Source organism: Mus musculus, chromosome 5 (assembly GCF_000001635.26).
Source record: "Mus musculus strain C57BL/6J chromosome 5, GRCm38.p6 C57BL/6J".
Classification (NCBI taxonomy): domain Eukaryota; kingdom Metazoa; phylum Chordata; class Mammalia; order Rodentia; family Muridae; genus Mus; species Mus musculus.
Window position 1 is genome coordinate 126,693,394 of NC_000071.6, and position 288,358 is coordinate 126,981,751.

The following is a 288,358-nucleotide window of genomic DNA, read 5'->3' on the forward strand; positions in this document are numbered from 1 at the left end:
ATAATGACGGCTTTATGGTAACTGTTGTGAAATATAATGCAGTGAGGGGTACCTTCTTTGGCAGGCCTGAGCCAAGGTGCACCCCTGAGAACCCTATGCAACAGATCTAGTGTAAAGTGGGCTTATTGGGGGAGGGGAGAGGAGTGAGGACTTGGGGAAGGGATAGAGGCAGACAAGTGGACATGTAGACAGACAGGCAGACAGAGAGAGAGAGAGAGAGCAGAGAAAAGGAGGGAGAAGGGGGGATGGGGCATACCAAAACTGAGAAAGGTCTGGGGTGGTAGGTGGGTCCTCTTTATCAGCAGCACAACACTTGGTGCTCCTGCCAGGTGGCAGGTGATGACGTAAGCAATTGCCAGGTCCCTGAGAGCAGGCCAGCAGAATTGCCTGTACACCAACAGTAACAGAACAATGGAAGTCATGAATCAAGACCCTTTTCAAATACTTTGCAGGAAACATTAGGGAGTGGGTTACAGCAAAGCAGAGCAAACTCTGCTGTTGAACTTGATGCTCTCTGACAGCATTCAGCCCTTTGGTTGGTTGTAACCTAGGTGTCTGTTTATACATCCTAAAGAATTTACCTTATGGCCACGAAGGTGTTTGGTCAGGTACAGGGCAATAAATGACTATTAGGAATGCTTGAAGATGCACAGGATAATGTGACTTTAGGCTTGCAACCTCCAAGCCTCTCCACATCATTGAAGTTCTAGTGAATTAATCAGCATTGCAGAAAATGCCAGGGAGCTCTGCGTCCTTTTCAGGACTATTTATTCCCGTTTTCACGAGACCATCCAAGTAAGAGGGCCCATACCTTCAAAGCCTCTAGTTCAGCAAATTAGCTAAGAATTATAGTGGAGATGTAGCCAACAAAGAAAGAAAGCCAAACATAGTCAAACCACAGAGATGCACGCTTGGATGACAGAGCTGAGCTACCCTCGCTGGTTTCGTAACTATTCCTCAGAAGAGAGACAATCACCAAACCCCCAAATCTTCTAGAAAAATCAACCGTGAAAAACAGATAAGTGATGAAACTTCATTCGGCCTGATCAACGGCTGTGAAGAACTCTCAAAGTCCCTTTAGCAGGCTGGAAATACGAACGCTATTTTTTCCAACACAGAAGTCTGCATTTTTCTCAAAGCCTGGGCTTTGGCGTTCACCGATGTTTTTTAAAGCCAGGGTCCCTGATGCCTCTTTTGGGTCTGGTCTTGGGTCTTCTCATCGTCAATGCTTCCCAGCAGATGCGTCTGTCTTGATCTCCAATGCCTGAGAACAATGACACGTTCCCTAAACAATTAGTGCATAAATGGCCGAGAGGGCGGAATTGAAAGGAAGTGCAGCGAGCCAGAATTTAGATGCCCGCCGAGTTTCCAGCCAAAAGTAGCATCAAAGTCTGTGGGAAATGATGCTTCACAGATGCAAAAGGGTTTCTCAGGTGAGCAGACGATGGGATGCGCTCCCCCACTGGCTCCAGGTGTGTGTGCGCATCCTGTGATATGGGGGGATTGTGATTGCCAGGCAGCATCACTAGGCATTCCTCTGGAGGATCTGCAGAATTTGCATATAGAAAGTACTTGGGTGGTGGGTGCAGTGGAGGGCACTTGCCCTGGGTAGGGAGGTTTTCAGGGCAAGATAAAAGAAAAACAATAAAAGCAGCATTAGTGGAGTGTGGTGGGTAAATGGGAGAGAGACAGAAGGGAAGAAAACAAACCAGGAAAAGAGGAGACAGATGGTTGGCAGACTTTGTTTATTATCCCAAGTGAGATGGGACTAGGTAGAGAGTTTTTGAAAAAGTGGCATCTTCTAAACTGTGAATTGAAAATAAGTGGTCCAGCTTTTGAAGGCAATGGAGAGAAAGCACCTGTGACCCTGAGGGAGGCGATATCTCAGCAGAGCAGGAGAGACGCAGAGAAGTGAATCTGGATAGTGAGAGGTACTGGATTCACAGTTTGTCAGGGGTGGTTGGAAACGACTTGAAGGAGATGGTTGGTGGGAAAGGCATGGACATGGATGGTAGGGAGGAACCATGAGCCATAACTACTGAATGAAGTGTTTAAATACGTCTAAAATGTGGTCATTTGGGTGTGTCAAGAACTCAGAATTGAAAGCATGGTGTGGTGGCACACGCCTTTAATCCCAGCACTCCGGAGGCAGAGGCAGGTGGATTTCTGAGTTCGAGGCTAGCCTGGTCTACAAAGTGAGTTCCAGGACAGCCAGGGCTATACAGAGAAACCCTATCTTGAACCCCCCCCCCCAAAAAAAAAAGAACTCAGAATTGAGATGATGATGTGTTCCATGAGTCATCAGTAAAATGGGATGCATGAATGCACGGAGCACTATAAAATGGTACATTTAAGGAAACTGGGGACTTCCTGTGAGTTCACACACAGGACAGCCAATAGTATAGAATGCATGATGGAAAAAAAAAAAAACAAAACAAACTGAGACCTAGATGGGAATCCAGGAGGCTGTGGTTCCATAAGCCAAGTGGGGGAGTAGAATGAGTGTTAACTTCAGGGTTAAAGGATGCAATGAGAGCAATTCTGTAGAATACTCTGTAGAATGAAACCAAACACATCATCAGATGCACACTGAATCCCAAAGAGGGACTAAAGATTGCCTGAAGTCACATAGCACATCAGTGACAGAGCTCAAGGTCCAAGTCTAGTCTCAGATTTGTGGCTTATTTCCTACCATAAGGAAAGGAGTTTACCACTAAGATGCCTGAAACCTAAGATAAAGGACTGTTCATGATGCAGTTGACTCTTGACATTGCCAGAGTAAGTGCTGACAGCTATGTATCTGGTGACACCAGTTATACCAGTCAAGAGAGAATGTTGGAATGAGTGGGATGATCACCATTAAATGGTTCATTATAGGGAAGGTTCCTGAATGGTTCAGTGATGTGACTCAAAAGGCACAAGGTATTCTGCAGTATGGGTTAAGTCTGTGTTGGTTAAATGGGAATTAAGAAATGGAGAATGAACTTAGATCCTGCCCAGTGTCCAGAATGTCCATAAGAGAAGCACTGGGGGAAATGGTCTTTATCTGAAAGTAATGAGTTCATTTCTTCCTTAGTAATTTATGATCATCATACCAGCTGCTCAGTGTGACGTGTCTATTGTCATACATGAGAAAGAGTTCCAAAACAAGTAGAGTGATCATCATGACTGCCATCATCACTGTCATCATCACCACCAACATCATCACCACCACTACCACCACCATCATCATTAAAATCATCATAACCAGCATCACCATGATCATCACCACCATCACCACCACCATCATTATCAGCATAATCATCAACATCACCAATAATATAATGATCACCATCATCATGACAAACACCATTATCAGTACCATCACCATCATTACAAACATAATCAGCAGCAGCATCATTCACCACTATCACCAACATCAGACCATCATCATTTTCATCATCACCAGAACCATTAACATTATCAAAATGCCAACAGTGTCTATGGCATCACCACCATCATCATCAACAACAACAAGAACATTAAACAATGACTTTCCAGCAATTGTCTCCTTAAGCTTTCTCAAGCTTGAGTCCCTTAGTCAAAGGAACATTCATCTCCCCTCCTCTTATCCCTCATCATGATCATCTTCCCAAGGATGGGGGAAGAACAAGGTATGAGGTGAAATTTATTCTTCTACCGAGTGTCAAGTCTTCTTGAGATGACATCTGCTGTGCTGACCAAACAGGGAGAAAGGCACTCAGCAAGGAAACCTCATTGTTGGGGGATGGGAACCTTCCTGAAAGAATGAGTCCTGTGAGCACAAAACTGTAGAGGGCGAATCCAAGAGACAGCCACCGACAGTGATTCCCAGTGGTCAACTGTATGACCTCAAGATCATTCAGAGTCTTGCCCTTCTGCCTTGGTAAGAAGTCATGGTCTCTGAAAGCTGCCTTCAGTCTCAGCTTAACTATTGCTCGAAACTGGACCCATACTTAAGATTATGTACACAGGAATAGTCATTTGCATTCACGGATAAACTTCCGCTTCCTGAAAGGGACATCTACCCAGAGCATATGTGATGCTCAAAAATTGCAATCTAATGAATATATTATTAGCCTTAAGTGCTCAGAAATAGTGTAGCCCAGGGAATGTGCAGTGCTCAAGGAGAATTATGTATTTATTTATGCTGTGGGCCCAGATGTGAGGGGTCTAAATAAATATTTAATATTCTGGAAAAAATACATTCATGAGTCCAGCGGGGTTTATGTATAAGAACATTGTACGAGATAAAAACCATACAAATGTTTTCTAATCATATAATAGCCAGGGAAGCAGAGGCATTTTCTCCTAATGAGAAATCAAAACCATGAGTAACAAGCATTGTGAGTGGATTCTGTAAAAAAATCACATAATGTCACAGAAATCAATACACTGTAGATATGACTGTATTGTTTCACTGAAGAAAGTTCTGTACCAGGCTGTAAGGGGGTGTGACAAGAGACCCTTAAATATGGCCAATTCCATAAAAATAGAACAGTTTTTAATGAAAAACTGCCAGCCACCTCGGATAGTAGAGGGCAGGCCTGTCTACAAAAGCTTATTGGGTTTTATAGGGGTCTATGGGGACAGCAGCGAGGGCGCAACCTAGACACTAAAATGGGAAATGCTTTGGTTTCTATTCCCCATGAAAACCAAGCTCAGGTGGGGGTTGAGTTGGTGCCACCAGGACTGCCACTTTGGGGGCCAATTTCTTTGTTACCCAATGCAGGCCAACGTAATTTATATTGTTAAAATTCAAATTAGTAGGCACTTGGGGGGTGTTTGTGAATGGAAAGGAAACTGGGGGGGGGGGGGCTCCAGGTCTGATTTTCTGCTTTAGAGCTAATGGAAGGACACTGCTTCCTTGCTGAAAATCTAGCCTATCTTATACTGGGTATGCTTATTTTTCTACATCTAAGTTATATATCCAGAAAGAAAATATATAAAAGGGTAAAGAAACTTTCCAAGCAAATGTACACACATTCCACAAAACATCAAAATACCCCCCCCACACACACACCAAAACAACCCACATACATAAACTATCTTTGATAGTTTAATAATATAGTCCTAAGAAGTATGTTTATTTACCCACTCATAAATGAACAATTTCAAAAAGTGAGTTTTGATGTTTGCAGATAATCTGGGTCAATAAAGGTCATATATACATATATATACAACACACACACATTCATATATACATGTACACTACACTTAGATTCTGACATAACCCGTAACCCAAGGAGTCGCCCACACATTCCAATACAAGATGTAACATGAACCGTACACATTCCCCTACTGAGGAAGTAAATGGATGTGCCCAGATGAAACTCAGATGTAAGAGAAACTCCCCCATAGTGGTATAATGCTCACTACACATGTCTGTTGTGGGATGGCAGACTGTATTTCCAGGTACCCACTCCTTTACCTTGTGACTTTGCAGTTTCACCACCCAGGGAAAGAATTGATTCTCCAGTTGCTGAATTCCAGCCCTGTTGTTCCTGCATGAGAAGTGACAAAGACCTCACTGTTTCCATCTTCACCATTCTTGAATGCTGCACCAAAGATGGGAATCCTGTGTCTGGGGTACACTCAGTTCACAAGATGATGAGGTGCCTAGTGGAGGAGATTTTAGAACCTCCTGCTAACAGCAGGCTGGCTATCCTGGCATGGGAATGAGAAAGGTCTTGGACAGTCTGGAAACATCCAACCCTGAAGCAAAACAGATCTATAGCTGTATCCTAGCAGGATCCGGGAGAAAAATGGCTCAGGACTGAGACACAGGGTTAATTTTAAAAGGGTGACTCAGAAATGCTGTAAGCCAATTTACTGTTTCCTTTCACTTGGGAGATGTGGTCTTCAGAGTTAGAAGTATTAAAAACTGAAGATGGAATGGCTGTCTTGACACATCTGGAACACTAGATATTGTGATGTCTTCCTAGCACTCCTGGGTCTCTGGAGCCCGTGTTTACACCTCTTGAAGTCATCTCCATCAGCATCTCCACGTTTGAACCACTCAGCTTGGATTCTGACTGGTAAGAGTAAAAAGCTTGTTTTTCACACTCATACAGAGTACACATGAATCTCTAGATTCTCATGACCCCTACAGGTCATGGCCAGCATCACAGCCTCTGTGATGTGGCATAGAGGCAGTCAGACCTCTGTAGTAAACCCAATGAGGTTGCTGCTCTCACAACGAGGTAGAGTTTGTTCCCTGTACAGCCTCAGCTTTCTGATCAGTACCGAGAACCATTTTAAATAATAATGAGCAAAATAAGAATAATTGTTTTAACCAGGATGGAACCACACCTCATGCAGGGAATGTCAGGCTGTGCATCTGCTGCCTGGCCACCTCTGAAACTAACAACCCCAATGTCAGGGAACACAAGTCACCATTAACCTCTGGGTCATAGGGGTACTTAATTTATTGTTATAGGTATTCCCCAGTCATTAACTACAGGGGCTTCACATGCTATGTAGAGAAGTGGGATGAGCCTTGCTTTTATCAAGTTTTTCAGATCTAATGTGGCTCTTGTTCTCTCTATGTGTCTCTCTGTCTCTCATCCTGGTCTTTCCCTTGTCTCAGATGGTAAAGGTATATTGCCTCCTGTAAAGAAAGAAAGAAGTTTCTGGTACATTCATGCTCCTTGCTCCTGGGTAATTTGGCTTATACCATGATCTTTTTAGGCAGAGATTTAGACTTGCAGGTTGAAGTACTTCCCTGAATTGGCCAAAGGCTGTGGCCATATAACAACACAGTCACATTCTAAAATAAAGGGCTCGAAGGTGGCTGCATCAAAGCTCACCCCAGTATGACTGACAACACACAAACTCTGAAACCATTTGGAGGCAGCTCAACAGGTGGGAAAGTCTCCTCTCTTCAGTAGTTCTCACTTTTTGCATAACCTTATAGAGGGAGGAGCCTTGCACATCTTGTCAGTTTCAGGGACTTCCTGAGATTTTTGAGTTGTCTACTTTCTTGGCCTTAATAGGCTTCCTTGCAGTGTGGAACGTTTCAACTGGGAGGAAAATTGTTCCCTAATAGTAACTCTAATAGTCCTCAAACCCATGCCAATCCTGCCTCAGCCCCATGAAAGCTAGAATTGTAAATAGGAATGCACTTCCATTTCCAACTTAAGGAGTGATTTCTATAAAGAGATATCTCTACTTTTTTCAAAGTGTAAGTGATAGAAAGATGAATTCAGGCATGGAAGTTGAATCTCAATGAAAGTCATTGGAACCTAGCAAAAATTAATCATAAGAACAAGCCAATCTACTGGAGACCAAATTATTTGTAAGCCTTCCCAAAGCACTTCTGTGTTCAGAGCTCACACTGCTTAAGAAAATCTAACACAATTATTTGACTTTTTTTTCTGACGTATTTTAAAACCTGATTTGTCATATACAATTAGTTGTTGTTTATAATATCAGAGTAGTTGTGAAGTAAAGGAACTAGCCTGCAGTGACATTATAATAGGATTAAGGTTGACTTTGTTATCAAAGTTGATCCTAGGAAAACAGATTTGACAGTTATGAGACAACCAGTTAAGAATCTTCCAGTCAGCAATTCCAAATATTTAAATATCTGAAACATCAGCTCAAATGTGGAGAAAAGTCACCAAATTGTTTCATGAGAATGGTGTGCTTAGTCACATAAAAGGAATACACAAGTAGAGAGATAATTGAGTCTAAAGTCTAATTTGGAATCAACTAGCTACATAAGGATGGTTAAAAGAAAAAAAAAACGATTTCAAAAAGACTCAATTTTCACCTATTGTTGTGCAGATTTAACAAGAAAAAAAAAAGAAATCCAGATTCCTTGTTTTGTTTTGTTTTTTGTTTTTTGTTTTTTTTTCAGGATTATATACATGGGAGAGTTAGTACACTTCGTAGAAAAACTATCCAGTCACTACTTTTTGAGGACCCAAGAGCTGCTAAATTAATCATAAGTGAAATAGACCCTTCCTTCCTTAAGTTGCTTTAATTATAGTCATACCAACAGTGTGTGTGTTTGTGCTTGTGTGTGTGTGCGTGTACATGTACAAATGTGGTGGTGGTGATGATGATGATGATAATGATGATGATGATGATGATAGGGTAACAGGGACAGTTTCCATGTCAGGAGAATTTGTCTAAGATGAAATATAAATAAGATGAGGAATTGATGAGGAAATTTGGGGACTGGGATGAAAAAAAAAATCTTATGTGAAGAACAAAAAAACTCCAGTCTGGGCAGAAAGAAAACTTAGGAGCAAGATTTGTGGGCAGATCTGGAAGGGACTTTACTCTCAGACATGTGCTGAGGACACACATGGAGGGTGATGCAGTCTGTTACATCACAGTCTTTGCTTCAGTGTAAGGTCTTGTGGCTTTGGAGAGGGCAATGGTGCGAGGGGGTGGGTATTCAAATGAATTGAATGGCAGCACTAAGGCAGATGCTACAGGGGGTACAGAGGGGGGCAGTAGTTGGCAGGGATGGAGGAGTGGTCAGAAGCAGGTCTAATGGAGCCCAGAGACCCAGATTCAGGGATTTGGGTGTCATCGGTAACTTAGGTGTTACACCCACTCTCCTAGGTGAATGGATACAGAATCCAGCAGATCTGCAAGATAAGGTGAAATGTTTAATCTCCATTGTGGATGTGGCTTGCCTTAGAATCACCCAACAAATTGAAACACAGTGGTAGGCTTTTCTATAACAGCAATTCTGTAGAGGGTTAGTTAAGAGAAGTCCTATCCTGCATGCAAGTGGTAGCTTCATGTGGGCTGGAGAGAAGGAGAAGGGTGACCAAACAACTCCATCCCTGTCTCTCCATCCTCCAATGTGATAAAACTGGGTACATGGGAATTACCAACCATGAACCAACCTCCTGAAACCATGAGTCCTAACCTTACATCTCCATGTTGTAGTGATAAGAAGATAATCTAATACAGAAAGCAACAGGATCTTAGTCTCCAGGCACACAGTGGAAAAAGACAGTCTTCTAAGCGTAGGACCTAGGCTCGCTCTAGAGGCTCAATTGAAAAATATGTTCATGCCTTAGTTGAACAAAACAAAAACTCAAAAAAAAAAAAAAAAAAAAAAAAAAAACAACCCCTAGCAGGGAAAACATGGCAGTCATTAGTAACCGGTAGGGTCAAAGTCCAAGGAGCCCATTATCCTAATCTTGATGGTGATGATCTCCTCTGAGCACTGCTCTGAATTCAGTCACTCACACTTCACCATGTCAACACTAGGCTGTTGTATCTCCCATTCACTGATGGATAAATGGAGGCTAAGAGGACTCAAGCTGTGCCCACACATCTGTATTGGACAATACAAAGATAGGGAGAAAAACGGAGACATAGAGAACATGCAGAAGTGACGCCATCGCAGGAGAACCCATGGCCACAAGAAAGGAGGATTCCAGAAGAGGACGCTCCTGGGAAACAGGTAAGTTGCAAACTGGGTATCGGGATGTTGTTGTGATTCGTCTTTTACTGCCTTTTTAAAATCCTAAATGTGGGCTCCCAAGACCTGGAATCTGCAAGTAGCCCTGGGACCCTGCCCCCAAGTGAATAAAGATGCCAACAGCCTCTAACTGGACAGAAGAGTTATAGGTGGGGTTGAGGTTTCCCAGTTGGAGGGAGAGGACCACAAGGATGGGGAGAGAGAAGCCACCATGGAAAAAAGAATGTCCAAGAAGGAGAAGGAGGGCTACCATGGGCTAAGAGCCAAGAGAATGTGGCTCCAAGGGCTGGCCAATTGGGTTAAGAGTGGCCCAGATGGAACGCGGTAATCCAATAGCTTTAGGTTATCGATAGGAAAGAAGATTCTAACAGCGTGGAGGGTAGGCAGCTGCCCAGCTATTGTGCTGCCTAATGCATGTTAAAAATATAAAGGCTGTGTGTGTGTGTTTCATCTGGGAACATAAATGGTCCAAGGCAGGGAAGAAGCCCTGAGCCTGGATTTTAATATTTTTTACCAAAGGATGTCAAGATTCTTGACCACCTGTTGACAGCAGCTTCAGAGTCTGGAGGGTCCCATGGTGCTCAAGGAGGAGCCATTGAAGGAAAGATGTTCAAGTGGGAAGAATGGAGACACTCGTAAGGGTAAAGGGAGCTTCAGTCAGTCTACTTCTAAGTACCAGGAGATGTTTTGTGTGGAGCACCCTGCTTGAGGTTGGCCTTGCAAGGAACTTCAGTCAATAAGAAAATATCTATGGCCAATGATTTGGGGTCAGCTGGTTCCTTCCAACGGCATCATAAGGATGTGCCAAAACTCTACCTGTGTAGTCTGTCCTGAAGAGCCCAGTGCAGAGCAGGTCTCTAAGTACAGTGTAAACAGTGGTCCTGCCTCACCCTGGGTTAAGGACAGATGCACAGATGCATGGGGAATGGCTGGGAAATGTCTTCCTGGATTCCCCCATAAGTCATTCATTCTCTATGACGTCTACTGGTTTTGGAAATATAAAGAGCACACAAATGAAAGGAGAGGGAACCAGTCAGAGAAAGAGAAAAATGGAGGGTCTGAGTTCTTGCCACTTCCTACAGAGATGGCTGGTTCAGTATTCCCCCGTGCCTGCTACACTCCCTGGGCTTCAGCCTCCACTTTAATGCATAATTTATGGATGCAATTAACAGAAACCAATCAACCAAGACTGTGCACACAGTACTGTGTTTAACAACAGATGCCTCCAATAGTGATTATGTTAGAATAATAACAACACTGAAAACACGCCCGGTCATCAGGACTGTGTTGCCAAAGCTAACAAGACTGATGGTTTTACCAATAAAAAAGCCAGCGAGCGAGCCTGGGAGGAGGATTCTGGGTGCTGTGGCTGCCGCTTGTTTTTCTTATGCAGAGGCTCAGACTTTTAAACTTCTGTGTGTGTGTGTGTGTGTGTACACATGTATGTGCACCCATGTGAAGACAGGTGTCCTTCCTCAGGAACTAGGGTCTATCTCTCATTTGCACCTGGGGCTTGACGATTAGGTTAATTGGGCTGGCCAGTGATCTCTAAGCATCCCCCTGACTTTTTCTTCTCCGGATCTAGGATTATAATTATAACCAAGCCACTACCCTTAGATTCTAACTTTTGTTTCTTTGTTTACTTGGGGGGGGGGGGGATGAATGAGAAGTATTGCCCCATAGGCTGGGGTATTTAAATACTTGGTGCCCAGTTGATAGAACTGATTGGAGAGGTTATAGGGAGATGTAGCCTTGCTGTAGGAAGTATGTTACTGGACCTGGGTTTGGGAGGTTAGGGCCGCACACAACTTTCAATTCATTCTCGACTTCATGCTTGCAGCTGAGGGCGGGAGCTCTCAACTTTCCACTCCAGTCACCATGCCTGCTGCTGGTTGCCATGCCTTCCTGTCAGGACGGACTTTGGAACCATAAGCCCAAATAACCATTTTGTCCTATAAGTTGCCTTGATCATTGTGTGATATCGCAGTAATAGAAAAGTAACTAAAACTATGGGTCCTGGGGCTTCAACTCCGAGCCTCCTGCTTACATCACTAACAGTTTACAAACAGCAGCATTTGCGGTCTGGCTTTCTCATTCATTGCGTCTCAGTTCATCCTGTTCCCAACACTGCCATCTAAGGGAACTGTTCTGGATGTAGGTGGTCATCAACCCCTGTAGCTTGTAGATCCTCTAAACTGTACCAGAGGATCTGCTTCTTGCCCAGCTTCCGATCACGGCTCGGCAGCAGGCAGCTTCCTCTGTGTATTCCTGTGCAGATGTGAGTCTGTTTCCTCACGCACCTCACCTTCTGCTCCACTTCTCTCTGTGTCTATCAGTCCCTTGGCTTCCCCATCAACGAGGGTCCCTTTGCACAAAGGCGGTGTTAGAACTACACGGTTTCACACAGGGAAATCCCTTGGCCGAGGACTCAGGTCAGAACAAACTGAAACTTGTGATTGTCGCCATAGGGAGCCTCAAGCTGGTGCAGGAGGCCTGTGGAGATTCTGCTGAACATCGGGGTCCCGCTGTGCGTCTGCTTTTCGTCCTTTATTTATTTCTATTGCATTCTCAATAGAGTCTCTCACCTTGTAGCTAGAGCCTGCTTCATGCCTTCACACTCCTGCTTCCCTCACCGAGCAAGTGCGGGGTAACAGTCATCACTGCGCAAGTGCGCAGGAGGGTAACAGACTTGTACCTCCTGCATGGCATTTTGTCATGAATTCTTTTTAACTTAGTAAAAATGTAAAGGACTTTGCTATGCTGGGTTTTGTTTTGTTTTGTTTTGTTTTTTACACATCTGTGCCATTGTATTTGATTATTTTTATTTAATCCCGATCCCTCCGCTGCCCTCCCCCTTCCTGGTACTCTTCTGGGTCCCCAACATTTAGGCCCCTTTGCTTTCAAACCCTATGAATTCTATCCTTCCCTGCCCCAAGTTCTAACTGTGGAGTGCTTGGTCATTCTGAAAGTGAGCATCCAGGCCAGCCCCGTTTTCTGTATTCACACCCTTTATATCTAAGCTACAGCTGCCTTTATGCCACCGTCACGGAGGAGTCCAGGGGTGAGCATCACGTGCTGTAGGCAGCTGACAACCGGGGGCTGCCATGGTCTGTCAGTGGGATGCATCCCAGACCTGTGAACATGGCTGCTCTCAACGGACAGGTTTTTCCTTCAGCCTGGAAGCTGATGATGAACGGGGGCTCCAACTGTTCCCAAGCTGCAGTAAAACTTCTCCATCTGTCACCACGGTTTCCCGTTCTTCACTCTTTCGAGCTGAGTTTTCAAGAGCCCTGTGTTTGACTCAAGGAGGTGCAGAATGAGGACTCTGACACTTTCTGACCGCTACAGTCACATTTGCCTGTGAGCCACAAACATACTTTGAGTGAAAGTCCACGAGACTCTCCATCTCCTTCTCTCCACCTTTAGTGCTTTTGTTTGTTTCTTTGCTTAAGACGGGATCTCACATATGCCAAGCTGGTTTTGAACTCATACAGTTAAAAGGACCTTGAACCCTTGGGAGTTTCCGCCTCCACCTCCAGAGTGCTGGGATTACAGTTGAGCACCAGGCTTAGTCTTTTTAGTCTAAAAAAAAAAGTAGAAATAAGATGGTCTGTTGGTTTGCTGCAAATTTACTGTTTCCCCGTTGTTCAAAAGGCTAGGGGTAATTTCAGTTATCTTTAGACACGTGTGATCAACACTGTTTGTCACAGACTCCATTAATTTGAGAAATAATACAAATTAAAACACGTTAATTCCAGTTTCCTCCTTACGGTCAACTGACTTACTCTGACAAGTATTACAGTAACACTTAACCAGTCTCCTAGAGTAGCCCAGACCTGTCTGAAGCCCTCAGACACCACGGAAGACCTTTCTTCCTCAGAGAAAACAGGCACTGGCGTGTGGCAGGGAACAAGCCCACCCTGAGGTCCAAGCCTGGCTGTCACAGCACCCTAGCTGTTAATGCCCTTCTGAGTAGAACAGATGGGGTAGAACCCCACAGAGTGTTCTATTTCACATGTAGATGGGTGCCTGGCAACCAGGATGCACCACCAAGGAGGCTGGGCTGAGGAGGAGAACCCAGCCTTTCTAAAGCCAAGGCACACCAGAATTGAGACTATTTTGGTAGCACCCTGAGGGTGTTGTACGAGGCCCCTGGAGTGTAGAAGGACCCACTGAGGATCCAGCAACCCTTGACAGAATGGCCTAAGTTTAGATAGGACCAGTGCTCTGTCGTGAATGGAGTGAGAACCAAAACCTCCAGGGTAAGATGTCCCAGGGGAGGGAGCACATGTGCCCCAATCCCGGTCTGATTCCTCTCCCCTGTCCCTTTGATTAAATGTGTCCTTCCAGACACAAGACACCCATGAAGATTTCAGAAACCTTCTAAGAAAACCTCCCTCAGGTCGCTTTCAACTGTTTCCGTCTTTCCTGCTTCCTAGCCAGGTGTTCTTGAGTCCCGCTTCTCAGACCTATACAGTTTTACAAATATACATATACATATATGCAAATATATAATACAGATATATAATATAGATATATGCATATATAATATACATATATATATATACACACACACACACACACACACACATATATATATATATATATATATATATATATATTCATTTGTCCCAGTTTGGACAGGCCAGAGCATTGGACCTGCTTGTGTCTGCCTAGCATGGGAACAGTAGAGGAGTAGAAGGTAGCTCAGAGCCTTCCCACTGAAGACTCACCACAGTATCTCATGTCATTCAGTAGCCTGGGATTCACTGATTAGCCCCGCCCTCCAGCTGCATGCACTTTCCATCTGTGCTGAGGGCTAGCCCACATGCCCCCACAATGTTGATGACATGGGCAGGTCTGTGGTGCCCACAGCACCAACACACACAGCCCCATATCTCCTCTGTCTCTACTGCGCTCCTTCCCGCTTAGGTTGCATTCAGTGATCGATCCCCTGAATGCTCATTGATTAGACTCAGCCCAGAGCAGACTGTATTAGAAGGTGTCACAGTTACCACAGCCTGGCTGAACTCCAGTGGGGACTCATCATCTCTCCTCTTTCATGGGATCCCAGGAACATTGGCAGTTTTCACAGGAGGATCTCAAAATCCCTCAACCATGATCTCCATGTTCTCAGGACCAGACTTCAGTTCTTTCAGTACTGTGACTTTACTCCATATATGTGCCCTCCCTTGCCTTGCTTTTCTAAGCAGAAAGCCCTGAGACATGGGCTAGCTATAAAGCATCCCTCCTTGCATTTCCACTGGTGAGAGGCTCTAGCATGTACCATGGCCTCACTCCTCTCCAGCTACAAGTGACAATTTGGAGAGAAGGAAGCAGCTAGCTTATATGGATCAGTAGGCCCACATGAACGGGACATGAGAGCCATTTCATTTACTGGCCTTTAAAAAAAAATCACAAGAAAGTTTGTTACATTCCCTCTTCGGGGTAAACAATTTATAGTTCACTTTTCAAAATAATTCTGCATCTTTTCTTCTTCTGAATTTACTTCATTTTATGTGTATGAGTGTTTGCCTGAATGTGTCTGCGTCACATGAATGCAGTGCCCTTGGAGGCCAGAAGAGGGCATCAGATTCCCTGAAGCTGGAGTTACAGATGGATGGTCATTAGCCACCATGTGAGTGCTGGGAATCGAACACAGGTCCTCTGGAAGAACATCCAGTACTCTTAACCCCTGAGCCATCTCTCTAGTCCCATCTGTGTCTTTTCTTAAAATCTATTGACTTAAACATGAAACATTAGTAACTAAGAAAGTAAAAAAAAAAAAAAAAAAAAAAAAAAAAAAACCAAAACCAAAACACAACAACAAAACAAAACCAAAAACAAAAAACCAAAACCAACCAAACAAACAAAAACTAGGGAAAGTTACTTTTCCCCCCTTCGCATTTTTCCTGCTATTTTAATTGTCTACTGTGTTTCATGCCCCTCTGTTGATGTTCTACAGAAAGAGAGAATCCTGGATTTAATATGCATGATCTAGGCAGCTATGTAGGGCTTAAAGCTGCACTGCTGTATGCACCTTCAGAGGCAAACAAGCAACACATTATAACCAAACCCTTCTTTAACCATAAACATGATACTCAATAAGGTATTTAGATGTGAGCTCAGTCCAGAAACTCAGAGAAGTCATGAAGGCCTCAGAACCCTCCCATCTTCCCAATCCTCCATCTTCAGCACCCAGATTTTCTCAAGAAGCCTGTGGTCCTGTAGCAAGAACACTGCCCAGCTTAAGCACTCACTGTGTATACCAGGAGGATAGCGGGCCAGAAACAGAAATAGGTCCTTGTCCCTTGCCTTGACCAACCACTGTCTTGGGAGGATGAATCAGCTGCCTTGACAGAGTGCCTGGAGCTGGCATTGCCCCACCTCTGCCAGTACCCAGTGGTACAGGAGTGGTGGTGCATAGTTCCAGAATTGCATGGACAGTCTTCAGAAGATGCGGCTGCATCTGGATTAGCATCTGATGCACTTGTGTGCAGCTCCTATCTGAAGCTCATTGGACATCTTCAATGATGGCAAGCAGAGCATCACCATCCATCTTCTTCACCCCACTGGTCCTTCTTAGCCTCCTTTATAACCAGTAGGAAGCAGGATGTAGGTGCCAGATGCAAGGGAGTGGTTTCCTTTTGTTGAGTTTATTTCCTTTTCTTTCTTGTATGTGAATACACTTGTGTGTCATATCCCTTTGTGTGTGCAAGTACACACTTGTATATGTGTGTCATTTTCATATGTGTGTGTAGGTTTACTTGGAGGCCAGAGATTAACCTTAGCTATTGTTCTTCAGACACCATCCACATTGGTTTTTTTTTTGGAATAAGGTCTTTCATTGTCTTGGATCTCACTGATTAGGGTAAGCTGTTAGTCTATGATCCCCAGGGCTCTTTCTGTCTCTAGAGACGTTACCAACTCTGAGGTTACACCCCTGCATCACCATGCCTGCTGTTCATGCTTTGAGATGTGGGCTCTGGGAATTGAACTTGGGTCTTCAGGTTTCAATCGTGCACTGGTGAGTTTTTGACAAATTGATATGAATTAGCATCATCAGGGAAGAGGAAACCTCAATTAAGAAAATTCTTTCATCAGATCCATCTATAGGACATTGACTTTATTGGTGATTGATATGGGAGGGCCAAGACCACTGTGGATGGTGCCAACCCTGGGCAGGTAGTCTTGGGTAGCATGAGAAAGCAGGCTGAACAAGACATGGAGAGCCAGCAAGCAACATTCTCTGTTTGGGTTCCTGCTTGCAGGTTCCTGCCTTTGAGTTCTTACCCAGACTTCCCCATATTGATGGACTGTGAATTGTTAGGTATTCACATTTCATCACAGTTGAAACACATGACAAGCACTGTATAGACTGAATTGCTTTTCACTTGGTTGCAGATGAAACGTTTCCCCTGCCCCCTGCACTGTATTCTTTTAAAAACACATGTATTTATATTTAATTAAAAGAGACATTTTAATAAATAGCATTATAAAAGTTGTGACAAGGAGGGAAAATATCAGCATTGTATAATTAAGAGAGACTAAGCAACACCTTATTAATAAGAAGATATTTTCACCATGGTGCTGCCAACAAAACTCATAGCCGTGATGGGATTTTTGGTTAATACTAATTGTTCGACATTCTTATAATACAGTCTTGGCATCGTTCATAGAGTCTAGCTGATTGCCTTTGTATTATCTTGGTTTCTGAAATTAAGTAAATATTCTAAGTATCATGACTAGACTATTTCGTGACTTAAAAATTGACACTGAAGAGCAGAAGAGGGGTGGGAAGGTTGCATAGCTTAGGTGCTTGCGCATAAGCCATGTGAGTTGAGTTTGAATCCCAGAATCCATACAGTGGAGGAGGAGCAGCAGCTCCTGCATTGGTACCCTGACCTTGATATGTGCACACATCCATACACACATGAAGTAAATAAATAAGTAAATAGTAAGTAAGTAAGTAAATAGCACATGTTAAAGTGTATTAAGCTATCAGAAGCCATGAGTTGTGTGAGCTTGTGTGTGTGTGATTCATGTGTAGATCCTTTTTCTCTAACGCTACAACTCTGCACATCCTTATGAAATCTTCTTGTTCTTCTTGTTCTTGTTCTTCTTGATCTTCTTGTTCTTGTTCTTGTTCTTCTTCTCCTCCTCCTCCTCCTCTCCCTCCTCCTCCTCCTTCAATTAAAACACTCAGTGTCATGATAATGTCAGTTCCCCTCCCTACACACTGGCAGTACTTATCTAAATGTGGGCATCATGGAATGGGCTTGTGGTGTGATTTTGGGCTATGCCAGACAGGACATTTGTGCACACAATCACAGAGTGAGAAATTGTATTTCCTTTTCAATTATGTCCCCCATCCTTCCCATTGTGAAGTCAAAGTGTTTACTTACACACATTTACTAGATCATCTTTGAATCAGACAGCACTGGCTTCCCATACAGAATCTTGGGTGAAAATAAGAATTTAAGAAGTCCTGATTCTGGGTAGTGTACCACGAAAAGGGCCTGATGAGTTTGGTGGTCTTAAAGGAGGTATTGGAGAGTCCCTTCTGCTTTGTGAGGTGTTAGTGAAAAAATTGACACCCACGAGTGGGAAATAGTTCTAATTAACCCTAGAACAGGCTGCATCTCAGATGCCCAGCTTCCAGAATTATAGGTAACATATTCTCTGTGTTTAAGCTACTTTGTTAACGGTGAGTGTGCTGGTTAGTTTTACATTTTTTGTTTGTTTTGTCAACATGACACAAACTAGAGTCATCTGAAAAGAAGGAACTTCAGTTGAGAAAAGTCCTCTCTCATATTGTCCTCTTGGTGCCTTTTCTAGGTTAATGAGAGAGCTCAGAACACTGTATGCAGAACCATCACTGGGGTACTGGGCCTGGGTTCTTTAAGAAGGCAGGCTGAGAAAGTCAAGGGGAGTTGCCGATAAAGACCATCCCTTCATGACCTCTGTTTCAGTTCCTGCCTTGAGTTCTTGCCCTGGCTTCTCTCAGTGGTGAATGTAAGTTGTAACTTCCTCCCCAAGTTGCTTTTGGTCATGGTGATTATCATGGTAACAGAAACCTAACTAGGGCAGCATTTTATCACAGGCATCTGAACAGACTACGGCAGTAAGTTTCTTCTGCTATTTTCACATCAAAGACTTCCTATAAAAGAGAGATAATGTATCCTTTGGAGCCAGGTGACAGGTGCTGGTCAGTTCATAAGGATAGATGAGGCACTTCTCTTTGCAAAGACCCCATATCTGCTTTACACAGAAAACACCGCTGGTTGCTCGGAAGTTCAGTTCAATCCTTTCAATGCTGAGTAAATAAGAAGAATTGAAGACTGTCAAGTTTAAATTAAATTATGAAACGAACATGATTTTACCATAGAAATAATAATATAATGGAAACAAGGTTGTACATTGAAAGGTCACCCTTTCAAATATTAATAATAGTTTGTCATCATTATCCTTCAGGGTTAATAAAAAAGGGTTGTGTTTTTATGTTTCCTTGAACATTTATTTATTTTTTCCCTTAAGATGTTTCCATTTATTTTTACTCTTTTTTGAAGATCTATTTTACTTTTGTGTGTGTGAGGGGGGGGGGGTTTGCCTGCATATGTATAAGCCCACCTTAGGTGTGATATGCCCATGGAAGCCAGAAGAGGGCATCAGACCCCCAAGAACTGACACTACAAATGGTTGTGAGCCACCATGTGGGAGCTGGGACTCAAACCTGGGTCCTTTTCAAGAACAATCAGTGCTCTTAACCATTGAGCCATCCCTTCAGCCCTTCCTTTTCTTCTATTTTACTCCTGTTTAATACTGTGAATTGTGATCATCTTCCCAAATACTTAGTTGATGAGCTTATACTATGGACTCTCTGTTATCATGAACCCTTTACCAGGCAGCTAAACGGATGGGTTGATGGGATTTGGAACCACAAAAAGATGGTGCTTCTAGAGAGTTGAGGATCCATCTCCCAGGGCTGATGGAACCCTGCTCCATTGAAGTCATTGCCTATTTCATTGCTGGGTGATGAAAATCACAAGGTGTGACTGTGGTACCTTCATGGATGGGAAGCTCTTGGGGGAAGCAGGCATCAGGTTAGGTGGAACAGTGCAGACTCCCTGACCTCATATGCCTGGTGCCCCTACTATCCTGAGAGCAGAGCTGTTGGTGCATGGGGCTCCCAGCTCAGCTCAGCCATGCTCATACCTCAGGGGCCAGAATCAAATGTTGTTCTTTATGACATTCCTGGAATGACCCCTCCCACAGGACTTGATAGTTTGAGAACTACAGACCCAGAATTAGGGCTCCTGATTAAAAAACACATGTGGCTGTACTGGCTGATTTTGTGTGTCAGATTGACACTGGCTTGAGTTATCACAGAGAAAGGAGCTTCCGTTGAGGAAATGCCTCTATGAGATCCAGCTGTAAGGCATTTCTCTCAATTAGTGATCAATCGTGGAGGGCCCCTTGTGGTTGGTGCCATCCCTGGGCTGGTAGTCTTGGGTTCTATAAGAGAGCAGGCTGAGCAAGTCAGGAGAAGCAAGCCAGTAAAGAACATCCCTCCATGGCCTCTGCATCAGCTCCTGCTTCCTGACCTGCTTGAGTTCCAGCCCTGACTTCCTTGGTGATGAACAGCAGTGTGGAAGTGTAAGCTGAATAGACCCTTTCCTCCCCAACTTGCTTCTTGGTCATGATGCTTGTACAGGAATAGAAACCCTGACTGAGACAGTGGTCCAACCTTTCCACACCTCAAACTCCTCATCTATAAATAGCACTCATGAGATTGCTTCCTAGGGCCATGGAAGTCTCAAGGACTCATCCCACAGGGATGCAGGGGCCAAACATCATATTCCTTAATTCTGCAGATGGCACCTTTCTCTCTGGACCAGAGATGGAAGACCAACACCTCAGCCTCCTCCTTCACACAGCAGCATTTTCTCTTCCGCCAGCCAGAGCTGCATCTGTCAGAGAGCCAGGGAGTAGTGTGAGTCTGTCAGGAGCAGGGGATGGAGGTGATCTCATATGTCCAGGCTGTAAAAGGGAGGAAGTCTGTGTCCATAGAGACATGAGAGAATCCTGGGTCAACCCTAAGTCAGCCTGCTGCGAGGCATTTTGACATGTAACCCATTTCTCTGGTTGCTATTTGATACTTAGTGGCTAACACAAGGTAGCGTGTAGGGTCCCAGAGAAGCGGATTCTAAAGTGAAGTTCCAACCTCTGTTATGCTAGAGAAGATGTGCTTGGTTACGTATAGATTTAGAAGACATAAAACTTCAAAAATTACAACACCACCAATGGAGAATCAGAGGGTAATCCTGCCCCCTCTCTTCCCAGAGATAATTTCTAACTTCTTTAGTTGGATTTTACATCTGCATTGGTGAGTTTTCTTATGGCTCAAATGCAGCAAAATGGGCAAGCACCTTCTTCCATACTTTGAATCATCAGGGCTCTGATTCAGGCTGAAGTATGTGTGCTTTTGGTGAAGAATGCCTTGGTTGTGTAAAAATGAAAGGCTATGGGAATCTGGTTGATTTCTTCATATCCCATGTGAGAGAGGTGCCACACAGCCACCTGCACAAGCTCAGATGGAATATACACATGCAGAGTTCCTTTCATTGGCCTGGTCAGTGAAGTCTCATAAGGTCCAAATCCCCATAACTAACAGTCAATACCAAGAATTTTCAACACCTAGGATGATATCAGGCAGGTATGGGTGTTTCGTGTGTAAGAGCACCCACCCCTCCCGCTGTGGAGTCCCTTCTGACCCAGTAAGAAGGTCATACAATCCAAGATCCCCGTTGTTCTGCCAGGCTTCACAACAGACCAAGAGCACATGATTTGGAGAGATGCGATGGGAAGATTTTTCAACTGTCTCACATGTACAGCAAGAGCAGTATTGCAGGGGATAGAGAAATGCTAGGCTGACCCGAGGCCTTTTCTCATTAGAACAGATGACAGCCGCTCAATGGTGTTCCAGTTAGGGGCGTTTCCTGCAATCACAGGGAGTTTAAAATAGCACCCTCGCCTTCTCTTCCCTCCCCCGAGTGATGGGATGCAGGCCCACAGCTACCAGGCTTCCTGCAGGAGAAGCTTTGCTGTTATCCTCAGAGCTCTCCAAGAAAATAAATAATAGCATGTGCTCATCATTCAAATGAGGCTTAACTAATACAGAATTCTGTTGGGAATTTGATTTGTGCTTTACATGGGAATTCCGCATGTCCCTGCTCACAGTTAAGGTTTTTTGACTGGTCAATAAAGAGCCAGCAGCCAATGGCTGGGCAGGAGGATAGAGGTAGGACTTTGAGGATCCAGGGGAGGAAATGCAGGAGAGGGAGAAGGAGAAACACCAGGGAGGGAGGGAGGGAGGGAGGGAGGGAGGGAGGGAGGGAGGGAGGGAGGGAGGGAGGGAGGGAGGAAGGAAGGAAGGAAGGAAGGAAGGAAGGAAGATACAAATATGAGAGCTGTGGAAGACAGAGACCCAACCATGTAAGCATCAGGAAAAGCAGCCCCCAGGGGCCACTCTCCCATTGAGTCTGGGTTAGCAGAGATAAAGTCTAGATTTTAGAAAGTAATAACTCAAGAATATTGGAGGGGAGAGTGTGCTAGCCATGTGGAGGTTCAAGAGTGACCCAGCCATTGAGCTAGTTAAGACATATTAGAAAAAAAAAAATCAATGTGTGTGCGTGCCTTTCATCCATGAATCCAGAACACTTGGGCGGGTGCAGAGATGTGTGCACACCCACCAGGAGCATAGAGCAGACTTGGGCAATTTAGTGCTACAGAACTCACCCCCAAACTTTTTCAAACACCCTTGGTAAGGAGCTTGTGAAGAAGTGCTTCATGTCACCAGTCATCAGGGACTTAATGAAATGCAGCTACACACCCATCACACGGGCAAGAACGAATTCTGGAAAGGCCAAAAGTGGGTATGCGCTAAAAGGACGCCCAGACCACTTTGTGTCCATTGCACTCGTACGGCCCAGCCAACACTGTAGATAACACTGCTACTGCTTACAAAACTAAACAGTCTTAGTGCTCTGCCTGGCAAGTATGATTATTGAATTTACGAAAAGGAATTAAACATTTATGTCCACACGAGAACGTGCAAAAAGGGCAGGGGATGATGGTATAATTTATAGCTCTTTTGTTCACAACCATAAAGAACTTGGAAAATCGCAGAAATATCTTTTAGCAGGTGAATGGTGTGAGGGCCGTGCCTCCAGACAATGGAGCACTGAATGCTGGGAGGAAATGAGCTGTCAAGCCCAAGTGTGGAAGAGACTTGAGTATTATTTAGCAAAAGAAGACAGCCTGAAAGGCTATGGCTTTAGCAGGCAGCATCTGGGGAAGGCAAGACAGGGGAAATGGTAAATAGATGGGTGTCTCTCAAGGAGGCGTGGGAGGAAGGAATAGATCACAAACAGAAAACTTTACAGCAGGGGCTGGGCAGATGACTCAGTCACTACAAGTAGCTGCTGGGCAAGCATGAGGGCCTGAATTGCACTGCAGTATCCACAGTGAATAAGCCACATGTGATGAGAGCTTGTAATCAAAGCACTAGGGTGGTAGACACAGGCAGATGCCTGGGGCTGGCTTTTAAGGAAAGAGACCCAAGAGTGACATATGGTCTCTGTCTTAGTCGCTGTTGTATTGGTGTGAAGAGACCCCATATCCACAGCAGCTCTTGTAAAGGCAAACACTAACTGGGACTTGCTTACAGTTTCAGAAGTTTAATCCATTATCATCATCACAGGGAAAATGGTGCCACACAGGCAGACATGGTGCCGGAGAGGTAGCTCAGAGTTCTACAGCTGGTCCACAGGCAGCAGGCAGAGGGAGGGAGCTGTTGGGCCTGGCTTGGACTTCTGAAACCTCAAGGCAGGCCCCGTGAAACACTTCCTCAAACAAGGTCACAACTTCTAATCCCAGTCAAGTAGCACCACTTCCTAAGGAGCAAGCATCCAAATAGATGAGCTTATGAGATGGGGCCCATTCCTGTTCAAACCACCACAGTCTGCATTGTATGCACACAGAAGTGTGTAAACCATGAGTGGGCGGGAGAGAGAGTGAGAGAGACAGGCAGGGAAACAGACAGAGGGAGACAGAGAGCGAGAAAGAGATACAGAGAGACAGACAGAAACAGACAGAGGAGAGACAGGCAGACAGACATAGAGTTATAGCAATACAAACATGTTGCTAGTGCAATGGTGTGCCCATGTCATCATCCAAGTCTCAGCCCACAAGGAATACAGCACCACCGTATCCTCATTGTGAACTGCTCACTTTGGTAGTAGTTATACACACATGTAGTCAACTGTAATCCAGGTGATTCTCTGGCGAGAGACATTGACATGAAGAGGATATGTATCTGTGAGAACAGGGAGTGTGTGAACTTTTCTATCTTTTTGGTTCATTTTCTTCTCAAATCAGCTCTAAAAACTAAAGAGAAAAGAAATACAAACATTTTTTTTAACAGACCATGGGACGATTCTTTAATATTTAACCAAGAGATGACAATTTCTCACATAAAACTCCCTATTCTATATTTATAAACACCTAATTCTTAGTGGTCTAACGCTAGAAACAATCAAGGCAGAAATGTGATAATTCTCATTAACTTAGGTGGGTTGTGTGAGGTGTTGGTGTTAAATCATAATATCACACTTTATTATAGAGGCTTAAGTCTCAATGTTTGCATTAGGCCCTTGATTCTGGACATTCTGTGAATTCCCATACATACCAGAAATGAAATATCAGCCTATGTATATGTATATGTATATGTATATGTATATGTATATGTATATGATGTATATGATGTATATGATGTATATGTATGTGTGTGTATATGTGTGTATGTGTGTATATGTGTGTATGTGTGTATATGTGTATGTGTGTATGTGTGTATATGTGTATATGTGTATATGTGTATATATGTGTATATATGTGTATATATGTATATATATAGAGAGACAGAGAGAGTTAGAGGCAGAGATACACAGAGACAGATACACAGAGAGAGACCGAGACAGAAAGATATATAAATTATATAAATAGATTAGGTAGAGATATAGAGGTAGAAGTAGAGATAGAGATATAGAGATAATGAGGGATAGAGATATAGAGATGATATAGATGATATAATTAGGTAGAGATACAGATAGACATTAATACAAGTATAGATATAGATATGTATTATATTAATTGTATCAGCTGATATGTTAGTACAGCTTAATATGGTTGCATGTTCTCATGAGCATATCTGACTGCATCCACATGTTTCTTCAAAGCTGTTAGACATGTTTTATCGCTACCAACACAGAGCAAGAAGCAGAGTCTCACTAAAGAACCTCAAATAGAGAGTCTCAATAAAGAGCCACATTGTCACCTTTTTCTGCTAAGCTATCATCGTAGTGCAATGGTCCACACCCTTTCATATGGTCCCTCATGCTGTGATGATCCTCAACCATAAAATTGATGCCATTTCCTAACTGGAATCCCACCACTGTTATGAATCATAATGGGAATATATTTGAAGATAGATGTTTATCAAGGGTGTCATGCGTGACCCACAGGTTGAGATCCACTGTTGTGAACAGTGATGTAGAGATCAAAACAATGCTTTGTAGGGGCTGGAGAGGTGGCTCAGTGATAAGAACACTGGCTACTTGGCAGTTTGGTTCCCAATACACACATAGTGGCCCACAACCTTCTTTAACTCCATTTCCGGGAGATCAGACTCCCTCTTCTGGCCTCTGTTGGCACTGCACTCATGTGGTGCACCTACAGAAAGTGACATACATACACATAATTAAAAATAAAGTAAATAAACTCTGAAAAACTAATTATTATTATTATTGTTTTGGCCCTTGGCTTTTTGTTAGTGGGTTGGTGTCTCATTGTTTTGAGACAGGGTCTCTCTATGTAGACCAAGCTGATTTTGAACTCACAGGAACCCATCTGCCTCTGTCTCCCGAACTATGGGATTAAAGATAAGCACCACCATGCCCAGCCGAAGATATTCTAAAGAGATACTTGTAAAATTACACTAAGTGGGATTATAACATGATTTTGTTCTTTTTTAATAAAATATCTATCTCATCTTAACTAAATTTACTAAGGTTAGCTTGCAAAAGCCACTTTGTTAAGTTATTCCGGTCCAATGTGACTCTAATGTGCTGGCAGATAGAAAGGCATCACAGTTAATAATTCTGCATAGCCTGCCAGTCTCTGAGCACCCAAAGCAACACTTTGAACCAAAGTCTCAAGCACAGGCATGGCTTTCCCAGCTCACAAGGTGGAACACAGATTCTGCTTGTGTGAAAGACAGACAACAGTCATAAAGTTGCACTGACTGCCCACTCCTTGGGAACCACAAACCTCCTCAATTTTCTTACATACCAGAAACCCCAGAACTGCCTGCCACCTTGCCATCCAAATCTTGGCTTGAGCAGGGTATGATAGAGTACAGCATTCTAAAGGGATGCTCACGACCCTACATGGGATCAAGTGATTGACTATAGGGTTTGCAGAAGGCTAGTTCACAGTTAAGATTTCTGACTATGCAACAGTCAACTAAAAATCCAAGGCATGAGGTGCCCAGGTTCCAGTCCCTTCCCTTGAATGTCTGCCCTCAGCCACTGCCAGGAGCTGCTGAGACACCTTCTCAGCACTACTGCCATTGCTGGTACAGCTGCTAATAATGCTTCTGCCTCTACAGCCACCCAGCTGACGTCCCTGCTCATGCTTCTGTGGGTTGTCCATTGCAGCCTCATTTCTGAACATGACTGAACACAGACAGAAGCACATTAACTCAGATTTAAAATTCTGTACATAATGCATGCCATGTTATTCTATACATACACAGCTTTTTGCTCTTACAGAATCAGACTTTTATGGTTTTTTTTTTAATTTTTAATCTTTTCCTCCCATCCTTCCTCATGGTGTGAGTATCAAATGAGCATGCTGCTGTTTTGGATTGAGTTAGAATATATGATCTTAAAATTTGCTGTCTGTGTGGCTGGCTTAGAGTTTCACAAGAAAAACAAACAAACAAAACCACTAATGAATTTGAGTTTGGGATTAGGACAGGATTCTAAGAGTTTTGGAAATAGCCCCAAACAGGATACTATTTATTCAAAATGGTGTTCTCGGCGTTTGTGATTATAAAGCCTAATTATCAGTCAACTCTGAAAAACGTTGAAGGGTCTCAGCATTCTGTACTACTAAATATTTGAGCAAGGTTTCATTCTTTATGTAAAAATAAATGAGCATCTTTGTTTCGTTAGTTTGAACAAACGGTAAAGTATAGATAGAGATAGAGATATATAGATAGAGATAAATAGATAAATAGATATCCCCACCTACCCCAGGTTTCAGAAGTCCATCCAGGGATGCAATCTCCTGAGAGGGATGCTCATGCAGTGAGCACCTAGAATCTGGCAGGCCCCAGTAATAGATTTAAAGGCCAACCCTTGACATAGCTCATCAGAATCTGGCTTCTGCAACTTAATAACCAGCAACCTCGTCCCTCACCCAGCCCAGAGGCCAGTGCTCCCACAGGTGTAACACAGCCAGGCATGAGTGGCTTCGGACACTTGGCCTTGTATGTGTTTGCAAAGTGCAGGTCCCGAGAGCTTCCAAGGCTGGAATGTGGTATGATGATGTCTGTGAGCTCTATGGGTTCCTCACAGTTGGAAATGACCTTGTGATTCTGTCTCTCTCATCTGCTCTTTTGGATACTGGGAACCCAGCTCAACATGCAATGGGCCAAATCCACTTACTGCCTAACTTAAAGTGGAACCATCATTTAGGTTGTCAGTCTCAATTTGAGACGAAACCAACACTCCTATGCAGAGCAGAACCAAGGAGCCACGCACCTGTTTCCATAATTGACTCTAACAACTTTCCCTCCTAATTACACCTACCAGCACCTGCCACTCTCGCTCTCTTGAAAACAACTGTGGCTCTCTCCTCAAAGACACACTTCACCTCTGTTTTTGGAAGACATAGGGCATCCCAGGGAGGTGAATGAAGCACTCCTGCTAACACGTTGACCTGAGAGCTTCCTCTCTTTTCAGATGGCAACCTTGATTAAGCACCTCTGGAATTAGGAGACCTGAGTTCTTGAGTATAAAGGCGTCTGTGGGGTTGTCGTCAAACTCAATCTTGACTATCCATGCTCTGAGAATCTCAGTGTTTATACTGACCAGCTTAGCAACAGTCAATCAGGAGGCTTGACCTTCGAGTCTTGGTACTTCCCAGAAACTGTCACAGCCACCATGGCCAGAGTTCCTTGGTCTTAGCTTTCCACATGCTTTTTTATATTTTTTATTTTATTTTAATTTAAATACCTTTTGAATTGAAATAAAATTCCATTATCACTTATCCTTCCTTCCAGCCACGCCCATAACTCCACTCTCAACGTGCTATTTCTTCTTTGTTTATTATGTTACATATATATGTATGCAAGTATGTGTACGAACACACACACATATGTATAAAATAAACACATATACAACCTGCTGAGTCTGCTTTTGTTGTTTGCATGTGTGTGTGCTTTTAAGACTGCTTGCTTGCTTTGCATTAGACAGATGTCTTAGGGTTTTACTGCTGTGAACAGAAACCATGACTAAGGCAAGTCTTACAGGTTCAGAGGTTCAGTCCATTATCATCAAGGTGGGAGCATGGCAGTATCCAGGCAGGCATGGTGGAGGAGTTGCTGAGAGTTCTACATCTTCATCTGAAAGCCACTAGAAGACTGGCTCCCACGTGCTTAAGAGGAGGGTCTGTATCACTGCCCACTCCCACAGTGACACATTCCCTCCAACAAGGCCATACCTCCTACCAGTGTCACTTCCTGGGCCAAGCATATTCAAACCATCACAACAACCAATGCAGAGGTTTATTCCTTGGAAAGGCTAGTTATACTCCCAGCAGTTATTCCTTGCCTGTAGTTCTTTGTGTAAAGATGAGACCATGAAGATTCCCCCGTCCATGTTAACATATCCACTGGTACTGCCATTGTCACAGTCTAGGAGAGACTGACTCACAGCAGACGGCCTGGCAGTCCCGCTCTTACACTCTCCACCCCATCTCCTAAGACGTTCCCTGAGCCACTGATGCAGCATCTTTGATATAGGTGTATCCTTTTGGTCTGGGTTCTCCTCTGCACTGTACCCAATTGTGATTTTCTGTGATGGTCTCCATTTGCTGCAAAGAGAAGCTTTTTTTGATGGTGAGACGGTAGCTACAATTGTCCAGGCACAGTGGCTCCTGTACAAACACGGTCCATGGCCCCCAGTTCTGGAACTAGGAGATTTTCAGCTTCCCTTGATACATCCGCTGTCCATTGTCCTCTCCATCCTCAGACACAGCAGCGTGTCTCCCAGCTCACTGGAAGAGTGAAGCACAGGGTAGGCTAAATGAATGTATCATGAATGCATCACATAAGCACAGCAGTATAATTGAGCCAATCACCATACAGCTTGTAGTCTCACCCATCATAAACCTGGCTGAAGGGACCGTCCCTTCCCTCTGTTTCTAAGCTCTACACATAGAGGGGAGAGCTGTGCTAAAGAGAGTGATTTGGGATCATTCTCTGCCATTGACCACGTGATTTTATCATTCAGAGAGGGGACTCCATTACTTGAAAAATGTGAGCATCACGTGGAACATCTAGAAATTGATTAAGAAATCTACTCTTTCCTTCCTCCGTGTGGAAAAAGAAAAAAATCCAGACCAAAGCAGTAGAGAGAAAAGACAGTTTATTTTGGATCACAGTTTAAGATAGGAGAGAGTCTGGACATCAGGTGGGGTGAACATAGTGGCCCAACATGAGGTGGCTTGTCACTCTGCATCCACAGTCAGGAAACAGAGAAAGATGATGAGGGAGAGGGAAAAGGAGAAAGAGGGGAAAGAGGGAGAGGGAGGAGAGAGGGAGGGAGGAGAGGGTGAGGGTGAGGGAAGGGGAGAGCAAGAGAGAGAGAGAGAAGAGGTGGAAGATGGGAGGGGGATGAGGATGAGGGAGAGGGGAGAGGGATAGGAGCAGAGGAAGAGGGGGAGGAGAAGGTGGAGGGGGAAAGAAGAGAGGGAGTGGAAGATGGGAGGGAAGAGGGAGAGGGAAAAAAAGGAGAAAGTGAAGAGAGAGGGGGAGGAAAAGGTGGAGAGGGAAAGAAGAGAGGGAAGATGGGAGGGAAGAGGGAGAGGGAAAGAAAGGAGAAAGTGAAGAGAGAGGGGGAGGGGAAGAGAGGGGGGGGAAGAGAGAGGGAGGGGGAGGGGGAGATGCTGGTGCTCTGCTCACTTTCTCCTTTGTATCCAACCCAGAACCCCAGCCCATGGGTCATCTCTGCCACCCACATTCAGGGTGGGTTTTCCCTCCTCAGTTAAACCTTTCTGGAAAAATTCTTTCCTAGATGCATCCAGCGGTGTGTTTCCACGGGGATTATAAATCCAGTCCAGTTGACAATAAAGGTTAGCCACCACTCGGCCATCACACTCCCACTTGGCACTTCCTTCCATTCTGAGCACACCAGAATCGTCCTTGGGTAAGTCTCAGCCTCAGCGCCCTCCCTCAGCCTCCCCTTGGAGCACTTCTCTCTGCCCCACCCTCACTTTCTCACACCCTTGCCTTAGTCCTCCTATCCCAGACATGTCATTAGCCCTGCAGACTCCTCCACCAGCTGTGATGCCCATGCAGTCATGGCCACATCCTTTTGTTTACTATTACACCCCTGATATTTATTTAACTCACATCTGGCACAGAGAAGATGCACAGGAAAGTCTGGTTAAATGCAAAAGGTCAGGGACTAACAAAGACCAGGTGAGCTGCTTAGCACATACTGTTCCTGACACTGGGTTAAAGATTCAGTGGGTATTAATAGTTACCATAAAAGGGGAGAAGAGCAAGGCCTGCCAGATCCATGCTTGCTGTGCTTGAGCTGGCCAGAGTCCCTTTAAATATCACTCTATCCAGGGCCCTTAGATGTAAAGAGTTTCTTGTTTCCTACCTCTGATTTGGTCTAATCTGTTGGACTCAGCAGACCATAGCGATATCAAGTTTAATCACAGAGGCTGATCTCTGGCTGATTTTGGGAGGCTCTGTAACCAATTAGCCAATTATTGTGCAGCCAATTAAGTTACCACTTCCTTCCATACTGGCTGTCAGGTCCTGTTGATGGTTGGGGTTTTCAGAACCTGCCTCAGTCCAGAGGTCTGTTAGATTAGCAAATTGTGTTCGTGTTGAATTGCTCCATTCCGCTTTGTTTGTAATTACTCGGACAAACTGTTGGATTCAATTAAAGATCTTCCTTTGTGGTCAGAAGAGGCTGCTCTGGTAGCTACTTGGTTAGTTGGCTATGCTCAGCGAACCATGCTCCACATTAATATACAACTGAACCTATCTGCGGCTATTCTATAGGGGTCAGACTTTGTGGGCCAGAGGTACCTGGGTACTTACGGTTTCCACAGCCTTAGGACGCAGACACGGTCACGAGTTCTCAAGACGCCTTTGACTTGTAGCTGACAACTTCTGTCATCAGGCTCCCACTGGACATGCTTGGTCCTCCACTCTACCACCTCTCTGCTCTTTCCCTAATTGTCACACGTGTCCACAGGGGAAGACGATCTGGCCACAAATTCCATGTTCATTTAAGGATGACACAACATCCTGAATGATGAGTCACGTCTGTCCTCAGGAGAATGAGCCTCAAAGCCAGGCCTGCTGTCTGCCTCACAGGAGGACGGTTCCAAACTCTAAGCCATTCATCCTGAAAAACTACCACAGTAGCCAGAATGCTCCTTCCTCCTGGACAGGATGGAGCCTTTGCGGACTAGGAAACAAATGTTCATGGGAAGAAAGGTGATTAAAGGCTTCTTATTTAACCATGTACAGGACTACTACTGTAAAAAGAGCCTAAACCTGCTTACCCAGCTTTACCATCCAGTCCCTTGTGAAGGTCAAGGTGCCTGTTTGATCCTTCCCTGGAAGGTGTTTAAGCCACTTTATGTCCTGGAGTTACAAAGTAACTCTACACACGCCACACACACACACACACACACACACACACGCACACATGCACACACTCACACATATTCATGTAAACATATACATATGCACACACTCATGTATACACATGCACACACATGTACACATGCAGTAACTCATGCATACACATATGTAAGCACACGTGCACACATACATGCACATACATGCACACACATGCACACACATGTACACATGCACTAACTCATGTTCACACTCATATGCACACATGCACACACACAGATTTACACACACACTAACTTGTACACATACACACATATGCATACATGCAGAAATGCCAAAGTTCAACTTGGTGAACCCCTAAGTTCTTGTCGGAGTTGCTGATCAGGGCCAGATTAACTCAAAATCATATCGCTGAGAAGTCCATCAAAACAGGAGTGAAAATTCTCCAAAGCTGCAACCCTGGAGCTCTCTGGGCAGCTTGTAGGCAGATCCTTGGTTCTGAGAATGTCCTCCCTGCAGCCCGGTGGGCAGTCTGCTCCCTGAGCTATTGTCCTCCCCATCCCCTTCTGTAAAGCTGAGGGAGGTGGAGCCTTGCAAGTCTTAGCTTTCCCAGGTTTGCTTTCTCCTGAGTTGCAGGAGCAACCCCTCTCTCATAAAAAATGCTTCCATTTCAGTGGAAACTGCCGCCTTCACCGAGGCTCCTGCCCCATTGTTCACACCACTGCACCCAGCGCTGCCTGCAGCAACTCCTGTCACACTCAGACATGACACCACACAGTCACCAAGTCTTTGGGCATTATGTCCCCTCTCTGTTAGGTTACAGGGACTATTTTCACTTTTCCTTGCCAGCAGAAAATCTCAGAGTGTGGGCCATCCTCTCTGTTCTCTGCTGGGAAAGAATCCAGTAATTCTCGGGAACTAATGAATCTTCAGAGATGGAGGGAGACTTGAACTGGTGACTTCAGCATCTGCCTTACAGCAGCAGGTGGCAGCCAGCTATGGGGTGGGGGTACTGTTATCCAGTTCTGTGGTTATTATGTCTCCTCACTTCCATGGGAGAAAATTATACAAGTTATTTTATCAGATGAAGCTCTAGATGAACATATATTAATATATAACACAGTGCAGGCATTATGGCTACAAGAAGAGAAAATTGAGAATTATTTCTCATTTGGGAATCTGCGGTCCCAGAGACAAATAAATGGGAGCCACTTTCTTCTAGTCAGAGACGTCTTTTCTCTCCTGTTTCTGGTTTTCATAAATAATATTTGTTTTATATTAAATCACTAGTGCATAAAAATTACAATTTAATCTGTAAATCAAGAACTTAAAAGAGACCCAAAGTCAGCCCTCCTTGTTGAGGTCACTCAGTTCTTCCCTTCTAGTTAAAGTCAGCCATAGCCAGTGCCCAGTGGAACAGACATAGCTGTGGTCCTAAGAAACCATATGGTATGGACAGCAACAGAATGTGGGTGGGATTTAACCCATAAGCCTTGGTTGCCTGGCCCCTGGTGTAGATGGCCACCCCTCACTCCTGCCCAAAAGAATCAAGCTGAGAGTGTTCTGAGGACATTCAACTATAACTTTACCCATTCTGTTTCTCAGGCCAAATATCTTACCAGCTTGTGATTTCAGGTCACTGAGAGCTAAGACAGGGCATTGCAAGCTCATGTCTAACCTAGCCTTCAGAGAGAGTCCAAGGCCAACCTTGGCTACTTAGTAAAACTCTGCTTCCAAATGGAAAGTGGAAAGAGGGTTGGGGGAATAGCTCAGTGGTAGGGAGTTTGCCTGGCTTGGACAGGATCCTGGGTTCAGTTTCCAGTACAGGAAAACAACAAAAGCCATTATGTCCTCCCTGGCTCCTCATTTATGATGCATTCTAGCCAGTCTCACATCTACATTCCGGAATGCAGCAACATCTTACCTCCAAAGCTTAGTCCCTGGCCCCAGCTCTCATCCTCTTCTCTGTTACCTGGAAACATCCATCCTTAAGCCATGTTTTCCTGCCATTCTTGTTGTCTTCAGTTGACCCCACAGTCAGAGCAACCCCACTGAAATGACATAATATGGATTAATAATTACATACAATTAATAATTACATAAAGAGAGACTTTGTGTCCCGTCCCCCCACCCCGAGCCTCCTTTCATATGAAGGCGAAGGTTTTACAAAATAAAGACTCTAATGTGGTCTTCACTGACCAACCACTCCTCCCTCCCCTCTGTGATTACCTGGCCATGGTTCACCATCCTCTCCATCCTATCACATCGCTTCTTACAACAAAGCAGATGCCTCCACACCTCAGGATTCTGACACATGCTAGCTCTGTGCGATAGGTCATCTCTCTGGTCACCTTGACTGGACTAAGAGGCACCTAGGAGATTTGTATGGCAAGCCTCTGCATATGTCTGTGATAGAAATTTCTATCAGAAATTAAATCATGAGGGCTCCGCCTGGAAGAGTAGATGAACCCCTTTGTGAATTCACAATATGATGCCTTTATTAGGACATGATGAAGGCAAAAGATGGGGTCTAGCTCTAGGGGGGTCTCTGGTGTGTGTTGTGTGTGTGTGTGTGGGGGGGGAATGTTCTTCAGTGTATATCTTTTGCAGACTTCTTCCCATAGCCTTATTCCTTGCAGTTGCCTGTGGCAAGTTTTGTGTCAACTTGACACAAGATATGGTGATCTGGGAAGATGGTATGTCAACTGAGAAAATACTACCATTAGATTGGCTTGTAGACAAACCTGTAGGACATTTTTTAAATTAATAATTGATATGGGAGGTTCCAACCCACTGTGGGTGGGGCCATCCCCAGACAGTGGTATAACAAAGCAGGCTGAGGAAGCCATGAGGAGCAAGCCAGTAAGAAGCACTCCTCCATGGCCTCTGCATCAGCTCCTGACTTCTGGTTTCTGCCGTTAGTTGCTGTCCCGGCTTTGCTCAGTAGTGTATGGTGACATGTGTGTATGATGTAATTACCAGCCACCCCTCCACCTAAATTATTTTGGGTCATAATTTTTATCACAGGTACAGAAAGCTAAGAAAGACCCCTTTCTTGTTCCTGGCTGCTGTGATTAACTGCTCTGTGCCAAGATGCTCCTACTGCAATGGACTGATCTGCATAAAATGATAAATCTCCTTCGCCTTAGGTTGTTTTGTCAGGTTTAGGTCACTGCGATGAAGAATCCCTCCCCCACCCCCACCCCACCCCCACACCCTCTGCTGTAGCTCTCCCTGGGCACACAGCTTGCTCCTGAATATATATATTTAACTTTGCCATTTTCTTGGAAAACTTAGCTGAAAAGCCCATCTTCTCCCATCAGAGTGATGTCTCCGGTCTCCCGCTACATTCCCCTCCTTAGCTATTACTCACTCTCGCCATCTACATATTTTATTTATCGGTTGCTTTTTATTGTCTCACACCTTCCATTAGCATGTAAATTACACAGATGTGGGGATTTGTGTCCATGTTGTTATCTCTTCAAGATCCTGGAGTGTAGCTGTATGTGGAATAAATAGATAAATGGCTGGATGGCACTGTCAACCAGGAAGCTATTATACATAATCTTAAGATAGTTTCAACATATGGCTTATTCATGGGAGAAAAAACATATCCTTGTATCTCCAGGAATCAACAAAATAAAAGTTTAAATTCCATAACATCTCCTATCTACCCAGTTAATAAAGATATTTTTAAAATAAAGTGATGGCCCTCTACCAGTGAAGGGGCAATGAGGTGAGCATCTCTGTCACCGTCTCAAAGAAAGTTCCCACATATTTTCTGCCTAGAAGTTTGTTCACGCTGAGCAGATGGCTTAGCATTGTATATGCACCGTGGTCTAGCAACCCATTTTAATAAATCACCCCAGGAAGTAAGCAGACATGGGCACAAACAAAAATGAATATTCACTCAGCCGTCCTTGATGTTTCCTGAATTCCAATAGGAGTCATCTAAGTAACAACTGTCTCAATGGAATAAAAGGATCCCTGAGCCACAAACACAGGCCTGAGAAGGGCCACACTAATGTGGGGGAGGCATCTTGCAAAAGGTCCTGGTAGTCAGAGTTGACTTCAGTTCTCCATCCCTTAGTCGTGGCCTCCCCAGGACCAAGACGCAGGTCCCAACCCTCATTGTTCAACCACATGGCTTGTTTGGTAGTGGGAATGTGTAATTTTCTGAGCCTGCCCTCTAACAAGCTTAAAAGATTTTCTTTTCACCCTCTGCTGCGTGGCTATCTGGGTCAGTATTCTAATGCTGTGAAGAGACAACATGATCACAGCAACTCTTATAAAGGAGAGCATTTAACTGGGGCTTGCTTACATTTTCAAGGGTTTAGCCCATTATCACCATGGCAGGGAACATGGCAGCATGCAAGCAGACATGGTGCTGGAGAAGTATCTAAGAATTGTACATCCAGATCTGCAGGCAGCAAGGAGAGAGAGAACTAGTTGGCCATGTTTGGGCTCTTGGCATCTCAAAGCCCACCATCCCCAGTGTCACACTTCCTCCAACAAGGCCACACCTACCTCAACAAGGACACACAACTTAATCCTAAGTAGTGCCACTCAGTGATGACTAAGCATCCAAATATATGAGCCTATGGCTATCGTTCTTAAACCACCACAGTGATTTTTTTTACTGGGGACTCAGGAAGTGTGAGATAGGATGTCAGTGACAAACCAAAGTAAAAGCTTCATCCAAGCTCAGCTTAATGAAGTAATGGACTTCTTGGGCTTCCACAGAAGAATATGATGGAGGGGTTATACACAGAAGCATGATTTGGGGGTTCCTTACAGGAGTATGGGTGAGCCCCTAAGCATCACATCACTGAAAAGCACTCTGCCACCATAGAGAAAGTTCCCACCGCAGCACAGGTGGAGAAAGACTCTGGTCCAGTTGACTGAAGAACCCTAGAAATGGCGTGCAGCTGGGGTGAAAGTACATCCAACTGAGTGAGACACAGAAGGGAGTGGCCGGGATTTCAGATGAAAGTCTAATAACCCTCCCCACGCTGCCTCCTTCTATGAGGGAACGTCTATGTGTTGAAGGTGCCTTGTGGATGAGCTGCCCTGAAGACGGTAATGGCTGCAATGCTTAAACAACAGACCTCATAGTGCCCTTAAGGATAAGAACACAACAGGATGAGCTTGGCTCCCAGGAGAAAAATGAGACCCAGGGCCCAGAGGAGCCCAATGGAGCTACCCAGATGGACTCACAGCTTGGTCACGACCCCAGCTGACCAGACACCAGCTGGGTGGTGACAAATGACTGTCAACTTTTACAGCATTGCAGCTAAAGGTTCTTTATGACACACCAGTAAGCCAGCGCCACCATATGCTTTGTAACAGCAATGGTGGTGAATTGATTTTAAAAGTTATCAGGACAAGAAATGTGCCATATGTATGATTATCAGTAATCATCTCCATCGAGGTAGTGGGAGCCAGTGTTCAGGAGGATAGCGTATACCAGTTGAATAAGATCTATGGGATCTTTTAATTTTAATTTAAAAAAAATTTATGTATATAGGTATTGTGTGTGTGTGTGTGTGTGTGTGTGTGTGTGTGTGTGTGTGTATACATCACATGCATTCCTGGTGCCTGTGGAAGCCAGAAGAGGGTATCTGATTCTCTGGAGCTGGAATTAAAGATTCTTGTGGGCCACCATGGGAATTGAACTTAGGTCCTCTTCAAGAGCATCCAATAATCTTAACCTCTGAGTCATCTCTCCAGCACCTACCCTGGTAGCTTTGTTGATTAAACCCCATGGAATTGTGGCCAAGCACAGATGCGGAGATGGTTTTTCCAAGGAGAGTTGTGCTGTTATGCCACGATGACCACAAGACTCATAAACTTGGGAAGGAGACATCTCACTGATTGCTTTAGTGGAAGAGGGAGCAAGCTTTCCTTTATGGCTGCTTCCAATATTCTGATGGACCTTAAATGACCCATGCACTCTCTGCTTAGTTAGAGAGATGACACATGTCGTAGCACCTGTGAAGAGGTCAGAGGACAGCTTGCAGAAATCTGTCCTATCTTTCCACCATTTGTCCCAAGGATAGAGCTCCATATATCAGGCTTGGGTGCCTGCTGAGCCATTTAATCTATCCATGCATTCCCTTGGCTTCAGATATTCCAGCGGATAGAAGAAAAAGAAACTTCAGTGGGAGTGTTTTAAACTAACACAGAAAAGTGTGTGCACACAAGGCCCTGGGCTAGTGTGAAGTGTGTATAGTAGTCTCTGGGACAGCTTATATACACTTCCACTAACTGCCCTTGGACAGCAGGCCACACACAGAACCTCTAAGGAGGCATGGAGATTTGAGGCCACCCTCCTGATATAACACTGAGTCTTCCCTCCTGGTCACGTGTTACCCCGTGGCCTGAAATCTATAGCTGCTGTGTATTCAGTTTCTTTCTGCCACCAGGCAAGCTCAAGTTTAAAGTCCGTCAGTCATCAAGCCCTGCTTAACACCGACAATCTATGAAAACTCAAGTTCTGAGGCCAGCAAGATGACTCAGTGTGTGCCCGTACTTGTGGCCAAGCCCAAGCCTGACCGCCTGGCTTTGAAACCCAGGACTCACGAGCAGGAGGTGGGAACTGACACCTAGAGTCCTTTTCTGACTTCCCATGCACACCGTGACACATAGGCCCTCACACACCCGAAAAAAACATGATTTTATCTTTTAAAGAAATTCCAGTTCTGGTCATCCATTACTTTTGCTCTAAGTATTTTGTCTCTGGAGGTCAAGGCCCTGCAGTGTATTAACCCCTGTGTTGTTGCCTTTTCACTGCGGGAATTGTAGTGGCTTCGGCTGCCATCGCTGTCCCCTTCCTAGATGTCAATATCACGCTTTCTTGCTGTTCTTTGGTTTCTTGCTGAACCGGCAGCATAGGCTTCCTTGGGAGGTTTCTGGGGCATTCTACAGAAACCATTGCCCGCCGTCTCCAGCGGCTCCGATACACTGCCAAGTAAATTACAAGTTCATTATAGAGCCGAGCAGTTCTGAATGCAGAACAATTGGCCGTTTTTTTTTTCTTTCTTTCTTTCTTTCTTTTTTCTTTGCTGAGACAACACAGCTGAGAAGTAACCCACGAGGGTCTGAACCCAAGTCTGTGAAGGAAGGCTACAAACATTCTCATCCTGCCATGGTCCCTGCACTAGCAACGGATCGCAGTGCGGCTACACCACTGGAGCCCGTGACTTGTGTCGATCCATCAGCTCTGTGCAGCCTCTGGAAAAATGTATTTGTCAAAAAAACAAAAGCAAACCTGTCCTCGTGTTAATAGCTAGGCATCTCATATGCAGATTTGCTCTCAGGTCTTTCAGATTTCTTTTAAAATTTATTTCGGATTTGTTTTATGAGTTTATGTATATGAGTGTTTTCTCTATATGCATGCCTGTGTACTGTATATGTATTCCTAGTGTCCAAGAAAGCCAAAAAAGGCCTAGGTTACTGGGAACTGGAGTTACAGATGGCTGTGAGCTGCCATGGAGATGCTGAGAATGTGATCTGGGTCCTCTACAATAGCAGCCAGCCAGTACTCCTAACCACTGAGCGGTCCAGCCCATCTCTCTGGTTTCCTGATGTAGGTACCAAGCATTGGACATCCCTGAAAACTAGAGAACTTGTTTAATTATTATTGTTATACCCATAGGTGTACATACAGAATTTGCTGAGTCTATTTAGTGTATGCATGCATGTGTGTGTGGTTAGGGCTATCTACTTATTAGAGGTTCTTCGCTGGAGAAGACGACTCCCCCCCTTTCAGCAGCCATATAAATGGCGTTTATTTAAAGCTTTAACGGATGTCACCCCATTCTCATCCATAGCCCATGGTCCATCCTATCAACAGCACAGCTTCTAGGATACACCACAGGGAAGTGTGTGTCTCTGCATCTGGCTTATCTCGCACATCATCTGCATTGTCTCTCTCCAGCGTCAGGATTTCCTTTCTTACGTTAGGGCTGAACGATATAAATTATCCCAGCCATGATGGAAAGCATATGGAGGCTTCTTGAGACGTTGAAAATAGAATGATCACACAAGCTAGCATTCCCACATCGGAATATATATCCAAAGAAACGAAATTACTGTGTAAACAAGATATGTGTGTTCCCACATGCCCTGCAGCATTATTGACAATAGCAATATGGAACCAACCTAATGGTCCATGGATAGATGAATAGAGGAACACACACACACACACACACACACACACACACACACACACACACAGTGGTTGTTTGTTTTGTGAAACACAGCAAGTGTATTTTGAATTCTTAATGTTCTAACTATAAATAAAAAAGGAATGTGTAGCTTTCACAAATAGATGCGCTATAAATTGTCTTTATTGAAGTCAGATTTCACTGTCATAAAGTGCCCTACCCATCTGCCGTGTGTTTATCTGCCCATCCAGCCATTAATCTCTGCATATGTAAGGATACGGAATAGATAGATGGAATCATGGTCTCCAATATAGCTCCCGGTGACGTGGGAGAGGCTGAGATTCGTCTTTTTTTTTTTTTTTCTTCCTGTGTTTATAAATTTTATAATAGGTTTCCGTCGTTTTATATAAAAGCAAAAGAGCTTAAGCAAGCAATGTCTTCTATTCAACTAACAAGGAAAACCACAGCAGGGCTAGTGGGTTGCCCCGAGGAGGTACATTTCACACAAGCAGCCAGGAGGCCTGCAGAGGAGGAGGCAGCCTTGGCCCACGCCCGGAGCAGGAACTCCTAAGGTGGAAGAAAGGAAGCAAAGGCTGGAAAGCAAAGGTCCCAGGAAGCCCCAGAAGGGAAAGAGTGAAGGGCGGGTGCCTCTTGGGAGGGGGCAGGGCGAACACGTGTCACAAGCTGGTCTGCCAGCGCCACCTAGTGGGAATATCGGGACTGTCGCCTACGACTCTCGGGAAAGAGCAAAATTTTGTGCGGGAGGCGGGGGGGGGGGGGGGGGGGAGGTGGCGGGAGGGGGGGTGGCGGGGGTGGTGGTGGTGGTGGAGGGGTCGGGGGCGGAGGGATGAGGATGTGGGGCGGATATGAATGGATGGATCTGGAAAGTATATAATATTAAGTGCCGTGGCCTAAACACAGAAAAACAAGCAGCATGCTTTCTTTCTCATATGGGAATCCTCACTGCCCCTTTATGGTGTGTGTGTGTGTGTGTGTGTGTGTGTGTGTGTGTGTGTGCCTGATTGTGGGTAAATCCTAAGCAAGAAGGAGAAAAAAAAAAGGTGCCAAGGAAGGACATGTCTCGTGGGAATGGCAGCTTATATAGGGGGTTGTGGTGGGGAGGTTAGGAGCATTAAGAAGCAGTGTGGGAGTGATTGAGGAGACCCTACTAAAAGTACACCTTGTTCAAAAATACCTAATGAGATCTACTGCCTTGCGTAGTCACTTAAACATAAAATGAACTTTGGAAACGTCGTTCTGAGCATGCAGAAGGGGCCGAGAGAATGGAAGAACTGGAGGAAGAAGGGATGGGGGCATCACCTCCCGGTTTGGAAAGGCTTTGCACCTCAGTGCTCCCCTACAGCTGTGCTGACAACATAATCTGGTCCTGGTGTTAGGGAGGAGTTAAGGAAGCCCCACCCATCCCTAGGGATTTACAACTGGGGGAGGAAAAGTCGTTTTCTTCATTGGTGTAGCCCTGGTAAAGTGCACATACAATTCTATAAGCACTTCGCTGCCCTGTGGTCTTTTTTTAACAACCCTAACTCTTGAGGAGAAAGGGAAGGAGGAGATGGAGGTGTGATGGAAGCTTACTTGAAAGCAGATCAGCAGGGATGGTCAGGGGAGGGGGGACAAGAGAGAATAATGAGTAGTAAAGATGATCAAAATACACTGCACATACACATGAAAATGCTATAATAGGGCACATTATGAATAATTAATATATGCTAATACAAATAAAAGACAAAGGACAAAGGCACATCACTTTGACTAGTTGAGAAATTAAAGCCAGTTAGGAATCGGTACCATGGGCTCTGCAGTTAAAATAGGTCAAAACGCTACTCTGAAAGATCACGGGCACGTTGCTTGCTGTTTGCTTCAGGTGAGGCTGGCATATAGTTGGAGTGGTGGTTGGGTCAAGATGGACCGTAAGTTCTAACTCCGCTATGCTCTTAGAAGATGCCTCATCACTATTTAAGCCTTCCCTTTTAACCATGCTGGATTATTCTGGTGCCATAAATAATGAGCTTGCTGGCCATCACACAACAAGACTGTCCTTTCCTTCTACAATCCTCAAAGTCAACTGAGAAGACTGTTCTAGAAGGAATTAGAGACCCTACCCAGCAGAAAGGGAAGCCAAGCCCGCATAGGGCTGAGGCACGTTGAGATCCTGAAGCAGCCAGTGAGTGAAGTTCAAATTAAACAACTCTGACCTCCCTTAGCCACAAACCTTTCCGTAGTTCTCCAGTTCTGGAGAAAAGAGAGTTCCCTACGAAACAGCAGAGACCCAGAGCTCTCTGGAGTTCAGGAGTTCAGATCTGGTATTTCTAAGTAGAAGTGCAGAGTTTTAGAAAGATGCACATGGACTCTGGGAGCAGTCAGAGATCTTTCGAGGCTCGTGACATGAGCGTATTTATTATGAACGTTCAGTGATAAATGACCTGGCTCACCTGCCAGTATGGGCAATCTGTTAAAGCAAACAAATACAGAATCCTGATTATTTCACCAACTATGAAGATTTGCATCACGTTCTTCAGTAATTGTTCTCAATTTTGCTTTTCAGGGCTGATGGCCCCACGAAACAGAATTGTTCCAGGGACGAAGCCTTTGATGGATTGGCTGCTCTGCTGGCTGCTTTGGTAGAATGGGTCATAAATATTAACAGGCTGACAAACATGTCATGTCACACCTGTGACCAAGAAACACCCAGGCTTCTACCACTTTGTTCTTTTGATAGACACCATCTCCTTCTCTCCTGAACTTGCTCTGATGGGTCTATTCCTCCACCACCCTCCTCAGAGGACCAGGGTTCAGTTCCCAACACCCCTATCAGGTGACTCACAACTTCCTATAACTCCAGCTTCAGGGAGAATCTGATGCCCTCTTCTGGCCTCTGTGGGCATTACACTCATATGTAGATACCCATAGAGGCCTACAGAGACACATATGTAAAAAAAAAAAAAAATCATCTTTCAAAAACTATTATTAATTGATCTTAAAAGACTTTAGTTTTGATAATGCCCAGGTCCAGCAGGTTTATATGGTTTGTAATCTGAGATTTATTTCCTACCTTAATTCCTGAAGATGGTTTTCTCCTATTATTTGTAAAAGTTATATATTTTCACATTTGAATTTGACCAATATTAAGTGTTTATGTGTTCTGGTGTTGTTCAAGGTGCTGGAAAGATAGATGTCACCAAGTCCTCCGGCACCCTTCATCCTCTGATGAGGAAATCAGGTGAGGACACCAGAATACCTATTGGTGATGGAACCTATAAGGGGAGGATGAAGGGCAGCTAGCAAGAAAGGGATTAGGGAAGGACTCCTAGAATTCTGAATGAAGAGGAGCCAGCAGCATTTGTAAAGCAAAGGAAGAGTGTTTCCAGCCACAGGAAGAGGCAAGACAGAGACTCAGAGATGCAGAGGTTATTATTAAAAAATAATAATAAATTAAAAAAAAAAGCTGCAGCAAGAATCCACATTCCAGAGATGATGACTTAAAGCACACATACAAGCCAGCAGTGGGGAAGATGATGTCACAGTACTTGCCCTTCCCATATGCGGACCAGTGTCTAGAACCTATCTCAATGCTGGATGGGCATGGCAGCATGCCTATAATTGCGACCTTGGAGATGGAGATGAAAGATTTCCCAGAGCAGGTTGGTGAGGAGGAGTTGTCCTATTGGGTGAGCCCTGGGTTTGATTAAGAGATGTACCCTCTAATAAATAAGGTGGAGAGGCAATTGAGGATTATTCCCAACATCAACTTCAGGGCTCCACATACACATGTGTGTGCCCGTATACATGCAAAGATATGCATGCATAGCACATGTACATTGAAATAAGAAAGAAAATAACCATCCCTCTCACTTATGTGTACACTGCCTAGGGCCTCGGCACTTGAGGCACAGACAGTAAGATCAGATCATACAGAGAGCAGGCCACTACCTGAGGCTATAGAAGGAATTAAGGACATGGTGCTGTTGAGCATTGGAGGGACAAAGACCTCCCTCAGCTGAGACAATGCCGTTTTGAGGTTCAGACATGTTTTAAAAACCTACCCAGGTGGAGAAAGGACTGGTTGCCAGAGAGAGACCAGTCCATCCTGGTCCCTGTCCATCACACCAAAAAGGATGTCATTGAGACACAAGAAGACAGAACAACCACATGGACTGAGGGGTAGGAACTACAGACACCTGCAGACCTGTGGCTGAAGATTCTGCAGCCACACAGGACAGGGAGTAGGGGACATTCTCAGATTGGGTTTCTTACACCTTCCATTTTTCACACCCCAGGGAGACCATGGGGTTTCTGCTGAGAGTTAGATGCACTATAATTCAAGAGTTGTCCTGGGTAGCCCATGTGCATAGCTTGCTAGGGTGCTATGGTAGATCTACAACTCAGTAGGCATTATCATGCTTTTATGACTCCCCCACAAAAATGCACCATCACTTCTAGAGCTTTCTCAGAGTTTCTCCAACCATCATCATGAGTGTAGATTCCTCTCTCTCTCTCCCCCTCTCTCTCTCTTTACCCAGCGCTGAGGACTGAACCAGGACCTTGCACTTGCTATGCTTTACCACTTAGTTAAAAATCCTTAAACCCCCCCCCACTTTTAAAAAAAGATTTATTTATTTATTTATTTACTTTATGTGTATGAGTACACTGTTGCTGTCTTCAGACACACCAGAAGAAGGCATTGGATCCCATTACAGATGGTTGTAACCAACCGTGCGGTTGCTAGGAATTGAACTCACTACCTCAGGAAGAGCAGTCCGTTCTCCTAACTGCTGAGCCATCTCTCCAGCCCATGAGTGGAGTTTTAGTCATGCTAATAGAAATGTCATCCCTAACAATAGGGCAGATACCCGGGCAGCTTAGTGTGCTCTGGGAACCTGTCCAGCTTCAGCTAGTCAGTTCCCCACAAAACTTTGCCAATTCTTAGGCTACCTGGGCACTCTCAGGGCAGTGCTAACAGATAAAGGGCTGGTTCCTGGGCCTCTAGAGCCTCTGTCTGTAGCACACAGTCCTTACACACTTCAGTGAAACAATCTTCCCCAAGTGTAGCACTTGGACCTGATATGAACACAGATGGAGATGACAAAAGACAAGAGGTCCTTGGGAACCACTCGGCAACACCACAAATGAAAAGAGATTCCCAGGGTAGACCTTATGGGAAGTGGGTAAGCAAAACTCAACCAAACTGTGTTTTCTTTAAGACAGAGTGTTAGATGCCTGGAAATCAGGTTCTAAAGAGTTTTTGTACTGCTTTGCATAAGATGCCCGTGGAAAGACAAGCTGGTGACAGTTTTTGCAGAGCTGATTTCTCACCTTGGCCATAGGAATGATGCCAACAAAATCTGTCTGGAAGGTCACAGAGGTGAGCTCCTTGTTTGGGAGATTCTCAGCGGAGTGGTTCATTTCCCAAGTCACTTCTATAGTAAGATTTAATCGGAGGAACCATTTTCTCTAAAAGTCAAGCATTACTATTTAACTTAAAATCCCCAAAGCAGCAGAATGTCTGGAATATAGTGTGTTGCTCTGTTCTTCCCTGGTCAAGCAGAAGGATTTCATCATTAGTGACACCCTGCACAGCTATCTCCCTTCTACCCCCCCCCCCAACTTATGCTCTGCAGCTACACACAGGCTAAGTCCAGAATCATCTGATACCTACTCTCCTCCAGTACAGATGGGACCTTTCATTATGATCTTCAGTCAACCCCATTTTCCATTCACCATGCCCCAACCCAATGTGCCCTCCCTGGTCACAGCACTCTGAAGTGAGCATCTATAGATATTGATGTCTTAATGATGGCCAGCAGAATGATGCTCTTGTTAGAAATACTGAGCCTTGATTGGTGTCTGTGAATATCTCAGGTAGGTTCCAGGCACACTAGGTTGCTAAGCTCTGTCCCGTCCATTTTGAGAATATACTTTCAAAGTGTCATAGGCTGCTCTGCGTAGCTCCCTTCCCTCTGGAATTTAGAACTTTGGAATATTCTAGACAAAGGTGCTTAAGTGACTGGGTGACCAGAACTCAGTGAAAATAATAGTTAACTGGGAAGAGAAAACAGAGGAGAGAAAAAAAAAAGAGGAATGAGGTGGGGAAGAGGAAGGAGACTAGAGAGAGAAGAGAGATAAAGGAGAAAGAGATGGAGAGAGAAAGGGGAAGAAAGAGAAGGGGAACAAAGGAAAGAGAGATGGAGAGAAAGGACAAAGAAGAAATAAGGAAAAGAAGAGATGGGGACATAGGAGAAAGAAGGAAGAGGAGAAGGAAGAGGAGAAGGCTGAGGAGAAGGAAGAGACAGAGAGAAATCAGAGAGAAGGATGGGGGTTGGGGCAGGAGAGTAAAGGAGCTAGAGGAAGGCTAGAGAGAGCAAGAATGAACTACCTCTCTGAGAATACATTACACTAGGATGGTTGAGCCAATGGTCTTCAGAATGGCATGAAGGTCACAAGAGAAACTCCTAAAAGAGAGAGTGGACAGGCTGCCCAGGACCTGGACTCCTTCCAGATATAGGAATATTAGGATACCTTTGTTCCTTGAGCATTGACATTAATGCTGACCAGAAGTCACGTAAACGCTGAACAGTGGCTTCATTAAACCAAAGTCCCCGAGCAGAAATTGCTGGATACTTGCTGCAGTGTAGCATGAATGTCAATGATGGTTGGGGGGGGGGGGAGGCAGGCCAGACCATCTGGCAGAGTGTGTGAGGTCTGTCCGGTCCTCCTGTCTCTGTCATTAGCTTTCTGTGACCCCCCCCCCCAAAGTAAGTCATCTGACTTCTGGAAACTCTGTCCCCATTAGCCAGAAGAAGAAGGGGTTCAATTAGAGACATGGCTTTTAGACTATTTTAAATTGATCAGCCTTGTCTTGATTTGAAATTATTTATGCTGCACAGGGCCGTGGACTCCTACAGAGCCATAGAGCTGCATGCACATTTAACATTCAGCAATATCAACAATAGCAACTGTGCATGGGCTTGCCAAAAGAGCAGGCTGGGAGGGAGGCAATATGGAGAAGGGAAGAAAGGAGGGATGGAGGAGGAAGGGAGGGAGGGAGAGAGGAAGGCAGAAGAGAGGAAAAGGAGGGAGAATTCAGTAAGTACTAGAGAAAGAATCCTTGCTTTACTCACAGTGATTGGCCAGTGTTGACTCTGGATGGGCAAAGTGATGCTGTGACTCTTGGCATCTGGATGCTCTTGGTAATGAGTGTCTGTAACTAGAGGGCAGGTGACCTCAGGGCTTACAGGCTTTCAATCCATCTCCCTTATCTGCTGCTGGTGAATGCTGGTCGATTTCGGATGCCAGGGGACTGGGACCGAGGGGCACTATGCCTCAGCACCCTCAGGAACAGATTCTCATGGTTGGTTTTTACCTCAAAGATATTTTAGCCCACAAGTCAACCTTAGAACCTCACACCCCTGCACCTCAAGGACGGCATTACCTCACTGGTGTTCTATAGAACTCACACCATGGAGTCCTGCCACATCGAAGACCTTTAACCTGGGGTTCCCCAAAGCATCTTCATATAGCCTCGTGTCCTGTAGAATGCAGTGGGAAAACTATAAACCGACCCATCTTTTTACCTCTTTTCTCTATGACATTACAGGACTTACTTTTCGCTGTGCACGTTTAAGGGATATGGTGGGATGTTCTGTGACACAATCCTCAAGGTACCTGTAGGGTTCCTTATATATGTGCTTCAAACTCTTGTCACTCGTTGTGCTCTAAATATTCCAAGTCCTTTCCGTTCTCTGGTTTGAAATCCAATTCTTAACCTAAACTCACTGAGAATGAGACCTCTAAAACGATCGTAATTGCTTCCCCACACATGCAATCACACCTCCTGGCCGAGGAGCCCCAACCAACTCACACTCTCCTCCCTCGAAATTGATCATCATTAAGGCAACTATTGAAAAGAACTCCATGCGGACCAAGTCACACCCAGCTTCCTCCCTCCGCCTGAAGCAGCTGGCCCTCTGCCCAACACACACTGTAGGAATTCAATTCACGTTGGTTTAATTGATCGAACAGATTCAATTTCCTAGCAGGACACTGCAACATTCCAGGGATGTAATTTTCCTTCTGGGAAACAGGAAGCCAAATGTTAATTGAGCCTGGAGCTACCTTCTCATGTCTGGCCGGTAAATATACGTGTATACACTCTGTTTCCGGCCTCTGATTAGAACATTAATTCTCAACTGAGGGCAATTTGGCCACCGATCAAAAAGCTGCAATGTCTAGAGTCACATTTGGGTGTCACCTGGGTGTGGGCTGCTGGCCTGCCACATAGAACCAGAAAGGGTTTTTTGGCTCCAAAGATTAATAACAATGAAGTTGAGAACCCTGCACTTAAAGTGAACATTTGTACACAGCCAGAGGCTACCCAGTGCCGTTTAAGTCATGCTGCGATGGACTAAATTCCCGGCCTTCCTTCTGAGAGGATTTCTAAGCACAGACTGAGGAGAGGGGCCCTCAGAGCCAGTGAGAGTGAGTTGAAAATACCAGGAGGGGGTATGTGTGTGTGGGGGTGTTGTCTACTGGCAGGCAGGGGGCAAAGGAGCTGGCCTATCACAGACAGGGATGTCTAGAGAGTAGGAGGAGAGAGACTCACTTAGGCCTGAGGCCCCACTGTCGCCACCATCTGATGGGGGAAATCTAACGAATTTTCAATTGCTTTATGCCAAGTAGCCACACTCAGTATAAAACACCCACACTTACCGTATCATTTTTTTAAATCGATGGTTGTCATCCAATTGTAGAAGTCACTGTGACGTTTCCATATACACATATATCCCATTATTGTTCCCAGCCCCCTCTCCATCTTAACTTGCACCCCCATTCTCAGCCCCTCCCCTTTCCCTAATAGGTCCTCTTCTATCTTTATATTCGAGTTTCTACATTCGAGAGAAAACATGGCAGTCATACTCCTTCTGCATCTGACTTATTCCATCTCATCCCTTATGCCGACAGCATGATTGTCCCTTCTTTGTGGCTCCATTATGCCCCATCCTCAATATGTACCTATTACTTTCTTGTTGCTATGACAGCCTATCTGACCAGAGGAACGGAAAGGAGGAGTCACTTTGCTAGTAGTCCATCATGGCAGTGGAAGGAGAGTAGTTTGGGTGACTTGTGTGATCTGTGTCGATGAGGACTTACAGCAGACCTTACATCAGAAGGCAGGAAGCTGAACACTCAGGCTAGAAGCAGAGCTGCTCTATAAACCCTTCCCTGTAACTCACCTCCACTCTCCATCTCTAACCCCAGCCTCCACCCTCCACCTCTAGCCCCAAAGGTTCTATAACCCCAACCAGCACAACCAGCTGGAGACCAGATACAGGAGCCAGTGCAGCCATCCTACACTCAAACATAACAGCACCATGTAGGGTACTTTCTTTGTTCTCCTTTGTCTCTATGGCTGACAGGCCTGAGACTCAGGGTCTGCCAAGGCTGAGCTCATGATGCTGGCTGAGCTGTGGATCCTTTTGAAACCACGGATTGGGAAGAGGCTCCTTGCTAGCTTGCCCAAGCTCCTGTTAGAGTTCACCCCTCATTGCTGCTGAAACAGTTATGAAAATGTGGCAGAAGGCCTGCCTGCTTGAAAGCATGGCCTCGTGACACTCATTTCAAAGGACCTCTGTATAGGTCAAGACCAGCCTATTTTGATTAAGTTACAGACCATGCTTAGAGGTCTACAATTGTACCTGAACAACCTTCCACTTTTGTTTCATAGGATAATATGGTCATGCGGGCACCATCTCTCTACAATTGCCATATTGCATGGGACACAGGAGAGTTAAAGGCTAGTTCACACAGCCTGATTCACTAGACCTTCTTCTGTCACAATTACTTAGAATACTCAACATATAAATGGCCTCATTAGTGGAGAAAATCAAGCTCTTAATCCACTGTAGTCTCTTTTAAAATCATTAAAAACACCAAAAGGGATAAATAATTTCCAAGCAAAACAATGAGACATATAAACTTGAAGTACATTGATTAAAATATAATTTTTAAAAACTCTAACAAATAAAAAATGTACATCTGATATCCATTCTGTAATTTGTCGGCATTCAAAGAAGCATAAAAATTTGAACCAAAACAAGTAGGAAAATCAATCAGTTAAAACAACCAACAGCCAGGTATAATGAATGATACATGCTGGCAATACCAGAATGCAGGGGGCTTAAACAGAAGGATTGTTCAAGTTCAAGGAGAAGCTAGTGCCCAGGTTGTAAGGCTTTGTCAGAGAGAGAGGCGGGGAGAAGGAGGAAGAGGAGGAGGAGGAGGAGGAGGAGGAGAGAGGAGGGAATAGGGGGAGGAGGAGGGGAGGGGAGGGGGAGGGGGACGAGAAGGAGAAGGAGGAGAAGGAGGAGGAGGAGGAGGAGGGAATAGGGGGAGGGGGAGGGGAAGGGGAGGGGGAGGGGAAGGGGAGGGGGAGGGGCAAGGGGAAGAGGAGGAGGAGGAGAAGGAGAAGAAGAAGAAGAAGAAGAAGAAGAAGAAGAAGAAGGAAGAAAAAAGAAGAAGAAGAAGAAGAAGAAGAAGAAGAAGAAGAAGAAGAAGAAGAAGAAGAAGAAAGAAAGAAAGAAAGAAAGAAAGAAAGAAAGAAAGAAAGAAAGAAGAAATAAAAAGGGAAATAAAAAATAAAAACAAGTAAGTAAAAACCAGAGGTCACAGATAACCTATCTGTGAAACACTATCAGAGATTTATCTTTCATCGTGGTAGTACCATATACATTAAAAAACAAACAAACTGTAGTATAAACAATAAATGTGGTCATGACAAATAGAACTTAAATTGGTGACGAGTTGAGTTTCTAAAAATACAAGCTATGTGTGTGAGATGACCTCAAATCATACATTTCATGCTAGGTTACTGACTCAAAGATTTAACAGCAGAAAATCCCCAAAATCAAAAACACAGGGAAAACATGAAAATGTTTTGTAAAGAATATGCAGAACTGCAGCAACTTGGGGGTACTGCCCACCATGGGTAGCACCATTCCTTAGACAGGTTGTCATTGGCTGGATAAAAAAGCTAGCCCAGCATGAACCTGTGAATGAGGCCACAAACAAAATTTCTCCTTACTTGAATTCCTGTGCTGAATTCCCTCAACTCTGGGCTACTAACTGTATCTCAAACAAGCCCTCTCCTCCTTCAAGTTGCTCTTGGTCATGGTATTTATCAGCAATAGAATGTATCCACAATAGTCACAACCTTGAGCACAAAAGAAAAGAACCAAGAAGAAACACACATGACCTCCAATTATGTTGGTAAAATTCCTTCCTAAAATATCCAATACAATACATCCAAATATAGAGTAAAACATTGAATAGATAGGCACTTTTCATTTCTGATACTCTTCTGTTACCTTGTATATTTTCTTGATTGAAAGTTGAGAGCCACAGATTTCCCATTCAGCTGATTTGGCTAAGTTAATTTATCTCAAATATGTTTTTCCCCCAGCTTAAAGGTTCTAGGAAATCCTCCCTCTGATTCTTTAATGAGCACCTAGCGAGCAAGCTCACCCACTGCCTTCCTCCTGAATAGTAACAAGATGGTCTTACAGCATCTTTGCCTCTCCCCCTTTTTCTTCACATTTCCAAGCTTTTTCAAGTAAAACCACCTTTATTCCTGGTATGAGGAGCTCACTCTTGCTTAGCCAGCACTTTCCCAGAGGTGGATATAATAAGTACTGATAATGAGCAGCTCCTCAGCTGCCAAATCAATGGCAAATTCTCACATTAGCAATTTTGCCCTCCTGGAAGGTTTAGTAGATTTTACAGAGTCACTGTGATTAAGCCTAGAGACAGCTTTGGCAAAGGCTGTAAGACCTGCATCTTTATGATAAAAGCTCACCTTCCAGGAAGTGGGGGTTCAGAATCATCTTGCTTTCCTATCTGCAACTTTTAAGCTTGCATTGGTTACTTTTTGTTGCTGTGACAAAAACACCATCAGCAAAGGCAACTGAGAGGGAAGAGTTTGTTTTGGCTTAAGTTTTCCAGACTAAGACGAGTCCATCATGATGGAGAGGCATGACAACAGGTAGTGGGAAGCTGAGAGCTCACATCTTCAACTACAAGTCTGAAGTGAGATGTGCTACGAAAGCCTGCCCCCACAATGTACTTCCTCCAGCAAGGCTCCACCTCCTAAAGTTTCCAGTCTTCTCAAAGAGCACCACCTGCTGGAGACCAAATGTTCAAACACCTGCGCCTATGGGGGACATCCCATTTAAGCCACCAAAGGAATTGTGCCTTTTTGATCCTTCATCTAATTATTCTTGATATAAACCACTTCTTATGCGAAACAATTTCCCAAATCCTTTTACATCTAATTTCTTAAGTTAGACATTCTCATGTGGAATGAATTTACACGCAGGTAATACACACAGACTTTTATTTTTTTATTTTTGATCTTTTGATCTTTTGAACTCAAGCCCTAGGGTGCAAGTGCAGGGAGAGCATTCCTGGGTCTGTGTGTTTGTCTAAGCATGCCCCTGGGAACTTTGTGAGCAGTTTTTTCATAATATAATGTTATCTTTGGAATGAATAGCACTTCTCAATATTTACAAATGAAATGTATTGGAGAGCAAGAAAAGGGTTTCCTCTTCTTCAGCCTGAGATTCTCACTCATACAACCTGACCTGTTCTTAGGCTCCTGAAGTTGTTCTATGTATGAAAAAACTGTGAGCCAGCAGGTTTTCCTTTGTTTCTCGTTTCATTTTCTCTTCCTTCCTTCCTTCCTTCCTTCCTTCCTTCCTTCCTTCCTTCCTTCCTTCCTTCCTCCCTTCCTCCCTTCCTTCCTTCCTTCCTTCTTCCTCTCTCTCTCTTTCTTTCTTTTTTCTTTCTTTCTCTTTCTCTCTCTCACTCTTTCTTTCTTTTAGATTTACTTATTTTATTTATATGAGTATCCTGTAGCTGTCTTCAGACACAACAGAAGAGAGCATCAGATCCCTTATAGATGGTTGTGAGCCACCATGTAGTTGCTGGGAATTGAACTCAGGACCTCTGGAAAAGCAGTCAGTGCTCTTAACCACTGAGGCCCTGTTTCTCTTTTTCTTTTCTTTTCTTTTCTTTCTTTTTTTCTTTTTTCTTTTTTTTAAAGACAGAGTTTCTCTGTATAGCCCTGGCTGTCCTGGAACTCACTTTGTAGACCAGGCTAGTCTCAAACTCAGAAATCCGCTTGCCTCTGCCTCCCAAGTGCTGGGATTAAAGGTGTGTGCCACCACTTCCCAGCTGTTTCTCTTTTTCTCAATTATCATTACCCCCTTCCCTTTCCTCCCTCCAAACATTTCCATGTATACTTCTTTGTTCTTTTTCAAACTCATGGTCTCTCTCTCTCTCATTATTAATTATTGTTATGTATGCGTTGTGATATACACACACACACACACACACACACACATATATATATATATATATATATATATATATATATATATATATATATATATATATATTTCTAAATACAGCCTGCCCAGTCTGTTAAATATGTGTGTGTGTGTGTGTGTGTGTGTGTGTGTGTATTCAAGGCTGGCTATTTGGAATTGTGTAGCAAATTAGTATGCTCTTCCCTGAGGAAGACTATTTCTCCCAGTCTCCACATTTTTTAGTTGCCTGTAGTGATTTGTGTAGGGTTGAGGCCTCATGAGCTTCCCCCCATCCAGGTTAGCATGCTACCCAGAGCTAGTGAAGTCATGGATCTTAGAGGAGACCCTACAACTTCCACTTCACTAAGCTAGCATAATCTCTAACTACGTTCCAAATATTTGTCCTTATACCCACAGGTAAGTGTAGTCCACACACTTCATCAAGGAAACTTCTTTTTGCAACAGAGACCATTACAGAAAGCCATAATGTGGAGTTGTGGATCTCGGTTCCAATTCCTGACCATAAGGCTCAGGGAACATCGCAAAAGAAGGAGGGGAGAGATTATAAGAGCTAGAGGAACTGGAAGTTTGCTGTGAGATTATGTCTTCTACTAATGTCAGAAGCTACATACATAAAGTATTACCAACATGGCTGACCAAACATGAGCTGAGCAAGAATGATGCCAATAAACGTATTGCATAATACATACTTCATTATCTTAGCTGCCTCTAGAAGAGACCTACGGGTCATGACCCCTTGGGGGATCTAATGACCCTTTCAGAGGGGTCACCTAAGATTATTAGAAAACACAGATATTTACACTACTATTTGTTACAGTGGCAAATTTACAGTTATGAGGTGGCAACAAAATAATTTTAGGGGAGTGCCCACCACAGCATGAACTGTGTTAAAGAATGTCAGCCTTAGAGAGGCTGAGAACCACTGCTGTAGAAAATGGGAGATCTTAGGGCATTCAGATCCTCACTGGCAAAGGAATGGAGAGAGTGTGTATAATCAATCACAGTTACATCTTGCCCTGGAAGTCAGCAAAGGTGATTTTTCTGCAGGACAGCGGAGAGTGACATTTATGACTTGTGACCAAGGAGGCCTGAGCAGTTACAGTCACACTTACAGGAGGTAGAGCATATAGGACTTATTTGTGTATGGCTCCAGAGCTCTGTGTGTGTGTATATTACATTTTGATGCTCTTTGGGGAAGTATTCGTCTAACAGACTTCACACAGCTGCAGAATCAGGTGTCTAAATCTTGGAGGTAGCTCTGCTTGCAGTGGACTTGACACACAAGGAAGATGGGCACAGTTTTTCCTCAAACTTCAGCTCAGCCTTAAGCAGTGGCTCTCACTGAGAAGGCAAAAACTGCACCTGTAGGTCACTCACAGCTAATGCTCTCAAAACCTCAAAACACCAGTGTTTCAACCCTAGATGAGCAAAGGGAAAAGAAAGAACAGGATCAAAGGAAAACACAAATAAGCCTTAGCCAGGAGAAATCCCCAAATACCCTCTTTGACTACAAGTTTTCTTTACAGATATCTCTCACCAGATCCCACAGTAGGAAGCATTCTAGGACCTGTTAACAGAAGCCCAAGTAGGATTCCCCTTAATTAAGAGAAGCCAAGGCATCTATGGCATGCCAAAGGCATTGCAGTAAAATCAGACTACTCTTTTAACTTTCAGTTACCTGGCATTAATTATATGCTTCATGGTTGAACAAAAATCCAATGGGGAATCGTTGTACACACTCCTGAATTGAATTCCCAAAGTGTGTGAATTCCATCTTTTTGGAATGTGTCCTGAAATCAATCAAATTCAGTGATCCTTCCTGGTTGCCTACTCAGTCCAATGTATTAATTACATGGCCTTGCAAACTTCATCAAAGGTTCGTTATCCTACAGTAATTTGATCTTAAGTCAACCACAGTTAAGAGGATCATGAATATGTGCTACCATAGCTTCTTTTGTCCCAGTTATATCTACTCCAGCTCCTGAAATTTGACTCATGGAAACATGAACGTGTCTATAATGAATGAATTGTCTGGCTAAGCAAGTATAAGGCAGATTTGTGCATGAAGGGGAAAAAAAGGCAATCTATGTTTACAAGTAATGTCTAGAAAGGGGCTGGAGGGACAGCTCAGCAATTAATAGCTAGGACTGCTCTTGCTGAGGATCTAAATCCAGTTCCCAGCATTCACAGTGGGTAGCTCACAATTGCTTATAACTCTAGCTCCAGGGGATCTAATACCCTCTTCTGGCCTCTATTGGTACTGCACTTATATGCATACACACACACACACACACACACACACAGTTTCACATAATTACAATATGAAAATAATAGATCCAGGTGTGGTGGCACATATATGTAATCCAAGGACTTAGGAGGCAGAAGCAGGGGATCTCTAATTTCAAGGCCAGTCTGGACTACAAAACAAGTTCCAATACAGGCAGGGCTACACAGAGAAACCCTGCTTCAATAATAAAATTATTATTATAATAATAAACAATAATTTTATACTTTTGTTATATTATATATTATACAATTAACATATATAATATAAAATATGTCATATAATTAGTAACATATAATATTATTTTAATAAATAATGATTATTATTATTTTAAAGACTATAATTGTATCTCTCTTTTGCAGCAGCAGTCCAATGTGCAAATACAATCTACTAGACCTGCCCTTCCTCTGCCTTTCCTCTGAAAAGGGAAGTTGGATTTCCACAGTATGAAGGTACAATTCTGTCAAATTTGCCTAATGAGCAGTGCACAGAAATGGAACTGAGAAACCTCATTTTGAGAAAAGGAAACACCGATGTGTGACAAGGGATTAAAGATGAGGATCAGATAACAATGAAATCCCGCCAGGGGCTTGGAGGATAAAAGCCACCAATTGACCTGAAATGACAGGATGGAAGGGGACATCTGAGGCAAGTCGATTCTTGACATCCTGCACTAATGAGGGACTCTGGGGTGAAGTGATGGTCATCGTGAGAAAATGATCATTGGCATCTTTAGTCTCTCAGCCACCAGGAAGAGCCCAAAGCATTCTGGGAACAAAGTATCACCTGGCAGAGTTTCAATATCCAAACAAATATGGATTTGCAACTTTAGTTTTCAACCACAAGACAAGCATGTGCAAAGCCAATTCCTTTGACAATTGTTTCATCCAGGGCTGGAGGGATGGTTCAGTGGTTACAGAGCTACATGGTTCTTGCAGAGGAGCATGAATTTGGTTTCCAGCCCCTTGCCAAGTAGCTCAGGACAGTATGTAACTCCAGGCTCCAGGGGACCCAACGAATTAAATCAAAGACACAGTGGCACATACCTCTAATCCCAGCATTGCAGAGGCAGAGGCAGAGGCAGGGGGCAGGGGGACAGGGGGGCAGGGGGCGCAGGGGGGCGCAGGGGGGGCGCAGGGGGCGCAGGGGGCGCAGGGGGGCGCAGGGGGGCGCAGGGGGGCGCAGGGGGGGCAGGGGGCAGGGGGAGGCAGGCAGGGGAGGCAGGCAGGGGGAGGCAGGCAGGGGGAGGCAGGCAGGGGGAGAGAGAGAGGCAGAGAGAGAGAGGCAGAGAGAGAGAGGCAGCGAGAGAGGCAGAGAGAGAGGCAGAGAGAGAGACAAAGAGAGAGGCAGAGAGGCAGAGAGGCAGAGAGAGGCAGAGGCAGAGGCAGAGACAGAGACAGAGACAGAGACAGAGACAGAGACAGAGGCAGGAGAACCTCTGAGTACCAGGCTAGCCTGGTCTACATAGTAAGTTACAGGCCAGCCAGAACTATACATGAGATGACCCCACACACACCCCGAAATAGAGAGAGGGCACATGGAAACAGGTAGACATCCTTTGATCTAAGGAATAATCCACATCTGTACTCTTTGTCTGGATCTGCAAGCTTTGAAGATTCCTCACACTGAAACATATCATCTATGTGCCTGTCAGATACTGTGTGCCAGGCTGTTCTCACATATGCAAAGACAATGGTAGCAAATAAGACAAGCCACCTGTTTGCTCGGAGCTTATTTCTAGAGGGAGGAGACAGTATAGTCAGCAAGCAAACAAAATTTATAGGAGTAATCAAGCATAGAAGGCTTCAAAGCTTTCTCCTGAACAGTTTCATTTTGCCAGTGTCTGAGAGGATAGAATGGCCATGCTGGCCCATATCTGGTTGAGTCAAATGCTCATTCCATTCAGCCCACTATGGACAAGTTTGCTGCTTTCTTCTTCCAGTCAGTTCATTTGACACCCCAGGAAAGACCCTCTAGGCTTCCTTCTCTCTCCAGTCCAGCCAGGATTATGAAAGAGTGATTCCTGTTCCTGCAGCCACCAGAATTAGGACAGAAGCCAGAGCCCTGCAGCTGACCTAAAGAAAGGGGTTCACACCAAGAAACAAATCTGGCTTTTGAAAGCTCAATCGAGACCCTTCACTGATGACTCTCTGTGAGAAATGCAGAAAGGGAGATTAAACAAGGGAAAGCGGTGTAGACAGAAGCAATCTAAATGGAGACAGTGAGTGTAGACAGAAGCAACCTAAATGGAGACAGTGAGGAAATGATGTTTGAGAGCTCAGCAAGAGAAGACCAATGTCCTGAAATAGGAAGACGGCAAGAGTGCAGACCCCGAGGTGGAAACAGATTGTCTATGTCCATGTGAGTATCTTATATACATGCATATATATATGTACATGTACATTTAGACATGCACATATATACATGTACATAATATATACATACACATATACACATGTAAAAGTACTTTTCATTTTCCTGTTGTAACTGTTGTCTCTGAGACTTGTTGCCTCGGTCTGTTAACGTAGGCCTAGTCCTGGAAGTTTCTAGCTGCCATACAATCTTATCTAGCATCTTTTCAGCCTCAGATTTACTGCAGAATAAGAACACCCTTTCTAGTTCTTTCTGAGCTCTGGCTGGTTGATTCAACTCAGCTGTTCTGGCTCAAACTCTTCTCCCAGTTGACTGATTTGATCTAGTTTCTCTCTTAGCCTCTGACTAAAGAGCTCTGCTTGGCTAACTTCGGCAATCTGTTCTAATCCTCTGCTCCTTCTCATTCTCTGGCTTGTTCTGTCCACACCTATGTCTAACTTGTTCTCTCTTTGCAACTTGTCTCTGTACAACTGTCCCAGTTACAACGGCTTCCTTCCTCTCTCTCTCTCTCTGCACTGCCCCTCAAGTAGCTTCCCTTTCCTCTCTATTCTCATGAGAGTTGGGCGTATCCTATTTTGTCAGATCTTTCTCTGATTCATTACTCTGTCTGCCACTCAAGTAGACATCACTTTCAAACAGGGGTGCTTCCTTCTACAAACGAACTTTACCATCATTGTTTGGGATTAAAGGTGTGTGCTAAGGCTGAGCTACACCACAACTAGAAATGCTTTGTTTGGTTGCTTGTTTGTTTTTCAATAAATAACACAATCTTGGGGATAACAGCATGATCAAATATCCTGCAACAAATATATGCTCCCATGTGTGTATTGCATGCATGCACACATTCATAGTCACAAAACAAAACACCTTTCCAGGGCCTGCTATTGCTCAGCCTCAGACTTTTCAGAGCTCTGAGTGAGCTTACCCCCAGATACCTGGTGCAGCTCAGGGGCAGGTCACAGTTCCACATACTAACTGGTTGTGTTTTCTTCCTGGGATAGTTTGAACAGATACATGCTTTTAAGTTCCCCGAATAAGCCTCACACTTCCTGAGGCTGACCCAGAGCCAAGCCAACTCTTTGGATCTTTAGTATCTGTATGTGAATAGACACCCCTGTTTGAAAGTGATGTCTAATTAGGAGACCTCAGGTTAGAGGGAAACCTGGACTGAGCAACCCAGGCAACTCTTTCCACCATGGCCCCTGAGTGATAGCTTCTGAGCGTTCATAGTGCAGAATGAGCTGGACTGGGTCTGAAACAATAAACCAGGACCTATCAGTTACAGTTTGGTCTATGTACACCTATATGTAAATTAACAGCCTCTTCTGTGCTGATAACTTATGCATTGTTATTTAGCTATCTGTCTGTCCCTCTATTTATAGATTGGCTCTCACTGTCTAGACATAGCTGGCCTGAAACCCAACCTGCTGTGTAGGCTCTGTAGACCAGTACAGCCTTGAGCTCATAGAAACCTGCCTGCCTCTGCCTCCTAAGTGATGTGCTTAAAGGCATGAATCATTTTGCCGAGCCAATATGCATTATACTGGTAATGGGACTGAAAAGCACATTCCCACATGACTTAATGCCCTCATCCAACAATGACCCTTAAGCTGAGCAGACTTTCCGTGGAGCTACGGGAGCTGTGCACTGCAGTGTGGGGCTAATTGGATACCTTTAAATGACACCAGCACATTCTGTTGGCCTTTTTTTTTTTTTAATTCCAGTACCTGAAAGTTGTTGTGCATAAGCAGAACAATTTCTAAACAATAATGCTTAATGACCAAACACTAAACCGCCAACTCTTAATATCCCCGTCTAAATTAAACCATCTTTTATCGTTCTTCTCATTATTCTAATTGTTACTGTTCTTCGAATCATTCTAATAGTGATCCTAATTACTCTCCAGCCTTCTGACCAGAGCAACTCATTAGATGCAGGAGAATGTGTTGTCTCTTAGCATCTCATTAGTGCAAGATACACTGGACCTTGAGAAGTTGCATGGCTACGAAAAGAGACCAGCCAAAGTCTTTCTGATGACAAAACATTGAAATGTTGCTGTTTGTCCAGAATACAACATCTTCAAAATACCTGAGAGTTTATAAATGTGTTTCAAGAGGTCCATTTATAATAGCAATATAAGTATCACACTCTTTGAAGAGTGCATTTGTGTGCTGGAGGATATATTAGTGAGTGTGTATGTTAGTACATGTGTGTGGAGGCCAGAGGAAAACTTTGTGTTTTAATACAGGGTTTCTCATTGGCCTACTGCTCTCCAAGCAGGCTAGGCTGTCTTGATTGGTTTTGTGGGTATAAAAGGTTCACATAACCACTGCCATGTTGGATGATGACAATCAGAGCCACATAGCCCACGATCCTGTGCCAGGGTCACTCACACTGGCTCAAAATAGATTGTTTCTCATTCCCTTTGAAGCAAAAGCCATGTTTTATATGGGGGAGCAGGAGAGAATGAGACTTGAAAATATTCAGATACTTATGTAAATTTAACCATGATCTAGCCAGACACTTGGGAAACAAAAAAGCTAATTCTGGGTTTTAATTACCTTGAAGGCTAAGCCTCTGTAAGCCTGTTCTTTCTCTAATTCTGGATGAGAAAAAAAAATCGAGCAGTCTTCTAATTAGAATACTTTTTTTGTGTGACAAAAGCCCTTCTTCTCATTTATTAGCCTGCCCAAGGACCTTCACAAAGTCACTTAATGCTCTTCTTAATTTCTGTAACAGAAACAAATAGACGCCAGAGCGTGGAACCGGCTTCTCTTCGGTTACCACCTTCGTGGTGTCGCTTCTGAGCTGGAATAATTAAATTCACTTATTTTATGGATGTTCTTAATGATCCCGCTTTGCGAGTGTACATGTTTACTTCCAGAAATTTGACTTTTTTTTTTTTTTAAAGCTTAAGCAGGCCACATGTTCCTTGAAGTGAATTAGGGACGACTATTTGTCTGTTTTCTTATCTTTCTGAAGCACAGATGGAGTACATCCTCAGAGACTGGAATTTGGAAAAATCCTAGAGAATTACAAAATTAGGTCATAGATAATGCCATCCCTTCACAGCTCCGCCTCCAGGTTTCTTAACAGAGGCCCCGCCCCCTTCCTTCCTGAAGGAAAAGAAAGGCTCTATATCCAATGCCTTATAGAATCTAGACCAGTGGTTCTCAACCTTCCTACTGCTGCTACCTTTTAATACACTTCCTGGGGTTGTGGTGATCACTCCCCCACCCCCAGCCATAACATTATCTTCATTGCCACTTCCTAACTGTAAGTGTGCTGTGTATCAGCCGTAATGCAAACACCTGTATGCAGGTGACCTCTGTAAAAGGGCCGTTCGACCACTCTAGGGGTTGAGAACCACTGCTTGGGAACAAGCATCCTCCAACTTAGTCCTCAGCCAAAGTTCCGGCCTGACTGCTCAGAATCATAGGCAGGGAAATTCCAGGTGTGTAGAGCCCCAAGCCTTTGTAGCATTGGTAAGGATTCTTTAAGAAAAATCATCTAAACATTGTGAGCTCCTTCACTGTGGGTCTTGTCACTTTGTGCCATATTCACTGTACTGGAAGGAAAATTTGACCCTCTGAAATAATCTCATTCAGGTGTGTGCCTTCCCCACCTCCTGGACTTGCAGTGTGAGATATAGGCCTTCCCTGTCCTCCAAGTGTCCATGGTGAGTAGATGGGCTGCTTGGATGTGCAGTCGTCCAGCATCACCAGCCTTGCCTCCAGGGTGCAGCTTCTCTCTGCTCACTTTGTGATACTGGCCAAAGCTGTGTCAACAAGAGTTGATGGGTCTCCACCCCTACAAGCCCCCATCCCACCCCCAGTTCTGGGATTACAGAGAGGGGGGCCAGAGCCACACCTGAGTTTCTATACAGGTGCTGGGTACTGGAACTCAGCTCTACCTACTGACATGATGTCTGTCCTTACCTAGTCCTGACCTAATCTTCCAATCCATTTGCCTCCAACTCCCAAGCCATAGGCTTGCAGGCAGATGCCCCCAGACCTGAGAAAGACTTTTCTAACTGGTGCTTTCCAAACACCAAGTAGATTCTCTCCTGCCTTCATCAGGGAGGCAGTTCCTTACCCCAGAGCAGTTCCTCAGCCCGGAGCTGGGTATCCTTAGAAGTTAGTCTCCCTTCCCAGACCATCAACTGAGGAGCTCTAACCTCCTCACCATTTACATTACAAACAAATAGCACCAGGTGAGGGACAAAGATAGCTCAGGTTTCTAAACCTCCCTGGAGGCTCTTGGACACATTTGCATCTCAAAGGGGCAAAGAAGTAATTTACAGTGACAGGCTCCCTGAAGGAAATTCTCTTAAGAAAAGAGAGGTCAGGGTCTGGGGGCAGGAAGAAGACAGTCTGAAGTCTAATTAATCTGAAAGTAAGTCCAGGCCTCCTTGGTGAGGAAAACAAGGGGTTGAAAGGTGAAACTGAGTCACGGGAGCAAGAGAACATCATGGATACAAGAAGGGAACAGCGGGCGGGGAGCTCTGTTGGAATCTGGTCGCAGCAGAGAATCAAGACTTCCAATGCAGTGAACGATATTTGCTTGAGGCTTTCTCCCTCTCTCCGTTGTCAATCTGCAGTTTGCTGGGGGTGGGGGGTGGGGGGAATGGAAGAGTAGGGGATGGGGGAGTATCTCACCAGAAATTTTCTTTATACAAAAGGTCATGCTCTAACATAACACAGAAACCCCCAGTGGCTTCTGGTTGACTCTGGCACATTGTGATGTTGGAGTTCCCACACCGAGAGATGAGGTGGACCTCAGGATGTCAGGAAAGAGACATGGGAGGGGTCATAGGTGACAGTGTCACTAACCAGCACACGGGCCTCATGCCCAGGCAGACGTCCCTCATTCTCCCCACTCAAGTGCTTATTCATTGAGAATCACACAAATGTGGCGTATTGCCAGGTCATGTCAAAGCCTATTCCAGGCTCCCTGGATGTCAGGGGTCAGTCATCTCCCCTAAAAAGGTCAGTTTAGCAACTTTGGGAAGGTCATAAAACAGTTGCCCATTTGGAAGGGTCAGGCTAATTAACATTTCTCAGACCACAGTGCGGGAGCCGATCTGCAGGTGGGGACACATTCTGCAGGACAGACTGTTGCCCACTTTCAGAAAAGAGAAGTCCTTCCCTAAAGACCAATCAATTTAAAGGGTGCACTGCTCCGCCAATCATTGTGCCTAGTTGCTGATGCTCTATTCTGCCCCTGGAAACCATATATAAACTCTCTGGGGGTCACTGCCTCTCCTTCGGGTCTGGGACAACCCCAGTGCACTGAAACAATAAACTCTTCTTTCTTTTTGCATTGATTTTGGCTCCTCGTGTTTCACTCAAGGGGTCCCGGGTAAGCTAAGGCACCCCGGAGTCTTACACTTCAACCTCATTGATGGCCTTTTATTTTCCACACATTTCTGCCTTTACCACAGAAGCCCATCACAGTGGCAACCCACCAGGAGGATGGAGTAAATAAAACTGGACCAGAACCAACCTAGCCGAACCAAAGTGTAAAACATGGTATGATGCGGCAAGGGGGGGTGCCTTAGCGGGCCTATTCTGAGGCACCTCTCCCAGGTACTAGCCATACAATGGGTCTAGTATAAAATGAAGTTTATTTGGGGGCATGAGAAGGGAGAGGATTGAGAAGGGACTAGGGGCAGGGAAAGAGGAGAAAGAAGAGGCCAGCCAGGAACACGGGGCGTGAGGATGGGCAAAGAGGAAGAAAGAGGAGAAAGGGGGGATGGGGGAGGAAGGAGAGTAGGGAGAGAGAGAGAGAGAGAGAGAGAGAGAGAGAGAGAGAGAGAGAGAGAACAGTCCTTTTATAGCAAGCCAGGCCTACCTGGTTGTTGCTAGGTAACTGCTGGGAGGAGCCTTTTTGGTTTAATGAAAAAAAAAGAGAGAGAGAAACTAGAAAGAGGTGATGGTGAGACAAGAATGGAGTCGTCAATGATCTTTAGTTGTTTCCTGCTGACTTTGGGGTGATGTGTCTCTAGGAAACCTAAGAAAATAGGGATGGGGGTCTTGTTAAGTCTTAGAGTTGGCTCTTCTCTTTTCTCTTCTCTTCTCTTCTCTTCTCTTCTCTTCTCTTCTCTTCTCTTCTCTTCTCTTCTCTTCTCTTCTCTCCTCTCCTCTCCTCTCCTCTCCTCCCCTCCCCTCCCCTCCCCTCCCCTCCCCTCCTCTTCTTGTCTGTCCTCTTCTCTTCTCCCCTTTCCTTCCCTTCTTTCCTTTCTTCCATCCTTCCTTCCTTTCTATCTTTTATGTTTTAATATTAGTCTTAAATATTTTAGGTGTCAGTTAAATTTAAATGTTGTTGTGTTTACCTGGGTACAATGATATATAATCTAAGGTTTAGCTTTCCAAAAAGATAGTGTTTCCACAAATATTTAGCACTTAGTTTCAGTCCACTACTTAGACAATTTTCTTTGGACCATTGGACACTTTTTTAAACCCATGTGGTATTTTTTAATACAGTTTTAATTTTTAAAATTTTTTACATGCAACATATTTTGATCATATTCTTCCTCCTCCCCCAAGTCCTCCTAGATTCTCCCCACCTCCCTGCCAAACCAACTTCATTTTCTTTCTCTCTCTCAGAAAAGGAACTCTAAAACCAAACATAAAAACAATTCAAAAACCAAAATGACTTAAAAATAAACCCACTAAATCATAACAACAACAAACAAACAAAAACACATTTAAAACAAAACAAAACAAAAAACCATGATGTCAGATTTCATATTGATCTATAAATTCTGGGCATGTGGCCTGTCCTAGGTGGTTTTATGTGTAAACTTGACACAAGCTAGAGTCATCAGAGAGGACAGAGCCTCAGCTGAGGAGATGGCTCCCTGAGATCCAGCTCTAGGGCATTTCTCAACTAGTGATCAATGGTGGATGGTGCCATCCTGGGCTGGTGGTTTTGGAGTTTATAAGATTCAGGCTGAGCAAGCCATGGGGAACAAGCCAGTAAGCAGTACCCCTCCATGGCCTTTGTATAGCTTCTGCCTCCAGGTTTTAGCCTTGTTTGATTCCTGTCCTGACTTCCTTTAGTGATGGGCTATGATCTGGAAGTGGAAGCCGAATAAACCTTCTCCTCTCCAACTTGCTTTTGGGGTATGGTGTTCTCATTGCAGTAATAGAAACTCTGAATAAGATAGAGTCTTCTCTGGAGTATGCTTTATATACCCAGTGAGACTCCACTAGAAAAAGACAATTTTCCTTTGCAAGCATGTATCAGTTGCACATACCTTTTTAGTTGGGGAAGTACAGGAACCTCATCTGGCTTGAATTTGTTCTGGGCTTGTGCATGCTGTCATAGTCTCTTGAGTTCATATGTGCACCAGCTCTACTGTGTCTGGAAGATACTGTTTCTATGGTGTCATTGGCTCTTACATTGTTTCTTCCCCCCTCTTTCAAATAGATTCTTGAGCCTTGACAGGAGGGGTTTAGTGAAGACTATCTACAAATGAATGCTCCAAGGTCTCTCACTCTGCACATGAGTCCAGTCGTGGGTCTCTGTGTTAATGACCAATTATAGGGTCTCACCATGTAGCTCTAGCTGACCTAGAACCAGCTATGTAGACCAGGCTGGTCTTAAACTAACAGAATTCCATCAGCTTCTGCCAGTGAAGTTGTGTGACCTTTACTTTGAATTGCTAATACTGATGACAAAGACGATGTATTTTTATAGCCAAGTTCTTAAGCAGTAGGGGAGAGATGAACATTTCTTTCCAAAGGTGGTTTTTCTGAAGCTCAAAAGCGACTTCTAGAAGGGTGTTTGAAGTATTCCCTTTGGCCAATGGTTTTAGCCAATTAGAAAATTAGATATAAAGCTCAGGGTTCAGTTTATCATGTCCAGCCATAGTCATCAAGTTCTCTTAAGTGAGAAACATGGACATAGAACCAACGCCATTATTTTTTCACAGGGGGAAAAAAACCAATATAATTACAGCTTCTCTGTGCTATTTAGCAAAATGAGTAATCTCCCCTTGCCCTGGAGTCTGACTGCTAGATGGACTGTGGAGCTAATCCTCATTTAGGCTGATGTGTGAATGGACTCTAGGGTTCATGTTCAAGGTGCCTGCATACCTTAGGCAGGGAACAATAAGTGTGGGGGACACTGCTGAGTGTGGCTAAGGTGGCTCAGCCTGGCTTCACCCTTAGAGCCAGGTCAGCCATTCTGTAGTGGCCATCACCATTCTCCACCCTGTGGAAATCCCCATGAACATAAGGATGCAACAGCCTCTGACCTGAGAGGCTTGCAAACCCTACCTTGCTAAAGGCACTAAAGACATTGCTAAGATGTAGAGTTACAACACTACTATTTACATTACCCTGGGCCAAAACGATCAAGTGTTTAAAATGGTGTGAGCATACACGGAAGCCACTGTGGCTCTTTCCTCCCCATTCTCCATCCCCAAAACTAAAGGCAGAGGAGCTTAGCACCATGCAGGAGACACCTGACTCAGCAGCTGTCAGTGTTAGCTCCAGACTGCATGATGCTTTTCCCCAACAGAGGCAATGCTGATGAAGATAACTGACTAGAGTTAGCATTCAGCTTTGGGGCAGCCCTTCAAGTGGCTGGGTGTAAGGAAGAGCTTTCTGAATCCAGGAGGAACAGGAAGCATTGCCTTCATGAGTGCCTTGATTATTTGTCCCTCTGTGCCACGGAGGCAGGTCCTAGACTCCAAAACTTCCTGCTGAGGCCAAGGAGCATGAGGCTCTGAGGCCACTGCAGAGGAACCTGCCCTTTCTCATTAATTTTCCTGCAAAATGCACAGTCATGCTTTCCCAAAGGCTATCCAGCCCAGGCAATCACCACCCTAAATAGAGAAAAATGCAACCGAAATGAAAAATTGATTTTATGAATCAGAAATATCAAAAGTTCTCCATGTGAAGAGGGAGAAAAATCCATAAACAACTAACGGCGCGTATCACATAAATGGAAGGCGTTTGCTTCTGAAACCGCGGGCCACACTGTGAACAGACCCCATTACCATCCATTCCTATCGAATCAATATAAAGATGCGGGAAGTCTGTGTGAATTCCCACCCTGGGCTCAAGGGGATGGCCGGTTAATGGAATGCTATGATCATCAAGCTTTAAAAATATCCTGCTACTAATGAAAACCCATTTGCCTCACAAGTAGGATTTGGATAAAGTGGGTTGGGTCAGGAGAGCATTGCAAGTATCAAGTAGAAGCTTTATTGAGCTCAAGAGAAGTAGTTCAATTGCTTTCGGTGTGCTTCATATTTAAGAGATAAATCCTTATAGTGCAACTTCAAGATTGGTGAAAATTTCATTTGGCCAGGGACTAGCTAGCTACCTTACAGAGAGACTTCTCCACTGTGGATCCTTTACTGCACCCCCTAAGCTGAGCTAGTCTTTTAGCCTGGATCTGTAAGTGTAAGGCTTTGGGCAGGACTTACCTACAAAATAATTAAATGAAACAAAAGAACACATAGGTGATTATGTGGGACTGTTGTGGGTTGAGAGTGTCTGCCCTACAGAACTTGTCTGTTGAAGCTCTCAGTGCCCCACTCCCCAGCCCCAATGGGAAGTTGGGGATGAAATAAGGAGAAACTCAGCCATTAAGATCAATTGCTGTTCTTAGGAAGGATCCTACTTTGGTTCTCAGCATCTACATGGCTGCTCACAACCATCTGTAACTCCAGTTCCAGAGGATCTAGCACCCTCTTCTGGCCTCTGTGGGTACCAGGAGTGCACACACATACATACTCACAGGCAAAACAGTCATACACACCACAGGCACATAATAAAGGCAAGGTGGATTCATAGTGTAATAGAAAGGGACTTTTCAAAAGAGGTCACGTGTAGTCCAGGTCTTGGAGAGTGGGTGAGATTGATATAGGCAGAGGAGTATACACAGATGTGGGAAGAGCTACTCTCTTAGGGATGTAGACTAAGGACAAACACTTCTCCTTCTCATCCCTTGTATGCAGAAGAAAAGGGTCCAATTAATTCCCCACTTGGATGGAGAGTAAGTAAGCAAGGAACAATTGATCCAATTACAAGACACTGAGTTCAATGAGGTACACTTGAAGAAAGGTTAGGTCATCATGGCAGAGCTCAGAAGGACCCAGGGTGCAAGTCTTAGGATGAGACCCCACTTTCAACGGAGAAGAAAGCAAGAGTACAAAGTTCCTTTGGCAGTTGGTGAGAGAGGACCACAGACAACCAGTTTTCAGAAAAGGTTTGACCTGGCATGAAGATGTGATTTTTTAAAATCCCCTCTTGAGAGAATCTTCTTCAAACATAGACATCTATCTTCTCTTAAGACCAGAAGGTGAGCAGCCTTATCTCGAAATACCTCTGTGGTAACCATTGGCTGACCTGAGGGTGTTCCCAGATAGACAGGGAAAGACTATGGACAGTGACAGGCCATCATGGTTCATGTTCTAACATGGTTGCCTCCAGTCTTCCTGTCATCAGCCCGCCCACAGTGACCATTGGGGTGTTGGACCCTGACCTAAGGAGGCCTATTTCTCTAATAGACTCACAGGCTCACAAATATGGCCCTAGGTTTAAAGGAGGATCTGCACCCACCTGCAGAAGGTTGGAGAAAGCCTTGGAGCTTCGGTTGTCATGGGTGTAGCTAATACCTCCTCTGATAAGGACTTCGGTCCAACCTTTATATTATTCTTCACCAGAATCACCTTCCTGGACACCATTATAATTCAAATGTGTCAGAAAGCTCTTTCCCATAAACAATCTCATAATTCAGATTACCCCCACTAAGGGAGAAGAGACACACCTCTTTGTTACATTAATGAGAAAGCCACAACTTGCAGGGAAATTTGTCATGAGAGGATAAAACTAAGTGACTGAGACAAGTTAAAATTTTAAAAACTTGAAAGGAAATAGCACTCTTTGAGATGCCCTTCAGAATGGTCAGGGTTATATGATTACAGGGGATGGTTAGGTTAGATTTTGTGAGAGTGACCTTTTTACTTCTTTAGGGTCATTGTCTTGAGGATGAATATCCCACACCAGAGTCTTGGAAAGAGAAACACTCTATGGATCCAGGGCCAATGGTATGCATCAATGAAGTTGCTCCTAAATGTAAGCAGTTGCTTTTAATTTCATTTGTATTGTGCTGGGCTTCACACTGAGAACACTAGCCAGGCAAGCTGGTGCATGCCTTCAATCTCAGCACTCAGGAGGCAGAGCTGGTAGATCTCTGAGTATGAGGCCAGCTTAGGCTACATAGTGAGTTCTAGGTCAGCTGGGGCTTATATAGCGAGACACTGCCTCAAAGATGGATTTGTATTAGACTTAATTGCAAAGATGAAAGTGTTCTCAGAAACTTCAGGACCCGGGAATCAGTCACCAAGGCCTAGGAGTGAGAAGATGACAATGAACAATACAGTGTTTCCACTGACATCCTTCTGGGGCAACTTGAGCCAAGAACATAGACTGATTTTCCCAGGTATCTGGGGTCCCTCTACTTACTAGGAGCAAGCTTCCTCAGTCACCCTGCGCCAGCCTTCTCTGGTGTTAAGGACACCCCTGCATTTGGCCAGGTTAGCCAGGAGTCTACAGAACCTTGGATGAACCCTCAGCACAAGGCTAATATGGTTGAGTGTGAGGCCATGAAAGGCAGCCTGTTTTGGTTGAATGAGGCTTGCTCTGGAGACCCAGTAGGAAACTCTACAAGGGACGGAACAGTGAACCATGTTCCCAGACAGATGCCTGATACTACAGAGCCCCCAACTCCATAATTCTGTGACTATAAGTCATGTAGACTGTGTTCCAAGCTTCTGGCATTCTGGCTAGACTCCATCGCCACAGTTACCTGACTATAGCCAGGTATGTTCCCTCCCCACAGTTACCTGGCAACAGCAAGATAGCCCAGCCAACTATAAAAGGAACTGCTTGGCCAGTCCTCACTCTCTTAAACTCTCACCTTTCTTACTCTCATCTCTAGCCCTCTTTCTCTCTCTCTCCCTTTCCACCCTCTCTCCACATGGCTATAGCCAGCCTGTCTGTCTGTCTGTCTGTCTGTCTGTCTCTCTCTCTCTCTTCTCTCTGCCTTTCTACAATAAAGCTCTAAAACCATAGACTGTCTCTGCTCATCAAGGCCTGCTGTACTTGAACAATGGAATAGGCTATCCCCTAAAGAGCCTCGTCTAACCTCCCACCTGGAGGCCTTCCAGCATTCCAGCCACGGATCAGACCAAGGACTCTCACCTACATGGGAGCCACCAGTGTCCCCTCTCCCCCCTGCCCTCTCTTCCCTTTGGCCCAGGGGATGACGGGGGGGGGGGCATTTTGTTCTCAGCTCTTCCATGGTATCCAACTGTGTCTGGGATGCCCAAGACTGAGAGCCTATTATCTCTCTGGCTTCAGTGAGGTCCAGAGACCTTGGACTGCCCCTTGTCCACCCCCTGGTGGGCCTGGTTCTGTGGCTTTTCACAGCCAGACACCATTGGCTGCATGAAAAGCATGCAACAGTCCTTTCACATCTGTCCTCCCAGAGCACCAGAACTCTGTAGGCACACGGGTTTTCTCCCACTCCCTTTATTCCCCCATACCCCTGCTCCACAGTTAAGAATGACTGTGACTGGACAGACAGCACTATCATTTGAGGATACCACTGGGCCCCAGGACCATACATCATCCATGTCACTTCCTGATGCCTTATTGGATATGCAGACAACATTCAGGAACCTACACTGCATTGTCGAGAATTAAAACTAAGACAGTGGGTCAAATGGTGCCAAGGTCCGTTGTCCCATTAGGTGGTTGTGAAAACTTGAGTCTACCCTCCATTCTTCCTGTCCAATGCTGATCTCAGTATCTTCACAGTCTGGTATGACAGGCATATCTATCCCCATGTTTTTTCCAGATGGAATATCTTTACGTACAGTTGCTACAGACATAGGCTCTATGGAGATGAATCTCAACTCCTGGTCATGCTTGTGATTGAGTGTGTGGTGAGTGTTCTGAATAAAACCACCCCCAAGCCCTGAGGGACCTTCAAGGATTGTCCTACAAGATCCTCCACATCCCCCAGAAACCCTTGTGCCCATGTGAGGTTGTAGCTTCCTTTGCTTCCTTCCCTTCCACAGGATTCTGACCTGGGTTGCCAGGTCAGAGTCTAGGAGCAGATGCTTCCAGACTCTCAACCCAACCTCCTGCTGTTTGGGACAGGAAGGGAATAAGCCCATAGTAAACACATGTGGCCAGGCCTTTGGCATTTGGCTCCACTCAACACTTCAGTTTCAGACCCAGTGACACTCCCTGCTCTTCTTCACCCTGTGTGGCATCCTACATAGTCTTGATGATTCCAGCCACACTGGTCTCTTCGCTCTCAGACTTCCTCTTCCTCCACTGGTTCAATCTTCTTGAACTTGCTGTACAGCAGGTCTCTGGCTGCTGCTCTTCACGTTCCTCCAGGGACCATCCTTGGATGTACACTGGGGAGCTAAAGCTCTGTTCAGCCTCACCCCTGTGCAGAGAGCAAGTAGGCTCTCCATCAGAGGTCACTAGGTCACCTTGTCACCACCTGCCTATGAAAGTCCAGTTTCAGACACTCCTGTTACATTCTGATATGTACACCTGTAGGTTTACAACATGCTCACCTGGATGGGTGTACCTGTGTGTCTTTGTAAAAATGCTCACCTGTACCTACATACCTGTAGATTTCTATGCAATGTACACCTAGACAACCCCCCATACACCTGCAGACTTCTGTGCCATGCTCACCTGAATATATACAACAAACACACACACACACACACACACACACACACACACACATTTGCAGACTTGTATGCAATGCTCACTTGGACCTGCCCACCTGCAGACTTCTGTGCAATGCTCATCTGAACGCACACACATCTATGCAATGCTCAGTTGGCCCTGCAAATCTCTGGATGTCCGCAGTAGGCTCATGTGGCACTTGCCTCTCTGTGTGCCTTCTCTCTAGCCTTGGCTTTGCCTGGAGCTGCTCTCCTTCAGTCCTTCTCCCCTTGGTGTTCCTAGTGCATACTTCCAGCCCTCCCCCAATGGAATCAATTGCTCTTGCATCTCTTTAAATGTCTCCTGTGTACAGAGCTCCCTAGGAGAGCAGCGTTTGTGTTGTGTTACTTCCCCAGGACCCTGCAGTGATCCTTCTGTACTAACTGGCTCTCACTGGCTGAGCTGACTGACACCCAGGGCGCATACAAGAGCAGCTTTGACTAACACAGACAAAGAGGTCCCAGAGTGCAAAGCCCTGTGCTGACTGAGCACCGGAGAACAATCCCTAGACTAAATTAGCAACATGAAAGAATGTTGGTGGGGAACTAAAGAGGCTCAGAGAAAAGGGTGGAAAGGAATGGATGGCCTGAGACCCATTTCCTCAGCCAACCCTGCCTGCCTGTTCTTGTCACTCAGTCTCCAAGCAGCTTTGTCATCAGAATGAGGGACTTACAAGCCCCCACTGACCTAGGGAAGGCTTGCTTTTCAGAAGGGCAAACTGCGGAAGGCAGAGGAGTCAAACTGGGGCTCCCCAGCCAACACTTGCTGCAAGTTGGGGGAGTGGCTCTGGCCCCAGATGCAAGAGGTTTGAGTGTCCCCAAGATAAAAGAAAGGAAGATAATGGAGAAAGGGTGGTAACTGCTGAGAAGAGCCCCTCTGAAAAAGAATGGTCGATTTCAACTTAAATAAAAGGGGTGTAGTAGGATGTCAGTTGGGGACAGGTGGCCATGCTGGGCTGCTTATTTTCTTTTCCATTTTTATTATTATTATTATTATTATTATTATTATTATTATTATTATTATTTTGAGACAGAGTTTCTCTGTGTAACCCTGGCCGTTCTGGAACCCTCTGTAGACCAGGCTGGCTGGGTCTAGGTCTAATCCTAATCTAATCTAGCATTAAAGTTGAGTGCTCTAGAGTGCTAGGATTAAAGTTGTACAGCACCATGACCCAGCTGCTGAGCCATTTCTGACCTAAGGCAAGACTGTCATTGCCTCAAAGCCAGACTACATTAGCTATCTGAGGAGGGCTAGCCAGAGCCTAACCTGTTCCAAGCGTCATAGCACTGATATGCTGCCTGGATCCAGAAAGGCAGCCCTTTGGAGGCCCCGGTGAGTCCTCTCTCTTCCCAGCTATCGGTCTCTGTCACTTTCTGTTTCCTTCTGTCTGTGTTTTGCTGAATTTTCCCCTTCCGCCTGTCTTCTCCAGTCTGTCACCACAAATTTCTAGTCCTTCAAAACCCAAAAACATACAAAAATATAGTCTGTTAAGGAAACCGTGAATAAAATCCACAGTTCAAAGGTGGGGTTGCATAGGGCCCCCGAAGTTCCAAATCTCCCAGTGTGTGTCAGCCTCTGGGGACATAAAGGCAAACATGCCACACACAGTCTTTGCCTCCAGGAGTGAACCATGAAAGCAAAGCAGACCTTGACTCCCAGATGGGTAGCAGGGAAGAGGTGAGAGAGACTGGGACTAACTTGTAGAGAAAAATCTGAAAAAGGAAATTCAAAAGCAAACAAAATCTTTTAGCCCATCTTCCCTTCGGGGCTGAAGTCTCTTTGCACCATGGCAAAGCCCTGGGCATGAGGGAGAGGTAGTCCATGTTCCTACCTCCCTGGCCCTTCGTGGAGACAGACATGTGTGCAATGCTCCCTTGGGACTTAGTTTTAAGAGAAGCGGAAAAGTGCTGAGTTAGGAGTACACAGCTGGAAGTCAAAAAATGTAGGTGTAAGTGGAGGGATCTGGGGATTCATCCTGGCCACCTTCACAAGACTAAAGCTGTATTTAAAGAATAGAGATACACTTGGCTCCTTTCAACCTTGTACAGGTCAAATAGACGAGGGTATATTTAGAAAGAAAGAAAGAAAGAAAGAAAGAAAGAAAGAAAGAAAGAAAGAAAGAAAGAAAGAAGGATGGATGGATGGATGGATAGATAGATAGATAGATAGATAGATACATACATACATACATACATACATACATACATACATAGATAAATACATAGATAGATACATAGATATGCATAGAAGAGATAGAAAGTCATCAAGAGAGATACAAAGAGATAGGATAGGTGATAGACAGATGACATGAAATTGGTGTTGGGGGATAGAACTGGAGAGGAGAGAAGAGTGAAATAAATGGGTTTAATCAAATGTGCTTCATGTATGTATGAAATTTTCAAACAGAAATGAACATCACTCAGTTTATAACTCAACTGCCCCAAACATCCAGATCCACGTTTTCTAAGTAACCAGCTCCCCTGCATGTGCGGGGCTTATTAGATTGGTTTACAGGACAGAGGACAGAGAGTTTGACAGTGCCCTTTGTACACTAGAGAGGCAGAGAACCCAGTAGTTGCTCGGTACTCAAGGGAAGCCCTGCAATCCCAATGTGATTCTGAAAACCTAGAGCATCCCTGGAGGGCTGAAGTCCGAAGAAGCTGGAGTGGTGGGAACAGTTGCTCAGGAAGAGTGTTCACTGACGTCTCTCAACTTTTCCACTTGTGCTACAGCTCATTATGCATGATGTGCACGTGTGTGTGTATGTGTGTGCTTGTGTATATATATATATATATACATATACATATTATATTTTTATCTGAAGTTGTGAGGCATAATATATAGGGAGAACATACACGTCCAACCAATTTTCCTCAAGTGCTACACCCTGCATGCTTATAGCACAGCTTCCTGGCTAGGGTTGGACATCCAGGACAGAGCAAAATCACTGTTTCCAATTTTGTCAACTTTACCTTCACTCTTTTGTGAGCCTTTGCTTGTTAAGTGCATGCAGTTCTCACGGAATAGGTTCATATTCTCATCATGGCAGGGAAGTTCTGTCCATAGCCCTGTCTGCCTCCTTCCTGACCTCTTATACCCTGTGGGCAGCTCTGTCCCTACAACCAATCACTGCCCTGTCCTCCAACTCTTCAATTTTGTCATTTGGGGAATCCTATAGGAAGAGAGTCCACAGTACAGAGGCTGTTGGGGTTGACTTGTAAAGTCATTTTGACTTCCCAAGGATCTATTCAGAGTCTATGGAACAATAATTGGTTTCCTTCTGGTGTTGAAATAGTGCTCTATGATATTGAGCATGTGTGTTGTTCATAGCCTTTGGCTTATGTGAATGAAATTGTGATTGTATATTATATTTGTGCACAGTGAATGGGAGAAAAAAAACAAAACAAGGAAAAAACATGACTGATCTCTGGTTTCAGCACCAGATGAATGATAAAATGAAATAATAAAGGAAAAAACATGACTCCTCCTATGTGTGGTGCCGGAGACAGTTTATTGTGGAAATGAGATAGCTCATAAGCTGAGACAGAGACCTCTGGAAAAGTCCAGAGTGAACTTTACCCTGAGCCATGTGAGGGAAGATGGGAAGGGAGATGTGAGAGCCAGATCAAGAGACCAGGAAAAAGTCCAAAAGGCTAGACATAGCAAAACAGATTATATAGGAAAGGGTATCTTGGGAAAGGGCGGTGGGGTCATAGGGGTGTCAGCAGGGAGGACCCTGTAATAGGTAGGGACAGAGGGATCTAGGCAGAACCTGGCAGCCAATGTCTGCTTTGATGTGTTAAATAGGCACATAAGCCATCAGTCCTGGGTTTGAGATGAAAACAGACAGAAATTTTAATTTGCCTGGAATAAATGATCAAGAGCAAAATCTTAGGGGAGGGGCTGTATGGTAGGTACCCTGTATTGATTCTTAAAATTATTTTACTATGTATGTGTACATGCGAGTGCAGATGTAAATAAAACATCAGATGCCCTGGGTTTGGAGTTACAGGTGGTTGTGAGCTGAGAACTGAACTCCCTTCTCCAAAGAGTAACGCGCTCTTAACCCCCCGAATTCTTTCTCCAACATCCCTTCCCCCCGCCTTGGTTTTTAATTCCCACCAATGAAAGAATGAACATCAATTCCGAATTCCAAGCATGGGCAAGCACGAGTTCTCCTTTGAGTAACTGGGATTATATTACACAGCGACAGATTAGAGACTTGTGCATACAATATGTATGAGTCATTACCCAAGCTCATCTTTTAAGAAAAACGAGGAGAAGGTATTTTTAGCAAAGAAAAGATTTTTTTTCCCTCCAAATTGGAAAACAGCACAAGAGGGAACATTTCCCATCTGAGGAGGCAACAACTTCAGCACAGTTCCAGGAGGCGGGAGGGGTACGCGGGAGGGGTATGCGCATCCTGAACCTTGCACTCGCCAATTCAGCTCAATTTCAAAATGTGTGATCTCCCTTCTATTCTATTGTTACCGAGACACCGGAGAAAAACAAATGAAACAAAGGAAGCCGCTATCAACAGATAATAGACATTTCTCTCGGAGCTTCAGGGGTGCATCGCTGCGGCGGCCATGGCAGCTGTTCGCCATGATAGATGTAACCAGGTTTGTGATAAATACACTTTAATTGAACATCCTTAACTGGAATTTATTGCCATTTAAATTTAAAATAAATCCACTTTCCGTCTTAAAAGAGAACTATTGCCCAAATGCCGAGTGGAAAAGTACGCAGAGCAGAGGGCATTATCTATCTCCCTAAAGCCCCCTTAAAGGAGCGCATCGCCAGCCCTTCCCAGCAAACACACATAGCTGCTGTTTCAAAGTGTTTCAGAGACTCGACATTTAATCACAGAAGAGACTAGATCAGCACACTGCCCTCCCTCCTCGCCCTCAGAAGTTCTACAGTTTGGTTTAGAGAGGGAGAGACCACACTGTGGGTCCTTTGTTATGCCAAGTAATGTTGTCTCCAAAATGCTCTCTAAACAGAGACCTGAAAATGATACTGGCCCTGGCCTGCTGCCCACTTCAGGTCTTCAACCATGGCTGATGATAAAGCTCATGGACTGCACAATGATATACTCTCAGGGTGACAGCACCCTAAGATTTTTAGATACTGAATATGGTAAGGGATCCTCACCTTCCATGAAGATCTGAGGGGTCCCGAGTGAGGAGGCACAAGGGAGCCTTATCCACCTCTTACTCCACTCCGATGTCAGAGCTCACAAATCTTCTGTTTGATGCTTTCTCAAATCAGGCTACAGCTCCCTGTAATCTCTCTCCCTGGGCAACTTCTTCAGGGTTCTCTTAGGCTTCGAAGCTTCCAGACACCCTTGAATTACAACTTCCTATTTTGTTTGAAATTATTTCTTTTCTCTTTTGTAATTATGAATACATCATTTCTCCTGCCCTCTGCCCTCTAGCACGGAGACCACATCAGCATGGTGTGCAGCTTAGCCTACTTAGCCCACTGAAATCCTGGAAGAGCTGAGACATTCTCTCTGTCCTACATAACTGGAGGCTTTGTCTCTTTTCCCTTAGGATTGTCCATGTAGGGAACCTTGGAGTCAGCTCAAAACACCCAAGACCAAGTTCTGAGCATAAAGGAGATTTATTTGCCCCTGAGGGTCAGAAGGCAGGGATAAGGGACAAAGACAGGAGATAGAGTAAGAGGGAGAAGAGGAAGGGAACAAGGGAAAGGGAGGGGAGTACTTGTCCCCAGGAAGACAAAGGACCAACTGCTTCTGGGTAGAGAGGAGACAGACATGGCCCATAGGCGAGAGGTTTATAAAGGTCTAAGAGAAAAACCCCATGTTAGAATGAGGTATTTAATTTTAATTGGGCATGTTAACTAGGTAGTCTAAGAGGGCTTTTGATTAGTGGTCTTCAATATTTTGGTAGCTGGACCTTGGTAGTCAGCCTTCAGAGGAGGAAGTGGCCAAATATAGGAATAGACCTTGGGGGCTAGCTTTAGGAATGTAATCTAATGGTTTTTAGCTAGGCAGATGGAATCCGGGAGAAGTGCAGGGCCAGTCAGAGCCATATAGTCCACTGGGATAATATCCCTTCAGTCCATCAGACAGACTGTGTACATACTGGAATCTCTTCTAAAATTCTACATCAGACACTCATCATGGCTGGCTTTAGCCATAAGCCTATATATTCCCCTAATTTCACCTCAGACTTCCTTTCTACAAACCTGCCTTCTGTAATTTATCACAAGACTTAGCTAGGCAGGCTGCAAAGTCGAGAGCCATAGTCAAGTATAAGACATGCCTAGACCTGCACAAGACCACGGTCAGTGATGGATGACGTTAACTTCAAAGTCAGGGGTTCCCCCAAACCAACTCAAGTGCAAAGATTTTCTCTGAAGCTCTGCGTTTCATCCTTAATGTTGACAATCAGGAAATGACACCAATTAAAGTCAAATAAAGGCAAAATGAGTAGGTGGAAAACTAGAAGGTCCTCGCTGGCTTCTGTGGATGGGAGACACGAACCTTTCTCACATCAAGAGTTAACCTTGTACACAGAAGACATCCAAGTGGGAAATCTCTCCCCAGTCTCAGTGGTTATAATTCTGATCAGAGGCAAGATTGGCAGAATTCAGTTTCTACGTTATCTGCTGCCCCATGAACTAAAGCATCGCCCTTCATCTCAATGCTGCTCTTTCTGCAGGGTGAGTCTGATGTTGCCAACGCTACTCTAAGGCACAACATGGCTAGCTGCTTCCCTAAGCCAAGATATTTCCATTCAGCAGACCATGGCTACCTCCCAGAAACTGGGGACAATGGACAGACCTTTCTGGGAAGAAAAATGACTAGGGTTTTTTTTTTTTTTCATTTTTAATGTTTATGTTTTAATTTTACGTGTGTTGGTGTTTTGCATGTCTATATATGACCTGCATTCAGTACCCTCCTCAGGGAGTGCAGCTGATACCTAGAACTGGACTTACAGATGGTTGTTGGAGTTACAGATGGTTGTGAGTGACCGTGCTGGGAACTGAACCCTGGTCTTTTGCAAAAGAAACCTTAACCACTAAGCCACCCCCCCCCCCCAGCCTCAGTAGCTAAATTCTTTACCATATACTATCTTTGTAGTATGATTGGATTGGCTAGTGTCTAAGGTCTGCCAAATAAAGTCAATAGTTACCTGAAAGGTATTCTTGTCATGATCACCATTTCTAAATCTTATTTGGCAGGTGTCATGTGAAGGTGTCATGTATTACTATGCAGCTGTGTCCTCAGGGCTAGAACGGTTCCTCCCTGAGAGGAAGAGGCTCATAAAAATCAGGAGGCCTCTCCCTGGGGCTATATCAGCAGCCAAATCTACTAGGGAAATGAGATTCTGGTGGAGCTGCCTATAAGCTGTACAGAGAGCCTCTAAGCCCTTTTGAGTTGTCACTTACTCTCCGGTGAGCTTTTCGACGACACAGATGCCTTTGAGATAACTCTGCTCCTTTAAGTAACACCAATAAACCCACTGTTTTATTAACCATTCATTTCTTCCACTGCCATCAGTGCTGTTTCTTGGGCAAAGGGATGTTTATTTGTGCATCCTTAGGAAAAGTCACACAGTGTGGCTGCATTTCCATCTTTTTTATAAACTCTGTTCTGCTTTCTAAGCACCACCAGGATTTCATACATGGTGATCAGAAGGGTCAGCAGAGAGGCATTCTCTGGGTCTGGACCTGGTGGGAGCAGAACCAGAGTGTGACTGACATTCACTTTATGTCTCTCCTGCAGCGGGTACAATTATATCCAAGAGGGTTTCTGGGAAGCTAATCCAAACACTGCATGTGACTCTCTCTGAGGAGCGATGGCCCTGTATCTACTCCTGAGACATTGTGCCTTCAGTTAAAACAATCAGCTTGTCTGTATAGCCAGGGGAGGAGTTGAGGCCGTGGGCCACATGAAAACCTTATTTTGAGTTTTATATAACTTTTTCACCCCCCAGCAATAACCAGTAAGTCTCTATTTCCTTGTGGCCTCTGTTCTCAGCAGTAACTTTGTTTCTCTGAAGTGTAGCCCTATCCTCTTGCACCACAGAGAGTGGTGGGGGTTGGGGCCTCCACTCTTACCTTAGCCAGTGAACACTTCAGGCATTTCCATGCTTGTGGATGGAGACAGAGACTCAACCCCTCTTATAGAAGGGCACACAAATACCTTTCCGCCAGTGAGACAGGCGAAGGAAGACAATAACCAGGTGGGACACACTCTAAAACCAAAAGAACCCCAAGCCCCTTAGTATCCATCGTCTCCTCGGCCCCGGGATCCCTTGTCTACCTACGAAGACTGTAATGTTTGCCAATAAACATTTTTACTTGACTGCTTTTCTTTTACTTTTTTAACTGACAGAAAAAGAAAATAGAGAAGGAAACAGAAGAAAAGAAACTTATCTGCTAGCTGGCATCAGAACTAAAGAGAAAACACTGCCACTGTATTTTAAACCAAGTTCTTTTCAAGTCTCTAGTCTGGAATTTTGCTGAGGGAAGACACCAATAAGAACAAGCCATTTAGATCCCATGTACAAGGGACCATTCCTCCTTGTGGATCTGGTTTAATCCTTGCCCCTGGGTTCAGCTACGCTGTTACAAATGGCAGAACTTCCTTTTCTGTTAAGGTGGCATGGTGTTGTGTTGTGTATTGTCTGTCTCTATTCATCAGTCATAGAAGTGGAGCCTGTAACTTCACTACCACAAACTCAGAAGGATAGAATGGTGACCACTAGGGCCTGGGAAAGTGGATTAAGATCAATAAAAACTTTTTATGAACATTTTTGGGAAAAAATGATAGCTATTGGGGGAAAATGATTAACTTATTTTTAATTAAATGTAATTATTTGTTGTTGCCACCCTACACTATGTACATTAACATCAGTTCGTATCCCATAAATGTATGTAATTATATTCTTAAGTGTCTTTTAAAGAATTGGCTTATAGGAATGGTGAGCTTGCTGAGGGGTTAAGAGCACAGGCTGCTCTCACAGAGGACCTGAATTTAGTTCCAGCTGAACTTGGAATCCACGTGGCTGCTTTCAAAACCACCTGTAACTCCATTTTGGAGTTTTGACTGCCTCTTCTGACTTCCTAGTATATTTCACATAGCACACAACACATACACACACACACACACACACACACACACACACACACACACACGTACATGCACACACAAATAAGTAATAAAATAAATCTTAGCTTTGTTTTTGATTTATTAATTCATTTCATGTGCATGAGTCTGCAGCTAACTCCAGCTTTTACAGAAGCAGTTTGGAGGTAGCTCATCACGTGACTCAATTCACATTAGGGCTCAGATATTCCATCAAGGAATCCAGTTGTCTGTCTGTGGATCCCAAGCTATGCCCGCGTCTTAAACGGTTCCTTCCTCCTGGCTCCGAGAAGAGTCCAGATCACACTGATCTTATTCCACTACATCCTGGTGAGGTCAGAAGTACACAGACCCAAGTATATGAGGGGCCAGTAGATGTCCTCAGGAGGGGGATGTTCCACATGGGAAACCAGTCCACATACACCTGCACAAAGTAGCACTCACCTTGCTCTAACCCTCACTGCTATCTGATTGTGACTCTATATCATATACTTTTCTCTCTGTACTTTCACAGTGGTATAGAACCCCATTTTGTTTTTTCCACAGGAAAGCTTTGTGTACACATCTCAGGAATATTATGTTCCTTCTTATTTATCTTAAGCTAGATCAGTCCCTAATATGCTTTCCTTTTGGCAGAGCATTTGTGGTTTGAGTGAGAAATCTCTCCCCTCCCCAGGCATTTTTGAACACTGGTTCCTCGGTATGTGGCACTGTTGGGGGAGGGTATGGAACCCTCAGGGGGGGTTAAGCCTTGCTGGAGAAAGTATGGCACTGGGGATGGGCTTTGAGAGTTTGTAGCCTTGCTCCACTTCCTGTTCACCCTCTTTCTCCTTCCTATGGTTAAAGATGTGAATTCTCAGCTCCCTGTCTGGCTGCTAAGCCTCCCTGCCATGATAGACTCATAGCCCTCTGGAACCATGATGGACTCATAGCCCTCTGAACTATGATGGATTCATAGCTCTCTGGAACCATGATGGACTCATAGCTCTCTGGAACCATGATTGACCCATAGCCCTCTGGAACCGTAAGCCAAAACAAATTCTTTCCTCTATAAGTTGCCTTTGGTCATTTATTTTTGTCTTTACAGCAACAGAAAAGCAAATGATACAGATGTGGAGGATAATACTGAGTTAGTCAACACACACAAGCTACTTACTCTTCACCAGGCATCACTGTGAGCACTGAGAGATGAGAGACTGTGATTCCTATAGAAATTCAAGAGGGTTGGTAGGCTGAGAGTGGGTCCCCAATGTATCTGAGAAACAATTAGTGTGCCTTTCTTCAGAAATAGGCCATAGGTGTATGTTCTTACATGAGAATATTGCCTAGGTGAACCCTGGACCCAGTAGGAAGGCTCACGTGAAGAAAGGGCATCCTAGGAAAGTGCAGGTGGGGACTGGAGTAATACAGCTATGGTGGATTTTGAAAGCTGTCAGAATCAGAAAGGCAAAGAGAGATCCTCCTTAGAGACTTCCATGAAAGCATGACCCTGTCAACAGCCTGACTTCACACTTCTGGCCGCTGGAACTTACGAGGGAATAAATTCACTTTGCTTAAGCCACCATGTTTCTAACAGTTTGATTGACAGTCACCTATTCTTGGATCTGGAACACCCTACAAAGGCTAGTGTTTCCAGTCCATGGTGCTCTTGGAAGCTGGTGCCCCCTGGAGCAGCTGTGGAAGCTTTTAGGTCATTGGAAGCATGCTCTTGAAGGGCATTCTGGGACCCTCATCTGTATCATTTTATTTGCTTCCCATCCATAGGGAGATAAGGAACTCTTTGAATCACTCTCTCTCTGTAGAGTGTATTCGCTTCTCACAGTTTACAGGAATACCCATAGCCTGAAACTTTCAAGACTGAGGACCACAATAGTGTTGCCTTTTAAAGTCCATCATTTAGGTTTTGTTTTTGTTTGTTTGTTTGTTTTGTTTTGTTTTGTAACAACAGGGAGATAATTTATAGTCACAGGAAAATGCATAGTCCTAGATACTGTCACAAATGTTGTTAGAAGACAGACTGACAGACAGACTGACAGACAGACAGACAGACAGACAGACATACTGCATCAGCAGCTGAGTGTATACACACACACACACACACACACACACACACACACTGTCCTATAAAGACAACAACAACATATAGATTCTTTCCATTTCAAGCTAACAGTCAACCAATACCCATTCTGTTTCTGTGAAGGATCAATGGGTTAAAGACTATGGGGGAGATGAGAAAGGCTGTATCTATCTCACATGGCTACATGTGAGCTCTAGAAGTCATGAGTATTCAAGACACTCACTCTGTCCCAGACACTCTCAATTCCTAGCATTTCAGTTGTGTACATGATTCAAGCATCCTGACTTCCAAACAGTGGGCTTGACCACAACAGCTGCAGTGGACAGGTATGCAGAGACAGGTTCATGGGCTTTCAATTCATCCTCTGACTAAGAAGAGTCAGTTCCACAAACAGGCCCAGAGGAGACAGAGAAGATGGAATCACTGTCTCACAGTTCCAGAGGCAAAGTGCCAGCCAGGTTGTCCTTAAGCTAATTTTTGTCTGAACCTTGTCTCCTTGGTTTGAAGATGACTACCTTCCCCTGTGTCTTCAAATGTGCCCAGTGTGTATGTATGTGAGCATGTATGTGTGTATATGTGTACATGTGCATAGTGTGTGTATGTATAGGTGATGCACATGTGTGTATAGGTGATATACATGTGAGATGCATGTGTGTAGTATGTGTATATGCATGTGCACATGTAAATGCATATGAGTATATGTAATTACGAGATATGCATGCACAGTGTGTATATATGCGTGTATGTGTGTGTTCAATGTGTACTTTGCATGTGGTGTTTGTATATGTATGTGTATGGTATGTGCATGTGTGTATATGTATGGTACATGTACATGTTTATATGTGTGTATGCATATGTGCATGATCTATGTGCATGTTTTATGTGTATGTGTGTATGATATGTGTATGTATATGTATGGTATGTGTATATACATGTGTGTGTGTGTGTGTTGTGCAGTATGTGTATATATCTTTATGGTAATGTATATTAACTTTATGTATATGCCTTTGTGCTATGTGTATGGCATATATATTTGTGTGTATATCTTTGTGTATAGTGTGTGTATGTATGATGTGTGTCTGTGTGTCTGTGTATGGTGTGTGTATATATATTGTGTATATGTAGTATATACATAAGTATGGTATCTGTGCATGTGATATGTATGTGTGTATACACACACACATATATAGTGTTTGGGTGTGTATATATGGTATACGTGGCATGTGTGTATGTATGGTGTATATATGTGTATGTTTGTGTATGGTCTCTACATATGTATGCATGTGTGTGTATGTGTGGTGTGTGTCTGTGTGTCTGTGTGTCTGTGTATGGTCTCTGTGTGTGTATGTACATGTATGGCATATGTGCACGTGTGTGTGTGTGTAAAGTGCATGCTCTAATCTCCTTTTGTAAGGACTATCAGGATTGTGTTTGGACCACACTACCGGCCTTATTTAACCTTAGATACCCCTTTGAACCCCATCTCCAAATTCAGTCCCATTCCAGGCTCTTTGAGGAGCACATGAGTCAGACTAGACCATGTGGCTGGCAACATTTCCCACATCTCCGCCATGCGGGAGACTTGCTGTGTTCCTGAAAGTGATGACTTTGCCCTGCTCTGCCCTTTTTATTCTCTCTATTAACTGGAAAACAACAGTTTGCAATAACGAGTCACTCAGAGTCCAAGCTCACCAAATCCATCAACGCTGCTTTTATTTTTTTGCAAATGATTAAATATCACTTTCTTTCCATTTATAGCATAATGTGAGTGACAGCCGATCCATCAGTTCATCTGCTGATGTTTAACTACAGTGCTTTGCATTCATTATTCCCCACTTACATCATTCTTTTAAAAAGAGGGATAACTTAATCCTGCCTTTTGACAGCAGGGAAATTAAATGGTGGGCCATAAAGAGGGGAGTTACTCTGAAAAACAAGACACCAACTGCAGAGCTATAAAACCCAGCCAGAGTGTGTCAACCCTAACTAAGACACACAAGGGCATATTGTTGCTGGAATATCCTTGGGTTACAAGAAGTTGAGAAACTTTCTAACTTCAGATACAATGTGCCAAGTGGTGCAACAATTTGGCAACAGTATCAAGGTTCCCCAAGGGGACAGAGGTTCTATTCCTATCTATGGAAATCAGAGGTTTTAGCATCAAATTTCCAGCTGTACCTGCTATTCATTCATTTTATAGATAGAACAGGTACATGGTTGAAAACTCACATACATGCATGCATACATGCGTGTACACATGTGCATACATATAGATAAACATAAAAACAAACTGTAAACTCCTACTGGGTTGCCTCATCCAACCTTAATGTGAGGGGATGTGCCTAGTCTTATTATAACTTGATATGCCATGTTTGGTTGCTTTCCCTGGAAAGTCTGCCCTTTTCTGAAGAGAAATGGAGGAACGGACCTGGAGGAGAGGGGCGACAAGGAGGAGAGAAAGAGAGGAGAGAAGGGAGGAGAACCTTCAGAGAGGATTGAATATATGAGAGAAGATTAAATAGAAAAATAAAGTGTAAGGGTGTCTTTCCCAACGTTGCGCAGAGTCATTTTCTTTTCAGCCTCAGTGTCTGTATAAGCATGTGCATGATGTGGGGGCCACACAGGTTCATGTGCTATAGGATGTGTCTGGATGTAAAAGTTCAATGCTGGGTACTGGTTCTCACCATGTCTGAGACAGAGTCTTTTGTTAGCTGGTCCCAGAGCATCTGGAGATTCTCCTGCCTCTACCTTCCTTCTCTCAGTAGGAACATTAACATTATAGACAGATACCAACATTTCATGGCTTCACTTGGGTTCTGGGGATTGTAACTAAGGTCCCTCCCAGGTAACAAGCATTTTAACACAGCCTCTAAGTACTTTTATTTACATCTTTATTTGGCTCTCTCCCACGCTCTTCTGTCTTTAGTATTTTCCCCCAGTTTCTTCTTGGTTCAGAGAGTCTGCACATTTCAGACCTTTTGGATGGCCTGTTGTGCAGTCTGCCTCTGGAAACCTTGCACACAGCCCCTAGAAAGAACCCCTAATGGCATTTTAAAATACAGACCGAGCCTGCTGGTTATTGCTAGCCGGCACAGTACATCCATCAATCAGTCCTCATCCCTCCCTCACAATATTGCAAAGATGAAACTCTCTTCTTTCAATTCTCTGAAGCTGAACACATGGTACCCAGCAACACAAGCACGCTTGTTTAAAGAAGACTTTCACACAGAGATTTAGAGTCAACTGGTGCCAGTTGCCACTCAGGGGTAGATGCAAATCCCCATGTGTAAAGATATAGGCTCTCTGCTCTGGATGTCAGTTCCTGCCACTATCTGAAGAGTCTCTCTTCTCCATGTCCCCTCCCACATATCTGTCTGTCACACAGTCCCAAAAAATGCACTGTAGTTCTGCCCCACTGTTTGTTGATTACACTTCTGTGGAGAGTGTAAACTAGTAAACCCAGTATGATCTCTGTGTATATGTGTTTGATGTGTATGTGTATATGGTATGTGTATGTATGTATATGTCTGGTATGTGCATATGCATGTGTGTATGTGTATGGTGTGATTTCGTATGGAAGAGCCCATCCTTCATCCACTATAGTGATCTGTGTATTCTGACCGGATCCTTGTTTTGTCCTCTTGTTGGTGCTGTCTTCCTGGTTCTCATCAGGTGATACTGAATTTCATGCCACTCTCTGAGAGCATTTGTGAATCCAACAGAAACAAAAACACAGCTATACACAGCACCACGACTCTGCCATTATGAAATTATCCATCATATCCTTATGCTACTTTAAAATTAGTGTGTGTGTGTTGCCCGGATATATGTCTATGCACTGCCTCAAAGTGTGACTCCCACAGAAGACAGAAGAACTGGAGTTATAGATGGTTGTGATCTATCCTGTGGGTGCTGAGACCAAACACTGGTCCTCTGGGGGAGCATCCAGTGTTCTTAATCATTAACCTATTGCTCCAACCCCAAGTTTTATTTATGTTAAGTTTTTTTTAAATATTTTTATTACATATTTTCCTCAATTACATTTCCAATGCTATTCCAAAAGTCCCCCATACCCTCCCCCCCCCACTTCCCTACCCACCCATTCCCATTTTTTTTGGCCCTGGCGTTCCCCTGTACTGGGGCATATACAGTTTGCGTGTCCAATAGGCCTCTCTTTCCAGTGATGGCCGACTAGGCCATCTTTTGATACATATGCAGCTAGGGTCAAGAGCTCCGGGGTACTGGTTAGTTCATAATGTTGTTCCACCTATAGGGTTGCAGATCCCTTTAGCTCCTTGGGTACTTTCTCTAGCTCCTCCATTGGGAGCCCTGTGATCCATCCAATAGCTGACTGTGAGCATCCACTTCTGTGTTTGCTAGGCCCCGGCATAGTCTCACAAGAGAAAGCTACATCTGGGTCCTTTCGATAAAATCTTGCTAGTGTATGCAATGGTGTCAGCGTTTGGAAGCTGATTATGGGGTGGATCCCTGGATATGGCAGTCTCTACATGGTCCATCCTTTCATCTCAGCTCCAAACTTTGTCTCTGTAACTCCTTCCATGGGTGTTTTGTTCTCAATTCTAAGGAGGGGCATAGTGTCCACACTTCAGTCTTCATTCTTCTTGAGTTTCATGTGTTTAGCAAATTGTATCTTATATCTTGGGTATCCTAGGTTTGGGGCTAATATCCACTTATCAGTGAGTACATATTGTGTGAGTTCCTTTGTGAATGTGTTACCTCACTCAGGATGATGCCCTCCAGGTCCATCCATTTGGCTAGGAATTTCATAAATTCATTCTTTTTAATAGCTGAGTAGTACTCCATTGTGTAGATGTACCACATTTTCTGTATCCATTCCTCTGTTGAGGGGCATCTGGGTTCTTTCCAGCTTCTGGCTATTATAAATAAGGCTGCTATGAACATAGTGGAGCATGTGTCCTTCTTACTGGTTGGGACATCTTCTGGATATATGTCGAGGAGAGGTATTGCTGGATCCTCCAGTAGTACCATGTCCAATTTTCTGAGGAACCGCCAGACTGATTTCCAGAGTGGTTGTACAAGCCTGCAATCCCACCAACAATGGAGGAGTGTTCCTCTTTCTCCACATCCTCGCCAGCATCTGCTGTCACCTGAATTTTTTATCTTATCCATTCTGACTGGTGTGAGGTGGAATCTCAGGGTTGTTTTGATTTGCATTTCCCTGATGATTAAGGATGTTGAACATTTTTTTCAGGTGCCTCTCTGCCATTCGGTATTCCTCAGGTGAGAATTCTTTGTTCAGTTCTGAGCCCCATTTTTTTAATGGGGTTATTTGATTTTCTGAAGTCCACCTTCTTGAGTTCTTTATATATGTTGGATATTAGTCCCCTATCTGATTTAGGATAGGTAAAGATCCTTTCCCAATCTGTTGGTGGTCTTTTTGTCTTATTGACGGTGTCTTTTGCCTTGCAGAAGCTTTGGAGTTTCATGAGGTCCCATTTGTCAATTCTCGATCTTACAGCACTAGCCATTGCTGTTCTATTCAGGAATTTTTCCCCTGTGCCCATATCTTCAAGGCTTTTCCCCACTTTCTCCTCTATAAGTTTCAGTGTCTCTGGTTTTATGTGAAGTTCCTTGATCCACTTAGATTTGACCTTAGTACAAGGAGATAGGTATGGATCGATTCGCATTCTTCTACATGATAACAACCAGTTGTGCCAGCACCATTTGTTGAAAATGCTGTCTTTCTTCCACTGGATGGTTTTAGCTCCCTTGTCGAAGATCAAGTGACCATAGGTGTGTGGGTTCATTTCTGGGTCTTCAATTCTATTCCATTGGTCTACTTGTCTGTCAGTATACCAGTACCATGCAGTTTTGATCACAATTGGTCTGTAGTAAAGCTTTAGGTCAGGCATGGTGATTCCACTAGAGGTTCTTTGATCCGATTGCCCTTTCTAATTCGTTGAAGAATTGAGTTGGAATTTTGATGGGGATTGCATTGAATCTGTAGATTGCTTTTGGCAAGATAGCCATTTTTACAATGTTGATCCTACCAATCCATGAGCATGGGAGATCTTTCCATCTTCTGAGATCTTCTTTAATTTCTTTCTTCAGAGACTTGAAGTTTTTATCATACAGATCTTTTACTTCCTTAGTTAGAGTCACGCCAAGATATTTTATATTATTTTTGACTATTGAGAAGGGTGTTGTTTCCCTAATTTCTTTCTCAGCCTGTTTATTCTTTGTGTAGAGAAAGGCCATTGACTTGTTTGAGTTAATTTTATATCCAGCTACTTCACCGAAGCTGTTTATCAGGCTTAGGAGTTCTCTGGTGGAATTTTTAGGGTCACTTATATATACTATCATATCATCTGCAAAAAGTGATATTTTGACTTCCTCTTTTCCAATTTGTATCCCCTTGATCTCCTTTTGTTGTCGAATTGCTCTGGCTAATACTTCAAGTACTATGTTGAAGAGGTAGGGAGAAAGTGGGCAGCCTTGTCTAGTCCCTGATTTTAATGGGATTGCTTCCAGCTTCTCTCCATTTACTTTGATGTTGGCTACTGGTTTGCTTTTATCATGTTTAGGTATGGGCCTTGAATTCCTGATCTTTCCAAGACTTATGTTAAGTTTTAAAGACAGATGTTCCTTTTGGATGGTCTTTATGTATTACATCTCCAAATCTCCATTGATGGAGCTAGCAACTGTTTGTTCTTTGCCAGTTTGGAGAAGCTGAGATTATATTTCCCAGAATTCTCTCCCATGTGATTTCCAGGCTAAGATGTCCTGTGTGCTTAATAAAGAGACTGAAGGCATGGCCATATCATCTCTAAAGTCTACCTGGCTATACCATTGCCTGGGTTTCAGCTTGATCTCATTTTCAACGGGTTGCACAGTTGTTTCTTCCATCTGTGGTCTTCTCAGTACTGGGTACCTGGCTGCAGCCGTTCCAAAGTGGTACCAATAGAAGAGTGACGTCTACCACCTCCCCTGCCATTCCCACTCCCGCATCAGTGCAGCCTAAGAATTCTAGAATCCTTTCCTCCAATCTTCTATGTTGTCATCTTCATTATTGAATTCCCTCATCATAGTGAAACTATTATTCTTATCATGTTGACCTTATTCTGCCTTATCCATAGCTGCTCTGCCAGTCCAACCCAAAACATGATGACATTGTCTCCATCTAATAAATGACCTCCCCCACCAACTCACTGTGTAACGAAACAGGGCGCACACAACGCCATCTCCACCACTTGTCATCCCTCCTCCAGACCCAGCTGGCCCCAGCTGCAGAGAATTGAACATTCCCAGACATTATCAGTGCTACAGAGAACAAACGGCCACCTCCCAGTCTCCTTATATTACAGCTTTAACCCCATTTATTAAAGTAATGCCAAAGAAAAATGACCGCAGGAGCAGCACAGTTCTTAACTCATGTAAGTCAGTGGTAGAGAGGCCAGCAGCGGTTGAATATTTCTTCCCAGTGACCCAAAAAAGTCCTAACCACCACTGGACTTGCTGCTGTCACTTTGATTTGCTTGTAGTTTTAGCATAGGATGCAACCTTTACAAGGGAGCCTGAGATGTTCGTTATTTTCTTTGTGTTAAAAGCTCTATCCCTTAACTCAGTGTCAGAGTCTAAGGAGATGCACTTGTCCACTGTGATTCAATAACACTGAACAGCTATTTCAGGCAATATTAAGGGAGATGCCACTATCTCCTGGTAAGTACTAAACAGCACAGTTTTATCAAAATTTCCTTGTGTATCTCTCTTCAAATAAATACTTTAAGTAATTCTTTGAAAATGTATTTTGATATTTATAGATACACCCTACCTCTCTACCCTTTGGACTCACATCCTCTCTTTTATTTAAATTTAAAAGTCACTTTATTTATATTTATTACCTTTTATTATATGCATATGGATGGTCTGACTGCATGTGTGTTGCTTGGATTTCTAACCCCAATAAGCCAATATGAAAAGCACACAACCAAGTTATTATAATTATAATTATAAGCTATGTGCCTAGATTGGGTAGATCTAACACCATACTAACTTATTCCCTAGCTATAAGACCCCTTGCTATTTGCAGTTTCTCCCGGCCAGGCAGTTCTAGACCATTGAGACGTCTCTTCTTCCTCCATGCTTTCTCTCCCTTTTCCATTCTCTTCTTCCTCTCTACCTGGCCCTCTACTCTCGAACCTCCAGTCCCACCTTTCTCCTTCACTGCACAATCACAGACACTAGCCTTATATTGACCCAGTTAGAATGGAGAGAAGGTTCACATGACGTCACCTGACTATTTAGTGGACTGCTCATAGGGGACAACCCCTCTTGAGGAAGCAATATTAACATCAGAATACAAACAGCATCATGCCAACCCACTCCACATGTGTGTCTGTATGCCATGTGTATGTCTTGTCCCTCAGAGGCCAGAAGAGGGTGTAGGTACCCTAAAACAGGACTTACAGGTACCTGTGAGCTGCCTTGCGGATGCTGGAAATTGAACCCAGGTCCTCTGCAAGACTAGCCTGTGCTCTTAACCCCCAAGTCATCTCTTCATGCACATACACACTTAAATTTAACATCCCATCAACTCCAATTTGTGCGACACATATACTTCTAAATATGTAGTTATGCACTACAGCACAGTTGAATTAATGAAGCTGACCCTCCCTTTCATAGAATCTATTAATTGTCCAGTTTTCAAACTGGATATAGGACCTTCCACACAGAAAGAAACATATCTGTGATACTGTAAATCTGGCCAAGAATCCAAAACTGGAGTGCTCACAGGCCCCAGGAATTCTACTAAATGTGTATGGCATCAAACTTCTCTCTAAATTTGTATCTCTATACTAGTAGGGTAAGTCTCAGACTCGGTCATAAAGTGGGACCTTGGCACTGCTGGTGGTAATGTTTCAAGATGATGGCTCTGGTCCCACCTGGGCTGGTCTTTGCTAAAACACCAAATGCCTAAATCCCAACATTTCTCAAAAGTCCTTAACAGATTTCTGTATGTTCCCGACTACAAATATGTGCCCCCCTCCTCTGCCTGGAAAGTCACCATACTAACACCCCTGGCTGTTCCAGTCCTGTCATTTATCTGTATAAAAGTCAGCAAACTTTTGTGCCCAGCTGCTGTTCTTTATCCTCTGAGGAAGCCCAGCAGTTTGTCTTCGATAAACTACTTTTCTCTCTGTGGAGTGGCCTTGTTCAGTAGTTTCTTGCTGTGCCTGCTTACACAAACCTCATCAGAGAAGTCCCTTTGTGCAGTGGACAGAGGTTAACACAGAAACAACTGGCCAAAGTGCAGAGAATAAGTACATGTGGAGTGTTTTGACCTAAATAGCATATCTGTAACACACACACACACCACAAACACACATACAGCATATAAACACATACATCATAAAAGCATATGCCATATATATGCCACACAAATACATATATACCATACACACACTACACAAATACACACACATGCACACATACCACAAACACACATACTATATAAACACACACACATGCATACCTACCACAACACACAAACCATATAAATACAAATACATATATATCATATACACACCACACAAACATATACTCACAAACACATACTCATATCACACAAACATACACACATCACATAAACATATACTCACACACAAACACACACATCACACAAACATGCATAGACACACACCACAGAAACATACACACTACACAAATATACACACCACACTAACACACACACAAATACACACAGCCTACATATACACCATAGACACACCACACAAACACACATGGCACACATATACATATATGCAAACACACATATATATATCACACACACCACATAAACACACAAACCCTTCATACACACACACACCACACAAACATACACACTGCATAAGCACCCACATGTCACACAAATCCACACAAACATGCAACAAATACACATGCACCACACAGACACACACATCACATATATAAACACACATACATACATCTCACACACACACCATACACACATAAGACATATGACACACACTTACACCACACAGTGGAGGGGGCCAGGCTCAGGGACCAGCACAAAAGAGGGGGATGGAAAGTCTGTCAGAAACACAAGTCAGGGTGACCAGGCTAAAACTGGGGGACATGTTAGGAAGCTACATACATGAACATAGCAGCTGTGTGCCTGCACAAGAACAGTTCACATTCCAGCATGGAGTAGAAAGGGCTTCATCTGCATCCTGATGAGGTGCACATACTTATAAAATCAACCATCACCAAGTAACAGAGGTGTGTAGGTGGGGACGGTGGCTCTAGCAGCGAGACCACCTTAGCCATCTGGAGAGTCTGAGCCTGAGAGAAGTGAGGTGAACGGCTCTTCATATTCATGTTGGGTTTCTTCTTGCTGCTCTTTTAAATGATTGCAAACTCAGTGGCTTAAAACAAGAACTATTATGATTACTATCCCAAGTGGTGGTTTATTGGGCTAAGTCCCAGAGGTCAGCCGGATCAGCTCTTTCTGGTAACCTTCTGACCTCTTCCAGGACCTTCAGGTTGCCTTCATTCCTTGACCCATTGTCACTTACACCTTGGAACACATTTGTGTGTGTGTGTGTGTGTGTGTGTGTCACGTCTCTGTACCCATATCCAGCTCACACCCCCCTTCCTCCCTCTTTCATTCATATGGACTCTGGTGAAGAGAAGTTTAATTCCCAGTCTGATCAGAAGTTAAGGTCATATAGTTACGCAGCCACTGCGCAGGGCCTTCAAAAGAAAGACTATTCTTGTTGTGTGACGATTTCCATGGAGGCATGACCATCTACTCATCTTAGACAACAGACCAAAGCATGGATACCACCCGAATCCACCTCAGCAAACCAATGAGCTTATCAAAGTGATTTATAAAAATGTGGGTGAGGGGCTACTTACAGAGGTAGAAATAACTCAAAGACAGCTGCATCACCATAGTGCACCCCGCCATGGTTGACAGCCTACAAAAGCCAGGAACCTGGGGCGCTCTACACAGCCTGCAGGTAGCTTGACAACTTGATAAGTGTCCTTTCTAAATGACTCAGTTGCTCCAAGGCTCTTCCAGGTAGCTGAGATGATCTCTATTTCTTCCAGGTGGCTTACCTTGTCTGAGACGTCTCTTATCCATCTCTACTGCTTATATACACTGGGGGTGGGAGTGGATGGGTCGGAGAGACAGTGAATCTGGTCAGTTTCAGGGACTTCCTGAAGCCTTTGAGCTGTTGATTTCCTAGGCTTAAAAAACTTCCCCGCAGGATGGAAGATTTGTATTTTTGGAGAAAACTGTTTCTCAACAACCATATAAGATAGCAAAACCAGTCTGGATGAATTTTTATGTCCGATCCCTCAAACCAAATCCAAATGAAGTGAAGAAATGGGACACTTGGCGTTGGAGTTCATTTCCAGAAACAAAATCACACCACTACCCAGCCATATGGGAGACATAATGTGTAGGTTACTGCTTTGGGCTGGGCAGAAGGAAGAGGTGGAGGTAACTCTGAGGGTCCTTTTCCCTGGAGGTTTTTAAGTACTTTTGGAGAGTCTCTAGTCCTTCACTGCAGTTTCTCTTTGGGAGGCGGGGATATTCTCCTGGCTGTGGGCGTCTCCTCCCTCACCTGTTAGTACGCTCAGTCCGGTTATGCTTTCTGCGCAGCAAGTTATCCTACGTTAGGGATGGGAGTGGCGCAGGAAGCTAGGACTCCAGAATCGGTTGCTGAAACCACAAGAAACAACGAACCCTAGAGGATGTGGGAGAACGAGGAGCCTGGACTGGAGGGAGCCTGAGAGCGAGAGCTCAGTGAAGGCCTGAAAAAGTTGTCTGGGTGCCTTCCCGAGCCAAGGCTGTCAGTGGGCGGGGACAGAGGCGGGGCACTGTGAGAGGTCCAGGCCAGTGCTCCAGGGACTGGGAGGAGCCCAGAGCCTTAAGGGTCGCCTTCTGCAAAAAAGAAAGCAGCAAGATGATAGTCTCCCGTTTGGGAATTTGTGTTTGGGAATTTGTCCTAGGTGCAAACCAGAGCTCGACCGATACAGCGGCGGGAGGGGGTGGGATGGGGGGAGCTGGTCGCAACCCTTCTCCTCATAGGAATGCTTCACTCAGCGGTGAGTACCTTCCCAATCCAATGGGGTGCAGCTAAGGAAAAGCCTCCTTTATCCATGGTGTCTTCCTGACCCAAACTCAATTGCACCGTGACTCTGGAAGGGGAAGGGTCTTACCCGACACTCATCTGCCCAGCATCCGGGTCCTGGCCCGGCCCATCATTGTCCACCTGTGGGGATAAAGAAGGAACTGAGTTTCCCAGAGAGTCCTGTTCCGGAAAACCTGTCAATCCATCCCTCCTTGGTATTGGAAAGTGGTAGGAGCTTTAAGGGTTCGGCTGGGACACATAACTGAAGCTGGCACTTTCTCTAGACCGGCTGTTAATGTCACTCTCCTCTTTATGGGGTGCACCAGCGGCTCTACCGTGCCAGGGCTGGAGTCTCAGAGCAAGTGGCCTGGGGGAACTCTTTCCTTTCCAGCGCATATGTACTCTTGTCACATTCAGGATAAAGAATCACATTCTCTGCCCTTGCTCTGTGTGTAGCCTATAAAAGTTTAGTGACGCTGAAAAGTTGCTTTGACTTCGCAAAGTCATTAGGCATGCCTGAGAATCCTCCTTTAAGTTGGAAGATTTCAGACCACCTACCTAGACAGTTTTCACTTCTCTACGGAGCTTTAGCTTTGCAGTGTGGAATTTTTTTTTCCTTTTCACTTTCTTCGTTCGTTCCTTCCTTCTTTTTGAAGGAAGATTTCTCCGAGCTCGTGCAGAATAAAGCCGCAGGGAGTAATAAAATACTGAATGGGCTGAGCATGCAAGGCTGAAATTGGAGCATAGTTTCGACTGAAGTTCAGAAGTCCCACTCAAGCAGACAGACAAGCTGTAAGGGGGCAGGGTGAGGGGGCGGGGTGGGCTGCTGGAACAAGCCTGATGTGCTGGAGACAGTTGGAGAGATGGAGGAGAAAGGTGGGCTGGTCAGATACTGGCAGACCAGTGACAATGGAGCTGGCGACCTCAGTCTCCATTCTTCTCTCCTGTTGTGTCTTCTTCTTCTTCTTCTTCTTCTTCTTCTTCTTCTTCTTCTTCTTCTTCTTCTTCTTCTTCTTCTTCTTCTTCTTCTTCTTCTTCTTCTTCTTCCTCCTTCTTCCTTCTTCTTCTTCTTCTTCTTCTTCTTCTTCTTCTTCTTCTTCTTCTTCTTCTTCTTCTTGTTGTTGTTCTTCTTCTTCTTCTTCTTCTTCGTCTTCTTCTTCTTCTTCTTCTTCTTCTTCTTCTTCTTCTTCTTCTTCTTCTTCTTCTTCTTCTTCTCCTCCTCCTCCTCCTCCTCCTCCTCCTTCTCCTCCTCTTTGTCCTCCTCCCCCTCCCCTTCCTCCTTCCCCTTCTTCCCCTTCCTCTCCTTTCCTCCTCCTTCTCCTCCTCCTTCTTCAGTAGGACCTGGCTTCCAGGGTGCTCAGATTTTCTTTGTGTGTACTTAGTGTGGGGAGGTGCAGACTTGATTATATCCTAGTGGCTAGAGGTGGGAGTAATGCCTGGAGCTATGGAATCTCTAGCCATCAGGTGATTTAGGAACAAAAATTATTTTACTTTTTAAATGTAGTTTTATGTGTATGAATGCTCTGCTTGTGTGCATGTCTGTGCACCACATTCATGTCTGGTGCCAGCAGAGGCCAGAAAAGAACATCAGATCCCTTGGAACTCGAGTTACAGATACCTGTGAACTGTCATGTGGGTGCCAGGAATCGAACTTGGGTCTTCTGCAAAAGCAGCCAGTGCTTTCAACTGCTGAGCCATCTCTCAAGTCCAGGCCCCTCTTTTAAGGGTTAGGCTACACTGAGAGACCAAGCTCTGGAGTGAAGGGAAGACAATTGGCTGAAGGCCCCAGATGCTGTCTGGGAAGAGCTGTACGGGTGGGGGTGTGGTTCTACTTGAAGCATATGGGTGTATTGTATATATTTGACTTGTCAGCTCATGGATAAACTAAAAAAAAAAATTAACTCTGTAGAGATTAAGTTTATGTGGCTGTGTAGTCACCCTCCAGTAAAGCTACCATCACAAGAAAGACATAGATCGTTCCACGACTCATCAATGTTCTCTCACATGTGGTGCAGCCTTGCCTCCCTCAGAAACATTAGATTGCATGGAAACTTTTTGGTGTTTGGTTTCTGGTCATCTTTTTCCCTTTCTTGCTAGGATCACACAACAGTTTCTTTTACTGTGCAAATGGTAGTGAATGAGACACTAGATGCTTTCGCTCATGCAGAATCTAGATTTAAGTGTGTGTGTGTGTGTGTGTGTGTGTGAGAGAGAGAGAGAGAGAGAGAGAGAGAGAGAGAGAGTGAGAGAGAGAGAGAGAGAGAGAGAGAGAGAGAAAGAGAGAGAACTATGAGAGGGAAGTGTGAGGGAGGGGAAGGTAAGTGGGATTCAGTTGACATGAAATGGAAGGAGGGACTATTTGGTGTTAAGGGGGGAGGGGGGACCAGCATAAGGAGGGATGATGAGGGAGGGGTTAAGTGAGCAAAATATAATGAAGTCAATACATGGGCAAGTTGTAATCAAATGTGACACTTTGCGTACTGACTTTTAAATTGCATGAAAAATAATAAACTAAAACTAAGCAAATATCTGTTGAAAAGACAATTTCAGGCTCATCCATGTACCTCGCCTATTTTTTCCTGTTGCTGTGATAAAATTCCCTGGTGAAAAGCAAATTAAGGAGTGATGAGAATTTATTAATATTATTATCTTAAAAGATTTATTTTTTTAAGATTTATTTTATTTATATGAGTACACTGTAGCTGTTTTCATACACACCAGAAGAGGACATCAGATCCCATTACAGATGGTTGTGAGCCACCATGTGGTTGCTGGGAATTGAACTCAGGACCTTTAGAAGAGCAGTCAGTGCTCTTAACCACTGAGACATCTCTCCAGCCCAAAAGATTTATTTTTTATCATTTTAAATTCTGTGCGTATACGTGGCTGTGTCCACATGAGTTCAGGTGCCTGCTGGAGGCCTGAGGCCTGTAGAGATCGAAAGAGGGCATTATGGAACTGGAGTCACAGACGTTTGTGAGTCACGTATGTGGATGCTAGGAACCAAACTTTGGTCCTTCGGAAGAGCAATGAGGATGCTCAACCTTTGAGCCATCTCTCCAGCCTGGAATGTTTTATTACAGCTAACTGTTGGACAGTACAACCATCCTAACAGGGATGCCAAGGCAGCAGGGGTGGGAGACCACATCATATCCACAGTCAGGAAAGAGAGGGAGATGCATGCAGGGGTACTCAGCCTGCTTTCTACCTTTCCATTGGTTCAGTACTTCAGCCTATTAGATGGCGACATGCAACATCAGGGAGGGGCTTCCTGTCTCAGCTAACCTCATCTAGGCAATCCCTCAGAGGGAGGTTTGTTTTTTATGCCATTCTTCATCCTGTCAAGTTGACAATCGGTATTAACCACCGGGCCACACCATGGTGTGAACTGGAAATCCACTCCTCTTTTCACAGTATTTTATTGTTGGGCAAATATTTATTGATCCTTTGTGTCTTCACGGACATCTGAGTTGCTTCCAGGCTTGAGTATTATGGATAAAACTGCTACTGCTCTTCCTGTTTAAGTTTTTGTGGAGCCCGTGCTTCCGACCTTCTGAAAAATTCCAGCATAGCTGGTGAGTCAAGAGATTAGGTTGGCAAAGGTTCAGAATCAGTTCATAGAAAATTTGCACAGCAGAAAGCCTGGAGCTCTAACCCGATCTGGCATACATTGCTCATAGTGGATTGGGAGGCAGATCAGAAGTTCAGGGTCACTCCTTTAAACAGCGAGCTTGAAAGCAGCCTGGGCTTCCTGATACCCTGTATTAAAAATAATAATAAAAAAATTAAATGAAAGCGATAAGAGCCAGGCTTGGGCCATGGATGCCCAAAGAAAGCAAATAGTGACAGACAACGAGTAAAACCTCATTTCAACACACTGCTTATAATTATTTGGGCAGATCACACTTCAAACCCATTTATAACTTGGCAACATTTCTCCGGGCTAATTGTGGGTCATATGGAGTCTTTCGCTATTGATATGGTGTTTCAAACCAAATGAAGTTAAATGGAATTCGGATTTTATATTGCTCTTTTGTAATCTGTTTGATGACCTAAGCAGTTTCTGGGAGGTGCCAGTCATAACTCTGCCTTTCCTTCTGCCTTGGTGATTGACTACTAAGGGGATCATCATCTGCATAGAGATGTGCCTTGCCAAGACCTTAGCTATCTGAGAGCTGTCACAGGGGGCATGCCGAGATCTTGTTTTCCATAAGTGGGAGCCTCAGGATTCAAGCCAACCTTCAAATACAAAGCCAAGAGGTTTCTCCAATATTTCATGCTAGTCATAAGCTGTTACCACATAAAAGGACACTCTTCCGTACTTACTGAAGTATCATAAACCAGCATTCTTCCACACTTCCTAAAGTAGCATCAGAAGATGTAGTACCAGCCATTAAGATGACTTCAGCTTGGAAACCCCCGAAAGCCTCCATTGCAAGAGAAAAACCTCTTGAAATGACCTAAAGTTAAGTTCTCATTTCACATTAAGGCAGGAATTTATCATGGTGGCACTATGGACAAATCATGTTGCTGCCCTCTCTCTGGATAGAGAAATCCCTAGGCTTCCACACAACTGTTCCTTCTCTATGACATGTTCCCTCAAATTCCTCCAGCCATTAGTTGACCCATCCACTGCTGGTCTGTCACCTTGTAAGTGATTTATAATAACATTTGATTATGGAATTCAAATCACTTTTACTCTGTCTCTGTCTGTCTCTGTCTGTCTCTGTCTCTCTGTCTCTGTCTCTCTCTCTGAGACAATGTCTCACTGCATAGTTTTAGCTGATCTAGAATTCACTATACAGACCAGAGAGCCCAGGCTGGTCTCAAATTCATAGCAATCCTCCTGCTTCAGAATCTCAAGCAATAATCCTTGCCTTGTGCCAAGAATTATCAGCACAAACCACTAGTCTCAGAAAAACTGCTTTAAAAAATGTTTATGCGCATGAATGTTAGCCTGCATGTTGTATGTGTACCATGTGCTTGCAGTACATGCAGAAACCAGCAGAGGGTGTCAGATCCCATGGAACTAGAGTTTCAGGTGGTTATGAGCTGCCATGTGGGTGCTGAGAACTGAACTCAGGTCCTCTGTCAGAACAGCCAGTACATTTTCATTTCAGACACCAGAGAATAGAATTCACTTTCATTTTTGCACAGATGCAGGTTTGCTTTGTTATAGGCCAAGAATGGAAAGATGGCTTCAGTTTGATGATATAAAAGGGTGGACTCTTAAGAGATTAAGTTGCAGGGATGAGCAAGATTCCATGTTAGAGCTCTGCTATGGGAGGTTTAATCATTTTAGGTAGAAGCCTAAAACAACCCATTTTGAAGGAGAAAATGTCTAACAAGAAAAGAAACAGAAGCCTTGAGTGCTGAGGTCAGTCCTGGCTGCAGGAACTAGTTTTAATAAAACATGTTTATTGTCACCATGACTCAGCCACAGCTCCCTTTGCCATTGTGTTGGGGATTATGACCAGAAAAACATCTTTAATACTGGCTATGTGAAACTGATAGAAACAAAGGGTCCAAGTCAGAAGTCCCAACATCTTTTGGGTAGAAAGTTGGGGGTGGGTCATCTGGAATTCATAACAGAATGTTGCAGAACAGCTAGGGACTGTAGCTGTATGATTGTGAGCCTAAACCTGCTTCCTTTATGGTGCAAAGTCTATCATGTTAAAACAAGCCTGAAGACTAATATATATGCCCACTATGATGCTTAAGTAATAAACCATTGCTTATGCCAGAGCCCCTGGTTGTAGAATGAACTTATAGTCCTAGCTAGGCTGCATAAAAGACACACAATCCAGGTATTTTATTTACAGGCTGTAAACCTAGGCTGGGTAGGTTGGGAGCTATTCTAACTTATTCCCCAGCTATAAGCTCTCTTGCTACTTGCTCTTTCTCCTAGTCACCTACTCATGGTCCATCTCCTCTCGTGGCAACTTCCTCCACCTGTCTTCCTTTTTCCTCTCTCCCTCTACCTGTAACCCCCCTCACTCATCCTCAAGTCCCACCTTTCTTCCTCTACAGCCCAATCTAGCCTTTTATTGTCCAGTTAAATTGGGGAGTTAGGTTCACATAGCATCACTTGGTGTATGTGAGGATCTGCTTGCCCAGGGCAGCCACATCTTGAGAAGCCAGAATTTAGCATTAGAATACAAGCAACATGAGAGTAGTCCACTAACACCTGGTGGTTGTACCCTCTTCATTCACAGTTCCATTCTCCCTGTCAGAGGAATCATGATCCAATAATGTGGCTATCATTTCTGTGTATTTCTCTTTTTTAATTTCATAGGTGGATATTCCATTTATTCATGTTTGAATATATATCAACAACAAAGTATTTGAACATAGCTCAACAAATATCTTTCCATTTAAAACTGTTTTTCATGGCTTCATATTTTACACAAATGGAATAATTTCTGTGAAAATATCAACTTGTTTTTATTATTCATATTATATTTGTATGGATTATTAATAAGCACATGCAGTTTTATTTCATTGATTTTCCTGATAAAGTATATACCATGTCATAAGAGCAGTCCTTAAACAAGGGAAGGGAAGACACTTATGCTGACTAGATATGTGTGTGTGTGTGTGTGTGTGTGTGTGTTTGCTTGTTTTGTCAAGTTGACAGTTGACATAAAGTGGAGTTGTCTGAGAGGAGGGACCATCAGTTAAGAAAAATGTCTTCAGCTAGACGGTGGTGGAAAACACTTCTAATCTCAGCACTCTGACGGGAGAGGCAAGTGGATCTTTGTGAGTTTGAGGCCAGCCTGTTCTAGAGATTGACTTCCAGGGCAGCCAGGGTTACACAGAACAACTCTGTCTCAAACAAACAAACAAACAAACAAACAAACAACTTCCTTTATCAGATTGGCCTGTTGACAATGTGGGTGGGATATTTTCTTGATTAATGGGTGGTATGGGGGAGAGGAGACCCAGGTCACTGTGGGCCGTGCCATTCCTAGGCTGGTGGTCCTGGGTGCTATAAAAAAGCAGGCTAAGTAAGCTGTGGGAGCAAGTTAGCTTTAAGCAGCCTCCCCCCATGGTCTTTGCCTCATTTCCTTCCTCCGGGTTCCTACCGAGACCTCCGTTTATGATGGACTGTGATGGGGACGTGGAAGCCAATAAACCTTTTGTTCGCCAAGTTGCTTTTCGCCATGGCTATTGTCACAGTAGCAGAAAGCACACTAAGAGGACATCTCTGCTAAACCAAGGTTTGTGTTTGAGAAAGTCTCCATCTGCTCTGGGTTCTGTCTCCTTATGACTGCTCAGACCCGGAGTCACACTGCTGTACCTCACTTCTTTATTCCTTACAAGTTTGCATGTTAATCATTTACAGATTTTCTTTGCAGATGGTTAAATTTTCCTTCATGTTTTGTAAACCAGAACCAGAAATCTCTAATGGCCAGGTTGCCACATCCTGCACTAATGAGACAGAAATGGGACCCCGTCTCTGTTATGTAGGTAGGTCCAATATCATGGACTCCCTCAAAGCCCATTTCTGGAGTCTCCCTAGGCCTGTGCATCTTGTTTTGGGATAGTGTACCATATACCAGCCCTGGGCTGCTCAGAGGAGTTGCAGGGATCATGCCCTTCTTGTTCTCCTTGTGGTTAATTTATCACAGAGACTAATTTGGTTGGGAATTCAAATTAGACATATCTTCACAGTTGTCATTAATCACACCCTTTAAAAGTGCTTCTGTTTCCCAGGGCTGGGGTATCTCAGAATGTCTGACAAGGTCCAGATGTGACTGTGTGTCACTCTTCTTGGGAGAAAAAAAATATGGTGGCAGGGACTCTGTCCCCTGTGGGATTCCAGTCCAAGTAAATAGCTTAAAGATACTGAAGGCCTGAGGAGATATAGAGGTTTGAATTGTCTGCCTCAGAGAACCTGAATAAGGACCTCTAGGTATCAAGGATAGAAGTCTGTGTAATTCACCTGCTTGCCAATCATGAACTTTGATACACCTGGTACATTGCATTTCAATGTCCCCCATTCCAGACATGGGCCTTTCAATGGCTATTGAGCCCACTGGAGTCCTCTAGAGTCTTGGCATTTCCCCTGTTGAGCACATAGACCTGCGTTTTAAGAACTCCTTAAGTACCCACGATATCTACATGGCTGATGACTCTAGCCACAGATTCATCTTATCCAGAGAGAGTTGTTATCTTTAAAAAATATTGTAATTGCAATTAATATAGTATTAACTGTTATTTAATTTTATACCAGTATTTTATATTTTGTTATTAAATTTCACTCGTTTAATATTTACATATGATTATTTAATTAGAATTTAATTTGAAATTTTATAAGATAATTATTATTTTAATTATTATAATTAATTATAGTTTAAATTTTAAATTATGTGTGTATTTGTGTTCATGTGGATATGTGTACATGAGGCCAGACATATCAGATCCCCTAGAGCTGGAGTTATAAATAATTATGAGTCACCTGACATGGTTACTGGGAAATGGGAGAACAGAAAGTGCACTTAACTACTAAACTGTCTCTCCAGCCCTGAGAGCACCTTGCACATCAGGCAATGGTTAGCACATTTCCTATAAGCCAGGCACACTGTAAGACCAGCAGGGACATACCTCATCTTACTTTGAAGGACTGGGAAGCAGAGGGCACATTCCCTGTCCACAGCCCCACTAGAGACTATCATTTGACTCCTCCAACCTTGCAGGATATATGCCAAGGAAGAGTTCAAGGGAGAAAATGCCAGTTACATCAACACACACACACATTTCATGAATAGTAGAAGACTGGAAAGTTTAAGGTACCCCTTGAGAAGTTGTCTTAGGGTTTTACTGCTCTGAACAGACACCGTGACCAAGGCAACTCTTATAAGGACACCATTTAATTGGGGCTGGCTTAAAAGTTCAGAGGTTCAGTCTATTATCATCAAGGCAGGAGCATGTACTGTGTGTACAGAGCTCATAGCATCCTCTGAAATTCAATGTCATTGTCATTCGTATTTTCTGAAATAAAAAAGTCAAGGCTCATTGGTGAAGAGCGTTTACTACTCTTGCACGGGACCAGAATTTGGTTTCCAGCACTCATGCTGAGCAGCTAACAAACATCTGTGATTCCAGTTCAAGGGCATCTGACGCCCTCATCTGGCCCCTGTGGGCACTGTCATGCACATACACAATTTAAGGTTTAAAAAAGTTAAATAACTTCTTGAAGATCTCCGGATTCCCAGCCACACTTCTGGGATTGAAACTCAGGAGTGTCTGTTTGGCGGTTACTCTCCCACCTCTCTGGCACCATGGTGGATGCAGCTCTCTCAGGAAGGTGGCAATGACTGTGTCTCCTGTCACCATGAAAACAAAGACAATGTGAATGTACTTGCATTTCTCTCGACCAGACTTTGTAAACAGTTGTGTTTGTATGTGTCATCTTTCACAGCACACTAGTTTGAGCTGCTTTTCTGCTTTTGTGCGCGTGTTTTCCACTTTCAAGGAGGTGAAAATGTAGCATAATAGTAACAACGCATATGGGTTCATCACTTTGTATTGTTGACACTTTTCAATCACTCAGTGAGTTGGATCATCACTAACAACAGCAACAGGAATAAAAAGTACAACCATGGCACCCTGAGGCCAGTGACATGTCTGGCTTAACACCTGTCCGTGTCCTCAGGGCCATAACCTTTTGTTTATAATGCTTACAATGTGAGCCCAGGGGCCAGACTCTCTGGACTGCAGTTCAGCTGTGAACTTGCCTTATGAATATGAGAATTTTCTTTCTTTGAAATATGTGTGTGTGTATGCCTGTATGTGTGTGTATGTGTGTATTTATGTGTGTGTGTATATATGGGTTGTGGGTGTATGCATGTTTATATGTGTATGTATATGTGTGTGTATGCCTTTGTATGTTTGTATATATGTGTATGTATACATGTGTATGTGTGTGTGTTTATGTGTACATATATGTGTGTATATGTGGATATATATGTATATGTGTGTATGTGTGTATATATGTGTGTATATGTGTATATATGTATGTGTGTATATTTGTGTATATATGTAGGTGTGTATGTGTGTGCTCATGTGTGTATGTATGTGCATGTTTGTGAGTGTGTGTATGTGCATATATGTTTGTGTATGTGCTGTATGTGTATGTGTGCACACATTGAGCAGTGATTTTTTTTTTATTATCAGTCAATTCCCCCCCCAGGAGCTATTTATCACATTTTCACACATTTTTTTCCTTAGTCACTGACCCCATGAACATCTTAATTAAAAACTTTGAGGCTTTCATGCATGAGTGCTGATTCAAATAACTCTCACCCCTCCCTTCTTCTACTCTTCGCATACACCCTCTCAGATCATTGGCATTTAATTATTTTTACACATATACTTACATGTATACACATGTACATACACAAATACTTATAAACATGTTTTTACATGTAAATACAACCTGCTGAGTTCATTTAGTGTTCCTTGCATGTACATGTGTTTAGGGTTGATCACTTAGGATGCAATGACCTACCAGGGGTCTCATCCCTGGAGAAGACTGATCATCGCTCTCTTAGCAGCCATTGAGTACCCACACATGGGGTGAAACCTTGTGAGATTCCCCCATGCATGTTGCTATGCCAATAGGTGCTGTCATTGTGCATGTCTTGGTTAGTCATATATGATGATTTGAATGAGAATGGTGCCCATAGGCTCATATGTTTGGATACTGAGTCCCTACTTGGTTGAACTGTTTTGGAAGGTCTAGGAGATGTGACTTTGTAGGAAAAAGTACCTTGTGCTTGTGGATCAGTTGTGAGTTCTCAGTTAGTGCTGCAGGGCCAGGCCCGTCTGCCTACTGTCATGTTATGTACTGTGATGGTTATAGACCAACCCTTTGGCACTGTGAGACTCTAACTTCAATTATTTCTTTTATAAGTTATCTTGGTTGGCCATGGTATCCTATCTTGACAATTGAAAAGTAACTCAAGTAAAATGTATCTTTTATAAAGACTTGTTTAACTTTTAAAAGTGTGTGTGTTTATGCCATGTGAATGCAGGTTTTTGTAGAGACCAGAGAGAGCAAGAGATCCCCTGCCATTTGAGATCAGTGTGAGCAACTGGGGTATGTGCTGGGTGCAGAACATGGATCCTCCTCAAGAGGAGTATGAACATTTAACCTCCTCACCATCTCTCAAACCCAGTGTATCCTGTTCCTATTTGCTCCTTGCTGGAACCTCCCAAGGACCTCCCGAAACTCTCCTAATACCTCCTTTTCCCATTTCATCTCTTCCTTTAAAAAAAAAAAAAAAAACAACCTACCCACTGAGTCCAGTTAATTTTGCCTATGTGTGGTATATGACTGTGGGGTTATTTTCCAGGGAATGATCATACCCAAAGAAAAGTCCCTCTCCTTCCATGAACAGCCATCAACTACCAATGTCCCCTCAGCTAGGAGCAGGACCTTCTGGTGCAGTTTCTTATGTTCTTTGTCAAGCACCCATTAGCTTGCAGGATTCCAGGTACTCTTAAATGGGCAGAGAGTGAGGTGTAGCAAGAAGGTCAAGATACACAGTGCATGCTGAAGGGCCACGGTGAAGGTAGACACCAGTGTGCTCCTGGCCCTAGTATCATAGAGGAGCCCACTGAGACTCCCTGTCTCTGCAGACATCACAGTTCTGGGTCCCTCACAGCAGCGTCTGGGGATCCAGTGGGATGCACATTTTTTCAAACTTTTGGATTAAGAGATGAGACTTTAAATTTGTACGAACAGCACAGATGGCGGCTTTTTTTTTTTATGAGAATAACATTATCATTATTTTTAGAAGGGATAAGAATGATTGCATAAGGAGAAAAAGTACTCTTTTATGTAAGAAACTTACATAATTAGGATTTCTCACATTTCTGTCTCACCCTTCCTCTCTTATTTCCATTTCTCTGTTTGACCTTGTGTGTGTTGTTCAAATGTAGAGAAGCCAGCATGTGTCTACTAACATCGCAGCAAAATCCATCCAGCCGTATGAATAAATATTGCCCGTTTTTTTCCATTTTCGTTGAATTATGTTACCAAATGAGATGTTAAACACAGACTCATGGGACATGTTTGATAACTAGTAAAGTGAATCTATGAATATATTCCTGACAAAATGTCCCACAGATACTGCGGTCTTTGAATTCTTACAACTTTGGGCGAGATCGTTTTAATAGAATATAATGGACAAGCTGCCTGGAACACTTTGATAAGAATTCTGATGGCTGTTGAATGTAACTACCCAGTGCACTGGGTCAGAAGGACAGAGAGGGACTTAATTTAAAACATTTTAAACCCTCATTAGTAGGAAATGTGTAAAACGAAGATGAGAGCCATGTAGTTATAAAGGAGGAGGGAAGCAAGCGAGCTCAAAGCCAGGGCAGCATCTGTTAGCTGTTGGGATCCTTGCAGGGACATTGTTATGGCCAGGCAGGCGATGTGGGTGATTTCTTAAGCACTCATGGTTCACATGTCTCCTTGTGTGTAGTTAAATATCTACAAGTGGGTTTCTGTGTCCAAGCATGTATGCACCTCCAGGATGATCAGAAGTTGCCAGACATTTCTTTAAAGTGGCTTAAAAAGTAAAAACTTTCCGTTTTTATCCTTGCACAGAACAGTTCTCACCTCAAATGAAAGAAGATATAGTTTATTCTGGATTGAAATATTAGCGACCAGGACTGGGGAATACAGATTCAGGTTATTCCAAATTTCACGTTCCAATGTATGAGCACTTTCCAATTTCAGGAAGATTTTTTTATAGCAGAAGAAAAAAGAAAATAAAACTGAAATCAAGATAAACACTTTGATGGTGATTACAAAGGTAAGTTCCAGCTATAAGAAGCAATCTCTGCCCTAGGCCTCAGACACTGTCTGAAAAGACTCGGACTTTTAGCTGTGGGTAGTGGTCTGCTTAGTTAACACAGCCCAAAGGTTTTTCCTCTTCATTACAAGATACCCCAGAGGTAAGCAAAGAATGACTATTGGGGGGGGTGGTGGTGGTGTCAAAACAAGACCAAGATGGATTCTAATTAAGCAGCAAGCCTGAAATGCTCTATTCTCCATCGCGGAAGTTATTTTTCTTTAGTTTTTAAAGTTTATTCCTAAGTTTGCTATTGCTGTTAATCATCATCATTGTGTGTGCGCGTGTATGTGTACTCACATGCCTGTGTGCATGTGGACATGCTATAGCATGTATGCGGAGGTCAAAGATCAATGCTATGGACTTGGTTCCCTCCTATCACTTTTAACTGGGGTTTGGGGATGGAACTCAGATCGTCAGGGTTGTGCAGAAAGCTCCTTTCCCCACCAAGGCATTTTGTCTTCTTACCAGCCTTGGACTCCGCGTAAGGAGTAGATCTTTCTAGAAGTCTTCACTCACTTTTCTTACAACCTCATTCACAGCCACATTTTCAGACCTGGCTATCTCCTACTGGCTGTGGGATGCTCTCATAGGCAAAGTGACATTAGTCCGACTCCCAGTGAAGCTGAGCCTGGCTTTATATATTTACAGATCCCTTTGTGAATAACACATCAAAAAGCCAGCCTGTTCCCTTTCTACACCTGGACCATGACTCATTCAAATGCTAGAGACTTTAGGCCTCTGGTGTCCTCTAAATAAATGAGACCGGCAAAGAATCCCAGAGAAGCAAAAGTAAATTCTTTAAGGTGAGCTGGGACTGTTAGACTCCAGCCCCAGAGACTGCTGATGAAATGAAGTGCTCGTGACTATTTCACCACTTCCCAAGTAAAGACACAGAAGTCATTGAAAAAGGAGTCAAAACTCCCCCCCACTTTAAAAAAAAAACTTTGTGTAGGCACAAGACCATGTAGCCCCACATAATTTTCTGAACTCTGAGGTCAAGGATAACCTCAGAAAAGTTTACTTTTGTTGATCAGACTCATTTTAAACTCTTACTTTGAACACATGAGTTTCAAGGTGCTATTCTTTTTTTGTTGGTGTGTTTGTTTTTCCAGATAAGATCTCTCTGTATAACCCTGGCTATCCTGGAACTTGCTTTGCAGTCCAGGCTGGCCTCAAACACAGATTGGAGACTGCCTCTACCTCTGCTACTGGTGTGCTGGGATTAAAGCACACCTGGCTTCAAGGTACTATTTTAAGAGAAAAACGAAAATGTATCAGTCACCTTTCAGAGAGTTGGGAGAAGGGGAAGGCTGGATTCCCAGGGAAGGGAATGAGCCCCTGCTGCCTGCACTGGCTGTTGACACCAAAAATGGTCATAACTTTGACAAGGTCTCATTGTATTCCCACAGGGAAGGCTGGCTGCTCTGTTCAACTTCTTTCTTTGCCCCACTTCTTCTAGAACTGGGGATCCTAGCAGTGAACTGTGATCTTTCCCTTGTCTAGTGAATAAAATGGGAAAAAGAAATACATATTTGGAATGGGATTAAAAACATTGTCCACATTCACATTGATTTGCAAACTAATTATTTTAGGGGAAAAAAAACCTGTGGTGTGTGTGTGTGTGTGTGTGTATGTGTGTGTGTACATGAATCATGCAAAATAAAGGCTACACATAGCTCCAATCTAAGCCTAAAAGAGAAACTCCAGCTGTACAAAGTTCAAATTTGTAGGATGCTTACCCACAAGCCTGGAAGATGATACAGACCTGAGTCCCTGGAGGGTCACAGAGTTATTTATTTCTGCATTTAGACTCACCTGGTGTAGGAGGAACAGCACAGTCCAGTATGGGAGTGCTCCGAGGTGGGGTCAGCAATGTTGAGGCAATAGTACCCCAGCTCCCACTGAGCTGTCAAAATTTAAAAACAAAAGGGTGGATATGTAGGAGAAATGGCTGCTGAGGCAGCCACCTCTACCTAAATGCCAAAGGCATCTCCTGCAGGAGGACATAATTGAGACCAAGGATTGCTGATGCAGACAGTGCCATCCAATCAGGAGCTGCTATTTAGAAGAGGTGCCTTTTGGGGACCAATGGAGCAAGGGTGGAGGGTATTAAAGGAGCTCGCAGCAGTGTTAGATGAGCTTGCTGCATCTTTTCTCACCTGCTCCCCAAGTCTGTGTCATTGATGCCAGGCCACCTCACCTCCAACCTCCAAGGGCAGGTAGGGTCAGGTGGCAAGTATTCCAGGGCACAGGCAGCAAGCTGGTTCAAATCTTGCCAAGGTGACACTGTGTGACAAGGTTTATGAGTCTATATAATCTGCAATTACTAAAAATTGATCTTGTAGGGCTGGGATGATGGCTCACTGGGTAAAGCACTTACCAAGCGATCATGAGGACCTGAGTTCACATCCCTAGTACCCAGACAGGGAACTGAGCCTCCACAATCACAGGGCTCCTATGGTGAGATGGGAGATGGAGACAGGAGAATACCTCCCCACATTCCTGGGACTAGCAAACAGGAAACTGTGTCTTAAACAGAGTGTACAGTGAGAAGCAACAACGAGAGATGCTCCCATGTCTTCACAGATCATGGCACGTAGAGGGATGTCCATGCACTCAAGCACACAGATTTTAGATTATGATCTTGTAGTTTGAGGGTTTAGCGTGGAGTGTAGAGAGAGAAATGATACCTAATTAATGGCTTTTGAACAGAGGAAATGAAACATTAAAGGCTAGTTTCAGTGCAGAAGTTACTAATATCCCACTAATCTAAGTGCAGGTCCTAAGGGGCCCCCACCCCACTCAAGCTGGATAAAAACACAAGCTTCTCTTTATGGTGGACTTTGATCCACAAGTGTAGAAGCATTTTTATTGACTCTTTCAAGTTGGGAGACATGGGCAGAATTTCTAACAAATGATAATGAGTATTTTGTATAGACTCTCCATGTCTTTAAAGGCTGGAGATGTTTTTAGCAGGGGAAACACAATCTGTGAATCAAGGAAGTGCTTGGATCTTTTCTGACCCTTTTTTATCTGTCTCACTGACACATTGGCCAGTCTTTGGGGGTCTTGAAGAGATAAGAGATGTGCTTTGGGGCTACAAAATCAGGAGCCATAGAAGGTGAAATGCTTGCCTTACAAACTGAGGACTTGTGCCTCATCCCCAGAACCCATGTGAGAAAGCCAGGTAGAGTGGTGTGTGGTTGTAACTTCAATGCTGGGAAGTGGGGGCAGATGGATCACTAGGGCTCACTTTTTAGCCAGACTCTGGAAACTGGCAAGTTCCAGCCCAGTGAGAGACCATGTCCTAACAACAAACAAACACCAAAAACCACCAAAAAAAAAAAAAAAAAAGTGGATGGGCAACAGACAGATTGCTTCTACACAACTTTTTTGGTCATACGCAGACTGAGAAATGAATGTGCAATAATGCTTCTCAAGTGGACAGAAGGCATATTATATATTGAGAGGACATTCAGGCCGGTCCTTAAGAGAGTCCCTGATAGGAGTCTGATATAGCTGTCTCCTTACAGGCTCTGCCAGTACCTGACAAATACAGAAGTGGATGCTCACAGCCATTGGACAGAGCACAGGGTCCCCAATGAAGGAGCTAGAGAAAGTACGCAAGGAGCTGAAAGGGTTTGTAGCCCCATAGGAGGAACAACAATATGAACTAACCAGTACCCCCAGAGATCCCTGGGACTAAATCACCAACCAAAGAAAACACATGATGAGACTCATGGCTCCAGTTGCATATGTAGCAGAGGATGGCTTAGTTGGTCATCACTGGGAGGAGAGGCCCTTGGTCCTGTGAAGGTTATATGCCCCAGTATAGGGGAATGTCAGGGTGTCAGGGCCAGGAAGTGGGAGTGAGTGGGTTGGTGAGCAGGGGGAGAGGGAGGGTATAGGGGGTTTTCAGAGGGAAACTAGAAAAGGGAATAACATTTGATTTGTAAATAAAGAAAATATCTAATATATATATATATATATATATATATATATATGTAGAGAGAGAGAGAGAGAGAGAGAGAGAGAGAGAGAGAGAGAGAAAGCCTGATAACATTCAGTGTGTCCTGTCTGATGTAAGCAACACAGCCAGAGACAGTTCTATTCATTTTCTGCTTTTCGATTAAAACAGTCATGGATGGACTCTTTGTTTTCTCTCTCCCAATCCCCCTCCTCTCCATCTCCGTCTTTAATTTTTTAAATTGTAAGTCACAGTGGAGTCACAATAGGGTGATGGGTTGTTATGAGTAAACACAACACTTACTGAAGACAATATGCACACACACACACACACACATGCTTATCTCACACAAAAAAACTGGTTTTAGTAAGTTGATTGTATCAGAGACAAGGCAGTGGGGCGGGGGGGGGGGGTCAGAGGCTTCTGCAAGTGTCTATGGTTGGACCTTGAGAGGGAAGAGGAGACAATTACAGAGAACAAACACATAGCTCCTGCCACCTCTCTGTCACTCAGTTGGAAAGGGAAAGCTCATCATTGTGTCTGCCTAGATTTGAGGTCTCAGGGCAATGGGTAATGGATTCTGGTCTCATTATTCACTGGAGAGACTGAGAAGCAAAGACCGGAGAACGTATTTCTCCATGTAAAAAGCCAATAAAGTAGTCATACAGGGCATGTGGATATTGATCCCTGACATCACCCTCCGGTCTCAGTACATGTACAAATACACACACACACACACACACACACACACACACACACACACACACAAACATTCATACGGCACATAAATATGCTACATATATGCAACATACATACACCTCAGGCATCTTTACTTCTATTTTTATAATAAGTCAAAGGATTGGAAAGGGGAATTCTTTCTTTTCCCCTTTCAAAAGAGAGCCATGGGGGAAGAACATGGCTCAGGTAAGCTTCATCATTGTTGGACTGTAGCTCCTTGCCCGTGATGAGCAGTGAAGGCATGTCTATGGCCCCCTGCTGCATGCATATCACTTTTTTGAAGCATGAGATTATGCTACTGTTGTTTTTGCCCTATAACAGGGTGGCTTTACCAGCTTGTTCTCTCTCTCTCTCTCTCTCTCTCTCTCTCTCTCTCTCTCTCTCTCTCTCTCTCTCTCTCTCTTGCTCTTTTGCTCTCTATATCTATCTATCTATCTATCTATCTATCTATCTATCTATCTATCTATCTAATTTCATAAGTTAACACAACATGTGATTTTCATCTCAGCTCCTTATTAGCCTTTGCCTTTCCCATAAGGCACTTTGCTGGTGGTGTGCTGGGATATTCCAGCAAACAGAACTATGGGATCCCTGAACTATGGCCTGGGTATTCATTGATCAGTAAGCAGCTTCCTTGTGGGAACCATGTTTCTTTCCACTTTGTTCCTATATTTGTAAAGTGTCTGGGATGAAAGCAGGATGTACCTCCAAGGGTCCTTGAGGTGAGCACATAGAGACACCTTCAACTCTTTTCATGGGTGTATGTAGCATATTTGTGTGTTGTATGAATCTTAGCAGGTGTGTGGGCATGCATGTATGTGTGAGTGTGTGTGTACATGTACCAAGGCCTGAGGATACTGTCAGGAATTGTTTTCAATCACTCTATCATCTCATTCTTCCAGTCAGGGTCTCTTAATCAAACCCACAACTCCAAGATATGGTCAGTCTCACTTGCCAGCTAGTTCTGGGGATCCTTTTCCACCTTCTGGGGCTGGAATTACAGATGGGCCACTATTCCCTTTGGCATTTAGCTAGGTGTCTGCAGATTTGAACTTTAACCCTCCCCTGTGGAGCAAAGAATTTAATCTTTAAATCATCTCCCTGCCTCTCCAGCTGTCACATAATAGGCTCTTGGCCAGTGTTAATAATAACACTGAACTATTTTGTACTTGAATAGCAATTCTGGCCATGATCAATGCAATTCTTCAGTGTGCTGATGTGGAAAGCCCTCTGGGTATACTGAGGCAGAGTCTGGTGTTTGGGGGTAATAAAGGCACTGGTAAGGACTGGAGGGGAAAGTAATCCTATTCTGTAGGTGGTTGCCACCAACTTTAGCAAAAGCATGAGTTCTCATAGTTGTACTATTCCTGACAATCACCTTGCCCTGTCAGTTCCTATGACCATGTGTCCTGTGCCCAGCCATGTTCTTGTACCTTGTGAAAACAACCAAACAGGTAGGGGACACTGAGTGATCTGCGATTGGCTCTAGAGTACTGGTATGCAACCTGTGGATCATGATCCCTGAGGGGTCAAATGGCCCATTCACAAGGTCACCTCAGAACATTGGAAAACACAGATATTTACATCATAATTCATAACAGCAGCAAAATCACAGTTATGAAGAAACAATAAAAATAATTTTAAGGTTGAGGGTCACCACAATATGAGGAACTGTATTAAAGGGTCACAGCATTAGGAAGGTTGAGAACAACTGCTCTAGAAAGATGACTGAATCTTTCACTCAGAGTCCACTCTTACAATTCCAGTTCAGTCCAAACCTACGCAAAGAAGGTTGAAAGCAAAGAACAGTGAAGCCATTATTACTAGATGGTAGAGGATCGAGGGCCTTTCTACCTGGCCACTTGTGGCTACTTCACAGGTTGACTGCCTATAGGATTTATCAGACTTGAGTAAAATGCCAGTCCCTGGGATCTTTTGAGTCCACTGGGCACAGTCCAAGCTATCACATTTGGCGTGAGTGAAGAAGACAGGACCCTTCTCTCTGATCTATGTAATCTCAGGGGTAAAAATACTTGCTGAACACATAAGGACTCACATTTAAATCTCCAGATCCCACATAAATGCCAGCTTGAAACTCCAACTTCAGAAGGCAGAACCAGAAGATCCCTAGACCAAGCTGGCTAGAAGAGTAGACATTTCAAAGATATCTGAGTTGTAAGAGACCTTGCCTCAATGAATACAGTAGGATAGTGTATTCTGATGAATACATCCACCTCTGAATGCCACACACATACGTGCATACATACAATACACAAAATCATACACAGCAAATACATACATGCATACATATATACAAAAATGTGAAAAGAAACCACCACTACCACCACCACCACCACCACCACCAAAATCCATTTTGGCTCAGTATGTAAGACAAAAATCACAAAAGATTCTAAGTGAGCTTCTGTGTTTACTCCCACAGGTGGCAGCAACTTACACAAACATGCAACAAAGGAGGGCAGGAAAATCTATGTGTTTGGTCTCCCAACTCCTTCCCCTCCAGGGGGAGGTCCTGGGGTTTCGAGCACAGTGAATGGCCATGTGCCAGCCCTGAATGCTGTGTGTTGATTAATTAAGTTTTTCCTCATACCGCCATTTCCAATAAAGGAGTTTGAAATGAAAACATCTCATTCACAGCTCAGGAACTCCAGTATTTTAGTCACAGAGAAATCTGCTTATTTACGTTGTAGGAAGAGATGTGCAAAGGAGCCAGGAATCACTCCAGTCTGTTGTGATCTGGCGAAACTTCTCTTTGCGCATTTTGATGGTTTTCATAGCACTTCTCCATAACACACGTTCACGCTTTCTTTCTGCTCATCTTGATACCTCACCTATTCATAAATATCAGGCCAATGTTAACATCCTTCATGAAACGTTTCCATGGATTTAGGGTTATTTTTTTTGAATATCAAGTCCTTCCATATTTTCCCGCTTCTATGTGGAGTAAGAAGTCACTCACTGAATTGATGTTGGATTTATTCAAGCATCTCTACTGGACCGTCTTATGGGTGGTGTGATTTTAATTTGGGTTTCACTTCATCATTCGCATTGGCTATTTGGATTTTGAAAAATATGATGAGTACATATGTGATCCGTGTAATTGACTTTTCCATGTGCTAGTTTGGGTTGCTCGTTAGAACATGGTGTGGCGTTAAATAGAGCTGACCCTCAGGTGTCTAAGTCAGAAAGGTGACTCTAGCTTTCCAAGACCTATGAGCCTGGAAATACAAGCTCATGACTTGTGCAAATCTGCTTGGAGTGACTGGTTATCCAGCAGTAGCTTACTCATGAACAAGCCTTGACCTCTTCTTTCTCCAATATCTTTTTACCCCATGTAAACCTTGTGGGGAAATAGGCAGGAAATAACTGATGAGTGAGGTGAAATATACTGTCTTAGTTTGGGTTTCCATTGCCGGGAAGAGACACCATGACCAAGGCAACTCTTACAAGGACAACATTTAATTGGGGGTGGCTTACAGGTTCAGAGGTTCAGTCCATTATCATCATGGTGGGAAGTGTGGCAGGCAGACACGGTGCTGGAGGAGCTGAGAGTTCTGTATCTTTATCCAAAAGCAGCCAGAAAAAGGGTCTCTCCTGCAATGGGCAGAGCTTGAGCATAGGACCTCAAAGCCCACCCCCATGGTAACACACACACTTCCTCCAACAAGGCCACACGTTCCAATGGTGGCACTTTCCATGGACCAAGCATATTCAAACTACCACACATGCAATTAATGGACACACACACACACACACACACACGGCAGGATTGAAGAGAGTAAACTTGAACACCTAACAACATACATCTTCCAACACAAGGACGAAGCACAAGAATGGACAAACACACAGAAGTGAATACTGCAGCATTTCCAGAGAAAGACTCGAAAAAAAAAGGGAAAGCAGGATATTTGAAAGAACAATATAGCAGCCTTGTTTATAATAGCCAGAAGCTGGAAAGAACCCAGATGCCCCTCAACAGAGGAATGGATACAGAAAATGTGGTACATTTACACAATGGAATACTACTCAGCTATTACAAAATGAATTTATGAAATTCCTAGGCAAATGGATGGACCTGGAGGGTATCATCCTGAGTGAAGTAACCCAATCACAAAGGAACTCGCACAATATGTACTCACTGATAAGTGGATAATAGCCCAGAAACTTAGGATACCCAAGATATAAGATACAACTTGCCAAATGCATGAAATTCAAGAAAAACGAAGACCAAAGTGTGGACACTTTACCCTTTCTTAGAAATGGGAACAAAACACCCATAGAAGGAGTTACAGAGACAAAATTTGGAGCTGTGACGAAAGGATGGACCATCTAGTGACTGCCATATGCAGGGATCCATCCCATAATCAGCTTCCAAATGCTGACACCATTGCATACACTAGCAAGATTTCACTGAAAGGACCCAGTTATAGCTCTCTCTTGTGAGACTATGCCAGGGCCTAGCAAACACAGAAGTGGATGATCACATTCAGCTATTGAATGGGTCACACGGCCCCTAATGGAGGAGCTAGAGAAATTACCCAAGGAGATATAGGGAACTGCAACCCTATAGGTGGAACAACAACATGAACTAACCAGTACCCGGGAGCTCTTGTCTTTAGCTGCATATGTATCAAAAGATGGCCTAGTCGGCCATCACTGCAAAGAGAGGCCCATTGGACTTGCAAACTTTATATGCCCCAGTACAGGGGAACGCCAGGGCCAAAAAGGGGGAGTGGGTGGGTAGGGGGTTGGGGGGTGGGTATGGGGGACCTTTGGGATAGCATTGAAAATGTAAATGAGGAAAATACCTAATTAAAAAAAAAGAAAAAAAAAAAGGAAAAAAAAAGAACAATACACAGAAAATGTTCAAATTGGATGAAAATAAGAAACTCGAAATCTAAAAATTACTAATGTACTGAAGTCCAAAAGCCATGAAATTTTTATAAGACTATTCATGATAGAGTATGAGCTAGTGATAAAAAAGAAACATGGAAGCAACTGGCTTTGTTTCCCTGGGACGATGACAGCAGATTTATCACTGAAATGTTGTAAACAAAAAGGCACTACAACAAAAAACCCACCAGTACTGAGAGCTAAAAAGAATACTAAACAAACTTATCACACAGAATTCTTTCCAGCCAATGTCTTCCAGGAACTAAAACAATATAAAGTATATTCCAGGCATACAAAACTACTTTATAAAAAAAGAGGCATCACTACAAGACTTATTTTTCTGAATTTTATGTTAGTTAAAAATGAATATATTTATAGGATATCATGTTACACTTTTTATCCACATTTACCATGCAAAATAATTACATCAGATAGATAAACAAGTGCTTGATGTCATATGCAGAAGTGTTGGTGGTGGATGGAGAGTTGGCTCAACCATGAAGAGTGATTGCTGCTCTGTTCAAAGGACCCAAGTTTAATTCCTAGTATCCACATGAGGTGGCCCACAGCTCCCTCTCAAGGGTATCTGAATCTGCGTTTCTCTTCTGTGTCTTTAAGGACCCCCTCCCCAAATAATTAAAAATAAGGTAAACTTTTAAAATAAAAATAAACTGGCAAAGTTCTATAACACCTTTAATCTTCAATAATATACAAATGTTAATTCTTAGTGTTGGTCATTATGTCTTGGTTACATTAGGTCAACATCTGTAAAGAACTACATGAGATACAGATAGGACTGTGTTGCATTTTGAGGCTGAATGTGAAATCACCTCACAGGTGTGACATGTAACAAAGGTCACTCTAGAGATTAACATAGAGAAGTCTTTGTTTTATATTGTTATATTGTAGATATAACAATATTGTAGACATATCTACAATTTCCCTAGAATGATATTTAAAGGAGAATGTCCCCCATAGGATAAGGTGTTTGAACACTTGATTTCCAGCAGGTGGTGCTGTTTGAAAGATTATAGAACCTTTAGTAGCTGGAGTCTGGCTAGTATGTCATTGGGGGTGGGCTTTGAGGGTTTATAGCTTCATCCCACTTCCTGCTCTCTCTGCTTTCTGTGTGTGGACAAAACTGTGATCTTTCTGCTTCCTGAATATCAGGTGAGTTTCATGCTCCTGCTGCTGTGCCTTTCCCATCAGGATGTCAGGATGGACTCTGTCTTTCTGGAAGAGTAAACTACAGTAGACCCTTTCTTCCTTAAGTTTTTTTTTTTTTTTAAATCAGGGTGTTTTATTAGAACAACAGAAAGGAAATCAATAAAACTGGATAGTTAAAACAACACACTCATTGAAGTATGAGGAGGCACCACTGAAAACATTGTGCACTAACACTATTATCCAGTGAACTCAGAACGGATACTGACTTATATATGACCACACATTAATTTTAATTCCCTCTAGGAGAAAGAGGTAACTTTCCCAACTCTTGAGAACTCTCTAAACATGACCACTACCAATAAAACAGTACTTCAAATTTTTACTGTTGTGTGTTGGTTACTGAACACAAACCCTCAAATGTTGTTGAGAAAACAATTTGTTGAGGCAAGTGTGATGCCTCCAATCTACACTCTATCCCCAGTTCACTTTCTCTTCAAGAGAGGCTGGTCTGTCTCATGCCAGAATCTCACATCAAACATCCCTTTGTGACAATGATTATTTTGAGGCAGCTTCCATCTTCTTCCCCAAGACCCCAAATTCTTTGTTCATAACTAACCAGGGATATGGGTTGAATTGATGTGGCAGGTATGAATTCTCCTTCATAAACTTAACCCCACATTGCTTCCCATAATGATTGACTTTTTTTTTACTTTGATAATGTGAGGATCCTATCCCACATTTTAAGTAATTATTGTGATGAACTAAGTATAGCTATAGCTTCCTATAATCTCCTTACTGAGAAGAGTTCAGTTATGCCCCACTTGGGTAAAAAGCAAGTTCCTGTTAGCTGAATATTATTTAAATGTGTAATAATAGCATGCCAATATTAACAATGTAGTGAAGGAGAAACTTAGGGGTTCTTTGGAAAGTCAGCTGTGTTGGATGGTGTTTTGCTAAAGCAGACACATGGAGGTACATTTGCTGAAACAGAGCCAGGTGAAAGGCAAAAGCAGATTCTTGAAGGACCATTTTGCTGAAGCAGACATAGGTAATTGGATGTTCTGCTAAAGCAAGCATGTGAAAGGACACATGATGAAGGATTCCTCATATTGGTTGGCCTAACAATGCATAGTTGAAGTCCATTTGATGAGACTCCTCCGAAAGAAATGTACCAAAACACTTCTGGTGATGTGCTAGTGGCTTCTTGCCGCTTCAGTGGACTCTGGCTGATTGGCAGAGTGATGTTAGCTGATACAGACTCACATGGAGTTTTGCTAAGTCAGACTCATGTGCTGAGGCAAGACCCATTAAGGACACATGATGTTTGGAGGGAGGATAAATAAGGACTCAATAGACAGTGATGGGGGCAGAGCTTGGCTTGCTGATAGAGCTAGCTGTACAACACTTGTTAGTCTCACTGATCTTCACTTCACTGAGAGAGGCACAGTCAAGAACTTCTCCTGGTGTTCTCCCTGGTCCCTCCTACTGACTTGTGCTGATTTGGCTGAGGCCTGGTTGTTTCTGCTAGGTTATGCCTCCATGGCTGATTCATGTTTGCTATCCCCACTCTATTGAACTGGACTGCTGGTATATCCATGATAGTGTCTGTGAGTGAGTGAAAGAGGATGTCAGAGCCCCTGGATCTGTAGTTCCAGACTCTTGTGAGCCACCATGTACTAGGACTTGAACCCAGGTCTTTTGGAAGAGCAGCTGGTGCTCTTAACTGCTGAGCCACCTCTCCAACTAATAACTCACTAACCTGAATCCACCTGAGCACTTTTCTTTTCTCTGTCTTATGAAAACACTATTCTCTACATAATTGTGATTATCTAGACTGGAGAGATCCATAACTCAGCAAATATAAGAAAGTTAATAGGAGAAAGATATCATATTGAAATCCATGCTGAGATGTTGGAAAAGGAGACCATCATAATAAGATGTAGGCTTCACTTTGCTTTGAGGAGTTGAGGTAGATGGGATAGTGAGTTAGCTTACTTATTTCCTTTTCCTTTGGTCTCAGAAAAACATCCTTGGTGTTCATTTCTGATAAGTTGTTCTAATGCTCCTGACAAATCAGAAATCTACTGATCTCCTCTCAGAATTTATATTCATAAAGCAGAAAGCCTTAGAAAGAAGCAATAGAAGTTGAGGACTGGGTTTGAGTTTGAATCTTTTTAAATAAACAGTTCTAGAGGAAGTATATGACTTCCCTAGGTGTGCCACAATTGCTGTAAATATTTTAATATAAATCAACAGTTAGTCTTTCAGATACCATAGTTGATACTGGCTTCCAGTTTGTATTTTGATCCTTGATGACATCCACATTTAGTAAATTCCACTGTGGGACATGGGTCTCCCACATTCTTTTCAAGAGTGTATATGGATGTTATTCAATCCAGTTGAGTTAGTGGCATTGTGTGTCTATTGAACAGTCATTTGATGCACTAGCCTCAGTTCCAATGGGCAGAATACTGAGGCTATAGTATGTATGTATGTATGTATGTATGTATGTATGTACATATGTATGTATGCATGTATGTATATATGTATGTACATGTGTATGTATATGCATATGTATATGTGTGTGTATAATATACTCTCTCTGTGTATGTGTGTATGTGTGTGTGTGTGTGTGTGTGTGTGTGTGTGTGTGCGCGCGTGATACTTAGTATTCCCTGACTTGGTCTTGAACATATGATTACCAAATTCAATTCCAGAGGGAGCAGGATGAATATACACCCAAAGTACCAAATTAGCAACCCACTCCTCTCCAGCATTATGGGATTTCCCTAAATAACACAGACATTTTCTGAATTCATTACAACACATTTTTTCCTGTGAAATATAATTTTGGATATTCCAATTTTACTATACCTTCTTAATGAGCCTTCCCATCATCAGTGCAGGCAGAAAACACCTCATGCCTCTGCCCATTTCCTAAGTTAGTAATATCACCTGAGATGAGAAAACATTGCCAAAGCTCCTTCTGGAGGCAAAAAGTCTCAAGGACTCTTCCCAGGTGACAAAGCTAGGCTGGCCATACAAGACAGACAGTACTTACATTTTCTCATCTCTCTATGTAGCCAAAACATGAGTGTTCAGAATAGTGTTGGCCACTAGGCATCCAAATATTATACCTTGTCTGCCTGGATCAGAAAATACAGAATTCAACAGGATAAAGGGTCTTAGCAGAGTCTGATGTCTGTCTCTAGAGTGTTGTCATAACTTAAGACAAGCAATACATCAGTTTCTGTGTCTGGCTTATTTATGTATAAAACAAATAGGCCATCCACTTCCTGAGTGACTACTACTGGGTAAATAATATTGTGGGTGTTAGGAAAACAGAAAGAAAGGAGAGTATGCAGTATGCAGAAATGAGCATGCAGAAAGGTTTCAACACAGATTATTTTTGAATTTTAATGCATTATATATTTATATTTACACCTATCCATTGTCCTAGTTTGATTTTGCTACTGTCTCAATAAAACACTGACCAAGAACAACTTGACGAGAGAGAAGAAAAAGATTATTTGGCTTACAAGTTACAGTCCTTCGTTGAGGGAAGCCAAGGCAGGAACCCAAGACAGGAGCTTGAAGCATAGAGAGGCAGTAGTAGCGGTGGAGGTGGGGGAGAGGGGATGGGTGGGTGAGGTATGCTGCTTACTAGCCTACTTTCCTTGATTCTTGGTCAGCCAATAGCCCAGGACCAACTGATCAAGGGTGGTGCCACCCACAGTAGGCTGTGCTCTCCCACATCAATCAGCAATCAAGAGAATGCACCACAGACATGTCAACAGACCAATCTGATGGAGACAATTCCTTAATTGGAGGTTCCTACTTTCCAGGTGACCTAGGTTGTGTCAAATTAACAATACAGACTAATTATTACACACACCTTCACTGACACACCTGGAGGTGTGCACGAGTAACCTCCCAGGTACTTCCCAGACCAGTCAAGCAGAGACTATGCATCATAAAGGCCTCCTCAGTGAAGACCTCCTTGTCCCCTGTACATCCTTCTTATAAACACAACCCACCTTCACTGTCTGGCCCTCACACTCTCCACTTGGCTTCTTTGCATGCATTACCACCTGACTTATTGGGTATTGATTTCAGTGTAGCCCAGCACACTTCATTAGAGAATAAAACTCAATGGTACACGCATTTATTTAAATTGTTCTCACTGCTGCATCATTGATGTCAGATCCATGCTCAATATTTTCTTGTTGACTGGTAGATGAGATGTTATCACATCCTACTGTTCTGTGCTCCTTTGTGGCTCCCATGGAGGTGGATGGATAGGTCCATGGCTGAGGTAGAGTTGTAAAGTGGAGATGATGCTCATTTCTTCTTATCTTGCTCATAGTGGCAGAATGAGTACCAGAAGAGTTAGATTCCTATTTTAGAGTGCCATCTCATGGACAAAGAGTAGCTTCAGCTTTTAAAACTGAAGTTCTGATATGCTCAGTCCTGTCTGTCTGCCATCTGTCTATCTCTATCTATCTATCTATCTATCTATCTATCTATTATATATCTATCATCTATTTATCAATCTATCACATATTTTCTCATCTATTTATCTATCATCTGTTACATAATACACCTATATATCAATATGTGACATTACTCCATAACAATATTAGAAGTTATGTAGCTATAACATGAGTTTAAGGCTTCTTCTTACCCTTCTGTATATACATCAGGGTGGCCTAACTGTTCTCTCTTCTGAGCCCAGATTAAATAAGAGCTAAGAAACACAGGCAGAGGAGAGCTAGGTGTCTTGGGATCCGTGCTCCCTTCTTTAACATGAGAAAAGGGAACATCAGGAAATACCTATAATCTTTCATCTTGCTATAGAAGTAGCTAGCTTGTTATAAAAGTGTAAGAAAGAAATACAAAATAATGCAAATATATAATATAAATGAACAAAATATAAGGGTTTGTGATATACCACATTCATTTCTTTATTCATTTCTTTTATTTTAAAATTTATAATATAATTACATTATTTCCTCTTCCCTTTCCTCCATCCAAACTCTTCCACATACCTATCCTTGTTCTCTTCCAAATCCATATTATTTTTATTCACAGTCTTTTATTGTTATTAGCATACATATATGTGCATGTGTATATGTATATATATTACATATATATATATATATATATATATATGCATATTCCTAAGTACAACCCGCTAGATTTGTTACTTGCATGTATGATTTTAGGAATGAAGATGAGCTGAACATGAACCACATGCTAACATGGAGGAGAGAAAGCCCATGAGGCCTCATCCTCACACAAAGAACTACGGGCCACTAAGGAATGTAGATAGCAAGAGAAATTGTCTTCCTCAGAGGAAGGCACACTGATTACTTACACGGTGTTGTGCTCACCTTTAACTCCAGTTCCTGTGAAACTGACTTGTCAGTATTCGATCCAAGCAATGAAAAATTACTACATACTGAGTTATAAGATGGTTTGACTATGGGCTCCAGTTGGGACATATGCTCTTCTAGAAAACCTAAGTTGGTTTATTTTATTATAAGTGAACTTATCAAAAGGCAATGAAAATTAAATGAACTTAATTTAACCTTAAATGGGTTGCTATGGTGTGACTGAAAGGAATATTATCTAAGATACTGAAATCCATTTACTTAGATCATATAAATCAAAGTATTAAATGATAAGTGTAACAATATGCCCCTCAGACTGATATTTTGGCTTTAATGAGAAACTGACATGATCAGAATATGAGCCTCCCCTAGCCCCATAACAAAAATCAGTCACAGATTATCCTTTTAGATAAATTTCAACTATGGGTTTCTGCTTTCACAGACACCTGACTTAACCAGATTTAAAACTGTATTATTAAATACCAGAGCACCTGGCAGATGAATTGTCTTGGTGCTTGTTTTGCTTGTCTTGTGCTATGGCTTGATGAAGGATGTTGAGGCTAATCATAGTCCTGACATTAGTACAAAGTACTCTGAGCGGGGCAGACAGCTTGCGGACGGCTGCTAATTCCCCACCTCCTCCCCAGTCTCCTTCAGCGGCCATTTTGCAGGTCAGTAAAGAGAGGTAGGGAAAGGTGGGGCTGCTCTCTCATGAGATCACACTTAGGAAGTAGTTGAACTGGAGTACAAACCTATAACCTGAAAACATTAATTCTTAGACAGAAAGAGATAGGTACAGTGAAGACAGATGGAGAAAGACTATTTGATAACCTCCACACATCCAGTAAGAACAAGAACATCTTCAGTACTTTGCATGGAACACCCCTTCTCCCAGCACTGGGGTTCCAGAGTGGAGCAACTCTGAAGCTGGGTTAATATAGATTGATTTACACACGCACACACGCACACACACACACACATGAATGATTGGCTTACATAATTAGAACAATGGTTTTCTGCACACTGGAGAGATACAGAACCTAGAAACTGTTCTATTCAAGAAGTTCCAAGCCTCAGCAACCCCAGTTCCACACTGAAGGCCTGGAAGTTTCCAGGAGATTCACGTTAAGTTCATGGTAAAAAGTCAAAGCTGCTGTAGTCTGAAGTCCTTAGGGAAGGCACCAGGAGGAAGTGAGATCTCACGGGGTATGTAGAGCTTACAGGCACCACACTGTTGCTACCTCTCCTCTCAACACCTTTCCATCCAGTCCTTCATGCCAGTCATCCTTGGAAACACCTCACAGGTGCTTCTGGAAGTACTCTTCACTAGTCCTTGGCAGTTTTTAGCCACCAGGTTGACACTCAAGACTGGCTACATGCCCAAATCCAAAGGCCCTTGAACAGGATGCATCAGCTCACGCTCCATGGCAACAGGTTTGGGAATGAAGGACCACGATGTTGTAAATGAAAGAAGTTGGGAAGTGGAGACCAGAGTGATAACCACAATATCCACATCCACATCCAGGAAGTCAGGAGGGAACACCCAACGAGGTCTATGTCTGATGCTTGTTCAGGAGTTAAAACATGCTAGGTGCTTTTATTTTTATAACATCCAACTACCAAGGTTTCAGACTTCCTTTACTGTATGTCAGACTGAGAATAAAGATCCAAGAAATAGCTTAATTCTCCTGATACCTTTCATAGGCCCTGATGAGAAAATGATTTTTTTCCTTGTGCCAAGCAATGGTTGAAATTAAATGTCCTCAGAGCATTGCAGTTTTATCTGAGCCATGAATCAACTCCCCCCCCCCATATCACCTTCATAAATCTTGAATATAAAGCACTCACAAATTGACTTGGCTCTAGCTTTTAGATTTGTAACACAAAAGCGTCATATATTCTATAGACTTTTTTCATTCCACTACGTACAATACACTTGAGTCAAGATTTGGGGGAAGTGGGTAGTAAGAGTGTGGCAAAGAGAGAATATGCACCTACTTAGTTTTACAATGGAAGAAATAGTCTGTAAAGTTGCCATGAAACTCAACAACAAATCGATGCCTCCCAAAAACCAACTAGATATGCTCAAACATAGCCCACATCATCTAGAAGGAGACTGAGAATTTAGCCTAATTAGCTGCCTTGGGATCATTTAAAACTAATTTGAATGGCATTGTAGTGGCTATTCCTGGTTGTCAACTTGACAATATTTGGAATGAACTACAATTCGGAATTGGAAGGCTCACCAGTGACCCTTATCTGGAGGCTTGGAAATCCTTATCTGGATCTTGGTTTGAAGATCTTGAGCCATAGTGGCTATGGATTCCAGAAGATTGAATCTCCGAGTTTAAGGAACACACCTTTAATCTGGGCTACTCCTTTCATCTGGGATTAAAGGTGTGGTGGAACACACCTTTAATCTGGGCTACACCTTTTGCTGGAGACAATATAAGGACATTGGAAGAAGGGAGTCTAGCTCTTGCTCTTGCTCTTGCTCCTTTGCCTGCTTGCTGCGTGAGACTGAGTAACTGCTAGATCCTTGGACTTCCATTCACAGCTGCGACTGAACAATTGTTGGGAATTCGGCTGCCGACTGTAAGTCATCAATAAATTCCTTTACTATTTAGAGATTATCCATAAGTTCTGTGACTCTAGAGAACCCTGACTAATACAGAAGTTGGTACCAGGAGTGGTTCTAGAGTAACAGAAGTACAAGGATGAATCTTTTAAAATACTGGAATTGGCTTGTTGATCCACCAGCACTTTCAAATATTGAAACCTCTCCAGATTCTCTCCCTCCTGGGAGCTCAGAGAATTTTGAAGACCCATGGTTGAAACTATATTCCGAACTTAAAGAAGCTAATGCCCTTGATTTTCTTAATGAATTAGGTGATTCAGTGCACAAAGCTTTCTACAAGATGGGGAAAAAATCGAAAAATGATTTTACTGGCTGGCTGCTCTTAGTATCTGTGGAAAAAATGATGAATGAAAGGAAGGAGTTGTGTGATAAAATCGAAAGGCTCCAGACACAAGTAAACGATCTAAAAGTTGCTAAGTGTGTCCTTGAGGAGAATCTTCTCTCTTGTAGCAATAGAGCTCAAGTTGCAGAAAATCAAACAGAAACTCTCATTGTAAGGTTGGCTGAACTACAGAGAAAATTCAAGTCTCAGCCTCAGAGTGTGTCGACAGTTAAAGTAAGGGCCCTAATTGGCAAAGAATGGGATCCTACAACATGGGACGGGGATGTGTGGGAAGACCATGTTGAAGCTGAGAATTTTGAATCCTCAGATTCTCAAGGGTTTGCCCCACCTGAGGAAGTAGTACCCTCAGCCCCACCTCTTGAAATAATGCCTTCCCCACATGAGGAAATTAATTTTGCAGAGTCTGCTCACGGCCCACCAATAGTTTCTTCTAGACCTGTAACCAGACTCAAAGCAAAACAGGCTCCTAGAGGGGAGGTAGAAAGTATAGTCCATGAGGAAATTCGCTACACTACTAAGGAGCTTAATGAGTTTGCTAATTCATTCAAGCAGAAACCTGGTGAATATGTGTGGGAATGGATTTTAAGGGTGTGGGATAAGGGTGGAAGGAACATAAAACTAGAGCAGGCTGAGTTTATTGACATGGGTCCTCTGAGTAGAGATTCTAGGTTTAATACGGAAGCTCGCATAGTTAAAAAAGGTGTCAAAAGTTTGTTTGAATGGTTGGCTGAGGTGTTTATCAAAAGATGGCCTACTGGAAATGACTTGGAGATGCCTGATATTCCGTGGCTTAGTGTTGATGAAGGGATTTTAAGACTTAGGGAAATTGCAATGCTAGAGTGGATATATTGTGTAAAGCATAATTGTCCACAATGGGAAGGTCCAGAAGATATGCCTTTCACCAGCTCTATAAGACGCAAATTGGTGAGAGGGGCACCAGCACATTTGAAGGGTTTTGTTCTTTCCCTTTTCCTTGTGCCAGATCTTAGCATTGGAGATGCTTCTGCTCAATTAGATGAATTAAATTCACTGGGTTTAGTTGGATCCCGAGGTAACAAGGGTCAGGTGGCAGCATTGAATCGCCGGAGACAAGGTGATCCTAGTTATTATAATGGACAGCGTAGACAAAAGAATGTTTATAATAACATACCCAGTAATGGTCAGCACAGGAGAGGTGAAATTTATAATGGCATGACTCGCTTGGACCTTTGGTACTGGCTAATCAATCATGGTGTTTCCAGGAATGAAATACATAGGAAGCCTACTGCATATTTGTTTGATCTGTATAAGCAGAAAAATTCTCAAACAAATGAAAGAAAGGCTACATTAGATCGTGGTAAACAGCAATCTCGGCCAGTGAATCAATTTCCAGACTTGAGACAGTTTGCAGATCCGGAACCCCTTGAATGAAGGGGTGGCCAGGTTCCGCTGAGGAAGGATCTTGATAAGACACTCAAAGGTTTTGCTGTTACCCTTTCTCCAGTTCTTCCCCAGAGGGACCTACGGCCTTTTACAAGGGTAACTGTACACTGGGGAAAAGGAAATAATCAGACTTTTCGGGGTCTGCTGGATACTGGTTCTGAGTTGACACTGATCCCAGGGGATCCCAAGAAACATTGTGGCCCTCCAGTTAAAGTAGGGGCTTATGGAGGGCAGGTGATTAATGGAGTTTTGACTGATGTCCGACTCACAGTAGGTCCAGTAGGTCCCCGGACACATCCTGTGGTGATTTCCCCAGTTCCAGAATGTATAATTGGGATAGATATACTCAGAAATTGGCAGAATTCTCATATTGGTTCCCTGAACTGTAGAGTGAGGGCTATTATGGTTGGAAAGGCCAAATGGAAGCCTTTAGAGTTGCCTCTGCCAAAGAAAATAGTGAATCAAAAACAGTATCGTATTCCTGGAGGAATTGCAGAAATTACTGCCACTATCAAGGACTTGAAAGATGCAGGGGTGGTGGTTCCCACCACATCTCCATTTAACTCTCCTATCTGGCCAGTGCAGAAAACAGATGGATCATGGAGAATGACAGTTGATTATCGAAAACTAAATCAGGTGGTAACTCCAATTGCAGCTGCTGTACCAGACGTAGTTTCGTTACTTGAGCAAATTAACACATCTCCTGGCACCTGGTATGCAGCTATTGATCTGGCAAATGCCTTCTTCTCAGTACCTGTTCATAAGGACCACCAGAAGCAATTTGCTTTCAGTTGGCAAGGCCAACAGTATACCTTCACAGTTTTGCCTCAAGGATATATTAACTCTCCTGCCCTGTGTCATAATTTAGTTAGAAGGGATCTTGATCGTTTGGATCTTCCACAAAATATCACATTGGTGCACTATATTGATGACATTATGCTGATTGGACCAAGTGAGCAGGAAGTAGCAACTACTTTGGACTCATTGGTAACACATATGCGTATCAGAGGATGGGAAATAAATCCAACCAAAATTCAAGGACCATCTACCTCAGTGAAATTCTTAGGAGTCCAGTGGTGTGGGGCATGCAGAGATATTCCTTCTAAGGTGAAAGATAAGTTATTGCACCTGGCCCCTCCTACAACCAAGAAAGAAGCACAACGTTTAGTGGGCCTATTTGGATTCTGGAGACAACACATCCCTCACTTGGGTGTGTTACTTAGGCCTATTTACCAAGTGACTCGGAAAGCTGCTAGCTTTGTGTGGGGCCTGGAACAGGAGAAGGCCCTTCAACAGGTCCAGGCTGCTGTGCAGGCTGCTCTACCACTTGGACCATATGACCCAGCAGACCCAATGGTACTTGAGGTGTCTGTGGCTGATAGAGATGCTGTTTGGAGCCTCTGGCAGGCCCCTGTAGGTGAATCACAGAAAAGACCTTTGGGATTTTGGAGCAAAGCTCTACCATCATCTGCAGACAACTATTCTCCCTTTGAAAAACAGCTCTTGGCCTGCTATTGGGCCTTAGTGGAAACTGAACGTCTGACAATAGGACACCAAGTCACTATGCGACCTGAACTACCCATCATGAGCTGGGTACTATCAGACCCTGCAAGTCATAAAGTGGGACGTGCACAGCAGCAGTCTATTATCAAATGGAAGTGGTATATACGTGATCGGGCCAGAGCAGGTCCTGAAGGCACAAGCAAGTTACATGAAGAAGTTGCTCAAATGCCTATGGTTTCTACTCCTGTTACAATGCCATCTGCTGCCAAGCATGCACCTATAGCCTCATGGGGTGTTCCCTATGATCAACTGACCGAAGAGGAGAAGACTAGAGCCTGGTTTACTGATGGCTCTGCACGTTATGCAGGCACCACCCAGAAGTGGACAGCTGCAGCATTACAACCCCTTTCTGGGACAACCTTGAAAGACACAGGTGAAGGGAAATCTTCACAGTGGGCAGAACTTCGGGCAGTACACATGGTATTACAGTTTGTTTGCAAGAAGAAATGGCCAGATGTACGATTATACACTGACTCATGGGCTGTAGCCAATGGATTGGCTGGATGGTCAGGGACTTGGAAAGATCACAATTGGAAAATTGGTGAGAAAGACATCTGGGGAAGAAGTATGTGGATAGATCTCTCCAAATGGGCAAAGGATGTGAAGATATTTGTGTCCCATGTAAATGCTCACCAAAAGGTGACTTCAGCTGAGGAGGAGTTCAATAATCAAGTGGATAAGATGACCCGTTCTGTGGACAATCAGCCTCTCTCCCCAGCCATCCCTGTCATTGCTCAATGGGCACATGAACAAAGTGGCCATGGTGGTCGAGATGGAGGTTATGCTTGGGCTCAGCAACATGGGCTTCCACTCACCAAGGCTGACCTGGCTACAGCTGCTGCTGATTGCCAGATCTGCCAACAGCAGAAACCAACACTGAGCCCCAGATATGGCACCATTCCTCGAGGTGACCAGCCAGCAACCTGGTGGCAGGTTGACTACATTGGACCACTTCCTTCGTGGAAAGGACAGCGTTTTGTTCTTACTGGAGTAGATACTTATTCTGGTTATGGATTTGCCTTTCCTGCACGTAATGCCTCTGCTAAAACCACCATTCACGGACTGACAGAATGCCTTATCTATCGTCATGGTATTCCACACAGTATTGCTTCTGACCAAGGAACTCACTTCACAGCCAGAGAAGTACGACAGTGGGCCCACGATCATGGAATTCACTGGTCTTACCACATTCCCCATCATCCTGAAGCAGCTGGTCTGATAGAAAGATGGAATGGCCTTTTGAAGACGCAGTTACAGCGCCAATTAGGTGGTAACAGCTTGGAAGGCTGGGGTAGAGTTCTTCAGAAGGCAGTATATGCTTTGAATCAGCGCTCGATATATGGTACAGTTTCACCCATAGCCAGGATTCATGGGTCCAGGAATCAAGGGGTGGAAAAGGGAATAGTTCCACTTACTATCACTCCTTGTGACCCTCTAGGAAAATTTTTGCTTCCTGTCCCCATAACTCTAGGTTCTGCTGGCCTAAAAGTTTTGGCTCCAGAGAGGGGAATGCTCCTACCAGGAGCTACAACAAACATTCCATTGAACTGGAAGCTCAGACTTCCCCCTGGTCATTTTGGGCTTCTAATGCCCTTAAACCAACAGGCTAAAAAAGGAATAACAGTGTTAGGAGGGGTGATAGATCCAGATTACCATGGGGAAATTGGATTACCTCTTCACAATGGTGGTAAGCAAGATTATGTCTGGAGTGCAGGAGATCCCTTAGGGCGTCTCTTAGTACTACCATGTCCTGTGATTAAAGTCAATGGGAAACTACAACAGCCTAATCCAAGCAGGATGACAAAGGACACAGACCCATCAGGAATGAAGGTATGGGTCAATCCTCCAGGAAAAGAGCCAAGACCTGCTGAGGTGCTGGCTGAAGGTGAAGGAAATACAGAATGGGTAGTAGAGGAAGGTAGTTATAAATACCAATTAAGGCCACGTAACCAGTTGCAGAAACGAGGATTATAAAGTAATATGAATGCCCATTGTAAATTTACTAATGCGTTTGCGATTGTACGAGGGATAGTTATATCATGTTAGGCGTATTTACAACCTTGTTATTGTTTTATGTGAACATGAGATATTATTTGTGTCAAGTTGACAAGGGGTGGATTGTAGTGGCTATTCCTGGTTGTCAACTTGACAATATTTGGAATGAACTACAATTCGGAATTGGAAGGCTCACCAGTGACCCTTATCTGGAGGCTTGGAAATCCTTATCTGGATCTTGGTTTGAAGATCTTGAGCCATAGTGGCTATGGATTCCAGAAGATTGAATCTCCGAGTTTAAGGAACACACCTTTAATCTGGGCTACTCCTTTCATCTGGGATTAAAGGTGTGGTGGAACACACCTTTAATCTGGGCTACACCTTTTGCTGGAGACAATATAAGGACATTGGAAGAAGGGAGTCTAGCTCTTGCTCTTGCTCTTGCTCCTTTGCCTGCTTGCTGCGTGAGACTGAGTAACTGCTAGATCCTTGGACTTCCATTCACAGCTGCGACTGAACAATTGTTGGGAATTCGGCTGCCGACTGTAAGTCATCAATAAATTCCTTTACTATTTAGAGATTATCCATAAGTTCTGTGACTCTAGAGAACCCTGACTAATACAGGCATAAAACCATAAGATCCAATTTTCCTCTTCTCTCATGTTTACATGGCTGAAAAATAGATAGGTGTTATGTGTCAGGGTGTTTCTGAATGGATCTGGACAAAGGATTTCTGCCCATTGTGGTAAATATTGTCAACTCGATAGAACCACCCAGAGACAAGGCTCTAGGTATGTCTGTGAGGAGTTACATTAATTATGGTAACTGAGATGAGAAGACCCACCCTAAATATAATGTGAGAAGCACCAGGCTGTGCTCTAGGGGCTTGCTTGGTCTACATAAAAAGGGGGAATTGAGCTGAGCACCGGAATTCATTTCTCTGCTTCCCAACTATGGATGCAATGTGACCAGATGCCTTAAATTCTTGTTGCCATAACTCCTTCCCCCACCTCATGGTGGACTATAATCTTGAGCTACGAACCAAAGTAAACTCTTCCTTCCTTATGTTGCCTTCAGCAGGGTGTTTTATCACAGCAAGAGGATAGTAAATAATGTACTATCTGTTTGCATAGGACACACACACACAAAAAAAAACCATTCTGATGCTGGCTCATCACCAGGGTTGGTGATGAGGGTATCAGAGGTAGTCAGTCCTCAGCCTCAATGTGAATGAAAGTTCACGTCATCATGGCCTCAACTCTGTACTTCTCATTGGGTATTGAACCAAACTTGAATTTCTATCCTTCTGAGAAGGATCTTTGAATTCAAGACCAGTCTGGTCTATATCACAAGTTCCAGAACATAGGTCTAGAGAGCAATTTAGAGTCTAGTCTCAAACAAACAAACAAACAGACAGACAAACAAACAATACCAAAAATGATCTACCTACTTCTAACTAGAGATGATGTTTTAAGAACACAGACCCAGAGGGGTTGTGTTATTGTGTGGTTATTTGAATTTATGCTGTATATTCTTTTTTTTCCATTTTTATTAGGTATTTAGCTCATTTACATTTCCAGTGCTATACCAAAAGTCCCCCATACCCACCCACCCCCACTCCCCTACCCACCCACTCCCCCTTTTTGGCCCTGGCGTTCCCCTGTACTGGGGCATATAAAGTTTGCAAGTCCAATGGGCCTCTCATTGCAGTGATGGCCGACTAGGCCATCTTTTGATACATATGCAGCTAGAGACAAGAGCTCCGGGGTATTGCTTAGTTCATATTGTTGTTCCACCTATAGGGTTGCAGTTCCCTTTAGTTCCTTGGGTGCTTTCTCTAGTTCCTCCATTGGGGGCCCTGTGGTCCATTCAATAGCTGACTGTGAGCATCCACTTCTGTGTTTAGTTCATATTGTTGTTCCACCTATAGGGTTGCAGTTCCCTTTAGTTCGTTGGGTGCTTTCTCTAGTTCCTCCATTGGGGGCCCTGTGGTCCATTCAATAGCTGACTGTGAGCATCCACTTCTGTGTTTGCTAGGCCCTGGCACAGTCTCACAAGAGACAGCTATATCTGGGTCCTTTCAGCAAAATCTTGCTAGTGTATGCAATGGTGTCAGCGTTTGGAAGCTGATCATGGGATGGATCTCTGGATATGGCAATCTCTTTTTTCTTAAAAGATTCTCTCTCTCTCTCTTTCTGTGTGTGTGTGTGTGTGTGTGTGTGTGTGTGTGTGTGTGTGTATGTCTGTCTCTGCTTCTGTCTCTGTCTCTGTGTATGTGTATGTTTGCTTTAGTCTCTCTGTCTCTTTGTCTCTGTCTCCCTGTGTCTCTCTATGTATAGTGTGTGTACATATGTGTGTGCTCATGTATGTGTGCACACATGCCCCTTGTACATAAGGAGCCTGCAAAAGTTGAGAGCAAACACCAGATCCTCTGGAGTTACAGATTGCTAAGAGGCACCAGTTCAAAACTACATAGTGGTCCCCTACATTTTGTGCTCTTAACTTTGGAACTATTTTTTCAGCCCTAAATGGTGCAAGTTCTCTCTTCTTCACTAAATCCACTCGCTTGTCTCATACAGACAATCCTGAAGAATCATTCAGCTAGAGCAGACGTGTTGCTGCCTCTGAAAGACTGTCTGCATGTGTTCATATCATATACGCTGTGTTCTAGGACCCAGATTTAGTTCTCATTTTTTGGAGGGACTTTTTGAACATTGGGAGGAAGTTGAAATATAATAACAGGGACATCATAATAATAATAATAATAATAATAATTTTCCTCTTTTAAAAATAAAACTTCAATATTTGATGATTGGTCTGTGTTGATTGAGGTTCCGTTTGAATTTTTACTCTGGTAAAGACTGGCCTGGAATCCTTGAGCAGATTGGGCGTAACTGGTTTACACATGCATGTATGTGCATACCCAAATGTAGAGCGATGGAGACACAGCAAGAGACAGAGGCAGAGATAGGGAAACAGAGACAAAGAGATAGAGTTTTGAACAAACTCATAAAATCAAAGGTTCTACTGAAGAACTAGGCATCAGATTGCAAAGATAAGTATAGCTCCAGTGGTTTATGAGGAAGTACTTCTGCCATGACTCCTAAGTGGCCTCTTGCTGGCCAATCGGCAGGCTGTTAGTATATCTCTTATCTAATGTCTTAAATCCAAGAAGGTAAATCCATATTTTAGAATTCATCCCTGGCAAGTTTGCTTTTAAAAACTGTGGATTCTGATGGTACCTCAAAAGAAGTTTTCTCTTATACTATGTCTTTTCAGACTTCCTCCAAGCAAGGTCCCTGTGTGCACTTCCCCGGCCAGCTACAGGGGAAGGCTGCTCAGACCTGGCTTACCACAGTTGCTAGCCCACCTAGGGTGGAGTCTTCCGACCTAGGTAAAGTCTATTGTCCTGCTACATCTGCAGCTTTCCTCCAAAATGCCACTATCTGCTGAGAGGCTGAACCTGTTCTCCTGACACTATCCTGACAAAGCAACAAGATCCTGGCATGGTGGGGGATGGATCCCCCACACCCCTTTATAAGCTGATGACTTAAGAGCACAGCCTCTCATGAATTACATCATCCTCAGACTTTCAGACTCAGTTTCACTTAAGAGTCATTGGAAGAGCTTTTTTAACTTCCAAAATTCAGGCTTTTGCCAAGAACACACAAGCTATAAGTAATCTTTTGTCACACCAAGAGATTCTAAAGCATGATCAGGTTTGCAAACCTTTGACCTAATTAACTACTTAAATATGGGTTACATGGGTTTTATAAACCCCAATTAACAGATGGGAAGACTGAGGTGTTAAGGGGTCAAAAAGCAGGGGTAGAGTTCAAACACAGTCAACCGAGCCTGCAACCCTGTGTTCTTGAGTCAGTTTTATAATTATGGCTTCCTCAGTAAAGCAATGATCCTGGAAAGCCAGTTCAAACATCCACACACATTGAGTAACGTGATGGTTTGTTTTCAATGTCAGCTTGAGGAGATGTACGGTCACTATGGAAACCCACTTCTGGGAGTATCCATGAGGGATTTTCCAGAGAACTTTTAAAGGCTTAGATTGTTCCAAACCTACTTTAATAAGGATTCAAACCCCCTTCTAGCCCACTATCCAAAGTAGGGGAGAAAGGGTAGTAAATAGGACAAGGGGCTGTGGACCTGTTTAGAAGTGGTTCTTTGGGGGATTCCATCTCTGTTTGTTAGGACCAGCAGTCCAGTTCAGTATTGTCACCAAACACGAATCAGCAGTGGCAGCACGATCCGGCAGTAACCACCAGGCCTCCATAGAATCTGCAGGAGTCAGCCCGCGGGAGCAACCAGGGCCAGCTGGAATGCCAGGAGTTCTCTGCCGTGCCTCTCTCAAGGAAGAGCTGCACAGCTAGCTATGCAAGTGCCAGTCAAGGGTCTAGACTCAGCAAAACATCACGTGAGTTTGAGTTGAGCTGAGTTAAAAGCAGAGTGGGCAGAGTTACAAAGATGGTGAGATTACAGCCGGGAAGGAGCGATGATCCTCTGGGCTAAAAGTGGCATTAGCTGCAGGATTTAGGTACTTGTGTTTTATGAGAGCCCTTTCCCACCTCGACACATTCCCCCATGAGACTGGGGTGCAGAATGGTTCTCCATAGACCATTTGTCAGATCTTTGACCTGCCAACTAAAGTGCAGTGATGGTAGCTCATCTCTCAGGTGTCTCCTGACATCTCTCTGAAAAGCTGCTACTCCTGAAATCTATGCTAGAACACTCCTTGAAGCTTCCTCAGGCACAGCTTCCTCCCTTCTAGACATTTGGCTAGGCCATCCTCCACCTGTCATGTAGGGTGAGGTCTCGCTTGTGATGGATACGGTTTTGCTTTATCCAACATCTATGCCTTTAGATTTTAACATCATTCTTTAACGGTTTTAGTGTTATTTATCTATCCTTTGAGAAACTGATGCAAGTATATGGTATAGGTCTATCATATATATCCACCCCACTCCGACTTCTCCCGGGACTCTCTGCAATCCCCCTCCCAACTTCATGTCCCCTTCAAAAACCAACACGCACTTAGCCAAATTCCCACTTAGTCAAGTTACGGCTTCCCATGTGCTCATGGGTGTGAGGACATTTTCTGGAAAATGGAGAATACAAGAGAGGCCACAACCCAGAAGGAAACTGATCCTCCCTCTCCTAGCAGCCACCAACTGTCAATAGCTCTTAGGCAAGGGTAGGGCCCGTGAGTTCTTCCCTCTTCCATGATGCAAGGTAGATCAGACTGATCCTGTGCAGGCAGACACAGCATCTGTGAGTGCATGAGAGCAAGGGACCTGTCATGATCAGAGCACACTGCTTTACAGGAGTCGTCCCTGGCCTCTGGCTCTTACCATCTCTCTGTTCCCCTTTCACACTCTGTTCCCTGAGCCTTGTGGGAAGTAGTGGTACAGATGTTCCATGTGTGGCTGAATACTATACGAAGCCTTATTTGACAAGATGGCCTGGGAGGTCTTCTGATTTTCAACAGCAGTGACTGAGAGAGACGAAGGGCAATAGAAATGACAGCTTGTGATTCTGTTCAAGTTGATAGACCCAGTATTCACACCTCCTTTCCCAGTGGTAGGGACAGGATTGCTTCATAATTCACATGTTAATAGTCTTACTTCTTTTTTCATTAATTAAAATGTATTTATTTACTTTATATACTTATTGCAGTTCCCTTCCCTCCCCTCCCCCAGTCTCACCCTCTCTCTACCCCTCCCTGCTCCCTTTCTCTTCAGAGAAGGGGAGGCTTCCCATGGATATCAACCAGCTTTGACATGTCAAGTTGAAAGAGGACCAGGCACGTTTTTTTTTTTTTTCCTATTGAGGTGAGACAAGGCAGCATGGTTAGGGGAAAGGAATCCAAAGGCAGGCAACAGAGTCAGAGATGGTCCCTGCTGTTAGGGAACCCACATGAAAACCAAGCTGCACATGTGTGTAGAGAGGCTAGGTCTGTCCCATGCATAGTCTCTGGTTGGTGGTTCAGTCTCTATGAGCCCCTATGCACCCAGGTTAATTGATTCTGTAGGTTTTCTTGTGGTGTCCTCAACTTCTATGTCTCCTTTAGTCCTTCCCCCCACCTCTTCCACAGGATTTCCTGAGCTCTGCCTTATCTTTGGCTGTGGGTCTGTACATCTTTTTTCACTAGGTGCTGATTGAAGCCTCTCAGAGGGCAGTTATGCTAGGTTCCTGTCTGCATGTATAGCAGAATATCATTAATAGTGTCTAGGGGTGGGACTTCTCATGGCATTGGTTTCGAGTTGGTCCAGTCCCTGGTTGGCTAGTTCCTCCATTTCTGCCTCTTCTTTATCTCTGTATTTCTTGTAGGCACAGCAAATTGTGGGTTGAAGGTTTGGTGGCTGGGTTGGTGTCCCTATCCTTATATTGGCAGTCTTTCTTGGTTACAGGAGGTAGCCGTTTCAGGTTCCATATACCCTACTGCTAATAGCCTTAGCTTGAATCATCTTCATAGATTCCTATAAGTACCCATTGCTCTAGGTTTCTAGCTCATTCAACTATATTGCCAAACTCATTCTATGAGGCCATAGTCTTCCTGATACCTACATTCAACAAAGAAAGAAAATCTCAGACCAATTTCCCTTATGAACATTGATGAAAAAAAATACTCAATAAAATAGTTGCAAACTGAATCCAAGAGCACATCAAAAACATCATACACCATGATTAAGTAAGCTCATCCCAGGGATGCAGGGGTGGTTCAATATACAACAATTCATCAACATAATTCACTATATAAACAAGCTGAAAGACAAAAACTCTCCAACACCCCCTTCATGTTAAAAGTCTTAGAGAGACCAATGATACAAGGCCCATCCTAAACACAATATAAGCAACATACAAGTCAATAGCCAACATCAAATTAAATGGCGAGAAACTTAAAGCAACCCATTAAAACCAGGGACAAGATAGGCTGCCTACTTTCTTTGTATCTATACAATATAGTTTTGAGGTTTTAGCTAGAGCAATAAGACAACCGAAGGAGATCAAGGAGAAATGAATTAGTATAGCTATTCACAGATGACATGAGAGTAAACATAAGTGACCCCAAAAATTCTACCAGAGAACTCCTGCAGCTGATAACCTTACTTTCATTGTGACTATATTTGAAAATAGGGCCAGCAAGAAGGTAATTAGGGTCACACAGAAAGGAAGGATGAAGCTTTGTTTTGATAAAGTTGTTTTTATAAAAAGAGCCTAGAACAATCTTTCTTTCTCTAAGCATCCTCCCAAGAGGACGAGCAAAAAGCCTGCTATCTAGAATCCAGGAAGAGAGCTTTCCCTAGGGTATGTATTGTCTACCACCTGAGTAGGAAGAAATACATCCCTGGAGTTGAGCTATCAGCCTGTGGTATTTTGGGTTTGATCAGCATCCAATGCAGACCGGTGGAAATACATGGGCAGAGCCCACATTATAGAGGAAAGGGTCAGGTCTGTTCTCCAAACTTGATTCTTCACTTACAAAGGGATTTTTTGCTCACCCATTCTCCTGTCTCATATACACTCTCTGCTTCAACACTGCAATTAAAGAACAAATATCCTGCATAAAAGACAATTGGAAGAGTTGAAAACTGTCTTCTGTGTTTCAGTGGAATCTAGTTACCCTGAGTCTCTTGGTTTATTTTGATGAAATATATTCTTAAATTGACATTAAAATATTCTATTTATTTCTGCTCCTATTTTTTCTTAAAACTACTTCTTTAAATATTCTATGTCAGTATAAATAAACTCATCACATAATTTGAGAATACGTATAGCATTATATTCTGTGGGTATACTATATTCTTATTGAAAACAGTTCTCCCACAATTAGACACCAAAAATAAATATGCAATGAATACCATTAAAAACATGGTGTCGTCAAGGCTTCATATGGTCTTGCGAAGGGACGCTTGTGGGCCACACAGTGGTATTGTCTAGTAAACTTGCTCTAATCTGTAGTCCCACCAAAAGTATGAGCACACATTTGCTCATTTTACTCAAAGTAAGAAGAAAGGGTATCCTGAACAAGAGCCATGCTCTGCGCACACCTCTCTGATTTATAACCTTGTGGCACTGCACCCATGGCCTGAACACCTAGTTTCATATGCTGCCCAGTTTAGCACTGGCTCAGCCCCATTAAGTGCTTGGTGTAGACAGAGAGAAGAAAATATAGGCCCATCGTCTCTGCTGACTGGTTTCTGGCCACACTCCTGGTATCCACAGACAGTTGTAGCTCCTGCAAGTGTCCTGCCCATCACCGAGTCGAGATTAAATGGGCTTCCCCTCTTGCCTGGCTTACCTCAGACAATCACAGCTCCTGGGCACTGTATTGACTCTTCTTGTAATGCTCTCATGGGGAAATAATTCCCTTATCATTTCAGTCAAGCTATTCCAAATGAGATCCTGCTATTTGCAGGGACTCAGTCTAATGAAGTTGGATGTGGTTCTGTAACAGATCAACATGTAATGTGCAGTGTTGCTGAAAGTCTGTGAAAGGAGATTAATTCATTTAGGCAAATTTAAACAGCCCACATCCACAGCCTCCCAGAATTATGTTACTTTTGACACTGTGGGTTTTTTTTTTTCCTTCACCCATTGAGCTATGGAGACTAGGCCATCTATGCACTTCTACTCTTTGTAAGGACACAATAAATGAATGACCAAGAGACAATTCTTTTATGAACTGTTTCCCATCTTTACTGAATTGTTTGCGACAAGTGCAAACTCATACAATTAGCTGGTACTTTAATTGTGGGATTCTTATCTAAATACTTTATGTAGTTACATTGACACAGGTTACATTTCTCTGCAGAGAGCTCTTGACTGTAGCACTCTTACCTTGCATAAGCATGTCTAGAATGCAAGTGTGCTTATGCATTAAGTGCTTGTACTCATGCATTAGCTTAGACACAGTTGGGCCCCTGAGACTGGCGCCTTAGAGAATTTACTGAGAGGTCTTGGGCCCTGGGGGAAAATTTAGCGTGATTATTCTGCTAAGTGAACATTGTAACAAAGTGTCCTCCCAGAGATTAACGCATCTCCCAACACTCAATAAAAAACTTCTTTTGACAGAGGCGTACAACTGGTCAACCTGTGAATGCTAAGGAACTGAGCAGTGCTCAGGGTCTAAATGAAATGTCTGTATCATACCTCTCCCCACAGACTCAGGCATCATCATGAGATATGGGCCAGAAAAATTGTAAAAGCCATAGGGAGAGAATGTCTGCAGTGAAACAGCATTTGCTGGACACAAAATAGTCATTGTCCATGAACTCACAGCGTCTGTGACTGCAGGTGCAAGACCTGTGTAAGATCAAGTCAGACCAAATCCCTGCATGGATGAGGGAGAGGTTCGTGTCCCGTCTACAGCCGAGGAAGTGTTGGAAAATGATGGCTGCTGAGGAACAGACAATCAGCTTTCTTCAGGGATGTGACCCCTGAGAGGCTGCCTATGCCCCAGCAGATGATTCTGAACCCATGCACCTACAGGCAGCACTAAGTGTATTTGGGGCTTTGAAAATGGAAAGGAAAGTTGAGAGGGAAAAGCAATGGGGAGGTAGGGGAAGAAATGGAGTTGAGGATGTGAGTGTAGAATTGACTAAACCACATTATATGCATATATGGAATTCCCCAAAATTAAATATATATGTTAATCTATTCTCTGTATGTGTCTGTCTATCTATCTATCTATCTATCTATCTATCTATCTATCTATCTATCTATCTATCTATCATTGCAGCTGTCCTGGAACTCTCTATGTAGTCCAGGCTGGCCTTAAACTCACAGAGATTCTCTGGTCTCTGCCTCCAGAGTGCTGGGATTAAAAGCATAAACCAGTGCTGAATATTTTTCCACGTTGGAGATATTTAAATATGTTATTTCGGCTTTTACAGTAAACTTTCTGGTTATTTATGTGTCCACTGCAGTTTTTAAAAATCTGGTCCACTTTGAGTATAAAATGGATTTTATGCCATGAGCTGAATGTATCCCCAAAACTTCGTGATGGAAATGATCTTGATGACAAAGTTGGCTTCTATTAGAATGCTGTGATTGATTTATGATGTCTGTCCAGAATGCAGGAGTAGGGTAGATTATATGTGTGCTGGATCTCAGGAGATTAGCTTAAATGTCTACACCTTTCAGGTTTCCAGTGAAACCTGAAACACATATTTCTGATTTTACATGATTAAATATCTTTTCATAATAAAGGCGATTGTTTCCCACTGGGTACGGGCATTAGCATTAACAGGAAAGAAATGATTTTCTGTATCTTCCTAAGTTAACTTTGATTAATTCTCATGTCATGTGAGTTTTGCAGAGTCATGCTCCAAAGCATCACCATTTTTAGGCTTTGCTTGAGGCTGTGTGCCAGAGGGACTTAGCCATATGGCTACTAGTTTCAGAATAAGTCCGGTACAAATGGACATTGTGTGCTTTTATGTGGGCTAAAATGTGCAAGATGTTTTGCATAGAGCTGTCTGCTCAGCTATGCACAAATTAGTTATCTAAGTAACTAATGATCCATTCTGTACCAGGCTTTCAGGTTCACAGAGAGAGAGAGAGAGAGAGAGAGAGAGAGAGAGAGAGAGAGAGAGAGAGAGAGAAAGAGAAGGTGCCCTGTGAATACAGTATTCCAGGATCTAGAAATAGTATTCTTCATAAGATAGAACTAAAACAAGGTGCTATGTCAATGCCATTGTATGTTCTCACTGTGGGGTGAGTGGCCACCCTTCTAAGGTGTTCATGTGGGTCAAGTTCCCAAAGCTGAGTGTCATTACAGTGTGTGCCACCAACAAGCATCTTCCACAAGTTTATTCTCACAGTGACCAGAAAACAGGGCTAATATTCTATGCCATTTCCTCTGAAATGCAAAATACAACAGGATTGATCCCAGCAATCAGCTCTGAGACAATTAACATGTAAAGGAGGGGAGGTAGACTGCAAGCTTCCGTTGGCTTGCATGCTTTCAGAAAACTCAGTCCTGACACACAGCTTCCTGAGAGAGCTTGGGAACAGACTCAGATAAACAAGCTTTCAAGAGAAATTGTTGTCCTTCAGTCATTAGCAGAATTCTGGATGTTTCTGTGGTAAGAATGGGACATGACCCATCTAGTGAGATGCAATCCACAACATTAATATTTATGATAGACTTTTAAAACAGCCAATGTAGCTACATCAACATTAGCTATATGCTGCTTGGTTGGGTGGTGTCTACTGTGGAGACAAAGAAATAATACAAAGGTGGTTCAGCTACTGTACCATACTACAGCCCCTCAAAAAGTGGCTGGCTTCTCAAGGCAGTGGTTTCGTTGTAGGAAAGTATCCTCACTGTTAGGAGACCCAGAGTCCTGAAACATGGCATGACCACACCCACACATCACTACCTCCTATGAATCTGAGCGTCTAGCTTGTCAATGCCACAACTTTCTGCTTTCCACAGAATGTCTCTGGGTGCAGACATGGAGGATGCTCTTGGCTCTAAATCATTTCTTTGCTGTTTACTTTCCTCCATGGCACCAAGATGGCTGATTTGGATTGGCAGCTTGGTTGGATTAAGAAACATCTAGGGCATTAGTGAGGCATACCTTGGATGAATCTGGGAGGGTGCTTTCAGAGATGATTAATTACTAGGTGGGCAAGGAGACTTACACAGGACATGGGTTGAGGCTTGGCAGAACAAAAGTAGAAGACAAAGACAAGCGAGCACAAGTGTCTCCTTTCCCTACTTCCTGTTCTGAACAAGCCTCATGGCAGGCCACTCTTGTCACATTTCTCTGTGTGATGGACTATGTTTAATCTATGATCCCAAATATGCCTTCGATTTCTCCTTTAAGTGTGTTTGTCGGGGGATGGGAGAGCAATGTGGACACCATGTGTGTGCAGTACTTTTGGAGGCTAGAAAAGGGCATTGTACTCCCTGACATTGGTGTTACAGACTTCAGTCATCAGCAGCCATGTGAGTGCTGGGAATCCAATCCTGATTCCCTGGAAGAGCAGCCAGTGCTTTTAACCACCGAGCTGACTCTTCAGTTTTATTCTCTCCCGATTTGCTTTTTTGGTTATTTCCTTCTGAAGACTCCAAAAACAAACTGTCATGCAGCTATGAAGCACAGACACGCTGATACTCAGTTCCTGGCTGTGACCCTTGTACCAGGGGGTGGGACACTGGCTGGGCTTCAGGAAGAAGTACCCAGAGTTCACCACTGTGAGCTCAGTATAGCTCCAGGATATGTGTTCTGCCTGCTGGCTGAATTTCCTTAATTCTTTAAGGCCATTGCTTTAATAGGAGTGACAGGCCTTTGCTTTGGATAGCCTTCTCTGTGTGATAAAAACTTAACAGTTTATAGAAATAACACCTGTTCACTCAGCCTATTAATTTTCAATTTGAAAAGCGAGCAACTGAATTGGCAGCTTTCTGCTTTATGGAATCTGGGTTGGTCCCTAAGAAAATCCAAAGATTAAGAGATATTAAAATCATAGCAATAGTTACTATTGGGTGTTGATCTGACTGGATTGGGGGATGACTAGGGAGTTGACAGTATGCTTGTAGGTGCTTCCTGAGAAAGCTCTTGGGAACTTCAGCAAACTTACTGGGAAAAACTCCTTACCATGAGTTCTGCATGCTCTGAACTGATGCTAGAGGCAAGGGGACAAAAAAGCACAAGGTGCAATAGTTGTCAGTTCTGTTCCACCCTTTTTGGAGTAGACTTAGGTTGTAGTCCAGAATTAAGATGGTAGGGTCTTTGGCCTTTGAATGTGACCTGTGGTTCCATGACATCATCCCCTTTCTTAATGCAAGACTCCCAGATTATTGGATTAAACACAACATCTGTTTCTTTAACAAGAAGATTACTGCAGTGGGGATTTTCAACCCCCACAATCTTGTGAGCCAGTCTATTGAATACTTCTTACAATGGTAGAAAGTCTATCCATCCTGTACCTCTGGAGAACCCTCACTGACACATTGAACTCAGTAGCTACAGTCACCAGAAGGCTCATTTGCTCACAGATCTGATGATTGCCTGGTACTATTATCGAGAGCATCCGAAGTAGCCTCTCTGTGTGGGGTGGGCTCCCTCCTCCAACCCCAAGAGATGAAGTCTTCAAAATCCTTTGGAAACCTTACCTCATAGGTTACATGGAGAAATTCATAGTGCAGTCGGCGTATTCTCTTTTCAAAATTAGAAGGGAATTTAGGACCTGCTTTGGAAAGCTGGGTGTTAATGTAGCATTTAGATAATGGAGAAGACTTCTTCAGCCCACTTTCAGTGAATGCAATCTACTTTAGGATTTACTCTGTGATTGCAAAACAAGCTTAAAACATTAATACCCTGGAGGGAAGTTGCTTATTCAAGATTAGATAATGGAAGCTGTAAAGCTTTTAATAGTGTGTGAGAAAAGACCAGGATGAAATTGGAAAGCCAATGTGAAGAGCCACTGTGGACCTCAAGGGTCTTCTTTTCTGACCCCTGATCCCCTGAAACATCTAACTCTGTAAAATATTTATCTTTGTCTGATGAGGCAGCTCACTCTTACTGATGACTACGAGGTTGCCTTCTCTCCAGGGGATAGGAACTCACAGATGGTGACAGTCACTCAGCACAAGGAGCTGCCCAGGCACTAGAAAACCTAATGGTACAGAACATGGTCTCATTTTCCGAGACAAAACCATCTTATGATTTTTATATCTGATGAGAGTTCCCTCTTGGGGCTCCCTTGAGCGCTGTTGAGAACTTCTATTTAAGAGGCGGTGGCTCTGTGAGACTTGTTTGGATCTGTGTGGGAAGGGATTAAATCTCAGCAGTACTGAGAGTATACTGTCCTGCTGATATGTGAGGAAAACAAGAGTGGAGGGTGTTCCAGCACAGTCCCACATGACCTGGAGAAGTGAGATGTGTTACAGTTAACTTTGATGGTAAAGTCACTGGGGTGACAAATGTCTAGTAAATCTTATCTCTGGACACATCTGTCAGGACATTTCCAAAGAGGACTGTACTGGCTAGTTTTGTGTGTTAACTGGACACAATCTAGAGTCATCAGAGAAGAAGGAGCCTCAGGTGAAAAAAACATGCCTCCATAAGATCCAGCTAAAAGGCGTTTTCTCTGTTAGTGATCCATGGGAGGAGGGGCCAGCCCATTGTGGGTGGAGTCATTCCCTAAGCTGGTAGTCCTGGGTTAAGAAGGAAGGTTGAGCAAGCCACCAAGGAACACTCTACACGATCTCTGCAGCTCCTGCCTGAGTTCCCATCCTGATTTCCTTCAGTGATGAATAGAAGTGTAAGTTGGATAAACCCTTTCCTCTCCAACTTGCTTTTTGGTCATGGTGTTTCATCATAGCCATAGAGACTCTAAGACAAGGACAGATGTGTGCAACAGCAACCAAGTGGGGCAGTCCCACCCTCAGTGCTGTCAGCACCTTTCAGTATTCTGGGCATTGGGTAAAATAAAAGAAGGCAATGGGAGAAGCCAGCATATATGCAAAGATACACTTGTGTAGATTCTCTTCTGAAAGAAGCTCACCTATCACTGCCACCATCATCTGTGGACATCAGACTCCAGCATCCTCAGCCTTCTGAGTGGACTCATAACTCATAACATAGAGACTCTAGGAATTTTCTGTGCCTTCAGTATTGGGATAAGACTATATTCATGTGGCCCCATTCTGTCATCCACTGTGAGTCTTTCAAATTCCTGGGCTCAGTGGCTATTGGCTACTGCATTTCTTGGTCTACCCAACCTCCTATTGGGTAAAACAATCTGATTAAAAACCCGTTGGTGACTGAAATTCTATATATTCCATTGATTTTTTTTCCCTCTCTAGAGAATCCTAACTTATGCAGATGTCAAAGGGGAAGTAAACTGGCTAATCATGCAGAGAAGACAGTACAAACAAGCAGAGCAGAAATCTATATTTGCCAAGAGGAAGCTTGAGGTGAAAGGAATGTAACCTGCCTCATGACTCCTGGTCACCTTTGCTACCCTTTCTCCCCCTGAGGCAAAAGCCAGTGCGTTCTATGCTCTTGTAAAGGAAATGGGAGCCTTGTCATCAGAATCAAAATGGAGTCAGATTTGTCAACCCAATCAAAGCAAAGTCAATAAAGCCAGGAGCTGACTGGGAAATAATTCTTATGCATAATTGCTTGTTGATAATCCCCACTGAGGTCTCTTGGGGTCACCTGCTTACTACACAGGCCACTTTCATTGTCATCAATTCCTTATCAACATGGCAAAAACATACACATATCTGGGAACAGGGACCTCAAATGAAAATTTGCCTCCATTAGATTGGTCTTAGGCAGGTCTGTGGGGTCGCGTTCTTGATGGATGTGAGTGGTGCCACACATAGACAGGTGGTCCTAGATGTATAAAATGTCAGCCTGTACAAACCAGGAAGAACAAACTAGTAAGCAGTATTCCTCCACGTATCTGTTTCAGCTCCTGCCTCCAGGTTCCTGCCTTGAGTTCCTGCTCTGACTTCCTTCAGTGATAGAGCATGACCTGCTAGCCAAATAAACTCTTTTCTCCTCAGGTTACTTTTGGTCATGGTGTTTATCACAGCAACAGGAAGCAACTAGAACAGCCACCTCATACCAAAATTGCTTCTACGGGGATGTCTGTCCAGAAGTGTTGCTCAACATCAGACAAATGTCACTCTTGCTATTGATTATCATCTCCAGAAATTAATGTTTTGAAGCACCAGATGTAATCCTACTGTTTTGTCTTTAAATCCTCTCCCTGACCTAACATCGTGAACATAGTCAATGTTCACTGCATCACACATATACCCATGGCAACACTCTGAAATTCCCATTGCAAAGCTCATTCTCTGATGCTGTGTTCTCCAGATGTTTATATTTAATACTTATTATTTTATAACCATATATAATGCTTCACTAAACTACTAGTTTGGGGTTTGACCAGAAGGGTTTCATATAAGTCTGAGTTCTGATAGATGAGAGTGATTTCCTGGGGATGCCATTCCACAAAGGACCACAAACTGGTGGTTTCAAAACCCCACCAAAGATGCTGGAGACATGGGTTGGTGTTTAAGAACATTGGCAGCTCATCCAAACAACCCAGGTTCAAGTTTCAACATGGATAACAGTTAGGCCAGATTTACTGTAGCAGGTGTGAAATCCCTCTAGAAGTGCAGGCATTCAATTTAAGCAAAATGTCAACTTGATGTGCTCTAGAATTAGCTAGAAGTCTTTGAAGGAACACACACATATGTATATGTATATATATATATATATATATATATATATATATATATATATATATACATTTACCTGCAGGTCAGACCTGTGAATTATTACCTGGTTGGTTTAATTGGCAGCCTATCCTAAATCTGGGTTGTGCCATATTCTGTAATGCATAGAAAGGAGGAAGTCAGTTGAGCACCAACATTCGTCTCTCTTTTCTTCCTGACTGTGAACGCAGTGTGACCAGTTGCCTCATACATCTGCAAACAGGCGTTCACCACCATTTTGGTCTCCACTCCCAAACTCTAAGCCATAAGAAACCCTTTCTTCTTTAAACATCTTTTGCCAGGGAACTTTATCACAGTGATAGAAATAGTAACTAAGACTCCCCAATTATGGTCACATTACTATTATACCAGTGGGAACATCACACCTGGAAAGTCATTACTGCTGCTCTCTTGGTAAGACACTGTTAATAACCTTCACCCTGCAGCAACTCACTTTGGACCTTTCAGCACTACAGATGTTGGCGACTGTGGAAGAAGCTTCTAGCTCAGTTCAGGCTTAGTTTTCCTCTGCCCTGTAATCAGCTCCTTATGGTGAGCAACCAAGAATTTCCTTTTTGCTCATGTGGAACATCCAAAAGAATTTTTTTTTCCTCAAAAATAAAAGTAAAATGCAGGTCACTTGGGGTCATAGGTCACTGTCACAAGTGGCAGAGAGTTTGCCATGTGAATGGCTTTGGGGAATAAACAAGAAAGCAAGAAAGGAAGCAATGCTGAGGTTTAAGATCAGCACTGAGGATATGCCAAGTAATTAGCTATGCTTCATGACAACAAGTGTGTCTGCCTAAGTAGCTATGCTTCGAGAAAGTGCTATTAAGCACCTGTGTAGCTGCTGCACAGCGGAGGACTCAGGTATGACCCGGGTAGAATGGCCTCTTCCTTTGCTACTTTGTCCTGTCATCTGACTATATTACACATTTAATCTTTGAAAAAGATTATCAAGAAGGGCCAACCTTGTAATAGAATAAATCATTCAAAGCAACAACAAACACACCCAACAGAATATTAACTTTCTCATGCTGGCATCATGGCTGAAACATAGTTTGAACTTAAGTCTTTCCTACTCTGACCACCCAGAATCTCACTAAGAAGGGCAGGTAAACTTTGTGTGGTCCACACCAACCTGGAATCTGCCATAGGGATGCACAAGAGGGTGAGTCCTAGCCATCCTGTCGTAGGGAATGTTTGGATCCAGTTTCCAACATTTAACTGAATGGTATTTCTGAGTACACTAATAGAGACACACATGCCTAAACTGCACCATCTGTAGGGAAAACTGCAGCTTCGACTTAATGTTGCTTAATCAGGACTGTAGCCAGAATGAACGGCCTTAGTTCAGATCTGTTTTACTGTTGGCTGTTTCCATACACTCAAGGCAAAGGGAGGTCGAACAGGCAGCTGATGTTCCTGCCTGAGGTGATGTCTGTCAACCTCTGGCCAGGCTGTTCAGCTTTGCATGTAGACATCTGGGCTCATTTTCATTTGGCCATTGCCTTTCCACATGCAGGGAGGTGAAGAGATGGGTGAGCCAGAGAGATAATGAGAAGATTGACATTCTGTCTCTGCTCTGGAGTAGCTGGACCCAGGGCAATGCCTGGCTTCCATATTCTTTGGTTATATAATCTTGGTCAAATTCCTGAATTCTTCTGGGCCCATATTTCCACATCTGTTCAGTGGAGATGATATTGCTGAGAAAGAGTGAAAGCACTCAAGGTCCCCTGCTCACAGCCAGCCCTCAGGGTAACAAAGGGACAGGGACAACAGTTATGGCAACTCTGGGGCCATTATATCAATGCTTGCCTCCTTGTGTGTGATGACATCTTCAAAACTGTACCAGGAGTGCACAACATAGCTGTGCCTACTAAGGTATTTGGTAGCTTTGTACTTAATCCTCAAGGATTCCAGTCATGGCTAATATTTCCAGAATGTCACTATAAAATGAAGACGAGGAAGGAAAAGTGAGAAAGGGGAAGAGAAAGGAGGAAGAGGTGACAGGAAAATTAATTGAGAAAAAAGAAGGGGACAAGGTGATAGAGGAGAGAGAGAAGAAAAAGGGAAGAGGAGAGAAAAGGAGGAGTAGGAGGAAGAGTGGGAGGAGGAGGAGGAGGAGGAAGAGGAAGAGGAAGAGGAGGAAGGGAAGCAGTGGGTGGTTTTCCCTGGTAGCATTTGAGACTGGACTGTTTCCTCTGTGGCTGCAACAAGAATTTCACACACATGCATTACCTGGCTAACATTTATTAACTCCTCTTAAGTAGGTGGGCTTGCTCCTTCCTGCATAAACAGAGCTTGCTAACAACATACAGTGAGCCGTGGCCATCCACAGAACCCATCTTTGGGTACCATGCCTCTCAGTGGCACCCTAGCTCACCACAGCCTGCTTTACACATCTACCCGCATAGCCTTGCTAGACATCTGATTTGCATAGCAACTTTGAGAACTTTCTACAGTAACACCCCACACTCTGTGGTGTGGGAGACCTTTCCTCATCACATTCTTCCTATTCCTAGGGTCTAGAAGGAACTCAGCGGTCATGGCCCAGCCAGTCAGACACAAAACAGCCAGGGACCTCCTTCACTGTGGTCCATCCCTCTACCATGCAATGTTTGCCTCTGAGCATGGAGAGTGATGGCTTCTATTAGGAAGCCCTGCTGACACTAGTGCTGTGTCCATCAGCTGTCATGTTGCAGGTGTCGGACCTTTAGCTCCTCAGGAACCAGCAGCCGCTAATCTGAAATGACAATCAGGAGGACTTTCAGACAGACACTCATTTCTGCCCTGCTGAAGATCTATTCATCTTTTACCTGCCACACCAAGGTGAATTGACCAATGGTTTCAATGTTGAGTCTCAGGTCAAAGGGCATTATTTGTAACTCAGACCATAAACATCTGACAGAGTGAGATTGATCCTTGGCAAGTGGATGCTCACTGCCACTGTCATGTCCTTATTTAAATCAAATAAAGCTGCAGTGAGGTACAACCACACCCCTGTTAAAACAGCACCCTTTTTTTCTACTTCTTATTTTTTAATTGGCCAATACTTATTCTCTATGTTTTTTCCACATCAGACTACCTTTTCTCTGAAAAGTTGTTATTCCTGGGATGCTGAGAGGGATCTGTGGGTAAAGGAGCTAGCCACCAAGCCTGATGATTTGAGTTTAGTCCTTAGAATTCCCATAATGAAAGGAGAGAAGTAACTGCAGAAATTCAGAAATTGTCCTCTGGCCTCCACATGCATACTGTGGCATGCATATGCAGGGACACACAAATACACACACACACACACACACACACATCCCGCATGGGGGGGCACACACACTAATTGTACATTAAAAACAAACAAACAAAACAAAAACATTATCACTCTTTCTTAAACCATGAGCTGTGATTGGAATTGAACCAGATCAGTTTGAATAGACAGCACACAGTGGGCATTTCTCTGTTCATCAGGACCTCTGCATCAGTGTCCACCTGCCCAGGTGTTCCATTTAGCACCATCCTAAGTCTTTGCTGGGTTGTTGGGCTTTTAAACATCACCTTGTCTCCATTATGGAAAGGGTTTCCCAGAAGGACAACTATATGCACAAACGGCAGAGGGAGAAGATAGTTGGATGGAAGAATAGAAAGAAGAATGGCAGGGTGGAGGAGTAGAGGGAGGAAGAGTTGGAGAAATAGAAGGAAGCAGGGAGGGATAGGAAGGCAGGGGGAGGAATAGAGAGCTCAGAGAAGGGAGGAAGGGATGCGAGGAGAGGATTTCCCTCTCTCCTTTTATGGCTCCAGCCCCTGCTTTACATTCTGGTCCCTTGGAACTAAAAGACTGCTGACTTGTTAAGGCTTCAGCTGTGTGGAAAAGGAACACCGAAATGAAGATGAATGGCCTTCGAGAGCAGTGGAGGACTTCAGTTCTCAGAAAACAGTCAATTTTGTTCACCAGGAGACCCAGGGCCCAGAGCGGCTCCTCTCAGTTAAGCAGGCTGGAAGAGTGAAGCAGAGACTTGAAGCTGGGTTTGGGGGGGGGGGTGAGAGAGGCACTTCCAATTTGTAGAGTATTGATTTCAGACACCACACAGATACGCAGGACACTGGCTGCTACTGGCGTGGTCAGAGGGACCAATGGGAAAACAGACTGTGGTTTTGTTTGGGCAGAGTCCATGATATTTAAGTTACCATTGCCCTCACCTGGGTAGCATAAAGTCTGGAGGGCAATGTGTTCTGGAACAGACATTAACCCATGGGTGTCATTCATTCATTCATTCATTCATTCACACATATGTGAGAACAAACATATGTGAGTATCAATTTCTCCTTTTAAAAACATCTTTTACATTTATTTATTATTTTGTGGGTGAATGGGTAGGTGCATATGTCCCATGACATACATGTGAAGGTCAAAGAACAACTTTTGAGAGCTGGTTCTCTTCTCCCATTGTATAAATTCCAGAAATTGGACTCAGGTCACTAGTATTGGCACCCCTACCCACCAAACCACATCATTGCCCCTCCAGTTTGCTTTTTGAGACATTGTCCCTCACTAGTCTAGAACTCACCAAATAAGCTAGCCTGGCTGGCCCATAAGTCCCCATGAGGACTCGTCTGTATTCATTTTTCCCAGCACTGGCATAGCAAGCAAACACCACCACAGGTGGCATTTTAGGTGGGCTCTGGTGGGTTGAACTCTACTCTTCATGCTTTTGTGACAGTTACTTGACTAACAGCATCTCCCCTCTTGCCCAGTTTCCCTCCCCATCTTCAGTTTACCTGGTGCATGTATGAGATGGAGAGATTCTCCAGGCTTTTCCATATCTGAAACTTCAGGAGTCTATGTATGCAAGTGCAAGCGGCGGGTTGACCAGTTGATCCTTTCTTGCTGTCAGCATATAAGCCCTCAGGGAGTTCTCCAGGGGTAGTAAATGCCTCAGAGAACAGGAAGATTGCTTGGAAGAGGGATGAATAGAGCTCTGGAAGACAAATTCTCACCAGGTTTTATTCTATACTATGAAAATATTGCTCATTATATCACTAGATAAGTTGGCACTATGACTCAATAGTAATAATGACAATTTATGCTCTGACAAAAGTCTGCAATTTGTAAATGTAGGTTTGGGGCAAAACCTTGCAAAGCAGAGAGGCTATAAGATTGAAAATTCCTGAGGGCTGCAGGTTCTATGTCCATGTGATTTCGTACACAGAGCTGGTCACACTTCAAGAAATGGAGAAGAGGCCAGTGGGGCTTATATGTAAGAATTGTTGGGAAGATTTATACAAAATGGAATGTATACAATTATACAGGGCTTCCCGAGGCTGTGAAGAGAGTTTGGAATTACTTGTAGCAAACAGGAAGAGGTTCTGGAAGGATCTAAGTGAAGAGTGACCTTGTCACACTGTGTATATTTAAAGAAATGGAAAGTCTGCTTGTGTTTAGCTGCATGTAGAACAAAAGTAGCAAGACTGGTATGTGGGGACTCTTTAAATGGGGCACTGTCACCATCCAAAAGAGGTGGTTGGTGGGTTGGACAGACAGGGGACATAGCCAAGAGCCACCTGAAGGGCCTTCTCTCTCCTCACTTCTGTGTGACATGAGTTGACCTGAATGCATTTCTGGAGGCTTCTGGGATGTTCCAAAGTTCTGACAAACAATGAGACTGGAGAGATCACTTTCAACCACTCCCCACAGAAAATTTGCTCTCAATATTCTCTATCACAAATCATATCTAGTAAACTCTACATAGGTATGCCAGTGTGGAAGACTGCCACAGCAGCCTGTAGGGTCAGGCCACTCTGGATATATGGATAATGGTGCCGGGTGTGAACTGAGCAGTGTATCCATCCAGCTGCCACAGGGCACCAAGGCTGAGCTCATTTCTAAGTGGAGACAATGTCTCATCAGTAGAGTTGTGCTTCTGGAGCCTTCTCTAAACATCAGCTTGCTTTGTGTAGGATTAGACCTTGACCCTTGGTGGCCTCCGCAACTCTTGCAAAGGTTCCCCTATTATCAATGACAGTGAGACTTTGTGTTTGTACCTCTTCTGTTGTGCACACAAAGGGGCAAACATACAACATCCCTATTCCACAGCCCCACACACACATGAAGGTGGGTTCTAGGCACATCTACCTAGTAGGGTACAGAGCAGACTTACATTCAGAGTCATTCAGAAATACAAGGGAGCCATTCTGTTGTGTTTACCTAACAGGCACAGAGGGAATTGAAGATGACTATGAGACATCTCATAGAGATAAATCCAGGCCCATTCCATTGCTACATTGTTAGTGTACGGCTAACTATTTCTGCTTTAATTACAGCTGGAGAAAATTTGGGTCCAACTGAATTAGGCCTTGAATGTTAATTGGGTATTGATCAGAACATCAGGTGTTTTAAGAGTCTTATGGAAACTCCTAGGGTTCGGGCTGAAATCAGGGGTAATACGCTTGTTTAGCATCAATGAACCCTGTGTTTGAGGCCTCAGGACCGAAAGCACCTAGTGTAGTGTTGCACACCAGTAATCATAGCACCTGGGTCTTGGAGGCAAGATGATCAAGAGTTCAAGGTCATCTTTGGCTACACAGGGAGTTTAGGGTCAGCCTGCACTATATGAGGCTGTCTCTCAAGAATGGATTTCTGATATTTATTCTCTTGGGAAGCTAGGTATGTGTGTTATTTTGTTTTGTTTTGGGACAAGACTTCTCTGTGTAACCTTGGCTGTCCTAGAACTCACTCTGTAGACCAGGCTGGCCTGATACTCAGAGATCCACCAACTTCTGCCTCCTAAATACTGGGATTAAGGCCATGTGGCACCACACCCAGACTGATAATCACTCTGAGCTTCTTAACCGTTGTCCACTTGTAAAATAAACAAGATGAACAATGTTCTTGTTTATCTCTCAACAATTCACTCAGTGACCATCTACAGAGAAGGTACTGGACATGTACCAGGGACCAAAATGACAGTCCTAACCTCGGTCCTTGTGGGACTCAGAGAATATAAACTAGTATATTTATTTTCTACTAAAAATATACTAGTTTATTTTCTAATGTAATGTATAACTAATATAGGCAGAGTATGTTAGGTCATGAGAAACACTAAGGAGGGAAATCAAAGGACCAGGAACAAAAAAACAAGGAAGGGAATATGTATATGTTATGGGGCTTTTGTTGTTGTTTCAGAGACAGCATCTCAGTTTGTAGTTCTGTCTGGCCTGGAACTCACTACATACAACAGGCTGATCTCAAATCCACAAAGATCCACCTGCCTCTGCCTCCCCAGTCATATGTAGTATTTTTAAAAAGGCTTATAATTTAGACAGGGTGAGAAAACTCTCTCCTGAGAGGCGGGAAAGATGAAATGACAGAAGCTGATGCAGCTGTCTGGATAGGAGGTAGGGGTTCTGGACAGTACCTCAGCATTGGACCTGGGGGTGGAATGGGAAAAAGAGCTCAGACTTCTGTATTAGATGGTAAAGTTGGCCAGATTAGCTAAGAGATGCACGTCTGAACCTAGGAAGATGATCCAGTGGGTAAATTGCCATATAAGCATGAGGACTTGAGTTTCATCCCCAGCTCCCAAGTAAAACCAGACATGGTAGCACATGCCCATAATCACAATATTGTGGAAACAGAGACAGGAGGATCTATCTCTGGGACTCACTGGTTTCTCTCTCTCTCTCTCTCTCTCTCTCTCTCTCTCTCTCTCTCTCTTCTCTCTCTCTCTCTCTCTCTCTCTCTCTCACACACACACACACACACACATGCACACACACACACACAAACTCATGCACACCTATCAGATGCACATACACATAGATATACATACATGCAAATATATGTACATATATGCACACATACAACCTTTCTGTCTTTTCCTAGGTCTCCTAGGTTCTTGAGTAGAAATGAGCTCTCATTTTTCTGTTTCCTTTCAATGGTAGTTCTGTCATTTCGCATTACATCTGAACACCCAAACTCCTTTCAAACACCATCTGATAAAATAACCCATACAATTTTCTCTTCAGATAGAAATGAAGAAAATGTAGTGATTACAAGAGCAGATAGCATCATTGTGTTACACTGCCACGCTCCTGGGTGGAATGGGGAGTCTGTGAGAAGAGCAGAGGGGGCTGTGTGGGGCTTTACTCTCATGTTCAGTGAGTGGAGGGGGATGCTGTCTTCTTGATGACTTTATAGACAGTGAGGCATGGTTCAGAGTTATGGTCTACCAAGGCTCTCATCTGTGATGCTGCTGATATCTGGCCCTGGGCAAATTGTGGTCATGAAGGATTTGAAGTTGTAGGATGGCTGGTGTCACTCATGTTCTTCTCATCATATGATTCTTCACTTTCAGATAGTAATTCCATAAATACATGTAATGTATCCCTGGCTGGCACCTTGGCTCTACAAGGGTCAGTGTCTCTGACTCCAGAGCTATGTAGTGTCACCACCCTAATAGGGAAGAGTAGTCTCGTGCTAATCCCACCAAATGAGAGTAAAGACCATTTCCCAAATTCTTAAGGTCAAAGTATGCAAACTTTATTTTCCATCAGACAGGGCTGTCTCTTTCAAGTGGGGATTGAGAAAATAACATTGAAAGTAGGAAAAAGTGGGTTTTTTTTCCCAAACTGCAAGGCAGGAATTTTCCAAGGGATTTTTGTTACATAGGAACTTAGCAGAACGCCTCAAAATTGTTTGGCAGAACACATGATCTTATCAGGGTGGAGGTCAGGGTGGAGGGTGTGAAACCTGTCAAATTCCAGAACGTGGGTCAAGACAGGGCCAAATTCAAGTTTTACAGGAAACAGGAATGGGTTTGTTTTGACCTTGTTACAAGATGTCTTCTAATCTTAAGATGGAGTCAGCCTGGTCCATCAGGCCCACTCCTAGCTAAGGAGCTACCAGCAATTGATGGTGGCTGAGGAGGGAGAGTCAGTTTCCTTCAGGAATGTAACTCTTGAGAGGCTGCCCACACTCCAGGAGATGGTCCTACACCCATGCACATACAAGCAGCATTAAGTAGACTCCAATGGGGGGGGAGAGGGAGGGGGAGGGGAGAGTGAGAGGAAGAGGGGGGAGTGATAAAGAGTACTTGCAGGAGATAGAGAAGAGGGGATGATGCATGAAGTTCTCTAAACACTAAAAAGATTTTCAGTCAAAATAAACCTTTTCACTACGCAAGTTGAGTATCTCAGGTAATTTATTGTGGTAATGCAGAATTGTCAGATACACCTTGGATGGTCAGCTCTGAATAAATAGCTCCTTATGCCCTCTGAGACTAGAACAGGATTTTTCCTTGAGTAAGTAGAAACTCATGGATAGCAGTACTTGGCAGTGGTGGACAAGTGATCCCTGTCTCCTCTAGACTCAGAATCCAACCCCTGTCTGTGTTCACTGTCTGTGAACACTGTCTGTGTTCACTGTCATTGTGAATGACAGATCCGATCCGGTTGTCTTCAGCTGCTTTGGGACTAGTCCACTGAGAACTGTGCACTTTTGTTTTTAAGAGAAGGGTCCTGGGATGATGACTTAATTATATCATTGCAAACTTTTCCTTTTCTTTTTGAGATTGTAATATCATTACTATATATATATATATATCATCCTTATTGTACATCATCCTTATCAAGGCATTTTCTCTTTGTAACTGATAGAAAACCACAGCCAATCCAAATGTGGAGTTGTGGAGCCCTGTCCCAAATGGATACATCTACAAAGGACTCTCATAGGTAAGGCTCAGGGATCATTGTGGAAAGATGGAGTGGGAAGATTCTTAACAGCCAAAGGATCAGGGAGTTGGCTCTGAGAGTATGTCTCTTGGTGATTTCAGAAGCTCTACCCATAAAGACTCACCAACATGACTGTCTAAACCTGAGCTGATGCCAGACAACACTAACAGGCATGGCAAGTGGGTGGGGAAAAACTCATGAGGCCTCACCCCTCTGCAAAGAACTCCAGGCAACTAAGGAGTGGAGGGAGCTGTAAATAGGTTTTCCCCAGGGAAGGGCACACCAACTGACTAGCCAATAGGTTTTTATGTCTTTGATGTGACAGTGTGAGTAGGAAATGAGCCATTGTAACAGTAGACCTTGAAATAGGCATTCTCCTTGTTCTGTGGTCATCACACCTGACCCTCAGCCAGCCCAGATATATGAATCTGTAACCCTCAAAAGCAAATGTCTATTTACTGGTGGTGACTGGGCCATTAAAAATGTGACCCAGTCAAAGAACCCTGCCGGCCCAGTCTCTCACACTATTAAAATCATAACACCGATTCAGTGTAGAAACTGTTTCCTTTCAACACCAGAGAAAACAATTAGCAGGCCCCATTTGAAGGGTTAAAATGCAGAGATGACAGCAGTCCAGATCAAGAGCGAAGAGTCCCTGGGCACACTGCATTTCTGGCTGACAGAGGCCACACATGGTTATTATTTTTAATACTGAAGATAACAAGACACTCTTCTCACATCTTTTTCTTTCCAATAAGTCTCAAATGGAGAAAGAGTTCACAGGGAAGGATTAAAAAGGGTGAAAAATCCAAGAAAATTTGGTCGTCCACCACAGCAACAGGTTGTGTTTTTTGTTTTGTTTTGTTTTGTTTTGTTTTGTTTATTTGCTTTGCTATCGAAAGAGCATCTGGATTTAGGGGAGAAAGATGTAGGATTTACATTTAAATACATTTCAGCTCACTTTGATTTCAAGCGGGAAAGGGGCACAATTCACAGCTTCCTTTGTGTTAGCTGTTGTCTGTGGTTGACAATAAGTAAGGTGATGAGATACCTCACTCACACATGCGCAGAAACACAGACTGAGCTACCAAAGTCTGCCTTCTCTCCTCCCTGGCTTGTTTCAGTTTCCTGAGCATCCCAAGATCCTGAGCTTCTCCAAGCCTTTAGGAGGTTGGCTTGTCCTTAGCCAGCCTTCCTTAGTTAGAAATGCTAAAACAAGCAGGGTAGATTTATTGGCCTCAGTCACTGAGAGGTCTGGGGAGAAGACATTCTGCCCTGTGACCTGAAGATCAGATGCCATTAAACACTCTGGGCCTTTTGCTCCTGTGTTTCTTCATGGGGGCAAAATAGCTGCTGTGCCCTAGGCATTGCATCTGTGTTCAAGCATAGGGAAGAAGGCTAAGAGAGCTACATAAATAACTTCTCTAACTCCAATTTTAACTAAATCATATAGTTAATGAAAGAATGATAACTATAAAGTGGCTAGTATATCATCATCATCATCATCACCATCATCACCATCATCATCATCGCCGCCATTTTACATGTTCGGATATTCCAACTGACTTCTCCCTACAACTCAGTGGCTGAAGCCAGATCCAACGTTGAAATCGTGAAATCTACAAAGGTACAATTTCTAAAGCTTCAAAGGGGGACCTCTTCTTTACTATGATTATGATTGTTATTTTATGTTTTAGAAACAGAGCGCCACTGTGTTGCTCAGTTTCACCTTGAACTCATATCATTCTCCGCCTCCACCTCAGACTTCCAAGGGCTAGGATGGCCACTGCTGAAAATGTTATGTGGTTCACTGTGATATTTGTTGTACCTTACAGTTCGACACATCCACCTCTGTGCTTTCTTACATTGTATTTTATAAGATGCTTCATGTTCATTCTCTTGATTATTTTGCCGAATACGTAATTATGAGCTCTTGAGTGAGTCATTGATAGATCCACCCTCTAACATCTACTCCTCCCACCATAGATGTTTATCATCCACCTGTCTCAGTATCTCCTTTATATATTTAGTGTTTATGTGCACATGTGCATGTGTGTGCACATTGGCAAGCATTCATAGGCAGAGGCCAGAAACATTTTGCCAGAGTCTGTTTTCTCCTTCCATCACGTGGGTCCCAGGAGATCAAACTCAGGTCTTTGGCTTGGTAGCCTTTACCAAGCCATCTTGCCAGCCCCCATCCTATTTTCACCCAATCCTGTCCCTGTTAGTGTCCCAGAGTCCTGACTTAATTCTTTAGACTCCCAATGTGTGACTTCCCTAATGAAGTCCTATGCTAAAGAGCAAATAGCACCAGAGTCTTCAGAATGTGCTGTGATGTGGGCTTGGGAGGAAAGATAACAAAATGGCATGAGTGACAATGAAGGACAGGCAATCTGGTCAGGGTTTTACTGGTAAGGGCTACAGAGCAGAGACATATGAAGCATGGTGGTGCTTGCTAAAGGAACATCTGGACCCCAGGATATTCAAGGGAGGGTCCAGGGGCATTCAAGGGAGGGTCCAGGGGCATTCAAGGGAGGGGCCAGGAGCACTCAAGGGAGGGGCCAGGGCATTCAAGGGAGGGGTCAGGGCATTCAAGGGAGGGGCCAGGACTTTCAAGGGAGGAGCATGGGACATACTAGGGAGGGGCCAGGAATATTTGCAGGAGGGCCAGGGACACTCAAGAAAGGGGCCAAGAACATTTAGGGAGGAGCCAGAAGCATTCAAGGGAAGTGCCAGCATGTATAGTGGTCATGAGCATGAGTGTGAATAAATTCACACATACAAAGGTATGAAGTTTAGACCAGAATTAGAGTGTATGGGCCAGGATGGGGATTGGGGTGGTGGTGGTGGTGGGGTTTCTGGGAGGGGCCTGGCTATACACAGCCTAGAAGCTCTCCTGAAGTAATCCCAACAGATCCCATTCTTCCTGCTTTGTTTCCATGGCTCTCCCTGTCTGGCTCCACACCTCTGTGTTCCCCAAAGTATTCTCACCTAATGGCTTTGCATTCTCTCTCTCTCTCTCTCTCTCTCTCTCTCTCTCTCTCTCTCCCTCCCTCTCCCTCCTGGCCCCCTCTCTCTGCCTGCCCAGGGGGGACCTGGGTGCTGAGGGAAGGTGAACCAAAGGTTACATTAATTCAAGTTTCACCGAGACATTGTACAGCTATGCTCGGGTACCCACAAGGCACAGCCAGGCACATTTATGCTGATGTGGATGACCCAGGCAGTCACTTTGTTCCTTGGTGTGATTCCTGTCAAGGCTGCAGGATGGAAGGGTAGAGGGTGTTTTGATCTTGAACTCGTCCTGGCTCTGCAACTGTCTTAACTACTTTTCCTGTTGCCCTTAAGCAACATACGGAAGAGTCTGTTTTCACTCAGAATTCAAGGTTGCAGTCTGTTCTGGCTGGTTTTAGGTGTCAAATTGACACAAGCTAGAGTCATCAGAGAGGAAGGAGTCTCAGTTGAGGAAAGGCCTCTACGAGATCCAGCTGTAGGGCATTTTCTCAATTAGTGATTAACGGGGGAGGACCGGGTCATTGTGGGTAGGGCCATCCATCCCTGAGCTGGTGATCCTGGCTTCTATAAGAAAGCAAGCTGTATGAAGCAAACCATATGAAACAAGCCAGTAAGCAGCACCCTTCCATATCCTCTATACTAGCTCCTGCCTCTAGGTTCCAGCCCTGCTTGCATTCCTATCCTGACTTCCTTTGGAGATGAACAGCAATACAGAAGTGTAAGCTGAACCCCCTTTCTCCCCAATTTGCTTTTGGTCATGGTGTTTCATCACAGCAATAGAAACCCTAACCAAGCCACAGTCCATCAAGGCAGGGGAAGGCATGGCTAAAGGAAAGTGAGGCAGCTGACCACATTACATCTGCAGCCAGAAGGCAGAGACTCGAAGCTGGTGCTCGGCTGACTTTCTCTACTTTTCCTTTTGATTTGATCCTGGACCCCATACCAGGGGTTGATGTTGATCACACTCAGGGAGCAGGTTTTACTTCTAGGTTAATCTCCCTGGGAACTCTCAGATGTGACCTAAGTGATTGCAAATACAGTCAGGTTGACAATGAAGATCAACTGTGTCATCAGAGATAACCTAGGAAGGGGTCCTCCCTCTCAGCAGCCATTGCTTGCCTCTACCAATTATCTAGGGTGGGGCCTTGTAAGATTTTTCTCATGCAACATCACTGGTGTTGCCAACATGCCTGTCTTGTTTAGATGAGCTTATTGTTGAGATTTCTTGGGTAAAGCTTCTCCATAACACCTAGAAGACTATATAACTGAAGGTATCCATCTTAATTAGAGTTTTATTGCTGTGAACAGATTTCATGGCTAAGGTAACTCTTATAAGGACAACACTTACAGGTTACTGTTTATTAACATGGCAGTGTCCAGGCAGGCACGGTGTAGGAGGAGCTGAGAGTTTTACATCTTCATCTGAAGGGCTCTAGGAGAAGACTGATTTATAGGCAGCTAGGATGAAGGTCTTAAAGGCCACGCCCACAGTGATACACCCATTCTAACAAGGCTATACATCCTAATAGTGCCACTTCCTGGGCCATACGTAGTCCAACTACCACAGTATCCTTTGACCATCAAAGATTTCTTTTTGGGTCTATGACATTTTTGCTTTATTGATCCCATAGGATGAATGTGTAAGGCAATGGCCTGGAGGTAACTGTAGACTTGAAACTCATTTCTGTCAGCGAGGTACTGAGAAACACAGCCTTGTTATTAACCACACATTAAGGGACAGAGGTGGGTGTGGTGACTTTCATTTATTATCCCCGAGGCTGAGGTAAGTGGATCAAGTAAGTTCCAGGCAAAGAAAAAAAAAAAAAAAAAAAAAAGAGTTCCAGGCAAGCCTGGGATACATAGACATCCACATTGTAACAATAATAACAAGAACACAACAAACAAACAAACAAACAAACAAGAAGATATATTTGAAACCATTGACTATTTAGTTGCCAAAGTGAGCCTCATCTCAGGATGCTCATTGATCAGTCCGTGTGGAGGAAGCTGTGCTCCTACTTAACAGAACAAAAGTTTTCCTTCTTTCCCCCCCCCCCGAGTTTTCAAAAACACTTGCATCTTCCAAGGCATCACCTATAAAGATAAAGCATGTTTTCTTCTTACCACTCAATTTCTTTGAATGCAGAAGATAAAAAAAAAAAAATGGAATTTCCTGGGTGTGATTTCGCTCCCTGGGTGCGATTTTTGTCTCTCTTTGGCTATAGGATGAGGTCAGGCTTTTGGTGTGTTTAGAAGCCTGAATTGTTTGCCAAGGAGAATCAGTCTCAGAAACACCTGAAGCCAATCAAGCCTCACCATTAGCACGGGGCTTGATTTTCTCACTCTTAGAGAGAAATAAAACACTGGGGCTGCTTCTGGAAGATTCTGATGGCCAACTTGTCTCTGAAGTAATTAAGTTCGCAGGCTTCCAGGATCACTTAGACCCAGTGTTAATGAGGTACTAAAAGGCTCATAAAGGACCATTAACATTTTAGAGCCCTCCTAGCCCTAGGGAACTATCTTCTTTCCAAACTTGGTCCACAAGGGGACTGTAAGGAGGAAGGCGTTGAGATGAATGCACTGTCTGAAGAGAGATAGAACTCTCTGTCTAGAGGGATGCTGGGAGCTGGTCCCTAAATTACCCCCTCTGTGTTCTGGAGAAAGCCGGCAGCTTCAATTCAACAGTTGCTGTTGGTGGATTAATGTGGAGCAGGAGGGGGGAAAAGTGCCCACAGGGTTTCCAGAGTCAGTGGGGTCTAAGCCTGGCTAGCAAGACTGGGCTGCTATCTCATGTATGCCAATAAAAACTCAAGAAAGAGTGGGAAGCAGAGAAAGGATATTTATTCAAAATGACCACATAGGCAAGAGACACAAACAAGGTTCACTGGTTTGGGGACATTGATAAGAGGCTTAGGAGTGACTAGAAGGCTGATACCCAAGTAAAGGATACCAGTCTCTCCAGAATATAATCTCTTTTTCCATGGTGATCATATCAAGGTGTCTTTAAGGAATGGAATGTACATAGAGTCTAACATGGTTGGAGGTGTGCTTCTGGAATGCAGACCTATTGAAAGTAAGGCCCAAGCTTTAGTGACCAAAGAGGAGACCTCCATGGAGAGCCTGGTGGTATTGCAAGACTGCCATGCAAGACACATCAAGCATGTTGGCTGGAGGCAACAGAAGTCTGTTCAGTCTACATGGAGGAACTTGAGCAGCGGGTGGCTGTAGGGAAAGCTGGGGCCCCAGGACTTTGGGGATGTGGCTCCTCCCCATCTTTGTTCTCTGTGTCATTCACCCATTTCCATGGTTTACAGCATCCCAGCATTAAGTCCAAATGAATGGGATCAGACCAAGAAGACAGGAAGGAACAACTGGACCTGGTGCTTTCTCTTTATTCTGTCTTCTGTGGATGAGAGGAAACCATATGGACTAGCCAGCCACAGGTCCTACCTCCACCTGTTAGGACTACAGAATGCTTAATCAGCGTGAACCCTGACCTTTAGTTAGCCCTACAATACCAAGGAAGCCTCAAAGCATCAGAGGAAAGCTAAGGACTGTCCACCAAGATGGAGTGGCTGCTGCTCTACAGAATTTTCAGAAGACATAAAACACATCACAGTGGCTCAGTGTCCTCCTCTGCAATGCATGCCTCACCAGACATGGAGGTGAGATGGCAAGGATGATAACCTGGGTGGGCATTTGGCATTTGTGTTGGAGGATTAAAAACCAACAAAGCATGCCTTTATTGTGCATAGGCCCTTATGCCAGGTCCTTTGGGAACCAAAGGGAGACAATGGTTCAGAAGTGAGTCTTCAAAAATGCACATATGACCTAGTATATGTGCATATGCACATATGATCTAGTATAAACTAGACACATTGAGATATTCAGCATGCAAGTGACATCTGCAGTATCCACACAAAGAACACGGCATGTGCACTGAAAGAGCTTCATTTAAACACAGACTCCTGCCTACTAAAGATGGAGACACATGGTGAGTCTGTTGTCAGAGTACCCCCATAATCTGTGGGCAAAAAGGAAAGCCACCTTCACACAATAAGAAAAACTGCCATTGTGACCGAGTTCTAAATGATGCAGTGTTCTCTTGTTTATGGCTCTCCGCAGGCTTTAACATGGTGTCTCTGATTGTTTTCTCTTGACACAGGATCTCACTGGGTGTCCCAGGATGGTCTTGAACTTGCAACCATTTCATCTCAGCCTCCCAAGTGCTGGGATTGCAGGTGTGCCACTAGACCCTGCTTAGCATGATGTTTTAGTATGCTACATAAATGGCATTAAGGAAAATCTGCAATTTAAATTATTATGGATGTTATAATTTATATTCATTTCGTATAATGGCAGATTCAAAGAGATATAACAAAGTTCAACATGCATATGGATATCTCTAAAATTAAGCAATTTGCACTCATAATTATAAAGGCAAAAAAAAATTTGTTCCTAACAGAACAATGAAAATACCATATTACAATTAACATGACAGGGACTGGAGAGACATTTAGCAGTTAAAAGTCCTTGCTGCTCTTGCAAAGGACCTGGGTTCCACTCCCAACAACCACACTTTGGCTCACAATCATTCATAACTCCAGTTCCAGGAATTCCAATTGCCCTCATCTGACCTTCAGAGGAACCAGGTGTGTGCACAGTGCATAGACATACACGAAAGCAAAATATTCATACATAATAAATCTTTGAAAGCTAGTCTAGCATTCTTCATTTTATTTCTACCAGCAGGCCCATTGCACCAAGGCTCTGCCTTTGTCTGGCTAACAATAGAAAAGAGAATTGCGGGTGGCCCACCCTCTCCTTCCCCTCCATGTCCTTACTTTCAGAGCAGGTAGTTGGCAGATCCGTGGGTTATTAAAACCAAGAATAATGTCTGTTAAAGGTTTCCTACATGGACATATTTCTGGAATACTAGGCTCTTTGTCCTGCATTTGAGCAAGCCGTACATGTCTCCTGTGCGCATGCCTATGGCTCATTGCCCCACCAAGCTTCTCATTCCAAGAAGCACTTTAAGATCATACCATTAAAAAGTTTAAGAAGTCAAATTCAGAGCATCAAAGCAAGCTCAGGACCCAGTGTGAATGCACATCCTGGCCAAGGATGGTTGTCTCGACATCTTAGTTAGGGTTTCTGTTGCTGTGAAGAAACACCATGACCAAAAAACAAGTAGGTGGAGAAAAGGGTTTATTTGGCTTACACTTCCATATTGCTGTTCATCACCAAGGGAAGTCAGGACAAGAACTCAAACAGGACAGGATCCTAGAGGCAGGAGCTGATTGATGCAGAGGCTATGGAGGGGTGCTGCTTACTGGCTTGCTCCTTATGGCTTGCTGGGCTTGCTTTCTTATAGAACCCGGGATCACCAGCCTAGAGATGGCACTGCCCACCATGGGCTGGGCCCTCCTCCATTGATCACTAATGGAGAAAATGCCTTAGAGCTGGATCTCATAAAGGCATTTCCTCAACTGAGGCATCTTCTTCTCTGATTCTAGTTTGTGTCAAGTTGACATACAAAACTAGCCACTACACTCACCTACTGTGCCTTTAAGGCTGATGGTTTTTGAGGGTATTCCAGAGCTTGGAAAAACAGGCCAGTTCAAAATGCCACAAATCCCACTGTTTATGAGACTTAGCAATTTTTTCTCACAAATCCTCTTGTGATTACTGTAATTGATTAGTTTTTAGTTCTGATAAAAGTGCTTTTAACAGTCGCCGGCCAGTTCCCATTGCTTTTGCAGAGGTTGGCCATTCTGGGAGCCTTTCTCTGATCTGTTGAGTTTTTAAATGCTGGTAATTTATCAAGATAAGAGTAAAACACAACACAGTCCACTTAGGGAGTGCTGCAAATGAATTTTGACTCCACCTCGGTGTGTGACAGCAATTTAAATAAAAGAAATAAAGGTGCGAATGATAGACCTTCAATTATAGATGTGATAATATTGAAAGTGACCTCTAAGGTCCTCAGGCATTCTGCAGGCAACTGAGAGTATGCAGACTAAAGAGAGAAATTTCTGCCACCCTTCTCATGCTCATTTTTCCTATGAGGTCATCTGATCTTTGTGGTTTAGAGTACTGTTCCAAAGGAGAACCTTATTATTGAGAGTGCAATTTGGAAGGAGATATGCAGAAACTTTTAGTTATTTATTTATTTATTTATTCCCCAAATGCTGTCCCCTTCTTATTCCCTCTTGCAGAGGTTTTTCCCCCTCCATCCCTCCTCATCATCACCTCTGAGAGAGCAGCCTCCTTATATCTGGTATTCCTCCCTCCCTGGTGCATCAAGTCTCTCACAGGATTAGGCACAACCTCTCCCACTGAGGTCAGACATGGTAGCCCTGTGCTACATATGTTCCAGGGGCATTACATCAGCCTGTATATGCTCTTTGGTTGATGGTAGTCTCTGGGAGCTCCCAGGGTTCCAGATTAGTTGATACTGTTGGTCTTCCTGTGGGGTATGCAGAGACTCTTAAGAGGAAGAGGGTCAGTGCTGTATTCTTGGCCGTTGGGAAGACTTCTAAGTTCCAGGGCATAAATTCTATGCCCTTCTTTTAACATTGGCTTAAAGCATGAACCATAAATTACAGGGTGATTTGGAAGTTACTGTCTATTCTTTTTAGTATCCTCACACCAATAATAGACAATGGTTACTTCCCTATCACGTTATAAAATACCGTGACCCAAGGCAACGTAGAGGTGAAAAGGCTTTATTTTGGCTCACAGTTCCTGAAGAATAGAGAACATCATGGCAGGGAAGGCGTGTCAATGGGGGTGACGTGGCTGTCTGGAAGTAGAGAGATCACATATCATCCACACATAGGAAGCAGACCCATGGAACAGAAAGTGGGGCCAAGTCATAAGCCCTAAGAGCTTGTCTCCGGCCTGATTCTTTCTCTTCTGTTTCTGAACCCACTTTTTCATCTCATGATTGAATTAAAATACCAGTACCTTTCTATCTCATGTTGTTATTGACATAGTCCAAAGCTCCCTTAGAGCTGTGGCCATGCCTGCATAAAAGCCCTGTATGGGGATCTGTATACAGTACAGATTCTGGATGCACATTATATTACTATCTGGGATTCTTGGGTATCATAAGTCCTGTTGGGTGAATCTTTCAGCATTTCCAAAATCATTGCTCAGTCCCTTTAAAATAGTTCTTTAAGGCTAGAGAGGTGGCTCCGTGAGAAGAACACTGGCTCTTCTTCCAAAGGATTCAAGTTGAATTCCCAGCACTTGCATAGTGGCTCATAAACTGTCTGTGACTTCAGTCCCAGGATCCAGTGCCTCTTTCTGTCTTCCATGGATACTGCGTTCATGTACTGCACAGACACACACACGCAGGCAGAATGCCCATGCACATAAAATAAAAATAATAAAAGTCTTAAAATGTCTTCCATTCAAGTTAAGATTGTCTTGAAGCAAACATATAAAGCATTTTCAAGATCTTAAAACAAAACAAAACAAAACAAAACAAAACAAAACAAAACAAAAAAACAACAAAACCAAACCTTTCCATCCAACTGTCTTCGGTTTACAGTAACCACAAAATAAGGAAGAAAGAAGCCAACTTGCAAAATGAGCCTCAGGTGCCTGATCTCCCAGCAACTCTTTACATTGGTCATTTCAACCACACATGGGCGCAACAGCCTTTTAAGATGTAAGTGACATTACCCACATTTCATAGCATGAGTCCAAGGTTCTTGGCATTTCCTGGCTGGGGAACACAAAGGTATTAAGCAGGAAAATGGTCCCACTCACAGTCCTGCAGAATCTGTGTTCTCTGTAAACCGAGGAGCCTCTGTGTGAATCCCAGGGGTTTTCATAACCAAGTGCAGGGATCATGATGGGGCATCAGTTTCAGGATTAATGCAATGGGATTTGGAGGAGCTGGAGACAGGACACGCTCAGACTACTAGGGAAATCATCTGTAAGACCAGCATGGCTTCTGTTGATTTTTGGTTATTAGTGACCAGTGAAGCAATCCAGGACTTTCCAACCTGACCTGTGAAGGGTGATGGTTATCTGTGGTATCAGGGGGGCTTATTGGCATCTCAGACCTTTGCTCTTTGCTTGCCAGTGTCAAACAGTCCTCTGTGTTGTGACAACCAAAGCCAATTCCAGACATTAACAAATGTCCCTGGAAGCAAAATGTCCTAAGGTGAAAACCACTGAACTTTGATCCAGAATAAAGGCCAGGGAGGGGTGCATTGTGTCACAAGCTAATAGATGAGACTCAGGGATTGTAAGACCCACAGGAAGCCATTTGGACTTGTTGCTTGTTTCCATATGTGCGTTTTATGTTCTCATTAGAGTCATAAAGGATAGGAACTTTCCTTAGGTTCAGATCAAATCTCCAAGGAAGGGACATAGTGTAGCTAGTCCTCCTTCCCCCCCCCCCCCAGTGTTTTGGGACAATGCTTATCTGTGTGGCCTTGACTGTCCAGGAACTCTGTCTATAGACCAGGCTGGCCTCAGACTCAGAGATTCACCTGCCTCTGCTTCTTGAGTTCTGGGATTAAAGGCATGAACCACCACCACCTAGCTAGTGTTCATCTCTACATCTGCTTATTTTGAGAAGTCTCTAGGGAGTGCTGATTGGCTGACTGCATCTTCATTTGGGTGGGTGTTTCCTGGGTTAGACAGAAACAAAAGGACTTTCTTTACCAACCTTTCCTTTATTTCTTCAGCCATCTGTTGCAGGGTATTTGATCACACTGGGACCTCCTCCCACCCAAGAATGTGTTATTTACTGAGAAAATCTGTTTCCAGTTGTGGTGTGTCTCATCTTAGCACACACCTTTAATCCCTCTGGCTGAAATATAGACACACCCTTAATACACATCTTTAACCCCAAACAACGAAGGCAAAGTTAGTTTGTAGAAGGAAGCACCCAAATTTGAATGTGATGTCTAATAGAGTGGTAGACAAAGTGACGAATCAGAGAAAGATTTGGCAGAATACTAAATGCCTAACTCTCAGGTGAAAAGAGAGGAAAAAAAGCTATTTAAGAGAGAGTAGTGCAGAAAAAGGAGGGGGAGCAGTTTTACCAGGGCAGTTGCACAGGTTGCATAGAGATAACAAGCCAGACACAAGTAAAGACACAATGAGCAAGAATGGGAAGGAACCAGAAGATTAGAACATGTCAGCAAAGTTAGTATGGGGCCAAGCAGAACAATTCAGAAGAGGCAGAGGCAGAGGCAGAGGCAGAGGCAGAGGCAGAGGCAGAGGCAGAGGCAGAGGCAGAGGCAGAGGCAGAGGCAGAGGCAGAGGCAGAGGCAGAGGCAGAGGCAGAGGCAGAGGCAGAGGCAGAGGCAGAGGAGAGAGAGAGAGACAGAGACAGAGAGACAGAGAGACAGAGAGAGAGAAACAGAGAGACTTGATTGAATGGGTCAGCTTGGGGAGGAGTTTGAGCCAGAACAGCTGAGTTGAACCAGCCAGCCAGAGCTCAGAAAGAACTAGAAAGGGTGAGCTCATTCAGTAGTAAGTCTCAGAGATGGGAAACATTCTAGGCCTAGATAAGATTGTACAGAGGCTAAAAGCTTCAGGACTAGGCCTAGGTTAGCCATCTGAGGAAGCAAGCCTTAGAGACTTAATTCAGGAGAACGAAAGTTACTTTTACAGCTATCAGTCAGGGGTGCAGTGTGTGCCATTGTCTACACTGAGCCCTGAGGGTATGAGGATCAGTAAATCTGGTTTTAAGATGACTCAGTAGGTAAAATATTTGCCACACAAGCATGAGAAAGTGAATTTGATCCCCAGAACCTACACAAAAATACTAGGCACAGTGGTGCACACTTGGAATCCCAGTGTTGAAGTGGAGGAGATGAGAGTCTCTGAAGCTTGATGGTCATCCAGCCTAGCTGAACCAGTGAGCTCCAGACTGTTGAGAGACCCTGTCTCAAAGGAGGTGGATGATGCTATGTTCCTGAGGATGGTACCCAAGGCAGTCTTCTAGATGCTATACATATACAAACCCATTTGCATGCAATGTCTCTCACACACATCCACCTGCGTACGCACTCTACACCCCCAGAAAGGTGAGAAAATACAATTTCTATTTTGCTGCTAAAATAAATACAGAGGTGTGATGGACAGGGTCAGTTCAGCAGGGCTTGTAATAAATATTCAACAGACCTGAGAAGGATACCAAAGGGAATGGAAGGAAGCCAGCCTCTTGTTAGATTAGAGGTTCTCAAACTGTGGATACCTCCCTTTTATGTGGTTGAACAAGCCTTTCACAGGTGTGGCCTAAAACCACAAGAAAACACACTATAATTCATAACAGTCACAAAATCACAGTTATGAAATAGTGACAAAAATAATTTAGTGGTTGGGGGTTCACTGTAAAATGAGGAACCACATTAAAGCATTGAACCACTAGGAAGATTGAAAACCACTAGGCTAGGAAGGCACTAGAATAAGGTGTTCTTCCCAAAGCAAACTCTTGGCTACTAACTAATGAGCTCTTGGGGGAAACAGGGGAGGCTGGGTTTCCTGAAGCAGGCTGTGAGCTGACTCTGGGACAATGCCTGGGATACAGTGGGTTCACTGGATGAAGGAGGGTGTGGCCAACCTTCAGAGACAAGACTGTCTTCTGAGAGACAGTGGTAATTAGTGTTATCAGTCTGAAGAAGATGGTCTCACGAGAAAAGACAAGTGGGGAAATGATGTACACAGAGCAATGAAGAACGCTGTACTGGGATTGCAAATGTCAGCAGTAAAATATTCATGAGATAAACGGTAGTAAAATTTTGCTCAAAGGGATGATATAATTTAAACATGTGGGAGAAAGAAGAGCAGAAAAATCAGAGCTTGAATGACACACAGACCAATATGTCCAGAGGGAGGAAACTGGGGTAAGCATAGCTAATGTCTCATGGCTATGAAGCCATTGAGCCCTCTCTGGGTGGCACCTGAGACCCTGGAGTGTTAGAGACAGATGCCAGGATACATGTGCCAATTCACATGCATCAGACACAAGATTATGATGATGGAGTTCAAATGTGAATGAAGAGAGAAACGAAAAGGCCATTAATGCTGAGAGAGGAACCTAACTAAAGTTTGCAGTGTGGTGTTTCGATCCTCTCTCTCTCTCTCTCTCTCTCTCTCTCTCTCTCTCTCTCTCTCTCTCGTGTGTGTGTGTGTGTGTGTGCGTGTGCGTGTGCGTGTGTGTGTGTGTGTGTATGTGTGTGTGTGTGTGCATGTATGTATGGACCTGTTGCCAAGCAAGACTGGAGCCAGGGACATAAACACCAATTCTTTCTTTATTGATTTAAACTTGGGACACTGAGTCATACATAAAATGTATTCACAAGGTCCAATGGATTGTAATTTGTTGCTAGATACACCAACACCATTAAGCTTATACAGTTTGAGAACTCATTTCTGTGATGTTCCATCTCCATCTCCCTCTTTGGCCATGAGCTTCCTCCACTGTTGTTGTTTCCTCCTTGGTTCTGTGACTACAGCTACCTGGAACACCAGGCATCTGTCTTGCAGAACAGAGCACATCCTCTCCCCATATCCTTGTTTGGATATGTAGGTTTTGACTGGCCCCTGCTGGAAGAGCTTTGTTCAATATACTATCAGATCTGGACAAGGGGATTTGGTATGACAAATGGCTAGTTGTGAGTGAATTATTTATCATGCTGAATGAATTCAAAACAACTCATTGTCCAAAACAACAAACAGCCAGAGTTGTCTGGGAGAGCTTGGGAGACAGGGTTCAGAAACATCGAGGACTGGGTTCGTTTGATTAAAAGAGGTGAATTTGGGGAAGTAAGGTTTAAAACTTGAAGTTACCTTGGTAGTTTTTTCCTCATCCCATTAAACACACTGTGTGTCTAGAGAACTCACAAATGGCTTCATGAAAGATGGTGCTGGGGAGAGGGCTGAGTTGCCTGACAAGGGCACCTTGCAGTGCTCACCACAGAAGATGGTAGATGCCTTGCAGATGATTTCACGCACAGTGATCAGATGGTTTTAAACTTAGTGGTGGTAGGAAATGGATCTGCATTCAGTAGGTACTATATTTCTAATTCTGGATTTAATCGGTCCCTGATGGTGTCATAACTTATCATCTATCTATCTATCTATCTATCTATCTATCTATCTATCTATCTATCCTACCTATCTAACATATCTATCAATCTATCTACATCTACCTATCATCTATCGACCTATCTATCTAGCATATTTATTATCTATCATCTATCTATCTATCTATCTATCTATCTATTATTTACATAATAGTTTTTGAGGCAGAGTCTCAGGTAGCTGGTTTCAAACTCACTATGTAGCCAAGGCTGGCTTTAAACTCCTGATTCCCCTACCTCTGAAAGAAAGATGAAATTTCAAGACCTGTAAATCATATAAAGTACTCAGAAATTGCTGGTTGTTTGTGAGCCTAGAGGCTGCCTGGGGCTGAGAAAAACAAAAACAAAAACAAAAACAAAACAAACCTGGGTATGCCCCATAGTTAAAACATTCCTGGGAACAGCTTGACCATAAGATAAAGAGGAATGTGTGGACATAACAGGGCTATCTGAACTGAGTCAACAACTCACAGAACTCTGACACCCTGCACATACATGTAATTTTTCTGCTGATGTTTGAATAAGCCAATAGTGTGTCGCTATGCTGAATTCCACACCCCTAAGCTCCTTACCCCATAAAACCCCTAGCTTTCGAGCCTCGTGGCCGACATCCGTTGTCTCCTGTGTGGGATGCATGTCGGTCCTGAGCTCCTCATTAAACTACCTCGTGTAATTACATCAGGGTGGTCTTTTCATGATTCTTTGGGTGCACGCCGAATCGGGAATTGAGTGGGGGTTTCCCCAGTAGGTTCTATCACCTCCAGGCCCTAAAAGATGGGATTACATCCCTTTTCCATACCAAGCCACTATACTCTTCTTATGAAGTTGTGTAGCTGTTAAGTCTATTGCAGGCAACCAGACCATAATGAAACTAAACAACCAACACTTGGCAGTACAGTGTTCTTAACTATAGCTTTATTAGAAAAACATCATCATAAGTCAGGGATATGTTATATATTTAATGATTATTGGGTTTAATCCATGGAAACCTCACAGAACTCTTGTCAGGCTGAGATAATGGATCTGGAACTAGGAATTGATATGTTAGATGAAACAGGCCAGACTCAGAACACAAAAACCACATTTCCTTCCCCCTTATGTTTGGAATTGAGATTTTTTTTAAAAAAAGATATGTCAGGAGGAAGGGACACTGGAAAGAGGATGGAGAGGGAGAGGACAACAAGAGAAGGTGAACATAATTAGAAGGTTTTGTGTAGTAGCCTCTTCCATTGAACCATTGCCTCCAAGAGTAAAGTACTCACGAGACTCAGGGGATAAACAAATGTCCCATGTATAGGGAACTTGCAAAATTCATGAGGCCTCTCCTCAGAATTATAGAAGCCATGAACAATGGCTGAGGAGGAGACACTGACTGGCCTAGCTGCCAAGAGGAGATTCTCAGACCCGTGGAACAGTCTGCAAGTGATACAGAGAACATCCTGAGTGTAGCTTCTGTGAATCCTCACCTGTGATGGTTGGGTTTTTCAACAGTGTAGCTGCTTTTCAGATGTCCCTGGTCCTAGCAGCAAGTCCCCTCACAGTCACAATCCAGTATGAAAATTCAATCAGCTCACCGGCTCACCAAGTTGGACTTGTGCGTACTCATTACTTTGATCTCTTGTGATTCCCCAACTGGGATGAGCAGATGTGTGCATTGTATCTCCTCAGGAAAAGATTCTCACAGGAAATGTTATAAGGATGTCACAATGAAACTCATTTAATTTATACAATTAATACACAGTGTTAAAATAGAAAGAAGGATCACACATGGACATAAACCAATTCCCTTTCAAATTAGGGCTTCTTTGCTGCATTCTGCCTTCTTCCTAAGCAACTCCCCATGACTCTGCAAACAGCATCCCTAGAGGTCCTAGAGAGGTCTGAAGATCTCTCTCCAAGTATCAGCAGGGAAGAGAATGGAGGGAAATTCTCCTCACATCCCAAGGACCAGAATTAGCTACCTGACTGTTTCTGGACCAATTGGCAGGAAGAGGGAAGGGTTTATTGGCCAAGTAAAACGTTTCTCTTCAAAAGTTCATTCGATGTAAAGTTCATAGAGGATTTACTCAGCTAGATGCTGGGAAAGTGGGAGTCTCAGACAGTGCCAGACGGTGCCTCTATGGAACAGCTCCAGGCTCAGTGCCCACAAAACAACCCACAAATAATCAAGTGTCTCTTCAGAGACATGTCAGTGCATGTTCTCACATACAAAAAATCTTTAAAAGGAGTACACATGGCTCCAGCTGCAAATGTAGTAGAGGATAGCCTTGTCATGCATCAGTGGGAGGAGAGCTCGTGGTCCTCCTATGAAGGCCGGATAGATGCCCCAGTGTAGGAGAATCAAGCGTGGGGAGGTAGGAGTGGGTGCATGGGTGGAGGAACAACATCCTCACAGAAACAGAGGGAGGGAGGATGGGATAGGGGAGTTCTGGGGGGGGGGCTGGGAAAAGGAATAATAAAGAAAATATCCAATTAAAAAAAACATGGAAAGCAAACTCTGATTTCTGCTCTTTGATGAAATACACACAAGTATGCAAAATGACCACATAATGCAGGGGCTATCACTAAAAGAGGATTTTAGCATGAAGTTTTAAAGTCAACTTACTGTTGAGTTTTTACTTGATTAGTAATATTATAACTGGTACATGTTAATATAGCAAAAATATTGGTGATGTCATGTCATGTCATGTGTAAAGTTCAGGAGCTATGAGTTATGGATGTGAAATATGTAAAAAGGCAAATTCTACTAATGTTGATAATCCTATTATATTTATTTATTTTTGTTATTAATGTGACATCTGGCAACTAAGCAGAAACCACAGAGCACTAAGAAGCAAGCAGAGAGCCACAGACAATTCTGGGTCTCCTGCAAAAGCTGTGAATGCCACCATGCTGGGTAAGCAGGTTGACAACCAGGCTCCCTGTGTTCAGAGAGGCAAACAAAAGAGTGAAATCCAGTTTCCAGGGAAATCTCCACCTTCGTTCTGAAGGCTATTCTGAACTCTTGAATAGCAGCCGAACCACCTGCTTGTGAAGCATTCAGTGGAACTCGGGTCTCTTGTAGGTACAGTTCACTGTGTGTTCTGATAAGGACACCTGGGGAATGGCAGAAATGGGCATATCTATATAAAAAAGGGATTATTGCAATTTTGCATTCTCTTTTGCTTTGAGAGAGCATAATCAATAACCATTTCAATGCATAAGAGACAAAAAGGGGGATTTTTTTTTCTTTTTTGCAGAATGGCTCAGAGGTTAAAAACACTGCTCCTGCAGAAGTACCAAGTTCTATTCCTAGCATCCCGTATTGAGAAGCTTACAGCCACCTGTAACTCCAGCTCCAGGAGATATCCTCTTCTGGACTTTGCAGACACTGTACTCATGTGCACATACATCCACACACACTTAAATTTTAAAATTCATTTTCAAAAAACAAAAGAGGTAACGTAGGTACCATGGTTAAAGTAAGCTTGCTATAGTAGTGATGGTTGCCTCTAGGCTGCACGCCAGGCTGTATAGCTAGCAGGACCTTAGGACCTCGAGGCAGTGAGTCACACTATATCCAAGGAAAGGGTCAGAGAGTGGAAGATGAATGCATGCTTGCTGCCCAGTTCCCTCTGTCTTCTACACTCAGCTCAGAACTGGGCCTGTGAAATGGTGTTGCCCACAGTTAAGATGGGTAGTTTTACCTCTATTAATTCAAATAAGAAACTCCATCATAGGCAAACTCAGAGGCCATGTCCCAGGTGATTTACTGTCTCCTTACACAATAGCTGAGATGATTCTTTAGTTAACCAGTAGCATTACAGTTAACTAGATATCTATGTATCTATCTATCATATATCTATGTATCTATCTATGTATCTATGTATATCTAGTCTATCTATCTATCTATCTATCTATCTATCTATCTATCTATCTATCTATCTATGTAGCTATCTATCACCTATCTATCTAATCTATTTATGAATCTATATATCTATCAATCATCTAACTCTCTATGTATCTATGTATCTCTGTGTTTGTGTGTGATAGAGAAAAGGAGAAAGAAAGAGACTGTGAGAAAGATAGCAAAGAGACTGTAAGAAAGAGGCACACAGAAAGAGGCAATGAAAGGCAGAAACGAAGAAAGCAGATTAATAATTTTATCGGGGTTGTCTGAATGTCAAGGAGCAGGGTTTACAGGTGGTTATTCTATCTGTAGCAAGGTTCATTCAACTTTTCTTCTATCGGTGGGCTCAGGAAAAGGCTGGTACTTCCACAGATCACACTCTGTTCTAACCATGGTGATCAAGAGTCTAAAACCATTGTGTGTGCACTTACTATTTGCCATAGATACTCAGGTGCATCTGTGGTCCAACAACTCTGGTATCTTGGGAACTACTAATGGAGAAAAAAAAAAAGAAGGCTCACATCCTCTTGGCAAGGGGGCACATTTGGCACTTACCAGGTCTCATCAGCTTCTGTCTTTCAAAAGCCCTTTTTTTCTACTCTCTGTTTGTGAGATAGGTGAATTGAAAGCCACCATTTCTGTCCCCTTGTCATCCTTTAGCTGAAACCTTAGAGATAAACTGCTAGTGTTTACAGCTTTATGTACTGAATTGACAAATGCGATTACATGAAATTAAAAAGCTGCCTCACAGTCAAACACATGGCCAGCGGGGTAAATAGACAGCCTTCAGGATGGGAAAAATTCCTTCCCAGCTAGATCATGTAAAAACTGCAAAACAGTAAACACGATGCATGGTATCCTTTCTTTTTTTTTTTAATTTTAAAAATTATTTATTTATTTATTTATTATTTTTGTTATTATTAGATAATTTCTTTATTTACATTTCAAATGCTGTCCCGAAAGTTCCCTATACCCTCCCCCCACTCTGCTCCCCTACCCACCCATTCCCAGTTCTTGGCCCTGGCCTTCTCCTGTACTGGGGCATATAAAGTTTGCAAGACCTAGGGGCCTCTCTTCCCAATGATGGCTGACTAGGAATTCTTTCTTTTGTTCTTTTTTCTTCTTCCGGGGGGAGTATTTTTCCTCCCCCATGGAACCTATACTAAGTAATTTTGGGCTTTAAAGATTTTAATATTTATTTATTTATTTATTTATTTATTTATTTATTTGTGTGTGTGTGTGTGTGTGTGTGTGTGTGTGTGTGTGATGTGTTGTGAGTGCAATGCCCAAAGAGGCCAGAAGAGGGGATCAGATCCCTTGGCACTGGAGTTACAGGTGGTTGTGAGCTTCCTGATGTGGGAGCTAAGAACCAAAGTTGGGTCCTCTGTAAAAGCAGCATGTGTTTTTAACCTCGGAGCCATCTCTCCATTCCTTCCCCTATCATAAATAGACTTAACAGGAGTCTAAAAACTCTATAGACCCTCTCCTGTTTTCCCTTTGAGAACTTCATCATCCCACCACAATGGTTTCATCTTGTATATGATTGATGTATGTACCACCCCTGGATCCTCAGCTTGTAGTCTCACTCCAGCTCCTGTAAGGTTTGCCTTGTACAGGAAGTTGGGACCTCACCAAGCAGATACCTCGCTATCCCTTCCTGACACCATTTGCTGAATACAAAGGCTTGAATATTTTCCCAAGTTTATAAGCTTTGGTACTTTCGAAATCTCCCAATTGAAGAGATAAAATGGGTAAGCTGAGCTTTCCTGAAGGTTATCCTGTGGGGAATTGTATACTGAGACTTGAGCCTAGATGCCCTCAAATACTGACATGGAATTGGAGAAGACAGTTGTCTATAATACTGGAACAGAAATACACTGATTGTATTGTGTGAGGGGGCAGTATTTCTCATTTTCCCAATAGGTACCCATTGCAGATGATCCAAAAGTATTGAGCTCTGAAATATTGCCATCTCTGAGAACACTGGAGGGTAGTTGAGAGGGGATGCCAATAATGGGGCCTGGTGACACGGGTCTGTCATTCCATGGAAGGCTGAGGCAGGAGGATTGCTTAAGCCACCTCAGCCTGTAGTTCCAGGCCTGCCTCCAAATTCTAGATCAACCTTGGACAACTTAGTAAGAGTGCCTCAAAGTAAAAGTAATGGAGAGCTGGTGATGTAAGGCAGAAGCATGAGGTCGTAGGTCCAGTTCAAAAGGTTTCAATCAATCAGTCAATTAATCAATCTGAAAGTAAGGTGACAACCAGTCTCAAATCTTGATGCACCTCTGTTATACACTGGATATCTGGAGTATCTGTGATTTCTAACTGCCTTTATCTGAAGGCAAGCATGACTTATGTTCTCTATTTACAAGATACAGTCTGGAGTTGGATGCCAGCAGAAGCCAGGCATCTACCTGGCAGATGCAGTGGCTCACTTCTTTGATGCTCAAACCCCAGAGATGCCTCCCAGGTCCTGGATAAAAACATTGCTTGGTTGTAAACCGGGGAAAAGGCTTGCTAACTTTTCAATAGATTTACATACAACTCAAAGAGGCAGATAAAAAGTCACAATTAGATTTTCTGAAGTGATCACTCCAACAACAACAAAAAAAAGAGTTTCTGTTCTTTTATACAAAGGATAACAAAAATGTGTTTCTCTTGTTTTTAATTTTTACCTGGCCATATGGATCTCCAACTGTCTGCTAATGACTGCATGTTTTGTTTATATATATATCCCCTCTGTGAAGCTGGATCTTCTGAAGGTAGGAATATATCTTTATTTATTTTGTATTCTCAGTACTCTCCGCTGGGCACTGCATAAATTTTTCATTTCATTATTGCTGTCCCAACATGCAAAGAACTCAAAACAGTGAGAAAACATATAAACCAATTTAAAAATGAACAGGGGGAGTAGATTAGATATTTTTGTTTCAGAGTGAGGCAAACAACTAACTAGAGATATGTGAAAAAAAATGTTCGGCATCATTTATGGTTAGCGAAACGAGAACTAAAACCTCACATGTGTATTAGAAGGGATATAATAAAAAAAAAACCGGCAAGGATGTGGAGAGAGGGGGCCCCTCTCATATCGCTGATGGGGAGGTGAGTTAGTTTCAGCTTTATAGAACTAGGATGGAGGCTCCTCACAAAACTGAAAAGATTTTTCTATTCAATTCAGTTCCACTGCTATGTATTTATTCAAGGGAAACAAAATCCAGATGGTGAAGACATTCTTGACACTTCTCATGCTTATTGTAACATCACTGATATGACTTAAGGTCCAGGATCTACTGTAGCGTTTGTCAGTTGTTGTTAATTTGACTACACAGTCTGATTCATTTCAATCCTCCTGCTTCAGTTTTCTGTGTGCTGGGATTACAAGAGTGCACTGCCACGCCCGGCATGACTCCATTTTGAATCTGACAATTCACCCACACCCTTGTCTCTCTCAACAGTTTTCTCTGATTAACCACCTAATGGTTTGATATTGGCCATCCCTCTTCACAGAGATGACTTCTGTCCTGGTTGGTTTCACCTGATCCCACATCAGGGGAGGATTGACAGAAGTCAAGGCAAGAATCAGTGTTAATTAAACCCATTTTTTTTTTTTTTGCCAATTTTAAGTAATTCCTAGAAGCTAGGAATCCTAAACCAGGTATATCTACAATCCATTCCAAATTTAATTCTGTCCCGTCCCCCCCCCCACCCTTCCCCCCCCCACCCGTGTCCTAGCATCCTAAAAGTACTGCTCAAGGCTGGGCAGTGGTAGTGCATGCTTTTAATCCCAGCACTTTGGAGGCAGAGGAAGGTGTTATCTCTGTGAGTTTGAAGATAGTCTGTTCTACAGAGTGAGTTCCAAAACATCAAGAGCTACACAGTGAAAACTTGTCTCGAAAACAAACAAATACTGCTCAGGTCATTTTGTAAGAAGTTATACTTACAAAAAGCATCCGCAAATACAGAGAATACAGAACACAACCAACAAGAGAAAGTGTTTGCTGACATTCTAGGCTGAAAAATAAGTATTTATTGGAGTCATTTCCCTCACATTTGATTACAAATCTTCAGAAAAATACCCAAACTGTAGATGACTGAAGGCTTAGGATGTTGTAGAATGACCATATCAGGACTTTCTGAATGCTCAGCAAGTGATAACTTAGACTAGGTACTTTTTATCATATACAGAATTTTAAGGTAAGAGTTGTGATAGGTAGCAATATGCTAGGACTATTGGGATTCTCTAATTCTCATTTCAGAAATATTTGAGTTTATTTCAAAGCAAGAGACAGCCAAACTTATCAACACTAGGCTACATTTGAATTCAAGGAGACAAAACACTTTTTGTTTTCTAATAAAGTAGGTTTATAGATGTGTGTGAGTTAAGAGAGGCTCTATTTGAACAAGTATGTTGAATTAGGGCAACTCTGATTAACTGTGTGTAAGCATTATAGTCATGATACAATTCAGAACACGTAAACACAGACTGGACAAAATTAGCATCATTAACAACTATGGTTTGGAGGACACCAGCTTGGTAAAGCGATGTCCTGAGCTTTAAACTTGGGGAATGTACATGCTTTCTGAATACAAAGTAGACAACTGGTATCAACTCTACATGTGAGTCTCATGCATGTAGACATAAATCTAGCTTGTACAGTGAAGCAAAATTTAGGAATCCACACCCCATCAGGATACCAGGTCTACAGCAACAGCAAAGACCAAACCTTGATCATTTTACAAATTTAGACAAGTAAGCCAGTGGCCACAAATGGGTTCATTTTCTAATTCACAAGTGTGTCTCATAAATACGATACAAAGTGATGATTTCGACAAGGGAAATCCAGGAGGACCAGGTTTTAAATAGGAGGGCTGTTTTGCTGGTTTGCTTTTTTGGTCAACTTGACACAAGCTAGAGTCCTTTGGGAAGAGGGAACCTTCATTGAAAAAATGCTTTCATCAAATTGACCTTGTGGTCAAGCCTTGAGGACATTTTTATGATTGACCGTTAATGTGGGAGAGCTGAGCCTATGGTAGATGATATCATCCCTGGGAAGTTGGTCCTGGGTGCTATAAGAAAGCAGACTGAGGGCTGGTGAGATAGGTCAATGGGTAAGAGCACTGACTGCTCCTCCGAAGGTCCTGAGTTCAAATCCCAACAACCACATGGTGGCTCACAACTACCCGTAATGAGATCTGATACCCTCTTCTGGTGCATCTGAAGACAGCTACAGTGTACTTAAATATAGTAATAAATAAATCTAAAAGAAAGAAAGAAAGAAAGAAAGAAAGAAAGAAAGAAAGAAAGAAAGAAAGAAAGCAAGCAAGCAAGCAGGCTGAGTGAGTCGTGAAGAGCAGAACAGTAAGCAGCATCCTTCCATGGCCTCTGCATCGGTTCCTGCCTCCAGGTTCCTGCCTTGGCTTCCCTTCATGCTGTACTATAACATGGATATGTAAGCCTTTCCTCTCCATGTTGTTTTCCAATATGGTGTTTATCACAGTAATAGAAACCAAACTAAGTCAGCTGCCCAAATAACAAGGTTCTCATCACAACAGGGCTGTGTGGCTTTTAACTTCTCAATCCCTATTTTTAAATGACAGTTCTTAAATGTTTTAGCCTCCCTTCTAGCCCACTATCCTTCAGAGGTAGTGGAAAAGAAAGGTTATTATGACACTGGGAAAGTGGACCTGTTTAGAAATGGTTCTTTGGAGCAAATCCCATCTGCATTTTGTCAGGAAATCAGCAATTCAGTTCACAGGTCAGCAGTGGCAGCTTGATCCACTCACAGACACTTCATGGATATGACAGCAGTCCTGTTCAGTAATGTCGGGATAGCAGCAGCAATGGCATGACCTAGCAGGAACAGAAAGACCTTAGCTGAGACAGCATGAGTCAACTAGTGGGATTAGGACCACCAAGAATGCCAGCAGCAGTTCTTGGCTGCACCTTTATTGACAAAGAGAAGCTCAGCAAAGACACAAGACCAAGAAGCTTTGCAGAGCTAGCTCTACAAGCAAGGCCCTCTTACAGTCCGTTGAGTCATCCATGGGTCTTGCTTCATCACATGTCTTTCTTCAGCATGCAAGTCTGTCTTAGCAAAACTCCACATGAGTCTGTATTAGCTGACATCACTCTGCCAAGTGGCCTGAGTCCACAAAAGCAGCAAGAAGCCACCAGTACACCTCCAGGAGTTTTTTTGGTGTGTTTCTCTCTATGTAGTCATGGCAAATGGAGTTCAACTATACAATATAATGCAAAACAATATATGCCTGTTGTTAGTGAAGAACCCTTTGTCATGCATCCTTTCATGTGATTGCTTTAGCAAACTATCCTTTCACCTGTGTCTGGTTTAGGAGAGCACTTCTTCATGTGTTTGCCCCAGCAAAACACCACCTAACACAACTGACATTCCATAGAACCCCTAAGTTTCCACTTCAGTGCTGACTATAGAAATCATGGCAGGAACATGCTTCCCCCCACCCAACCCTTCATCCAGAGCATCTGCTGTTAGAACGTTGAATCACAGCACATTTCCTTATCTGTCTCTGGCAGGAAGGAAGCTAAAACTCACCGGTGCTGACCATTGTTTTCCAAAACAATGGTTTTTTGCTTTGGAAAATAACAAGTAGTATTTGTGTGTATCAGAACCAAATTAAAGGGGAGAGGACGCCCTTAAATATGTTTAGTTTTGTTTTTAAGATTTATTTTTATTTGTGTGTAAGTGTATGTATCTGTGAGTGGTAATGTGCATGTGAGTGCAGTGCCTTCAGAGGCCAGAAGAGGGTGCTAGATTCCCCTAAAACTGGATGTGAGCCACCCAAGATGTGTGCTGTGAATGAAAACTCTTAACTGCTGAGCCACCCCACTCAGTCTACTCTCTCTCTCTCTCTCTCTCTCCCTCTCTCTCTCTCTCTCTCTCCCTCCCTCCCTCCCTCCCCCCTCCCTCTCTCTCTCTCTCTTAAATTAAAACCAGGTGTACATTGAAAGGAGATTTCATATGCAAGGCAGTATTCCCAGTATGAAATCGTGACATGCGGCTTTCCTCAGTGCTACAATATATGCAGAGGAGGCTGGCTGCAGAGAGATGATTCCTTGCTTCTGAGATTGTCTCCCAGGACGCAGCTTTAGAAGCTGAGCTCACGTTTCCTTTTGCTAAACACTCATCAAGAAACAAGGTGGCCCAGATTAGAGCAGTTACTTTGCAGCTCCTCGGATGCTAGCCTTGCCATGAAGCAAATTACAACGGCAGAGATATTTTTATGATTGCGCCTACCAACTTCCATTGCCCAGACTATAAAGAGTCACAGAGTAAACACTCGGAGAGGGGAAAATAAGAGAAGAAAAGCAGAAAGCTTTCCCAGATACTATCATAAATAAGTGCTTTTGTTGTTGTTGATAGTGCTTTGTGCTGATGTTAGGAAGACTTACCAGCTCAGGAAATCAAGCATATTTGTGGCAATGAATTCCCCAGCATGGGGCCCTAATGGGAGCCGCCATATCTGCCTGCGGCTGGATATCTGATTTCTGAGGCGGAATCAAAGCTGAAATGAGAGGATGAAGTGTCTATCCTGTTGTGTAAACAGAAAGTGAATTAGAGAGGAAAGGCTTTCTGTTCTATAAAGCCTAACAGCCACTTAAGTGGATGGCAGTATTTGAGAAGACGGAGCTTTCCTAATGGCCGCGTGCTCATCCCCTCTGCCTGGGAGCTGTTTAGATGTTAAAATGTAGGAATGGAACAAACCTATGTGGGCAGACGTCCCCGAGGCTGCATGTGCTAGGAGGCCCGGTGAATGGGGGTGCTTTGGGGAGTCAGTGGGCACCGAGGAACATGGGAGAGATGGAGCCATTACAGGAAGCTGAAGGTTTTCCCAAAAATATAGCAATTTATGTGAAGCAACTAACTTTAATTCTTCCAACTTCAAAGATGGGTTCTGCTGTGATCCCAACTTCTAGATAAAGACACCAAACCATCAAGCATCTATTCTTTAAATTTAAAAAAATAACAAACTACTTTAAGCATATGGTTATTTATTTTGCCTGCATGTATGTTTGCAGTACATGCATGCAGTCTTCACTCCCAGAAAAGAGTGTCAAATCCCCTGGAAATGGTGTTAATAGATGATTGGGAGCCCCCATGCTGGGGATCAAGCTTTGGTCCTCTAAAAAAGAAAAATCATGTTTCTCTCTCTCTCTCTCTCTCTCTCTCTCTCTCTCTCTCTCTCCCCCCCCCCCCCAATGTGCGTGTGCATGAGCTATGGTGCTCATACAGAAGTCAAAAGTCAACTTGTCTTACTTCATTATCTCCTTCTACAGCATTGGTCTTAGGGATCAAGGTCAGGTCATCAGCTGGCAATAAGGACGTTTTAATGCCAATCCTCTCTTAGCAACAAGCTCCTTTTACACGCTGAGCCACCTCAGTGGTTTGACCGTTTGTTTTTGAAAAGTAAGAGATTTGCGACCAAGCAGTGTGTTACCAATATTTAGATGCCTCGCATCACTTTCGCTAGAGGAAGAGCAAGCAGTAAAGGGTCTCTGGGATACCCAACCTCTGAACCGTGCAACACGCCTCGTTATCTACAAATGCACTGAGTCACATCCATGGCTCTGCTGGGATGCACAAAGGACTCTGGGCTGCAGGATGGACCTGCCCGACGACTGTTGCAGACTTGCAACCCTCTGTCACCACACTCTCCTTACAGAATAGAAGGTGACCTTGGGGCAGCTCAGAGCCCACAGTGCTTGCTTTGGATTCAGGAAGCCCTGCGTTTTACCCCTAGCATTGAATAAGGTAAGAGTGGTGGTTCATGTCTATAATCTCAGCAGTTGGAGATGCAGGCAGGAAGATCAGGCGTTCAAGGTCATCCCCAGCTACATAGACAGTTGGAGGTCAGCCTGGGTTACATGAGATCTTCTTGTCATAAATAAATAAATAAATAAATAAATCCTTGAATTGGCACAGATGTGGTCCAGTAAAGCTTCATAAAGTGGGTGTGGATGTGAATGTGACACATGCCCCTCTCCTTCCACCACCCCTTATGAACACACCCTCATCCTCTGCTCTTCAGATATACCCACCAAAATGGGAGCTGCTTGCTATCAGGTTCCTGAGCCTTAAGGATGTACTGACTCGCTAGTGTCTTTGCCCTTGACTTTGCTCTTGACAAAACACAGGCACATTCTTTTTCAAGCCATTTGTTCTTTAGGGTTTTGAGTGAGAGTTCACCTAAATCCTCTGAAGACGAATGGATTGCACATTTAGACAGACTCTGTTTTCCTTCCCCATTGCTTTCTACACCCTTGGAGATGCTTATTTCCTAATTGAAAAAAACAAACAAACAAACAAAAAAACAACCCACACACCTCATGTTCTAGCCAATGTTCAGCATGAGAAATTTAAATGCCTTAACAATTTGATAAAAGTGAATGTTATAGCTGGCTTAAATCTAAAATTCTCCCCATGCTTTGAATGCTTATTCCTTATGGCTGGTGATACTTGGAGAGGCTATGGAACCTTAAGGAGGTAGAGCCCCACGGGCAGAAGTACATCAAGGAAAGGAGCTTTAATGGTGACAGCCACTGTGGCTCTGGATCCATGGTTCACAGCCATATGACACTTAACAGCAGAGGCTCCTCCCCCCAGGTCCCCCTCCCATACCTGCCCCAACACGAGCCCTAATATGCTCCCTTAAGTGGTTTCTGCTAGGTATTTAGGTCACTGACATAAAGAAAAGGCAGCAACCAGCTTCTGAAGGGAGATTGAAAGAAAAGAGCAATATATTCACTCTGACACAAATCCCTACTATACAAACGGTGGCCTTGGCTTGGGGAGATAAACCACTTGGCAAAGTACTTGTTGAGGACTTGAGTTTGATCCCCAGATCCAAGATAATAATAAGAAGGGCATGGAGGTATGAGGCAGCAATCCCAGCTCTGAGCAAGTGGAGGCGGGTAGATACTTGGGTCATTTTAGCCTAATTGGTGAGCTATGGGCCAGTGAGAGACCTTGCCTCAAAAAATCAATATGCATGTTTCACGGAGACCTGAAGTTGTCCTCTGGCTTCCACATGTACGGATGCATACATATGCAAACACACACAGATACACACAGACACACAAACACACACACAGACACACACACAGACACACACACACATAAACACAAAACAAGAAAATGTAAGAAAACATGATGATGGCTTTGAGCTGGGCAAGGGTTTACTCTGACTCTTCTACAGTAAGCATTATGAAATGTAAATCCAACCAAGCTATCTATGGCTTAATGCCCCTTTGTGAGCCAGATTCCCACATCTGCATCCAATCTTTTTAATGTATACATGATTGAACAAGACCATGCCTTTAGGTGACTGCTGGTATAGATGCACGTGTGAGAAGGTTTTAGTTGGTGTTGCCTTTGAAACTCCAGCTTCCCTGAGCCCCCAAGGTCAAGTAGGAAGGATGGTATCTGCTGTCTATAGAATCTATGCTAGATGACCTGAAAGCTCTCCTTGTACTATTAATAACATTTATGCTTAAATTCTATGTACTCCCCATAAATCTACTACAAAGATCAAATGCAGGACTTTGGGCATGTTAGGTAAGCTCTCTACTCACCAAGCTACACCCCCAGCCCTATTGAACTCTCTGAATATACAGACTTGTGACAAACACATGGCAGATCTTCTTCCTCTAAGTTCAAGAGCACAGGAGAGGAGGAAAGCATCCTATTTCACAGGAGAAGAAAATGAACAAAATCAGAGAAATTGAATGACAAGCTGGCCAAGGCCAGCAAGCTGGGTTTTGTCTCTAGATGGTACAAGAAGAGAATGACTCCCACAGGTTTTCTCTGACCTCCACAAATCCCACACATGGTCAGGGGTGAATGCATGTGTGCATACATAAGTAAATAATAAATGTAATTTTTTTAACAATTAAAATGAGTTGCCCTCATTTTAATTAAGAGCTTGCTTCCTAAGGAAAATAAAACCAAAGCATGATGAAGAACTGGCTCCCTTCATATTTATAAATGTGGACACAAATATGTTTTCCTATAAAATAAGCCTCCAAGATACAAACTGTGGAAAATGGCCCCCTGGGGTCTAAATTTTGTAACAAGATCTGTCCTATGTACAAATTGTATCGTTAATGTGCCGTGACCCCAGTGGTGTGTGGGAGGACCAAGACACTTTAATAAGTGCAGCTGTGTGTATATTAGATGATTGAGTGTCATATAACAGAATTTGACTTTGATGTTCTGAAAGGAGTTTGAAACATCACATGATGCTTCTGAATCAATTTCAGGTGCAACTAATCGGGCTCTTGTTTGAGATGATGTCGTGCCATGCATTCTTCTTTAGGAAGATGGGCTTCGCTTGGAGTATCTGAGTAAAAGGAGCCTTTACAAGGAACTGGCAGGCTTAAACACACACCAACCTTGGTGTCATTCAGGGGACTTTGCTACAAGTTTAACAACAGAGCAGAGGCTTAGGGCTGACAACAATGACCATAAACTAAAGTCTGCCCAATAGCCACTCCTGTTTAGACAGCTAAAGAAGAATGTCCATGTAACAAGCATATCTTGCTTCAGACAAGCAATCGTATGTGATCAGCTTGTATAGCACATACAGACTTGATGGGAAGCAAATGACACACATACATGAATGACTTTGTAAAACAGTGCCAAAGGAAACCATGTGTGAGCCTCAGATGTTTTCTTAAAGAGTGACTGTGGTATACCCAGCCCCTACTGATACATCTACAATTTAATCCTTATATTTAAGGCTTGGAAAATCATTGAAGAGGGAATGGAAAGTTTGTAAGAACCAGAGGACCAGGATGCTTGCTGCTAGACAGTATCTTCTAGACATGAGAGGGGCCTACACCCATGGGATCTAACTATATGATCACCTAAACAAGACTTACCCAATGACAAGATAAATCAACATGACAACATGGATGAGGGGAATAGGACAAGGCCCCATCCCTAGATGAAGAGACAGTCAATGGCTGTTAAGAAATAGAGTCTGCTTCATTGATGAGTCTCCTGATAGGTTATCCTGTCTCAAAGGGTCTGCCCTAAACACATATATGTATAAGCAACATCGAATGGATTCAGTAGAATGTGGGTGTGTATGACATTATTATTACATATATGCCATGTTATTGCATATGTGTGTGCACATATATAATGTTATTAAATAAAAATTAGTAATGGGTTTGAAATCTGAGAAACACAGGAAGTCAGAGGGGAAGAGAAGGCTAAAATGATATAAATGTATGTGAAACACACATATGAAATTCTAAAAATAAAATATTTAAAAGGGGGCTGGATATTGAGCAGAATGGAGCTTCAACACTCCTCAGGCCTGGCTGTAATACTCTTCTGGACTCCTATGTGGGATGCCATAACTGAGAGAAGAGATGACTTCATGCATGGAAGGGGGGGCATCCCTGGGAAGCACTTGTCGTGGGACTTGGAGCACATTCTGGGTGGAAACTGTGGAGATGGTGATCTTTTTGTCTGTCTTGTGAGGCTGCAGGAAAATGGATAAGGCAGCCAGCAGTTACACACAGAGACCTGCAGTGGTGACATTGCCATTCAGGATTGTCACTGTCTTCTCAGCCAGGATAAAGTCAGAGAGGTGAGAGGACCTGAGAAATGAGAGAGAAAAAAAAACTCATGACTCTGAACCAATGGTATCACAGAAGGGCTCTCCCCTTGCTCTGAGAAAGGGATGTATTTTTGAGTATTAGAACACTGTTCATCCTTCACGGTTTGTTATATGATCCCAAACCCACAACATTATACAGTTAGATTTCAGTTAGAGGGTCAACCGATAGCTGTTCATAGTTCTGCTGTATCCCGAACATCATGTCAGACAAGTTTTCTATTTGACTGATGGTATCACAGTTTGGGGATACCTGGCCTCTGCTTGTTTCTCTTTCTGAGGGTGCTTCCTGTATTTTAGGGAGACTATCATCCTCACTGACCTCTCTAGGGACAAGGACTAACACCTTCCAGGACAGGTTCTGGGTTTTTTCTTCTATACCTCTAGAAAATATGTAAACATTGCAGTGCTGATCTTAGGAAAAACAAGACTGCTTTCAGTTATGTCTTCTTTTATCTTGGTCTGGATTGAGCCCAGACCCTCTCAAACATTAAGCAAGGATTTTCCCATTAAGCTATGCCCCAATCCTCAGCTATTTTTTTTTTGTGTGTGTGTGTTACGTATTTCATCTCAGTCATTTTATTAATTTTAGAAGAATATTAATAATTCCTTTGTTTAAAGCAATTTTCTCAATGTGGGCAACAAAGACCAGTTATGCCTGTGTAGTGTTTCTTATTTTGCTGTCTTGCACACAACTGTGCACATATGTAGAATTACTTCCGTGACCTCGGACAGTCTGAACACAAAAGAGGTTTGACGTTTACAAAGTGTCAGAGACATTAATTATTACTGCGGAGTGGCTCTGCCCCATGACCCACCAGGATGACTCTGTCCTTTTCCTGGACAATCATCTGTCATGTCCACCTCGGTGACCTTTGCCATGATTTCCCTGGAGACAGATGTTGGTGACGCCTAGACAGCCATGTCATGGAAGGGACTGCAGCAAGGTATCTGCAGCAGCTGAATTTTGAATTGAGATTCATCTCAGTTAAAGCAAAAGAGATGCCGTAGTGAATAGTACTGCCCATTACTCATCTCCCGATGATTGTGGGATGCATTAATGCTAGCAAACAGTCAGCTGGGGCTAAGCACGCATGAGCTACTGCACCCTTCATTTCCTCCCTCTCCCCTTCTCATTTTCTTCCTCTTCTTCTTCCCCCACCTCTTTTACTTCTTTCTCCTCATCCCCACTTCTTCCTCCTTTTCTGCCTCCTTACTTCTCCAGGCAGCTGGAACATTAAAAAGTAATGCAGAGTAAACATTTTTTGTTAATAAAAGCTTATCAGCTAGACTCATTCCCCCCATCCAGGACCTCCATGTTTACCAAGGGCTTTGTATGCTCAGGCCCCTACTTGAACACAGTGCAGTGTCTGCATTTAACTCATATCCTTCTGCCCTTTCAAAGCCACTCCTGGATTTTGTTTTAAAATATCTAACAGAGTGGCTAGAGAGATGGCTCAGGGGTTAAGGGCTCTTGCAAAGGGTCAGAATTCAGTTCCCAGCACCCACATTGGGAGACTCACAAACACCTATAGCTTCAGAAACAAGGGTTCCAACGCCCCCTGTAGGCCTTCATGGCCACTGCACTCACAAGCTCACACACAGATGCATAAGTAATTTATAAGTGGGGGATGTGCTGCTGCTGCTGCTGCTGTTTTAATTTTTTTGCATGTTCCAGTTTTAAGATTCTACAGCATGGTGGCTCAGAGAGGAATGGATACCACTGGCCCCTGCCAGAGTCAGACAGATGTGCCCATCACAGATTCATCTCTCAGTCTGCCCATTTACCACACACTGTGTGGTGTTCACCGCATGCTTAGCTGCTGCTTCTTGAGAAGAACCTCAAAGGCAATGCTGCCATTTACCTTCTAGTCTGTTCCACTCAAGGAAAAGATTCAGGCCTAGACAGTAGTTGCGCAATCAGACTCCACCCTTCCTGAATGGTGCCAAACTTTAGAATGCTCTGAAGACCCCCCAAATTAGGATATGAATGTTGGAGTTAAGAACTGATATGGTAGGTCATAAAGATCCCTGGTGGTACCAATTTGAAGCAATGCTTAGAAATGACTTGTGGTTCAGATGCAAACTGTCTTATTAAGGGCTCATGCCTTAAGTGCTATTCCCACTGATGGGAGGTGAGTGGATTATGGTGGGTACTAACGGTATCAATGGGACATCTAGAAGCAAGAACTTGATTTGAGGAAACAGATAGCTAAGGGGCTTGGCCTTGGAACGTATGTTTTTTAATACTACCCCTATCCCTTGTCTTCTTTCTGTTTCCTGACTGTCACAGGATAAGCAGCCCTGCCTTTCAATACCCAACAGATGTGAAGTCCCACCTCCTCCGGCTCAGAAGCAATGGAGTCAGCTCATAACGGACCAAAGCCTCAGAAACTGCAAGCACAATGAATATTTCTACCTTTAAGCTGTGCCCTTGAGTGTTTTGTTTCAGGAATGAAATGCTGACTAGGATACCATTGTTCTGAGCTTTGTGTGGAAGCAAACCTAACTCATTACCCTGTCCTCCTCCAACCAGTTCTGAAGCAACAGCATTCTGACCCTCATTTTCCTCACCTGTAAAGGAGGGTGGCTTCCTTCTCTCTCATAGTCCCACACCAAGGGAAACCGTCTATGACACAAGCTTGGTATAAGCCCACTCTTCTAAAATATTCAGTCAGACCGGGGAAGTAGCTCCTGCAGGTTGGCTGCTTGGGATCTCTCTTCAAGCAACATTTGCTGCATCTCTCGCACATGGATTTGCTTATTACCTGAGTATCCCTTCTCAAGGTTATTGCAAATATGTGACATTGCTTTGACTCAATGTAGCATCCCAGGGTCAAAATTTCAAAGTAAAATCTCTCAGTAAATGACTTGCAGTGATATACACGCAAGCTATTGTGAACATGCTTCAGTATCTGCTCCAAAAAATCTGTAAAAATCTAACAGATGTGCACACAAAAGCACACTTGCTGGGGACTCCTGGAGATGACGCTTGTCGTTTACCCGAGTGATAATACAATGAGATAACAGAACAAGGTCCTTCCCCAGCAATGAATAGAAACCCATTTACTAAGCATCCAGGAAATAGGCACAAATGATTTTCTGTTGGAGACACGACATTCTAGGGATATTCACCAAGGGTCACAACAATATGTATGTCAGAAAGATCATGAAAAGCAGCACCTATTGTTGAAGAAACTGGTGGGTTTCTTTTTCTTCAATGTGTGTTACAAAAGTCAGCTAATTGTAGTTGTGTGGATTTATACTTGGCTTATCTACTCTCTTACATTGATATGTGTGTCTCTTTTTTGCTGGTACCATGCTGTTTTCATTACTATGGCTCTGTAATATAACTTGAAATCAGGTATTGTGAGACTTTTGAGAGTCTTCCTATTATTCGGAATTACTCTGGATATCTGAGGTGCTTTGGGCATGCATATGAATTTTAAGTTTTTTTTTTTTCTGTAAAGAACTGAGTTGGCACTGTGATTGAGATTGCATTGAAATTGTAGATTGCTTTTGGTAGGATGGACAGATTCTAGTGGAACAGAGAGAAAAATGAGAAGTGGAGAAAGAGAGAAGAGAAGAAACAGAGGAAGAGGAGAAGAGAGGAGTGTGTGCGTATGAGAGAGAGAGAGAGGGAGAGAGGGAGAGGGAGAGGGAGAGGGAGAGGGAGAGAGAGAGAGAGAGAGAGAGAGAGAGAGAGAGAGAGAGAGAGAGAGAGAGAGAGAGAGAGAGAGAGAGAGAGAATGACTAAAATGAGATGTTGCCAAATTTCAAATGAAATACAGGAATGGTCTTAAGTCAAAGTAAGAATTTCATTTGAAGACCTAATAAGGTTTTTATATACAAGATGAATTAGCTTCTACCACAATGGATATTGGTCTAAAATGCTCCATAATGAATGTTCTCTGTTGAGTTGTTTCTTCTCTAAGAAATAAAATGTTAAAGATTAGCCATGAACAATCCGTAGGAGTCATAACCAATGACTCAGACTACCCCAAAATAGAGCAGAGCTAGCCTCTTATTGCAGATTGTCCACAGTTTTATCTATGTGTTCATCAAATGAATAGCCAGAAAGCTCTTCCCATGTCTTGTATTGTGGATGGAAAACGAGTCACCAGAGGTTTGGTCTGTCCCCAGAAACTGGTAGAGGCTTGTAAATGTTATTTATAAATACTGTTGAGCCCAAGAGTACTCTGTTCACTTTCCCCCTCTCAATTTAACTGGAGAACAAAGCCAGGGGACCTTGGTTCTGTGCTATAAAAACAATTCTTTAGATAGATGGCTAGAACATGTTCTCAGACCTCCCTTGGTAGCCAGGACAAAACTCCATAGCTCTCTCAAGTGTTCAGAGGAGATGCAGTCCCTGGTGGCCCCCCAAAGAGAAGAGCTTGCTAATTCAAACACAATTATCCAAACAAAGGCTGGTACTTTTCAGAGACACGTGTGTGATAACCTGTCCATTTTGATGCTTAACATTTGGCCCAAGAAAAAATGAATGGGAATTAATTTCTAAAATTAGAGTGTCTAAATGCACTTACAGGGAAAGACAGACACAGGGAGCTAGGGCAAACACTTGTTCTGTGAAGAGATGCCCTGTGGTGTTTGAAGGGTCAGAGTTGGAAAAGCATCTTCGTGATGAAGGGCTTGATTATGGATGAGTGAAATAGGGAAGTCCAGTGGTTAGGTTCTCTGCTACAGTGTATTCAGATGGTGAGAAGGGAGAAGTTACTCTCTCTAGACCATAAACTGTGTCACATTCCCCAAAGATGGCTTTGCAAAGGAAGACTCAGGGCTAGCCATGGCTATCTTGGTGTTGTCTTTCCTAAGCAGTCACATTTTGCCTGATGCTGAAGCCATCCACCCACCCACCCCCCTTCAAACCCAGCAAGGAGCTGGGGTTTTCTAAACCTTTTTTTTTCCTTCACTTTTTTTTTTAATTGGTTCTTTGAGAATACTATCCAGGGCCTGGAGAGATGGCTCAGGAATTAAGAGCACTAGCTGCACTTCCAGAGGATCTGAATTCAATTCCCAGCATCCAATTGTAACTCTAGTTCCTTGGGATTTGATGCCCACTTCTGGCCTCCATGGGCATAAGGCACAAACATGGTACACAGACATGCATACAGGCAAAAAATGCTCAATTTTTAAAATATTGTAAATAAAGAAGGGGTTGCATTAGCAGAACTACTACTCAAAGTCTCTGTTAGAAAAAAAACTAAAGCAGGGGATTAGCTAGGATAAAGTTGTACTAGTCATAATAAAAAACTGAGCTGGGTCTGTAGCTTAGTGGTAGATGTTTAAAAAGAAGAAAAGAGGAACAAAATAGAACTTCAAGCAGTGAATATTGATCATATTTATTCATTCCCCCAACTCCTCCCAGATCCATCCCTTCCCTTCTTTTATGTTCTTTTCTTTTATGTTTTCCAAACTTATATATACAGTTTGTACCACCCATATACTCGGATGTGTGACCTTAGCTGAGTTGTGGCTTACCCACCTCGGGACATATCTTTAGTGCAAACTGTCCCTCCGTCTACCAGCGGCTATCAGTTGCCAATAGCTCCTCAGCTATGGGCAGAACTTCCTTCTCCCCCTCCCTTTTCCATGCTTGGATTTTGTCTGGCTTGAGCTTATGCAGGTCTTGTGGTTACTGTCACAACTGTTGTCATATGTGCAACTGCCATGCTGTGTCTGGAAAACAGCATTTCTTTGTGAACCCCCCATCCCCCCGCAAGACTTTCTGCCTCCTCTTTCCCAACGATCCCCAAGCTCCTCCTAAGAGCACCTCTACACTGTAAGCCTTTTAAGACTTAGAAATTGGGGTGTTTCAGGAAGGCGTCTGTCTGGGATACGCGAGTACGTGAGATGTCAGGCTTTGTAGTCTTAGAGTTCTACTTCAGGTGTCAGAAAGTAGGGGTGTGGATGAGACAGCCAGAGGGATGGCCTGACTTGCACACAGCTGAGAGTATGTGGGGAGACTGTCATGGAGGTTTTCTCCAGGAATTTTTTTTTTTAGTTAAATCTGGTTGCTATAATAAAACGCTGTGACCAAAAGTGGCTTAAGGACGAAATAGTTTATTTTGAATTATAGTATCAGAAGGGTAGAATTTATAACGGAGGGTAAAGTCTGGCTCAGGAGCAAGGTGCTGGCTAATCACGTTTTTATTCATACACAGCAATCAGAGACAGCAGGCATGAAGTAAGACAAGTCTATAAACCCTTAAAGCCCGACCCAGTGACGTACTCCCCCCACTAAGCCTCCACTTCTTAAAGGTTCCACAATCTCCCTGAACAGCGCCATCTGTAGGGACCAAGTGTCCAAACTCCTGAGCCTGTGCAAACATTTCACATTCAAACCAGCACAGGAATAAACAGGACCTAAGAACGCTCAGAAAACACCATGCATAGAGAGAGACGAGAGATTCAGTCTTTTAGCTTTTATTTAGCCAATAGCCCAAATGAAATCTCCAGCCTCGAATCATCTTTAAATCTAGCCAGGAAAAAAAAATGCCTGAAATAGCACCAAGGCTGATAAGATGTAATCAATCCAGATTATAGCATTGGAGGCCATTTGTGTTTCGACAGTATCAGATTTGAGAGTCTTTGTATCAATGATCAGGAAAGCAGTTATGACCCAAGAAGGTGATCCCAATGTCAGGCGACGGGGGTAGGCATTCTCAGGTAGGCTAATTTAAAAACCCTTTCATTCTGTAGATTGCCTCTCCCTCTGCTGATTGTTCCTTTTGCTGCACAGCTCTTTCGTTTGATGTAGCTTTGTCTATTTGTCATTTGGGTTGCTTGTGTTTGGGGTGGGGGTCATGGCAAAGATCTTTGCTTGGTACAATGGTACGTCTTCATACAGTTAGGGAAAATAAAATAAAATATGGTTAAAGTGTAGGTCCAGCCAGTCATGGTCAGTTGAGTCCATTAGTAGCCTGAAAGACCATCACATTCCACCTTTACACAGTATCAGAGACATTTTCTTTTCTTTCCATGAAACACAGCAACCTGGCATTTAAGCCATCCCTTCAATTAAATCATGCCTGACTACTGCAAATATCCCTTATGTTATCTAGCACTTTCTGGCAAAGGATGGCAGAGAGATATTTTTACTTTGATATTTGATTGTAGAGTGTTCTTTATCTGGTGAAGATAGCATATTGAAGCATCAAAAGGCAAACTGGAGTAACTGTACTTTAAAAGCACGAGAAGCATGGATCTTTAAACATACAGTTGCCAAACTGAAATATTTAAACTAAATAGGAGGAAGGATTTTGACAGGACCAGAGGACACACTGTGGAAAGACTGGCCTTTGTCTGGAGTGGGCGATGGTCTCACCAGCAAGCTCTGTTCTCCCTATTTCTGTTGAATTTGACACACCTCAAATCACTTCAGCAATAGTGTGGCTTCATTTCCTCACATCAGGATATCTTACAGTACAACCATGGGGATGTTTGCATGCTTAAGTATGAAAACAAACCACAAAAAGCAGGCTCCAGTGTGAACTCATTATTGTATGCACTCAAAAGGCTGTTTCCATTGTAGCAGTGACCCACAAGCTCATCACCATCACAATGGGGCAGAACCTCTTCTCTCTCCCAAACTTAGGTGAGTGGTTTCAAAATAGATGCTAGTGTGTGTGTGTGTGTGTGTGTGTGTGTGTGTGTGTGTGTGTATTCATCATTTATGGGTATTTATGCATTATGGGTATCTGCATATTCCTGTTTGTTTATATATGTTTGTGCATTTCAAGGATAGTTTGTGTGTATCTGTGCTTATCATTCATGAGTACATGCATATATGTTTATGCAGAAGTGAATGTGTGTGTGTTCCTGTGGCGTGTCTTTACATGGTGACAGCAGGGACTTGCACAGGTCTGCATTCCAAGCATTGAGGATAGCTACAAAGGTCTTAGAAGAAAACCATAGGGGCATGGAGTTCTGTTTTCCTCTCAGAAAATGTCTGGAGGTGTTTCAACAGAACATGTGGGTGTCTTGGCCAAGAGCCAGAGGCACTTAACAGTTAGATAGCTGCATACTTTGCAAAACTTCTGGTTATCACACCTGTCATTTTGACAGGTGCTGGAGTATGCATAGGAATTCTGTCAGCCAGGACCTAAACTTAGGAATATATTTTGATTGTTGTTTATTAACAATAACCCCAACCTTCCCTCTTCTTTCTCTAAGTCTCACAGGCTACCTGAGTTAAGGGGACTGGGATACGGAGCCCAGGAGGCTAGCCCTCAGCATTGAAGTATACAACTGTACGCCACAGTTGTCCTCACTTGGTTGAAATGTGTCTTCACATTCACAAGTCCATTGTTCCCCAAAATAGCTATGGATCCCCTACACACACACACACACACACACACACACACACACACACACACACACACACACACTTTTCTCTAACGGCTTCACCCAGTCCATTTTCAAAGTGGAAAACAGGAAATCCTAGCTGCAGGCCACTGGAATTCTTCCCAGACCTCAGCATGGATGTAAAGCTTTTAGAATAATTGGAGTCAAACATAGAAGGAACAAAAAAAAAAAGTTTGGGACAAGACTCAGGAGAAAAAAGGGGGGGGGGATTTAGAAGTTTGTTTGCAAGGTGCAAATGCTGAATTTAAAACATTCTGCTATTGAAGTTCTAGGACCCACTGAAGAATTCTTCCTGAATATGTTCTATTTATGTGTGGACTGTGGCAGCTTTTTCACACAAAACAATATATAGGAAAGTGGAGAAAGTTCCATATAAACTCTCCCCAGCTGGAGACAAGAAGGATGCTGTTATTGTCTAGATGGAAAAATAATAAGTTGAGAGTTTTAACACACACTAGGGAGAGTGCCCTTATCTCTGAGAGGTCTGGGATGCTATCTATAGACAAAACAAGCCAGTGTTTGTGTTTCAGAAAGCTTTAAATATAGCTAGCCCTAATTGTTGGTCTGAGACCTTTGTTTAGATGAAACATTTTTATTTATTTGGGATTGAGGGTTCTTTACAGAAGACATGAAAGCAGAGATAATGTTATGACTCACTGAGAAAAATGTACTTTTCTGGTGAGTCAACATTTTGAAATATAAGGGATGTGTACGGCTGGGGGCGTTCACTCTTGTAAGATTTCATTCCGAGGTCCCTGTTATCACAATGGATCTGACACTGTCCTTTTCATTTCTTTGGTGTGGGACTCTCTGGGGAACAAAATCAGGAGTTTCACACACATTGATGATTCAGAATTAAACAGCCACCACATTTGTGTTACACTTGGATCCCATGTGGTCATGTGCACTGCTGGTGTATGAATTTAATCCTCGAACACTGCTGATGTGATCTGCATAAAGTATGCCTCTCTTGCTTCCTCAACACAGGCATTTCTTTTTCCCTTCAGTACTGCACAGCCTTGGTTCCTTGAATGATCCTGCTCAAGGCCAGCATTCCCAGTGAGGGTAGCATTTCAAGTGGCTCCGGAACAAGTATAGACTATAGGCATACACCCATAATCCCTTTATTCCATTCTGTGGTTTGTGAAGGTTTTGTTGATGAAGCCATTGAGACCCACCCCCACCCTCACCCCCAGCTTCATGTAGTATTTCCTGTTATATGTATCTAAGCCCAGAGATAGGCTGAAAGAGGTTGGCTTCCACCTAATTATGGATGAAGTTCTTAAAACACATACGTGCGTGTGCACACATGTTCAATAAATGGCTCCATCTACCCATAGGGGAATGAAGTTGGAACCAGCTTTCTAAGCCTGCATTTAAAAAAAATGATTAAAAGAGATCAAAGACCTCAATTTAAAACCTGAAATGCTGAATCTGCCAATTGAAAGCATAAAGAATACATTTAAAGACGCTGGCAGAGGCACAGTGAGGCGACTCAGAGGTAAAGGTGCTTGTCACCAAGCATGAAGACCCATGTTTGATCCCAGGGGCTCACGTGGTGTAAGGGGAAAAAGCCACTCCAGCAAACTGTCCTCTGGCCTCCACACTTGCAACATGCAGTAGTGAAGCCTAATACTGTGTATGCTAAATGGTGTTCAGTGGGAGATGGGGACAACAGGACATGTGTGACGTGAAAGCTCAAAGGAGGCTATGGGAGCATGAATGAGGACTGGTGGAGGAGAAGCTGGGGAAAAATAATTTTAAAAAACCAAGATTTGTTTGAAGTTGCTTAGTGAAGCCTAATACTGTATATGCCAATCTAATTATTTAGTGAAAAGATACTGGTAGGTCTAGAGAGATGGTTTCATGTTGAAGAGACCTTACTGTTCTTGCAAAGAATCCGAGTTCAGTTCCCAGCACCCATGCTGGGCAACCTACAACTGCCTGTGACTCCAACTCCAGGTAAACCAATGCCACCTTCTGGCTTCCACTGGTATTGCACCCATATGCACATGCGCAGAGACACAGGGAGGGGGGGGTGCATGTAAAACTAGAACAAAATAAATCTTTCAACAAAGATGCTGGCCTTCGGAAATGCAAAGATTAAAGTGCCTCTAACACAGATCACAGAGTCACAGACCAGCATGTATGTGCTTTTTGTTCCGTAGACACACTGACTTACTAGCCTCCACGAGAAGCCTAATCCATCGTTGTAACTGAATGCCTGAAGCACATTAAAGTTCTATCACTCATCATAGGTGGTGCGCAGACAGGCATTGCACATATTTAGAAGTATGGAGTATTCAATAAAAGAGAGATATCAAAATAAAAGAGAGAAAATAAGTAGTTAAAAAAATCTACAGAGACTTATGATTTCATATTGGACTAAAGAACTGCACTTTAGAGGGAAAAGACATTGATGCCAGACAATGGGGGATTGATGTTGACGTCATTGTGGACACATCTCATGTCTTCAAACAGCATGCTGCATACCTATACTTTGTGTGTCCGTCACAAGTCCCAGCTACAGACAGTTGACAGCTCTTTGGATAAAATTAATATATATATATATATATATATATATATATATATATATATATATATATATATATATATATATATTTTAAACAAGAGAAGGAAAGTTACTTCACATAGGTGCAAGATAAGTAAATTGGAATAGATTATAGATTACGGGAGACATGAAAATCTGTACTCTCATCTCATGCCACACCGAGCGTGTTCTTGCCAGTCACCCATGAGAGGCAAAGCCAACTGGAGAGATAACCTCATTGTAGACAAAGCTGCGGTTAAGTCCTTGACACGTTTTCTTCTCTTGCCATTGTGGTTAAGGAGAAGTCAAAGCGCAATGTTGGCTCAGGCCTCTGTCTTCCCAGGTGCGACGTCACTATCCATGATTGGTAGACGTTGCTTTAAGCATGTCAGTGTTTCTAAACTTGTGAAAATGTCTTCCTGATGCCTTTCTTTCTCTCTTTTGGACGCTTGGAGAAGGGAGGTCAGAACTTGAGGGCTTCATTCTGTAGGTGGAAGCCCTTTGTGTCCCTGGACCTGCCCAGAAAGTGAGTCTGAAGCACTGTAATGAGGATCCGTGATTTCTTCTCACACCGTCAATCACTCCACTGGCCACAAATGGAAAAATCAAATGAGCTACTGATGCTAGTAGATGTCTCAGAGGAGACCAGTCAGCCCTTTCTCCATGCCACTCACGCGGTGCCATGACTAGAGTAAGGGGAGAGAGAGAGTCCCCCACAAGCAAAGGAAAAGTGAAGAAGTGGTTTGTAGGAAGACATTTGAATTCCTCACCAGTGGCCACCTTTCAATTCACACACACAAAATCTTAGACAGGTACACAAGTAAGGAGCAGACCTAAGCCCGGAAGTCCTGAGACCCTAGCTCAAACAACCACACTTCCTTGAGGAGTCTTCACTGTGGTGACGTTCGGGTGGCCGTACATTTAATACTGTCGATGTGAGCTAGAAAATGAAAGCCCAGGAGGTCATTAGCATGTGTTGACTTGAAAGGGCGCAAAGCGTTTAACCTTCCTGTGGATGGGATTTGAAGATGCTGGGCACATCTCTCCTGCAGAATGTCTGCCTTGGCAATGAGCCGGCCCATCGTCATTACAAGGAGAGTGAGAAGTGCTATTTTTAACTCCATTATTAAAGGAAACTCACATCTGGAACACTCAGAAAACTGGTTATCAACTGTTCAGCAAAAAAAAAAAAAAAAAAAAAAAAAAAAAAAAAAAAAAAAAAAAAAAGGGCCTGGTGTCTATAATGCTTTGTTTTTCCAATTATTTTGGTATTTTCTGATGCCTTAAATACTGGAGGCACATCATATCCAGCTCATTTAATCTTCCTAAATTATACTTTGTCCGTCTGCCATGGTCTTAATAAAGTCTCTCTCTCTTTTTTTTTTTTTTTTTTTAAGGAACTCAGTAAAATTATGGGAAATATCGAGGGAGTTTGGTTTCAACTCATTTTTGCTTTTTTATATTTTTTGTTTTTTTCTTGTGAAAAGAATTGATATATTAGAACTAGAAAAATCATTCTCACATTTTCAGCTTCCTAGAGGAGTTTGGGGATTTTTTTTTTTTCTTTTTTAACAAGGCCACTCACCAAGCTGCCAAAACAAAAGGATTTTTATATATTTTTTCCTTATGAGCTATTCTAAAATACTGTGACATTAGAAAGGGTTGCTTTTCAATGGGAATAGAAAGAAATAAACCAGATCTCGCCCCCCAGACACACACACAGCATAACTCAATTCCAGATCTCCACCGTTTTGACTACATTTATCAATCTTTCTTTATTGAAGCTTCCTACCTCACATGTCTAGAACAGAGCTCTGAAGCATCGGATAAAGGCTGTAGAAAGGTCTGTGTATATGGCTCTCTGTGTGACATAAATCAACACTAATAAGGGCTCTGCTTGAATAATGAGGTAAGCACATGTACTTAACTTTACTGCGGGCAGCTTTTGATGCCCTGTAGCTGTACAATTAGCACTGTTAAAAACAGGAATGGAGGTAAATTTGTTGCTCAAACTCTAAGACAGGGTCTGGGTTTTCATTGCTATTCACTTTCAACCTTAGGGTGTCTAGGAAAACTGCATGGTGACTCAATAGATGCTTGCCCCCTGTGCGTGATCATATACGGAATTTCACCTTTGTTAATTTTGCATGATCAGCAGCCGATCACTCGGTCTTCCCAAACGCTCATCTATTTTTACAAAGATACAGATTCAGAGCCTCTGCCATCATCCCTCAGATCTCCTAATGAGAAGAGTAAAACAGTCCAGGCGTTTTGTAATAGCCTCTTCTATGTGCGTCACCGTGAGAACAGGGTAACCTGTTCCTCTGACAAAGGAACCGCCAGATCCAGTGCCCAAGTGCCCAGGTGAGAGGTCCTTCTGCATCTGGCCTGGATGGAGTGGTGTTCTAGTGGGGCCTGGAGAAAGCATAAGAAGAAAAACTGTAAGTATTCCTCTCTACTGTTCCGGGTCCTAGGCTTCTAGCAGAAGTCAGCCACAAAGATCCGTGCGCATCCACGTGGCTCTATACCTACCAACAAAGAGATGGCGCCATCCGAGATGTCCATCAACAGAGGAAGGAATAGTGATGATGTAGTAATTACATCCAGCCACTAAGAAACGAAATTATGAGATTTATAGGGAAATGGATGAGACTGGAAAATATTGTTTTAAGAAAGGTAACCCAGGCTCAGAAATTAAAAACTGCATGTTCTCCCCTAAGTGGGAACTCCAGGCTTCAGATTTCTGTGTATGGGGGGGGGGGAGGGCTGTCAGTGTCCTTCATTAAACAACTAAGGGGACCACAAGAAGGGGAAAGAGGAGCTTTGTGGGTGGAGGTGGAGACGGTATCAGAACAAATGTGATTTGAAAGGGAGAGGGGTAGGTTGGTACACTGGGGACGTGGGTAGAGAGATGAGAGAAGGCAGAAACAATCAAAAATATACATATGAAAATGCTATAAAGAAACTGGTTACGTTGTACATTAACTTAAAAACAAAATATAGTAAATAATAAAAAACAAATAAATTAGTCATGGCATGCTTTGGGCCAAGAGTCAGTATTCAATGATCTCATTCATCCAAAGCAATTGTATCACGGAGAGCAGCTTCCTGCAATGGGCGCTTCTCCTTTCCATGGCCCTTTTCTCTGACTGTCATAGTGTAATGTAATGGAACATAAAAAATGAGTGACCATTGCCTGGCTATCCATCGTGCTTCCAAACCGTGAAGCCTCATTGGTTGGACCCAGAAATAAGATTCAATTCCTCACTGACTATGACTGGGCGAGAGCTAAGCACGTGACTTGGTGGTGGCCAATGAGGCAAAAGAAGAAATAGGAGCTAGCTTCTTTGGGGAAAAATAAACAAAGGAACAAAAATAAAGAAAGAAAAAGAATGGAGAAGTCAAAATAAGCAACTGTGGGGAAGAAAAGTTTACTAGCCAGGCAAGACTAAGTATGCATCCAAGTAAGGTTTTCTTTTTCAATCATTGCTTTCTTCCTGCTTGGGAAGTTAATAGATTTGATGTTCAAAGGCATGGAAAACATGTTTATCTCAAGAAAGAATGACTGAACTGCACAGAGCTGGGAAACACAGTCCTCCAGACAGCCTCTGGCTGTGTGAGACAGTCCATGCTCTTCTCCTCCTTCTGTTTATTTTATAAAGCATTTTAACAAGAACAAACCAATGTCCACTTCTCCCTGGATCCTAATGCCCTTTAAAGACATGGGTCTTTGATTAGAAAGAGAATCAGTAAAAGTGGATGGTGTTAAAGAAATATTATTCCCCCAAAGAGACTTTGTCTAAACAGCCTCTGAATTCTGTCACACATCTCCAAGGAAGAATGCCGCTCACACAAGCATTTCCCAAAATCAAATTTATGCTTTAGGTTGGAGTCTATTTTAATTTTACATGGTAAAGCAAAATAATGTTCCGGGCAGAAAAACGTTACTGGTATATAGCATTGATCGTAAAACTAACTTTTAGTTGAAAGTATTAAGGTTCTAAAAACCGCTGTCCCACCGTGTGTGTGTGTGTGTGTGTGTGTGTGTGTGTGTGTGTGTGTGTGTGTGTGTGTGTTTGCAAGTTGGAGCATATCACACACACACATACACATACACACATTCAACTCGTGAATTCTTCCCTTGTTTTTACTCTAAATATGCAATCAGTGGATGATTCACATAAATTGTAGTATATGAGGCTGTTTTCAGAAATAATAAAGCCATGACAGCTAACTAGAGAGAGAGAGAGAGAGAGAGAGGAGAGTCTCACTGTGCAGCCTTGTCTGGCTTAAAGTTTGATATGTAGACCAAGCTGGCCTCATACTTATAGGTATACTCCTTGGTCAAGGGTACTTGAACTCCATATTTTTTTAAGCTGCATTTTTCTTTCTTAACTATGTGTATGTGTATGAATCAATGCATATGTGAGTGCAGGTGTCCAAGGAGCCCAGAAGAAGGTGTTGGATGTCAAGGTGTTGGATGTCATTGTGCTAGAGCTACAGTCTGTTGTGAGCTGTGGGTGCTGGGAACTGAACTCAAGCCCAGTTCAGGCAAGAGAAGTATGCTTATTTAATGAATTAAGTATCTTTCCAGGCCCATAACTGGACATTTTGATGGATTAAAATCACAGCAGCATGTGTGATTTTAGGAGTTTCATTAGAATAGCAAGTTGCACAAAGGAAGAAAAATCCAGTTAGGCTAGTGATCATTATTTATTTTATTTTTTATTAATTTTAACATTTATTTTTTATTTTATGTGTATGACTATTTGCATCTATGTCTGTGCACCATGTCTGTGCAGTGCCTTTGGAGGCTGAAAGAAGGTGGTGGGTACCCTGGAAATGGAGTTAATGGATGATAGTGAGCTGCCAAATGCATGCTGAGAATGGAACCAGGGTCCTCTGTGAGAGTAGTCAAAGCTCTTAACTACTGAGCCATCTCATTACCTGCAGGCTGGCGTTTTTATACAACACATTTAGAAGTCAATCTTAGGCATGTCTTGGTTTTCCTTGGTCCCACTATACTGTAGAATGTCATCTCTTCTGTCTTCTCTCTTCTGCTAATCATTGTGTGTCATTTTCCTATTTTCTATTTTACTTGAACCTCTTTATAATTTTCTCTGTCCATGCCACAATAACTATAACATGAACTACTCATTGTCTACTTTAAAAATCTGAGCTGGGCTGTGGTGGCACATGCCTTTAATCTCAGCACTCAGGAGGCAGAGGCATGGAAGTTCAAGGCCAGCCTGGTCTACATATCTATATATCAGAACAGTCAGGGCTACACAAAGAAGCCCTGTCTCAGATAGATAGATAGATAGATAGATAGATAGATAGATAGATAGATAGATAGATAGATAGATAGATAGATAGATAGAAAAAAGTCTGATTTTACTTTCTTTTTTTAAAATATTTTTTATTAGGCATTTTCCTTATTTACATTTCCAATTGACAACACACATAAAAGCTCTAGAAAAAAAGGAAGCAAATTCACCCAAAAGGAGTAGACAGCAGGAAATAATAAAACTCAGGGGCGAAATCAACCAAGTGGAAACAAGAAGAACTATTCAAAGAATCAACCAAACGAGCAGCTGGTTTTTTGAGAAAATCAACAAGATAGATAAACCCTTAGCCAGACTCACTAGAGGGCACAGGGAAAGCATCCTAATTAACAAAATCAGAAATGAAAAGGGAGACATAACAACAGATCCTGAAGAAATCCAAAACACCATCAGATCTTTCTACAAAAGGCTATACTCAACAAAACTGGAAAACCTGGACGAAATAGACACACTTCTAGACAGATACCAGGTACCAACGTTAAATCAGGATCAAGTTAACGCTCTAAACAGTCCCATATCCCCTAAAGAAATAGAAGCAGTCATTAATAGTCTCCCAACCAAAAAAAGCCCAGGACCAGATGGGTTTAGTGCAGAGTTCTATCAGACCTTCAAAGAAGATCTAATTCCAGTTCTGCACAAACTATTCCACAAAATAGAAGTAGAAGGTACTCTACCCAACTCATTCTATGAAGCCACAATTACTCTGATACCTAAACTACAGAAAGATCCAACAAAGATAGAGAACTTCAGACCAATTTCCCTTATGAATATCGATGCAAAAATACTCAATAAAATTCTCGGTAACCGAATCCAAGAACACATTAAAACAATCATCCATCCTGACCAAGTAGGTTTTATTCCAGGGATGCAGGGATGGTTTAATATACGGAAATCCATCAACGTAATCCATTATATAAACAAACTCAAAGACAAAAACCACATGATCATCTCCTTAGATGCGGAGAAAAGCATTTTACTTTCTTTTAAAGACTTGAAACTGTGGTAATGCTATACCTGGGATGCTACCATTCCTTGTCAAAATGAGATTACTATGGAAATAATTACAATATGCAAGCACAAAATAGAATTTCCTAGCTGTGGCTGCCTGCTTCAGCTTTGAGCCTGACTTATGTTAGACTCTCTTAAAGGGAAATTCCAACATATCAAGAGGCTTGTGGATATAAATTTATCAATCAGACAATTTCTGATGTAGCATGACAAATAATAATAAAAAATAATCACCAACAACCAAACAAATGAACGAATGGGTGGTGGAATAGTAATAACACTGTCACCATGTGATCTAGTGACAATCAAGTTCAGCTTTCTTGCGACCTGCAGCCTTGTGCCTTGTGCTCTTCAGTGATTGCCCCCTTGGTTGTGGCTGATCAGATTGGAAGGCTACAGTGATGGATGATGACACAGGTCTGCCTTCACTCTCAGGGGCTGGGTCAACCCAAATGAGAGAATCCCTTTTGCTTGTGAGTCTAGTCATTGAACATGTGAGTCAGCATGTGCCAAACTTTAGTTATATAAGGCAGTGGTTTGAATGAGAAACATCCCCCACTGGATCAGGTGTTTGAAGACTTAGTCCCCAGTAGATGGCGCTATTTGGGGAGGCTATGGAACCTTTTGGAGGCTGACCCTTGATGGAGGAATTCTATCACTGGGGGGAGGTGCAGGGGGGCATTGAGGGGTTATATCCTTGCCCTAGTTCCTGCTCACTCTCTGCTTCCTGTGTACAAATTAAAAGGTGATCAGCTAGCCTTCCATTCCTGTCTTCATACTTTCCTTGAGGGTTGCCATGCCTCCTTGATGCATTGGGCTCTTCTCCTACTGACACACAAGAAAAACATAGAACCTTTTCTCCTCTATGTTTCTTTTGGTCATAGTATTTATTTCATCACATCAGCAGGAAAGTAACTAATACAGGTAGGAGCATTTGGGTGATTTTGAGAAATCTTCTCTTTGGTATTTTCCATACATGAAAGCCCTTATTTAGCCCTGTATTCCTTTCATAGAGGTCGTTCTGAAAAAGAACAGAAAGGTAGCAGCTGTCCACATTGTTGATGCTAAAGCCAAGTCAGAGTAGTCCCAGATGCCCCATCCTCCTTACTTCCTTTTTAGGCAATGTCTCATGTTTCCAGACTGGTTTCAAACTCAAAGCCAAGGTTGACCTTGGTCTTCTCATCCCCCTGCCTCCACCTACTGAGTGATGAAATTACAGGCTTGCACCACCATACCCAGTTTCCGAGGCCCTGGTGATAAAACAGGGGACCTCATGCTTATTAAGTAACCATTCTACTTATTGAGCTTCATTCCCAGATGTTACTTAAGCAAAAACACATTCTTTCCTTTTAAAGGCTTATTGGATAAATTATCTGTGCCTTGCATCTGAACACTTTTGCAATCAAATCTCTGCTGATGACTACTTAAGACATGAGTATTCCCAGTGTTTAATCTATTGATCCTACAATCCTCTTGTTAATTGGCACTAATCCCTGCTAATATTTAAATTCCAAAAAGACAAAGTAGCCTTGTGTGGGTTGGATTATTTGAATGAGGACGGGAATGAATAGAAGAAATGTGCTATACAACCAATGCAAATAAAAAAAGTTTAAAATTGTTGCAGGCAGTAGGTGTTTAAAGGATTTAAAAGCTGGGTGTGATGGAGTTCACTTCAATCACAACACTTAGGTGGTGGAGGTAAGAGGACCAAGGTTAAAGGCCATTCTTGATTACATAGCAAGCCCAGGATTTGTTTAAAAACAACAACAAAAACGCACAAAGTTGAGCTGGAGTACAGGGGTGGGATGGTGGAAGGAGTTGAAGTGGGGGGGAGAGGGACAGTGGATTTCATCAAAACAAATTCATGTGTGAACTCATCAAAAGACAAAATTTTGGGAAAAAGTTTAAAGGATGCAATAGTGTAGCTAGAATACTGGAGAAAGCTCTGGAATTAGGCTTGGGTGGAGGCTGGGCATGAACGCCAGCCATATCTTCATTAGGAAGCAGTGGAAACTGGGGCTCCTGGGGCTCCTGGGGCTCCTGGGGCTCCTGGGGCTCCTATACTTCTTTGTGAGTACACACTACAAATGCTGTCATCCTAGGGTCTGAGAATTGGCTTGGCCAATAAAATTCTTGCCATGGAAGCATAATAACCCAGGATGTTGACACAACAATGATGATGACAATGACGACAATGATGATAATGATAGGAAAGTTGGGTGATGTTGCCATGGTGATGATGTTGATGCTATTACTGATAGTGATTATGAAGTAATGTTATGATCGTGATTGTGATATTGATAGTGATTGTGCTGATGACTATGATGGTGGTGATAGTCACAATGATGGTGAAGATTGGGGTAAATGTGATGTTGGCCCTGCTGATGCTGTTGATGATATGACAGGAAGGATAATAATGGTGGTGGTGGTAGTGGTAGTGGTGATGGCAACAAGGAGGAGGAGGATGCTATTCTCCTGCTTACAGGTAAAATCTTCAGTTGATTTTTCTTTCTTGGAGCATCAATTACATGAATTCATGTAATTAACCATGCCATGGTTCAGAACACCTCCTTGGAAGAGTTGAAGTGCTATTTCTCTGCAATCACAAATAGATGTTTGAGAGAAGACAAAGACATTCATTATCAGTCTTCCCTCCTTATTTATTCCTTCTCTGGGGTTGCATTCTTGTGCCATAGGCCTCTCTGGCTTCATCACCAAGATGATAAACAAAGCATGGCAGTCAGAGATGACTTTTATGTTAAGTGGTCAGGGTGGTAGGATTTGAATACCTAACATTTGTAGTTTTTTTTTTCTTTTGCAGAGTTCATCTCTTTGCTGAGGCTGCCATGTTACTGGTTGACTTAATTGTCAGTGAAGAGTAAATACCCTGACACTTGGGTCTGTGTCGACTTGATCCAGTATTTGACACTCCTCTGCCTTCAGGAAGAAAAGCAATAACAGATACCAGTACATGCCACTGAGTCCTCTTCTAAGCCATGGCTCAGAGTTTGAATGTTTTACATTAATGACCCCTGCAATAAACCATGAATTTGTTTTCTGATTAAGTAGAAATGGGGAAGAGGAACAGAACCTATGGTTCCTGTCTGTAGAGATTGTGCCCTAAAAGTGTTGAATTCCCCAACCTTTTTACTTTGGTTGAACCATGACTCACAGACTCCGGGAATCAACATACCACTGATGCGAAATGAGGATGCCTGGATGGAGGCACATAATGTGTACTGTGTTAGTTAAGGACCTGTACAGAGCCTGCGGTGTTTATTCTGCTTAAGCCTGATGGGTTGAATGAGAAGGTATGTCAGGGGAGAACTGGGGAGACTTCCTCTTATCTCTTCCATTTATTTATAGTGCTGTGAGGAATCTTCCACTTGAAGCTGGGAACTCATATCACGCTTGTATGGTATGAGAAGCCAGAACTGGGGTATGAGATGGAGGCATTTCAGCCCCAGAACAATAACTCCATTGATTGAGTTAAATGAGTTTGACTCAAGCAGGGAGACACACTCCCCATGTGAGAACACTGTGGCTTCCCCCAGCAAACAGGAGGCACGTGCCAAAGCTGAGCTAGACAGAGGTAAACCAGATGTCCCGAATTCCCCCATCTGTGCATTTTCAAAAGTCTGAGAATTATCTGCGAATATTGACAGATTGAAATTTGTAGATCTCTGCAACTCACGGATACTGTGGGATATTTCCAAATTCCCCGAGTTAATTTATAACTGGAGATAAAAATTTGAGCATTTATTGTGTGTGCTTGGAAAGCTGGTTAGTGAATCCATACGTGTTCCTAGGGGGCATTTGTTGAGAATTACAAATGCTTCTGGTAATGCCTCTTTCCACATTCACAGTAGCATTAAATGTGGGCATCGGGGACAGAGAGCTGCCTCACATCTGTCTGACCACATTCCCTCAATGTGATGGGCTTCAGCTTGATTGTGTAACTATGGATTGAATTTAAATCAGGATTTTACCTAAGAGAGAAATGAGGAGGAAAACACATGGACATTATCGAAGCAAGTCTCAGACTGTGAATCTAGGTGTTACAGAGAATTCAGAGAGAGACTTGCAAATTAAAATACATAATAAAGAGAAGGGATATGATTCAGGGTAAATTGCACTTGCCTAACCTAGCTGAGGCCCTGGGTTCTTCCCAACCCTGCACTTTGAATGAAGCCCCAATAAATAGCAAAATAATCAGAGAGGCACATGTGCTACAGTGTTTTAAAAGTTTTTATTTAATCTATGGGTATACATGTGTGCAGTGTGTGTGTGTGTGTGTGTGTGTGTGTGTGTGTGTGTGTGTGTGTGTGTGAGAGAGAGAGAGAGAGAGAGAGAGAGAGAGAGAGAGAGAGAGAGAGCTACATGGTGCATGTAGATGGCAGAGAACGACGTTGTGGATTCTGTTCTGTCTTTCAACATTTACACAGGAGGTTCTGGGAATTAAACCTAGCTCCCCTGAACTGTGCTACAAAAACCTTTACTCACTCTGCCATCTTACTGGGCCCTGGATTGTACTTTTAACAAAAGAAAGTTGCTTCTGCTTCACGGATGCAGCCATACTGCCCCTGCTTCGTCTCTCACACTCTACACATCCATTGCCCTCATTTGCCAGTTGCGATGGATGTATCATCAGTTTATTCCTTTACTGCCGAGAGAGGCATATATGCAGAAAGAATATGAAGTCAAAAGCCACAGCAGAAAATCAATTCCTCTCACCACCTCCATGAAGTTGTGTTCATAATTTTCTTATACTTTCAGTTTAATAACTATTAATAGCAGTGCTGATATTAACAGGAATCACAAGGCTTTCTTTTCTACACATTGTAGAGTCTTGCATTCAGTAACCCATTTTAACTTCATAAGCACATGCAGAGGCAGCATTGCTATTAAATTATATATAATCCTAATATATTCGCAAAGAAGCAGAAGGGGCTGCTGAATATGTTCACAACATCTGACCAATAGCAAGAGTGCAAGGCTCTTGAGCCTGCGACACAGTTGCAGAACCAGGCTGATATAGCTGGAGCCCTGTGCCCCTTCTACCCCTACTCCGTGAATGGAGGGTCCGTGTGTGATGTAGAAAACAGAGAGACCCTGATTTTGGGGGTATACTGTGACATTAGCATCTGATGACTGATTATCCTGGGATCTCGGGCAAGGTAATAAGCATTTGTCCTTCACTGTCCTCATCTGTAAAGTGAAGAACCAGCAAGAGAAACTGTATAAGATGGTGCCTGGTGCAGGTGAGGCCTCCTAAGCTGTTGTTATACAACTTGGACTCTTCTGCCGTTCGGCTGTCAAATGAGCTTACGCCCATGGATGGATTCATTGTCTAAGTTGGGGAATTCCCAACTGTGTCCTTTCAAGCCACACCCCATCAACAGCTCTTCTTTTTCACTTCGCTACCCAGTGAAATTGCTGTTACCTGTCCTGTCTGACTACTACAGAAGTCTTGGGAGAGTGGGGATCCTCACCTGCCTGTGCTCATGCTTTGTACTCTGGCTTTGACACAGAGCAAGTGTACAGCTGTCTTCTTAAATGGGTGTGAAATGACATTCTCTAAGCCAAACAGCCACCATCTCCATTAGATCTGCTCGGCATGCTTGCAAGATGTCATGATGATGTGACCTCTGAACTGTTTCATGTCCTTTTATAGGAGAGTGGATGGAAAGGGACACTGGATCCTCACCTAAGGTTTCAGCTCTCCTTCCATCCATTTGCATGTGCTTCTGCCATAAGTGAAAATAGCTTTGGGTTCTTGAATAGACAGGCTAGGAAAGGTTAGCTGGGGGCTCTATTTATGTGGCTACAGGGAGATATATCCATACTGGGAAAAGACTTTCTAGTGCAGTTGCCTTGGGGAACACCATTCTCTGTCCATACCTTGTTACCCATGTTTCTTAAGCAAGCCTAGTAAACTCATTGGTTCTCTGTGGTGAACATGAGCTGAATCGTACTTTGAGCTGTGGTTGGGAGCTAAGGAGGAAATATATATGCTGTTTCTGTCTCTTTTGGGAAGGAATCATCATAATACCAGTAATGTAGCTCACTCAGGGACAATTTATCTCTCCAAGCTGAGAGAAAGTAGAAATTTTGATGGCACCCCTGAGAATCAATCCTCCACTAGAGGAAGAGCTTTCTTGTGTACCACTGAGTGGTATACAAGTGTACCCTGTGACATCCAGCCTCCTTCACAGTGGCTCCATCACCAGCTGCCAACCACTCTGTTAGTTAAAATGCCACCCACCCACATCCCACTCTGAGGTAGGCTATTTTCCTGTTAGATCCTGTATTACTGTGGTCACTATAAGCAAAAGCTTATATAAGCTTGGATTAGGAAGTGATTTCTGAGTAGCCAGTTTATGATTTGAGTTTTCTAAAGAAATTATGTCCATGACGGCTGCTGAAAAACACAAAGAATCCTTTCTCTGGAAATGACTGAGGATCTGGGCCATGACATACCCTAGCTGGGCAGTGGGAGGGAGACGGCAGATGAATTTATGGGGATGACCTCTTGGGACCCAGAAATGGGAAAACTCATATTTGTTTGGGATATATTTCAAATGCGAATGAAAGGACGAGTCCAACAAAATTCCCCAGCATACCTCTCACCCCTTCCCATCACATTACTAAACTCTCTGCAAAGACCTAGAGGGTCTTCAGCCAGCAAGATGAGATGAGAGGGGTCACTGCATGTTTCCCCAAGACTGGAAAGTCAGGTGAAGATCTCATGAAAAGATGAAATCAAGGCCATGTCTGTGCCTTGTCAGATCACTCTTGTCTTCCTTGGGAAAGTCCTGTCATTGGGACAAGGTGCTGGAAGGTCACATGTTCCCAGAACAAGTGAAGAGAGACAGCTGTGTTCTCTCCTTGAGTCTAGCCACGCTGCTGTGTCCTTTATCTCAACTCCATAGTTACCACGTCTAGAAATTTAAAGAACTCATTATTTAGCTCAAGCCTGCATTTTATCTCATTTATGGATGAGCATTGAGGGGGAAAAAGTTGAAGAAAAATAAAATCCCTTATTTTGCTAATGAGAGACATCTGTTTATTTCTCTTTTTTAAAATGTGCATTTGCTTAATAGGCAAGTTTAAAAAAATGCCAATCAAGGCTGCCATGACTTGGGGGATTTATCAGAATTGGAGCTGTTTTCTATAATTAAAGATGTGTTGGGTGAAGTCACTGCTGCTCATTTGGAGCTGGAAGGAGGGGTAAGTTTGAGAGAGAGGGGCTTGGAACGGTATATGCCTTAAAGATGTCCAAAACCTAACTTCAAAGCATTTGAGAGCATCATTCTGCATGGGAGATTGGGCTTCATAGATGTCCTTAATCCAAGGACATTGGAAAGAGGAGACCCCCTGGAGTACTAGAGTGGGGCCATAATAGTCATAAGCTCAGAATGAGAGAGTTCCAGGAGAGTGAGTCAGAGGAAACTGGGAAGGCAAAAACAGAGGTTGAACCATTTCTCTCATACAAGGAACCACTTCCTTGTCTCAACCTGGAAGAGGCAAGGGAGTAAGTTCTACCTGTAAGTCCCCAGAAGGCAACATCTCAGCCTTCACCATGCCCTCAGGACTTCTGACCTTCAGAGACTTGAAAGGTTGTAAATCCATATGTGGCTTAAGCTATCTTAACTCTTAACCTTTATGGAGATCTGTTACCGTAACAATAGCAAATTCTGTATTCCTCCCTGAATTCCAGGACAAAAATCAACATGAAAGCTGGCCAATGGAGCAAAAGGGAATCACCAACATCGTGTAAGGAACAAGTCATGTCACATGGAGGTCAGATGACAACTTGACGGAGTCAGTTCTCACCTTCCACCATGTAGGGTCCCAGGATCCAAACTCAGGGTGTGAAGTTTATGACAAGCAACTTTACACGCTGAGCTATCTTGTTGGACCCTGTTGTCTAATTATTTTAAAATCCTGGCCCAGAGCTTCTGCCCTACCTTTTGTTACTGAGTTCCTGGATAAAAGACACTCACAGCCTTCATATTTACAATAAGCCCTAAACAGCACAATAGCTGGGTAGCTGCCTGCCCTCCATGTTGTTAGAATCTACCTTCCTATCGATAATCCTGACTTATTACTAACTATTTACTGTGTTGCATCTAGGCTGCTCCAATTGAGCAGCCCTCAGGGTCATGCTTTCTTGACTCCTAACCCAAGGTGACTTCCTTTCTCCCTCCTGCACATTCTTCCCCCCTCTCTCCTCCCACCTCAAGCCTGGGAAACCTAAATCCCACCTATGTCTCTTCTGACCTGCTATTGGCGTCTTTATTTACCAATCACAATTAACTGGGGGCAAGGTCATATCTGTGCAGATTTCCTCTAGGATAACCAGTTTTGGGGGCCCAAATTAGCATTAGAACACAAGCAGCATTAGGCCAACCCACCACAGACCCACCGGCAGTAATTTAATGAAGAGGATCATAGCACACTAATAGCTGGACTTCTGAGCAATTCCCATGACGACAGCTGTGCTCGCTGAATATTAGTTTATTGAGCATTTCCACAAATTTGCTGGCACTATTATCATTGCACCTGGCAAAGGAAAGTCAAGAGGCCCAGAGATCCAGAGAATATGGCTCAGAGTCAGAGAACAGGCAAAAGGGAGAAAGGCATGCGCAGATATTCATGCCATGGAGTCTCCTGTTTTACCCATCACCCTGAACTGACTGAGTTATGAATGCAAAATCTCTACTGCTACATTCAGATGACCAGTCCAATTGTATAAAAATTCCAAGATTACAATGAAATGCACACAGGGAGTGATGGAGGGTCTACGCTGAATTTACACTAAGATGCAACTAATGACACCCAAGCACAAAACTTCATGTTGCTTTACCCCATGATCCTAATAGTGTCGAAACTACATTGTCTACACTGCTGCTTTCTAGCAAGACAAATGGCATTAGGATTGAAGCTGGTTCTTGTGCTGTGAATGTGACTGGAAAGATGGCTCAGTGATTAAAAGTACTGGTTGCTCTGCCAGAGGACCAGAGTTCAATTCCTAGCACCATGTCAGGAACCTCACCACCTCCTGTAACTCCTGCTCCAGGGAGTCTGACTCTCTGTTCTGTCTTCCACAGGTACAGCAATCACACACACAGACACAGACACACACAGACACACACACACAGACACACACACACACACACACACACACACACACACACACACAAAATCTTTAAAACTAATTATTAGCAAAGCCATTTGCTTTTTCCATTGTGGCAGCCATGGACTCACAGTCTCTGGTTACATTACACCATGATTTCATCTTACTTCAGTGCAAATAGCCTCAGTCCTTGTGTTCCACACATAGGACAGCCTTTATCTCAGTCCTTGTGGTCCACACATAGGACAGCCTTATCTTTATTTCTTTTAGAGTCATTGTGTGTATATCCCACATAAGCAATGGATTGTGAATTAATGTAGCCTTATAGAATTTAAAAATTAACTAGTGATTATTGTTTATTTGAAGTGGGACAGGTGTGTGTGTGTTGGTCCATTTACAAATGAGTTTACAAGTGGGTTGATTGTATTTTATTACTATTTAGTAGAAAGTAACTATGCTCTTCTTCTTATCATCATCATGAAATCTGCTTAAATTGGTGTTTAATTCCATCAGAAGCTTCTAAATGATTTAAGGTTAATTAAGGTTTCAGTGTCTAATAAATCTGCTTGAGATCCTAACTTTAAAATTAACTCTCTGTCCTAAGGATGTCATTACTACTGGTGGTGTTCTATGTGAAACATCCCTGACTTGTTGGCATTTGCTCATGTGAATATCGCCATCTGAAGCTTTCGGAGCTGGTTTTCATGGGGTGTCTAGACTCCTGTGATCTACCGAGTCGAATGGTACCAGGATTAAAGCTGGTTCTTGGACTTTGAATGTGACAAATGTCATTCATTTGGACACTTGCTTCCCGGTAGGTGACAGTTTGTGGACATCATGAAGTCATTAGAAGGTGGGGCCTGGCTTGAAGAAGTAAGTTACTTGGGGATAGGCCTTCTAGACTGGTGTGGTAGTTTGAAAGGGAAATGTCCCCTCACACAGGCTCAGCCGTAGCAGCACTTGGCCTCCAGCAGGTGGCACTGTTTGGGAGAAGGTTCTAGAATCTTAAGAGGTGTGGCCTTGCTGAAAGAATATACTTCTGGGAGTGGGCTTTTAAGGCTTATAACCTGACCCTCCCTTCCCATTCACTTTTACTGTGTTCTGTGCTTGGTTGAAGATGTGATCTCTTGGCTACATGCTCTAGGCATCTTCTATCATGTCTCTCCAACTTTATAGACTGAAACCATAAGCCATAATAAACTCTTTCTTCTGTAAGTTACTTTTGGTCATGGTGTTTTGTCACAGTAATAAAAAACAAATAACACACTTACCTCCCCTTCTCACCTCATCTCTGCTTCTTGCTCTGCTGAGATGTGAGCAAGCAACCTCTGGGTTTTTTTTCTGACACAGCAGCAAGCTTCTCCTACTGTTATATCCTCTTACCATAATGGATTATGCATCTGCAGACAGTGGGCATGTATTGGTCTCATGGGTGAGAAAACTAACTAATGATAAAGCTAATCAATGCTGGTGTTCTCCATCAGTGTTTGCCAGCTCTGGAATTTTTGGGGAAACTGTGATAGATGGAGAGTGAACCTCTCTAGAGTATGAAAGACAACCAGAGAGTCCTCCTGGGAACAGATCCACCTCAGCTGGCTGATGTCTTCAATTCCTCAGTAGCCACTGGTTCCCAAGACTTCTCTTTCCACAGTAGCTTAGGCTCTAGTCACCCTATAGTGAAGACATGGGTCTGTTACTCATAGAATAAGTAGCGTCATCTTCCAGCTACCCAAGAGCTTCAGTTTAACTACTGTGGCTGATAGTTGCCTTGCATGTAATTTCTTGTTTCTTTATATAAGATTTTAATGGGTTATCTCATTGGTGTATATTAATTGTGCAAACTAATTTGTTTCATTGCATTTTATATATGTATGCCTTCTGACATAGTCTCTCCCTTACTTCCACCACCTGTTCTTACCCCTCCTCATCTCCTTCCTTCTGTCTCCTCATCCCTCCATTTTGTGTTCTATATAAGAGGGAACACACACTTCTTTTTCAGAATATAGCTTTTTCTTCTTACATATTTTTATGCAGTTGATGTTCTTTTTTTTCCTCCATGACCAAGTAGTACTTCACTATGGAACCTGTTTCCTTTATCCATTTTTTTTTTCTGTCAACAAAGTTTATTCGACATTTTAGTTGTTATAAATAGCCCCATTATAAATAACCAGACTCTGGGTAGTAGGGTTTGGAATGAGTTCCTTCAACCCAAGATCTCACAGGAGACGAGTAAATGTGTGGTTTGGGGATTAATTGGGGGAACTCCCTGGAGTCTGGGTAGATCCAGGAGGGTGGGCAAACCAAACACTTCCCTTATCACCCCTTGGTACAAATGATGATAAATGAGAAATTTTGACAAAAAGCCACTCTGAGCTTTAGGATGGAGATAACACCCTTTCAGGTAGACATTTGTTCTCTGTTTCAAAACCAGAGGAGGGAGAGCTGAAGAAGAGATTACCTAATAGGTTCCCCAGAGTCCACTGTGAGCATGAAGCCTCTGGAAACTGTGGTCCTTTAGCTCCAAAACACAACTGCGTGATTTACCCTCATTATAGAAATTTCTAGAATAAATAATTGTGTAGACTTTTTTTCCTGTATAAGATTTAGAGACATCACTCCCCCATACTTTATCAGAATAGATTTTGTTTTGTTCAATTAAAAGAATTATTTTAACTCATCGTACCTGGTTTTTTGCTTGGCTATAGGGGGAGAGCTAAGCTCATGTTCATCCCATCTGTGCTACAGTTCAGTGGAAGAGACAGCCACGTGGAACCTCAAACTTGCAAAATCCACACTATTTGTGATTATTAGTGGCTCTCCACATCACTGGGATATATTTCCCTGAAGTCATTCTGTATTTATAGTCATTTATCTTTGGAGGATCGATTGGGTAAGACTGGATGCCTAATAAATTAGCCAGCCTGGAGGTGACAGGCTGCTCAAACCACGGCGGCTTGTCAACCACCAGGGCCACTACCATTGGCTTTCCCTTGGCGATTTGTCATGACTTATAATTAATTACAGCTCGTAAATCCACAGCGTCACAGTACAGATAATAAATAATAGAAGCCCCTTTTGCTGGATTATTTATTTATATTAATATGAATACCTCTTCCTTTCTCTCCCCAAGAGCTCCTGAAGTGAGTCTTTGTATACAAAATTCTAATTAACATTCTTGGGTCTCTTGTGCTTCTTATTTTTTCTTATATCAGGAAGAAGTATTTTATTTTCTGATTATTGGCTACTATTGTAACATAAATAGAACATTGAACAGTGACATTGGCATGGCCATACCATTAATTAGCCTTGGGATAGATGCCAGAAAACCTTCAGGTACATTCAAAAAAAAAAACAATTGCTTTCATTTTATAAGCACAGTTGTAGAGAACACTGGCCCCTGATGCTGAGTTCTGTAGCTGAGAGATGCCAACTCTAGGGAATGATCTCCTGCTAAGACAGAAATTCTGCAAACAATTAACTGAGATCCATGTTCTAATCGGCTTTTCACTGTTGTGATAAAACACTAACCAAAACTAACTAGGGAGGAGTGTGTTTATTTAGCTTATAGCTCAGTTCATCACTGAGGGAAGCCAGGGCAGAAGCTCAAACTCAAACTCCTGTCAGGAGCTGATGCAGAGGCCACAGAGGAGTGCTGCTTCCTAACTTGCTCACCCGTGACTTGCTCAGTCTGCTTTCTTAAATAGCCCAAGATCATTTACCCAGGGGTGGTGCCCCTCATAGTGGGCTGAATTATTCCCCATTGATCCAACTAAAACAATGCCCGAAAGTCATACACACAGGCCAATCTGATCTGGGTAATTGGTCACTTGAGGTTCCCTGTCCCTGGGTGACTTCTGTCTGTGATTGTGTCAAGCTAACAGCTGAAGCTAACTATGTTGAGCCCAGTCATAACTCTGTTACATTCTTATGTGGGACAAGACTTAGTAAGGAACACTGCTACTGAGAGACACTGTATTTGATACTTGAAGAAAAAAAACGAATAAGAAAGCTGCATAGACCAAACCAGGGAGCAGTTTTACAGGATGTCATGCGCAGTGTAATATTTACTGGAGCCCATGCGTGAGACACTGTCTGACTAGAAAGAGGGCTGAGAAATATGCTCAACTTCACAGCTATAAAGAAATGAGTTATATATTTCATGGATCCATCTCCTTTTACACATTTCCTTCATAGTCTCAATACAAGCTGGAAAACCACAGACTGACTGCTTTCCACACCTAGCCGTATAAGCATAAAGACTTGGGGGCTTAGGGCCACCATACATTTACCAAGTGAGGCACCATAGTGAATGCTAGTTGCAGAAAGAAAGGAAAGTTGGGAGTTTCACAACTGTCTTTGTGTGTGCAGGTGTTGAAGGAGACATAGATGGTTGTCACTTCCCAGCAGAGACCAATTCCCAGAAGTTCTTCGGGTCATTTATTTGCAAAGTGTCTTTGTCACATGGAGATGCTATGACAAAACAAAATACTGTTCCCAAAGAGGAGGCTTGGCCTCCATTACTCTCATGGAAATTATGAGCAGGGGATAAGCAGATCTTTTCATAACGGTAGTCCAGGACTCTTGAGTGTCAAAAAGACTTAAGCTGGCCTTGGGCAGGGTGGATGGGGCTGTCAGATTCAGACACTCAGAGCTACAAAATGAAGTAGGTACCAATTCAGAACCCTGGGTTCTGACTGTCAGCAGCCTAGCATGTGATAGCTACCAAAATCTTTGGCTCTGAGCAGGTGCTGCAGCTCCTTAGCCTTGGGTGTTGGGACTCCTTCAAGGCATGACAATTCACAGGAACTCTTTCAATAAACTGAGCCTTCAGCCTCTTGCTTAATGCTACCCACTTCCTGCAGACTTGCCTAAAACTTTTATTTCCTTGGTCCTATGTTGTCTCTGTGTGTCCACTCTCTGATACTTCTGACCTTGGTTTTCTCTGGGCCTTTCAGCTATCCCCTAGTCACCATAGACACATGACCACTGCTGTGCCCTGCCTTCCACAGGGCCCATGGTCATTATTTCTCAGCTTACAATAGTTACAGCACAATACTTATAATAAAAATCAAAGGTAAGGAAATGGCTCCACTGGTAATGTACTTTTTGCTGCTCAAACAAGGTCTAGAATTCAGATCGCCAAGAGTGCTTGCAATTACCTGTTGGAGACCCAGGGACAAGGGGCCTTCTAGAGATGTCTGATAAGCAAGAAGAGCTAAGTAGGCAAGCTCCAGGTTCAGTGAAAGACAGTCTTGTTAGATGAAGTAGAGAGTGAGAAAAAGAGGAAGACACCAGACATCAACCTTGGGCTTTCATTCACATGTGTGTGTTTGCGAGTGTGTGCGTGCATGTGCACACATACACACACACACACACACACAAGTACACCCACACACATGAAATCATAGAGGCATACAAACACACCATATGTACTTAAATGGGTCAAAAGTAAATCATAGGCAGTAAGAAAAGACCACTCAAGACCAGTCTTTGAGGGGCCTAATGTTGCATCCCCCACCCCCATACAGGGCATCAGTCAGGGTGTGTCTTGGCTGACTTGAGAAGTGAACCAAACATCTTGATTACATATCTAGGAAGGGGTGTGGCATGGATGTGGTATGCAAACGAGGCACTTCGTTAGGACCAACCTCAGCACAGTTTCTACCAATCACTGGCTTTTACACCCTTCTCATATTCAGTAGCAATAGCTGAAGGAACACTTACTAGACACATAGCTTCATTTCCCTTTTATGTGAAAATGAAGTGTTCTGAGTGGTCCTGAGTAGATGGAGGTCTTTTGGGTCAAGAATCGAGGTTTCAGTTGCTGTGGGCTTGCAGCTGGAGGGGGTGCCCTTCGGAGTGGGATGGACCAGGATGCCTTGGATGCAATGCAGATATCTGTTGAGGGATGCTTAGCTGGCAGCTACCCCGATCTGGTGAGGAATCTGACAGCTGCCACTCAAGTAGCTGCATGAATTGTTCCCAAAGGCTCGATTATTCAAGGGGGGGGGGGTTGTGACATCAAGAAGCTATACATCCAAAAATTAACACAAAGTTAATAGGGCCTGCGTGGCAGAGTTTAAAAGTTCTTACACTGTTTAACTGAGCTTTTAAAATCCCTCTCAGAAGGCTTATATCCCTGTCACCTGTCTCAGAATCACTGACCCATCAGAGATGTCCAACCTTGTGACTCAGGTGTGACGCTGTTGTCTTCAAATCTGTTAGGGTGTCTTCCTAACTAACTGTTCGGGAATGCAAAAAAGTCAGTGTGTGCCATAGGTTGCATGGCTGAATGACTTTAAAGGCAGAAATAGATCTCTAATAGTGGACAAGGCTGAGAAGTCCTAGATGGGTGAGTCTGCAGATCTGATGCCTCCTAAAGGTTTTCTTCTTGGTTCATAAACCCCCACCCACGGGCTAGGCACATAACCTGATGGAGTGGATCGTTTGTTTCAAATGTGCAGAGCAGTGGGTATGATCGAATCTACCACATTTGGGCCTTCAGATGGCAGGCAGAATAGGGAGCAAGAAGCCTTCTAATTGCTTTCTCCACAGCACACCCCAGTTTTTGTTTATTGATTACATACACCTGGAAAAGAAAAATATGTCATGTCCTTCACCTCAACTGAGATCCATGTCTAGAAGTTTCCAAAAGTTAGAATGCTCTAGAACCTCCCTGATGCGATGGGCATTCTCCTACTAGGGAGCCTCGTGCCTGCCTGGCAGATCGCAAACTCTTCCTCCTGTTAAGGTCACTGTGGACCCCAGGTGCTCATGAGATTGTATTCTGGGCCAGAGAAAGACACTTGAGAGGCCAGAGAAATGGCTCATCGGCTGCTCTTACAGAAGACCCAGTTTCAGTTCCCAGCTCCCACATGTGGTGGTCTGTGTGGTGGTCTGAATGAGAATGGTCCCTATGGATTTATAGGGAGTGGCATTACTGGAGGGGTAGCCTTGTGGGAGTGGGTGTGTCCTTGTTGGAGTGGGTGTGGTCTTGTGGGAGTGGGTGTGTCCTTGTGGGAATGGGTGGGGCCTTTTTGGAGGAACTGTGCACTGTGGAGGTCAGGAGCAGGCTTTGAGGTTTCTGAAGCTCAAGCCAAGCTTAGTGGCTCATTGTCTCTTCCTGCTGCCTGTGGATCCAGATTTAGGACTCTCAGCTATTTCTCCAGCACAGTGTCTGCCTGCATGCTGCCATGACGATCATAGTCTAAATCTCTGAACTGTAAGCCAGCCCCAATTAAACATTTTCCTTTATAAGTGTTGCTGTGATCATGGTGTCTCTTGACAGCAGTAAAACCCTGGAACATAATGTGTTACTGCAGTTCCAGATCTGATGCTAACTTCTGATCTAGACAGGCACAGCATGCATGTGATGCACATACATACATGCAGGCAAAACACACACACACACACACACACACACACACACTTTTTAAAAAAGATACTTGATATAAGCCAGCCTGCAGACACATTGTCTCACATAGCAACCCACAGTTACAAGCACAGAGTGTAAGGACTGGGGTGTAAATCAACAGGAAAACTCTGGCCTAGCATACATAAAGCCCTGGGTTTAATTTCTAGCCCCATATTTTAAAAAATTAACCCATTTTAAATTAATTAAATTAATAACTTTATTAATTTTATTTATTTATATTTTCATAAAATAATTATATTTTAATTTTTATAAAAATAATTATATATGGATATATTAAAATACTATATAAATAAAATATAAAATATATACAAATGAAAATAATTATTTTAATTATTTAACTAATTTAATTAATTAATTTAAAATGCAATACACTTAATAAACTCTTAGTTCAGTCATCTTTGCCATGAAGAGATAGTTACTTTTCTCTTGCCATGATAAAATACCACGACAAAAAGCAAATCAGGGAAGAATGTGTTTTGGCTTATAGTCTGTAATGGCAGAGAAAGTAAAATGACAAGAATCGGAGGCTTTCTGGTCGCATTTCACTCACACACAGGAAGCAGGGAGGGAGAATAAGAAGTGGGGTGAGACTAGAACCCCTCGATATCTACCCCCAGTGATGTATCTCCTCCATCAAAGCTTCACCTCCTGATGGTTCCATCACTTCCTTAATGGTGCTCCCAACCGCTGAGCCATCTCTCCAGCTCCCTCATCACTTCCTTAAATCGCATCACTTTCCTCAAATAGCGCCACCTTCTGGTGGCCAAGTATTTAAACACCCAAGCCTGTAATGGACATTTTCTCATTCAAAACACTGCACATGGCTTCTTAACCCGGGGCATCAAATATCTCCATCTAACACATCTATTTCTCCCTTCTTGATGCCACCTCCTTCGGTGTGACGTGGCAGTGGGGGAATATTGCTGTGGAATAAGCTCAAGTTACCCAGTTCCCATCTCTTCCTGTTTGATGATCCTCTATTCCTCTGCACTATCAAACGTCCATTTTGATGCGTCCTCTATTCCTCTGCACTATCACCCTTTCCTTGCGTGTCATGCCTTAAAAACAAAACTTCTCGCCACTTCTTCAGCATCATTTGGGGCACTAGAGAATGACACCAAGCTGAGCTAAAGATCTGAATAATGTGATCCAGTAACTTAAAACCTACTGCGAGGGGTTCTCGTAAGTTAGCTCAATTCAGAATTAGCTTAGTCCCACTGAGTTTCTACCGGTTCCAGTGCTAATCCTGCATTTGGATTTGTACCCATTACCGCGTTGTTTTAAATAATAAAAACATAACATGTCAGCAGTGCCTAATTTTGATGACGAAGCTACTTTTATTTCCTTCTTTGGGCACAATTTCAATGAAAATTTTAAAAATTCAGAGTCAGTGACCCTCTTACTCCAAGATGCATGGCTGGGTGGAGCCTCCGTTGGAAATTGGACTTTGTTTAAATCAAGGTACCTTCACAGCTCTGGTCCCCGTTGTCTAGTGGCGTAGGGGCAAAGGTCAGACCTTGTTTTAAATGTACATGTTCCCTTTTGAATTTTCATCGATTATACAAGATTCCGTGCTGAACTAATGATAATTACTGCCCCGGTCTTACCATGCAAACATCTTGTGAAGATTAATGACCCAGGTAAAAATTTGCATTTTCTGCACAGAATCAACTCAATGGGGAGGTACAGAAGAGAATTCCACATATTTTACAGACATTATAATCTTTTCCCTTCACATTTCAAACAATGCCTGTATTCTGAATTCCTGTTGCCTTGTCTGTGTATCATTGTCAACTTACATCTCTTACTCTCTTTCTCTCGGCTGTCACTGACTTTATGGAAAAGGCTCCCTTCCCTGCAGTGTGATAGATTTCTAATAAAATTTGAAAGCTTAATTCTAAGTGAATTACTTGAATAACAATATTCTCTTTATTGACAACGTATAGAGGGTGTTAGAATAATACCTATTTCTGTCCTTGTTGCATTTGAAAAATATCTCTTTTTAGTTGTCTTTTATAAATCAGTTTGGAAAGGAGACAAAGAGGAAAATCTGAGCTAAGGAAATTTATGACTAGATGATTTGTGCTTGTGAATTATAAAGTCATTTGTCTTCAAAAAAATTGAAAAATTAATGTATGTGTGTTTGCACACGTTTGTGCACCACATGAATGTAGTGCTCACACTGGCCAGAAGAGGGCATCAGGTTCTCTGGAACTGGAGATACAGGTGGTTGTGAGCTGTCATGTGGGTGCTGGGAATCCAACCCAGGTCCTCTGGAATGTTCTTACCTACTGCGTCGTCTCTCCAGTGCCAAGGTTCTCTTTCTTTTGTTTTGCATTTAATCTATGACTCCCCGAATCGCACATTATTTTATCTATGAGCTCTACCCTTTGTTCTCATGAGACTTTTTTTTCTCCAATTTACACATTATCTCACCTATGAACTCCATCCTTTTCCCTCACTAGACTTTTCTAAGAACAACTCCTTTTTTTTTTCTTTACCAGACATCAATAGTTTTGTTTGAATTTTAGCATTTTTGGCAGTAATATACCACATGACTCAATGGCTCAATGGATTGAGGAAATCACACAGAGCAGTTTCCAGGATGAGAACAACAGGTGTGTGTGTGAGAGAGAGAGAGCGAGAAAAAGCAAGAGACAAAGAGAGAGAGAGAGAGAGAGAGAGAGAGAGAGAGAGAGAGAGAGAGAGAGAGCCCACTGGTTACCTGTGTCTGGGATGTCAAACATCTGGGTACCTGTGAGTATGTTCATGCACAGCCCAGCATCTGTTGCCTGCATGGAATTTATGCTCCTCCTGTGGACTTTAAAGGAAATCCAGAAATCAAGAAGATAAGCTGTAGGTCCAAACATTTTTTATAGTTTTTATTGGAATTATGCAGTTTGTTAGATGGGATTGTTTTCAATTGCTGTAGACATAGCCAGATACCCTCATGTACAAACACTCCCTACACTATGTTTGCCTGTACCTTATAATTCTTAAACTAATTTGTATGTCCCAGCTTGGGTAGTTAGCTCTTACCAGGTTGCAGGTTGTGATATTGATGACAACATTCTCCATACAATAAACTCCCAGCTTAGAACTACAACTTAGAACTACATTCTAAGAACTTAGAACTTAGACATTCTTAGAACTAAAATTCTGCCTGCTGGAGGTGTACCCTTTAATGTGGACTCAGCCTGCCTCTGATTTCTCTTTGACCAGGAGTCTGTTTCTAAAGAAAGTCTATTTTGTTCCTCAAAAGGTTTCTTGAACATGTTTTGAAATGCCATTGACAGATAATCACAGTCATCTTAGAGAGGGCTCTCCCAAGCACACTGGTCAGTGGCTTCAAGGAATAGGGGAGGGTGGGCATCAAAGCTAGAGCCAGTGGGTGTCAGAGCTGGAGGATCTATTTAATTCCATAGCCAGTATCTTTGTCTCTCATAATATTTAGACTGTGTCATCTTGAGGCTCGAGCCTTAACTACTGTGTAACAACCCACATTGTTCTTTGGTTGTGATTTTCCTGACGGAATTTTATGTCCCAGAACGTGTGTGTGTGTGTGTGTGTGTGTGTGTGTGTGTGTGTGTGTGTGTGTGTGTGTGTGTGTGTGTGTGTGTGTGTGTGTGTGTGTGTGTGTGTGTGTGTGTGTGTGTGTGTGTGTGTGTGTGTGTGTGTGTGTGTGTGTGTGTGTGTGTGTGTGTGTGTGTGTGTGTGTGTGTGTATGTGTGTGTGTGTGTGTGTGTGTGTGTGTGTGTATGTGTGTGTGTGTGTATGTGTGTGTGTGTATGTGTGTGTGTGTGTGTGTGTGTATGTGTGTGTGTGTGTGTGTGTGTGTGTATGTGTGTGTGTGTTTATGTGTGTGTGTATGTGTGTGCGTGTTTCATTGCACATCAGAGTCACTGACCACAGTGAATTGGTATGGCTAGGAGTCACTGGACTGACAAAGAATTGTACACTAAAAATCAACATAAAGTAAGATAAAATAGAGCATTGAGCTGCATCTCCCCACCTCCCTGAGGTGTCAAGAGAGTATTGAATATTTTATTCATCTATATTCTTTATGTACCATGTTGGTCTGAAGCTGTTGGTTGCTTTTGACACGACTTCCCACCAAGAACCTTTACAAAAATCTTTTTTGTTTGATCCTCTTCCTTGGGCATTCTTTCTACAGTGAACAAACATGTTTCTGTCTTCTCAGCATGTTCCCTTGGCAGGTCCTGTGCCGTTGAATTCTTTCTGTGCGTGGCTATTGAGTAGGAAAAACATAGTGCCTTTTTCCAGGGCAGTGAACAGCTTATTTTCCTGTCACCATGTGCCTGGCATGCAGCTGTGCTGAGGTAAGTCCCGTTCAATGTTTGGCTCATGAATATGTGAAGTCACTGCAGTCAACGTAAGAGAGCAATCTTCAGAGAACCCAAGGGACTCTCCTTCACTCGCAATACATGGATATGCACTTACTTGGAGGGTCTGGAAGAGCTTCTAAGAAACTTTATTGAATCTCTCCTAAGTGGGAACAATGTAAGTTGACAGTGTGTGGCTGGAACCTGGCTGTCCATAAATTCCTTTTTAAAGATCTATTTTTGCATACATACCTCTCTCTCCCATCACCGCCCCCCCCCCACACACACACACCATCTCTTCAGCCTCTGCTTAAAAATTCTTATCCATCTCTCATCTCTTCTGGGGAAATTCTCCAGCCTTCTTCAGTATCTAGATGAATGTTAGCTGATTGTCTGGTATAAGCATGTTGGGTGGAGACTACCCCATGCCAAAGGCTGAGAAGCCCTGTAGACATCTGCCCCCTGCCCCACCTCTCTGTCACAGCTTGTTCTTTGTTGATGTCTTGGTCCCCACTCTCTCACTGAAACCCAGTGTACTGGCTGGTTTTGTGTCAACTTGACACAAGTTGGAGTTATCAGAGAGAAAGGAGCCTCCCTTGAGGAAATGCCTCCATGAGATACAGCTGCAAGGCATTCTCAATTAGTGATCAAGGGGAGGGTCCCTTGTGGGTGGGACCATCCCTGGACTGGTAATCTTGGGTTTTATAAGAAAGCAAGCCAGGGGAAGCAAGCCAGTAAAAAACATCCCTCTATGGCCTCTGTACCAGCTTCTGCTTCCTGACCTGCTTGAGTTCCAGTCCTGATTTCTTTTGGTGATGAACAGCAGTATGGAAGTGCAAGCAGAATAAACCCTTTCCTCCCCAACTTGCTTCTTGGTCTTGATGTTTGTGCAGGAATAGAAACCCTCACTAAGACACCCAGTGTGTGTGTTCAGCCCCACTTGCAACCTCCTGTGTTTACTGCCCTTCATAGCCACCTCCCACCTCACTGATAACTGACAGACAAGTGTGGATACTAGATCCAGCATCCAACAGTCCAGCGCTGACATGCTCCTTCCTTCTGAACTCTGCATTGTTTCTTCCAGAAATAATGGCTGCACTCAGAGCTTGGTTGGCTATTTCAACTCCTGCTTTCAATTAATCAGAGAACAACTCTTTCATGTGACTGATTGTTCCATGGGAAATTAGACCCAGGGAGTCTAAGGGTTGATTACTATGTTAAAATCTTTTAGCCGTGCACATGGTGAAATGAGAAGTTCTTTTTCAAATTATTTCTATCTAATGAAATTTCAGTGATTTATTTTCCTGTGTTTAATTTCATCACCTTCAAAGATCTCCCTGATGCCATTCATTGGTGCCAAAATTCACCCTTGCAAACACACAGTTGGTCGTATTAACCTTTGTTAGAAAGTAAGTTCCATAAATAAGCACTTCTGTTACTTATCTTAATAATTCACTCATAGAACAGTAATTTGTTTAAAGTATATAAGATGTTTGCTTGAAATATTTGAAATTATCCTTTATAGGAACATCACATTTTTGTATTGCCTCCTTAAAAATCCCAGTATCTAAAAACTGACATTTATTAAGTATCTTAAACATGATTTTATATCACTGGCTGTATTATGCATGAGCTTCATGTTTGATTTATTTTTCTTTCAGATTAAAGGTGACAGATGACAGCTATGAGGGGGTGTTGTTTAAATTATCTTCTGTTTGCTGCTCTCTCACTGTTGGCTGGCATCTTAGAGAACTAAATGGAGAAAAGGAGAAAAATCAAAAGGAATAGTTATGCAGAGGTCTTACCTGCAGTTCATGAGAAAGGAGGTTGGGAGGGGTCTTGAGAGTTGCGACAAAATTTAGGACAACTGCTGGGAGCTATTGGAATTTCAAGACTTCCACAGCCCGGTGGACTGTTCAGAAGAGAAACCACAGTTCTACTTCTGGCAAAGGAAGCAGAGAAATCAAGCCACCATTTCATAATGTATGACATGGATGACATGGATGACATGGATGACATGGATTTGGTTGCTGTGGTTCCTCTGATGCAGTTTACTTGGAATTTAGATCCTGTGTGCACATCAGGGTGCATGGGGTCTACTTTAGACTCCAGACTTGCCTAGAGTTCACAGGGCATGGAAGAAGAGACGTGGAATTGAGTGTGTGTGTGTGTGTGTGTGTGTGTGTGTGTGTGTGTGTGTGTGTTGTACATTTGCAAATGCATATGTGTATAGTTATCTATGCACACGAGGGTGTGTGCATGTGTGCATATATGTGGGTGTATGGGTACATGTACATGAGCAACCATGTGTGCTCAAGTGTGCATGTGTGTGCAGTTGTAGTCCTGCATGCATGTATATGTCTGTGTAGGAATATCCTGCTGCACTCCTGTGAAACTACAGGCAGGTTTTTTTGTTTTGGTTTTTTTTTGTTTTTTTCTTTGCTTTTGTTTGTTTTGTTTGTTTGTTTTGTTTTGTTTTTGAATGTGGATTGCTTGCTTATCCAGCTGAATCAGTAATGATCCCAACCTCCAGGATCACACAGGAGAGTAGTCAGGCCAAAGGAGTGGCTAGATAATAATAGTAATGGTTAGTAATAATAATGGTTGTCCCAATAGCCAGAAGTTAAGATGAATTAAATGCCAAAGTCTTACATCAACAGAAGAGAATACTATTATGGAGATTAAACCTGATTGCGCACCCCCCCCCCAAGCTCATCTGTCTTACCTATAACTCTCAGCAAACATTTGTAAAATAAATGAAGAATATGTATGGATACATAGGTATATTACCACACACGCATAGTCTTGTGGGAAAATAAGTGTTCAGTGTGTGTGTGTGTGTGTGTGTGTGTGTGTGTGTTACAATAAGATCCCTGGATTGTTTTTAAGTTGAAAGCACAGTTGAACATGCACCTTTCATTTTAGGTTCTAAATATACTTAACACTCACACTGAACTTTTAATCATGTTCTGTAAAATTTTTGGTATCCATTATAATAAACATCCTTTCAAATACATGTGTAGTCATTTTAGCTTTATTTTTATTATTTTTTAATTACGTGCATGCATTGGGGTGGTATGTGCACATGAGGGCAAATGCCCACAGATGTCAGAGGTTTAATGTCCCTCTTGAGCTGGAGTTCCAGAGAGTTGTAAACCACCTGATATAAGTGCTGGGAATTGAACTCAGGAAGAGCAGTATGTGCTCTGAACCACTGAGCAATCTGTGAAGGGGCATATAGAGTCATTTTTGAATAATATCTAGGAGGTAAAATTATTGAGTTTTTTTTCCTCTAACCTTTTTCCTAAGAGTACTCAGTAACATTCCAGGTGGCTCTCTGATGTCAGAAAAGTATATTTATTAAATTAAAATGAACACACTGGTGAATGCATAATTGCTCAGTGATGTGGTTTGAATGTGAATGACCCCACAAATTTACATGTTTGAAGATCCTGGAGGGTTTGGAATATTTGCTACTGGTGGCTCAAAAGAACATTGCTGGCCCAAGCCAAGGTCTCTGCTCTGTAACCTGCCTCTATGGGAAGAAGGGAAGAAGTCATGCCTGGAGTTGCTGTCCCCATAGTCATTGGCTGTTTGCACTTCCATGCCTGCCGCTCCATGTGCTCACTGGTGCTATGTGCTGAAATTAATCTTGGCTCCATTAAGTCACCTTTTTCAGGTATTTTGTTAGAATGATGAGAAAGTTAACTAACTCAAGCACAATGAGAGTAGCTGATACAGGACATGCTCAGACTGGGGAGGGATTCGTATGCTGATGCTCTCTGGAAAGCTGTAACCTTGACATAATTCGCAATACAATCTGGAAATGAAATGGGATAGGATTATGGAGTTGGTGGAATGAGACCGGAAAGGGATGGATGGAAGATGGGATGCAAATGAGTCGCAATGAGTTGTATGGGACGTAGTGTGGGATGAGGTGAGATGAATGGGGAGGGAGGAGATGGAATAGGATGGGGTGGAATAGAGGATAGGATAGCATGTGATGAGATGAGACAGGAGAAAATAGATGGAGGAGTATGATGGGATACACTGGGATGCAGGTCGACATTTGTGTATTTGTTAGAATGAGATGAGGGATGGGATGAGATTAAAAGGATGGGTCAGATCGGAAGAAGTGGATTACATGGGATAGGATGAAAGTGATGAAATGGGTTGGTATGGGATGAGGGATGGAATGGGGAATGGGATGAGGGATGGGATGAGGTGTGGGATGAGGGATGGGATAGGATGAGGTATAGGATTGGATGTGGGGTGGGATGAAGGATGAGATGAGGGATAGGGTGAGGGAAGGGATGAGGTGAGGGATAGGATAGGATGGGATGGGATGAGGGATGGGATGAGGTGTGGGATGAGGGATGGGATAGGATGAGGTATAGGATGGGATGTGGGGTGGGATGAAGGATGAGATGAGGGAAGGGATGAGGGATAGGATGAGGTGAGGGATAGGATAGGATGGGATGGGATGAAAGGGGATGAGGGATAAGATATTGTATGAAGAATGGGATGGAATGGGATGAAGAGTTGGGATAAGGGATGGGAGGAGGGATGGGAGGAGGGATGTGGGTAGGGATAAGATGGAGAAAGGGATAGGATGAGACTGTCTTAGATGGGATTAAGAATGGGGTGGGTGAGATGCTTTTCAGATTTTTCTTCTATCCTCTAGAGACTATATCACTCTGGGTGGATATACACACACCATGTTCTGAAGAACATTAATTAGTACTTTGAATGTCTCACTAGCATTATCATTGCTGGTTTTTTTTTCCAAACATGAGGGGATGCTGGAAAAGAAAGTTGACATCAGGAAGCCACAAAGACAACATGAAGAACTCAAAACAGTCCTGGATTTTCTGTTCCTAATGCAGTGCTGAGTGCCAGTTTACATAACAAGATGTCTATCAACTACAGTGTAGTTCAAAGGAACATGGCCTCTTTTTGCTGATTTGTTATGTACTGTTGGCAGATCCATCATTATGCAAACAAAAATTCCCACATCATGGTGCTAATTCAAAAGGAAAAAAAAAAACCCAGCTCATTTGCCAATAGTATTGATCTGCAATCCATTTTCCCCCCTGGAGGATGAAACTAGAAGCCTGTCAGATTAAGATTGTTGCTAGTAAGGCCTAAAAGCATGAGTTCCATTCATTAAAATATGATAATGTTAAGCTTACTTTTAAAAAAAACTCAAATCTGGGTTAAGCCTTCATGTTTTACTCTTTGTGAAATCACTGTTGCAGTCTGAATATATTTAGCAACAAACAAGACCCTAGAGATACAGGAGTGGATAAGGGCCTACAACCTGCCCAGGGCTTCTTTGGCCCATTAAGTTGAGCTGGGGAAACACCTATGATCTAGTCAACAGGTCTGATTGTGTAATAAAGAGCAAAGACCTGGGAAACTGTCATTCTTTGGTTCTAACTCCTTGGACTAATTCAGCCTATTTCCAGCTGTCCTGTGAAAATAAGCTGAATTCCTAATTACTCAGTATACAGGCTTTACAGATATGTATACACATACATGTTCATATGCATGTGTATGCATGTATTTATAAGTATATGTACATGTGTGTACACATGGATACAAACACATGTAGTGTGTCTTTTGCACATCAAACCACTAAGGTTATTCTGAGCATTCCTTGGGTAACCTCCCACTTCTTCAGCATAATAATAATTCCTTACTTACTCTTCCAGCCCCAAACCCCCTGCTTCGTGTTATGACTTGTTTTCAAGTTACTGGTTTTTTGTTTGTTTGTTTGTTTTTTTGTTTGTTTTTGACTATGTTTCATTTTATGCCAGGCACCAAGTTAATTCCTCTCCATAGAGCAGGTAGATTTTGGAGTTGCTTAATTATCGTTCAGTTGAATATTAGATTATGCAAATGTGGAGAGTCACTAGGGAAAGAACATGAGAGGCCATTTCTGTGAAGGCCAAGGCACAAGCATCTGTACTGGCTAGAGCATGCTCAAGTGAATCCCTCTAGGTTGTCCTTGAGCAGAGTTCCCGGGCTTAGCAGAGAGGACTGCAGGGTCACTGACTACACACTGTTGTTTGTTGACTCAGAGAGAACCACCATTGCCTGAGTAGACCTACTTTTATGGGGTTTTTTGTTGTTTGTTTGTTTGCTTTTTTGTTGCTTTATTTTGTACAGCTTCAGACAAATTATAGATACAGATACAGAGATACAGAGGTAGATAGATAGATAGATAGATAGATAGATAGATAGATAGATAGATAGATAGATAGATAGATAGATAGATAGGTAGGTAGGTAGGTAGGTAGGTAGATAGATAGATAGATAGATAGATAGATAGATAGATAGATAGATAGATAGATAGATAGATAGATAGGAAATGCTCTTGTTTTTCAAGAATCTGAGGATGAGCGGCACCTCAGAGAATTGTGAAATCTGCTCTTTCCCTATATGAGAAGGCACAGGAGGCTGCACTCAATAATTCATCAACTGCTTCCATGGGTGTCCAGGATCTGTGTAAATCCATACTCAAAAACAGTAGGTATATGTCACTAACAGCTCACTGAGTGACTAAACAGGAAGAAAGCCATAGGCAATGCTCTCTCGCGTAGGCCCCCACCAAACTGGACTGGCTTGGTAATTTCAACAGAAACCCCATTTGCAAAGGAAAATTACCCAAGTGCTGGGGAGATGGCACCCTACGCCAGTTGTCTTCCATGACTATTTCCTCTGAGATTAAACCCTTCCACGTGGGAGGTGAGCTGGCTAAGACACAGGATGTTAAGTCCCAGAAGAATCTAATAGAAGGTGAAAGTGGATGGCTGGATCCTGTGAGGAAGCTTTAGAAACCCAGAAAGTAAACAACTCAAATAGCATCCAGAAATCCCTGCACCTACTTCCCCCAAGCTTATAATAAGAGGAAAGACTGCTCAGGGGTGCTCTTAGACCAGCTGAGCTGCTTAGAAATGGCAAATCGTTTGAGCCATAAAAAGAAATGGAGACCAGGTTAACTACCTGAGATGATGGCCAGACTAACGGAGCTGCCTGAAAGAAACATCCTCCAACCTGCTGAGCTGCCTGCAGGCTGTGCAGTGAGCTCCAGGTTCCCAGATTTTCTGAGCTGTCACTCATGCTGGGCTAGGCTGTGGTGATTCAGCTGTCTTTGAGTCATTTCTGCTTCTTTAGGTAACTCCTGTAAGTAACCCTAATACAATGTATCGGTTCACCTAGTTGGACTTTGGTGGTGTCCTTACTTTGGTCTGTCATCAGTTCACTATCTAGGAATAGTAGACATTTCTTTCTCCCCAAGTAGACTGTTACATGACAAGAGCATACTTTGCCTTAGGAAGGGGGCTACATCTGACCTCTAGCCCAAGGATCTACGACTAGATCAGCAACTGCCCAGCAGACAGGCTCCAGTTAGGACCAGCTTTTTCTTGTCCACGGTAAAATCTCTTTGGGGTCCTGTTCCTGTGGCTTATCTATTTCTTTCTAGCCATATGAATAATTCTCACTTCTGATGCCCAAGGCAGGGTAACAGAAAGAAACCTAGATCATTCTCCTTACCCATGGGGCTGCGTCAAGTGTGAGCATCCAGATAAGAGAGGGAGATGGCTCTAGCTACTTTGCAAAAGTCACAGCATTCTTGTGCCTCTTGCTTCTCATTTGCTAGCTTCTGATCTTGTCTCTCCTGGGAGGATGGATTATCAAGGGAAAGGGCAGAGTTTCCCATGGGTGGCCTATAACCAAGCCTGCCATTGAGAAGAGAAATAAGGTCTTTCCTTCCATGGAGTGTGATGGTCTCTTCATGCACTCCAAGGAGTGTCTCCAAACTCCTTTCTCTTGATGTGAGCCTGCTTCACTTCTCCTGGGCTTCTCATGGTCATTCATCTTGGACTCTTTCCTGAAGCCATTTTGTTTCCATATTGCAGGTAGAATCTCTGTTAGCCTCGTCTGGCTATTAGGAAATATAAAGCAGAGAGTGGGGACCTGGATAACCCATGCCAAGGTGTGCCCTTGAGTAATTACACTATGTAACAGACCTGATATAAAGAGGGTTTATTGGGGAAAAATGGAGAAGAGTAAGGACCCGGCAAAAGGTAGAGGTGATGAGTGGACAGATCAGGGCAGAGCTGTGAAAATGTGGGAGAGAGGCTAGGAACCCATGGGAACAGAGAGATAACGCTGGAGTGTCGGGGCAGTCCTTTTACTTGTGGCCCACACCCAGCGCAGCCGCAAGTGACAGTGGTTGGTGATGACATGCTCTATTGCTAAGTCCGTGAGAAGAGCCTAGTAGAATCACCTATAAGCTAACACTGGCTCCAGCTCATCAGCTCATATCGGGGACTCAAACAAACCTATACATCTTCACTGGCTAGTGTGCAACCACCTCTACCTTGAGGCTGTGCCAAAGAGAGCAGTTTTAAACAGTTGTCCCCGGTTAAGTTCCTCCATGCAGAGATTGGAGACCCACCCTTACCTCTCACAAAGTCAAAGTCTGATTGGTTCTCCTGGATCCTGTTTGTTGGCCATCATTAAAGGAACACTTCCCTGAGCCTACCTATAATGAATAAGTAATCTTTGGTTCTTGTGACCCCCCCTTGTGGAAATAAATCCTTTTCTCAGTCATTTTTAGACTCCACATAGGCAACAGTGAGCAGAGGCAGTTGCCTCCTTGAGTACTAAAATATCTATGAATGACGGTCTGTGACTCCATGATCTGATACACTTCCTGGTAGGCTTCATAGTTGCGTGTCCTCTGCCAGCATCACTCCACTCTGCTAGTGTCTATTAAGTCAGCCATTATCAACATATAAACAAATGCACGTGGACAAATGCACGTGGCTCTACTCCAGTGAAACTCTGACACAGAAACAGGCTGTGGCTTGAATTGTTGGCCCTTGGAACTGCCTGTGTCCGTCTTTAATCTGGCAGCTCTTCACAGTGAAGTGAACATGGATAATCTGGGAGAAAGCCCAGTTGAGGTGGGTGCCATTTTAACTTCCTATTGCATAGATCTGTCCCAAGAAGAATGTTCTAGATACTCAAAATATACCTCACACAATTCATTCTATCCAACTCACAAGTGGCTCATTCTTAGACAGATATTGTGTGTGTGTGTGTGTGTGTGTGTGTGTGTGTGTGTGTGTGTGTGTGTTTCCCGCCTGAGGCTGTGCATATTGAATAGCCCTGGGATTGCACAGTGTAACATAATTTACTTTGAATCTCAACTCTGGGACTTACTCCAAATCTTACCGTATTGTAATAGTCATACTTATTAAAATTTCAATCCATCCTTTTTATTCCCAGTTCTTTGAGAATCTTATACCATATAGTTTGACCATACGCACACCTGTCCCTTTGCCAGCTCCTGTCAGATTTATCCATATTTCTCTACCAGCCCAACTTTGGGTCCTCTTTTGTTATTTTGCAGACAAAATCCCAGCCCAGAGAGAGGAGGTGCGCACGAGGTCCCACCCTATAAGAGGTGCCATTAGCAGTTGAGAGAGGAGCAGTCATTTTAAGAGTATAGCCCTCAGTTTGTAGACCACATTCCAATGGAAGACCCCACATTTATGAGTAAATAGGCAACACAATTGAAATTTAATGTATGTTTTTAATTTAAAATATCCAACATAGGCCAAATCAATTCTTCCAATTAAGTAAGATAGTCAAATCCAAAATAATTTGATTATATTTTGACTAGGTAATTAGGTGTTATTTGAGACAGGTAATAGTTTTGTAAGGATGCCATATGAAATGTTTATTCAAGTCAGGGAGTTATTCAATAAATTCCAGTCACAAATATTCTTTATACCCTCCCTCCACAGGTAATACTGAAGTGAGACATGGACTTATACAATCACTCCTCACTCTCCACCATTCTCTCCATGGCGGAGATTTGAGGTTGCTTTTAATTTTAATGAGTAATAGTTGTTTAAATGACTTAATATCACTTTATTGCAGTGTTAATTACATAGTGCTAATTCTATCGTATGCAGTAGCTCATTAATTTTTCTTCCGTCAGCAATCTTATAAAATCAGGCACGTTTCAATAAGCTCTCACTTCTCAGATATGGAATAACACCACTCTGAAAACTTAAATGTCAGATCTCAGAAGTCACAGGTAAGAAGAAAGGTCCAGCATTCTCTAACTCTGAAGCCAGACCCTTTGTCACTGAAAGTGAAGACAGCCAGGCAGGTCTCTGTGTGGGGTTAGGGTTGAGGGCAGGAGCCATATTTGCATGCTGCAGAGAGAAATGGGCTCCAAAATGGGCTGAGCAGAATCAGAGAGCCTCTCGGAAATTATCTAGCCAGTGATCACTAAGTAACCTCAAGAAACCACGCCCCTTTGTGGATGTAGCATGTTCCAAATAAGTATACTTGTACCAAACCTGGTTATCTTGAGATAACAATACATTTTGGGCTCCTTTGACTGATTTCTTCCATAAAAATGTGAGCAAGCAGTGTGCTCAGTTAGGATATCTCAACCTTTAAAGGCTACCAGTAATCTGGGAACATGCCCACCTGACATAGTGGAACACACTTCTACTGCTAGAACTCAGGAAGTGGAGTTTAAGGTCAGATGAACATTTCAGATGGTATCCTTACAAAATATTACCTGTCTCAAAATAATGCCTAATTACCAAGTCAAAATATAATTAAATTAATTTGCGTGTGACTATCTTACTTAAGAGAAAATTGATTTGACATATATTTAATTTTTAAAATTCAAAAAATAATAATCAAATATTGGTTGTGCAGCCTACATCCTCTTGGATTTGGGGGGTCTTCCACTGGAGTGTTGTCCACCTACCAGGGGCTAGACTCTATAAATGACTGACCCCCTCTCAGCTGCTATAAATTGCTAATGGTACCTCTAATAGGGTGTGACTTCATGTTCACCTCCTCTCTCTGTGCAGGGAATTTGTCTGCAAAATAATAAAAGAGGACCCAAAGTTGGGTAGTTAGCAAAGTGAGGACAGACCTAAGAGAAGCTGAGGGAGGAGCAGAACAAGTTTGAGGTCAATCTAGGACACTGGAGAACTCTGCCTTCCCCTACCCCCATCCTTCTGGAATGTTAACTGTCTTGATCTTCTACTGGTCTCCAGCAGGTAACCACAGCTGCTGAGGACCACTCACCGAGTCCCCAGCACCCCACTAGCCATGAAGGAGACAATCCAGGTTGAGGCTTGTAAATAGGCAAGGCATCTTCTCACTGACCTTGCAGCTCAAGACAAGAGCATCAAAATTCCCATCCAGGTTAGGTGACAGTGGCTCAAATCTGATGGCCCTTGAGATGAGAAATAGCTATATGGATACAGCTATATGGGTGACTAGAGACCTAGGCATTCACAAAGTCCCTTGACTCCAATACCAAGTCCATATGTACAGGGACTCTATTATTTCACAGCCTTTAGATGCCAACATGTATTGCAGACCAGACTCAGAGCACCAGAGTTGCAATTAACTCAGTATTTGATATGGAAAAAAGTGATAGACGTGAGTTACTTGCTCTAATCTTATTCTGTTGTGAGCCAGAAACAACTTGAGGGAGAAAGGAATCTCTTACATTTACAGTCACAGTCCATCATTGAGGGAAGCAGGGCAGGTGTTTGCCAAGCAGGAACTTGAAGCAGGCACCATGGAGGGATGCTGCTCCTGTCTGGATCACAGGTTCATGCTGAGCCAACTCTACAGCTCAGGGTTGCCTGCCTAGGGTATGGTGCTGCCAACAGTGGACTAAACCTTCCTATACCAATTAACAGTCAAGACAACCCCCACTATGGGCATACCCACAGGCCAATTCCTCCCTAAGATGAGTCTAAGCTATGTCATGTTGACAGCCAAAGTTAACTAGGACACTAGTTTTGTAACATTGTGATAAAAATACTAAACCGGGAGGAAGAAGTAATTATGGCTCACACTCTCAGAACTGTCAGCCCATCACAGCAGGGAGGATGTGGCAGGATGGAGCAGTGAACAGTATGATGGTTAGGAAGCAGAGAAAAAGAGAATGTAAGATGGAGTCAGGGCAAGATACAGCCCCAAGGACCCATGGTTACTGACCCACTTCCTGCAACCAGACCCCATGTCTTCTCTTCTCTACTTCCCAGCAATGACTTTATAACTATAATTGGCCCATTTATGAAGTCAGAGCTCAGTGTGCAATTACCTGCCAACACCTACCAGCTTCTAACCATACTCCCAAAATATAAGGCTCTGGGGACATTTCTTACTCAAACCATAGCAAGGTATTTGTGGGCATGTCTGCTAATATCAAGTTTGCTGTTACACATTTAACAATGATTTCTTCCCTAGCTCTGAATAGTCCAACAAATTATCCTATATCATCCAAATATAAAAAAGGAAAAAATACTTCAAAACTTTAGTGTTATTTGATTTAGATGTTGCTGCCCAAAGCATCGCAATTATTGGGAAGAAATGACATCTGCATTCATTTTTCTAAACAGGATGTTATCTTCTCTTTGAAATGTTTTCTACAGGAAGTATTTCTAATATCTTCTCAGAGATAAGGGGATCATTTCCTCTGAGTCAGTAGGACAGGGAATGAGGAAGTGCAGCGCCCCCTAGTGGTCAGCACTGACACCAACCCCCCCCCTCATACCTTACTGTATACTTGAGGCTCACTTCTCTAGCTACAGAAAGATCCAGAAGACCCCAGAGCCAGTGAATCCAGACCACATGCTCTGCACAAACACACTCCTACACCTCCTACCTCCAACCCTGAACCCACCCACCCACAGCCTTACCATAGAAAAAAACAAATCCCCAGTGTTCCCACTGTCTTTTCCTAAACAAAACAATTAAAGTTGACAAAACTTTATGACCGATACCTTTCCCCTCACAAGTCTAGAGTTTAAGGTTAATATGCCTCTGCTGGATTAAGAAATATAAATTCAGATTGGGGACTTCCATGCACCCAATACTTGTCATAGTTTTTCCTCTGAACACCATTCATTTCTGTCCAACATCTTAACTCTTTGATCTTACTGAGATCTCATCGGCTGCGATCAGCCACTGGAGAATGGTGAATGAAGTCAGGATTATCAAAACCAGTCATTAGAGACAAATTCTTTTTTATGTGTTTGGCTAGCCCCACCATTTCAGAGTATTAAATACACTGTTGCACTTGAAATCGACACTAATGCTAAAGGATGGATTATTTTTTTCAAAAGCAGAGCAAAAGTAGCCGGTAGGCCTGCTTCCTATGTTAGAATGTGTGAACAATTCAATATTGACCAATTACAGATGAAGTCTGCTAAGCGTGTCAGACATGCTAGAGGCAGAGAAGTCATTGGGCTGAGTAATAAAAAATGGAATGAGATGGATTAACCAGTTGTTTGTTTTGTTTTGTTGTTATTGTTGTTGTGGAGGTGGTGGTGGTAGTTTTTTGGTGAAATAATGGTACCCTTAGGGCTGGTGACTCAAAGTCTAACTACAAGTTGCCTTCTCTTGCACATTTTTTTTTGTGTAGACAGCATTTGTAAGCATCACATTGCTGGCCTCCCCAAGACCCAAAGCAAGGAGCCAAGGAGAAAGATAAATCAGATTTTACATAAGTGGATATCACCAAAAAGAAAAAGATTGGGAAGTCTCCAAATAGAGAGGAAGAGTTTGGAAAGTCTGGGGAGGGCATCTTGTCTGTTCTAATTTGCTCTTTGTTTCTGTGATAAGATGCTGACTCAAAACAGCTATTTCATCATTCAGACTACTAAAGTGGAAATTTCTGGTTTCTTTGGAGACTCAGTTGTATCATGTGTAGTTTTATGAGAGGATGCTTTGCTGAGAACAGACACATGGTGTTTTTCTGGATGCTACCTAATGAAAGGGCATGTGATGATTTTGCTGGAGAGGACACTTGCGAAGACACGTGATGTTTGGAAAGGATATAAGTATAACCCACCAGACAGTGAACAGCTCCCTGGCATTGGTTCGCCTTGCTACTCTTTGCTGGTCTTCATTGGTTTTTGCTGGGCTTCCCCTGTTGTGACTTCATAGAGAGAAATGCACCAACGAACTTCTGATTTGGCAGCTGCTTCTTGCAGCTTCCACTGAGTTGGGCTGATTGGCAGAGTCTTGCAGTTTCTTCTGGATTGAATTGCCATTGCTGATTTGTAAATGGTGCTTGTGAGTGAGTGAAGTTACTTCTACTAGTTCATATGAACTGAACTGTTGATATCCTGAAAACAAAGGTTGGAATCACTATTTCTAAACAGGTCCACATCCTCCTTTGCCCTATCAACCTTTCCTTTCCCCTGCTTTTGCTGGGTGGTGGGCTAGAAGGGAGGTTAAAGTATTTAAGAACCTTTATTAAAGTAGGGCTTTAAAAAAAATCCAAGCGTATAGGTTACAGTCCACTATCAATGAAAGTAAGCATAGGAACCCAAAACAGGAACTGAAGCAGAGAGCATGGATGACTTCTAGTCCCTGGTTTGCTTCCAGGCTCAGGCCCACCAGCCTAGGGATGGCATGGTCCACACTGGGCTAGGCTTTCCTACATCAAGTAGCTACCAAGAAAATGCCCACAGTCATGTCCACAAGTTGATCTAACAGCAATTCATACATCTTAGGTGTGTCAAATTAACAACCAAGTTTAGCCAGTACACTGTATTTAATGCTTTCCTTTAGACATGAACTTTGGTGCTAGGTTGAGGCTTCTGAGAACAAAACTGGAGATGGAATCAGACACAGAAAATTCTGCACTGGAATAAAACACTTCTGAGGAGCCTGGGAACAAGGGAGGAGTTTTCAAATCTAGAAGTAGTGCCAATAATTTCTGAAATAAAAGGCGAATGACCAGTGGATAAATGTGTCTCAGGCAGTCTTAGAACACAGACCATTACAAAAGGTCTAAGAGAATCAGTTAAGCCAAAGTCCCCATTGAATAAACCCTGGTCTCCCAGGACAGCTTTAACAGCTCCACAAGGCATCATGATGCCTTCAGGTAGCCCCTGGATTGCATGGTCTCAACACAAACCTAACAAGGAGCTTCTGAGGGCACATCTCATGTTCCACAGCTGGCACATATGTGGAGTCATCACTATTCATACTTTCCACCCTGCAGTAAGTGCTATACACAAACACAATCCACCCCCTCAACACAACCCCCGCATCCCCCGCGTGACAAGCACACACCACATACAGGCTACACCCCTCCACACACATACAAACTAACATACACACACAAACACATCACATAAGTCTACACCCCTCCTTCCACACATATGCACACACACACATCACATACAGCCCACACCCCTCCACACACACACCAAAAACCCCATATTCCATACCACACACACACACCATATACAGCCCCCCACAGACATGCTACACACACTCCACACCACACAAACCACACATAAACACACACCATAGATACTCATCCACTAAAGCACACACACCACATCACACACACACACACACACACACACACACACACACACACATACAACAACACACATATACACACACCACACATACATACCACACCGCACACACCATAGATATGAACACATATCATACACATACCACACATACACACATATACAACACACACACCACATACAGCCCCCAATTCCACACACACCCACACACACACCACCCCGCAGATACCATGCATACACAGACACCACAGATATACACACATTATACCATGCATCAATACACACACACCACCACACAACACCACACACACACATCACATCACATATAGCCTCCACACCACACCACATATGCCACACACATACACACACCACGTATATACACAGACCATAACACATACACCATGCATACATAGGCAGTAAAGTTTTTCGCCAAGATGAGGTTTTGAGAATTAACCAATCAGATGAGAGACAAGTTAACCAATCAAATGAGAGACAAGTTAACCAATCAGATGAGAGACAAGTTAACCAGTCAGATGTAGGCATGCAAATGAGGTGGTAAGCATAACCCATGCATAACCAATCTGGGTGTGAGACACGCCTCTCCTAGGCCTATATAAGCAGCACCAGTTCTGGGCTTGGGGTCACTTCGCCTCTGCAATCAAGCTCTCCTAATAAAAGTGTGCGGAAGGATCCTGTTGCAGCATCGTTCTTGCTGGCGAGTCAGGGAGCGTGAAAGACACACACACACACACACACACACACACACACACACTTAAAAGTCAACAAGCATGGAGACACATTTCAAGGTAGATCTGCCGAAGCCTGTCAGTCCCAGCCACTCTGAGTCTGGTGGGTTAGAAGTGTCAGGAGAACTTGAAGGAAGCAGGGAACATGTGCACTTTATTTGAATCAAGAGTATTTGGGGCATGATTCTGGATTCTAACCCAGAGTTGTAGAGCTACAAAGTTGGGAGACAAGAACCCCCTAATAACTAGTAACACTCACATGGGAAACTATCTGGGGCCACAGGCTTGGCATGAACGCACAGATGGGTAGGTACCCACACTAGAAACTAACTGCGCCTTCAGAGACATGCTGCCAGCAGGCAGGCGTCAGTTTTCAGTGTTGAGGCCCTGTGGGAATTAGAATTGAGTGCCCCAGAGATGGAGGATGAGTGGAGAGTATGAGTGTCCATGTCTGTTGGCATACCATGTGACATAAAATAAGAAGCTCCTAGCAAACTAGTGAACCTCAGATTGGGACCAGAACAGGGCAATGGCCTCTTTCCCATTCTGCATGGAAGTCCCCTCAGGTGGTGGCAGCCTGGTTCCTCCCCATAATGATAGTGGGATGGTTGGCTACCAGAGCTCGTTGATTCTCTATTGGTCCAAAGGCTGTATAAAAATTCTTGCTGCTGCACAATACATTAGATCTGCACCTCAATGCTGGTCTCTGGAATCTGTTTCTCAGATTGGTGACTCCTCCTCCCTCACCCCCTCCTGGATCCCAGTTCCCACAAATCTTTCATTCAAGTGGCAAGTCTGCCTTTACACGTTAGGCTTGGGAAGCAGAAATCAACAGTTTTTCAATCAAAGGGGATTTAATTCAAGATACTTGCTCTAGAGCCAATGAGAGCTTGAAGAACAATTCACAGAGTAACTAATTAAGAATTCCTACAGAAGGGGTTGGAGCTGAAGGCCCCATGATGAGATTATGACAGTGGAGAGTCTGTGTCTTCAAATTAAATCCTGAGGCAGCCTGGTGGCAGGAAGATCCGCAAGGAGAACTTGCCTGCCAGGAGGAAGACTGTCCTGGCAGAGAATGGGGGTGGGGTGGGGCCCTCGTTCCTTCCTCCATCTCATTCTCCAAACTCCAGCCAGTGTCTATCCTTATATACATCTCCCCTGTAACAAGTGGACAATGGTAGTTCTTGTATCTTGTGGCAGGGTGGTGGATGGGCAGGGAGTACACCTAAGAGGAGGTGGGTTATGAACATGTGTCTCAGGAAAATTAGGAGGTGGCAGTGGCAAAGGTTGTCTGGACATCAGGCAGCTGTGCACCCTTGTGCAAGATGCAGGATCCTGTTACCTCAATAAGGCCGGGGTCCTTGGCAAGGTAGAGATGTCTGGCTTGAGATGTTTGGAATCCTCCTGCATGGGAGAGAGTTTGATAATGTCAAGAATTGTTGCCCTGGGAGAGGAAATGTGCTTTTCCTCTTTTGTTTTTTTTAATTTATGCATAATTAAAATCCATGTGAATGACAGTTTTCAAATTAGACATTACGTCGTTGATCTGTTTAATATCACAAATGGTCTGGGGGCACTGCTGAGTGGGAATTATAAAAATTTGAAAAGTAAATAAAAAAAAATTCTTTTAAGGCATTCCCAGTGTAGAATTGGGGAGGAGGATTCATTACTGGGTTGACTCTAGGGAACCTGGCTTGGGCCACCATAACTCCCACAGTATATGTCACTGACATTATCCAAGATATAGTCTTGCCTACAGACAAGAATGTGAATCTCTTAGGGGAAAGATGTGATGTGTGTGCAAAGAATTTTCTGTGTCATGTATATTAAGTTTGATGTAGGACAGATGAGTGTTATGGGCTGGGTGGCAAAAATGGGAAAAGAGGTAAAATTGTATATATATTGATATATTGATATATATGTATATATATATATCAATAATTACTTAAGTGAACATAGAGAGAAGAAAGGGGGCAGAGGTTGACCAACCCTCTCTGCCACTGCTCTGAGCTCTGGCCCCTGATTTGCAGACCAATACAAATCATAAAAATAGCAGGCTCTGTACTTAACAACAAGCATCATCCTCAAAATTCTATCGGGGATTTCTACTCCCAGCCTGAGGCTGTCCTAGAACTCATGGTTTCTCCCGCCTTTGCTTTCCTAGAATTAGGATTATAGGTGTGCATCACTACGCCACGATGCAAAGGAGTAGTCTCCTACTCCATAATTCCCTTGAGTTTCCACTGAAAAGTCAATCCATTCTCCAGCCCCCAATTGTCAGATACCATGGAAGACTGGCATCAGCAGTACCAGACCGGCCATTGAAGTCTGGTTCCAATCTAATGCACTGGAAAGGGTGGGTTTCCAATGGAACTGCATCAGCAGTAGATGCTGATTGATGACTGACTTGTGTGTGACAGAGAGGATCATAGTCAGAGGGAGCACGTGTCTCTGAGGTAGAACATTTGAGAAAATGGAAGTGTACACCTGTCTAATTGCTACTGACCCTGTCGAAGCAAGTCACACACAGGGACATCTGAATTCATGGGAGTGTACCCCACTCTGAGAGGGAGAATCTACAAAAGCACTTAGCAGAAGCATAGACACTGTTGTCGACTGGCCAGAAAATGAAACACAGAGATTGCTAACACAGTACGCTAAAGCTGAGGTTGGTCTCAGCATCTACAGGACCATTAAACATGTGGTTCTTCTATGGCATTTCCCATCCAGAAGCCTGGGTCCTAGAACTTGGTTATTGCTTCCCAGAAAGTAGAGTCTACTAGAGGCTATCTAATCTCTATCTAACCTAATCTATCTAGTGTGTCTGTCTGCCTATCTGTCTACCATTTATCTATAGTGATTTGAATTAGAATGGTCTCTATAGGCTTATACATTTAATTTTTTGGTCCTTATTCAGGGGAGTTGTTTGGGGGAAATTAGGTGTGGGCTTGCTGGAGGAGTCACTAAAGATGGGCTTTGAGACTTAAAAAACTCCCCTCTCCACATCACCAGGTCCAGTATCTCTCCTTTTGCTGCCTTCAGGTCAAGACATAAGCTCTTAGCTACTGCTTCAGCATCATTCCATGCTTCCCATTAACATGGTCATGGAATCTAACCCTCTGAAGCTGAAATCTCCAAATAGATTGTTTGTTCTTTAAGTTGCCTTGGCCTTAGTGTTTTACCACAGCAATAGAAAAGTAAAATATCTATCTGTCTGTCTGTCTGTCTGTCTGTCTGTCTGTCTGTCTATCTATCTATCTATCTACCTACCTACCTACCTACCTACCTACCTACCTACCTACCTACCTATCATCTATCTATCCATCTGTGATGGAGTGTATATTCTTGAGCTAGAGAGCAGCACTATTAGAAAGTGTGGCCTTGTTGGAGTAGATGTATCACTGTGGCCATGGGCTTTAATACCCTAGTCCTAACTGCCTGGAAGTCAGTCTTAGAGGCCTTCAGCTGAAGATGTAGACCTCTCAGCTCCTCCCACACTGTGCTTGCCTGAATGCTGCCATGATACCACCTTTATGATACTAGACTGAAGCTCTGAACCTGCAATCCAGCCCCAATTAAATGTTGTCCTTACAAAAGATGCCTTGGTCATGGTGTCTGTTCACAGAAGTTGACCCTATCTATCTGTCTATCATCTGTCTGTCTGTCTGTCTGTCTGTCTGTCTGTCTATCTATCATCTGTCTATATTTATCCATCTATCATCTGTCTATCAATAATCTATCTATTTGCCTGTCCATCCATCTATCTGTAGGGTTAGTGGGGTCCCGCATCTGCTTCACCACAGGGCTCAGCTGCTCAAGGATGCAGGATGCAGGATGCAGGATGCAGGATGCAGGATGCAGGATGCAGAAAGTTGATCATGCTTACCCCACGTGCTGTCACTGGGATGGTGTCAGGCCATAGAGCAGCCTTGGGACACCACTCTAGGGGGTGGGGAAGCACAGACTGAGACACAGGACAGCTAGAGCTGGCTCTGAGGTCCCCTGTCCTGTGATGAGGCTGGGGCCATCTGATTCTCAGGTTCTTGGACACCCAGACGCCATGGGAGATGCAGAAGAGCTGAGAATGGAGTGCAAGCCTGAGGGCTTGATCTAGTCTGGGGCTAGGGTAAAAGTGGGGAGCTCTGGCTGGTCCTGTAGGGAGAGTTCTTGGCTCAGCAGGTGGCAGTCTTGGGCTTGGTGGCTGCTAGAGCTGGGCACACAAAGAGGCCTTCTGCTAGAGATTAGACAGTGGCTCTGTAGGCAAGGCCTTCCCCATGGCTCCCCCAGCGAATCCCAATGAAAAAGGCAGTCCATGATTTTAAGACATTTATTGTCGTGGCGGAAAGAGAATGAGTGAAACCATATCCCACTTCTCAGAGTGGGCCTGAGGTTAAATACCTTTTGCAGGGAGGAATGTCTGGGAAGGAAAGCTTATTGGCTAAGCCCTTCAAGCCTTTAGGTACCCCATTAAAATGGAGATCTGTCTTGAGCCTGCATCACCACAGGTCACTTCGTCTACGTGTGGAGGAGGGCTACAAATCTATGGGGAGCTGCGGCTAGTGACCAGGGCCTGGTGCCCAGGAACAGGTGAAATGCCTACCTGAGGCTCAACCAAGAACAAGGCTACCTTTTACAGTCCCACATCTATCTATCTATCTATCTATCTATCTATCTATCTATCTATCTATCTATCTATCTATCCATCCATCCATCCATCCATCCATCCATCTTCCTTCCTTCCTTCCTTCCTTCCTTCCTTTCTTTCTTTCTTTCTTTCTTTCTTTCTTTCTTTCTTTCTTTCTTTCTTTCTTTCTTCCCATCCATCTACCATCTGTCTATCTATTCATCCATCCACCCACCTACCCATCTACCTATCTTTTACTACCTACCATCTATCTCCATACCTGTGTTTACCATTCATCAATTTTCTACTTACCATCTATTATCTGTCTGCAAATCTGTCCTCTAACTTTATGTTTCTGTGTCACAGAATATAAATACCAAGCACCGAATTCTGAATGTGCCCTTTGAACTCCTCCACCCTCCCTCACACCCTTCTGTTCCCACGACTCTCCTGACTCCTCCTTAGGTGATAAGATTGTTGGTTCCTGATAGGAACGTCATATACATACTGTTCTCTGTGCAGTGACCCAGTTTGGATTTTCAGCTGAGATGGCAGGCTGACAAGTTTTTGGAAGTTTATGTCATTTCTAGATTGTTGAAGTTATGGCTTCTGTTTTTGTGGTTTTTCATTTTCTTTGTTTCCGGGAAATATGTGGAATTTAGTCAATATATTCTTATAGTCTATTGACCTAATTATAGACTGGGTTTTTGTTTTGTTTTGTTTTGGTTACATTTAAGTTATTTTATGTCAGTAGACCTTTCTAACCTTGACTTATCCCTGAGATAAATCAACTTCTGTCATGCTGAAGAGCATTTAATAAAATGCAAGATCTAGCTTCCTGATACAATGTAGCTCTTCCTTGTTGTTTGCTTATGAACAAATTATTATGATATAAATAATGTGTTTCATTTGCAAATTTTCTGTTTCTGGGTCTGCAGTGATTACTGCTGTTTTACTATTATTATTGTCATCACTGTTGTTGTTGTTGTTGTTGTTGTTGTTGTTGTTGCTGTAGCCAAACAAGAAGTGAGTTGAGAGGGAGAAATATTTACTGCGCTCATCATTTGGCAATCATGCATGGCAGGGGAGGCATGGTGGTGGTGGGAATGATTCATGGCTGTACTGTGGCATGAGCTGCTTGTTTACATGTCAGCAGAACAAGATATGAAGGGACTGCTGGGAACACAGATGGCCTATGAGCCTCAAGGTCAACTCCAGTGACCTACTTCCCCATGCAGGTCCCACCTCCTAGGTGTTTCATGACCTCCTTGAACACCACCATTGAATGACTGCGGCCAACTGTTCAACACAGGAACCTATGGGGGCATATTTCCATCCAAACCATAAGAAGATTCTTTATACCTAACTGACCACAATTGTAGTCAACTTTTACCCAGGAAGCTTTTCATTATCGTCCTCTCTGACATAATCCCTCGCTTCACTCGTTGCCACTGGCCTCATTCAGGATGATGCCTTTCCCTTAGGATAATGTCTTCTCTGAAGCTTTCTAGCCAACATCTGATCTGTCTGCTACTTCTACCTTCTTAGAGGCAAGACAAGCCCCTCAAGACTCCTTAAAGAATACTACTTTCCATCCCTGAAACTGAGGTCCTAATGCTAGCACTCTCTGAGGTGCTTACTGTGAACCATTCCTGGTCAAATCTCAAAGGCATTCTTCTATAATACTGTTTTTGGAGCATTGTTCTTATCAATAGACAAAGTTTTCCACTCGTAAATAAGATTTCTTCATCTTTGTGTGCTACATAGATAAATAAAAATATTCTATGGCTAAAAATTAGATGATTTAAATATTCTTCAGAAAAAATAAAAACTCTTGAGGCTAGAGAAATGACTCAGCAATTAAAAGCACTTGCTAGTCTTCCTGAGGACAAAGGTTTGATTCCCAACATCCACATGATGACACATCTGTAACCTCAGCCAGGGGATCTGACATCCTTTTCGGTATATCAAGGTTATTGTATTGTATATGTATAGCAAGGTTCTGTATAGCAAGGTTATTATACACATATGGTGAACAGACATACATTCAGGTAAAACATCCACCCATAGTTATAAAAATGAAAGAATAAAACCTCTCATTTATAATTAGAAAGAAATACTAAAACAATAAACAATAGATAACAAGATATATGTCTTTCTGCAAGAACCTAGTCTACCATTTTATTTCTTATGTGACTGTGAAGCTATGTTCACGTGGTTTCCAAAGTGTGCTTATTTTATTTGCTTTTAAAACACAACTTAAAGGAAGTAAGATTGACACATAAAAAGCTATACATATTTAATGCACACCCAAAGATCTTTTCCTAGTTTAGCTTATCACTACAGTCCTCTTTCTGTGGCTGTGATAAACACAATGAACAAAGTGATATGGGAAAGGGTTTGTTTTTACCTTGTGATTTGGAGTCCATCATCCTGGGAAATGAGGGCAGGAACTCAAGACAGGAACTTGGAAGCAGGAGCTGATGCTAGAGGCATGGAGCAACATTGTTTATTGGCTTTCTCAGATGCTGGTTTAGAGCACCTAAGACCACCTGTCTTGGGTGGCACTTACCCAGAGTGGGCTAAGCCCTCCCACATCAATCATCTACCAAGAAAATGCCCCCCCCCAAGACTTGCCCACAGGCCAATCTGGTGGGGTTATCTTCACAACTAAGATTCCTCTTCCAGATGACTCTAACTTGTGTCAAGCTGACAAACAAAACAACAACAACAATGGAACAAGCAGGTGGGTTTTCTGTAACTGGTGTGAGGTGAAGATCTAACTGTAGACGTTTTTCAATTCTAGACAATCCACCTGCTGGTTACATTGTTACTGTTTCTCATCTAGTTTTCATTGCAGATTCTGTTACATAACTTGCAGTCAACTTAGCTGAACAGTCTGGATGTGGCACAGGTCAATTTTTCTTGTTCCCACAGTGAAGTGTTCATCACTACAGAAAAATAATAGGTCTTGTTAATTGGTGGAAAGGCACTCATTTCGGTTTTTCATTTTAATAATTGTCTCTACTGCGCTGAGTTTGGCAGCAGTGTTTCCCTCGGCAGGGTCTTGATTCCAAAGATAAGGCTATTTCAAGCTAATTTTTATTGAGCATTATGATCTTTGTCAAGCACATGACAGTCTCCTCAGCTGAGGCTGTTCCATGGTGTTGGGCACAAGCCAGGGCTTTGGAAAGAGTCCCAACTCTGCACCTCATCAGCGGGGAAATGTCAGACCTATAAAAATCAGCGCAATAACAGGATCAACCGCATCTGTCACACATGAGGGAGAGGTGACCCCTGTTAATGTGCTAAGCCCACTGCTGAGAAGAGAGTGGATGTGCGGAGTGAAGGATGGTTTTATTGTGATGATGTATAAGGGACTGGTGACCTTAATAATCCCCCTCAGGAGTATTAATTAGGATTCATAAAGCTAATAAGTAGAAACTCAGTACAAAATAAATCCTATTAGGTATTAATATTAATAGCTGAATTTTGCTAATCCCCTTCCTACTTCTCCCAATATTTCTGCTCCTTTCCTTTTATTTTGTTGCAATTATTACATGTGTATATGCCCTGTACTTGCAGGGGTGTCTATGATGTGTGTGCATCCCTGTGCATGTTGTAGCACATATGTGGAAGTCAGAGAACAATTCTGTGGAACCAGTTCTCTCAATTCGCCTTTACATGGGTCCCGAGGATTGACACCCTGAGCCACCTCACGGTCTTTTGTTTATGAATCTTTTCCCATTCACAGAATAACAATTCAATGTGCACAGGGGAGTTAAAAAATGACAAATGAAGTTATATTTTTGCTGTAACAGAAGAAAAAAACTGGGTGGGGAGCATTGGTCAGATTCTTGGGAATTGAACTATAAAAATTATTAACATGAGGAAGTGTGCTTTATATGGAAAGTCAAGGAGAATTCACCTTTTTTGCATTTTTCTGATAAAGAAGAAAGGAAACATAGTATGACTCTTTCTGTGTTCTGTAGGGAAGACAGAAAAGGTGGCTATGACTCCTGCTCCATGGATATCTTTTGGTTGTCAGAAGTTAGAATTACTAAGAAGTTTTTTTTTTTTTTAAATATTGGTGTCATGTGTTAGCACCCATCTATTCACAGGCACATAGATATTTAGTGTTTTCATTCCTCTCTGTAAGTGATACTCTGTGAGTTTGAAACCCCCCCCCCCAAGCACTGAATACGAGGAATGGTGTATTAATTGGAGTGAAGTGTTCAGTTTATTCTCTGAGTTGCAGAATATCTACAAGCTGTTTACATGACATTGTAAATCAGAGAATCACTGCCAGAGTATCCATCAATATCAAAACATAAAACAGGGTGAGAGAAGAGAGAATGCTTGAGAGATAAATATTTTTAAAGTGTTATGCAAATGCCATGCATTTATGAATACATTCGGATAATGCTGGCTGCCTGCAACACATGAATGTACAAAATGAGAATGCATATTTATAACCCTATTCTAGAAGGCCACAGAATGTACAAACGCAACTGATGTGAGACCAATTTGGGAAGCTTACTCTCAAGCTGCATGCCCCGTTCTGTCTCTGCTGTAAACAAATCCATTTTCCTGTACCGAGGTTAAGGTCTGGGTTGATTGCCAGGGGAAACAGCCCTGTGTGGGTGTGATAGATGCAGATACGGCTGTGCACAGAGATAGATATGGATGGTACACTTATAAATACCCAGATTCCTTGGAACTTTGGAAAGTTTGGCAGGTCATTAAAAGACCAGTTACTTAGTGGCCCATCAGACTTAAATTCTGGTAGCCTGTATGCTGCCCAGAGAGAAACAAAATGAAGACCAGTAGGTAACTTTTAGCATAGGGTGGAGATGATAGGGCTAATTTTCAAATTTACCTTCCAGAAACTCAAATCTCACAAGTGAATAAGTGCCCTGCACAATTTTAATATTACCTTTATTGGATTTTTGCTTGTGTGGTTTTTGTTGTTGTTGGTTTGTTTGTGGTTGTTGTTGTTTATAAAGAGAAAAGAAGAAACACAGCATTCAATTCTTCCAAGCTCATCCTTCGTTGGGCCAGGGAGATCACAGCTCTTGCATTTGGTGGTGTGGATTGTTTCAGGTACCACACATTAGACTCAGGGAGGCAATGTTTCTGTGATAGGCAAGTCTTACTGGCTCTGTATTAATGCCTGTTCACAAGGGTTTTCTGCAAAACAGCTATGTTTCCCATTTCCTTCCATTAGCGCCATTAAGATGCTTAAACACAACATTGACTGACCACAGCATGGCCGCTATAGTCAGACACACACACACACACACACACACACAGACACACACACAGTAGGAAGACCTTTGATGAATCCATAAAAGACATGACTAACGAAGACCGGCATCTTCTGAGAAGAGACTCAGAAGAGCAATATCACCTAAGTCAAACTCCATACACAGAGAAACAGTGTATAAAAGCCGAGTCTAATTTGCTGGCTCAGCTCCAACAACATTCTGCAAATATTCTCATTCTGGTTATGCATAACCTGATGTGAAATGTGTAATATACGGTCCACAATTGGGAAGCTTGTTAAGAGTGCAGTGGTGATACATTCCCTTCAAATAAGCTCATTTTTACTACAAGCATAGTACACGATTATTAGGGGAAATTGGGAAGATAGCAGGTATAACTGGGAAATTGTTTACTATACAAAATGTACCAACATGATAAAACTTTAGTCTTTTCAGAAAAAAATACCTGTATTAATTTTTTTTGAAAATTTCACACATGTATACAATATATTTTGACCTCATGAACCCAACTACCTTCCTCCAACCCTTTCTCCCCAGGTTCCATCAACTTATCCCCTTTCTGATTTAATCACCAGCAGTAGCCGCCACCTCCCCTAAGTTCAATTAGTGCACAAAACATGCATAAGAGCCAGAAAACAACATTTTAAGATATTTGGAGACATGGCTCCTCTGTTGATAGTGTTACCTGTTTCTAGAGAGGATCTGGGTTTGGTTCCCAGTGTCCACTTGGTAGGTTAACAGCCATTGGTAACCCCGGCTCCAAAAACTAAAATGCCCTCTTCTGTCCTCTTTGGGCACTGGACATGCATGGTCCACATACATGCAGGTAAAACTTTGCTCATTCATAAAAATAAAACTGTTTTAAGGAGGAAATAATGTTTGGGAGCTGGAGAGATAGCTCAGCAGCTAAGAGCACTGACTGTTCTTGCAGAGGACTCATGCAGTGCCCATACATACATGCAGAGGAAGCACCCATACACATAAAGTAAATATACTCAAATAAACCAACAAATAAATAAATAAATACTTGCAAACAATTCATGTGATACAACCTGTCTGCTGTTAGCTAGTTGCTGATGTAGAAAGAATAACTTGGTGTAATATAATACCCCTGCTCACAAGCAGGGACTACTGAGTGTGTTAGCAGCAGAGGGGACCCAAAAGTTCTCAAGTATTCCTTCTAGTGGTGGATGGGGTAGAGGTAAACAAAACAGCTACAGAAAGAAGAAAGGTCATTATCACATAATGATGAAGGTTATTACGAAACATCGATGTATTGAAAAAGAAACAGGGGTAGAGTTCACCAATTAAGACCACTTGCTGCTCTTTCCAAGGACCAGCGTTCATTGTCCAGCACCTACATGGTGGCTTATAACGATCTGTAACTCCAGTTCCAAGGAATCTGATGCCCCCTTCTGGCTTCTGTAGGTACTGCACACAGCTGGTGCACAGACATGCAGGCAAAGCACTCAAACATAAAAAAACAAACCAAACCAAAACACTTTATAAATACACACACACACACACACACACACACACACATGCAGGTATTCACACTCTGAGATGCTCAGTTGTGATGTCCACTAGGTACACCAATCATGCCATGCCTATTCCCTGAGTTTCCCAGCCATATTTGCTAGCAGTTCATTGTGGAGGTCAGAGCCCACATATGCATTGCACGTTTCCACATGGGTATGTAGGGCGGCTGTGTGTGTGTTAAGCCTGTGTGATTGTGCACTGATAACCACCCCAGCTAATGATGGTTTGAAGGATTATGACCAGCAAATATAAACTGAGGCCAATTCAAATCTGTATTTGTCACAAACATGTCTTGCTGGGATGCACACACTGTTCTTCCATCATGTACGATGGTTTATGCACTGTGAGGTCAGAGGGAGAGACCATTTCCCGAATCTGCAGAGAAAGTTTTTGTCTGTCTTGGGTTTAAAGCTGACAAAAACAGATTGGAGCCACCACAACCTGTTCATCTTGGTGGCTTCCCTCTCTACACCCATTTTTTGGGGGGGGATTAGACAATTAGCTGGTCAGCATTTTTAGATTTCAAAGTTTACACTCTTGGGGCTGTAGAGATGGCTCAGCAGTTAAACAACACAGGCTGCTGTTGCAGAGAATCTGGGTTTCGTTCCCAGCACCCACATGGTAACTCATGACCACTTGTAAGTCCAGTCCCAGAGGAGGTGGTCTCTGCCACAGTTGCCTCTTCGGGCTTCACACTGTGTAAACGATCATACATAGCAGGGAAACACTACACATATTTTAGCAAAACTTGGCTTACAGCAAACATGCTTCGAACCAAGTCCACCTCATAGCCTGGCTTCTAAAGGTACTGCGCTCATGTGTGCACAGGCACGTGTGCATCACATAGTTAACAATAAGAGAAACATTTAACAAATGGACAAAGTTCAATTCCCATTTACTTATATGGTTTCAGGGAAGGCTTTGGTTATGCAATCCATTGATAGTACCGAGCACAGTTTCCCAAACCTATGATTTCGAGACATGCGCACTGTGCAGTTTCTGTTAAATGTGCTCCTGGTTTTGTCCGTTACTGTTCAGGAGTGGGAAGGGCACACATTTCTAATTGAAACACTCATCGTGGCGTAGGGTAAGCATATGCAAAGAAATATGGGCAGGTAGAATAACTGTACATCAGCATATCTGCAAAACAAAAAAGAAAGAAAAAAAAAGATATCATTAAGAAAGAAAAGTAGACATTGTGGAAACAGCTTTACGAGTTAATTGCCAAAACTCGATGCACCTGCTTCCCTGCTTCCCAGGAAAATGAATTTCTAGGTATGATGAATCGGTTTTTATTTTTGAGGAGACGGATATTTCATCACGTCTTTGCTTAGGATTTTACCAGTATGCTCTTCTGTTTCCTGACGCCTGGCTGCTTCCTGACACCTGGCTGCCTGCCTGTGGTTTCATGAGAGCATCGCTCAGTTTTCATAACTGGCCCAAACTTCTGGACAGAGAAAGGTACCCACGGAAACCATTTAAAATGACACACTTCTCTAATTTAAAGGGGCCAAAGAATTCATTGAATTAATGGAGTATTGATTTCAGTGGAGGAGGCATGTTTAAACGGTGGAGGTTCAGGCTGTAAAGGATTTCAAAGTGGCTTGTAAACCTAAGCAGAGAAGAACAGCCTAGGGCTGAGGTACCTGCTTGGAAACTGCTTCCAGTGGGAGGGCATTTGGCTCAGACACAGAAGGCGTCAACAACATGTCTGTTTAAAAATTCCATGTCCATGACGGGAATTTTGGCGAAGTATTCAAGAGTAACAATCAAACTGTAGTACGTCCCTTCGTTTTGATGACAAATTTGATTTTTGAATTTTGAGTGTGTGTATGAAAATATATTAGGCCATTTGAAAGCAAAATTAACAACTAACCTAATGGCATCGTGACTGTGGCCATTCAATCTACTCAATCTCTCCTCTCACTTCTCTGCCCCCCCCCCCCACACACACACACTACAGATATAAAAGCATATGGGGACTAGTCTACAGGGGGATTTTTAAAAAAAAAAGAAAGACAATCTAATAAGCAGCTTATACTATATAGCAAACATTTCCTCTAGAGAGTAATAGCAATATTGTGGGGAGGGGTCTATTTGGGGGATGAAGGGAAATCAGCAAAGGGCTTGAACATCCTCAGGAGATGTCATCCTATTGTACCACAAGGTACTAAGGAGAAAGGAGAGATGAGAAGCCAGGGCTGTGGTTACTCTGGCAACAAAGGGGGAATTCTTTTATTAAAAACAAAAAAACCAAACTCAAATGTGAAAAAAAATCCCTTCCAAGCAGTGAAGGAAGAGATGACCAAGCTAAAGTACTCAGTGGCCCATCTTAGACTTGGGAGAACCAAGTTTAAAGGAAATATTGCTTCTAGGCATGCAAGGAGAAGAGGCAGCTAGAAAGCTCAGGCAGGATTGGATGACCCTGAGCCAAAGCTGCCAGCAACATAAAGTGGGATTGGTACATAAAAGACAATTTTGACAGCCTGCTGGAGGCTAGGTTTGATGTGCTAAAAGAAATAATACTGACTTGTAAACCCCTCAAATAAAAAGAACAGAGCAAGGCTTAGGAGACCCACCAAGAAAACACCCACAATCTCTTCCTTACTTTAAAAGGGAAAACAGACAAGGGCCAGGAGAAGAAAAGCCTATTTTGATATCTCCAATAAACACAGACACAAAAAACCTCAGCACAACTCTCATGACCTCAGTCAAATGGAATAGAAATGGGGGTGGCTGTCCCCAGTAAGAGGAGTTACTTTGAGTTTGAAAGGCAGCAGTGTTATCCGCATATCAACAAAGAAATTATGTGTGTGCATGTTGATTACTGTAGAAAAGAAATCAACATAATACAATCTTTATTGATCATAAACCTTATAGCAATCTATAGACCCAGGGGGATTTCTCGAGCTAACTATGAAAATACAGCAAATATCACACCCAGTGAAAAGAAACTGAAGCCAGCCTTCTTAATAATAGTGCTTGGCCCAGTTACCATCAAAGAAGCTTCACCCTGCAGCTGATGCGAACAGATGCAGAGACCCACAACCAAACACTAGGCAGAGCTCAGGGAGTCCTGGGCAAGAGGCAGAGGAAAGATTATAGGAGCCAGAGGGGTCAAGGACACCATAGAAAACCCCACAGAATCACCTGGGCTCATGGTGAACTGAACCAACCACCAGGGAACCTACATGGAACAGACTTAGGCCCTCTGCACATATGTTTCAGTTGAGTAGCTTGGTCTTCTTGTGGGACTCTTAACAGTGGGAGCAGGGGCTGACTCTTGACTCTGTTGCCTGTTTTGGGACCATTTCCTGCTAACTGGGTTATCAAGTCTAGCCTTGATGGGAGAGGAGGTGCTTAGTCTTAGTGTAACTTGATACCCATGGGAGGAATTGAAAGTGTAAGGGGTGGAGGATAAGGATGGGGGACTGGGAGGAGAGGAGGGACGAGGAACTACCATTAGAATGTAAAAAGAAAACAAATAATAAGGGTGCCCAAAGAGAGGCTTTCTGGAAACCAGTGTTCAACATCACATTGGAAGATGAGAGCAGTGTCCCTTTCAGAAGAGGAGGTATAAAAAATGTCATCAGAGAGGATTTGGTTACGCATAAAACCTTAGATAATTAAGAATATGTTTTGAGTTGCTAAATATATATTAAAGTAGCAGAATAGAAGTAGACATAAATATTTGTAGGGAAAGGTAAGTGAATTGGAATGAGGGGGCAAAATAATGGCACTGAGTGCAGAGTCCTCAAAATCAAATATTTAAGTTTGAATCTAAAAACAACATAAAGGGATGATATAAAGATAACCAGCACATTTGCTCTATATTTTACGTTAATGATATGTTTTAGTGGAGGAATATTCCCTGGAAATGGAGTAGAGACTCATAATGGTGGGGTTAGACATTTCTCTAGGGTGGTCTTCTAGGCAATAGATATCCTCAATCAAATTCTAAGCAAATCAATGAAACAAAAGCACATTCTAGAACTTGGAAATTGATCCTAAAGGTCATGTGGATGTGATGCAAGACTATCAGGTTGGAAGACATAGGCCACCCGATGGAAAAAAAATTATGTAAGACGGCAGCACCCACACAGGGTGGTGTCACTGAAGAAATAGACACATCAGCCAATAGGACGAAGCAGAGGCCAGTCAGGTGCTAGTCAGGAATGATCAGATAAAATAGACACATCAGCCAATAGGACGAAGCAGAGGCCAGTCAGGTGCTAGTCAGGAATGATCAGATATTTTTTGGTTCCTAACATAAGTAAAAACCCAATTAATGTGTATGGGACACTCATTTTAATAAATAGCATAAAAATCAGACTATTCTTTGTGAAGCAAGAATATTGTAGATATAACACAAAAGGCTAAAACTGAAAGGAGACAACTTGACTTCTAGTCAAACAAACAAAATCTAAGCTCCAAGATATGTTATTAAATAGTACAAAAGTAGAAACTATGGTTTGGTAGAGAATATTCACAAATGGCCTATTTTCTAGAAGCCTGCTGTCCAGAACATGTGAAAAGCCCTCTGAACTCAAAAGCTTGGGTCTGGGGAGGTGGGTCAGTGGGTAAAGGACTTGTTTTGCAAGCCCGAGGACCCGAGTTCAGATCTTAGCATGCATATAAAACAGTGTGTGGTGACACACATCTGTAACCTCAGCCCTGGGGGTGCAAGAGTCATATGGAGTGGGGTGGGGTTTGTTGGTTAGCCAGCATTGCCAAAATGGCGAGCTCCAGAATTAAAGAAGATGAGGAAGGTGAGGCTAATATTGACATCGGGTTTCTATATGTGCAAGCACGCAGGTGTGTGTGTCCACTCTCTCTCTCTCTCTCTCTCTCTCTCTCTCTCTCTCTCTCTCTCTCTCTCTCTCTCTCACACACACACACACACACACACACACACACACGCACAAAATAACCAGTGAGGGTGGATTTTATAAAAACAACATGACAAAGATGTTTAAAAGAAGACTCCACAAACAGGATTCTCAACTGAAAATAAAGAAGGCTCAAAGGTCACAAGTGTAGAACTTCTCGCACCCCCACCCCCACCCCCACCGTGCTGTGTGTGTCCTCACAACCCCAACACTCTCTCTGTGGGCTTCACTCTGTTATAGATTCTCCCCTTATAGCCCACAAACAGGGCGCAGCATGAGAATGACAGACCATCTGTAAACTAGAAAACTCCCCCTATTATCTCCGGAGACAAATCCCAGGGTTTGTTCAATCTGCACTCAGTCGTGAAGCCTTCGCCTCCACCTCCTACCTGCCTCAAATTTAACCTTAATTGACCATAATATTGAACTGAGGAAAAAGACTGAATTATATATTAATGAATAGTTTTATATTCCCTTATTCTCAAGCATGTAAACAGATGTCTGGACTAATTTTTTTCTCTTTCTCTGACACTACCACATTAAATTAGTTAGCTTTTTCTTCTCCAGACTTACTATTTTTCTCTCTTACAGGTAATGATACCAGAAGAAGAGAACAAAAAAAAAAAAAAGATTCGACTATGCATAGCCAAGTATTCTAACCAGATGGGTTCTTTAAAATTGCAGCTAATGTTTCTAAGAGTCTGAATTAATAATGAAACAAACAAGTTCACTTCAACAGCGCTGGCCAGTTCTGACCCCAGAGCCAGAGACCAGCTTCCTGTCTCCCGAATTGTTGTGTGCAGTCAATCGTATCAAATATTTGCTTAACCTTAGATCAATAAATGCAGTTTTGCTTATTGAACCAGCTATTTGTGGGAAATGATATGCTACCAAGCTGAGCCTCGCCAGTGAAAGTTGAAAGTAATTATTTGTAATGATATGTAAATTATTATCAGGCAATTCAGTCAAAATATTGAAGGCAGAGTGGCAATATCAAAAAAGTCAGGAATTGGCTGCTTGTCATTAAAAGAAACAGTATTTAAAAACTAAGTTTAAAAAGTTGGAAAAATGGGTAAGAGTTTCTTTTGGGGTTATTGACTCCTTTTTAAAAGATGAATTCTGAGATGAGTTATGATATTTAACCTCTGGTGGACCATGTCTTCCGGCAGTCATTCTAAAAGTCCAGTCCTGGTCCTAGCCATGGCCTTTCTCCCAGATGTGAGTCAATGTGAGCCACTTCAGCTGTGTGTGAGACTTTGGTTTACAGAAGATGCAGGATCAAAGTCCTCGGCCCTTGGTGTTGTGGTTTTGTCAGATGATGTAAATCCTTCCCCAGCCTCCATTTTATACACGGTGAAATGTGGACAGCGAATACGTGCCTGACTTCTCATGGAAATGCTTACTCTTAAAAGCAACATGACAGCGACATCCTTTGTATATTATCTGACTCATCTGTTTTCCTTTCTTCTTTTGGGTATTTTGAGACAGGGTTTCTTTGTGTAGGCTTGGCTGTACTGGAACTCACTATATAGATCAGGACAGCCTTGAACTCATAAAGATCTGCCTACCTTGATGCTAGGATTAAAGGCATTCACCACCATTTCTGGCCAAGATAAACTCTTAATGGGATTCTAGGGAGTCATTCTGTAGAGAGCACTTGACTAGAAGGTTAAGTCTTAGATCCAGATCCCAGCACAAACATAATACATCCTATACTCACACACACACACACACACACACACACGCAGTCCTCATGCTAAAATAAATCCAGCTATGCAAAGGGATACACAGAACTGAGATAACAGAAAATAAACACAATAGTGTCATTAGTGAGTTGGGGAGGAAAGGCATGGGAGCACTCATGCATATATATATATGGAGGCTTGAGGAGAACTCCAGATATTTGTGAGTTGGAGACAATGGGGTGGGAGCACCCATTTGTGTGTGTGTCTGTGTGTGTGTGTGTGTGTGTGTGTGTGTGTGTGTGTGTGTGTGTGTAGGCTAGAGGAAGACTCCAGTTATTTGTAAGTTGGGGAGGACAGGGTTGGGAGCACCCTTGCATATTTGTGCAAAAGCTTGCAGAGGACTCCAGTTGCCTCATTCTGTCACTCACTGCCATACTCCTTTGTTACAATGTCATTCAGTCTGTAGCCCATGAATCATGCTTTCGGGATCTTCCTGTCTTTGCCTCCCAGACTCCAGCACTAGGGTTAGAGGCCCCTTCGTGTACAGTCATGCTCAACCTTTTACATGTTGAGTAGAGATTCAAACTTAAGTCCTTATGCTTTCACATCAAGGGCTCTTACCCACTGGTCCAACTCCCCTGCCCATAAATGCAATGGAATTCTTACTGTTCTGGTGAGACATGATTAAATTGCACAGACATGTCCCCATTCCTTCAGAGTGATCCAGCTTACATCCATGTAGACATCACCCTGTAAAACCAGCACACATCCATGTACACTGTAAAACACATATGGAAACAGAACCTATCCTTAATTCCAACTCTGACTTTTGGTTGCTCAGTGATAAAAAAAACCTTACATTCATTTATTTACTTATTAGTTCATTCGTTTTGTATGGTGTGGCACGCACATCACGGAACAACTTGCTTAAGTTGGTTCTCTCCTTCTAACATCAGTCCTGGAGGAGGGCCTCTTCCCTGGCTGAGTCCCTCAAGAGTAAATCCTAAAGCTTATTCCACCCGTATATACTCAGAACGATTTGTGTTTCTGAATATTGCTCATTCTGTTTCCTCCACGGTTCAGGGAATGTCAGTTCCATCTCAACGAGGCAGGTAATCTGTCACCTGTTCTTTTTATTGCATGGCAGTGTTCTGGAGTCTCTGCAGAGAAGGCACTGGACACTGGGACACAGTTAACCAGACCTTCAGAGAACTGGACATTGGGACACACAGCTAGCCAGACCTTCAGGGACAAGACAAGGGCCAGCCTTCTCAGATTTCAACTGAAGCAACGGAGATTTTTCAATCTAATAGTTTGTGACATATGTGTTTAGAATGTACTTCTATTTGTGGGGGGTAGGGACAGGAGGGTTGATTTTCTTTCTAGGGTCCCACTATCTCTAGAGCTGGTATTATAATTCCACAAGGCAGCTGCAAATGGCTAATGTGCTGTATTTAGAGAATTTTCTCAGCAGTAAATCTACTAATCATGCAATTTAGCCTCTGGTGCATATTTTCCAGCCGGCAGTGAATCCAGTAGATATCTATAAGCTTCATATTCAGACTCTGTATTACAGAACGTAAGAAACTTTTAAACACCACTGTCCTAGTTTACTTTCTGCTGTTGTAATGAGCACCATGACCCAACAAAACTTAGCAATAAAGGGGTTTCTTTGAATTTCTTGTCCCAATCACAGGCCATTGTTGAAGGGACCTAAGGCAGGAACTCAAGGCAAAAACTTGAAGCAGAGACCACAGAAGAATTCTACTTACTAAATTGCTTCCAGATTTCACATTGAGCTGCCTCTCTTATACAACCAAAGTCCACCAGCCTAGGGATTTTACCACCTGCAGTGGGCTGATCCCCCCTGCACCATCTAACGATGAAGACAGTGCCTCAGAGACATGACCACAAGCCAATTTGATAGAGACAATACCTCAGTTGAAGTTCCTCCTTCCCTGGTGATTCCAGGTTGTGTTGACAACCAAGATCAGCCATCAGCAATAGCTTTCAAACATGTTCCTAACTTCCTTTCCCTATCTCATCCAAAAGTGTTATCACAAGTTTGGTCCTGGGTTATCAGGGTGTCTGTATCTGGGCTAAGGAATAAGTGCTTACATACTATAATGCATTCTATGTTTAGTTTATGTGTCCATGCCTAATAATTCTATTTGAGTTCAAACTCCATGTCTTCTCCCTTACTGCAGACTTTATCCCAGTGCCTTCAGAGACCAAAATAAGATATTGAATCCCCTAGAACTGGAATTACAAACACCTGTGAGTGGCCATGTGGGTGGGAGATCAAACCCAGGTTCTCTGTGCGGCTGGTCTCTTAACCACTGAGCCATCTCTACAGTCCTGATGGAGGTGTTTCCACTCATTCTTTTGTTGAAGAGGAGAGAGACTCCCACACTAGAGTTTTAATGCTGGATAGTTACTGAGCCTTAACATTGCCAGAGTTGAGATCTATAGCCCTTCCCTATATGGGTCACACTCTTGGGGAAGATGAATCCACACACCACATACAAGGTCAAGAAGAGATTTTTCACTGTAGAGGCTGGTGAATACCCAGTGAACATAGAGGGAGGTTTGCAATAAGGAGATGTTGGAATGCCTGCCAGTGTGTATGGAGGATAATTGACATCTGCAAATACTTCTGCCACCCATCAAGGGACTGATGTCAGTCTCTCAGGGCTGACAAGGCTAAGGGGTATGTGTAGGCTAGCCACTTTCTCTATGGTGTCAGAACTTGCAGTTGGCCCATCTAAGCTTCACCCCTATGTCCACAGAAGTCTATGCAGCCCATGCTCCTAGATCTCTATTTTGTTTTCAACCAAGAATTATGGGCACATTAGAGGGGGGTTAGTTTTAATTGGGGGTTAGGGAGTATTGCTGACCTCTGCTGAATACAGCTATGGGAAATGACTCAAATCATATTTTGTGGCAGGGTTCCTAACTAATTTCCCCAAGGGCTTTTTGGCTTTTACCACTTTAGTTTGAACACTGGAGCTACACTGAGGTTCATCTGTAGATGCTGTGAGGCTTTTGTGTTGGTTTGTTTTGTTAATTTGATACACACTGGAGTACTTGAGGAGAGGGGACCTTAGTAGAGAAGATGCCTCCATCAGATTGACCTGTGGGCAAATCTTTGGGGCATTTTATTGATTGCAAATTAATAGAGGATGGCCCAGTACATCATGGGTGGGGCCACCTCTGGACAAGTGGCCCTGGGGGCTAAAAGAAAGCTGAAGGAGCCAGCTATGGGGAGCAAGATGGTGAACATTGATACTCTGTGACCTCTGCTTCAGTTCCTGCCTCGAATCCTGGCTCTAACTTCCTTTTATGATACATTGTATTATAGTTATAGCTAATAGTGAATATAAGCCATAAGCCGAAATAAACTTTTCCCTCCAAGTTGTTTTCTGTCAGTGTTTTATCACAACAACAGAAAATAAACTAGAATATGAGTATCTCAAGCATGTCCTGAATGCTGTTGAAATGCAGTAGGAATATTTCATTCTGGCGGTATTAAGAAAAAGATAAATCACTCAGAATAGCAGGAAACATTTGATAAGAATGAATCCTTTAAAGTTCTGTGAACTGTGCTAGTGTATGACGGAAAAACACAATGGTTGGTTGAGTCCGGGGAGATGGCTCAGCAGGTAAGCACACTTGCTGCGCAAGCATGAAGGCTGAGTTTGTATCCTGAGCACCTACAGGAAAGGCCATTTGTGTAGCTGTAACCCAGCACTGTGGGTGTAGAGATGGGAGCCTCGCTGAGGCTTGATGCCTGTCAATCTAGATCCAGGTTTTCAAGGTAATAAGGTGAAGAGCGTCAGCACAGGATACTTAGCATCCTACTCTGACCTTCATAGGCATACCGCACAGGGACACTGCATGCATGTTTCCAAACACTATGCACATAAGTCACACACATGCGGTATACACAACAGTCAGTTGTGCAGACACAATATTATTATTAACCTGTTATAGGTGTAAAGGCATGATAACCACAGCTTGATGCTCCAGACATTATAGCATTCACTTCAGCTATCATGCACCAGAAGCTGTATGGTTTAGCAGTGTGTCTGGCATCCTGTGTGACCTCCTCAGGCCCTGAATCTGCATCCAGGGAAGAAGGGTGTGTGATTTGAGGGTTGTTCCATTAAGCATTCCTCCTGTGGTTCATCCGCCACACAGAAGCTCTTCAGCAAGTTAAAAACCGTAGACGAAGAGTGGAAGTTCTTTCATGTGAGATTTACTTACTAATTTTGGAATATCACAGCGTCGGCTGCTTACTGATCACTGATAATGTGCTGAGCATGCCATACATCAATCCATATCTTCTTCCCAGCAACTGAGCAAGTATCGTTTACCTAAACGCATACATTAAAGGATCCATATCTCTGTTGCATTTTATGTTAGTCCACCCATCCGTCATCTACACAGCTATACATCTTTCCATCCTTCTAAGTATTCACTTGTCCACTACCCACATATCTATCACAGGGATTATAGGTTTGAAAAAAAAAAAAAAGATGTATCCAGGATCAAAAAATCAGTAGATGCAACCTCCTAAAGAGTTATTGTGTTATTATCTTTGTGAGGGTTTTACTGCTGTGAACAGATACTGTGACCAAGGCAACTCTTAAAAGAACAACATTTAATTGGGACTGGCTTACAGGTTCAGAGGTTCAGTCCAATCATCAAGGAAGGAGCACAGCAGTGTCCAGATAAGCATGATGCTGAGAGTTCTACAACTTCACCTGAAGGCTGCTAGAAGACTGGCTTCCAGGCAGCTAGGAGGAGGGTCTTAAAGCTCATCCCCACAGTGACTCACTTCCTCCAACAAGGTCACATCTATTCCAGCAAGGCCACACCTCCTAATGGTGCCACTCTCTGGGTCAAGCATATCCAAAGCACCACAGGTATTATCTTTCATTCATTAAAATATTTAGGTAGAACAAGGCCAGTGTGTGTATATGTGTGCTGTCTACATATATCTGTGTGTCACATGAGTGTGGTACCTTTGGAGGCCAAAAGAGGACATCTCCTGGAACTTGCGTTACAAATGGTTGTGAGTCGCCATGTGGGTGCTGGGTATTGAACTCAGTTCTTCTGAAAGGCATCCAGTACTCTTAACCTCTGAGCCATCTCTTCAGCATCCAACGGCCTTGTGCATTCGTCAGACTAGATAGCTGTGTTTTCTGCCAAGTATGACATTCTCAGTCAATAACTGGCACACCTCTGAGTGTTCAGGGCCAATTCTCAAACAGGCAACTTCTATGTATTTGCTATCTGTCCTATTTCCCTGATAAAAGACTCTGACCAAAGCAATTTTGATAAGAAATGGTGCCAGATTGTTGGGAGCCGCCCCCACATTCGCCGTCACAAGATGGCGCTGACATCCTGTGTTCTAAGTGGTAAACAAATAATCTGCGCATGTGCCAAGGGTATTTCTCTACCCCATGTACTCTGCCTTCCCCGTGGCAACAACTCGGCCATGGGCTGCAGCCAATCAGGGAGTGATACGTCCTAGGCGAAGGATAATTCTCCTTAAAGGGGACGGGGTTTCCGCCATTCTCTCTCTTGCTTGTGCTCTTGCGCTTTTGCTCTCTGGCTCTGGCTCTTGCTCGCTTGCTCCTAAAGATGTAAACAATAGAGCTCTTGCTCTGCGCTCTGGCGCTCTGGCGCGCTGGCGCTCTGGCTCCTAAAGATGTAAGCGGGGGCTTTCGTTTTTGGGGCTTGGGGCTTGCGCTCCTGCTCCTGAAGATGTAAGCAATAAAGTTTTGCCGCAGAAGATTCTGGTTTGTTGTGTTCTTCCTGGCCGGTCGTGAGAACGCGTTTAAGAGTTGGTGCTGAAACCCGGGACGAGAAAATACAAGAAAACTCGGGACGGGAGTTAACCATCACCGGCGCAAGGAAGATCCCTCATTCCGGAACCAGAACTGCGGGTTATGGTAATGAAGGTTCCCGTAAAACAGACTGTTGAGAAGGATTCAACTGCGTGAATTCAGAACTCTTCAGCTGGGGAACGATGGTAATAAAGTGTTCCCGCATCACAGACTGTTGAGAAGGATTCAACTGTGTGAATTCAGAACTCTTCAGCTGGGGAACAGGGTACCCGTAAGTATAGCTTTACAAGGTAAGTCTGGTCTTGAACTTTCTAACGAAATTCAAGACAGTCTATCAGAAGTAAAGTGGGAAATAGCTTTACAAGGTATGTTTGGCCTTGAACTTTTTCTAGTGTTAGGAGCCCTTTTGTTCCTTTTCACATGTTATCAAGTGGTTAAGGCAGGGCTAAAAATTCTGGATGAAGTTCAGGGCAGTCTATCAGAAGTAAAGCGGGGAGAGAGAATAGGAGCAAAGAGGAAATATGGTACACAAAATAAGTATACAGGCCTTTCCACGGGTCTTGAACCCGAGGAAAAGTTTAGGTCAGGTAAGAATACCTGGGGAGAGATTAGAAGGAAGGAAAAGAAAAAAGATCAATCAGCGGAGGTTTCTAGGAGAAGGAGCCTATACTCATCACTAGGTGAGTTCAAGGAGCCAGTTCTTAATAGTTCTGAATCAGATGAAAAGGCTATTAGGGCCTGGAAGGCGCTCTCCCGAGCAGGTAAAGCCACTGGACAATTAACAAAGATCGTCCAGGGACCTTAGGAGTCCTTCTCAGATTTTGTGGCCAGAGAGACAGAGGCAGGCTCTTGCAGCCTACAAGGTCTTATTGTCCACCCTGGAGTTGTAGATCAGGATTATAAAGGAGAACTTCAGGTTCTCTGTTCTTGTCCTCAAGTTGTCTTTTCTATATCACAAGGGGACAGAATAGCTCAACTAATAATTTTGCCAAGCCTACATGGCTGTTTTCCTTCCTCTGGTATTCCTTGAGCCGCCAGAGGGATTGGTTCTACTGAAAATGATTCTGATTACTTAATAATGCCTTTAGATTGTTGTCAAATTTTATCTACTCATGTAGGGGTAAACCCTCGTGGCATCAGGCCATTACAGGTCTGGCAAATGGATGTCACGCATATTTCCTCCTTTGGGAGAAATCAATATTTACATGTTTCTATTGACACCTGCTCTGGTGTAATGTTTGCCACACCTTTAACAGGTGAAAAAGCCTCACATGTGATTCAACATTGTCTTGAGGCATGGAGTGCTTGGGGGAAACCCAAACTCCTTAAGACTGATAATGGACCAGCTTATACATCTCAAAAATTCCAGCAGTTCTGCCGTCAGATGGACGTGACCCACCTGACTGGACTTCCATACAACCCTACAACCCTCAAGGACAGGGTATTGTTGAGCGTGCGCATCGCACCCTCAAAGCCTATCTTATAAAACAGAAGAGGGGAATTGAGGAGACTCTACCCCGAGTACCAAGAGTGTCTGTGTCTATGGCACTCTTTACACTCAATTTTTTAAATATTGATGTTCATGGCCATACTGCAGCTGAACGTCATTGTTCAGAGCCAGATAGGCCCAATGAGATGGTTAAATGGAAAAATGTCCTTGATAATAAATGGTATGGCCTGGATCCTATTTTGATAAGATCCAGGGGAGCTATCTGTGTTTTCCCACAGAATGAAGACAACCCATTTTGGATACCAGAAAGACTCACCCGAAAAATCCAGACTGACCAAGGGAATACTGATGTCCCTCGTCTTGGTGATGTCCAGGGCGTCAATAATAAAGAGAGAGCAGCGTTGGGAGATAATGTCGACATTTCCACTCCTAATGACGGTGATGTATAATGCTCAAGTATTCCCCTGCTTTTTTACCACTAACTAGGAACTGGGTTTGGCCTTGATTCAGACAGCCTTGGCTCTGTCTGGACAGGTCCAGACGACTGACACCATTAACACTTTGTCAGCCTCAGTGACTACAGTCATAGATAAACAGGCCTCAGCTAATGTCAAGATACAGGGTGGTCTCATGCTGGTTAGTCAACTCATAGATCTTGTCCAGAAACAACTAGATGTATTATGGCAAATAGCTCAGCTGGGATGTGAACAAAAGTTTCCGGGATTGTGTGTTACTTCCATTCAGTATGAGAAATTTACTAGGGCAGCTAATTTGTCAAAAAGTCTTTCTCAGTATATGTTACAGAATTGGACGACTGAATTTGAACAGATCCTTCGGGAATTGAGACTTCAGGTCAACTCCACGCGCTTGGACCTGTCCCTGACCAAAGGATTACCCAATTGGATCTCCTCAGCATTTTCCTTCTTTAAAGAATGGGTGGGATTGATATTATTTGGAGGTACACTTTGCTGTGGATTAGTGTTGCTTCTTTGGTTGGTCTGTAAGCTTAAGGCCCAAACTAGGAGAGACAAGGTGGTTATTGCCCAGGCACTTGCAGTACTAGAACATGGTGCTTCCCCTGATATATGGTTATCTATGCTTAGGCAATAGGTCGCTGGCCACTCAGCTCTTGCATCCCACGAGGCTAGTCTCATTGCACGGGATAGAGTGAGTGTGCTTCAGCAGCCCGAGAGAGTTGCATGGCTAAGCACTGCAGTAGAAGGGCTCTGCGGCATATATGAGCCTATTCTAGGGAGACATGTCATCTTTCAAGAAGGTTGAGTGTCCAAGTGTCCTTCTCTCCAGGCAAAACGACACGGGAGCAGGTCAGGGTTGCTCTGGGTAAAAGCCTGTGAGCCTAAGAGCTAATCCTGTACATGGCTCCTTTACCTGCACACTGGGGATTTGACCTCTATCTCCACTCTCATTAATATGGGTGGCCTATTGCTCTTATTAAAAGGAAAGGGGGAGATGTTGGGAGCCGCCCCCACATTCGCCGTCACAAGATGGCGCTGACATCCTGTGTTCTAAGTGGTAAACAAATAATCTGCACATGTGCCAAGGGTATTTCTCTACCCCATGTACTCTGCCTTCCCCGTGGCAACAACTCGGCCATGGGCTGCAGCCAATCAGGGAGTGATACGTCCTAGGCGAAGGATAATTCTCCTTAAAGGGGACGGGGTTTCCGCCATTCTCTCTCTTGCTTGCGCTCTTGCGCTTTTGCTCTCTGGCTCTGGCTCTTGCTCGCTTGCTCCTAAAGATGTAAACAATAGAGCTCTTGCTCTGCGCTCTGGCGCTCTGGCGCGCTGGCGCTCTGGCTCCTAAAGATGTAAGCGGGGGCTTTCGTTTTTGGGGCTTGGGGCTTGCGCTCCTGCTCCTGAAGATGTAAGCAATAAAGTTTTGCCGCAGAAGATTCTGGTTTGTTGTGTTCTTCCTGGCCGGTCGTGAGAACGCGTTTAAGACCAGATCATTCCATCATGGTCCATCATGGTCCACCATGGAGAAGGCATGGCTTCAGATAGACATGGCACGGTAGGCAAAAGCTAGAGGCTAAGCTGATCACAGTGCATCAGCTGTCAGGAAGCAGAGAATGAACTTAAAGTAGGTTCCAGTTATAAAACTTCAAAGCCTGCCCCTAATGGCCTACTTCCTCCAGGGAGGCTCCACCTCCTAAAGATTCCATAACCTCCCTAAACAGCGCCACCTGCTGGAGGCCAGGTGTTCAGACACATCTACCTATGGGGCGTAATTCTTGCACAAACTACAACACTCTGATTGTTGAAGAAACATGAATCGTAATTATATGGATACTTAAAGAAAAAATTTTCACCTACCTCCCTTCTTTGATTCTGTTTTGACTCTTTTCTTCTTCAGGCAGAATAGCTTGGGTATTATGATTCTCAAGCTTAATTAACTTTCCTCAAATTTTCCCCACAATTAAGTAATTGGATCAGTCATGTGTTTAATGTACTCCTTAAATACAAAGTGTAATTTAAGAGAAAACTATCATTTTGGGTTAATGAAATACCCAAACCCTTTCCCTAATACTAAATACACCATGGCGCATCTAGCAATATTAAAGATTCTAGGTTTTTCTCATCAATTACTAATATTTTGTAGAGAGTAACTAATGTTGGATAAATTATAAAAAATATTCTGGCAACAGATGAGATTTTTCTCCTTCATGCAACTGGAAGTTAAAAGATAATTGACCAGGAAGGAGCTTTTTAAATATGAGTCGGAGACACTCAATATTTTATGTCAGTGAAATTCTTCCATCCTTAGAAAAAAACATGGACCCAAATTGTAGCTCACTTATTTTCCAAGGCTTCTTTGAAAATTAATCGGCATGATTATTTCCCATGTATCTGCAGTTGGGTCTCTGTGAAGCTTTGATTTCATCATGTATATGAGAAATACATACAATCTTATCTGTCAATTTAAAAGACAAAGTGAGATTTTAAATGGGCAATGAATCTATCAAATAGGTGATGTTAAATTTAAATGGCATGGAGAGGACCTGGGGAGAGAGCTCCCTGGGTAAAGTGCTTGCTGCCGTAGCATGGGCAAGAAAGCAGGTCTTCAGCACTCTGTTAACACTGGGCATGGCTGGGGTTGGAGAGATGACTACATATTTAAGGGAGCTTGCTCTTCCAGAGGATCAGTGATTGATTCCCACCACCCACATCAGGTGGCTCACAACTGCCTGTATTTCCAGCTCCAGAAAGAAGATGTCAATCACCTGGTCTATGTAGGCACATGTGTTCATGTACACAAGACACATACTTTAAAATGCTAAAAAAAAAAAGGCCTTCAGGGAGACAGATGGATCTCTGGGGCTTATTAATAAATCATTTTAGACAACCAGTGAGTTCCAGGTTCAGTGAGAGACCCCCATCTTGCACAATAACAGAGAAAGACATCTGAGGTAGATCCATGACCCCCACAGAAAAACTCATGATTAAAAACACACACACACAAACAAATCCACAGGCATATACTTCACACAAGAAGTATATATAGAAAATAGAAACTAAGAAAAAAATGGATAGATGATAGATAGGTAGATAGATAGATAGATAGATAGATAGATAGATAGATAGACAGACAGACAGACAGACAGACAGACAGATAGATAGGAAATATATGATAGACACAACTAACTTAAAGTACTTGTGGTATCCAGGAGCATAGTCAGTAATCCTTTGATAAGATCTCTGTGTATCTCAAGAGGTAGTTTTTCCAACTTTATGACTGCAAAGTTTTTGAGGATGGAGACACCTGATTGTTCAGATAGCTTGAAGATCAGTTGTCTCCACAGAATATGACATCTCTACTCTGCAGGCCCAGGGCTTTCTGCCATGCTTAAGCTGTGAGCTGTCATAAAGAAAACTCCAGCGGGTTCCTGAATTGGAATCTGTTAACAGACACTGAAAACACTCCATGCCTTGCAAAAGTTTTTAAATGCCACCACTGCCCCTGAGGTGATTTGAGGATATTATTTTCTCTGAAAACCTGTGTGTGGCTATGCCATGGAGTCTCTAAGGTCCCAGGAATAACCAGTTATTTTCTAGCAGGAGACAAAATGTAACATTTAGAAAAAAATGCAAAAGAGTCCCTGCATCTGTCTATATCTGTCCTCTGGTGGCCACCACCCTTTTATCTCAGTGAGCCATCTAGAGGGTCTTTGGACAATCTTCAGTTCAACTCTCCAATACACTTCTGTGGAAATTCCTAGAAAGAATGGTCCAGTGAGGATCTTTTTTTTTTTTTTTTTTTTTTTTTTTTGGTGCTAAGATTACTGGTTCCATAATGCTAGCCAATATCTGTTCAATACAATTAAAGTATGACATTAAAATGACATCATGATGGAAGAGTACACAGTCATCTATTTAAACTCAGAAGAAATCTATTGTTAGGATCTGGCATCACATGTATTCAAGGAACAAGCCCAAGCATCAACCAGTGCAGAATCTATGCTCTTTCTGAGTGATATTTACTTTGTGTTGAAGGGAAAGGAGAAATAGGTGGGCATCTGCTAAATAAATCTGTAAGCAATGAGCTATTGTTTGAAGAAGACAAGTGGCTGAAAGGGTTAGCCAGAGTTTGCGTGGCACACTGTGATGTCTTGTTTAAGGATGAGTCACACTATGATTCATACTGTGCCCACAACTCTGTCTTGCCTGAGAGTGTTGACGCTGTCATAGTTTCTGTTACAGCCTGTGATGTCCTCAGAAGAATAAACTCGTCTAATGTCGTGTTTACAGAACACACTTCCTCTGTCATGATGTGACACAGCTGACAGTATGTGAAGAGTTTCTTATCCACATCTTATGCCTTCTCAGTGATCAGAAGTGACAGGCCAAAGCAAGGCAATCATTTTCCTTATACTGGTGTCCTCTCTCATGACCCCAACCGGCATCTCACAAGGTTGCTTTATCAGCTTCAGTCCTTGAGCGACGGATCATCGCTGCCCGGAAAAGACATGTAAAGAAATAAACTCTGGATATTTCAAGTCATTGACAATCTAGGATTGTTAGGACATCAATTTAAACACTGTTCCTCTGAATTTACTATCACCACCACCATCACTACCATCATCACCACCAGCATCACCAGCATCACCACTATCACCATCAGCATCATCACCACCATTGTGCTGCTTAGTTTTATGTCAATTTGACATGATAGAATCATTTGGGGAGAGAGATTCTCCATTGATAAAATGCATCCATAAAGATCTGCCTGTTGGCAAGTCTTGAGGAATTTTCTTGATTAATGATTTATGTGGGTGGGTCCAGCTTACTGGAAGCAATGTTAGCTCGGTGTAAGACATTCCGTTGAACAACCCAGTAAGCAGCACACCCCATGCCTTCTGCTTCAGTCCCTGCCTTGTGTTCCTACTATGACTTCCCTCAGTGGTGGAATGTTACCTGGAAATAGAAGCTAAAATGAACCCTTTCTTCCCCAAGTTGCTACTGGTCATGGTGTTTTATCACAAGGGCGGAAACCCTAAGTTAAACATCATCACTATAACCGCCATCATCACCAGCAGCAGCATCACCACTGTCACCATCATCTCCATCATAGTAATCATCACTTCCATTGTAATCGCCATCGGCACTATCATCACCACCATCATCATCATTAACACCACCACCGCTGCCGCCACCTCTGCTGCCGTCACCATCACCACTCGCTCTTCTTGAAAAAAATCTATCAGGAGCAATTAGATGACTATTACCTCAATTTAAAACAGTATTTGTGTCTCACAGTTTTCTCCATTATTATCACAGTAGCCTCATATCCCGATTGAAAGGGCTACCGATATGAGGCAAATGATATGCAAAGCAGTCTATTCAACTTTTGCAAATGTCTTTAAATAGTAATGGACTTAAAATCCCAGAATAGGATTTGGAAATGTACTTTAGTGGTAAAACATATGCTCAGCATATGTAAGGCTCTGGTTCTACCCCAAGCATAAAAAGTGAAAGTAATTCCACACAGCTTTTCCTTAACTAAAATGGAGTTAGGAGCATGGAACTGAGCAATGTATGCACAATGATACTTTTTTTTTTTTTAATCAACACTTTTTCTACTTTAATTTCGACTCAAAGTGAGTTATGAGAACTGAATCCCAGGAATGGAAGTAAAAAAACAGATAACTAACTGATATGGAAATAAATCTAGATGATAATAATAATGTTTGATGTCAAAATTCAGATGATGATATAAGTTTTGGTTTAAAATTTAGAAGATTTTTTTTAAACAATGGTCTCAGAGGTATTTTTTTGTAGTTGTAATATTGCAAACCTAGGTGGAAAAGATCTGAAGTCTGCATGCACTTAGATTTAATATTTTTACATTTATTTGTTGTGTGTGTGTGTGTGTGTGTGTGTGTGTGTGTTGGGGGCGCATTGCCACGATGTATTCGTGAGCCTCAGAGACAAGCTGCCGGAGTTGGTTCTTTTCTTGGACCTGAGGTTGAACTTGGGTTGTCAGTCTTGGGAGGAGCAACTTGGCAGGCTGGGCATCTGAGATTTGAAAAGACCTCCCGTCCCAGGAGAGCTGTCCTGAGAATGAGGGAGCAGCCAGGAGACTTGGCAGATGAAAGTGGAAGCCAGGGAACCCAAACCTCGACCTTATTCCTCATCTCTCCTGTCGGCGATTCTATTCCTCTCAAACTCCATTATGAGAGAGGATTTCAACTGACAGATCTGATAACTCTGCCATTGTGTCTGTACCTTTTCTTGCAATGATTCTGAGAATCAGATGCCAAACAGCTGTAGCTAAAGGTGGGCAAAGGAAGAAGAGCATCTTTCCCTTGCTCTAAATTGCTCATAGCTAATACATTACTGTCATACGGTTTTTGCAGAGACAAGAGAGCATGCTACTATGATAAACATCATTAACGTTTAATCTAGTTGTGTGCCTCCATCCTTAAGAATCTCTCCCCAGCCAATGGCATGGCTGCTGGATCTCAGCCTTCTCTGCAACTGAGATATTTGGAAACGAGCCGATAGCAACTGGACTTCGGCTGTGGGCCAGACGAGCGATTCCACACAGCAATTCAAGCATCACGTGACTCTGTAGTTTGTTTTTAATAACACATATGAAAATTTTGAGCCCTGGATGTTACTTAGCCCCCCTAGAGTCAAACATCAAGTTGGTCACAGAGACAAAGACATGGAGGGGCTCAGAAGAGTCACACTCAGATCTGATTAGTCTTATCCACACCTGAAATGAACAGGTAACATTTGTTACAGTACATAGATCTCCTGATCCATGTGTCCAGACAGAAGATTTTATTACAACATACCTAGTAACTACGGAAACTCCGCCTGTCTCTTTCCCGATGTGACTGGGTTGGGACACACATTCTGCAGTCTGACACACACACACACACACACATCAGAAGGGAGCCTACAACAGACCACACTAATAATTGCACCAATGTCCAATTTGATAAGCCAATATGTTTTTAGTTGGAGTTACTAACAGGAGCAGGGATAAGGGGTACCTTACAGGAGCAAAGATGATTCCAACAAAGCTGCCACCAGAAAGTTCACCCCAACATAAATGATGACTCCTGAAATCTTCAATCCTGGTGCTGTCTGCACAGCCTTCGGGCAGCTCAGTCATCTAAGACCCTCCTCTCTCTGCAGTTCACTCCTTCAACTGCTGGGGAGGGGGTCTTTAAGAATCCCCCCCAAGTTTCTCTTTTCCCAGACATGTCCCCTTCCCCTTTATCTCCTGAGGCTCATGAGCTTTTCCTCCTTACCCCAGGAAGGCATTCTTCAGTTCAGAGGAAACAGTTATAGGCCATGATAAACCATGTCTGTTTATTCTTTACTTAATGTATATGTGTTTATGTGCTTGAATGTATGTTTGTGCACTCCACATGTGCAGTGCCTTCAGCGGTTAGAAGAGGCACCAGATCACCAGGCACTGGAGTTACAGATAGTCATGGGCAGCCAGTGCTCTAACCACTGAGAAATCTCTCTGGCCCAGCCTTGTTCTTTTCTATAACTGAGCATTTGATTAGTGATCTATAAAGAGCATGTGCTCCTTGGAGCCTTTTGAGAAATAAGCAAACCTTAAATGATGGTCTCATTCGTTTAATTAGTTTCTCTTCAAAAGTATTCATTTTGGGAAGTCGAGAAGCCGACTGAAGCCAGATGTAAAAGTGGGGTTGACAAAAGGCTGAGGAGGTAATTAATCAGATTATTCCAGGACCAAGAAACACTTAGAGTTTAGCCCATAGTGGGAGAGGAGAGAGAAGGTACTATAGTGGGATATGCAGCCTTGTGTGCTGTGCAGACCCAGGTATCAACTGTAGGGCCAAAATAGAGACAACCATGGGGTTGTTCTGTACGTGCACGGTAAATGGTGACTGATCCCAGTATTAGGAACTTTGTGACCCATAGATCTCAGAGCTTCACAGCTGTAAGGGACTCTTTCTGACAAAAGCAGCAGTGCACCATAGGTTTCCTCTTTAATTTTCTTTTTTAAATCGTATTTTATATTTATTCCATGGAAATTGCATACATGCATACAATGAATGTATGCTAGCTCCCTTGAATTTCCTTTGGGACCCAGCTATCAGTTTCCTTCCTTACTTCCTGTCCTCTTTTGATATAAACACCAACCCACAAAGTCCAGTGAGAGCTGACCATATGAGGTGAGGCTATCTACTGAGAAATGAACACGCTACCAGAGCCATAAAATATCTCTCTCTCTCTCTCTCTCCCTCTCCCTCTCCCTCTCCCTCTCCCTCTCCCTCTCCCTCTCCCTCCCCCTCCCCCTCCCCCTCCTCCCCCTCTCTCCCCCTCTCAGGCCATTAACAACCAGAGTAGATCCTCTGCTGGAGGGTGGAGCCTCAGGAGCCCCTCCCTCATCCATGAGGTCATCTCTACTGGCTTGATCTCCTGCAGGCAACATCAGCTACTCTGAGCCACTGTTTGCAACAAACATGTCTTGTACAGAGCCCAGAATTCCACAGTCCTGCTCCTCCCCATTCAGCTCGTATGTTCCTCCCCATTGCTCTTCCCTGATGTTCTTTGAGCCTTGGATGGGGGAAGTTTATTACCCACCGGATGCTGAGTGCACAATGGTCACCTATTCTCTGCACTTTGAACAGTGCTGCATCTCTGCATTAGCCACAACCCACTGCAGTAACAAAGTTCTCTTGACAAGGCCAAGAGCAGCATAAATATTTGGAAGACAACATGACAGCACATCAATTTAGTGAAACATCAGCAGGCCCCCTCTAGTTTTTATGTCACTAGTCATCTGGGCTGTCCTGTTAATGGGTGTGAAGTCAAAGAATACAAAACACCAAAGACTAGTGATGTATTCGGTGCTTGAAGCAAGCAAGAAGATCATAGATGTTGTCTGTCAGGTTATTTTCATCTTACATGGGGGGGGGGGACACTGGGGATTTATTTGGATAGATAATACATGTTCACATGGGTGATCTTGCCTGTGAGGCAGGCAAGTTTGTGAGCCTGCTTAGATTAAGGCATACATTCCTGAGCATGCTCAGTCAAACAGAATTCATCACATGCTTAAAACATTGAAAGATGATAAACACCATTTGGGGCATGCTCCGTTTAAAGACATAGAACATATGTTGATAGAGGAGAGATGGCAGATATTATAGTTCTGGGCATGCTCTGTTTAGTATTATAGTGAACTGAATACTCACTGGGTCACCTAAAATAGCAACTCAGAGAGACTCTGGGACCTTGGCTAGAGCCTGGTAAGTTTTCTCAAGGTTTAACCTAAAATAAAAGGAGTATAAAGGTTTATGTTTATTGTTTTATTATTTCAATGATGTCTATGCATTTGTCGGTATATGTGTGTCCTAAGAAACTAGAGGTGTTAGATACCGGATTCTGGAGCTACAACCTATGTGAGCTATGTGGATGCTGGGAGCAGAGAACTCAGCTCCCCTGTGTGAGCTGCAGCATCCTTAACCCTGATCTCTCCAGCTGGTTAACACTCTCTTAAAGGGATATCACTCTTCACCACCTGGAAGGGCAGGAGTCGGTCCGGAAGCTTCATGGAGCAAATAAAAGGAGATCCTTCATTCCACCCTTGCCTTTAAGGCCCAGAGAAGAACCAAGGGCTCAGAAGACTCTCTGATAGGGACAGACCCTGAAACTGTTTGCAGTCAAGGCCTCTGCAGCCATTTCTTCACTCTGCTACTTATTAAGCAACATTATGCATGTTGAATCTTGCAATATTTCAAAGAAAGAAGTCAGGCTATTTCCTTTAGTGATTCTGCATTTAGCAAAGTGCTTTGTTTTGTTTTATTTATTTTTTGTTGTGAATGAGTAGATTTTATTCCTTTTTTTAAATTGTTCTTGTTGTTGTGTTTTTGTTTTTACTTTTGAAAGGCAGAGTTTTCACGAGATACATTCTAATGATGGCTGCCTTACAACTAGCTCCTGCCAGATATTTCCCGTCTCCCTAACCTCCAAATCCACTTTCTCTCATTGAAAAAGAGGCATTTTTTTTTAAAAAGAAAGAAAAAAAAAAGGAAAGGAAAATGTAATAATACAGTAAAATAAAAAAAAGTCAAAAATCCTGAATAGAACAAAACAAACAGGGAAAAAAAGAGCCAAAGAAACAGCACAAGGAATACAAATAGATACAGAGAGACACACATTAGCATGCAGAAATCCCCTAAAAACCCAAAATCAGAAAGCATAATGTATAAGCAAAAGACCTGGAGAGGGAAAAAAAAAAAAAAAAAAAAACAGACAAAGCATTACTAGACCGCAAAATAAAACCTCCAAAAATACCATTGAGTTTATTTTGTTTTTATTTGACTTCCTACTATGTTTCAATTGCCAGAAGCACTTATAAAAATGGGGAAAGACCAATTTTATCTAGACAGCTGCAGTAGAAGAGATGGATTTGTAGTATAAACTGGGTTCAATTCCATGGAATCAAAGGCAGGAGGCCTTCACACACGGGGGTGTACAAAACAAAAATAGGAAGCACGCGGAGGAGCTGGTACTCAGTGTAATTAGGGCACCTGCATTTGCTAATTGGATCTTATTTAAAGCAGGCCTCCTCTTGCTGCAGAGACTGGGAGGGGGCAGCAGTCTTGATGGTTTGCTCTAAAGGGAAACTTCCAAGTCCTCTGCAAAGACATTGCCAGGCTGTAGATCTAGGGGGAGCCTGGGCCATTCACACTATAGAAGAGGCAGAGAAGAAATGGATCATTTCAAGCTTTCTAGATAAAGGCTCAAGGAGAAGGAGCAGCAGAGGTTTACAGCCAAAGTTGGCTGAGAGAAACAAAACAAAACAAACAAACAAACAAAAAGTAAGAGTGAGACTTTATCTTTGAGAAACCTAAGGGCTTGGAGAGACCTGAGCAGGTGGGAGCTTTGTAGAATTTATTTGTGTCAAGAGAGGGAATGGACAAACCGTTTGTGGTTTCAGAAAAAAAAAAAAAAAAAAAAAAAAAAAAGGTCTGTGATTCTCATGGGTCTTGTGAAGAAGATCAGAGAAGTCTGGCTGGATTTAGACAAGGAGGAAACGCTATCAGAAGTAATATATATATATATATATATATATATATATATATATATATATATAGAGAGAGAGAGAGAGAGAGAGAGAGAGAAAGAAACTGAAAACCATGAACTAGAGGCACTTTGTAGACAGTAATGTAGTTTAAGATGTTTAATAGTTTTATCATCTATACATTTATCTCATTCAGATTCACCTGTGTGTGTGTGAGAGAGAGAGAGAGAGACAGAGAGACAGAGAGACAGAGACAGAGACATAGAGACAGAAACAAAGACAGATAAAGACAAACTGAGACAGGGACAGAGGCAGAAAGAAAGGAAAGACAGAAAGAGAAAGGCAGAGGTAGATAGAGATAGACACATACACATAGTGGAGAGAGACAGACAGAGACAAAGAGACATGCATACACACAGAGAACATTATATTTAACTGTAGCAAGTCAATTGTCTTTTTATTTAGTAACTGTTTACCTCCAAATTTGAACAGGGAACTAGAGAAGAAAAATCTAGTTTGCTCGCTCTACAATTTTGGTCCACAAGGACACTCAGCCTCTAAGCATCTCATCATACTGCATATGATTGTAACATTGGAAGATTAGCAGCCTTTTATGCTCAATCTCTTAAACATAAGCCAACAACTTCTGGCTTCCACCAAAGAGCAGCCATCTGTTCTGATGCTTATGGGATCCTCTGAGAAGGATTTACCCGGAGCCAGTGTACTGTGTTTTTCAGTGGCATCTCCCTACTCAATGAATGCTATCCTGGAAGAATGCACCTCCCATTGTCAGGTACCAGTTTGGGTGGACAGTCACTGCTTCCGGCTGAGTTTGGAGAAATAAATTTGGGAAGCAACATCTGGAATGATGAGCTGCCTACAGGCTGCGGGGTAGCCGCGATCCTATGCTGAGGGCTTTACAAGAGCTGCATATAGCATTTTGGCGGAATCTGAAGCTATTATCTAAATGGGGTCACAGAATGGTTCATTGAGGGGCACCTGACAAAAGCACAATTGATAATGTGAAGCTGTAGGACACAGGGATGCTGGAAGGTATGACATTCACAATAACAAAGGTAGCAGTCTTGCCCAAGATTCCCAGAAAATGTATGGGGAGGCTCTACCCAAGGTTGTACACAGTCAGGCCTTACTCCTGGGTCACTACTGTTTTAACACTAAATATCTATATATGAAAATAATATCGTCACCATGTCAGTAACCTTCATGGCAAATTATGTTAAGATTCTCTCTCTCTCTCTCTCTCTCTCTCTCTCTCTCTCTCTCCCTCCCTCCCTCCCTCCCTCCCTCCCTCCCTCCCCCGTGTGTAAACTGTATGTGTGTGTACAAAAGTGTGCTTGTGGGGGCCAGAAGAGGACATCAGGTACCCTGCTCTCTCACTCTCCACCTTATATCCCAAGGCAGGGTCTCTCAATGAACCTTGAGCCAGAGTGCCAGCCAGGAAAGCCTAGTGCTATTCCTGTCTCCACCCCTCCTGACTCCACCCCCTCCTGACTCCACCCCTCACAGCACTGGGCCACACAATGCTTGCCTCATATGATTTGAACTCAGGTCTTCATACACGCCCAATAAGAGTTCTTAACACACTGAGCCATCCCCCAGCCCCAACTCTGGTGAAATCCCTGCTTCTCATCTGGCAAGAGACTAATCAGACCCAGAGTGAGGGATCCTGACCCTTGCTGTTGTCTTTCTCTCAAGCCTCAGGGAGAGTCTTCATGCCTCTTCAGTATATACCTAAATGTGTCTCATATACATCTTTGGGTTTCCTGAAATAGCAACACTCTCAATGCCTGTGGTTGCACCTGATGATTCTGTAATCCACTGAGAAGGTCTGGCTATATTTGATCTGCATACCAATGTGATAAACACAATTCAGAGCCAAAGAAAAGAACAGAAATTTAATTTCCCTTGGTCTGGGTAGACGTTTTCTACTATAAGGTAAACCTCCTGGGTATCAAGAATGCATGTTGGGGCTAGAGAAATGGCCAGTGGTTAAGAGCCCTGGATGCTCTTGCCGGGGACCTGGGTTAGGTTCTCACTAGGTAGGTCAAAATCATCTATAATTCCAGTTCCAGCAGATCCACGCCCTTGAAAGGGGTCTGTGGGCACTGTACATATGTGGTGCACACATATACACGCAAGCTAAGAAATAAAAATAGATACATTTTGAAGAGGGCACATGTTTCTCATAGAGTGAAAACTAGAAAGCCTACATCAGGCTATGGCAGCTTGCTGATAAAGGGGGCTTCTCTGACCAACAGCATCCTGAACTCAGCCATTACCTCCCTTCTTGTACAATAAAATAACAGTTAATTCTACCTGTCATCACCTCATCTGATGTGATATTCATGACTTCGTGGTTCATTCCTATCCTGAATTGCTGTCATATATTCTTTCAAACTATGAGAAATCCCGGGAAGCAGGTGTGATTGGCTGATTAGAATGGCTGTGATGAGAGAAGTTGAAATGTTACAAGTCCAGAGTCTAATTGTAATTTATCTTGGGCTAGCTTTAGAAATATAAATATCCATCCCTTCCAACCTCTGCATTTGACCTAATACCCTGTGCTTCATGGATATAAACCTTTTAGACTGCAATGACTTATCAGGTCCCTACCTTTCACCAATCCCAATATTAAGAAAATCACTGGATAACATCTGAGGCCTACAGATGCAATTTCTCCTCTTGGCTGTAAGGGCCTCTCTCCAATGTTCCCACAATAGTATTTGTAAATTGTCTTTATCACTTTATTTATTTTTACTTCCTTTACCTTATCATGTTATTGTGTTTCTATAAAACTTCGTGATTCTGCTTCCTCATTGGCATTAGGATAACCTAAAAATCTGTGTTCTTAGGCCATTTTCACTCAAAATTAGCTCCAGAATAAACTATCTCTTATCCCTTTTAAGGTGAGAACTGTGGTTTTGCATCAACAAAAGGATTGGTACCCACATACTCTTTCTTTTAACTGTAATAATCACAAACTTTTGCAGAGGTTGTAATTTCTGCAAACGTTTCTCTAGCTACGTGTGGACAAGGAAATCTTGGTTGGTCTACTGATAATCATCACAGACTGTGTTATTTCTGTTTTCCATGAACAATTTAATAGAAGGAGACACAAAACAAGTGCCTGTTTGTAAAGCAGTAGGAAAGTTAACCCAGGCTTCTTATAAAATTAAGAGTCTATATGTCTTAAAACCTTTTGCATGGGGGCTGACTCAGTGGTTAAGAGCACCAACTGCTCTTCCAAAGGTCCTGAGTTCAAATCCCAGCAGTCACATGGTGGCTCACAACCATCCGTAATGAGATCTGACGCCCTCTTCTGGTGTGTCTGAAGACAGCTACAGTGTGCTTAGATATAATAATAAATAAATCTTAGCCGGGTGTGGTGGCACAGGCCCTTAATCCCAGCACTCAGGTGCAGAAGCACGCAGATTTCTGAGTTCGAGGCCAGCCTGGTCTACAGAGTGAGTTCCAGGATAGCCAGGGCTATACAAAGAAACCCTGTCTCAAAAAAAACAAAAACAAAAACAAAAACAAAAAAAATGTGCTATTATGGCTACAATGAATAGTGCCAATGGCAAGCACTCTTACATTGTATAATTAGAAATATATCACCTGAACAGAACTTCTAAGTCGCTTTTTCTCAGTGAAACAAACTTTTTAAAATTTTACTGAATGCCTACTACATAGCTGGGTCTTGTACCAAATCAGTGATGATCAGCATAGGAAGAAAAATCCTTGGTTTTAAAAATCTATTAGAGTTTTTGTTTGTGTGACTCTGTGTGCATGTGCATGTGACTGCAGTGCCCATGGAGGCCAGAGGAGGGCACCAGCTCCCTTGGAGCTAGATGTATAGGCATGTGTGAGTTACTTGATATGGGTGCTGGAAACCAAGCACAATTTAGTTCTTTGCAAGAACTCAAGTCCCTACTTGGCCCCCAATCTTGGGCACACTGACAGATAAGTACTGGTGTCAACTGAATGCTGGGGATATTGGTTAAATAACACTGCCATGATGGCTCACACAAACTATTTCTTGAATTTCAATTGACCATGAAGAATTGGTCAGTGTCAAAAAAGATTCATTGAAAGCTATTCATTCCATGGCCTGTTTTCTGACTCATTTTATTCTCTCATCTTCTTTCTGTTCTTTTTTTTCCCCTCATGACCATGCTGAACTATCTATCCTCTCCTTAGCCAACATGAGAACATGGACAAAATATGCATTGGTTAGCTTAGTTGCATTGCTTTGAGCAGATACCCTATAGAAACCACACGGCAGAGAAAATGTTGATTTGGGCTCATGGTTTCAGAGAGATTTCAGCCTTTCATCACAGGGAAGGCTCATGGATCAGCTCCCTCATTGGTGGCAGGACTAGGGAGTTGTAACTGGTTCACACGGTGGCTGACTGGGAAGCAGAAAAAGCAGATCAAGTCACATTGGATAGAACGAATTACTTCTACCAATCCCGTTTGACCCTCTGAAGACGTCACAGCCTTCAAACAGCCTCAGAGGCAGCACGAGTGAGTGGGGATGCTTCAGAGTCAACCCACAGCAGCCATTCAGATAACCAATCACTGAGGAAGGATTAAAAAAAAAAGCATAGCACGCTGCAAAGGCCACTTCTGGCATTCATAAAAGTACGTGTGAAGTAATATCGGCATCCACATGATGGGAACTACACGTAGCTGTAGCTGAAGAAATCCCTGCAACTCTCCCATGCACAGTGCATTCTGTGCAAGTAGCCGCTGTCTTGAGTAAAACAGCCCATCTGACAGCTTCCCGCATGAACAGCAGTGTGCGCACTCAAGACCGAAATGAAATTGTTTGTTCGGTATCCCAGGCCTGCTTTGCTCCGTTGCTCTGAATTCACTGTGGAATCAATCAAAATGCCTAAACTCTAAATGGTTGATGCCATTCTCTTCCGTGGCACTTCTAAAGGAATACTCTGGCGTTCGGAAGACTAAAAGACAACTGCTCACGTGTGATGCTAGCATCCGTTGGAATTCACCAATATTGTTATCTGACCAGGCGAGCAAGTGTAACTAGAAACATTAATTATAGTCAGATGTCTCCCTGCACTTGTGCTTGGATTGTGTTGTAATTATCTTTTCTGAAGAATCCACATCAGAAGAGACCCACTCTCCTTTGATTAGTAACAATGAGCGGCCCTCCAGACACACTGCATCTGCCAATCACTGTCCCAGCTCTGCTGTGAGTGTGTTTACTTCTGATCACAGAGTGTATTCTTAAGAATCAATATGAAGCTGGGACATACTCCAATGCCCTCATCTTAGAAAATCCAAGGATAAGATGGAGGTAGAGCTTCACTGTCTCTCCTGTTTTGTGCTAGAAGACAGAAGTGAGCAACTTGGAGAGACCTAAGGATGCTGCACTCCCGACAGGTGCTTTAGAGACCCCAGTGTGGGAGGGTCCCATGAGAAGGCAAAGGAAACTGAACCACCTCCTTAGATGAGAGGTCATTTTTAGAAAATGAGACTAGGAACTTGAGTTTTACGCAGATCACCATAGAAAAAGTAAAGCATCAGTTAATAGATTTTTATTTAATGATTACTTTTTCACATGGCTGTGACAAAATACCCGTCAAAAGTAACTTTGGGAAGTGAGAGGCTTCTTGTGCCTCGTGGTTGATTGACAGCACAGTCCACCATGATGGAGAAGGCATGGTGGCAGGAGCATGAGGCAGCTGGTCACATGGTATCTGCAGCTGGGAAGCAGCGAGAGATGAGTGCTGTTGCTCCGCTTACATTCTCTTTTTTATTAATTCTAGAATCCAAGCACATGGGAAGGTGACAGCCACAACCAGGGCAGGTCTTCCCTCCCCAGTTGAACCCAGAGGTTCATCTCCTCAGTGACTCTCCAATCCGATCAAGATGACAATCAAGATTAATCATCCAAGGTTATACAGTGTTGTTGAAAATATTGAATCTCAATCCAGGGTTTCTACCCTGCCTTTGACCATTTAGTTCCCAGACAAACACACACACACACACACACAATTTTTACGTTTACAATAAGTCTTAATTAGCACAAGAGCTGGATAGATATCTATCCTCTATGCTATTATACCTATTGCCCAACCAACAATCCCATTATATAATTTTACAATCCCGTTATATAATGTTACATCTGGGCTGCTCTTAACTCCAATTAGCCAACTCACATGACCATGCATGCTTTCATGACTCGCCAAACCCATGTAGCTTCCTCCTCTCCCACCTTCTTCACCCCTTCATGGTATCCTCCAACCCCCAAGCCCAGGAACCCAAGCCCCACCTATCTCAATTCAGTACAGGCTATAGGCATCTTTATTCACCAATCAGAAATAAGTTGTGGGTAAGGTCACTTGGGTCTATGTGTAGACTCTCTCATCTCTGGGGCAACCAGGTCTTGGGTTATAATGCTTACCTGCACTTAGCATTATAATACATAGCAACAGACCAAACCTCAACAAGTCAGGGCTGGAGAGAGGGCACGGCAGTTCAATTCCCAGTACCTACATCACATGGTTCAAATCTGCCTGTAACCCCAGCCCCAGGGGATCTGATGCCTCTTCTGAACTCTGTATGTGCATACATACACATACACATACACATACACATACACATACACATACACATACACATACACATACACATACACATACACACACAGAGTGACACACACGTGCATATAACTTTTTTAATAAATTAAAAGATCATGTAAAAAAAATCTCAAAGTAGGCTGCATTTTATCTAATTAACATCCTAACAATTCTTTTCTCCTGCCTCTCCCTATCCTTCTATCCTCTTCTTTGTGTCTTATTTCTTAAGTAATACTTTCTCTGTAAGTATTAATCCTGCCTGCTGCATTTCAACCTCTCAGCTGGGCTCTTTGAGGAGAGTCTCTAGTCTGTCTTGCCCCTCATCACAGAAAATTGATGAGGCTAGTGTGCATCTTTCTGATAATAACCCTCTTCAGCTTTCCCCTTCATCCACAGTGACAGATGTTTATTTGAGGGTGATTTGCTAACCCAGCTCTTGAGGACTAGCCTATTTCTAGTGTCCCTTCTCACCCTGCACTTGCCTGTGACATAGTCACTCACACACCCTGGCCTCCCTAACTTCGAGTGTGCATGCTTTTGTCAATAAAATCAGAATCTCTGTACTTAGGGTCACTTCCAGAGAAAACCTTGAAGAGATAAACTAATTATTTCTTCATCTCCTCTTCTATCTGGACGGGTCTCACATAATCCAGCCAGTGACCAGTCTGTGACCCTCAGTGCCAGAGAAGCACTTCTGACAAATGTCTTAGGGTTTTTCACTGCTGTAATCAAGTTCCTGAGAAAACTGATACAAGTGGAAGGGCTTCTCAGAGCTCATTGTTGTACCCCATCCTCCAGACTTGGAAAGGCTCATACCATGGTGACCATGAATCTGGGTAAAGGAGCCTCTCCCGGCAAGAGAGATTCCCCAAGGATCCTACCTAAAGACCCTGCTTCCTCCAGCTTGGCCCCACATCTAAGACTGTTATCACTCCGCTGTTGTTGGAATTAATTTTCTAGTAAGCCTATATAAAAGACACACAATCCAGATATTTTATTTATAAGCCAAATGC

At 43.1% G+C, this 288,358-nt stretch overlaps 4 long non-coding RNA genes across 12 annotated transcripts; 3 read left to right on the forward strand and 1 right to left on the reverse strand.

The window, feature by feature from the left end:
- Nucleotides 1-885: 885 nt before the first annotated feature.
- On the forward strand, nt 886-13,205 carry Gm33239. Of its 2 annotated transcripts, XR_868528.3 has the most exons (4): nt 886-1,433; nt 5,964-6,056; nt 9,256-9,451; nt 9,989-13,205. It is a non-coding gene; the product is annotated as a predicted gene, 33239 (long non-coding RNA). The 2 variants fall into 2 exon arrangements; XR_003955994.1 differs by lacking the exons at nt 886-1,433; nt 5,964-6,056 and adding an exon at nt 6,640-6,678.
- Nucleotides 13,206-13,208: 3 nt separating this feature from the next.
- 1700081B01Rik lies at nt 13,209-56,373 on the forward strand. Of its 2 annotated transcripts, XR_377079.2 has the most exons (6): nt 13,209-13,731; nt 29,890-30,021; nt 42,213-42,288; nt 42,387-42,482; nt 42,825-42,887; nt 55,693-55,935. It is a non-coding gene; the product is annotated as an RIKEN cDNA 1700081B01 gene (long non-coding RNA). The 2 variants fall into 2 exon arrangements; XR_377078.3 differs by having other exon boundaries at nt 42,213-42,482; nt 55,693-56,373.
- On the reverse strand, nt 28,358-33,891 carry Gm33347 (predicted gene, 33347). Its single transcript, NR_169115.1, has 4 exons — nt 33,711-33,891; nt 33,406-33,532; nt 30,933-31,305; nt 28,358-28,870 (listed from the first exon to the last, which is right to left on the reverse strand). It is a non-coding gene; the product is annotated as a predicted gene, 33347 (long non-coding RNA).
- A 37,971-nt stretch (nt 56,374-94,344) lies between the features above and the next one.
- Nucleotides 94,345-211,082, forward strand: Gm40331. Of its 7 annotated transcripts, none has more exons than XR_001784969.2 (7): nt 94,345-94,799; nt 157,747-157,821; nt 164,148-164,498; nt 164,999-165,074; nt 179,586-179,600; nt 191,792-192,699; nt 209,609-211,082. It is a non-coding gene; the product is annotated as a predicted gene, 40331 (long non-coding RNA). The 7 variants fall into 7 exon arrangements; XR_001784968.2 differs by lacking the exon at nt 209,609-211,082 and adding an exon at nt 197,051-200,221; XR_001784967.2 differs by lacking the exon at nt 209,609-211,082 and having other exon boundaries at nt 191,792-193,045.
- Nucleotides 211,083-288,358: the final 77,276 nt, after the last annotated feature.